The following is a 253,092-nucleotide window of genomic DNA, read 5'->3' on the forward strand; positions in this document are numbered from 1 at the left end:
TCACGGTGAAAGATGAAGTTCCTCCTCATGTTCAGCTTTCTAGCAGAAGCCTGAAGGTTTTGTGCCAATATTGACTGGTATTTGGAATTGTTCATAATTCCCTCTATCTTAACTAAGGCCCCAGTTCCATCTGAAGAAAAACACCCCCAAAGCATGATGCTGCCACCACCATGCATCACTGTGGGTATGGTGTTCTTTTGGTGATGTGCAGTATTGTTTTCGCGCCAAACATTTTTTGGAATTATGGCCAAAAAGTTCAACCTTGGTTTCATCAGACCATAACACCTTTTCCCACATGCTTTTGGGAGACTTCAGATGTGTTTTTGCAAAATGTAGCCTGGCTTCGATGTTTTTTTTCATAAGAAAAGTCTTTCGTCTTGCCACTCTACCCCATAGCCCAGACATATAAAGAATACGGGAGATTGTTGTCACATGTACCACACAGCCAGTACTTACCAGATATTCCTGCAGTTCCTTTAATGTTGCTGTAGGCCTCTTGGTAGCCTCCCTGACCAGTTTTCTTCTCGACTTTTCATCAATTTTGAAGGGACGTTCTTGGTAATGTCACTGTTGTGCCATGTTTTCTCCACTTGATGACTGTCTTCACTGTGTTCCATGGTATATCTAATGCCGTGGAAATTCTTTTGTACCCTTCTTCTGACTGATATCTTTTAACAATGAGATCCTTCTGATGCTTTGGAAGCTCTCTGTGGACCATGGCATTTGCTGTGGGATGCGACTAAAAAAATGTCAGGAAAGACCAACTAGAGCAGCTGAACTTTATTTGGGGTTAATCTGAGGCACTTTAAATGATGGCAGGTGTATGCCGACTCCTATTTAACATGATTTTGAATGTGATTGCTTAATTCTGGACACAACTACATCCCCAGTTAGAAGAGGGTGTGCACACGTATGCCACCCCATTATTTTATTTTTTTTTTTGTTTTCTTCCCTCCACCTAAAAGATATCAGTTTGTTTTTCAATTGAGTGGTACAGTTTATAGGTCACATTAAAGGTGGAAAAAGTTCTGAAATGATTTATCTTTGTCTCATTTTTATACAGCGCAGGAACTTGACATTTTACCAGGGGTGTGTAGACTTTTTATATCCACTGTAATTTAATGGCCTCTCCAAATTCTGACCTCAGGGACCTTTAACTAGAACGAGCTTAGTCTCCATTGTCTGCAGGTGGAGTCAGGTAGCAGCTCAAGTGAAATAACAATAACAAGGGTGCATGGTCTGAGACTGCTCGGGGAAAAACTTGATCTCTCTGACTTTTGGTAACCGTTCTGGGGAAAGTAGCGCTAAGTCTATCTTGGAAAAGAAATGGTGTGTTGCTGAATACCAGGAGAATTCCTAGTTGGTAGGGAATTTCCAGCGCCATACATTAACTAAGTTATAGGCATCAGCCCAATCTGCTAGTTTTGAAGTCGAGCTTGTGGTCAAGGCCAGCCTATCTAAAGATGGGTGAATACAGGCATACACATAATATACATTGGAGCGGGAGTTAGTTGTATTATGGCTTCATATATGTCTTGCAATACCCTGTCAGTAAAAGGTGGAGGGACATAAACATTTATCAACAGGAGAGGGTAGCCTGTTATGGCACACACTATTATTTGATATCGACCTGATATCTTTTTCCGATCTCTTGTATTCCTTAGCAGATATATATATATATGGAGATGGTAGCAGCTGTCATTATTTAAAGGGGATTTAAACTCAAAAAATGAATGCAGAATTAATTTTCTTCTTTAGCGGTTTCTTAGATATTTGCTTTTTAGACTGCAAATACCAGGCTTTTAACCCAAGGGTAACCAAAATAAAGAAAGCACAGAATAAGTGCATTGACAGTGGGTACTTAATACTCTGCACCTTCAAAAAGAAAACTTTTTATGCCAAGTCTGCTATTAGCATTCTAAAATGCTTTAATACTTCTAATATCTTAGCAACCACTAAAAACAGAAAATGAACGTGCAAAAGTGCTTAGAGGACCAATATAAGTAAGTGTACAGACCTGTCAATCCACTTTTTCCCGGGAGTTACCCAATTTTTTACTTCCTCCCCCAGTCTCCCATCATTCCCCTAATAAGTTGTTGTAAGTTGACAGCTCTGAGTGGAAGCATACAAAAAGAGAGGGGGATTGATCAATACACATTCCCTGGTCCCCTGTTTCATAAGTAAATTATGTATGCTAGTGCATGTGTTTACAAAAACAGGGGTTTTTAGTTACAAAATTATGATCATAAGATTGGTAAGCCACCACACCACATCAAGGTAAACCCTGTATGGCAGTCCTATCTATTTACCTCTGGTCATATTTTTCAAAGGCTGGCACTCCCGTGCACTGTTGCCATTCTTGACCTGGGGGCTGGTTTGAGTCAGAGGGTGTAAGGTACCTGGTCGCCGTGGTCGTTCTGTCAGGGACTGGACGCATGCCATCCTTGGCGGCGGGCGGACGACCACGGCGACCAGGTACCTTACAGAGGGCTTAGTCCCTCCCATTCCTTCAGCTTTTATAGAGAGATTGCCAGGACCACTGCTTGGTTCTACAGGCTTAATCCTCCCCCGCTAGCGACTTGTAAAGGGTAAGACTGTCTGTTAACCAACACCCATTTTATTAAAGGCATAAGACCACCATTAAAGGGCCGGGTGTGGAGGTGCTAACCCACATGGAAGTTTGACCATTCTTCCTGCAGAATAACTCAGCTAAAATACATATCCAGGATAAAAAAAAAAAATTTCCCTGGCTGAGGGTTCAGCTTGCACCTGGGGCTACAACTAGCCGGTTTGTCCATTGTGTAGCACACCTTAATCAATTTCTGCTAAAATACATAGATACACAGAAAGAGGTTGGGGGAGCACTCCAAGGCTAAATAGAGTATACATATACAATGGAAGTGCGACTGATCTAGCCAAATTGGGGATTGATCAATGCACATTCCCTGGTCCCCTGTTTCATAAGTAAATTATCTATGCTAGCGCATGTGTTTACAAAAACAGGGGTTTTTACTTACAAAATTATGATCATAAGATTGGTAAGCTACCATACCACGTCAAGGTAAACCCTGTATGGTAGTCCTATCTATTGACCTCTGGTCATTTTTTTCAGAGGCTGGCACTCCCGTGCACTGTTGCCATTCTTGACCTGGGGGCTGGTTTGAGTCAGAGGGCTTAGTCACTCCCATGCCTTCAGCTTTTATAGAGAGAGATTGCCAGGACCACAGCTTGGTTCTACAGGCTTAATCCTCCCCCGCTTGCGGCTTGTAAAGGATAAGACTGCCCGTTAACCAACACCCATTTTATTAAAGGCATAAGACCACCATTAAAGGGATGGGTATGGGGGTGCTAACCCACATGGAAGTTTGGCCATTTTTCCTGAGAAGAAGCTCTGACTTTACAACTATTTCTTTTTTTAGATTTAGAGCCTATTTAACATTTTGCCTTTAAAATACAGGTATAGGATCCAGTATCTGGAAACCTGTTATCCAGAAAGCTCTGCATTATGGAGAGGCCATCTCCCATAGACTCCATTTCAATCAAATAATTAAAATTTTTAATAATGATTCCCTTTTACTCTGTATTATTAAAACAGTACCTTGTTTTTGATCCCTGCTAAGATATAGTTAATCATTATTGGAGACTAAACAATTCTATTGGGGAATCTTATTGAAATTTTTCACATGGAATGTTTGCAAACATGAGGTATATACGATAATAACCATACTACATAGAAGTGTACCAGCCATAAAGCACTGCTAATAAGTGCACCACTGTTTTTGTTGGCAGGTGATAAGCCAAAACTGATAGAAACTCTTCTGCATATTAATAATTTATTAGACAATAAAGGCTGAAAAGTATCTGCTTGAGCACTCATTACATATCCATAATGTCATTGGATGGGGACTGTTGGAAGACTGGTGTCTAGGGCAACAGCAACCTTACCTAACCTTAATCTCACACTGAACAGTATTGTTGCCATACAGGACAACCAATAGAAAAAACATGGATTTTGTACAGTATTAATAGCCTATCCTGGATTTTTAGATTTTGAATAGGCTTAGATTTATGGATTTAAAGGAGAACTGAACCCTAGCCCATCCTCAGCCCTCCCCTCCACACTGACTCCCTGCAACATCTATTCTGTTCAAATGTTTCTGTGTGTGCCGACCTCCCATAAATCCGCAGCTCAGTGTGGAGGAGTTCCAATGCACAATCTTCTTCTGTCTTCTGACTTTTCCTATCAGTTCTCCAGTATGGATCTTGCAGAAGCTTGCACAGTCAAAGTCGATTCAGGACTTTCAACCGAGCATGCACCTGCAAGATCTGTGTCGGCAGTCTAACAAAAGGGGATTTGAAGATAGGGAAAGATGATGTCATTGAACTCTGCTACACAACTTCAGATTTATGGCAGGTCGGCACACAGGGAATCTTCTGTATGGAACAGATGCTGTGGGGAGGGAGGGCAGTGGAGGGGGCTGAGGATGGGCTAGGGTTTAGTTCACCTAAACCTAATAATATAGATGGAAAAAGAACACATTTTTCAAAGGTTTACTAATAAAAATTGATATTAATGTTAACTCCACAGCCCTGACATCCATGATAAATCAATTAATTCACAACACTTAATTTAGGAATCAGTGTACAATATACCCTGCATAATGAACCCTGCATCTCACTGGGTCGGATCCTTTGCTCTCACAGAACAAATAATCTGCTTACCAAACAGTCCTGCTGACCCAGGTTCTCCTGCCCCGAGTCCGTAGCCAGGGGGAGACACAATCGTCAGAAATCCACAATTCGGCAGCGCATTCCAGATAGCATAAAAGTTGCGGCTTTTATACTACCTTGAGTGCGCTGCTGAATTGTGGATTTCCACAGCTCTGGCAGCCGTACATAAATCCTTCAACTCCAACTCCTCAGTTTATGGTGACTTCCTAGACAAGGCTGTCTAGCGAAACTCATTGACTGGGTAAGGAGGGCATTAGTCAGTGAAACTGATCTGAGATGGAGAAATCCACAGCTGGTATGGAAAAAAACAGTCCATGGTAAGAGTATAAGAGATTAACTACACTGGAGATTTTGTAGGACAGATTGCATCCTTGTTGAATGGTTAAAATATAATGGGGCTGATAGATGAACAAAACCCACCATCCAAACTTTATATGATCCAACTTTACAGAATGAGGACCAAATCGGCAGCATAAATCTGCCCATGTATGGCCACCTTAACACACTCTTTACGTTTATTTTTTACCCATCTGCAGGCCTTATATTAGCTGCAATAATTCCTACCCCCAAACCTATTTTCTTATAATTCCTTATAAACCTGTTTCATTTTTACCTTTGTCATTGCACATGATATTCTTTAATATTGTTTGCCCTATTTGTCGTCATAAAATCATGGAAAGACAGTTCAGGTTGAGGTTACCTTTATAGCCAGTATATTTATTTTCATTCTTACATCTTGAGACAGCTATTACAAAAATGGCTGATGTTACATGATCAATAGATATTTTAAGTGCAAGGAACATGCATGATTCATTTATAAATTTGAACCTGTAGTATGCAGTCTATACAGTTAGCAAAAAACACAATAATTTAAAGTACAGTTCATTACAAGAGACTTCTTCAGGTCAGTCACTTTTTCCAATTCAAATACACAAACAAATCTACATACTGAAATTAACTTACGAAAGAGGCAACAAAGTTGCAAAGTCTTATCCCGTCATAAAGGACTACACTCTTTTTTTGCAGTAATGGGATTTATTCTTTGACCCTGTTCTGCTACCCCCCCCCCCCAAGCTAAGGTCTGATCATGCTGTGGGAATAGTAGATGATAGAGAAGATATATTGGTACTTTGTGATCAATTAAATGGATTAATATTAGATTGTGTAGGACAAGTTAATTTGAGATAAGAGGTTAATTTACATAATGATTGTTTTCCTTTAAATGAGAGAATGTTTTTGAATGTATGTGTTTAGTGCCTCTTAGGGCTCTGGTACACGGGGAGATTAGTCGCCCGCGGCAAAACTCCCTGCTCGCGGGCAACTAATCTCCCCGAGTTGCCTTCCCCCTGCCATCCCACCGACGAACATGTAAGTCGCCGGCGGGATGGCAGACGCGGCAGCGCGATTTCGCGCAAATCGCCGAAAAAGACTCGCGAGGCTTTTTCGGCGATTTCCCGAAATCGCCCCGCCGCGTCTGCCATCCCGCTGGCGACTTACATGTTCGCCGGTGGGATGGCAGGGGGAAGGCAACTCGGGGAGATTAGTCGCCCGCGAGCAGGGAGTTTTGCCGCGGGCGACTAATCTCCCCGTGTACCAGAGCCCTTAGGGTGAAGACACATGAAGCTACTAGTAGCAGCTACTATTTCATGGCTACTAAACCCCAGAAAATACCCTGCCATACACAATACTGAGAATTGCCTCTGTTAAAACACATGTTCAGACAATTATTAGTAAATGATCAGCATTGTCTATTTTAGTAGCCACGACAAGTAGCTGCTACTAGTAGCTCCATGTGTCTTCACTCATAGAATTTAACACAAGGTTTGTAAGTGCAAGAAAACATATTGGAACATTTTCTTTCTGTTTTTTCCTTGCAGTCCAATCTGTCCAGTCTACTTTGACATATCAACTAAGATATGTGCCTGCTGGTGCACAATAGGGGCCAAGGCATACATACATATATAAGTGGCAGAGTGCTATCTGTGCTTTCACCATAGGGGTCAGTCTAGAAGAAGTGATGGGATAATTTGCACAAATTATACATTAGCTCAGGGTTTAAGTTAAAGGAACAGTAAGATCAAAAAATAAAAATGTATCAAAGTAATTTCAATAAAGTTGCTGTGTAACTATGTGGGTAGCTGTTTCAATTGAAATAGGGCTGAATAGGGTTTAATTACTTTAATTAAACCCTTTTTTGTGTGTTATTGTTACTCTTAACACAGTTCTTGATATTACAGACAAAGAGTAGAGTAGTAAGAAACACAAGTACTTTTATTGATAGAGCTTGGGTTAGACCATACTACAATAAAGTTTAGATTTGCACATAATTGTAGATCAAAAATGTTTTGGGTTTTTTTTGTTTTACAGAAAAAAAGGAGAGTGATGCATGCAAATGCAATACAATATTGTTGGCTGTGAAACAGAGAGCTTCTGTCTGACCATGAATAATCACAAAAGTAATCCCAATTAAATATGGGACTGTATGGAGTACACTTTACTGAGTGACAGTTCGCAGTATTCCTTTCATGACTTTGTAGCTTGGAAGCTGCTGATTTTCCTTGGGAGAGTAACAGGGCCCACGTTCTGAGGCATAAGAAAAAGGAAACCTAAGAACCCACAGTCCATCAGAAGGAAGGGTGATTTCCTGTTTTTCAGGGACAAAGACAGGGCATGGAGGAGGTCCCGGCTGCACCTAAAACATAAATTCAATATTGTCATTGGTAAGTTAATATGTAACAATGCCCAAGCATATTTCAGAGTCAATAAAAAAAATAGATGGCAAGGGCACTATTAGACATAGTGACTGAAAATACCTTTTAATCCAGAGGAATGATGATCTCCACATGTACAACATTTTAGTTAGTTAATGATCAGGCTTACTTTCAGGAGAATGTGAAAAAGGGCATTTTTCCTGCATTTAAGCCCCACTGCGAAATGTTAAATGTTTTATATGCAGTGCTAAGTGTAAAATTGCCCTAGAAGAGAACGGTCACTACAATAAAAAAAATCAATCTATATAAATGATTATATTTATAATATTGTATATTTTTAACAGTAAAAAGTAAAAAAAAAAACAGCTGATGGTGTCACTAAGAAAATGCTGTCAACACTTCTAAAATAGAATTCGTACCTTGCATTTTGGCAATTACCTATACCACTGCACTATTCTTTACTGCCATATGGGGTACCTGGCTTGACTTACAAATTATCTGACTGTATAACATGCATTATCTTTGTATTTGCTATGTGGTGCCTCAAGGTCTTCTTCATCCTTTTCTTTCTCTGTCTTTTGTCATTGTTTGTAATGAAAATATGCAAAATATGCAATGGGCTCATTTTGCCCATTAGTGCTCTTCCACTAGTGCCCCCTAGGTCACTGATTCAACAACTCAGTAAGTCTCTGTAATAATTAAATAAAGCTTACCTGAGGAGCCAATATAATTTGTACAGGAGCATCTGGGACGACAACAAACAGTCTCATAAGCTGAGCATAATGAGGTTTAAGCCCTCTGCCCTGTGATGGTGATAGCATATACAATGGCATGTCAGTGTTGAGTGCTTTGATTGCAGATTCTTTGGGTCCATTACCGATTGCCTTCATTATTTTGTCCGGTCCTGAGCACATAAATCTCCGTCCCCTAGAATCCTCATACTCAAAACCTACAAATGCCCTTGCAATGTCATCTCTTCTACGTCCCCGCCCCATTACTACAGAATTTCTTTTTCCAGGGATGGACTTGTTGGGAGCTGGCCAAGAGTTTGTGTCAAGGTCACTTTCATCTTCTGGCTTAGTGCGAATAACAATGTCCCAAGGCATCAAGTAACTTGTTCCTGGAATAAAGCCAAGATGGTCTAATCCAGTGTGGAAATTGTAGGATTTAGCAGGACCAAGTTTTACCAAAGCCCAACTAGAGAATTTAGGTAAAAGTCCTTTTGGTGAATTTAAATGTACCATGCCAGGCAGATATTCTACAGTTGAGGCTTGACGATCTACTAAACTTGGCCTTTTTTCAACCTTCTCATCTGTCCCATGGCCCGAAGCTTCTGTATTGTCCCCTCCTGCCTTTGGGCCCTCTGGGAATGTGCCCAAACTGTCAGTGGATTGGCCCAGGCTTAGAGCTAAACTTAGGCTAGTACTTTCTCCCTGAGTTTGTGGCTCCTTATCCTTCATCTTTTCTCCTTCAACTTCACCATCATGTGCAGCAGGTGAAGCCTCATTTTTTGCAGGAGCTGGGTCAGGTGTGCTGGGCTGGAATATGGGGAAGGTGATGTGATCCAACTTTCCACAACATTTTTCTTCCAGTATCTGTTGAATGCATAAACACTCTGTTTAAAGTTTAAAGTGTGGAATAACCACAGTACATTTATACATTTGTAGATTAAATGAAAAACAGTATCATGATTTCTGAGTGACATATAATTAGACGCAGAGATACAGCACATGAATTTGTCCACTTGCATATTCAAATTTTATCAAATTTAAAAATAGTTTTAAAAAATGTTCAATTTTATTCTCCAGTGCTTTAAAGTTACATGACTTTGAGACTAACAGTGCTGACTGACCCCATCCCCCATGGGCACAGTGACAGGAATCAGCTAGTCATTACACAGACAGCAGATTTTGGACCCCAAACCCCCCCTACTCAAATGGGCCAAAATCCACCAAATTTGCACACTGAATTCATGTAAAAAAAAATTTAAATTAAAAAACTCAGCATTTATTGTCAAAGAAAGCCGGGCAATAGGCAAAACACTCCTCAGGCAAGGTGCTCTTTGCAAATTTAAAAAAATATCTCTTACTGAGGACAACGAATAATGAAACAGAATACTGATGTGACTTAGTAGTGTAAGATAATTAGTATGTAATGCTGTTTTTGAATATTGGATACATTTATGATTCATTTGGTGCACAAAACAATGTTTCATGTGAGATACTGCCTACCATGGATTTCTTACTATTGAGTGCTATTCTGATATCTACTGGGAGCTGCTATCTTGCTACCTTCCCACTGTTCTGCTGATTGGCTGCTGGGAGGGGGGTGATATCACTCCAACTTGCAGCTCAGCAGTAAAGTGTGACTGAAGTTTATAAGAGCACAAGTCACATGGCTGTGGCACCCTGGGAAATGAATGGCTATATGTCTGCATGACCGTGAATATAATGTATTTCAGATCAATACTATAATATTGCAAAACAGTTATTTCGAAATGTAATGTGCTAAGAAAAAAAACCCACAATATATAACATATTGTAAAAAAACATATCATAAACCAAGCACACATCAAGCAAATGCATGTTGCTGGGCCGCATTTATATTAACTCCATCATTACAATCCTGAAAAGTGTCCCTTATTTGCATAGATTATACATACTAATTTTTCCTAAATATAAAGGATTTAAATCACAAATTATACAGTACCTGATAAAAATCATAGTTTGCACTTTTTATGTCAAATGGATCTTCTCGTGGTGCCTGTTTTTTTCCACAATTACAGCTGCCTGTGGAACGCGCCCGACTGTTGTGGAAGAGGATTGGTGGATTTCTCTCTGGTTCAATTTTTTCCCCTAAAATTGAGAAAAAGTATTTTTATTTAATATTGGTTCTTTTTTTAAAAATCTGAAATATGAAGAAACATACAACTATATTATATAACAGCACAGAAGCATAGCAAACTGCTAGATGCTCTCTAATAGAAAATCTAGTCTAATCTAGTCACTATTGTTATATAGTAAAAAGTATATTATGCATAGGAAAAATGACTTCATCTATATCCAAATCTTTATCTTCAGTGTATTTAATTCTGGTAAACTCCTAAAATTTGTAGAATTATATATTTATGTATCACACCTGAGCTCTTAAAAAAAAAAAAAAAAAATAAGCAGTTTAAAGCAATTTTAAAATTTCCTTATGTAAAAATCACACAGATAAATCCATAATAACTGATGCATATTCAGTGCCTATAGCACTTAGGAGACATGCTTCTGAACAAAATATAGTGGCAGGGAATCAAAAGTCATAAAACAAAGTATATGTATCAAAGAACAGAAATTAAAAATTCCTTAAAATGTCACACGTGGGGCTAAAACTAAACTGCTAAGGCCACAACTATGATGCTACCACTGCATGCAAGCACAAATAACATTCAGCCTAATTGTTCCTACCAAATGTATGGCTTAATCAGTCAACGTCTGGTAGTTTAGCAGAAGAATTAAATAACCTGTTTTTTGAGTCCATAGTTATTATTTTAATTGCTGCCAGCTTGGTATTACACTTTTAAATGGGAAAGCAAAGCTTAATACTGGGAAATTTCATTTGAATGAATAATTGTCAACAAACACTTGCATTAAAACAAATATGTAACACAACAGTACTTGCCTTATGTGCAGAGCAAATTAAGGTGCCCATTAAGTCACAGGCATAAGCAGAAAGTTTGGCTTCTCATAAACAGCAGCTGATAATTTTCCCTTCTTGCTCAATATGGCTTTGCTTCTCTCAAGCAAGTACACATATGGAACTAGCTAGACTTTAGTTTACATTTAGTAGCAAAAATTGTTTTATGTCATAAAAGGTCAAAGCTATGAATTTTGCCAATAAAATAAAAACTGAAACAGGGTGAGGGATATACATATAACACTTAGGCTATTGCATATACATTTTAAATAAAGCACACTATGACAGCTGACTTTACCAGATTTAGGCAGCAAATGAAATTTGTGTACACAGTGTTGATCTGTCAAGCTCCTTTCTTCACAAAGCTGATGCCCACTGCTCCAGAACTTATAACAATCTTCATTAAGAACCATGGCATATTTATGAAAAGCAGGTCCCCGGGCATGCTGGCTATATACTCGTAGGGCCTGGGCAAGCTGGTTTTTATGGACAGTTGTGGTGTAATTATGGGGCAAATTAGACTGATAAGCGCTATGTGCCATAGGTAGAGCTTTTTGGCATCTGTTTTCTGAGAACTTGGTGTCCGCATCCAGATAACCTTCTAAGACCTTCATGTTAGCAAGAAGCTTTGGGGGGAATCCACCAGGAAAAGCAGGGGGGTCATCATCTTTATTTTCAATGATAATTTCATACAGTTTTAAAGCCACACTAACCCACTTTTGGTATGTTGGGAGCTCAAAGTGAGATGGCTGTGGATTTCTTCCTACACTGTCATCAAATCCCTTTTTTGTGAGAACCAGCTCCACATGCTGGAACAGGAACTCTCTTAGGGTGCAGTCAACCAACTGACCAGATAGACTTGTGTTATTTTCAACCGTGAAAGACAGTTGGCGCGTGTGTCTCATCATTTGATAACGTCTAGGACCAGATATAGGTACCAAAGACTCTGTGTCTTTCAAAGTGCAATTGTGCCTCAAACCCTCCAGTAGCATGTTTACAGGATCTTCATCTTCATCGGCCACAATATACACAAAGGCCTGATTAGCAGGCACAGTGAATAGACAATTGATTGATTGGTTAGTCAGGACTCTGCTTTTTCTAAAGATGCGGTAGATCTGGTCTTCCAAAGCGTGCTGCAGTCTTCTCTTTGGAGAGTGCTTCTTGGGTTTCTCGTTGGTTTGTGGGCCTTGACTCTTTGGCTCTACTTTAAGAGCTCCGTTGAGCTGAAAGATAAAGAGCAGCCTGGGAGGACAAGGTCTGGCATTGAGTTTCCAGTCCAGACCCACAGCACAATCCTTTAAGCTTGGCTTCAGTGATGGCAACATCTTTTGCCTGAGACTATCCAAAGCCCTGAACAGTTTCTCATAGGTGATATCAAAGCAGCAGGTAGGGTGCACCAGAACCAGGATATGGCACACTGAGAATAGATAGAGCAGGTGCATGCAGTACAACTTCTCCTCATCCTTCCACCACTCGTGAGCCTCTGCATGGGACACTCCGCGGCTCAGCTCCTCACAAGCCTTCAGCAGCGAGCCCGTATCACTCAGCCCTGCCAGAAGGACGTACAGCACCCGGGACTCCTGCTCGTAATAGGTCTGGAAGAGACTACGCTCGGAGGGCCTCTCAGGGGCGCGGTGAAACAGCGGGAAAATGTGCCGGTCGCACAGAGAGTTTATGAGAGAGCATTTGTGCCAGCTGCCCTGGGCCAGCGCCGTCTTACCGAAAAGTCCCACAACGCAAACCTCCTCATCCTTCCAGGTTGGCTCCGTGTCCGCCCCTAGAAGGTCCCGTAACACTGTGGGACCCCCACACACCACCATCTTTTTGTATTGCTTGGGTAAACCTTAGTACTGTTTGGGGGACCAAATTCTCCACTGCACATTGATGGTGCAAAGTCGAAACCGTCCGTTCGGAAACAACTCCCGAGCGGAACGTTTTCGCTGAGCGTACTAGGTACCTGTCCGTAGCGCCCTCTAGTGACACATAAATAAGTGGCTGTTCGGGAAAGCTTCCTCTTGACAGATTCTGGACTGGATCTGCAGGTCACAAACGTGTAGAGTAGGCACAGAGGTATCTAAAGGACTAATGACCAACTCACAAGATTGTGGTGTATTTAGAGCTTGGAGTTTCTGCATACTCCAAGTTCTAGCTGTTATTCCTGTAGGTAGGCATATAGGATAAATGTTCTCCTTTTAACCCAGTGGTTCTCAACCTTCCTAATGCCGCGACCCTTTAATACAGTTCCTCATGTTGTGGTGACCCCCAACCATAAAATTATTCCTAAAACCATCAGAAATACTGTATGTGTTTTCCAATGGTCTTTGGCAACCCCTGTGATAGGGTCATTCAACCCCCAAAGGGGTCCCGACCCACAGGTTGAGAACCGCTGTTTTAACCCAAAGAGTTTTATTAATTTCTGCTGTTTATGTTAATATCATAGTTTTCCAGGCCAGCTAGTTACCCCACATAAACCCCTAATTGGGTCTTTAGTTTTCTTTCTGTATGTAACATGGCTTGCTATATGTATGTATGTATGAATGTATGTATGTATGTATTGCTATGTGTTCAATTAACATAAAGAAAAATCTTCAGCACACCACTTAAACGTTCTCAAAAGGTGCTTGACCTGAAGAAGGGGTCACCCCCGAAAGCTTGTGCTGTTTGTTCATTTCTGCAAATAAATTATTTAAAGGCATTGCCGACACACTGGTGTGCTTCTTCCCCTTTGCAAAGATACATGTATTGCTATATGTAACATGGATTCCTATACATTTCAGAACACCAACTTCATAGTTATTCCCTTCGTTTCACAATTAAATGTTAGACAGGCATGTGTCTGAAAACTTTATTTATTGCTGACACATCAGTTACAAGCAAAATTTTCCATATGGTACTTGGGGGTTTTGTTTAGGAAAACCAGCAGTCTCTTGCTAAATCTGACCATACATATACCAATACATTTGTTTGAGACCCCATGATTACAACCCATATGCATGTACTATAGATGCCAGGCAATAATTTGATTGGGCCTGTTTTAAAATCTTATCTAGTGATGCAACATATCTGCAAATGTATGCTTGTATCAGAAGCTGAGAAATAAGAGCCACAGCTTCTCTCTCCTTTCCATTATTCCCACTATTATTTCTATTTAATCCCATGATGTTATAGTCATTACAGGGTGAATGTACAAAACTCAGTCTTAGGACAAATCATTATCTTTCATTCTAAAAATGAATGAACCTCACAGGAGCTTATAATAAGGATGTATACAGTATTTTAAATTATCATATGTCACAAATGCAAAGCTATGCAAAAATAACATGAATTTTAGTTATACACTAATTGGCAAATGTATATGTGAACTGTGAAGGACAAATTGAAGAAACCCAGTTTTATCAGTTTTCCTATTAATCAAAACTTTCCTGAGCACTACCACCTCTGCAGTAAGGAATGCACAAAAAGGGGATAGTACAAATGCTTAATTCCCAATGCAAAGCACACAATGAAAAAAAATGACCCCATTTATTTCCTCACTTGTATATGTAATAGTTAAATTCAAAATTGTTTTTTTTTTTCTTTTCCTTTAATATGGTTCAGTGATGCTAGGGAATGCACAGAAGAGTTGAACTTGATGGTCAGTTGTCTTTTTTTTTTTTGGTGATCAGACACAGCAATGCTTAGGTGTTAAGTTTTAATACAGCCAGAGTTGCCACCAAGCCATTGAAACACCTGAAGGCTGGGGTTAGTATTACAAATTTACTGACAACATACAACCCATTTCCAAAAATGTTGCAACAGTGTGTATAATATAAGAGAATAGAATGATTTACCAATTATTTAAAAACTAGACAAGATATTAGATGTTAAAAGATTTTTTTTTTTTTTAAATAAATGCTTGTTTTAAATTTGATGGCAACATAATGTTTAAAAAAAGGTGGGACAGGAGCATGTTAACTGTAAATGTTGGCACTATAAAAATAAATAATAATGGTATAGAAATACATCATTCAAGGAAGGGTCAGTACCTGCCCTGCCACGTATCAGGAAGTAAATTTATGCCAAAAACTGCCCCTCATTACCATGTCTCACTTTTTATTTGCCACACCTGTTAAAGTGGCACCTGTTCAGGGAGATCTGATTAGAATCTTTCATCATGGTAGAAGTGGTACTAAAGTTGGATGCTTTAGCTACTGACTAGCTGCTCCAGTGTTGTGTAAGTTCATTTTTTATTTCCCTGATATCTGGTCTTGAAAACAATGGTTAACATAATATATAAGACAGTATTTTGTTCTCTTTAAAAAGACATGTGAACCAAGAAAATAATTTTTGCCTAATAAGGAATAAAATATTAACATTAATGAAATTTTAGCGTCACAGAGCAATAGTTGTTTGTCTGCCATGTTTAGTAACCCTCATTTGAAAGCTGGAAAAGATGTAGAAGATGAAGGCAAATCATGCAAATACTAAAATAAATAAATAATGAAAACCAAAGTTGCTAGAAATAGGTAATTCTGTAACCAAAAGTTAACTTAAAGAGGAATACCCCCTTTAAACACAATATTGGACTATTCATCCCTAAACACACACTTTGCTTTGATTTGCATTTCGACAGCAGTCAAGTAGCAACTAACTGCTTAAAATGATTGCTGTTGGTAACCTGCCCACTTGTCTTAACTCTGTAGTCGATTGTCTTGCCAATGCTAGTGGGCTACTAGATGCTGTGGAGGCCTCACCAAATGTTGTACCTCAAAAAGATTTTGAAACCAAAAAGTCTAAAAACCTCCCCTTGAAGCATTTGACCAATAAATTATAAATGAAAGTTAGGACGACTGTACATCAGCAGCATTTAATGTGTGCTGTCAAAAGAGAACAAAAAGAAAACAAAAATGAAGCAGAACACAGAAATAACACAAAAATACTTACAGTACAGGCTTTTATAAAATAATATGAGAAAGGTCCCGATGGGGACCGAAACGTTACGTCGGCTGTTTATGCTACTTTGAATATATGTTTTGATTTTTCACAAGAAATCCCGGAGTTGCTGGTCTTTTTTATACTAATATATATATACCCAAAAATAAATAAAGACCATTTCTTGTACCTCCTTTGATCTTTTTCATTAATTAGACCACCAGTCTGTATTTTTATATTGGCAAAGTGATACAATTAAGGCTACTAGAGAATCTATTCAATCTATTCATATACCTTTCAGAGGAACAGAGCACTGCCTCATGTTCCCACATAATGTAAGGTAACATTTCAGCATGCTTAAAACTTGAAAAAATGCATTTGAGTCTTTGTTAAAATATCTATCCATGAAATAACACATATCAAATAAACAATATAATAAACCAATATTAACACCACAGTCTTGCATTCTTCCCTAGGCTTATTTCAATAGTTGTGCTTAGATGTGATTGCAGGCATCCTTAGTAAATGCTATTGGCCAATAGCAATCTCATTGGCACATACAGCCAGATATTAGCTCAGTGGAGATTTACCATAGGCACCACAATATTTAAGCAGGGTTCCTGAAAATGGTGAATGAGTTATCAGGCTTTTTTTCACTTTTAAAAGACTGAGGCAGTGAGTTATTGCCAGTGTAACCAACTGGCTCAGTTACTGAGGGAATTCAGATGTACAGTAAATGCTTATCAAGCTGAATAGCCATGCATAATCTAACTAAAAGATAGAATTTTCTTCTACAAAAGTCTGGTACAAACCATTGTGGGAATTCCTAGCTTTCACACATTTTCCTACATAGCAGCAAATATATATGCCACTGGGATTTTTGGTTTTCTTCTAAACAAAGTGCTGTGGTTATCAGTGAAAATATCTGAAAACTGCAAGGAAGACCCTCATGCTGGATTTAAAAAAAGTTCCAAAGAGAATAAAATCAGAACCACAAAACATGGTTGGCACTTTCTGCTAAAGTTTAAACCTCTCCTTGTAAATGGAAGTTATCCATAAATCAATAAAGACAAAAAATTAGACATAGAAGGGGCAGCTGCCACATTATTTTCTTCTACTAATGCAATGGTACAGCTTACATATAGACAGAGTTTTTTTTTTTGAACATGAACTGTTGCTGGAGGTTTAGGATACTCTGTATTATTTTTCATTTGCAGAGAAAGGTTTAGCTAGCCAAAACCCTGTCCATACAGACGCCTATATGTAATCAGCGAAGAATTACTAAGATCAAATGAATTATTTATATTCAGTAATTATCCACAACTGCTTATAAACCATAAAAAACATTTTGACAGCATCACTCTGATTAAAAAGTTTTTTTTCTTCAAAAACAGAATCCTGAAATAGAATAAACAATCCATCAACTCTGAAACTGAAATTGTCAGGAAAACCTAATTAAAAAATATATACATCTTTACAGCTTTAAAAATAGTGCAAACAGTAGCAAGTCTCTGGGGAACAAACAAGTAGCTTTAAGGCATCTCTTCAAAGCTTCTGTTTCCTGGAGATGATCGCAGTGGTGATGGACTTGTCGGATGAGCCATCTGAAAAACGAATGAACATATTCTGTAAGATTCCGTTGCAAAATAAAAAAAATACTTTGCACAAACAGCCGCTTGCCCTTTTCAAAATACAGTTTTTCCTTGCTTTTCAAGAATACATGTACAGGCATTTTCTAAAAGATTTCAATTACATTTACAAATAAAGTTAAATTCAATACATTATGTTCCCAGGGCTATCTTTTATACACATTTACATTTAAAAAAACAATTACAAGTAGAAGTTGTTCTGCAGCTTGTCTTAGATATGTGAAATCTCTGTAGGTTTGATTTAGCGGCATTCATAGCCTTCCTAAATACTGTAAGTAGCACTATCCTGTTGCAGACTATGGGGTCGCACTGCGTACAAATATGCAAAGAAGTGTTCTGTGTACACTATATTACATTTTAAATGACAGTACAGGTACAGATAATAAAACAGTACCTGTACTTGATCCCAACTAAGCTATAATTAATCCTTATTGGAGGCAAAACAATCCTATTGGGCTTATTCAATATTTAAATAATTTTTAGCAGACTTCAGCTATGGAGATACAAATTACGGAAAGTTCCCCCATCCGGAAAACCCCAGGTCCCGAGCATTCTGGATAAAAGGTACCATACCTGTATTATGGTTTTTAATTAATCTTTTTCTTTTTTTTTTTAACCCTTTCCCTGCCAACGGCGTACGTCGTTGCAGGGAAAGTCTTTATCTGCCAACGCCGTACGCCATACGTCTTTTGGCAGATAAAGATTCTCTCTGCTGAAGCGGCATGCGCCGCTTCGGCAGAGAGTTTTAGTAATGACAGCAACGAGCCAGGGGGGCTGTCATGTCGGCCCTGCGACGTGATCGTCGCAGGGCCCCCCCCCCAAGCAGGGTGCTTGCAGACATGATCGCATCGCGTCTGCTGCTTGCACCCGCTTCCTGTCCCCCCCCCAAAGAGCCGCCCACTCACCGGGACTACTGCAGGAAGGCCAGCCATGCGATCCGGATCTTCTGGACAGGTAAGTGTGTTTTTATTTATTGTATTTACACACTTACACTCATTTACACACATTTATACCTACATACAGCACATAATTTAGCACTTTTTTTATTTTTTGTTTTTTTTTCATTTTACACACTAATATACACTCATATACACACTTACACATTGTTACACTACTTTTACATATGTACACGCGTGTATACGCAAACTTTTTTTGTATTATTTATTTATTTTTCATTTTACTGCTTGTTTTTAGTTTATTTTCCTTGAAAACTGTTTATTTTGACAGCGTGACTATTGGATCATATATTCTGACCACTAATTACACTGTCATGTGACTTATTTTGTTGTTTCACTGATTTGCACAATTTTTGTGATTTTATTGCATTTTTATCCCTATATAAGTGTTCCTGATCTGTTTTTAGCGTAGCTTTGCCAGGTGTAATTTTGGTGTACAAAAATAACTTTACCTATATTGAATTCATCGCAATGTGTACTTTCCAAAAATATAAGGTTTTCTGGGGGTCTCTGTGTAGTTAGGGGGGGTTACTGCACATAATACACTGACAGGGGGCTCTGTGTGCAAAAGCCGAGTTGGCAGGTGAGAAATCCATATGCGCTATTTTCATTTTGGGGTCAGTACATACCACAGACTTTGGTATATCTTTGCATATTGGGCATCAAACTGTTCAGTAGACCTTAGGTGTTCCTATTTGGGGTGATTTGCCTTTGTACGCAAGAAATTGTGTGAGATAAATGCAGCTAACTTCAACATTTTTAGGCGATTTTCTGAAATGTCATAAAAACCACTAAATTTACGAAAGCTTTGCAGATTGGTACTTTGGTGTAGAAAGGACTCTTTACCCTTGTTGGATTTGTCAGAGTGTGTTCTTTCCAAAAATATATGGTTTTTTGGATTTTTCTGTATAGTTTGGGGGTGTTATTGCACATAATACGCTGTCAGGGGGCTCTGTGTGCAAAAGCTGAGCTGGCAGGCGAGAAATCCATATGCAATATTTTCATTTTGGGGTCAGTACATACCGCACACTTTGGTATATCTTTGCATATTGGGCATCAAACTGTTCAGTAGACCTCTGGTGTTCCTATTTGGGGTGATTTGCCATTGTACGCAAGATATTGTGTGAGATAAATGCAGCTAACTCGTTTTTCTGAAATATTGTAAAAATCGGCAAACTTAGGAAAGCTTTGCGGCTTGGTACTTTGGAGTAGAAAGACATGGGTACCCATTTTAGATTCGGGGGAAAGCGTACTTTCCAAAAATATATGGCTTTCTGGGGTGAGCGTACTTTTTTGTAGCATTATCCCACATAAAGGATTTAAATGTGTTGATTTTTTGAAATTACACATCATATGGGGGTATGTTCCCATTGGGGGCCCCTACATGCCACATGCTTAGGTAAACCTATACATATTGGGCATCAAACTGTTCAGTGGACCCCTGGCATTCAAATTTAGGGTGTTTTATCTTGGTACCTAATACTATGTGGGAGAGAAGGTGCTGGAAACTGGAAGCTTTGAGTGGATTTTTGGAAATGTCATCAAAATTGCTAATTTTAGAAATGCTTTGCGGCTTGTTACTTTGGAGTAGAAAGACATGGGTACCCATTTTAGATTCGGGGGAATGTGTACTTTCCAAAAATATATGACTTTCTGGGGTGAGCGTACTTTTTACTAACTTTATCCCACATATAATGTAAATGTGTTGATTTTGCCGGAGCTGAAATTACAGAAATGATAGATGATATGGGGGTATGTTCACATTGGGGCCCCTACATGCCACATACTTAGGTAAACCTATACATATTGGACATCAAACTGTTCAGTGGACCCCTGGCGTTCAAATTTAGGGTGTTTTATCTTGGTATCTAATACTATGTGGGAGAGAAGGTGCTGGAAACTGGAAGCTTTGAAGGGATTTTTGGAAATGTCATCAAAATTGCCAGCTTTAGGAAAGCTTTGCAGCTTGGTACTTTGGAGTAGTTAGACATGGGTCTTTATCCCACATATAATGATGTAAATGTGTTGATTTTGCCGGAGCTGAAATTACAGAAATGATAGATCATATGGGGGTATGTTCACATTGGGGCCCCTACATGCCACATACTTAGGTAAACCTATACATATTGAGCATCAAACTGTTCAGTGAACCCCTGGTGTTCAAATTTAGGGTGTTTTATCTTGGTACCTAATGCTATGTGGGAGATGAGATGCTGCAAAGTGGAAGTTTTGAGGGGATTTTTGGAAATGTCATCAAAATTGCCAGCTTTAGGAAAGCTTTGTGGCTTGGTACTTTGGAGTAGAAAAACATGGGTACCCATTTTAGATTCGGGGGGTTGTGTACTTTCCAAAAATATATGACTTTCTGGAGTGAGTGTACTTTTTACTAGCTTTATCCCACATATAATGATGTAAATGTGTTGATTTTGCAGGAGCTGAAATGACAAATGATAGATCATATGGGGGTATGTTCACATTGGGGCCCCTACATGCCACATACTTAGGTAAACCTATACATATTGGGCATCAAACTGTTCAGTGGACCCCTGGCGTTCATATTTAGGGTGTTTTATTTGGTTACTTTATGACCTGTAGGAGATAAGATACTATAGACTGGAAGCTTTGAAGTAATTTTAAAAAAAAATCACAAATTTTGATAAAAACCAATAACTTTAGGAAAGCATTGCGACTTGATAGTTTGGAGTAAACAGACAGTTGTGCCTATTCTGTATTCCCCAGAATCTGTTCTTTCCAAAAATGTACAATTTTCTGGGATAAACCTTCTGTTAGTGGAAATTTTGTCCTTGAAATCCAAAGTATGCAGCTTTCTGGAGCAGTGCTTTGGAAATTTGGTAGTGTACTGCTGGGAGTTTTTGACCTATACAAGTGACAAATCTACATAAAACTATATATATTTGGTATTGGCACGTTCAGGAGACATGGGACTTTCCAAATCATTTGTATATTCGTGCATAAAATAATTTTTGTTTCTAGTATGTGTGTTTATATTATGGAAAATTAGATTTTTTTTTTGCATTTTTAGACCTTTAGAAGCCTATATCTTGTTACAGAATTGGAATTACACAAAAATTCTACCATATTTTGAAAGCTTAGGTTGTTCTGAAAAAAACGATATATTGTTTTCCTGGGTAAACTAAAAGTCCCCCCGAGGAAAGGCCCCTAAAGTGAAACAGTGCAAAATGTTCAAAAACTGTCTGGCAATACAAGTTCCGCTTTGACCAAAACAGCTGGCAGTAAAAGGGTTAATACATGAATGGAGGGGAAGTATTATTTATGTTTTGTAGACAGAGAAACAGGCAGTACAGGTATCGGACCCCTTATCGGGAAACCCGTTATCCAGAAAGCTCCAGATTACCGAAAGCCTGTCTCCCATAGACTCCATTTTAATGAAATAATTCAGAATTTTAAAACTGATTTTCTTTTTCTATGTAGAAATAAATCAGTACGTTGTAATTGATCCCAACATTTTTAGTTGACTTTAGGTATTGAGATACAAATTACGGAAAGACCCCTTATCCGGAATACCCTTGGTCCCGGGCATTCTGGATAATGGGTCCTATACCTGTATTTCATATTGTTCAATACAAATTTAATGAACTGGGCTTGTGCTGAACTTTTTGCCGTTGTTTTAATCACAAAAACAATCTATTGGTTAAGGTGGTCTTCCACCCAACAACCGTTTTTGCATTAAGAAAATGTAAAGCTAATTACTTTCCAATATGGATTAATTAAAGTCATAAGCACTCACAGAAAAGCTGGCCTGATCAAAAGAAAAACAGGATTTCTTGTCTCCTTTTTTGTGTTCTTCGGTATCTAATTTCCTCTCTCAGAAAAATCCTTCATTCTCGGGGCCCAGAGTCTGCACAGCTCTCTCCTCTTTCTTCCATCTCCTGCTCCCCCTCCCATAAGAATTCATAAAACTCACTCCTCCCACCCTTAGGAATGTGTGATCTGACCTACCACCCTCTAGAACTGCAAGCAGGAAGCAAGGAAGACCAAGCTAAAATGGCAGCTGCAATCTTAAACAAAACGGAGGGAGCTTCTAGGGCTGTTACTTAGGTATAGTAAAGCTTTCTGCAAAATAAATATAGTGTTCTAGGTAACACTAATGTGATGAATCTATTGGCAGTGAAATGCCCAAATGACTTTCATTCTCCTTTAAGATTCAGGCTTGGCTACCTAAACCATGTTGAAGCCAATAAGCTCTAAAAGAATTGACTGTCCTGTTACATTCTTAAGCAAACCATACCCAAAGAAAAGAAGAGTATACTTCAAATACTGCTTTCAACTGCAATTACATTTTGAAAACCACTGAAAATATTTAATGAATGTATAATTAATTTAATTGGTGGACCCCTTTAAAAAGTCTCCCCCAATCACATTGTTTTTTAATTTTTCAAAACACATCTTTAAAAGGAAAATTATGCCCCCAGAATGAGTACTTAATCAACAGATTTATATGTTATAGTGACCTATAAAAGAATTGCCAAACTGGAATAACTGGAATATATATATACATATATCGGTAAATATTGCCCTTTTACATCCTTTCATTTGATCCACTACTTAGGGCTCTGCCACAAGGGGGGGGGGGATTAGTCGCCCACAATAAATCTTCGCCATTGCAGACGACTTACCTCCCCAACATGCCATCCCGGCAAGAATGTAAATCGTTGGTGGGATGATATACGCATCGCTTTGGTCACCCGAAATTGCCTTGCAAGGAACATTTGGACAGCTTCGGAAAACCAAGGCAACGCCTATGCCATCCCACCAGCGATTTACATTCTTGCCAGTGGGACAGCATGTCGGGGTGATTAGTCGCCTGCTATAGTGAAGATTTATCGCGGGCGACTAATCTCCTTGTGTGCCACTGCCCTTAGTGATGGTTTGTGTGCTCCCTTTAGAGATCACATGACCAGAAATAATGCAGCTTTAACTGTAACAGGAAAAAGTGTGGAAGCAAAAGGCAGAACTCTCTCCATTAATTGGCTGATGTGACCTAGCATGTATGTGTGCCTTGGCTTCTTTGCGAGCACTGTGAATCCTATGATCACAGGGGACGGCCCTTTATTCTTAAAATGGCAATTTTCTGTTTAGGAGTACCCAATAGTACAATACTAAAAAAGTATATTTTTATGAAAGATTTAGATTTAGATGAAGCAGGGTTTTATATATGAGCTTGTTTATGCAATATATTTTTATGGAGACATAGATTGTTAAAGGGTATAGTTTTCCTTTAAGTTGTAAATATTTATATCTACACGCTTAATGATAAAATATAGCACTGATTTTTGGGAAAAGAGTTATGAGCGCACAAAATTATAACAACTTGCCTGAAATTTCTGTTTAAGAGCTTTTGTCATTAATGGGTTTAGCCCGGTGCCATTTTCCTTGTTATCTCTGTTATACAGAGGTGTTCCTCCAGGACTCCTGTAAACACATCACAAAGTTTAGGTTTTCCTACCTATACTTTCATGCCTTGACAGACCCAAGCTGTGAAAATCTAAAATCAAAAACTCTGGCACCCTTTTATACAAAGGAGTGCAGTATCACACACATAGAATTTCTAACATGCTGCTTTATAAAAATCACAGTTGTTAAACACAGAACCTCAAGCAAAGCTCAATATCTGTAGGAAACTTCCCTGGAAATTAGCATTTCATAGACATAACACATTGTTTAAAAACAATTGCGACAGAAATGTCTGCTGAATTACCTCACCATGTTGACCTTCTTAAGTCGTCTTCTTAAGTCTAATGGGCTACTATTCGAAGCTTCTCTGTATATGTTAATAAAGGGAAAGTATTAATATGAATTCTATCATTTGTTATGTGAAACTTTCATTTAACTTTGTGCTTACTTGAAAATGTTTGCAAGCCGACGAGGCGCCATCTTTGAAGCGGTTTTCAGATTCAGTCCCTGCAACTCAGACAGAGAAACAGGTGGAAGTTTGGTTTTCTGATCTAATCCATCCTTCAGAAAAATAATAAATTGTATTAAGTCCTCTTCCTTGTTACATTCATTTCTATCAGCTTGTGGGATACAGAAACACAATTAATTATGTTTACATATCTGTCAATAACAAAGCTTACAGGTGGTGCTGATTTACTTTACTGTATATACATGACCCAATTTTCCATAATATTGAAAAAATACAGGGCTCATTTATTAAACTCATATGCAAGTGCTATGTGCCCTAACAAAGGCAAAATTGTACCCATTGGGGCATTAAAAAAAAAAAAAAAAAAAAACTGGTGCCTGAGCGTGTCTGCTGAAGAATACATTGATCCCACGAACAGTGGAGCCTTGTACTTATTGCTCAAGATTTTCACTTTGAAAATCAAGCAAAGTGCACTGCCCCTTGTTTAGTAAATGAGTAAAAAAACGATATATAATATACACACTCACCAATGTCCACTGTTCAAGACTCTCACTCTCCTCTTCTTTGGTTTTAATTATATATATTTATTATATATACATACACAAACACCATAGTAAAAAAAAAAAAAAAGGGTACACACCAAAAAAATCTGTAAATGCCTGGGTGCCGAGTATGAATATCAAAGTACAGTATAACCATGGAAGGACACAGCACTCACAGGACTTTATAATGTATGAAAAATAACCCTTTATTAGTGCAGAATCAACGTTTCGGTCACATATCTTAGACCTTTCTCAAAAAATCCTGCGAGTGCTGTGTCCATTTCATGATTATACTTATATCTGTTTCTATCTATATACATACATACATACATACATACGTGCAGTCAGCTGTACTACAAAAAAAAAAAGGATATGCAAATATGTTGTGAATCTGTGATAGGTAAAACATTGGCAGGATTAGGAGAAACAAAACAACAAAATATATTTACATTTTGTCTCCCAACACAATCTCTTGTTTTCTTTAACCTGACATTAAGAAGGTCTTTTAGGCTTATCTGAATAGGTCCACCTTGTCTTAAAGGAGAGGCCTGAAAATAAAAATACAGAAAAAAAAGTCACATTCTAAAATAAGACATAGGAGCTAATTTAAAGATGATCACCGAGGGAATGTGATTCCACTCAATCCATAACAACCACTGATTTATTACCAGTATATACATTTTTTATGAATTTATGGAAATTTACCAGTGTTCTTAGTTGATAACACCATTACAATTACTGTTGATTTTACACTCACTGTTTGTATGTTATGTTTTTATCTAGATTTGCTTCCTGGTCAGGCTCAACTACACATTAAATCCCAGTTGTCATATGCTAAGTTATACTAAAAGTACTGAAGGTCATAAGAGTTACTTTCCATTAACAACATTTAAGTTGCGACTACAGGGAAAAAACTCAAAGCCGATACAAAATCCTTTTTTCACCTCACTCATGAAGAGGAAGCTTAAAAGGTGCTGGGAGTGCAAGCAATTTATATTACATAGGAAAGTATGAAATGTCTATTGATGAAAACCTGCCTGCCGGGTAACTGTAACATATTCAAAAAGCTACACAATGTACACCGTTCTAAAGAATAACTATATGGGATAATCCCACCTTAAGTGTTCTGGCACTTTCAGTTTTCTTCGGAGCAAGAGTAGACTTTTTTAGTGGAAGGGCTGTTACAGGTACTGGGGGTGGTGGTGGAGGAGGAGGAGGGGGTGGTGGCGGTGGCGGCAGTGGAGGATGTAAGGCTGGGGTACTTTGTTTCGCTGTCTCAGAATGGATAGGTATGGCAGGAGTGATGGGTTTAGGATTGCCACATTTACAACAGGCGTTATAGGTCAAACTGGTATCATCAAATTTATTCTGAAAGAAAAACAATGTACATAAAATATGCATAACATTATAATACATACTACCACACTGCAGCTACAACATTTTACTGTAATGTAAAAAATAAATACATATATCTGATACTAATCTACTGCAATGCTAAAGGTGGCCACACACGTGGCGATTTGCGATCTTTTGTGCGACCGTCGCTCGCACAAAAGATCGGTAAATCCGCCACTAACCTTCAGGGCTGAAATGGCAGATAAGGAGGTAGAAACAATAGGATTTCTACCTCCTTTTGCCAATTCAGCCCTGACGACAGATTTTGCTCAGGCGCCTTCTATGGCGCCCGATCAAAATTTTTTAACCTGGCCGATCGGCGACCGATATCAGCAGCCTCCTGTGCTATCGGTCGACTCGCCGACTTGCCATACACGCACCAAATATCGTACGAAACGAGGTTTCGTACGATATTATCGGTGCGTGTATGGCCAGCTTAAGAAACAAAAATCAGAAATTCAAGTTACAGCAAAAGCCTTTAGCTTCAGTGTCAACCTTAGGGCAATAGCACAGGGAGGATTTGTTGTATGTGGGAAATTTGTACTACCATTGAGCAATTTATATCCCAAAAAATGGGATTTGGGAATCCTCATATATGGTACCCTCAGCAGGACATTGGGGCAGAAAAACAGAATTTACCAAAGCTTGCCAGTTGCTTGGATTTCCATCTTATCATTACTATCATTACTTAGTATGGCAGCTTCCTTAGCCTTCTCAAACTTGCCTGACAGTTAAAAAAAAAAAAAAAAAAAAAAAAAACTTAGCAGTAGCTGCTGCATTTCCCACCCTAGGCTTATACTCAAGTCAATAAGTTTTTCCAGTTTTCTTAGGTAAAATTAGGTACCTCGGCTTATATTCGGATCGGCTTATACTCAAGTATATACGGTACATTAAAATAAACAGTATTTTAGACAGTCTGTTCCCTTTTATAAAATCCTGGCTGGGCTGGAATACAACTGGATACTCACAGCAAATGTGGACTGCAACATGGATAATTCTGCTTCAAGTTTCTGTAACCTCTTTCTAAGAGCTTGGAGTTCCCGATGGTAGATGAGTGGAGGGAAAATTGTATTCTTTACCATCATAATGCGCTACCAATGACAAATAAAACATCTCATATCACAAATACTACAAAACAACAATGCTACTGAAATATAACCACTTAACTACAATTATTATTGGCATTTATTATTCAAAATATGTGCACATTTCATGCATGGGGCAAATTATACCATCTTTTAAGAGGATGTAAAATATCCCCATAGTTTTAGGTTTTCTATTAGAATCATTTAACACAACTTTGCAATATATATCTTGTAACACTATTTACCTCAAAAGATTCCCAAAAAATAGCTATGCAAGAGTATGTTGCAACATGCTGTTTTTGTGTGATCTAGTTTATTACCATTTGGAAAAAAGACCACCCTGATCTCCAGGATTCACTGCAGTCACTAGGAGAGTGGACTTTGATCAAAGGTAATACAATATAACCAGTGTAAATAAAAAGAAAGTATACCGCCTTGATTAACATGAACTGTGCCTACTTTTTGCCTATTGTTTTTGTTAACAAAAAGCTATAGTTTGTTATTTTTTTAGTTAAACAGGGCAGACATAAATGGAAGCTACTTCATGTTTCTAATATCCTGGTTCTTGGGTAGGTAATCAGCTTACCAGAGCACAGAAAAAACCCTATAAGGGCAATGGCATATATACCTTTCCAGTAGCAAGCATGGGGCTCGACACATGTAAAACACTGGAAAATTAAGAAGTAACTTTCCTGCAATTATGCCAGATTGCCATGTAATCACCATGGTTACTGTGGTAATTACAGGGGAGTTAGTAAGTGTGAAACAAAAACTAAAAAAAATAAAATACAGGTATGGGATCCCTTATCCAGAAACCCATTATCCAGAATACTCTGAATTATGGAAAGTCCATCTCCCATAGACTCCATTTTAATCAAATAATACAGAATTTTAAAACTGATTTCCTTTTTCTCTGGAGTAATAAAACAGTATCTTGTAATTGATCCCAGCTAAAATATAAATAATCCTTATTGGATTCAAAACGATCCTGTTGGGTTTAATTCATGTTTTATTGATTTTTTAGTAGACTTAAGGTATGGAGATCCAAATTACACAAAGACCCCTTATCCAGAATACCCTTGGTCCCGAGCATTCTGGATAACGGGTCCTATACCTGTATATATATATATATATTTATTTATTTATTTTTAGCTAAAAGAGTAGGCAGAGCGGCTTTTCAGCATAACTTTTTATTTTGCACGCATTGAAAATTTGTGTATGTTCTCTGGGCAAGTAATACATAATAAACTTAAACATAACATCCTGACAAATTAATGATTTGTGATGTTTCAGTATGATATACTTTCTAAAAATGGATAAATGCCTGTGTCTTCGCTCTCCCTTCTCTCTAGGCTCTAGCATTAAGAGCATTTAATGGGAAAAGTCAAGTCAAGTGTAAAAGGCTTCTCTGCTAGAACTAGGAGATTATTTAACTTTTTGCTAGAGTAGAAAACAATGCATATTTATTAACCTTATAAGATACCAGGAAATATTATTCATTTCACAAAATACTGCACTACACTAAGTTTTAAAGAATGTAAGCATTAGCAAACCTTTTTCACGCTGTTGTGACTCCACCAGTACAGATAAAGAAATGCTCTCACTAGAAAACTCCCTGCATTTTGTAGGCTGGTGAAACCGCCAACCAAAAGCAGCTTTAAATGACAGGAACCACTTGATAACACTTGATCTGGAATCCTGAAAAGTAGCAAAGAATGAAACACTATGGATTCTCATGTTCAGGAGAACAGTATAACTGTACATAGAAAATACTCATCAAAGCTCATATACATATATGATGGAGATACAGTATAAGGAACATTCTACTGCAGATAGGATAACAACAGTATGTCTCGGACTGCTATGGGTTATTGCCCTAAGGATTGTTTGTATGTTGTGTGAGTTTGTGTACAACATTTTCTTTGCACAATCACTGAGCAAGTTATTGTCACAAACTGTACAAAGCTAACCGTGCACATTGAACATTGAGATCTTGTAGACATAAATGCCAGCTCTCACTCATATGTATATTTACTCATAATGTGTATTTAACCCTTTGACAGGGACTTGATCTTGCTGCACCACATGTTGCAGTAATCGTGCAATGTCCTACAGATCAAAGTGCAACACAGAAATTACATTTTACAGCAACATCAATTATTTTCCTTGACAGCTGACACCATGGAATATATGTTTGACAGCAGGCAAGTGAATAGTGGGAAAATTATTTAAAAAAAAAAAACGGATGTCTTTTTGAAAATGAAAAATTGTGAAGGCAGGGTTTCTAATGCTTTTTCAATAACATAATCAGAAACTTAGACGTTATATATTTTGGTTTTTCTTTCAAAATGAACAGCTAAAAGAAAGATCACTTGTGAAAGGAGGTTTAGTTAACCTTGATATTATAATTCCTGTTCCTATTGAGTCATATAGAATACCAGCTAAAGTTGTTTTGTGCATCATGCAATATATGATTAAATAAACACATATTGTCCTCAGAGTGAAGATATATGAATCAGATGCACAAAAGAATGCTTCCGTCATTAAACTTCTTTTCTTTTAACAAGGCCCTAAGGTAGTGGAGACAACACTGTAGACTGAACCTAATGAAGTGGTAGCTTGATATCCAATAATTAGGCACTGGGTAAGCCCTGATCATTTCTTTTGGAGGAGGTGGATTTGCAGCACTTTCCAAAAAACATTTAAATGTATCACAGTTTTAGTCTACAATTTTAAAATTATTGTGTTTGCTAAAAATATTCTGGGGAAGTTGCCTTGCAAGAAGCTTCAGTTTTGATTGTTATTGGGGCTTTTGTTGGATACATGTTTATGCTGTAACCACTGTGTCTGTGTTTTAACCCTGTTTCTAGAACACCATATGAGGGAAGCACGTTAACTATTGAGAAGCAAAGTTGAAAGTTGTTATTTTGTAGGTACTCCCACTGCACAGGGCAACTAAACCTAATTTGTACAGGGTGTGAAAAAAACACCAAACTAAACTATAACACTATATTTAAAAAAATATATATATATTTCGCTTGTTCATTTCTCTGCTAGACTGTGAAGATTTGCAGGAGAAAATAATCTGATAGCTGTAAATTCTCACGTACATTTATTGTTTTGTGTAAATAGAGATTGGTCAGAATTTTCAGGACACCATACACATACTGAACAATGCAGCAAGTTTTTTTTAGCTGCCATTATTTAATGTAGCCTTAATATGCAGATAAATGCATAATCAGTTCATTCCACATGATTTAAATAAACCATATGGCTCTAGCCTACATACACAGTTGGAAATAGGTGATAAATTGCTCTAAGTATACAAATAAAGGATTTATTAGACATCTAATTCAGCATATAGGTCTTACGGTGTTTGGCTGGGTCTTGAACATTTATACTTCTTCACTTGCCACTGTTTCTTTCTGTGTTTTTCTGGTCTTCGTCGTGCTTGTATAAATTTTGCCATTATCTTGCCAAAAAAAAAAAAATTGTAAAAATGAAGATATTTCATTGATATAAAATTAAAAAAAATCTACATTTTTTAATTGTTGCAAAGCAAAATGATCCTAGAGGTCTTGTACAATTCTTTAAGCAGCAGTTTTTGTTTTATTTTCCCCACTGAGGAAACAAACAATATGCTGCTTATGTGCAAAACTAAGTTGTTGCTAGGTTTTATAGAATATTCTGCATTTGGTCCAGCTCCTGTCACACTGAGGAGAGCAGGGAACAACTAAGTTATTTTATACACATATAAACATTTAAGTAACTGTCATGACAGAGAATAAATTGGTAAATATTATCAATAAAACGTAAACTTATAAAGTTTTTGCCAAGTTTATATTTAGCTTTATATTCACAAAAAGAATAACAGCATGTAAAAAGCACGATTGATCTGCTCATAAAACACACATCTTTCAGCTCCGTTTTAAAAGGTAAAAACATGCACAGATCAGAGGTAACCTAGACACAGCAATATACATAACATATACTTGTTTTCTTTTAAGCTTTAGCTGGATGATATCAGCTAAATAAAAAGTCTGCTGCAGTATTTCATATATCATGTGCAGTCACAGTATATTCTACAGCTTTCAAATTAAAGGAGGCCATACAGGGGCTGATAAAAAGTTGCTAGTTCAGTCCTTCCAGGCCTTAAATGACCCCATCAGCTAGTCGATGCAGTCCTCGCCGGTCAGCCTGCATTTCTATCTCTGTTATCCAATTGGATGTATAGCTTTACGGTCACCAGCCCTTTGTGATTTAAGCTGGCAATACACGTGCCGATTTTCAGACAATTTTCAGACTGTGTGGGCTCTGAATTATTGTCCCAATAATTTATGTACCATGGCAATTCACAGTCATTTAGTAGATCAGAGAGGTTAGAAAATTTCGGTCACATAACCATACACAATGGTTAGACTGCAAAAAGCCATTCATTTGGCTCGCTGGGGAGGGAGATAAGCAGGAGGTAGCTAAGCCCTCTGATTCAAACCAGCCCCCAGGTCAAGAATGGCAATAGTGCACGGGAGTGCCAGCCTTTGAAAAATATGACCAGAGGTAAATAGATAGGACCACCATACGGGGTTTACCTTGACGCGGTATGGTGGCTTACCAATCTTATGATCATAATTTTGTAACTAAAAACCCCTGTTTCTTGTCAATATACTGTATGCACTAGCATGAAACTAATAGACAATTTACTTATGAAACAGGGGACCAGGGAATGTGCATTGATCAATCCCTTTTGTCTTTCTGTATGTTTGTAGTTAATTTGGCCAGATCAGTTGCACTTCCATTGTATTTGTATACTTTATTTAGCCTTGGAGTGCTCCCACAACCTCTTTTTGTGTATTTATGTATTTTAGCAGATTTAATTCTGCAGGAAGAATGGCCAAACTTCCATGTGGGTTCAGCACCCCCACACCCGTCCCTTTAATGGTGGTCTTATGCCTTTAAAAAGAATGGGTGTTGGTTAATGGGCAGTCTTCTCCTCTACAAGCCGCAAGCGGGGGAGGATTTGGTCTGGGGAACCAGGCAATCTCTCTCTATATAAGCAAAAGGCATGGGAGTGACTAAGCCCTCTGATTCAAACCAGCCCCCAGGTCAAGAATGGCAATAGTGCACGGGAGTGCCAGCCTTTGAAAAATATGACCAGAGGTAAATAGATAGGACCACCATACGGGGTTTACCTTGACGTGGTATGGTGGCTTACCAATCTTATGATCATAATTTTGTAACTAAAAACCCCTGTTTCTTGTCAATATACTGTATGCACTAGCATGAAACTAATAGACAATTTACTTATGAAACAGGGGACCAGGGAATGTGCATTGATCAATCCCTTTTGTCTTTCTGTATGTAAGCAGGAGGTAGCGTTGGCCTGCCCCTTAGATCGGAGATTTCCCAATCTTTCGTACCCACGAGCCAAAGAGTGTAGAAAGAGTTGGGGAGCAACACAAGCGTGAAAAATGTTCATGAGGCTGCCAAGGGCTGTTATTGGCTATTTGGTAGCTCCTATGTGCACTGGCAGCCTAAACGAGGCTCTGTTTGGCACTACAACTGGTTTTTATGCCACCAACACTTGTCTCCAAGCCAGGAATTCAAAAATAAGCACCTACTTTGAGGCCACTGGGAGCAACATCCAAGGGGTTGGTGAGCAACATGTTGTTCATGAACCACTGGTTGGGAATCACTGCCTTAGATCCTACACACCCTCTGGAGTCTATTACTTGCCACCTTGCCACTAACAAGAGATTGCCAACACCAAGCTGAGCAATGTACTGTTTGGCACTTAGAAGGTTGCTACATAGGGCTACGGTTGTGTTGCAAATTGTGGTCAACCATTTAGTATGGTTGTTTTTTGTTTTTCTTATTTTTTTCCTGTGGGTTTTTATATTTTATATTTTTTTTTGCTGCTTTATGAAAACAAGTGATCAAATGTCAATCATAACTGTCTACACACCAGCAGGATTAAACCATAATATACGATATAACAGTTTCATAGATATGGTATTAAAATTACATATATAAATAAAAAACACAAAATGACATGGTGGAATGCTAGCCACATGGCTAATATTTGTATGAGCAGAGTGTGTGGGCTTTGAGGCCATTATCTTGTAGTTTACACAAAGTGGAAATATGTGAGGAAATATGTCCACAATTTCCAGATTCTGCCTGCCAGCAACATCACTAACTTCTTCTTGTAACAAAGTTCTGGAAATATGCTACAATGTTGTCACAATGGCTATTCAAGTCACTTTCATAACCTTCCACCTCCACAGACCCTGCAGATCAGCATTGTTACATTTGTAGTCTCCAAGAGATAAAGCCGATCAAACAGAAGAAAAAGCTATGTGTTGTCATGTTGCTTCCTGGCCTGATGATGCATTCACACAACAGCTATCCAAAGAGCCATCAACAGAGCAGAATTTCTGTCCTGACACACAAACTACTATTTGATGGGAAACACAGCACAATCTAATTGAATGACTACTCATGGGCTCCAAAAGCTGCAATGGTGGTCAGTCATTAAGGTTTAAGCTGCCAAAACATATCTTTTATATATGACCACCTTAGAATTTGGTTTATAGAAACTACAAGGTAAATAAATATGGTCTATTCCAAGTGGACAGTTCAGTATTAGACCTCATTCCTACTTTAGCAAAAAGTTATAACCATATTGCTCTAACTCCTTTGCTGCTATGTACTAATCTCAATTTTCATTTGTTAATAGTCCTTCAGTTATTCAACACGTGGATCTATCGATGTTTGTAAGAGGGGAAAAAAAGGGCCTTACAGAAAGATTGTAGTCATAAAAACGTTAAAGAGGGAACTTCACTAAAAATGTGTGGTTTCAATAGTAATTTTTCGTAATATTATTGCACGGTAGAATTACTTTATTACATTACATACATTTTGAAAATAACAATATTTTAACAATATAAGTTGCCATGTAATGTAATTCCATAGTATAGTAATGTAATTTGACAGTAGTAGAGAATAAATGGCCAGAGAAATATGTAATTACATAACAATTACATTACATTTCAACTATAAAACCACTGAAAATGTGTAATTGATGTAAAAAGGAAGGTTTCTTAGAATTATATTTTCACACTACATATAGAATACAGTACAGAATGCTGCCGCAAGATTGCTAACAAGCCAACCCCGCCATTGCCACATAACACCAATCCTTCGCTCACTGCACTGGCTACCCATAAAATGGAGAATCCTTTTCAAAATTGGGATGCTAACATTCAAATCCCTACATGGCCTGGGCCCCGGATACCTGGAGGACTTGCTGCAACTACGTCACACCTCCCACAATCTTAGATCAAATGGATCCAATAATCTGACCATCCTTAGAGTTCAACTGAAAACCTTTGGATCCAGAGCTTTCTGTCATGCTGCCCCTACCCTGTGGAACGCCTTGCCAAACGGGATCAAGACAGCTCCAACCTTGGACACGTTTAAATCAAAACTGAAAAGCCACCTGTTTAGCCTGGCATTTATGTCCACATAACTTATCTGAGACAAGCTTATGCGCTTTGGGTCCCACGGGAGAAAAGCGCTTTACAAATGTTTGTTGTTGTTGTAATATAATGAATATATCCTTTACATTAAAAGTTGTGGATAAAATAGCTCTCCTTGCAAGGCTGATGCTTTATAAATCCAGAATCAGACATATACTATAACCTTTATTGATTGTGAAAATGATTATCAATAAAAGCCATTCAGGCTGTGGACGCTTGGTTTTTAGCAAGCAAGACAACTCTGTCAGCAATAGTTTGAAGCGAAACTATATCTTAATCAGAAGCTGGGTAATTAGCATGGGTTGTAGTTGTGAGACGTTCCGATCGCCGAAAATCGTATTTTTCAGAATCGACATCCACTGTCTTTACATCGGTACTTACCGTGCATCTGGTGGCAGAAAGCCGCTCCCATTCATCTATTAGCCAGCCACCAAAAGACAACACTACCAAATTCAAAATCGCTGCCCATCCCGACTAGCCAATCAGAGGCTGACATCTTGTGCATCGCCCCCTCCTCGTTTCCGCCAGATGAATCTGGGAATGGGTAACGAGAAAAAGCCATGAACCAATCAGAAGCCACGCTATAACTGCCCAGCCGTAAAATAGAATGGATGAGTTAGGAATCATTAACCAATCAACGCTTCGCATTTAGCACATTCCACTCACTGATGCGGTATAAAGGATTTAAAGCGCAAAGGACGCTTTTAGCACCAATAATAGGGCAGAGGCGGGATACTGAACCAACCACACCGAATGACTTCGCTTTAGACCAATAGTAGACTCTCTCTTGAGACGGTTTATATTAAGTTTGGGACAATTATATGAAAGCTTTTTCGATGTTTGTCCTATCCTAGGCTTAATACGAGTGACAGCTGTCCAATCAGATGCGTGGATTTTTTCTACACCATATTCGCTTTGCCACAATCTGGGCTCCTCCCCTTCGCCCTCCCCCGCTAGTATTCCCGGGTCCGCCTGAGGAATGTAAACTATTCAACATGGAGACAGCAGTCAATAAGCTGGAGGCTCTGGTAAGACGGCGGCGATAGGGTGTGTACGCGGACCCCAAGTGAGCTCGGAGCATACGGCCCGCTCGTTTGTGGCTATGCTATTTAGCTCAGGCTATGGGAGGAGCGGGGGGTGGGGGTTGCGAAGACAAATTTGATGGGGCGGATATTGCAAAACATAAATGTCAGTATGAGATGTGCAGAGAAATGTCTTTGCGTAACGCTCCAAAGAGTGGGGAAGCCTTAGAGGCCCTAATGTGGCAGCGCAGTTGCTTCATTGCGGGAATGATGGCCGCCTGAGCTGTTCGTGTAGGGCTAAACTCGCTGCCGGAGGGGCATTTTTTCCTAGTGAAATGGCGGGAGCAGAGGGCCGCCTCCCCTGGACCCTCCCATTCGAGCTTCTCGCCATTCTCTCCCTAATTCGTTTCCCTGCTCAGCTGTTTGGATCTATTCCCAGGCGCGGCTCCTGGTAACGATGCTGAAAGTTGTAGTTCGTCTATATCAATGGTTGGAGACATTCCCCATTCTATTAACGTCTTATCTGCCGCCTGCACTGGAATATCTCTTAGCTTTAACCACCCCCGCCATAACCCTGATTATGGTATATGGGGCGAATGAAATCACAAAGTACCTGTGCCACGTTAATTACATTCACACTTCACCATTTAGTCTCAACGCTGTTATATCGGAACCCACATGTGGCACCAGGGGCCTCTACCAATTGTACAGTTCTGGAGCCCTTTGATCTGCCGGAATAAATCACTGAAATAAATAACAGGGGGCCCATAGTTACACAGGGTTGAAAAAAGACCAGTGTCCATCAAGTTCAACCCATCCAAGTAAACCCAGCACACCTAACCCACACCCACCAATCTATACACTCACATAAACTATAAATAAAACCACTAATACTAACTGTAGATATTAGTATCACAATAGCCTTGGATATTATGCTTGTTCAAGAACTCATCCAGGCCCCTCTTAAAGGCATTAACAGAATCTGCCATTACCACATCTCTAGGAAGGGCATTCCACAACCTCACTGCCCCCATGTTACTTAAGTTACAGGCCCAGTAGAGCTGCCTATGGTACAGATATCTTTCCTAGGATTTTTGTGCATTGACACTAAAGTATGAGGGCTATAAAATATACTTTTAAATTTTGCACTGTAAACAGAAGCAAAAGCACCACTGAAAATATTTGACCAGTAGAAGAGTGCTAGTAATTACCACTGACGGTGAACAGTTTTTTGGAGTCCAGCGGCAGAACCTGCAGAAAAGAAATGTTCTATACATTAAAGTGGACATAACCCCAAAAATAAAATTGTCTAGTGAAAGAAAGTGTACAATAATTACACAGTTTCAATGGTTTTACCATTATTTGTAAATATTACTGTGATTCATTGACATCTGCCCATGTTGTTCTACCTTTTGAAACAATGTAACAGAACTTATCCGCATTCCCTGCAGGAAAGCTCTTTCTGCCACATTGTTTTAAGAAACAGACAAAAATTACTTGCCGTTACAAGTAAACCACCTGACATTTTGAATGTATGGGGCAAAGCTGCTTAGAATTAAGGTGGCCATACACCGTAAAATTTGCTCTTTTGACAAAGTTGTCAAACAATCATTTACCCCATATGTGCACCTTGGGTGGGCTATATCATGCTAATGCGATCATTTGGCCCTAGGGGAAATTAAAAGTCAGAGCAAGGACTGTATCAGTGAGCAGATGCAGTTCTCTATCCAACAAAAAATTAAGCCTTCCTAATCAACATCTGGGCAATTTTTGGCCAAATATTGGCCAGGGAGGTCTGTGAGAGGGCCCCATACACAGGCAGGTAAGCTGCCGAATTGGTCTGAAGGACATGAGTTGGCAGCTTAAGGGTGAAGACACACTGGGCTACTCGTAGCTGCTACTTTTTCAAGGCTACTAAACTCCAGAAAATACCCTGCCATAGACAGTAGGGAGAATTGCCTCTGCTAAAATACACATAGACACAGTTATCCGTAAATGATCAACATTGTCTATTTTAGTAGCCATGGCAAGTAGCTGCTACTAGTAGCTCTGTGTGACTTCACCCTTAATTTACCTTTAGGCAGAATTTTATTTTGTGCTTTACAGTTCACTCTGTTATGTTTTCATATGTTACTGTACATTAAACAAAGATAAATACTGCTTATAAATAGACCACGTAGGCGCATATCATACCTGAAAATGGGCATGCTCGGAGAAGGAAGCCAAGGCTTCGTAGTCCTCTAAGATGGCAGCTACAACCAAGTACAGAGGGAAAGAAAGTGTTTTCTAAATGTAATCACTTTTGGAAAAAATTAAATGTGGTGGTTCGAGCAGAAGTGTGGGTGCCTGTCTTCTGGCAAAAATAAGTTAAGTGTGAGTTTCCTTTTAAGGTTGAGATTGTAAAATTAAGCATCTATAGAACTGAAAAAAGGTAAATACAGTATATGGTTATTTTAATAACTCATCAGGCCTTTCAGCAATAAATGTATAAAAAAAATGCTGAACTCAGGACAAGCTTATGGGTATTCGACCTGTGTGCATGCACAGGGTGACATATCGAATGATGTTTTTAATATTCATCTATTGGGCAACACCATAAACTGGATAATGAGCACTGAAAGGAAAGATTTGTACATTGTATATTGTTGATGGATAACCAAAATAATGTTTTACACTGGACAGCAATAGAAACAGATCTAATTGTAAAGCTTGGAAGAAACTGGGAGTTCTACTACAACAACCGAAAAGCTTTAGTTTAGACTAAACTGCTTCAGAGCATCACTGGTGACTGTATAGAAAGAAAAAAGAATCTAACTCCGATTAGCCTTAAAGGGGTTGTTCACCTTCCAAAGTTAGTTTCATATATGAAATTATTAGTAGTACAGTTATGGGATCCTTTATCTAGAAACCCATTATCCAGAAAGCTCTGAATTACTGGAAGCCCATCTCCTATAGACTCCATTTTAATTAAATAATTCAAATGTATTTTAAAATTGATTTCCTTTTCCTTTGTAATAATAACAGTGCCTTGTACTTGATCCCAGATAAGAGATATGAATCCTTATTGGAGGCAAAACAATCCTATTAGGTTTATTTAATGTTTAAGTTAACTTTTAGTCAATTAATTTAAGTATGGAGATCCAAATTATGGAAAAAATGGATAACAGGTCATTTACCTATATTAAGCAAATAAAACAATTCTTAGTTTAAACAGGAATGTAAAAATAAAGAAATACTGCCAGTCATTAAGTAGAAGAGCCTTTACACCAAGTCACCCCCCAGGCTTGTGTAAGGAATGCACATCAAAGCTATATCACACTTGTTTGGAGTGTAAACCAGGTGCTTGTGGTAGTGCCCAAAAATCAATCCCGTGTAGGGCTAAGGTCCACAGGAGATTTTGATCAGATTTTGTTGATTAGATTTTATCTGATCTTGTCCAGCAACAGCATGAGATTTGGTAGGATCATACAAAATTCAATACCCACAGCTGTAATGTAAAGTTGGGTCAGATGGTGGGTTTTGTTCCTGCATCTACATCCGACAGTCAATGTATTTCAATGAGAAAAAAAGTCTGTCGGACACCATCAGATTTCATCTCGTCAGATAAAGACGCAGCATGCAGCATTCCGACAAGTGTGTTGTGTCAGATGAAAATCCTTTCATGAAGTTTACACATCAGATTTTTGTATCGGTCCCATCACATTTTATCCCATGCGACTATATCTGACTTGTAGGGTGCATTATGTTGATCCAACACCACCCTACAAAATCTCTAGTGGAGTTTAGTCCATATTCGTAGTTCTCATTCAACTTTAACACAAAGCATATTCTGCTTGAAATATATCTTTGGATTGTAGAGTTTTTATGTTTTTCACAACTGTGAGATACCCTTCAGGTTTATAAACATTTGCTTTTAGAACTGAAAAGCCAGAATAATGCAAATATGTCTTTATGTTGCATGCTATGCTAAGGTCATCTTTTCCTCAGTTTGCATTAAAGTGGAACTGAAATCTGATAAACTGTTTTAAAAATGGTATACCTTATACATAGGGCTTATTGTATCCAGCCAGTAAAGATCCATGCCATGCAGCCTTATGTATTTCTATTGCAACTCACTGGTGCAGCACTGAGCATGCTCTGTGTATTCTGGGCAGGTTTATTTAGCATGTTCAGAAGTTAGTTGGCCCATTGTGGCCTTGCCTTGTAATGTCATTTGCAAGGGGAAAAACAAAAACTGCATAAATTAGGAGGCACAGATCTTTACATTCACAGAGGTGTTATACACCAGGCTGGTGCAGTGACTCAGTGCACAAGGTACATCTTTTGAATATTACATTTTACTGGTTGGTCTTGTCATCTAAGAACCATACTTTAGTATATCTACTTACCATATCCAAATTATAAGTCAGGCTTTTGACACAGATATTGCATTCTATAATTAATGTTAGTAATACTCATACTACAAATCAATTTTATGTGCCTGTCCAGTGCCCTTTTTATGTTGTACTACTAGTGGTCACACACAAAAAAAGCAGTGCAATGTTAAAAGGGCATTGGCCAGGGCTACTGGCCACATTCTGACTGGATATAGTAATGCAATTAATTTTTCTTTCCAGCTAGTCTCTCAGTTGGTGGGCTAAGCCCTGCAGTCCTGCTTCGCTTACTGTCACCTGATTTTGGGAGCTTGTTCTGCTAATGTGTGCTCTGACTTTATTGCACTACTGTACTATACAGCTAGCAGTGCAATAGTATTGTCAAAGCATCTGCAAGCAGAAGATCCTCACATAACAAGCCAGAGGAGTTGTCTGTAGGCAAATGTAAATATAAAAATAACAATATATGTGTATGTTTGGTCACAAGATAAAACTTGGTGAATTTTGTTAAGTATGTTTTATCAGCTGCTAACTAGGCTAAATCTGTTGGGTCTATGGCATACAGGCCAGATGCCAGGTACTTTGCCTGCTATGCTTTTTGGCACATGGGAAAAGGCCCTAAAATTGCTCCTTTCTGCCTACAGTGTTGAAGAGCAGTTTTATGAAAATACTAGCTCTTCCACCTAAAATGTCTCACACAAATTTTAGGCTGTCCAGCAGCCATGCTGACAGGTACTATTTAAGGTACAATAGCACATAAGGGGATTTGTTTGCCATGGGAAATCTGAGCTACCAGCTGGTGGCAAATCTCCTGAAAATACCTTGACCCCTGGATCCATTACAGTCGATGCATGCAGTCCCAGGTAATTCCAGAGATTTTAATGGAACTGGATGGCAAGCAATTTTTCAAGAGATTTTTTGCCCATGGTTAGCACAGATTTCCTGCAGGTGACAAATCTGCTCATCAATCTTTTTTGCATTTTTAGCAATTGGGATCACTATATAAAGTGTTTATGTATCAGTTCTAATGGATCCAAATGGCAAGGTACTTTCCCCTCAAGTGGCAAATTCCTGCACGTGCCATTTCCCATGGCAGGGGGTGATTTTGAAAGTATAGCCACACATCCAGAAATGTGGTGGGCAAAATATCTGAAATCAACAACATTTGGGATAAACCTTAAAATTAGTATGAAGCTTAGGTTATGTGTATATGGGGGTGAGAGTTCCAGAGCACTTTACATGGTGTTTGTATTTTCTCCCTGTGCCTGATTTGATTTTCTCTTAGTTCTGCAGTTTCCTCCCACGCAACAGAAACCTACAGGTTAACTGATACATGATGAAATTGACCGTGTCGGCTGTAATGCACTGCATAATTATGATTAGCTTTCTTTTTTTTTTTTTTTTTTTAAATAATAATAATAAAGTCCTAACTAGATTGTGAGCAGGGCCTTTGCTTTCAGTTGTTCCTGTTGTGTGTTTGTATGTTGCCATTAATGTATAGCACTGTGTAAAATGTTGGCTCATGATAAATTAATTTGATTAGGAACCTTTTTGGAATATTAAGTTCAGTATGGGGGGGGGGCATACCCAATGCAAACTATGAATTTAAATAATGCACATACTGTGCTACCTGTTTTTGTTTATGTATTTAGTTCATGGTGTCAGCTGGTGTCAAGCTATTGATAAATTTTGACAGCAGAATTTTATCGATTTCAGTTTCAAAAAGCCGAATCAGACTTGGATTACATTGAACAAAAGCTGGAGTTTGAGATAAGAAAAAGTCTTCCAGAAGATGCATCTGTACAGGTAATCAGTCCAGTTTTAGTATAGCAATAGGCAGTCATCTGCAGACCTCTGTGATATATGTGCATGGAATAATAAAAAAGGAGCCCAGTGGTGAAGGTTCAATTTAAAAGTAAGTGGAATATGTTGGCTGTTACTTAGAGTACCCCTCTCCTTGTCCTAGTGACTGTTATCCTAAAAATTTAATAAGTAATCTAGTATTAATCATATATATTCCTGTTTGTTACACTGCATTTTAACTTCTAATCACTAGTTTACTGAGTTCATGATGAGAAGCTTTGTGTTATCCTAACCCCCCTCCCTGCCTGACATGATTGTGCACATCAGGATTGTTACAGCTGGGGCACGCATGTTGCTTCAGTGTACAAATGCAAAGTACACAGGGCTACTTACCAGGAGGTTGCAAAACCGTGACAACTTGTCAACTCTAAGACTGCGTAGAGTTGCTGTAAATATATCCCAATTCTATGGCACACCAGCACTATCCTTAGGTTACTTTTAGGACAGACTTTAGGATTCCATTGGGGATACCTTTATGATGGTTTATTTTTTGCTAGGATTGCAGTTTGCTGTTACATAGAGAAATATGCAAGACATTTGTGCTCATCTAACATAGCTAGAGGACATATATTTTGTAATATTTTAATGTTTCCGTGGCCTTGTGCAATTATTGTTTTGAAACCACTTGGCTCAAGGATACAGAGTGAGTTCTCGCTGGTCCTTAATTTGTAATTCAACAACCAGTTAGATTTATAATAACCTCCTCAGGCAGCCCATCTATTGTGCACAGCAAGTCAAGTTTAAACTTGCCATTGTGATAGCTGACAAGACACATTGGTTAAGCAGTTTTAAAAGTTGTCGGTGTAGTCTGAAGATGATACTTTTTGATGTTGTATGAGCTGGATTTAAAATCACCACAGAAGTATCAAAGTTATAATTTAGCAAATAAAGCTATGATGGATGATTAATATTATCTTACTAGCACTACTCTTTGACCTGCTTAGAAGTTGCTAGTTTAAAGGGGAAGTTCACCTTTACAAAAGCTGCCTTTCTTACATTAAGGCAGATTTACCAAAATTTGAGATGAGAGTTTATCATGGAAAAACTCGCCAATTTCTATTAATTCCTATGGTATTTTTAAGTCTGTGATAAACTCTCTCATATTTTCATAAATCTGCCCCTACATGTGTAATGTAAACCATAATACTGAATATACCCTGAACCTTTAATAAAAATAGTGTTCAGTTTTTAAGATAATCGCCTCCTATATGTCTGCATCACAAACACCTAGACACAGAGAAGATTGTCAGTGTCACAAAACTGGTTTGCATGAGCCTTCTGCGTCGGTAGTAGCTAGAATTCATTGAAAGCATAGTTTGCTTTGTGCCGGCTGTGTGCACTTGTTTCAGTGGTACAATCTCCCTGCCGCTTTCCAATTATGAGAATGTCCCATCCCTGATTGTATCATGTTCTTTGCATGTTTATTGTGCCCTCCAATAACCTCTACTCTTGCTGTGTAACAGCAATCTACACCAGTCATCCTGATACCAATTTTCCATTCCTTTGGTCATTTTATTTTTAGTGACAGAATTGTGCACCAGTAACAGCTTCTCCAACTGACAACGCTGCAACCAGTCAATAAAAAGTAAGGGCAAAGAGGTGGTTCATGAAGAAAGAACACAGGTGACCTGATGTGGAACCCCCCCCCTCACTTAAATTCAAGAGGTCCCACAAGGTAGACAGGTTTTCCAAAAGAATGTTAAAGTACTAAACTTTAGTACATGTTTAAATGATGCTTAAACTGAATGTAAACATGTCATAACCATATATATATATATATATATATATATATATATATATATATATATATATATATATATATATATATATATATATATATATATATATATATATAATATGCAGTTTTAAAACCAAGGTGAACATCCCCTTTAAAAGTATGCTTTATGGAACAAACATATAATTAGTACACTAGAGATCCAAGAGTAGTGTGTGTGTGTGTATATGTATGTCTATATACAGATAAAGGTAGATGCAAATCTCAAGGCTTCTATTAATATCACTGCTGCAAAGTGAAGCATAGAAAACATAAGAAAGTTAAAGAAGTCAGAATATTACTAACCTATTACTTTAAAATGATTTAATTAAACTTTTTTTTCTCCTCTAGTGGTCTGCTGCTCCACCTTTATTTTTGTGCACTTCCAACCCTCTGGGCTTGTACAGCCTGATGAAAGATGTGTAATTGCAGGGTTAATTGACAGTCTCTTCATTCTTAAATATAAATCTTTATATGGCCACAGGACATACACGTCTGGCCTTTTAAAACACTAAATACCCCATTAACAGGTGTTTGATTGTAAAGTATACTTTCTTGCATGTCATTTATTTGCCTATTGGTGGCTGAACCTAAAGTTGGATAACCAGGCCTCTATGCTAGAAGCAGCCACATCAAGATCCTTTATAGCAAAGAGGAACAGTCCTTTTAATTTCCTATGTTATATGCAAACTAAATAAAAACTAAAAAAAAAAATATAATTATTAGGAATGCACTGAATCCAGGATTTGACCTCTCGTCATGATTTGGATTGGGCCAAATCCAAGTGCAGGGCCAAACCAAATGCTTAAAATCACGTGACTTTTTGTCACATAAATATTGGATTTGGTTCGGTATTTAGAGGAATCTTTTATGAAGGCCGCATCGCAAAAAAGTGGATTCGGTGCATCCCTAGTAATATTTTACAGGGCATCTGAATATTGGAAAAATAGAATGTCGCACAATGAAATAAACTCTGATTCTCAGTAAACTTGCAATTAACCTTAAAAATGCTGAATGATTTTAAACGAATTGCTACTGAAAGCAGTGTCTGTATGCTCCCTTTCTGTTCTATACATTGTTGTGCCTAACTCCTTAAAGGAGAAGGAAAGGCTACATAAGAGTTAATCTCAGGCTGGAGGCTTACCATCCGTTGTCTCAAAGGTGCCCTTAAGTCTCCCCATATCTCCATGGTTTAGAAGAACAGAAGCCAAAACGGAAACAAAACCTAGGAGCTGTGTGAAAAAAGTTCCCATGATCCCTCGCTCATGGCCAGACTTGAGGACTTGGAACGGAAGGGGCACATGCGCAGGTGTCTGTTCTGTGGGCGCGCACAAGCAGGCGCGCTCCCCATCAATCACATCTCCTGAGCCGGCCAGAGGTTCGGGCGTGCCTATGCTGCTGGGATCTGTTATGAGGCGCGCCCACGCTAGGGGGGAGGGAAGTATGCGCATGCACAGAGAAGCACGCGCACCTAGGCTGGGGGAGGGAGGAAGCTTGCGCATGCACAGTACAGACGCCGAAGGAAAGGAAGTGGGCATACAACTTCCAAGATGGCCACGCCATTCTTTAGATAGAGCTGAAACTTTAAAGTAAGATTTTTCTTATTTTTCTTACTATAATTGAGCCCAAAGTGTAGCGTTTTTCTTTATCAATACTAGCACTATGTAATGGTAACATTTATAAACTTTGCCTTTCCCTCTCTTTCCAGTGTTTCAATCAGCTCTCCTCTAGCCAAAACTCCAGTTCACACAATTCACAACGTCTGTAATTAACAGATCTGAAAAAGTATGCAATCCATCACAGTTACAGCTATTTAGGGGCCATTAATTCTTAATTATTTGTACTTTAACATCCTAAAATTTTTCTTATGCCTTTTTAGGAAAATCCTGTCAAATTATTGGAACAGTTGGCAACAGTGAAATCAAGGTTCAAATCTTTATCGGCCCAGCTGGAAACAATTGCAGCTGACCAGCAAAAATCAGTAGACAGTATTCAAGCAACTATTGGCAACACTTTGAAAATCGTGCAACACTTACAACAACAAACTGATTTTCAGGTAATTTTTCTTTTAAAGGAGAAAGAAAGGTAACAAGCTAAGTAAGCTTTATCAGAAAGGTCTATGTAAATACAGCCATAAGCACTCACAAAAACGCTGCACTGAGTTCTGTCAAAAGATTTGTTGTCTGTTTTCCTCTGCCAGAGACACACAGCTCTCTCCTCTCTCCTGCTCCCCCCTCCCTCAAGAATGCTAAGAACTCACCCCCCCTTAGGAATGTGGATCTGAGCCAATCAGCAGGAAGCTGACTCATAGGCTTACAAACTGAGCATGTACACCGGTCTTGCTCTTGGTGCAGGAGCGAGGCATTATGGGAACTTTCTTTACACAGCTTTGCGTTTTTTCTTCCTTTTTGGCTTCTGATCATCTGAATGGGAGAAATATGGGGAGACTTAAGGGCACTATTAAGAGAACTGAAGGTATGCCTGCAACTTGAGATTAACACTTTATTAGCCTTTCCTTCACCTTTAAATAATAGTTTGCTGACCATTTTAAAAATTTTGTTCAAATATTATGTTAATCTATTTCAGTTGCTATTTCCCATCCAGTTATACCAAATTATCAAAGTCTTTCTATACTCAGCACATGACTATATCTAACACTTTTTTAAAAATATTTATTAATTTTTATTTCAAGTAAAAAATTGAAATTCCTTAACACAACTAAGCGTATAGATGTGCACTCATAAAGATATTGGTGATTCATTCAACTTTACTTCAGATATAATTAAATAGAGGGAAAATTTATTTTACCAATACTACACAGAACCAAGACGGACTAGACAGGCTCTCTGTTTTAAGTCGGATAAGCTTAATATTGACAAATTGCCCAAAAATCAGTGTGTTCAAGAAGAAAAGCAACCAAATTTAGTTGTCCTATGATTTTCTCAATTCCATGTACCGATTATAAGGCAGCTTATACACAGGTTTTGCATGTTACAGAAACATGTTACTAATCTTATATATATTTTTTTTTTACTAATCTTATTTTTTATTCATGTCAATAATGGGGAGCCACAGATAATGCAGGGTTGTACCTCGAAGAGCCAGTTTGATTCTAGTTAAAATTGTGAAGCTGGGCTTGTCATTCTCTAGTTGAAAATATCTCCATGGCGTAAAACATCTGCAGTGCTCCATGACATAAGCCTGTACATGTGGCTCAGAATTGGTTTTTAATGAAGTAATGGTACACAAGCTACCTATATAACCTGCATGTTTCTGAGCATTTAGAGCAACCTTTGACCCTTATTGTATGGAGAGACTGCTAACCGTGACATTAACTTACTAAAGAAGTGCATTTATTAAATTCTAGTAGCAAAACCAACTACCTTTTACTAAACTGAGGTCAGCTGAGAACAAAAATATTGTGGCAGTTGCAATTTTTCCTAAAATGAATGTAAAATTTAATTCCATATATTGCTATTATCATCTGCAAACTTTGGGCAGGAACAATTTTCTATAATGCATGTAGTTCCATATTTTTAGTCCCTATGTACTATTTTTTTTTTAGTACTATTAGTACTATTTTTTAGTACTATGTGCATTTATAAAATGTAGGAATCAAATTTATGCTTATAATGTCTGCAAACCGCTGGGTACAAATGGAGCAGACTTTAGTAGGGGTGTGGGCCAGGTGTTTCAGTAAGGTTTGCTGTGTCCAGGGTTAGACTGGTGGGTGCAAGGCTCACCAGGGCTTCTGCCTTGGGCCCCTGCTCCCCCCAATGGACGCAGCCTTCACACACCTCCCCGCAGGCCTGTCCGTCCCCCTCCCCCAAGTGAGTGTAAATGAAACTTAACTTGCAGCGTGTAGGGGGAGGGAGGCAGGAGGATCAGTGGAGTGCCTACAGTGATCGGGTCTGGTCTGGGCCGGTCCGACCCTGGCTGGGTCTGTGTTGTAATTGTGCTTTTAGAATGAGAAAATTCAAATAATGAATCTTATGTTTTTTAAATCCGTTGTAATGGACAACTATTTATTCCTAAGCTAATGTGCACAATCACTGATGCTGTTTTATTTTGTAAAATATTTAAAATTTGATTTTTATATGTTACCTTTACCATTAGGTGTCACCTTTCTCTCAAGAAGAGCTTTGTGCGCTTCAACAGTTAGAAAACCTAGCAATGAAAGGAGGAAGTGTGCAGTGAACAAGGTAATGATAAAGGTAAATAAAACAAAAAGATCAGTCACCTGGTCTTTATTTTGTCTCTGCTGTTTTTTCTCAGGGAATTGCTTGATAACAAGACCTTTTGCGTACGGTAGTATTTTTCCCCCACTGAGAAAAGCCAGTGAAACAAATGTGGACAGACCACTGTGTAATCCCATTTGTTATCCTGAAACCAGTTCTTTAGAAAGCTCCAAAATAGGGTATCCTATCATATTTCCTGTACAGGTATAGGACCTGTTATCCAGAATGCTTGGGACCAAGGGTATTCTGGATAAGGGGTCTTTCTGTAATTTGGACCTTCATACCTTAAGTCTACTAAGAAATCAATAAAACATTAATTAAACCCAATAGGATTTATTTTACATCCAGTATGGATTAATTATATATTAGTTGGGATCAAATACAAAGCACTGTTTTATTTTTACATAGAAAAAGGAAATCAATTTTAAAAATATGAATTATTTTATTAAAATGGGGTCTATGGGAGATGGGCTTTCCGTAATTCAGAGCTTTCTGGATATCTGGTTTCTGGATAAGGGATCCCATACCTGTACTGCATAAGACAAGGAAAACCTTGGCAGTGGTGGTGGGGGGTGCCTAACATTTAGTCCCAGAGTGAATTGTGGGTTTCTGCAGTTTTTTGTGATTTATGATTACTGAATATACATAGACTATTTGTCAAATTTTTACTAGGGAAAAACTGTACTGCACTCATGCTGCCTTGGATAGCAAAGAGATTTCCCCTTTTTTCCCCCTAACTCTTTTCTGTAAAGAACCTGCTCACTAAGTAGCATTCACTTGGTGGCATTCATTACCTAAAGCCACTTCTGAATTCCTCGTTGCTGCAGGAATTTGTCATGTTATGATCGGTTGTTAAAAACACACAGGTTCTATTCTACACACCTGCAGTAACCCGTAGCAACCAATCAGCAAATAGCTTTCATTGTTCTCGATAAAATCAAATAATGTATATTATTGATTGTATGCATTATTACTTAAATTTAGAATCTGTGTAAGTAAATACACTCATCTTCTGTAAAAATCCTAATGAAAAATAACATCTTAACTAGAAATAGTTAAGCTTTTGTTTGTTACTTCTAAGTTTTTGTTCGGTCTTCTCTTCCAGAACATCTGAAGGCACTGGCCGATTCACAAAATGGATATTGATGATAAAGCAAACCAGTATCACCCCAAATAACCAGTATAACTCATGTAAACCTTGTAATTTAAATTGTATTAGGTGTTCTTTATTTGTAAATATTTAAGAGCCTATTTAAGCTGTATAAATTATGTTCTACTTTCAAACAAGGTGTCTTGTCTCAAGATGTGTTTTTATCTGTGTACACAATTTTCTTTGTATATTAGTTATACAGTAGGAAACATTGATTCGGTATCTCCTTCATAGTTTACTTGAAGGCCTTCCAGGAAGGAGCTGCATCCACTATGTGACGATCAATTGATCGAGTCTAGCCTGACTCCTTCCTATACAGAAAGAAGGCTAGGCTCAATCAATTGATCGTTGCATAGTGGTTGCTGCTAATTTTAGTGTTACTTTTCCTTTAAGAAGAACTTTGCTTTTGGGTCTATTGTGTAAAGTCTTGTCAGTCTCGGGGTTAAACATCAATTGGGAATCTAAAGTAACTAAACAGCATGATAACAAGTAAACTGCCACTAATTTGGGGAGGGACCACAGGTTCTATTTTTATTAACTCAGAAGAACCTGTTAAAGGAACAGTAACACCAAAATATGAAAGGGGGGGGCAAACAAGCTGTCGAATCTGTCTGAAGGACCCGAATTGGCAGCTGAAATCTGCCCGTATATGGCCACCTTTAGTTTAAAAACATGAATCTTTTCCATAACCTGCCAGTAAATATTTATGCTATATGCAGGAACTGGAAAATTCTGTGGTCTTGTGCTATATTAACTAGTTTACTGGCTTAAGGGGGAAAGAGAAGAGGATCCATGGATTGTATCATCTGGTACTGACAAGTCTTCTGTCCTTACTTATCTGCTCCTGCTGCTGTTATATTGCTGTGGTAATTGGTGAGTTCTGAGACCTCTAGGCATGCAGAAGATCACAAGAGGGTGTAAAGGTTGTGAAGCTCCTACTATGCAAAATAAACACATTAAACTCAAAACCATAAACTAAATTGTAAGTATAACATCCCTATTGTACAAAGCATATTTTAAAGGAGAAGGAAAGGTACAAACTAAGTAAGCTTTATCAGAAAGGTCTATGTAAATACAGCCATAAGCACTTGCAGAAAGCTGCGCTGAGTCCTCCATCAAAAGAGACACAAGATTTCTTGCCTTCTTTTGTGTATCAGACATCCTCTCTCAGAAAAATCCTTCATTCCAGGACCAGAGTCTGTGCAGCTGTCTCACTTCTCCTGCTCCTCCCTCTCATAAGAACTCACTCCCCCCCACCCCCATCAAAATGTGTGATCTATGATAACAGCAGTACAAAAGCTACGGACACCAAGCTAAATGGCAGCTGCTATCTTTAACAAATGGAGGGAGCTTCTAGGGCTCTATTCTCAGGTATGGTAAAGCTTTCTGCAGAATAAATATAGCGTTCTAGCTTGCACTAATGTGGCTAATATATTGGCATGTAAAATTTCCTTCTTTAACCACACAAAGAAATGCTTAATACGCCTGTCACTGTCACTACTGTTGACCGATGATTTTTGGCCCATTTGAGCATTTTCAGATTGAAAATCACCTGGCACATGCAATTTCTGCCATCATTAAGTGTGCCATAAACCTTGGGACATTTTAATTCAAGATATTCGAATTTGTAAACTTCAAAATTCGAGCTTTTTTAATCTCGCAAGTTTACTACATTACTACATGCAACTTTATTTGATTTAGAAAAACAAATTTGAATTCACAAACTCGAAAATTGATAAATAATCCCATAATTTTTAGTAATGACAGCCTAACCATAATCACAATGTGCCAAGGCATTCACCAAGGATGTCTATCTTTCCTCCTATTCAATTTAACAAAAGACCTCATACTCAGAATCTAGATGAACTAGAACTTTTTAGGACATATCTTGATTTAATTAAACATCTTCCCAGTGTCCAATCCCCAGGACCTGATGGTTTTAGTCAGTGTTGGACTGGCCCACTAGGATATCAGGAAAACTCCTGGGGGGCCCATGTGTCAGTGGGCCCTCTTGCTTCTAACTATTTGCTGGAATTGGACTGATCCATCAGGATACAAGGAAAACTCCTGGTGGCCTGCTTCATGGTCATTCCTTATTCCTGTATGAGAACAAAGAGACTAGGGAATTAATGAGCAAAGGAGGAATAATAGTTTAGAGAGTGGGCCTGTGGTCCAAGGTTTTCTGGTGGCCCCCTCACATCTCAGTCCGACTCTAAATTTCTAAATAACTCTAAATTTCCCCATCATGTTAAACATTTACAAATCTTCCCAAATTAATGAAAACACTGAAAATCCTACCCACTGTGATTTTAAAATATTGGCTAGTCTCCTCCAAAGGAAGATTTAGTCACTGAACATCAATTATGTTTTGTACATGACACACTCTATCAAAGGTATTCAAGCAGCTATAGCAGCAACAACTGCAATGACAAAATCATACTGATGATAAATTGTATACATTTATCTTACATATTGGAGTACAGAGTGTTTGGACACTTTCTAAAATTATAAATAAAAGATATACACCAACCCTCAAACCACGTTAAGGGGGAGATTTATCAAAGTATGTTTTTTTTTTTCACAATTCAAATTTTTTAGGGCTAAAACATTGAGGTATGAGTATTAGGTTTCATCGCACTCACTAGCCTATTGTCATGTCTTTGCTCCAGTTATCCATTATTTAACTTTTTTTTTTTTTGAAGTAACAAAGTCTCAAAAATGCATCATTCAGAGGGGACATACAACATTTTTATAATCACCCTCATCATATATTCAATAATAAATAACATGATTTAAATTTGGGCTAAAATTATTGTTATCTCTAAAAATGACACTTTTATTGGCCCTTCCCATAGATCTTCATGTTACAAATGTGTGGGGACCCTGTCCTAATTGTCCTGCCCCATAAGCATAGTTAGATGTGAGCAGCCACTGGTAAGGATACTGTTTACACAGCCCTCCATTCTCCAAATTGCTCAAGGATGCCTCCTGGGCTACTGTGGCATAATGTCACAGTTGGCCAACTTTTCAGTGTGATCTGTAGGGGGAGGGCCCTTGGTAGTCTTGCCACCTGGCCGGTATTTTACCTACCTGGTGAAAATTATGCTTTATGCCAATATTATTAATAGGGAAGATAGATAACAATATAGTAAAGCAGGTATTTTTGCCAGAAAAGGTGGCAACCTTAGGCACTGCCCCCCCTACAGTAGTTTGACTGCATAATAAAGGCTTTAGATGGCCATACACAATACTGGCAATTACATTGCTGATAAATTTGTAATTCCCTCCCGGCCCTAGCTGGTGATTTAACAGCTAGGCTGGTCAAATATCTGCAGGGTGGTGACCCTAAATCGGGTGAAGATAAATTAATTTGGCAGTCTTAATGTGTATGGCCATCTTAAGACTTTGGGGTTTGTAATACACTACTAATCCCTCCCATCCCTGACCCACTCTGCTGCTGCATTCCCCCTTTGAAGGATTGTCCTGCCTATGCCCCACTCATTTCACCACCCCGTGTAACATCACCTCCTAGTCCCCCCACCCGAAGGCCAATTACAAAAAAGGTGACAACTCTAGCGTGATTTTACCACCTTTATTCTGGTCCACATTGGCCTGATCCTCTCACTTGGAATACTATTTACTTGTGCCCCTGGCCTGCACACTTAAAACCTTATTCAAACCAATTTTACCTTTCCTTTGTAGTTAATCATAGCAGGCCACCCCCAGTTTATTTAAGACACTGTCCAGACCTTGTACATCACTGCTCACTGGAAACCCTACCCTTACTCCCCCACGCAATTTTCCCCCTGGTAACATGCAACGTACTGCTCTGAGGCAAGGTTCTCATCTCACCTTTACTTATGGCAGACGTGGCACATGGGAGGCACTCAGGGGTGGCCAATATATAGGTAAATATGTTGCCAACTCGGTCTGTGGGTCTGAATTTGCAGCTTAGGCTGCCTCTGCATGGCCAGCTTTATGTAATAAGCATCACCTCATCTATGTGGCTGTATTTTGCAGCAACTGTTTTGTAGCAAGCAGTGTGATGACAAAGTGGATTTTGTTTTGTAGACACAAGCTTAAAAAGAAAATATAGAAGCTATTCGATCTAAACAGCATTTCGTCCTAATTCTATCTGGTCTAAAATTCTGCCATGGTTTCAGTGCAATCCAATAGGCAATTTATTAACAAATACGAAACACACTTAAAAATCCTAGTAGTCTAAACTACTGGGCCACGTACTGTATGTTTTTCAAAGTATTTATACTATTTTGCTCTTTTTTATCGACGCATTTACCAATCACTGACATCCTAACCCGCCAACTAAATGGAAGGTAGTGAGAAATAGACGTGAACATAAATGAGAATTGCTGATTGGCTGCGAGACTTGACGTTTCCGTGCAGCTCCGAGCGCAGTGACGTAGTTGTCACCGCCTCCCTCCCCATCTTTTCAGTGCGGCGTCGCTGGTTTCTGAGTAACAAGCCCCGAATAAAGATGGCGGCTGCTGGTTCCAGTGTTATAAATGACTGCTGTTAATTACCTTCCTATTTTAATTTAATACAGGCATAAGTTGTCTTGAATGTTCAGCCGCGGTCTGACCGCTAGTCTTTGTGTCCATCTGCCCCCCTCGTCTCCCTTCACTCTCCCGGCTGCTGCATGTCTGCAGCTGAAAGGGGGCGTTTTACTGATCATTTTCTGACTTGTCTGTGCAGCACCGTCAGGTACCTGACCTACTTCAGGTCCAGGAAGAAATCCCTGCACTACTGCAAGATCAAAGAGCCCAAACTGGAGGAGATGGATGAGCAAAGCGTGGAGGTGAGAGAGGAGGGGGAGAGCTCTGGCAATCAGAATTGTCACATATGTAGGGTTACCAGACCACCCTATACATTTTGGTGTGTCCTTCTTCCAAAATATCTGTCAATTGCATTTAACAATTGTGAGTGGGGTTTTGTACCCTGGTTTTGGGGCTATTTTTATATTAGATGCTGAAGTTTATTATTGCTCTTAATTTAGTATTCAGGAGGGATATTAAGATTAGAAGGTGTCTGTCTCCATGGTCCCAAAAATAAGGTTGGGCCCCTGAAAAAGATCCTCCATATAAGCAAATACACTTGTAAGTGTAAAATGTATCACTTCAAAAATTCTCAAAATTCTTCATGCAAGTAACATACTTAGATACATTTTATCAAAAAATCAAGTGGGGTACCAAATTTAGTTATTCATATAATAATTGCAAATAGAGTAGAACCCCTGTTTTATGTGTTTGGTGTACATTCAGGGAAATGTATTATATATATATTGGGGGGACCACACAAGAAGAAAAAAGGAAAAAATCCCAGTGTAAAATGAGGGACAACTTCAAATCAGGGTATGTCAGATTGAGGTTTCACTATAATGTATCTCATCATTAAGAGCTCCGTTTCCTAAAATGGTATAAAAAAAATAGAACACCGTTGGAAACCAGAAATCCTGTGTGCTTGTTTAAAAATGTTACCTTCTCTCCTATTATTCAGTATGGAGCTTTCAGTTTAACCCATGTGCATTGTATACTACTTCCAGTTCCGCATGTAACGTGCATGCCCTGCCCAAACACTGTAAAACCCCCATTTTACATTGTCCAGGTAAAATGGTGTAAAATCAGCCAAATGCATTATACATTTTATATTAGTGGGACCTCAAAGTGTAAAATGAGGAAAAAATTTAATTTAGGGTAAGTGAAATAACAATTTTTTATTTTTTTTGGTCTTGATGTGCATGGCTCTGTCATCTTATATATTTCCTTGTCATCTACACCAGGGCAAGTTGGACAGGACTGTTCCTCAGTGTTATATATTGTCTTATTTGTGTTTTGAACTGGGCTTTACATACAAACTTTGTCCCATTATAGTTACACAGCACATTTTTAAACACATACAATTCAGTATGGTCATAACTAAATGCCAGGGAAACTCTTAAGACCCCAAAAATTCTGCTTTTCACATTTGGTAATGTTGACCATACAAAGTTTAGTATTGACTGGTGAGTCTGTTATGCCTTTGTGTGCATATTAATGGTATGTATATGGGGTCAAAACTATGGTTTCCTTAGCTTATTACTGATTGAAAAAATCTGTTATGAGGGCACATCAGAATGTGGGTGTGCTCTACTCCCAAAAGGTTCAAGATGTCCCCTGTGTGATCTTATCATTGGGCCACATCAGTTTATATTGGCCAACTAAAATTGGTAAAGATTCTGTATACTGGCATGGTCCCCAAACAAACTAATCTGCCTTTGTATGACCAACTTTATTGTGGTAGTGGACTCCTCCTATTTTTGTGTATATTTTTTGTTAAAATCAGTCCGTGACTTCCTCTTGAATTGAATGGTTGGTTTTATTTGCTTATTTTCTTTAATACCTGTCCAGACATATCATTACAAACGTTATCTTCACAAGAATATTTGTTGTAATTACATTTTGTCATTTGGTGTATGGGAGTGAGTAGCAAAAAGTGTGATGACTTTACATGAGTGTTAAAGCTTGTTCCAAAATTTTATTTATTAAAGTTTGGTTAATACTGAACAGCAACATTTTTCTTTATAGTTAGCCTGTGTAAACCTGTCATAATAGGAATGACTTTGTTTTGCCTAATGCTTGGACACCTGTAAACACTTGTGAAAACCTAAATCAGATGCTCCAATAATTACATGTTATCACAGTCAAACATTAGCCATTATGCTAACCCAACAGAAGCATGTAAAAATTAAGTACATTTTAAAGGGAAAAAATGGGTAATCCCTGGGGTAGTAATGATTAACTCAGACCCCAGGTCAACAGCTGGTCTGGGCTGTGCTCAAGCAAAGTAGAGTAAATTCAGAAATGTTGGGAGTCTGTTGCAGTTTTATTTCTCTAATTATTGCAACAGAAAGACCATCTGCATTCCCTAAAGGGTATACTAGAATGCCATTCCTGGTGGTAGCAGCCAGCTACCAGCACATAATCATATTCTTTCATCTGCAGTAGAATTGGCTGCTGTTAAGAATTTCACTGCCACTGCAGTTGATAGGTTTAACACTGATATTGATTTTCTCTGTGTAGCAGGTCAAGTGCAAGTATGGGACCCATTAACCAGAAAGTTCCGAATTACGGAAAAGGCCATCTACCATAGACTCCATTTTAAGGAAATAATTCAGATTTTTACAAAATATTTCATTTTTCTCTGTAATAACAAAACAGTACCTTGTACTTGATCCCAACTAAGATATAATTAATACTTATTAGAGGCAAAACAATCCTATTGGGTTATTTAATGTTTAAATGATTGTTTAGCAGACTTAAGGTAGGGAGATCCAAACTACGGAAAGACCCCTTATCTGGAAAATCCCAGGTCCCAAGCATTCTGGATAACAGGTCCCATACATGTAACATATATATGTAATCAATTTCATAAAAGTTTATAAACTAAATGTTGCCATTATTTACTTTTATTATGGAAGGATTACATAGTATGCAGGGATAAAGGTTTTTGTTTGACAGTGTTCGTTTTAAGCAAGGGGAGCAGTGAGGTTACAACCCACTCTAACTGAATGATTGAAACATTTGTACTCAGTAAGTTTGGATGCACTGGATCCCAGGCTCATTACTGGGCTCCCTGCAATTTTAAATATTGATGCATTACAGAGTTACAATATTAAAGCACAAACAACATTATGAATTTCTTTAGACTGTGAATCTGTTAATAGTTTGGGTTTGTAAGCCTGGTTGGCGTTGTTTGTTGTCCTGTGTCCCTCATATTGCTATTGTGTCATCTAACAATAATCGTTGCTGTGTTTGCAGATTAGCAACAATCCTAACAAGTGTGTTGTCTGGAAACAGATAACTGGCTAATAATAAGAATTTAGTTTAGACATTCAGCTGTAATGTAAAACCTTATGGTCTGCAGGTTAAAAAAGGTGATTTGTCTATATGTGTATGTATATCTTTCTAAATCATCATTTATTTATATATCGGCAAGTTATCAAGCGCTTTTCTTTACTAGCACATGAGCTTACAATTTAAAGCGTTATGGAACATTTAAAACAAAAGGATTAGTCATTCTCTATTAGTTGACTTCTGATCAGTCAAGATGCACTGAATATGCTTCTCTAAACAGGTAGGGGTTTTAGTGAGTGTTCGAAAGGAAGGGGGGGATTTGTTATGTCGTTTCAGGGAGTTCCAGAGACAGACAAGTTTGAGAGAAGTTTTGCAGTTGGGATTGGATGAAGTGATTAGTGTTAAAGAGAGGCAAGGCAAGGAGACACAACATAGGTTGTATGAAGGTTTATGTTGAGATCAGAGCTGATGTGTAAATACTGCCCTAGACTCTGAATAAAAAATATAGTAATAGAAGTAGTAGGCAGCATCACACACAAAATAACCATAAATTTATCCAAAATTCATAAAAGCCATCTTTTGATAAAGTGACCAATGAACACATTATGAGGGAGGAGTTCTGAGACTATGTAGCACTGAGATACCTCTGCCCTTTTGGTATGTGCACTTTGTATATATTTATGATTGTTTTGTGCACCAAATAAACGTCTTGGCTACTGCCTATTATTTGAGTCTAGCAGTATATATTATATGTGTGTGTGTATATGTTTGCAAAAGTTTAAATGGTACTGAAGTGTTCACCTAAATAAATTACGGTATGTACCTTTCACTTTTTAAGACGTTCCATCAATGCGCCTTGTTTGATATAGAGTACATTGTTATGTTGTGTAGTAACTTGCCATTTGCATGTGTAAACTAGAATTGTCTGTACTGTAGTTTATGACAAATTTTGATAAGATTAGTATAGATATAGGCTTTGAGGAGGGCTTGTAGCCATTTATCACTGTATCTAGACAGGAAAAATGGAAGCCTGTATAATAATCTACACAAATGTAAGAGCCATTAAATAGACAGTTTGATCTATTTGCTGGTTAAGCTGGCCATACATGCAGCGATAATATTGTACGAAACCTTGTTTCGTGCGATATTCGGCACACGTATGGCAACTCGGCGAGGCAACCGATATCGCAGAAGGTTACGGATATCGGTCAACTCGCCGATCGGGCGGGTTAAAAGATTTTGATCGGGCGCCATTGAAGGTGCCTGAGCAAAATCTACCTTCAGGGCTGAATCAGCAGAAGGAGGTAGAAATCCTATTGTTTCTACCTCCATATCTGACGATTCATCCCTGAACGTCAGTGGAACGATCTTTCGTGCGACCGATGGTCGCACAAAAGCTTTATCAGATATCACAAACACAGCTAATCTTCTTGGCTAATAGTGCTATGGAGCTTTTAACTAGTGCTGGGCGGTATACTGCCATATACCGAATACCGTTTTTTAAAAAAAAAACTGATATTCATTTTTTAAATACCCCCATACCGGTGTAGTTCGTTTTGCACCCCGTGCGTACGTGACATCAGTACGCACGGGCGCCCCGTTCGTACTGCCGTCAGTACGCAACAGAAGCGACACGGACCGCATCGCTGGCCATACCACCCAGCTTAGAACCCACCAAGCTGAAAACCCACCCAACCAAGCTGAAAATCCCTCAAAATACCCTCAAATCCACCACCTTCCTTTTACTTTGCACCATGCACCCTTGTATTTCACCCCACAGCATCCAATCACTCCACCTTGCCCAGACAATGCCAGTAATACACTCAGGCCCGGATTTGTGGAGAGGCCACAAAGGCCCGGGCCTAGGGCGGCAGAAATCTGGGGGCGGCATGCCGCCCTGCCGCACTAAAATCCCACTGGTCCGTATGCAACTTTGGCCGACCGTGCATGCGTGCCCGCAACCCTACCCCCCGCGTTCTTCGCACATTGCGCATGCGCACGCTCTTCGCACGCATTGCGCATGCGCACTCGGGGGGAGGGGGCGTGCGACTGGGGGTGGCCTAGGGGCGGCCGGTTTAGAAATCCGGCCCTGAATACACTAAGGTTTCACATAAACTCCTAACAAGACAGAATTTATCTGCAATGTCTGAATAAAATTCATAGTAAATATATACAAATGACAGGGATATGTGTAAATTCATTTATTTAAATTAAAGAAACCCCCCCCACACTGGAGACAAATTCTTATACTGAAAGCTTGCATCTCAGAGTTAATCGCCTCCAAACTTGAATTCACTGTGTTCGTACTCATTCAGCCTTGGGATGTGGATCTTGCTTAGTATAGCACATTTCTAAGAGCGTTCTGTGGCCACCAAAAAAAATACCGTCAAATACTGTGACACCGATATAATTTTGAAAAATCCCGTGATATAAATTTTTGGTCATACCGCCCAGCACTACTTTTAACTGCATAATGTGTCATCTGAGGTATCTGTAGTGAGGTCTCATGGTATTTACTTCTAGTCCCATGTGTTATGAAGATGCTTCTCAGACCAGTTACGCCAAAAAAGATTTTTTATATGCAGTTTATATATTATGTACTACTATTATGTACTTGTCCTGCACTGGTACAAACTGTTTGTTTGGAGGAGCACTACATTAATTCATATAAATAAGTTCTGCTGTAGTAATGGGACAGCCATTTTAGTTGTAACAGACAATAAGGCACTGTTGCATAGCAAGGAAAGTTGCCTAATATCCCTGTTTTATTCTGTTTTTAATCTATACAATAGAACCCAGATATTACATTTTCAGAACTGATGCTGATTTTTCATGGTCCCATAAAGGCAAATTGAGTTTTTGTGTTCCTGGATTTTGTGTTTCCCACATAATTGGGGGTCTATTCTACCTCTAAATGTGCATTTAGTTAGGAGATTTATGTTTTATGTTTCTCTTGTGAGACCCCTTAAATCCAAATGTAGATTTAATGTGGATAAGACTTAAAATTGTATTCAGTGGGATAAAAAGCAACTAAACAAATCATCATTTCTAAAGCAGATGTAGTTATTGTTTCTGTCAGGGCTGTAATATGAACAGCCAGTTTGCTAAATCTGCATACTGAGAGATTCCTTTTTAAATTTATTGAGCTGGTAAACAAATAATGACCAAGCAACCGTTTGTGCAATGCACTCCATTAACTATTGTATGTATGCTTGATCATATTTAAGAAAAATACCCTCTGGGGGTAACAGAATTTATATGTTCAGTGTGTTTACTCCAGTGGACTAAAGTTGGCCATACACTATAAGATCTGCTCGATTGGCAACCTAATGGATCTTTCTCCTGATATACCCACAATTGCATTACAATAATGGGAATATGTGCCATTGAAGCAAGAACCACATCAGTGAGCCCAATGCTGTCCTCAATCAGACTCGTGAAAACTAACCTTATCCATATGCTTTTCCACTGGCAATAATGTAAGTCGCCAGGGTGAAAACTTACGTGGTGGTTATTTTTCCAAAGTCGCCAAAAGTCACCATGCAAGGTGACAGAAAAATGAAGTGCCACGTATGTTTTCCCACTGGCGATTGACATTATTGCTGGTGGGAAAGCATTTGGAGGAGATTAGTCACCTGTGGTAGTGAAGTATGGGCAACTAATCTCTTCTTATGACAGGCTGTCTGAAATGCCAGCCTGACACCATTTTAGATGATTATAAACTCATTTAAGTCAAACACGAATTCACATGAGTTTAATTGTTATAGTTTTAAAAAATTTTAAGTAAAATCTTCCTATGCCACAAATATAGACCACGTATGTATGTGATTTGGGTATGTACCCAGAAATATAACGTATGATGATGTGTATGTAAAGGGCTACCAGAACTAGTTGGTGGTCCAACAGTAAGATGCGTAATAGCATCTCATCTTGCAGTGCTTGTTGTAGTGTTATAACAGTGCCTCTGATTTTACTATTCCATAAATGTGACCATTGGTTTATAAATCAGCAGCAGTTGAGTTAGTGTATTTGGGACATTATTTCTTACAAAATATAAAATAAGAACAATAAGGAAAATTAATTTTTGTTCCTAGTTTAATAATTTTTCTCAAATGTGAATATGCAAATGAAGTATAGGATGCAATTTTGTATTCATCTAAATCTATTGTGGAGGATTCAGTCACTGGTTGAACCCAAAAATTACGGATTGGAAGTATTGTGTCTATGGCCTAAGTGGTCATCTATTCAGATGGTCTGTTTAAAGAAGGGTGTATGAGTATATGGTGATGGTATAAATTACTGTTCATTTAGGGTTAGTAACCACAGGCTGGCTGTCTGTACATCCAAATATCCTAGACCTAGGGGAGAGAAAATGCTTTTTTAGTGTAAATTCACATCATTCTTACAGCTAGTCCATTGCAATTAGTGTTGAAAATTTTCATGTGAATTTTATGGGATAGCATGGAGTAAATAGTAATTGCTATGCTTTAAAACCACTTTATTTCTGTTAAATACAGAGCATAGCAGAGGTCTTCAGATGTTTCATATGCATGGAGAAGTTGAGAGATGCTCGTCTCTGCCCACACTGTTCCAAACTTTGTTGTTTCAGCTGCATCCGGGTGAGTGCTTTAATTACCATTTAATTCTTGCTATATTCACTTTGATTTTACAGTACAGTGTATTTGCTTTTCAATATGGTGGTGTTCTTTCATAGAAGAAATCCCTCTGATGACTTTTTAACCACACATTTTTAGGCACTTGTATTTACTTATCTCTCATATTTTTAAGAGCATGGGGGTAACCTGAAACCTCTTCTTGCCACTTGTGAAATACTCTATTAAGTATTTGATATTTTCATTAACATTTTGTCTTTTTTTCTCACCCCTGTAGAGATGGTTAACTGAGCAAAGGGCTCAGTGTCCTCATTGCAGGTAAGATCATTTTCTTTTCACTTTGTGTAAACTCAACTTGTTTTTGGAAATTAGTGAAGGCTGCCCCTGTACAAAGCCTTTTATATGAGTAATTGTGCAACTAGGTGTATATTGCCTTCTTCATGTAATTACACAGACACTGCCATGTCATAATGAATATAGTTTTATGGAACAAGCTTATGAATTGTATACCATGGCATGTTGCCTATCTTAGTAACACAACATGGACATCATTCAAGCATCTTTCTTGATTACAAATATATACAAATAAGTTACAAATATATCTTGCTAAAGGTAGTGTAGACAGTGCTAATATTCCTTCTGTTGCTCTGAATCCAAGCTTGCCACTTGGGGTTTAGCAAAAACTTAATGGGGTTAAAGGATGAGTAAAGGCTGATTGCAGCTTAGTATGTTATTAAATGGATGATTAAAAATGGACAAAATACCACTAATAATCTCTTACTTTGCAGCCTTACTTTTGGCTCTAGCTTAAAGAATAAGTAAACCTTTTTTTTCTATCAGTGAAATTACTCTAAGCAGCCTCCAGAATTACCTACCTTTGTCCCAGCATTCTCTCTGACCTGGTTCCTCAGTTAGAAGTTGATCGTTTTTCTTTGCTTCCTTGTGCAGAGTGAAGCCCCGCCCCCACTTCCTGTTCAGGTCTCTCAAAAAAAAACAAAAAACCCTGCTAATGCACAGACTGGCTCCTGCTGCCTCCAGGCATGGCCAGAAGGCTCTCCAGGTCGACTACACATAGTCGAATTGAAGAGAGAACTGAACAGGAATTGGGGGGCGGGGCTTCACTCTGCACAAGGAAGCAAAGAAAAACAATTAACTTCTAACTGAGGAACCAGGTCAGAGAGAATGCTGGGACAAAGGTAGGTAATTCTGGAGGCTGTTTAGAGTAATTTTACTGATAGAAAAAAAAAAAAAAAGGTTTACTTATTCTTTAAGCTGGGTGACCCTGTCAGTTTCTCTACCTATGCTCTGGGCATTGAGCATGTGCTGTTGCCCATGTCTAGGCCTGTGCATGCTCCCAACACTCAGTCAGCTCCTTATTGCTAACCATGTACAGCTCACCTGTGTGTGTGTAGCTGCCAGTAGAAACACAGGTGTAACTGTGTTGTAAAGACAGCACAGATTCAGAAAGCATGAAGTGAGCAGAGGAAGAGCATTTGATAAATAAGGCGTTAGAAACATTGTTAGTGGGCTCTAAATGAACTTTGCCTGTGCAGCTCAAAATGTAGACTTATTTATATTGATCTGTTTTACAATTTAGCTTTTTTGACTTACTGAAAGAACAGTTAAGAAAAATTGAGTAATATTCATAATTTTAAATCCTAAGCACAGTTGATGAGCAGCGCTGTTGCCAAGGGACGGCATTAATAGTTAATAAAAATTAATTTGTAATTAAAAGCATTTGACACCTCAGTGCAGCTGAATACTGCTCTAAACTGTAGAGGTGCACTCTGACACTCTCTCTGTTCCCCAATGCAATGTCACTTTTGAAAAATGTTATAATAAATGTATACTTTGTAGAAACTGCAATCACTGCAGTCTCAAAACCAAGTTGTGTGGTATACTTCTTGGGGTGTATCTAGCAGATTCAGAGGTGATAATTAGCACAGAGCTTCTTTGTATTAAGATGGGCTTTTCAGTATACACACACAGATGATAATTGATTCATTTTCCTACTCTCGTTGTATTTCAATTTTTGTAAATTTACTGTATTCTGTACCACTAAGAAGGTTTGTATAGAATGATAAAAATAGCAATTTATAATGTAGTAATGTGGAATATAAAATAACTTTCCACTTGCAACACTCGGACAAGAAACTAATATGAATTAATAAGGTGCTCATATAACTGGTAATTCTCACTAAAAAAATCTGAAACGAGCATTAAATATTTTAACAAAACTTGCTAAATTATATTGTTTACACCCTAGAATCAGTTTTTGGCAGTATTTGGCTTTTACAATAATGTAACCTACTTTAAAACCACATGGTCATTTTTGTAATTATACTTACCAATTATGCAGTAGTTTCTACTATGGCTGCTTTTTTTTGTCCCCGTTGAAAGAAAGATAGCAAATTACCCACATAAACACACTGCAGCACTCTGATTCTGTGTAAAAAGTGTTTATTGTGCCAACAAACCACGCTACAACAAGCGCACAGAATAGTATCGAAAGATAGTGAATAATAACTCCCATGGGCCTTTCTACAGTGGCACAGTTAATTCTCTGTCAATAATCCTCAAGAAACCATATAAATGTTTAAAGCTGCTTTAACCAAATCACTAAAAAATGTTGTACAGGTATAGGACCCATTATCCAGAATGCTCGGGACCAAGGGTATTCCAGATAAGGGGTCTTTCCATAATTTGGATCTCCATACCTTAAGTCTACTAAAAAATTAATAAAACATTAATTAAACCCAATAGGATTGTTTTGCATCCAATAAGGGGTAATTATATCTTAGTTGGGATCAATTACAAGGTTCTGTTTTATTTCTACATAAAAAAAGGAAATCAGTTTTAAAATTCTGAATTATTTGCTTATAATGGAGTCTATGGGAGACGGGCTTTCCGTAATTCGGAGCTTTCTGGATAACGGGTTTCCGGATAAGGGGTCCAATACCTGTACTTGCAATCCCTTTTCCTCATAAATTCCTCAAGTCAAACATAATTTGTAGGCTTGAGAGGATCATGAGCAAATATATTTTCAAGTTAGTACATTTTTGATTGAATAGTATAGAAGTGAAATTGTTTGTATTGAACACAAATGTTTTTTCTCTTGCAGAGCTCCCCTACAACTCAGGGAGTTGGTTAACTGTAGATGGGCAGAGGAGGTCACTCAACAGCTTGACACCCTGCAACTATGCAGCTTGAATAAGCATGAGGAAAATGAGAAGGATAAGTATGGGCTAAGTATCTCTATATTTGTATAGTGCATACATGTATGTAAGAATTCTCAGTAATAAATAAGGGGAAATATAAAATAGGATAACGCAGTTAAATTTCAAGTACGTAGCAAATGAGTTAACAAGAGGAGAAGGATCTGAAAGCAGGCTGCGTTGCCTTGTGTCCAAAGGTGCTGCTAAAAGAGTGCAGCCTTTGGTTTGGGTGCTATTACTTTAGGCATGAACACATATGGCTGCAGTTTTTCTCTTTGCAGTGCTTTTTCTCTTGGGTCTAAGGCAATAATAAATGTTCCAGTATTTGTTGCATGTTTCTGAGAATAGTTATGAACATCACAGATAATGTCAGGTTCTTTCATTTTTATGTTAATCCTCTCAACTGAACCGATTTTTTTTGCAGCACAGTCCCAATTTTAACAGCTCAGCTCACAGTCAAAGATTCTTATTGAAAAGTCCCTCATTTCTCTTTGATATCCTGCACTGAACACTAAAAATGATGCAAAGTTTCTCAAAATTAATTAAATAAGTAGGCTTTTGGCTAAGAGCCCAGAATAATCAACCTCTGCACTTAGATTGTAGCTGATAAGATAAACAGGTCTCTTGGGAGACTTGCATCATAGGGCTCTGGCACACGGGGAAATTAGTCGCCCGCGACAAATCTCCCTGTTCGCGGGCAACTAATCTCCCCGGATTGCCATCCCACCGTCGAAAATGGAGACAAGGGAGATTTGTTGCGGGCGACTAATCTCCCCATGTGCCAGAGCCCTTAAGGGGCAATAACACACAGAACAAGACTCCAAATCCCCCAGAAATATGTTAAAACTTTACATAACCTACCAAATTTTGTAAAATAAGAGTTGTATTTACGGGGTGTGGTCACCAAAGTAGGCATGGTCAAAAGATTTCCCAACACTATGCGCATCATTTCCTTGTGTCCCTCTTTGCATTCTTCAAATGTTGGGAAGTATGTGATATGAAACTGAAGCTGGAAAATGTTATCTTTCGAGTTATTCTTCCAGCCCAAAGCCTCTGCATTTGCCCCTATTGGCTCCTCATGTTCTTTTCTGCTGCTTCACAGCAAATCCTCTGTGCTGCTGTCAGTTACTTAAAGGAACAGTAACACAAAAATATTTAAATACCTTATAAGTCACAAAACATCTCTAACATTAGGGGGCACATTTACTATGGGTCGAATCCGAGTCCGAATGGAAAAAATTCGGATTGGAAACTAACGTTTTGCGACTTTTTCGTATTTTTTGCGATATTTTCGGCGCCTTTACGACTTTTCGGAAATTATCGCGACTTTTTCGTTACCAATACGATTTGCGCGAAAAAACACGAGTTTTTCGTAGCCATTCCGAAAGTTGCGTAGCGTTAAAACTTAAAAGGCGCGTCGTTTTGCGCAAGTTTTAACGCTACGAAAAAATCGCAACTTTCGGAATGGCTACGAAAAACTCGCGTTTTTCCGCAAAAATCGTATTGGTAACAAAAAAGTCGCGATAATTTTCCGAAAAAATCGCAAAATACCGATCATTACGAAAAAAACGCAATCGGACGCATTCGGCCCGTTCGTGAGTAAGTAAATGGGCCCCTAGGTCTAGCCTTTCCCCCCTTGCCTTTTTTAAATGCTTCATGTAGAATTTTAGTGACGAACTGCTCCATCACAGCGAAAAGGCGACGGGTGCTTGAATTCCTGTGTGCACTGACCAGGAAGTTGTCTTCGTGTCGGAGGACCTTCGGCACTTAAGCTTTTTATCAGTGTATGCAGTTTAAATTTATGTTTCTGTTTCTTCAGACAGTTTGGGGGGTAATGTTACAATCATAAATTTAAACTGCATACGCTGATAAAAAGCTTAAGTGCCGAAGGTCCTCCGACACAACCTTATATTTTCATGGAATATTGGTTGGACAATTGGTTGTTTTTAAGAATGTTTCTGCATGTTGAAACTCCCTTGGATCCAGCCCTGTAGACTCCAATCTATTTTGAGATTATTTATTAGAATTTTCAAGGAATTTGACAGTGAATTTTGTGAATGAAACTGTAAAATTGTTTTTTTTTTTTTTAAACAGATGTGAAAACCATCATGAAAAACTAAGTGTGTTTTGTTGGACTTGCAAAATTTGTATTTGTCATCAGTGTGCCCTGTGGGGAGGAATGGTAAGTTAAAAAAAGATGTACAAAGGGCCAGCTAAAGAAGTGGGTCCTGGGAATCCTAGACATAAACAATTCTTTGTAGCATTGTAATGAACATTCCTTGTGTGATTTAAAAAAACTAAACACTGAACAAAGGAAAATAATATTTCCTATTCGTACAATATATAAATAACCATGTGATTCATTTGTCATATTTTAGCATGGGGGACACACATTCAAACCTTTGGCTGAAATCTATGAGCAGCATGTCACAAAAGTGAATGAAGAAGTGGCAAAACTGCGTCGGCGACTTATGGAATTAATTAGCCTTGTGCAAGAAGTGGTAAGACAATGAATAATTGTAAATTCTCTGAACTAACTAAATTTTCTAAGGCAGTAGTATAAAAATAGAGGAAAGAGCAAGTGAAGAGTGATATAGGCAGCATCATCTGGAATTCTACTGTGCATTGGAGATTATGGTTGGAAGGAGAAGACCAAGAAACATCTTAACAGTTGATCAATGCACATTTTAATGTTGTAGCAAAGTATATGTAAGAAACTGAGTATCAGTATTTACCATTGAGTCCAGAGAAAATAGAGTATGAAAAATAGAGTATGAAAAATAGAGTATGAAAAATAGAGTATGAAAAATAGAGTATGAAAAATAGAGTATGAAAAATAGAGTATGAAAAATAGAGTATGAAAAATAGAGTATGAAAAATAGAGTATGAAAAATAGAGTATGAAAAATAGAGTATGAAAAGGAAAGTTCTTCTGTAATCCATTTTTTTTCCTCTTATCAAAGAAATTATCATTCATGTCTGTCTGTCTGTCCTCATTTGATAGTATTGAATTTTTTTTTTTTTTTTTTTGCCATATTTTGTTGTGACCACAGAATGTTTTTTCAGTTAAGTTGATGTGATATAATTTACCGTAGGAACGGAATGTAGAAGCTGTTCGGGGAGCAAAGGATGAGCGGGTTCGGGAAATTCGCAATGCAGTAGAGATGATGATTGCAAGACTCGACACTCAGCTCAAAAACAAGCTTATCACACTAATGGGTATGTTATGTCTGTCAAATATTGTGCAACTTTTCCCAACAAAAGTTTCTTTTGAACAGAATAATTTTTGTAGGTTCATCAATACTTTTTGGTATTCATAAATAAGTTAGTTATTTGTGTCTGAAAAAGATGAAATTGCAGAAAAAGTTTTCACAAAATATAAAACACAAATGTGCGTGATTCTAAACTGTAAATTTCGAAAGCAGAAGATGTTCTTCTGTGTTTTATCACCTGTCTAAAACAAGGGTAGCCCGAAAATATGTTTCTGTAGCACTGACTAGGAACCAACATGGGTAAAATATTTGAATTGTGTAAATCTGGAAAAATCCTTTCAAAAGTATTTTCTTTCAATTTCACAATCTGCAGGGAGCGCTATTTCTCATGGTGCTATTTGTGTTATCTTCCAAGATAAGCTCCATTCAAAAGCTACTGGTTGATAAGGTCAAGCAAGGATTCTATGATTATTCATAATTATCAGTACCACCATTCAGTAGACCTTGTCCCCCGAATTTTATCTCTCCCCGCCAAGCTTCAGCATATTAAAGCACCCTAAATATGACAAACTGATAAAACTGCTTTGCACTTCACTTTTAGTTAATATAACACACAATTATAAATACCCTTCTACTATGACCTATCGGCAGACTCAGAATACCACTGCTTACATCATATGTAACATATTAAAAGTGAAGTACCCTTTCAATTCTAGGTCTCTCCATAGATAATACACATATTCCTAAACTAGTCGGCTTAAAATTATCCTTAGCATGCTAGTTAATGAATTCCAACTCTAGAGATAGCTGTAAAATAGTGTTTGATTGTTTTCTGGGTGCTGAGACTAGTCATGTCTCCAAATACAGGTTTCTATTGTTGTTTCAGGTCAGAAGACCTCTTTGACTCAAGAAACTGAGCTTCTGGAGTCACTGTTACAAGAAGTGGAACACCAGGTAAATCATTGTTTGTATTATGTCCAGTTATTGTTAGTATAAATAACAAACTCTACCTGTAAATTATATAAAGCGTTTTGAGGGGACCTTAAAGTATTTTAGAAAATAATACTTTTGACTTAAAGCCCAATTTATTAAAATTCAGCTTTTAAAAGAAAAAAAAAGTTTAACATGCAATCAACTTTTCACATTTTTCTTTTCAATGCTAGCTTATTTTTTTATTATTGTCTCATAATGGTGAGCATCACATTGATGAGGCTAAACAACTTAATGTTTTAGTAAACTGGGAAAATAAAGTTGGTAGAGAATATTCTTATTGACTTTTTTTACAACCTTGTCCGCTTTTGCAGAGCATTTTTATTCTGGCAACTTGTCATGCTGTTTTCTTTATTAATCCTGACGAATATTCAATATTTCAAAAAATAATTGCACATTTTTTTTCCACTTTGTTTTTCTCCAAGAAAGAAATGCCATTTCATTTTTTGATGAATCTTCCCCTTTATGTAGCATTTGTGCCAGATATCAGAAAATTAATACTGGAAATTAAAATTCAAACCATAAGTGTGCTAGTCTGTCCTGAATTTTGCATATGAGTGCAAATTGAAGACTGCACATACATCTAGGCTTTCCTTTTAAACTTGATTCAGTCTGAAAAAATATATTTTTAACTTACAATCATAAAGACAACTATTGTTTGTAAATGTATAAATTTGTTTTAATGTTTTAGATTAGAGGTATTGTAGGTGCCTATACATAGGGGCCCATTTACTTACTCACGAACGGGCCGAATGCGTCCGATTGCGTTTTTTTCGTAATGATCGGTATTTTGCGATTTTTTCGGAAAATTATCGCGACTTTTTCGTTACCAATACGATTTTTGCGGAAAAACGCGAGTTTTTCGTAGCCATTCCGAAAGTTGCGATTTTTTCGTATCGTTAAAACTTGCGCAAAAAGTTGCGATTTTTTCGTAGTGTTAAAACGTTGCGCCTTTTAAGTTTTAACGCTACGAAAAAAGCGCAACTTTTCGCACAAGTTTTAACGCTACGAAAAAATCGCAACTTTCGGAATGGCCACGAAAAACTCTCGTTTTTTCGTGCAAATCGTATTGGTAACGAAAAAGTCGCGATAATTTCCGAAAAATCGTAAAGGCGCCGAAAAAATCGCAAAAAATACGAAAAAGTCGCAAAATGTTCGTTTTCCAATCGGAATTTTTCCGATTCGAATTCGTGGGTTAGTAAACCAGCCCCATAATGTTAATAGTGTATCTGCATTTTAAAATTCGCAACAAAAGAGCATAATCCTACATTAACTTCTTCCTCTGCTTACAGCTTCGATCTTGCAGTAAAAGTGAACTCATTTCCAAGAGTCCAGAAATTCTTATGATGTTCCAGCAGGTCCACAGGAAGCCCATGGCTTCGTTTGTCACTACCCCAGTACCACCGGATTTTACAAGGTACTAAACTGTAACATGATTAATTTTGCTATGCTTTATGCCTTAGTATTGACTTTGTCAGTATGTAGAAATACTACATACTTGTATCTACAAGCTAAACAGTTTTAATAGATATAACAACCACCCCAGTTATTTGGATTTCCTCTCATTATCACAATCTTTCAAGAATCTTTGAATGGTAGCCTGTTGTCAAAATGTCACCAGAGGGGGTGGGCACCTGATACAAACTTTGCAGCTTTTATTATATTACCCTATTTGTACAACTACAGGGAAGACTTTGTGGGCATTCAGCTGCAGGCATTTGACAACATTGAAGCAAGGTATGGAATGGTGTTCTGGAAAAGATACAAGATTGAGTTGGAAAATTTTTGTGTGTGTTGAACACAAAAGTTTTACTTTTTTTTTCCATTTTACATGTGTCACTGCAATTTCTTCTGAATTTAAAATGTTTGAAGAATGAATTACAGAAGGAGTCTTCCTTTGCCATGCATTGGTGATTTCATTTTTTTAGATCTGAGTAGGGTTAAATGTAATTGTAATATTTAAGTCAAGAATAGCAAAGGACGTTAGGAAAAGTTATTGGTGATATATGTTAATATCGGGTAGTGCATAGACAGCTATAATAATCATAATATTGCATGGCTCTACAAGTGTTGTTTAAAAGGTATCAACACACAGTTGTATTTAGCAATACTGGTTCGCTGGTGGTTGCCTTTGGGCACACCAAATAGCCTTTGTGGCTTGTTAGAATTTGACCTCTGCAACCCCTAACATGAGCCTTCCCTGTAGAGACCCTGTGAAATGAGGCATGCAGTCTTCACTTAAGGCTCCTGGTGAAAATTATAATTAACCTTGCAGCTTTTGTCTGGTTTCTAGGTTATTCTTACTGTTTCTAAGCAACAGATTTAATGGATGAAAACATCCTTTAATTGAATACTAAATACTTCATGAGGTTAGAAAGGCAAGTGAAAAGCAACATTGTTGGGAGTTGTGTGAAATCATCTACTGCATGCTTTTTTGATTAAGCACATTTTTTTTTAATTTTGGAGGAGTAGTAAAGACCCAGATATTTTTGCCCCTAGTAATGTGATACATTTTGTAAGGCTGCTTTATTCATTTATGGGTAAATCGTGGGATATAGTGCTTGAGAGGTGAGTTGCAGTATGCTGGGGTTAATTCATGTGCACTTATGCAAATGTTCATGCATATGGTAAGACCAGCCAGATTCAAAAGGTTGGAAGCTAGGAGTAAACATGGCAATATTTAATTGAATAGTCTGCTGTCCTTGGATAAGCTCCATTTAAAAATGATATATAGGACAAAATGATCTCGGCCTTTACTTGCTCTTTAAATTTTATATATTTTCAATCCAATATTGTGTTTTGTATGGGTTATTTATGTTTTAATTTTTTTTTTCTCTTGACAGTGAACTTGTTCCTGCCTATGATTCAGCTACCTTTGTTCTGGAAAACTTTAGGTAAGGTTTCTTTTCCCATCACAGTGGAACCTACAGTGGATTTTCATTTATTTTCTCATTTGTTTCATAACGAGATTTCCAGTATATTGAATAATATTTCATGTTTTCAGAGGGTGCAAAAACCTTTACAAACAAAGCACATGCTTAATTTGTAGCTTTTTTTTTTATCTGCTTCCCTCTAATTTTTAATCACTTACAGATGTGTATAGAACTTATAATGGAAGTTTGCATTTTACCCTACCCTTTCAAAACTGCTATGTGTTGCTCGGGCATGGGGTAGTAAGATGCTAATGGTGATTAACTTGCAGTTTGCTTTACATAAATAAAGTTAACCTGAAATTTTAATACATGAATAGCCTACAGGTCAGAAGCCTTAAGATGCTTGCCTCAAGCTCCGTCTTTTAAGGATTTTAAAATCTTGCAACATGTAACCCCTATTTTTAGGCACTATATTTGTCAGTGGATTTGAAGCTTGGTTAATTCAATATCAAAGTGTATGTGTTGTACTGGATAAAATAAGTGTAGTCTGATTTTACTTTGTAAATGTTGTTTAGGTATGTCTCTACAGGTGTGGATGAATGGGCTAAAATGTGCTATTAATAAATAGCATCTGAGGGTAGACGTGTTGTTAGCAGAATGATAGTTTAATTTTGGTCTTCAGTGATTGGTAAAGTTCTTTGCTTTGGACAAGCATTTGAATCTTCAAAGATTCTACCTCAGTTCTTGAGTTGCACAGTAGAGGGTTCTGGTCATTTTTTTAACACTGATAAGTGCACAAAGATATTATTTATAGCTTTGTAGCATATACTAGAAAATGTTTCATTTTCAACATTTCATATGTTGTCTTTGTACTATTTTGGATTAAATATAGTTTGACTGATTTGCAGATCATTGCATTTGCTTTTAATTTGTTTTACACAGTGCCGCAACTTTTTTTTAGAAAGGGATTGTATGATAATTACATTTGCCCTTATTATAAAGCGTGCTACCTAATTTTTATAAACCTCTCTCTCAGCACTTTACGCCAACGAGCTGACCCGGTGTATAGCCCTCCTCTGCAAGTTTCTGGTCTGTGCTGGAGGTTAAAGGTCTATCCGGTAAGTTACCCACACCTGTCTGCTATTTTTGCAGTTCTGTGGCCTGTATAAAGGAAACCATATTTTTTATGTAGTTGTGGAACTCCTTTGGCACTTCTGTGTAAAATAGGTGTCACAATATTCCACTATATACAGTGTGATTTCACATTGGGGAAAAGCTTTTACGATCCTTTGGTGACTGAGTTTGTAAAGTAAGGATTATAGAGGTGCACCCCAGATTGTTCTACTGATAAGCCAGAACAAACCAGAAAACATTTCAGCACTGCATTTTTTCACCCACAGTCATTGGTGCATTTATGCCATTAGCTATTCAATATACACACCCTAGTGTTTGGCCTTCTCCAGTGATATGCCTATCTGCTGAATGCTGTCTAGTACACTACCAAATAATATTTACATCCTAATAAGTGAAATATTAAAGAATCTTACCAAACTGGAAAATATAAATATTGGTATACATTGTCATTTTACATATTTTACCTTGAGCCGCCACTTTGTGATTGGCTGTGTGCTTCATGAGACATCACCTGACAGGAAATAGTTAGATGCTAACTGTATCAGGTAGAAGTGTGTGGGTAAAAGACAGAGCTCAATCTGTTCATTGACTTATGTAACCTAGCATGTATGTGTACCCTTGGGGTGTTAGTGTGCTCAGTGAATCGTACAAGCCAAGGTATTTAGTACTTAAAATGGCATTTTTCTCTTTAGGTTTATCCAAGGCACATACTACTGAAGTATATTTTTATGAAATGGTTTATTTAGATTAAGTTTTATGCTATATATTTTTATAGAAATCTTCAATGATCGCCATCAACCTGCCTTTTGAAAATCTGTAATTGAGTGCTGCAGTGTAAAAGTAATATTTTCAATGTTCTTAATTTGAAGGATGGTAATGGAGTGGTGCGGGGCTACTACCTGTCTGTTTTCTTAGAGCTTTCTGCTGGTCTTCCAGAAACCTCAAAGTAAGTATGCAAATCTAGGGTTTCTTCTGCTGTCAGTAGTTTATAGCCTTTCTCATTTTAGGTATCTTCATCAAAACTTAAAGTTCTTTCCACCTCCTTTGTTTTGTTATTAACAGTTCTTCTAGTGAAAAAAAATCTTGGTCTTAAAAATGAATGTCCTTTTTGTTTTCAAGAGCCAACTATATTTGCTTATAAAGATAATGGTTGTGCATTTAAACCAGTCTTGCACGAGTCTGAAGATTTGTTCTCATTTTAAGGTATGAATATCGTGTCGAGATGGTCCACCAGTCTTCCAATGACCCTGCCAAGAACATCATTCGAGAATTTGCCTCTGATTTTGAGGTTGGCGAGTGCTGGGGCTACAACCGTTTTTTTCGACTAGACTTGCTTGCTAATGAGGGGTATTTGAACAGAACAAATGACACCGTCATTTTAAGGTAACTAGTGTTATATTGCTGTGTATGCTTTTTAAAGATACATTTTTTTGTTGATCTGCACTATAAATGTGCATTTCAGGGTGTGCGTATCCCCACTGCAGTAACCTTGAGTGCACAGAGCAGGTGAAGGGGGCCCACATTTACCCCTGGTAAAGTGCCCCATAAGACAAGTTTCTCAACTTGCCTCAAGACCAGGGGCCCTCAACCTTTTTTTTTTTTTTTTTTTTTTTTTTTTTTTTACACATGAACCACTATCAAATATAAAAAGAGCAACAAAAGCATGAAAAACAGTTCATGGGAGGGGATTAAGTATTGGCTGTTATTGGTTATTTGGTAGCCCCCTTGTGTCAGAAATAAGCACCTGCTTTGAGACCACTGGGAGCAACATCCAAGAGGTTGTAGAGCAACATGTTGCACGCGAGTCACTGTTTAGCATCAATGCTCAAGACTGTAGACTTTTTTGATTATGTACTTTGTGTTTGGTGCAGTGGAATAAAACCTTGTGGAAGTTCATGTTCAAAAAGGCAATGCTTTGTATTGTAAATTAAGTCTTAGGCATATGAAAGGGTTTATAAATAAACCTTAGAAGCATGTAAAGCACAATAAACCACTTGAGATATATATAGAGTAAGCATTTGCAAATGGACTTTAGAGTTTTAAATAACATTTTGAGCATCAAGCTCAGAATTAAAAATAGTGCATTCAAATTCATTGCACATTATACTTCCAGTAAATGGCGCCTGGCAGTCTTTGTTTTCATTTTGCAGATTTCAGGTTCGCTCGCCAACGTTTTTTCAGAAGTGTCGGGACCAGCATTGGTACATTTCCCAGTTAGAAGCAGCTCAAACTAGCTACATCCAGCAAATAAACAACCTAAAGGAAGTAAGCAAGGGATGGTCTTATATATTGCTTTATTATACAGTAATAATGCCACATGTAAATAAATTAGTGTGTTCTTTTAAAAAGTGTATAAAGTTATGTCACTGTCTCTTCAGATCCCTACAGAGGCTAAATATTTTGTAGATTTTAAAGGGTTAGTTCTCCTGTAGGTTGACTTTTAGTATGTTATAGAATGCCCCATTCTTAGCAACTTTTCAATTAGTCTTCATTTTCTTCAACCAGATAGCTGCTGAACAAAAAGCTAAATAATTCGAAAGCTGCAAATAATAAAAAAATGAAGACCAATTGCAAATTCTCAGAATAGCATGCTGTACACTATACTAAAGGTTAATTTAAAGTTGAACTACCCCTTTAAAGACATACAGTGGTGTGAAAAACTATTTCCCTTCCTGATTTCTTATTCTTTTGCATGTTTGTCACACTTAAATGTTTCTGCTCAACAAAAACCGTTAACTATAAGTCAAAGATAACATAATTGAACACAAAATGCAGTTTTTAAATTCGGTTTACGTTATTAAGGGAGAAAAAAAACTCCAAATCTACATGGCCCTGTGTGAAAAAGTGATTGCCCCCCTTGTTAAAAAATAACGTAACTGTGGTTTATCACACCTGAGTTCAATTTCTGTAGTCACCCCCAGGCCTGATTACTGCCACACCTGTTTCAATCAAGAAATCACTTAAATAGGAGCTACCTGACACAGAGAAGTAGACCAAAAGCACCTCAAAAGCTAGACATCATGCCAAGATCCAAAGAAATTGAGGAACAAATGAGAACAAAAGTAATTGAGATCTATCAGTCTGGTAAAGGTTATAAAGCCATTTCTAAAGCTTTGGGACTCCAGCGAACCGCAGTGAGAGCCATTATCCACAAATGGCAAAAACATGGAACAGTGGTGAACCTTCCCAGGAGTGGCCGGCCGACCAAAATTACCCCAAGAGCGCAGAGACAACTCATCCGAGAGGCCACAAAAGACCCCAGGACAACATCTAAAGAACTGCAGGCCTCACTTGCCTCAATTAAGGTCAGTGTTCACGACTCCACCATAAGAAAGAGACTGGGCAAAAACGGCCTGCATGGCAGATTTCCAAGGTGCAAACCACTTTTAAGAAAAAAGAACATTATGGCTCGTCTCAATTTTGCTACAAAACATCTCAATGATTGCCAAGACTTTTGAGAAAATACCTTGTGGACCGACGAGACAAAAGTTGAACTTTTTGGAAGGTGCGTGTCCCGTTACATCTGGCGTAAAAGTAACACAGCATTTCAGTAAAAGAACATCATACCAACAGTAAAATATGGTGGTGGTAGTGTGATGGTCTGGGGTTGTTTTGCTGCTTCAGGACCTGGAAGGCTTGCTGTGATAAATGGAACCATGAATTCTACTGTCTACCAAAAAATCCTGAAGGAGAATGTCCGGCCATCTGTTCGTCAACTCAAGCTGAAGCGATCTTGGGTGCTGCAGCAGGACAATGACCCAAAACACACCAGCAAATCCACCTTTGAATGGCTGAAGAAAAACAAAATGAAGACTTTGGAGTGGCCTAGTCAAAGTCCTGACCTGAATCCTATTGAGATGTGGCATGACCTTAAAAAGGCGGTTCATGCTAGAAAACCCTCAAATAAAGCTGAATTACAACAATTCTGCAAAGATGAGTGGGCCAAAATTCCTCCAGAGTGCTGTAAAAGACTCGTTGCAAGTTATCGCAAACGCTTGATTGCAGTTATTGCTGCTAAGGGTGGCCCAACCAGTTATTAGGTTCAGGGGGCAATTACTTTTTCACACAGGGCCATGTAGGTTTGGATTTTTTTTCTCCCTAAATAATAAAAACCCTCATTTAAAAACTGCATTTTGTGTTTACTTGTGTTATCTTTGACTAATAGTTAAATGTGTTAAATCACCCCTTTAGATTAGAGGAAAGGAGTTTCCATTTGAAGCAGCGTAGGTGGTTTTTCACGGTGAGGGCAGTGAGGTTATGGAATGCCCTTCCTAGTGAGGTGGTAATGGCAGATTCTGTTAATGCCTTTAAGAGGGGCCTGGATGAGTTCTTGATCAATCAGAATATCCAAGGCTATTGTGATACTAATATCTACAGTTAGTACTAGTGGTTGTATTTATAGTTTATGTATGTGAGTGTATAGATTGGTAGGTGTGGGTTAGGTGTGCTGGGTTTACTTGGATGGGTTGAACTTGATGGACATAGGTCTTTTTTCAACCCTATGTAACTATGTAACTAACTAACTATCGAAACATTTTGTGTGACAAACATGCAAAAGAATAAGAAATCAGGAAGGGGGCAAAGAGTTTTTCACACCACTGTATGCTTGTTTTATTATTTTGTCTTTTTGTCCTTCTTTTTATTAAATATATTACTTTTAAATTTCTTGTTTCTTTGATTTCATCTTCTCTTCAGTTTTTGCTTTTTTTTTTATTCTGCTAGACTTTAGGTTCTCAACCATGATCTTATTATTATTGTCCTGCTATTCTGTTTTCTCACTTTTTTTTCTAATTTTCTAGCCTTTCCTTCCCCTAGAATGTTGTATTATGCCTTTTGGTGTCCATTTGTTGTAGCTATTTGCTATTAGCACCATTGTTTTTAACCATAGTTAGTGCCCACAATCATTTTTCCTTTTGTCAGTATGACTATTCACTAACTAATTGAATTTTCTGCTGTAACCCAGAGACTTACGATTGAGTTGTCCCGGAACCAGAAATCACGGGGTATGTCTCCTCCAGACACTCATCTTAGTCCTCAGAATGATGAAAGTCCAGAAGCTAGATCCAAAAAGACAGATGTTAATTTAGAGAGTATCTCTTCCCTACCTGCTCCAAGAGAGGCTGAGGAAGATGAAGACAAAAGCCTCAGTGTGTTTAATGTAAGTCACTCAGTATTGTCTGGCAATACTGTATGATTTGGTATTTGTTATAGCTATTTATAGCTATTTATTTTATGCCCTCCCTTTCTTCACATGTCTATATAAGCACAGTTTACCAGCGTGTATTCAATATTCTGATTGCTCCTGGAATTACATAACGCTGCCATAAATGCATGCAAAGTTGTTAGTTGATGGTCATCTGAAGAAACAATCTTTTGAAATGTAAATTTTCTTGGATCTGTGTTCACTGGCTTTGTAGGTCTGCAGCTGTATTTTTATCAGGACATATTACCTGGGGCTTTGTCACATTAGATGTATTTTAGATGGCAAAGAAGCACCCAGAATTGCTACTACCATCTCCCATCTCCCATCTCCCATTCAATTAAAAGAGAAATGTGATAGCACTGGTGCTCTGGTACTTTTTAGTCCACATTTTATGACTGAAAAGCATGAGTATCTTTGCTGTCATGCATTTCCTATTTAGGTGGCAATAACAGTTTTAGTAAACAACACTGGATGATTTACAGTAGAATGATCTCTTCAGTGTTTCTCCAGGGAGGTAGTTTTACAATTACTGAGATTTTGTGGTTGTCTGTATGCCAGGAGGGGAAGTGCTGGAAATATATGCAGTAGTCTGTCATCCTTTATTTAATGTGTAGAATCCCTTTCATATTTTTGTGCAAGGCCTACAGATATGGGATATAAATGTGGACCAGGTGTATATGAAGCATGGTGTATTATACCATCTTTAGTACCAAAAATTTAAATATGTGCGATGTAGTTACTATAAACTGCACCATATTGAACCATAAGAAGTTGGTTGAAAATATATTAATATACCGTGTTAAAATAACTTGTAATCGTTGAATTTACCTTCTGCGATATGTTACGCTATTAAGAAGTGCTGGTGTAATTTGTTATTTCAAGGCCCCTAATATCTATGCTTACATTAATAGCTACATTACTTACAGATGTAGATGTTTGCATTGGATCCACTAATTCTTTAACGTTCTATTCAATAAATATATTTTTTATTAGCAACAGGATCTGTCTGATGGGGACCTGGATGTGGATTTGGCTGGGGAGGATGAAGCGAACCATTTAGAGGGCAGCTGTTCTTCTGCCAGTTCCACTGCCACCAGCATCACAGAGGAAAATGATATAGATGAAGAAACCATGTAAGTGAATATAAGTAGACAGAAAAATATGGAGATCAGTGGATCAGTCTTTTCTTGCCTTGAATTAGAGTGATGTGAATCTTGATCTTTTAAGCTGAACATACACATACCAATAAAAACTCTCAACTCCAGACCCATTTGAGAGTTTAATGACCAGTGCATAGGGCCCTCGGGAGGACCTGCCTGGTTGACACCTGGCTGAAAATCATCCAGATATCAATTAGACAAAAAAACAAAAAAACAAAAAAACAACCATCACTTAGGAACTACATTGGTCTGTTGATGCAGTCCTTGTCTGACAGGTCTCCTTTGGTCTGCTGTATGATACAATTGTTGGCAACCACACACTATGTATGGTCAGCGTTAGACTACTCTACCCTTTCTTCTTTGTTTTATTTCTCTTCTCTCTTTTTTTTTTTTTGTTTGCCTATGCAGTACATTGTTGGTGGACATAAGTTTATACATGCTAAAACCTGATTGTAAACCGCTCAGCTATGTTATGTACAAATAATATCTACATGAAAATGTATATTCTTCTAAATGCACTTGAAATAAATAGAACCTGGTGTAATTCCTGTAGAACACTGTTTTTTCCTGCAATAGGAAAAAATGTTTTTTACAATTTTGGGTAACAAAACTAATGTTTTTATAAATGTCCTCTAATGGTTGATATGTAGCATGAAAACTATGCATGTTATGTGTTTTCAGGTCAGGGGAGAATGATGTTGAGTATAGCGGCAATATGGATTTAGAAGAAGGAGAATTAATGGAAGATCCATCTACTGCTGGGGCTGCTGGTAAGACTTTAAATGAGCATATCCTGGTGCCTTTAACAAGATGAGCATCCTCTGCCAACTATTTAATTTTACAACATTTAGGTCAGTGATCACCAACCAGTGGCTCGTGAATAACATTTTGTTCATCACCCCCTTCCCAAATAGCCAATCAAAGTCCTTATTTAGCATCCCCAAAGAATTTTGTTTGCATTTTGTTATCTTGGGAACATTGGTTGTAGTTTTGTTTTCTGTCTGTTTAACCTCCAAAAATCTAAATTTCATCATTTTTGTTATAGTGCTTCTTTTTTTTTTTTTTTTCTTGTTACAAAATATTTTTATCTGTTTTGTCTGTTGCTGAAGTTTCTTCTCCTATACTGGTCCACAGTCTTTGTGTTTAGGTGTTGTGAACAAAAATAATTAATATTACTATTCTATATTAAGAAAAATTAAAGTCTCAAATAAAAAAAAATTTCTTGGGAGTTTTTTTTTTTATTTTGCAGCTTCTTTAGTCATTTAAATGACTCTTTTAGAAATGTTTGTTCTGTCTTTATTTTAAAGCAGGTGGCCATGGTTATGGCAGTGGGAGAAACTCAAGGCGCACAGGAAGCAATATTGGATCCACTAGCAGCAGCAGTTTGTTAGACTTGGATCCTCTGATTTTCATTCACTTGCTGGACTTAAAAGACAGAAATAGTATGGAAAATCTTTGGAGCCTACAGCCAAGGCCACCAACATCTATTTTGCAGGCTTCAGGTACTTTTTTGAATAATAGTATTAAATATATAGTTAGTTGTATTGTTGCTCTTGTCCTCACTTATGCTACCTGCAAGCCATCTTGGGCTGCATGACTGCCCTCCAGATTCACCTGTCTCTCTGATCTTTAATCTAACACACACACATTTTGACACTAACACTTATTTTTTTGCAGACACATTCATAACAGAAAATATGAGAAACACACATATATACACACACACCTTAAAAATAAAAAAAAGTTTTAGAAAATTATTTTCATTGTAGAGTTTTTACTTATTTGACTTACAGAAATGTTGTCAATTTAATTTTGGAGTCTCTGCAAGCCACATACTTAATGCATATTGGGCATCAAACTGTTTAGAAGACCCCCTTACTTTTTTCCCCCGTCTACGTGATGTCTTGACTTTTTGATTACCCAGTTAGGCCAGTTGGTAAGGTGAGGCCACCAGATGTCTGAATCTGTGGTAAATATGTCTAGCGTTATTTTGCCACACAACCAATATAATGGTTTCTGCTCTGTCAGAAGGTTTGCAGTCATTTTAATTTGTTTCTTATTGCTTTACTGAGCAAGCCAAGCTTCCATTCTATTTGCTTGTTATTATCTGTACAATAGGAAGCATTGCTTCACTGGCATATTTCAAAGCATATTTGGCTGTGATTACTATTATACAACTTCAGTAACACCAGGTTAATTAACTAAAATATATCTTGTTTTTTTCTTACCAGGATCTGGTTTCATTTAGATAATTTTTTTTTTTTTTTTTTAACCCCTCCTTCTCCGTTTGCTGTCTTGTCACGTTTTTCAGCTTGTGCTAGGTTTCATATTTTCATTATGACTAATCATGTTTTTGTCCTTAAATTGGCTATTTCAGTGTATATCAGTAGAAGCTGGAACAAATAGTTGTAAACCTAAATATATAGTATATCATTGTTTTTATTTCTCCCCTGCTTTTATTTTTTTTATACTAAAAATGTAGTCGTTCTTATGCTTTTATAGCAATATGTAATTCCTTGGTTGTTTTTTGTATCTACAAAGCAACATTTCCTATATTTAGCAACTTTTCAATTGGCCTTCATTTTTTGAATTGTTTGCTTTCCTCTTCTGCCTTAAGTTGGCCATACACGCACCGATATTATCGTACGAAATGAGGTTTTGCATGATATTCGCTGCGTGTATTGTAGATCGACTAGACGGCTGATATCGCAAAAGCTTCAGATATCGTCGATCCGGCGGGACAAATGATTTTGATCTGCGTTTAGGGCTGAATCCCTATTGTTTCTACCTCCATATCTGACAATTTAGCCCTGAACATCAGTGTCAGGTGTATGGCCACCTTTAGTGGTGCTCTCAACAAACACCTGGTATGCCATGGCCAGCATCAGACAGCCCAACCTTACTTTCTGCTTGATTATTTGCAACGGCCTCCTAAGCTTATTTTCTCAACAACTGCCCAGAGCACACTGAGCATGAGCAGTATCACTGACACTTTAAACAAAATCCAAGATAGTGCTTTGTAGGCCTGTTAGGGATGCTGAACCTTTAGGCTGGTGCAGTAAGTTCAGGATATAAAATAAAGGCATGGGATATATTCTCCAGAATACTTGGGACCTGGGGTTTTACAGATAGGGGAACTTTTCATAATTTGGATCACCATGCCATATATCTACTAAAATAATGTAAATATAAAATAAGCCCAATAGGATTATTTTGCTTACAAAATGGGTTAAATATCTTGTTTGGAATTAAGTACAGGGTATACATTTAATATTACAGAGAAACAGAAATAATTTTTGAATACTTCAATTATTTGCTTAAAATAGAGTCTGTGTGAGGTTGTCTTTCCCTAATTCAGAGCTCTCTGGGTATCGGGTTTCTGGATAAGAGATCCCCATACTTTTACAACATTTCTAGCTGTATTCATTTTTGGGTTTTAGGTCTCCTTTTACAAAGTCTATGGGAGGCAGGCTGCTTCAGAGTATTATAGTTTGTCTAGTGGGGACTAATAATATTGATGCAAGGACTGGCTTCAAAGATGCATTTAGCAGAATGTTTTAACCAACTTTAAACAGTGTAAATTACAACAATCTGCACTCAAAAGTGTAGTGCAATTCAAGGCATTAAAGGCTGAAATCTTTTCGCTTGCTTTAAGCTTCTCCATAAGAGAACCAGAACAACATCTTAAGACCTCTTGATGGTGCTGCTCTCTTGTGGTTCAGAGAAAATTGCCAGTTGTCCCTTTTAGCAAATAATTTAAATACTCCAACAAGCAATGGTCTGTAAAGCAGCCCCAGTTATTATTTATATAGCGCCATCATTTTACGCAGCTCTTTACAGAGTAAAGGGGTACAACATGACAGTTAAACAATTCCCGAAAAATGATTCACAGTTACATTGGATATTGAGTTCTGGGCAAGTTGTGTTTGCATCAGTTGCCTATAAAATAATATTATAAACATGTAGTTAAAGAGTATCAACTAATTCTGCAGCATTGTCAAATATGTTGATGAAGACATGGTGTAGATTGTTGGCTTATTTTCTTTTCTTGGTCTAAGCTTCATGTTCCCGTAAAGAGAGGGACCAAAGACGGCAGCAGACATCGTGGCGTGTTTCCCCAGATTTGAAAATGCTAAAACGTTACAAGTCTCAGGTGCTGGAAGTACGCAGCAAGCTGTCGGCTGTTAAGAACCAGCTGTGTGAAGTCAGAAACAACAATACTGCAGTCACTGAGAATCACTGTGGGAGCACTGGGGACCTGGACTCACTAACAAGCAGTAGTGCAGAGGGATGCACGAAGTTACAAGAGTTAGGTATGGAGCTCCTCAGAAAGTCTTCTCTTGCAAGCTGTTATGTGAGAAGTGGTAAGTGTTTAAGAAAAACAAATGTGAATTTTTAAAACATATGGCATCAACTTAAAGTAAAACTATACCCCAGAATACTTAACCAACAGATAATTTATATTATGTAAAATTTATGTTATGTTTACATAATCTTGCCAAACTGGAAAATATATCACAGTAATTATTGCCCTTTACATCCTTTCCCTTTATCCACCATTTAGTGATGGGCTGTGTGCTCCCCAAGAGATCACATGAACAGAAATAATGCAGCTTTAACTGTAACAGGAAGAATTGTGGAAGCAAAAGGCAGGACAGTGTCTATTAACTGGCTGATGTGACCTAGCATGTATGTGTGCCTTGGCTTGTTTGTGTGCACTGTGAATCCTATAATCCCAGGAGGTGGCCCTTTATTCTTAAAATGGCAATTTTCTATTTAGGAGTACCTAATAGCGCATACTACTAAAAACGTATATTTACATGAAAATGGTTTATTTAGATGAAGCAAGGTTTTACATATCTGCAATGCATAATATGCAATATATTTTTATAGAGACCTACATTGTTTGGGGGTATAGTTTTCCTTTAAAGTTTTTATATTTCATTTTGAAATTTCATATGGGGCTAGCCCTATTCTTCATTTGCCAGGGTGCCACAACCATGTGACCTGTGCTCTGATAAACTTACGGTCACACTTTACTGCTGAGCTGCAAGTTGGGTGGTATCACCCCCAACCTTTCCCCCCCAGCAGCCGATCAGCAGAACAATGGCAAGGTAGCAAGATGGCTCCCAGTAGTCTCAGAATAGCACTCAATAGTAAGAAATCCAAGTCCTGCTTGGGACTCCTCCAGTTACATGGGAGTAGGAGAAACCATAGGTTATCTGAAAGCAGTTCTAATGTGTAGTGCTGGCTCCTTCTGACAGCTCAGACTCAGTGCACTGAGATGGCTGCCTACACACCAATATTACAACTAAAAAAATAGTACTTATTTTCAAACCAGCTCTGGTCTCAAGTAGCCACTTGAACCCTGAAAAATCATTTACAGGTTTAGATCTAACTGGGAGATTTGTCGCCCACGGTTAAGCCAGGGCTACTCTGGGGACAAACCTCCAAGACCTACCAATAAGCATTGTATTAAACATGACATTTGCCTATTATGTCTATAATCAAAATAAAGGGTTAGGTATGTAGTTAAGAATAATGAAATTAGAGGGGCTGCGAATGATGGTATAGGCTTATGCATTGTACTGTAATACAAAAAAAGTAAACAAAAGCCCCAATACAGCCCAAAAAAATTTTACATTCTCATTCTTTCAACCTAAATCTGTATTTTTTGTGTTTGCAACTATCAATAACTTAGGACCTTTCTTGAAGGTTCTGGGCAACAATACATCTTCCGTAGTATTTCACACAGATTTGTACAAAACTGAAAATGTTTTTTAATGTCATATCTATAGACACTGGTATAAAAAATATCACTGTTAAACTTTTATTTTAGTGTCATTCAGTAAATATGAATAAAGGCCTTATAATCCCATTTTGTTACTTGACTACGCCCAGGGGCTTTTAGGTGATTCCATTTAAAGTAATTGTTGAGCATTTGAAGCTACAATACGTTTGCACCCCAAAATTATTGAAATCACTCTGTACTTTCTTTATACCTAATTCTTGTAAGGGAAAATGTCTAATCACTTTGTAAATGTCACATTGTATTTGAATGCAAGTGAAAAAACACTTTTAAAAGCCAAAGAGAATATTTTAATAGTTGCCATTGGCAACAGTTTTTATTCTTTATCACAATCAATGAAAATGAAACAAAACAACATCAAGTTATAATTTTGTGTCAGAGTACTTATGATGCTGGAGAACAAATATTCACTCAGAATTGCTAGGTGATGAAGAAACTTAGGGCAGAAGTACAGAGCCAGTACTGCTCATTCTAGAATTGCTCTACTATACATTGTTGTTCATGGTGTATCAAGGTTTGTGGAATTGCAAATCTACCTCCTTCACTTAGGTTATATAAGATGAACTAACACCAGGCTAAAAAAAACAAATGAAACACACAAAAAAAAAAAATTCAAAAACCTCCATCCATTTTTTTTTTGGTCCAGCTGCTGCAGAACTGAAGCCTCTATAACCCCATGTTACCAGAGCATTACATTACATTAACAGAGTAACATATAAAGCAATCAATAACCGATACAAGAGGTGAAGAGGGCCCTGCCCAAAAGAGCTTACAATCTACAAAATATTTCACTGTTAAGTTTAGAAGGCTATATAAGGGCTCATTATAGTGATACCGATGCCCTCTTTGGAAATTCTGACCTAATGCTCAAGGCAACGGAGCCATGATGCAGTCTGTTAATTGAAAATGGTTAAAAAATAGCATAATGGCATTTATATGACAACAATATCTATCAATCTATAAATAAATATTATATTAACTATTAAATAGTGTTGACTTTTTTTCCTTTGTCCATGCTTACCACACTGGATGTTATTGTTGAATTATAATTATAAGGCAACTCTGTGGTATTTTTCCAGCTAGCAGTAAGAAGAGCAACTCCCCCAAGCACTCCCGGTCAGGGGAGAAAGCTGGTGCCCTATCTTTGCGGAGAGCAATGGAATGTGGGGAAGGCAGCCATCGTGTCAAGGCAGAGAGTCAGGCAACTTCGGAAGGTAAAGTTTATTTACACTAATGCTCTTTGACCCCCCTCAGCACAGGGTCTGTGCAAAGGTGAAGGATCATTGGAGGGATGATTCTAAGATGAATATCTCTTTAACTGCACATTTTTTGTTAACTATGTATATGGCAAAGATTGATCTATTAATGTGAACTTTTAGATTTGTGAATGTTGTACAAAGGCGAACAACTCCTTTAAGAAACTATAGTTCTAACAGTTGCACTCTAGGTGCAGATTGTCATTGCCGTTTTCTGGAGATTTTAAGAACCCAAATCTAGAAATTCTAGAATTTCTGCATTCCTAACATTAAAGCTTTGTACATTTTAAGGTTGCAGTACTGGTACGAAGAATGTCAGCAGACATGGATCACCCAGGTCTCTGACAAACAGCAGCCCAGAAATCCCTTCTAGCTCTAAAACAGACGAGAGGCAGTCTGAACTGCTTAGCTCAGAAATACAAGCAATGTGCATGGACAAGGGCAGAAAAGTCATCAGTCTGGGGTACGTACTCATAACAATGTGATTAGTAAAGCAGCTTTATTAACGGCTAACATAACAGGCTGTTAGAATTTTCTTTTTTTCTTAAACTCTCAGGCTTATCATTCTCACAGTGTATTTGTTGCCATGCAACCATTTTGGCAAAGTAAATTAGCAGGTGTTTCAGGTGGAAGCCAAATCACAACATTATTAACTCTTTCTACAATATTAAACAACTGCCAAATGTGTTTCCTTCTCCAGTCACGATCATTCGATTCTATGGGGCTGATTTATTAACTTTCTTTACAAGTGCACCATTGTATATGATTATAAAAGATTTACCCATAGTTTGAGATGTAAAAATGTATATTCTGTACTTCAGTAAAACGTTCCAATATGGAAACAGTCTGAATCATTAATGATCAGGATAGGTTTTAATACACAGCATTACTGTTAAGCAGCCCTGTGTACTGATACCCACTGAAAATGTATGTATATAATTGCTCAAAGAATTTAAACACATTCAGAAGAACTGGCACCTCTGTCAGCTTTGATGGAAGTGCTGTTAAATGATAAAATAGGTCGAACTGCTTTGAATCCTTCCGGTAATCCTCATCTATGATAAATCAGCCCCTGTATGTAGAAAACCTTGCCCTGACTACTTCCTTTTGCATTTGGCAGAGCCTCGTTGAAATGTCATTGTTTTTATTGCTTAACAGATGTTCACTAGTTGTGCTTGTTATTTGAAGGCCCAGTTCTAAAGGTTGGAGTGGAAAAGACATCGTACAAATGGGCAGCCTTGACAGTGACCACGAAGCAGGAGAAATTACCTCTATGTTGTCTGAAGTCGCTTCAGTAACGTATCCAGAAGAAGGTAACTAAGGACTTGGTTGACTTTTAATCACTCCTAGGGGCACATTTACTAATCCACGAATCTGAATCCCGAACGGCAAAAATTCGTATTGGAAACGAAAATTTCTGAACTTTTTCGTCGCCGCCGCGACTTTTTCGTATTTTCCTCGACTTTTCGTCGCAAATCTTTCGTATTGAACGATCGTAAACGCCGGGAAAACCTTTCTGACTTTCATCCTTCAGTGCATGTCTGCATGGGCTCGATCAGTGCACTTGCGCACGAAAGAACGTTCGTTGTGTAACGAACGTTCTTTCGTTTAATCCGAAAATTTCGTTAAGTTGACGAAAAGTCGGGGAAAATACGAAAAAGTTGCAAAAATACAGATCATTATGAAAAAAACGCATTCGGACGCCTTCGGAGCGTTCGTGGATTAGTAAATGTGCCCCCTAGTCTAAAGATTCTTGTAGTTAAACTACTTATCCGAAAACCCGTTATGCAGAAAGCTCTGAATTACAGAAAGTCCATCTCCCATTTTAATTCAACTTTTTAAAAATGATTTCCTTTTTCTCTGTAATAATAAATCAGCACCTTGTACAGGTATGGGATCCCTTTTCCGGAAACCCGTTATCCAGAAAGTTCAGAATTACGGAAAGGCCGTCTCCCATAGACTCCATTATAAGCAAATAATTTTAATTTTTGAAAATGATTTCCTTTTGCTTGTACCTTGTACTTGATCCCAACTAAGATTTAATTAAAAACTATCTTTTGGGTTTATTCAATATTTAAATGATTTTTTGCAGACGTAAGGTATGGAGTATCCAAATTACTGAAAGATCCCTTATCTGGAAAACCCCAGGTCCCAAGCATTCTGGATAACAGGTCCCATACCTGTACTTGATCCCAACTAAGATATATTTAATCCTTATTTGAGGCAAAACAAACCTGTTCGGTTTAATTAATGTTTTAATGATTTTTTAGTAGACCTGAGGTATGGAGTTTTATATTACAGACCCCTTGTCTGGAAAACCCCAGGTCCTGAGCATTATAGATAAAAATCAGAAAATATTGCCCTTTTACATTCTTTGGTCCACCATTAAATGATGGGATGTGTGCTCCCTCAGAGATCACATGACCAGAAATAATGCAGCTCTAACAGGAACAAATGTGGAAGCAAAAGATATAACTCTGTCCATTAATTGGCTGATGGGGCCTAGCATGTATGTGTGCATTGGCTTGTTTGTGTGCACTGTGAATCCTTTGATCCCAGGAGGCAGCCCTTAATTCTTAAAATGGCAATTTTCTATTTAGGAGTAGCCAATAGCACATACTGCTAAAAAAGTATATTTTTATAAAAAATGGTTTAGTTAGATGAAGCAGGGTTTTACATATGAGCTTGTTTATGCAGTACAATTTTATAGAGACCTGCCTTATTTGGCGGTATCATTTTCCTTTAACTCAGACCAGGGGTCACCTACAGCTTTGCACTATATCCAGCAGCCTCCTTAGCTGATATGCAGGTAAATGTTGTACTTTTAGGATATCATTATTTTTCCTTTCCCCAATTAAATCCCCCATTGCCTGATCAGCACGGCCTGGGGTTTTGTTTTTAACAGGAAGCCAAGCATATTCTCTATGCCATTGTAACTGAAAGAGATCCAAGAGATATTGCTATAGAGTTATTAAAGGGATTCTTTCATGCTTTTTATGTGTACTTCTCTATCTAAATGACACTATTTCATAACAAATAATTCACTCTACCATTTAAAACTTTTTTTCTTAAACCAACAAATGTATTTTTTTTTAGCTGTAATATTGGTGTGTAGGCAGCCTTCTCAGTGCCTTGAGTCTGAGCTTTCAGAAAGAGCCAGTGCTACACATTAGAACTGCTTTCAGGTAACCTATTGTTTCTCCTACTCCATGTAACTGGAGGAGTCATGAAGCCAGACTTGAAATTTTTTTTTTTTTACTATTGAGTGCTATTCTCCTAGGGAGCATTTTTAGCAATTCAGGTGTCAGGGAGCTGCTATCTTGCTACTTTCCCATTGTTCTGCTGATCGGCTACTGGGGGGAAATGGAGGGGGTGATATCACTCCAACCTTCTGCGCAGCAGTAAAGAGTGACTTAAGTCACATGGCTGTGGCACCCTGGGAAATGAAGAATATGGCTAGCTCCATGTATAATTTCATTCTATTATTGATGTGTTTTGAAAAAAACATTTCCAATCACAGTATTCCTGTGACAGTATTCCATTAATGGGCACCTTTCACCCTAAAATTGCTTATCTCGCCAGAGGTGCAGGCTTTTAGAGCCTTCACTCCAGTGTGTGAAAAAATATCCCCCTGCAATGTTAGGCTGCCCACACTTAGCTCCTGGTTTGGAAAGCCATGTTTTGGTACTCACATGCGCATAACAAGCAAGTACCACAACTCACTCATTATGCACATGGATGTGACATAGGCGGGTGAGTCCCATCCACTGCTCCTACGTCACATACATGCACATAATGTGTGAGTGGGGAGTCTTGCTCATTATGCGTATATGCACTAAATATAATTGCCACCCACACCGGAAGTTCCCTCCTGGCCTAGTGCCGCCAGGGACCTTTTTTTTTTTTTTTTTTAAAAGAGCCCACACTCCAGTTGGGGAGCTGTCAGCTCGCACCTCTGATGAGGAAAGCAATTTAAGGTGATAGGTGCCCTTTAGGGAGTAGTGAGTAGGAGTTTCTGGTGACTGTCTCAGGCAATTGGTGGGCTGAAATTCTCCAGGACAGTAAATCTATTTTCCAGCTTGCTAACATAGGCACATTTATATTGTGATAAAGAGAACATTGTAAGCATTCTTTAAACTTGCTCAGGATTCAGCTATGTTACTCCCTTACTACTGTATAAAAATGTACTGAGCTACTGTAACGCTGCATGGGCATAACCACTGAGGAAAGGTAGCAGATAGGTGGCTTATACAGATGTTACTGTCAGTATACCTGTAGCCTTTTTATTTAGCAGACATCGTTGTTGAATACTTGGCAAGACAGAGTAGATTTAATTAGTTTTACAGATACGTATCTAGATCCAACAGGTAGAAGCAAATTATGCTTTCTAATAGCAAGAGCTCTACATCTGATATAAAGTTGAGCCAATATTAGACTTAATATTTCTGTAGCCCTTAACTAAGGCACCCTGCGTAAGTGTTGGTTGCTTTGTTTCTCCATAGCAGGGATGCATAGCTTATGCTTTCCGGATTGTGCTGATACCTGCCTCTCCTTTATTGCACCCTGTGAACCCCAATCAGCAGTGTTGCCTATGGCAACATTTAACTATAGTTTTTTTTTTTTTTTTTTTTTTTTAAATACCCAATAGTCTATGGCAGGGATCCCCAACCTTTTTCACCCGTGAGCAACACAATCATGAAAAAGGTTCCTAGGAGTAGCAATAAGAGCTTCTTGCAGGCTTATGGCAGCAGCGCCCCTGTCTTCAGAATATCCAGCTATTGCTGATCTGCAACTGCTTTCAGTCTCTTACTGCCATTGGCATTGGTCTGATATCTAGTGGGCTCTCATAGTTATATCACAAGCATCAGGGATGTGTATCAATTGACTTTTTATTGCCAGTGGAAAGAAACTGATTTTTCCTGTGACAGTTGCTTTCAGCTGCCTTAGACAGCTCAGTTCCACTAACTGTGACAGGGAAAATCAGCCATAATTAAGGCAGGCAATTTTATAGCTGGTATCAAAATGCAAAAAGAGGATTGGTGGGGAAAGGTAAATGTAGCCACTGAAAAAGTCAAAAAGGCTACACAGCCAACCCGGACTTTGGGTGAAGTGACTTGTCCAACATCACAGGGTACAACCAGCAGCCAAGGGTGGAATTGAACCCGCGTCTCAGTGGGGGTTGCCTACTGAGGGCGGATCCCCTAACCACTCGGCTACCTGGGACCTCCCGAGTATAAGAGGATCTATTCGTTCTCTTGTCTTAGATATGATGGTGATGTCATAACGGTGTGAAGGAAACATGCAGGGTTAAAGCCGGCTGCACCAAGACCTGTATGAGTAGGGGGACTGTTACATAAGCAGAGAGAATTAATCTGCAAACTGTGCTGCACTATTCATAACATAAAAATAGGCACAACATCGATTTGAAAAGTGTTTGACCTGAAAGCAGGTGCCTGTATGGCTATTCCAGCTGGACCCAATAAAGCCCTATGTGGGTTATATGAGAGACTTTCCATACAAGGCTGGCTGGCACTCTTATATCATGTATACTAACCGTATAAGCACATCGTCTTTAAATGTTGATTGCATCAATGTCTTAAACAGATTTTGTGTCTGTATGTCTATGTATATCCAATAATATATACGTAATTATGTTGGGTTGAAAACCCCAACGTACTGTTCTTCCACTTTAGCTTCTTCCGCTTCTTCTTCTTCTTAGCGCCCCCCCATTTTCTAAACGCTACTCCTCCTACAGTTTTAGGGGTACAATACCCAAACTCCCCACACATCTTCGCCCTATAGCAGAGCAGGTTGCTTGTGCTTTTCTAAGCGATCCGGACCCCCGTCTTTTTGTGGCGCCCTTCTGAACTCCCCAATTTTCCCATTGACTTTGACAGGGAAGATTTTCAAACTGCTGCCACACTTACAGCTTTGAAGCTACACTCCCCAAACTTGAATAACATAATCATGGGGTCACCCCGAATGAAGCAGCAACATTTGTTGGATGACCCCAAAGTGGGAGGGGCCAACAGCAGCCAATCATATTGTACCCATTGACTTTTATGGGAAACTGCTGCCAAACTTACAGCTTTGAGGCTACACTCCCCAAACTTGAATCACACAGTCATGGGCTCAGCCTGAATGAAAATATGATGATTGTTGGATGCCCTCAGAGAGAAATCCGGCCCTGGGACTGGCAGCCTACAGAAGGCTCTGTTTGGTATTATACTTGGTTTTTATGCAACCAAAACTTGCCTCCTTACCAGAAATTCAAAAATAATCATCTGCTTTGAGGCCACTGGGAGCAACATCCAAGGGGTTGGGGAGCAACATGTTGCTCACGAGCCACTGGTTGGGGAACACTGGTCTATGGTAATCACCCCAAACCCTTTTCTGATTGCATTTGTGAAATTATAAAGATGTTATTAAACATCTAATGCAGTGTTTTCGGTTAAATGATTAAACATTTATAAACAAGGTTGTAGCATGGCCACTAAATATGGTTTCTGGCCTTAAAGGGGTTGTTTACTCTTGAGTTAACTTTTAGTATGACATAGAGAGTAATTGGAGAAAATTTGCATTTGGTCTTCATTTTTTATTATCTATGGTTTTTTTAATTATTTCACTTATGTTCCGCGACTCTTCAGCTTGGGATTTTTAATAATTACCTGGCCAGAGTTCAGTGACCCCCATCTAAAAGTTGTAAAGAGTCCAAATCAATTTTGAATCAAATCATAATTAAACAAAACTATTCATAAATAATGAAGACTAGTTGGAAAGTTGCTTAGAATTGGCCATTCTTTAACATACTAAAACTTAACTTTAAGGTGACCCCCCCCCTTCCCTTTAGGGGTGAAGACACACAGAGCTACTAGTTGCAGCTACTTGTCATTGTCACAGCTACAGAAATAGATACAGCTGATCATTTACTGATTATTTTCTCTACATGTGTTTTAGCAAAGGCAATTCTCAATATTGTCTATGGCAGGGTATTTTCTGGCATTTAGTAGCTGTGACAAGTAGCTAAGCTAAGTAGCTCTGTGTGTCTTCATTTAAGCTAAGCTAATGTGTATAACCCCCTTTCCTTTTGTTAGAAAAAGGAATTATTTAGGGCGTTGCTAATGAATTGGTTCATTACTTTTTATTAGTTCATTACTATTTATATTGGGTGCAAACCACTAACCCATGCATTTAAATAAGACAAAGACATCCTGTTTAGTTAGATCTGCATGCAGTGATTTATAGAAATCTTCTAGGCTGATCAAACTACAGAAGGCCCCATCTGGCATGGCTTGTACCTATTACTGAACAGCAAAAAGAAGCTGTATAAAGAAAGGCAATTGTTGATCCAAACCCATGTTTCTATAAACAAACTGATTTTCCATTGTTGTTGTGTTCCTCTCTTATTTTTTGGTGTTTATTATTTCCATAATGCTGCATGCTAAGTACCACTATAGGTTTGACTCAGGTGTTATAACTTAAGCTATTTCATCAAACCTACAGGCATTTCTAGTGGCATCGTCTCAGTGGTTTCTTTATTTAATTGTCTTGGTTTCTAACATGTCTGTGCATGTGTGCTCCTTTGGTGATGAAGTGAAGGTCCAGCACCCAGCTGATGCTTATGAGACATGTACGATAGCATTCAGTGAAATGCAAGTTAGGCTTGTTCCCTTTCTGTCTTAATTGTTTATTTTTTATAATTCTTTTTTAAATATTTGCCTTCTTATTCTGAATCTTTCCAACTTTCGATTGGGGATCACTGACTCTGGTAGGCAAAAACTGCCCTGTAAGGCTACAATTATATTGTCTCTCATTTAAACCACTGTCTGGTTGCTAAGATAGATTGAGCCATAGCAACCTGATGACTGATGAAATTCCAAACTGTAGAGTTGCTGAACAAAAAGTGAAATAACTTAAAAAATGAAGACCAATTGCAGATTGTCTTACACTATTACCCTATACATTATACTAAAATGTTAACGGAAAGCTGAACAACCCCTTTGATAAATGAAACTGGAATGGTGTTTGTGGCCCCTATCTTTTCAGTAATCATATACCTTTTTGAAACAAATATCCAACTCTTCTGTTGTTTCCTTGCTCTGTGAGCTAAAAAATAGTCGTGATTTTTTTTTTATTTTTATTTCCCCTAAGTGATACTCCACATAAAATTGTGCCTTTGTTTTTCTACATGGCTGCATTCTTCCGCCCCTGCACTCATTTAAATTTCAGTGATTGATAGAGTGTAGCACAGAACTTCTATTAAGGTGCCAGCATCTATCCCTGTGTGGAGTGTGAAATTGTGTGTAGGTGTTGGCATTTAGAGAAGGCCTTTCAGTAACATGGTAAGAGACATTTTCACACTTAGTCACTGCTGTCTGATGCGCTACTGTAGCTTTTAGGCTTCTTATAGCATTTTAACATTTTCAGTGCTGTTATTAATAGTGTTGAGCTCAGAGATGAAAGGGATGCGCGAGACACCGTTCCATTTTAATCACCTGGTTGCCGAGTTTAACCCCTGTGTTCCCACACTGTTCTTTTCTAACAAGTGTTTTGTATTCTGACAGCTGCTGTGTGCTCCAAACTCGTTCTGCACATATTGCCAGGGATGAGCAGTGACAGCGACATTGAATGTGACACTGAAAATGAAGAACAGGAGGAAAACATTACGTGTGGTGGATTTAATGATAGCTTCACATCGCAGGCTCAAGGGGAAGGTAAGGAACTGTGCTGTTATCATTGCATCTTCCTGTGCGTGTCCTTTCTTTACTATACGTCCCCTCTATATCTAGCTATATGCTTCTATTTCCTTCATCATACCAGTAACCCATAGAGTCAGAGTGGTGTTTGCCTTTCTTGGGTGCATTTTCATCTCCCTAATGCCTTTGATTTTATTTCATGGCTGTTGAACATTAATCTCAATGATTTGTGAGCCACACGGCAACTCGGAGCTGAACTAAATATAAACTTAGTTTCTGGAAGTCAATGTGCTTTATCCATTACATTTATAAAACCAGATGGATAGAGATAATAGCACAGCAGGGTACAATTGAAGAAACTCAAAAATAGAATATAGTTGCAACTTTCTTTTTACAGTAAAATTAGCAGCAAAATATGCAGGCAATAGGCCCTATTTCAGTGTTTTTGTTAGGGTAGTGGCGCAGAGGCCACAAATCTCCTGAAAATGCCTTTCCCATTACTTGCAACTGAATAGCTACATGTGGTGACCCAGGTTTATTGCTGAAAAATGTATAATAAGGTAACCTTCAGTGATAAAGCTAGATAATTGCATATAAAGCATTTAACATGCAGTGATTCGAATGTAAGTAAAAAGAAAGGCACTTTGGGAGTTTTGTTGCCCATTGGGTAGTGCATTTCCAGTGGGTGACAAATCTTCCCACGTACTGTGGCTTTTAACCTTTTGCTCAGAGGAATTAAATTATGCTGATACAAAGAGAAATTTTGAATGTAGAACTGGTTTAGAAAACCATTTTAATTACTGATTTTTAAAGAACTTCTAAAACTAAACTTTATTAAAGGGGTTCAATGGAGACCTACCCTAAACAACATTGTGGGGACAGCTGGGTCCCAGTCCATAGGTTAAGAATCCCTGATGTGACCACCATTACCTTTATCACCATTTGCACTCTGGCCTTGATTCCACAGGTTTTTACTAAATCTGGAAACATTTTTCCAGCAGTATTTTAGAGTATTCAAGAGAGCCTTGTTGTTTTAAAATATATTTCTACATATTTAAGATGTTCAGTGGGGTTGAGGTCTAATGACTGTAGATGGAAAATACTTCTTGCTCTTCTGCACTTTGTAAGAAATCCTCTACTATAAAGCCAATGACTTGCCTCTACAGGAAAAAGTGGTGCATATCTCTGGGCACTGTGCAGTCATAAACTCCAGAATAGGTGAAACTTCTCGGTCTGAACATTTCCATCACCATGTTTGAGTGTAGATTTTATGCACAGTTTAAACCTACCATGCTGTTTGACTCTCTTCAGGTCCTCCGAGTGCAACTATAGACTGCAGATTGTGTTTGTAAACAGTACTTTATGCTAGTCTTAAGGTGGCCATACACGGGCCGATTCTAGCTGCTGACATCAGTTCATTAGATTCATTTGGCAGGTTATCTGCCTGTGTATGGGCACTACTGATGGGCCTGCATGACCAACATCAGACCTGAAATTGGTCAGATTTGACTTTTCCGTCGAATTGAGGACAGGGTCGGCTCGGTGATGTGGCCCCTAAGCCATAGCGCATGTACCCATAGTTCTAATTCGATCGTTTGGCCCCAGGGCCAAATGACTAAATTGGCCAAATATCGCCCACCGGTAGGGGATAGCATGGTCACCAAGTGTGAGTACTCATTTTTCATGTAGCTTTGAATGCTGATGTTACCCTGTCTTGTTAGGTAGTTTTTACTCTCATGAAATTCTGTGCTTATGTCTATAGGGAAAATTACATATAATGCACATATAACCTATATAATAGCAAGTAAAGCTCACCAGGTTTAGGTGTGCATGCCCCAGACCTTCAGCTCATATAGAAAACTCATACTATACTATAAGATCGCAGCAGTCAAATTAGTAAATTAATGCAATACTTTACTACAAAAACAAGGTGTGTGCATAGTGTTATGTGTTTCATGCAGAAATACACTTAATTATAAGCTAAGGTCAGCCTGGCCTTGCTTCAGCAGTTTGGTGCTGGCACAGTTTGGTTTTGTAACAACAATGGCTCCTCCATCTGCATCACTAGGCTCCTCTGCCATTGTAACTGCTGGACAATATATTACAGGACCATATTTCTATAGTAACTTTCCAGTATGTTACCAGTAGACCATCCCTACTGTCTGTTAGGGGCATGCAGGTTACTTTTGGATTTCCTGACCTTTCCTTATAGAAACAGAAATTAATGTAACTTGTTTATGAACAAAATATATAGGTTCATTTCAGTTTTCTAAGAAAATTTCTCAATACCACAGTGTTCCTTTCTAAACCTGCCATATACCTCATCTGCCAGGGTAAGCAATTTTCTGTCGCATTTCCAGTTCTGATCTTTACAAGTATTTGAAAACATGGTTTTAACAGTCTTCTGTTGTTCCAGGGATATCCGAGTTAGTGATTAACAAGCCACATCAATTGAAGCTGTTTTTGTAACCACTGATGTAAAGGGATAGTATTATCCCATATTTGTTCCTTCTTAAATATTTCTGAACATCTAATAGCAGGTTTATTTAAAGTTATTAAAAATATCCCACTTTCATTAAATGGCTGTGGAGTTATTTAATCTACATTGCTTGGGCACTTAAAACTGCTTGTATATGGAAAGGTATGCTCCTTTGGCCATGTTTGAGAGCAAGCCATATTGGGCTAATACATGGGCCAGTAGGATAGTCTAGTGATGCTAGAATTACCTAGTCAGTAGCCATTGAGAGAGTGGTGAAACGGGTAAGCAGATCAGTGGCAGTATGTAAAATTAAACCAATAGTGTGCATACAAAATAACCCTGTGCTAACAGCAATTGTGGCACCTTCACTGCTCCTGCTACTTTCATTAAAAAAAACTGCTTTTTCTCTCTTATAGATCAAGGACGTTCTTTTCCCGACGAAGACAACAATATAAGCTCAGAAGACCTTCACTTTCCTGCTGGAGAGGACACAGGAAGGTAGCTGTGAATCTATTAATTCTGGCCTCGCACCAAGTGGTTCCAAATAAGCAGCTACTGTTAGGATCAGTGTGACCAAGATGGCCATTTGGCTTCACTTTATAAATAGATCAGCTTTAATGTATTTTCTTTGGTCAAAGCTGAACAGAATTTGGTCTCTTATAAGAGTTGAAGCTGCAGTCCCTGGCACTCTATCCCTCTGTAACTCTACAGATTGGGGAAACCGTGCAGCAGCCATTGGATTTCTCTATAAACAGAGCTAGGTTTCCACAGAAACCTATTAACGTGCTTAAACAATGGGACAAAAATCTGAAAAGTGACATTGGCGAGCTCTGCGGTGCTGTCTGTGCTTCTTGGCTCTTGTGTATAGGTTAGCAGGAAGGATGCAAATCTGAGCTGACAGGCGTAATACTGGCTAATGAGTGCAGGGCTGCAGTTCCTGGGAAATGGTCATGCCTTTTCAGCCTCTCATAAGTGCTTTTTCACAGCAATGAGGTCAGCTCTAGAAAACTCGTATCGCAGCCTAATTTGTATTATTTGTTTCCCTTGTTTGCTAGGTAATTTCATGGAGAATATGAACATTTCACTTCGCTCATGCTGAAGACTGGAAGGCCTAAACACTAGACTACTTAGCAAAGTGTTCCATTTTGGATGCATATTCACTGTATTCTATTTATTCTGTGCATGGCTGCAGCAGGCCGTTAGACAGTGTTGCAAAATACAACATTTTTATTTTCTTTTTTAATTCTTTTTATTGTGGCTTCGGAGCACGGAACTGAAAATAATACGAGTTCTTAAAAAAAGATGGATCTTAATAAGTAACAAACATAAGAGCCTTTGAATAATACTAATCACGGCTAGATAGGGTCTAGATAACTGGACATTACCAGCAATAATTATTCACAAAGTTGGGCCTATTCAGACATAGGTCTGTTTTTAAAGCTTCAGTGTTACTTTCCTGGCTCTTAAGCATCTTATTGCCTAAGCATCTCGATGTTTCTCCAGCCAGGCAGGGAGATTTGCTTCACGTATTGTCCATGCATTGTCCACTAGTGCCCTAGTGTTCCACTGAAGAGCTGTAAGAACCACCTCCATCTGTGTTCCTGTTTGGAATGTGGTGATGATGATCTCCCCCTAGTTTGTTATCCTGCCAGACACTGCTTCAGTTTATCACCAGTGCACAGGCAAGTAACCTCATTGCAATGAAAGTTCTTTATGCTGAAGGCTGCAGTCATTCCAAGGGCCGTGGGTGGTTAGTCTTGTAATCATTAACCCAGCTCATTCATTACTAAGCAGTCTGGTTCCAGAGTCTGCCCATCACAGGCTGTTCATTTTTGAGTGTCCCCTTGCAAACTCAAGTTTCACATTTTCCACTGCAAAGCTCATTGCTACAGTAGAACTACAAGGTAATTTGCTTTTTTTTTTTTTTTTTTTTTTTTTTAAATGAACCATTTTTCCCTCTAAATAGTTGTATTGAGCTGTTATTGGTCCATTATCTGCTGAGACTGTATTGGTCTTGTCTGTCGTGGCTGTGCCGTGTGTGGCTAGCTCACACCCTGTAGGAGCAATAACTCCTGCTCTAGTTCATGTGTAGGCAATCACTACTTTTATGTGGAATTACAAAGTATCCCTTTGTTTCAATGAGTGCATAACGCTAATGCTTTTCAGCCAAACCGCAGAAATTGCTTCTTAAAGCTGCTACACTAAATGCTACACTTGTTGAATAGCTTTAGGTAGTTTTCATTCTTAAATGTGCACTAAACTGGTTAAAATGCTGCAGAGCCATATGAAGAGGGAAAGGGATTGTATCGGGGGAAGTTGCACAAGGTTGTTGAGCAATACAATAAATACAGGAGTGGCATTTGTTCTAGTTCTAGAGCTGCATGGATCACTACTACCTTCTGAGTAGTATGACCAATTAACTATCGAACTTGCCAACTCATCATCTTGGCTGTTGTAAGCCTGTAAGCTGCTGACTGCATTATTTCTGTTGGGTACAATTACTACAGCAATCTGAATGTTAGATATTTAAAACCATTGTTTTTGTTTGTCTGTCTCTTGTTCATATTTTTATATGTATAATTTGGGGTTTGTTTTGTACTTTAATTTGTATTTTTGTTGCACTTTTTTGTTAATAAAAATTAACTGTAACTCCAAAGTGACTATTGTCTGTGTGGTACAGATACTCGGCTGATGTACAGGTGGGGCATACAGTGGCTCAGCCACAGCTAATAGGTAACATTACCTATATCCTGATTTTGTGGGGTTTGATTCTCATTCTAGTATATCAGCCCCCATTTCTTTCACTAGGGGGCACATTTACTAACCCACGAACGGGCCGAATGCGTCCGATTGTGTTTTTTTCATAATGATCGTTAATTTTGCGATTTTTTTCGTATTTTTTGCGATTTTTTTCGGCGTCTTTACGATTTTTGCGTAAAAACGCGAGTTTTTCGTAGCCATTACAAAAGTTGCGCAAAGTCGCGATTCTTTCGTAGCGTTAAAACTTGCGCAAAACGTTGCGCCTTTTAAGTGTTAACGCTACGAAAAAATCGCGACTTTGCGCAACTTTCGTAATGGCTACGAAAAACTCGCGTTTTTACGCAAAAATCGTAAAGACGCCAAAAAAAAATCGCAAAAAATACGAAAAAGTCGCAAAATGTTCGTTTCCAATCGGAATTTTTCCAATTAGGATTCGAAATCGTGTCTTAGTAAATCAGCCCCTAGGTATATGTAGATTTGTATTCCTCCTGGAAGCCAATCAAAAAGATTGTCACAGAATCCAACCACTCCTCCAGTATGTAGTGCAAAACCTCTGGTTTAATGAGTTTCATTTCCAGTTGAGTGACTCCTTAAAGGAACAGTAACACCAAAAAATGAAAGTGTATAAAAGTAATAACAATATAATGTACTGTTGCCCTGCATTGCTACAACTGGTGTGTTTGCCTCAGAAACACTACTATAGTTTATATAAGTAAGCTGCTGTGTAGCCATGGGGGCAGCCATTCAAAGGAGAAAAGGCACAGGTTACTTATATGGGGCTTATCTACTAGTTATCTGCTATGTAACCTGTGCCTTTTCTCCCTTTTTCCAGCTTGAATGGCTGCCCCCATGGCTACACAGCAGCTTATTTATATAGTAGCTTTTCTGTAGCAAAAACACCAGTTTTTTTGCAGAGCAACAGCACATTATATTTTAATTACTTTAAAACACTTTAATTTTTTGATGTTACTGTTCCTTTAAAGGGGACATATTGTGTAAAAAACAATTTTGTGCCAGTGAATTGTACTCATCTAAATATAGAAGGAATGTGCTCTAAAAAGTAATGTTTCAGACTGATTTATTAAAGTGGACCTGTCACCCAGACATAAAAAGCTGTGTAATAAAAGCCCTTTTCAAATTACACGTAACCCAAAGTCATTTTTTTATTAACACATCTATACCAATAAAAGCATTTAAAAGCCCCAGCTGTCAATCATATATTGCCTGACCCGCCTCTATGCCTTAGGCATAGGGGTGGGGCAGACAGTTACTTTCACTTTCAATTCAGAACTTCTTAGATATCACTGCACTCCTCACATTCCCCCTCCCTCCTCACCATCTAATTGTGTAACCAGTGCATAGATATATGTATCAGGTCCCCCCATACTGGCACAGAAACAAGATTTTAGCAGGATACACAGCTTGCCTTAATAACAGTGTCCACAAAATGGAGCCTGCCTGTTTTCTGCAATTGTGAATTCCAGTGCTGAAGGAAATAAGTTTAAAATAATTTATAAAGTGTAAGTGATGTTTATTTTGCTTGATAAACACAATAAAAACAATTTGTAATTATTTCTAAAAATTTCTCCAAAAACCCCTCTAGTCCCACCCATCTGAGCCACTTCCTGCTGCCTCCCTCCCCAGACTGTGTAGGGGGAATGGCGGCACTCGGCACACTACTCTGTAGAATTGGAACCAATCAGTAGCTAAGCTGACCTGATAGGGAACTTATGCCTGTCTGTGTTTGTGTGACTGCAGGGCTGTGATTGGCTCTTCCCCTTTTACTGTGCTTCTGGCAGAAACCATTATGACACGCCCACCCCTCATTTGAAACAGGCACAGGGACCTGAGAGGATCTATTGGGTTTGCAAATAAAGGGGCCATTTTATAGATAGTATTAATTTATAGCACCAATATATTATTCATAATTGCCTACTAGATTAGAGTTTTTTTTCATTTATACTATGTCCCCTTTAAAGGAGAATTTTCAGCCCTTTGGCAGAGAAAATATGTGCCCCCAGTAGCCCCCATCTTTTTTTTTCTGCCGATTCCCTGCATATGCTCTGTGCTGCTGGCAGTTACTGAGCTTAGGGGCCGACAGAAATCTAACAATATAAGGCTTATTAGTAAATAACTTATATTATTATGTGGCAGCTCTGAAACCAGTGCAGTAAGCATCAGAATTAAATGATCAGCCCTGTAGCATCAGCTTATATGATAGGCCACCCTCATGTTCAGCTTGATAATTTGCAACGACCCCTAAGATTAGCTCAACAGCTGCCCAGAGCACACTGAGCATGTGAGTGTCACTGACACTTTCCAAGATCCTGTGATAAGTCCTGGATCATTGCTGCTATTGAGAGGCTAAACCTTTAGGCCTGATCGATACGTTCACTATATAAAAGAGCATTTCTAGCCATATTTATTATTAGGGTTTGGTTTTATTTAAATCTCTCAATTGACTGAAAAAAGCATCCATGGGCACACACCATTTTTCTGCTTCTTTTGCCCTCAGTGGTATTTTCACCAGGCAAATAAAGATTTACAACAATGGTGTGACGATCCCCAGTGCTGGCATCAGGGGGCGATTTTGAGCCTTAAAAGGATTTTTAGCAAAGCTACTTGGGTTTTCTTCTTTGTTAAAAAAACAAATGATCATTTCTTTGTAGGACCTCTGTGCTGCGTCAGTGTGTCATGCATAAAGGGCAGAACAATTTCAGGATAATTCATTTAATGTTACACCTGAGGTTGAGACTGCTGTGATATATTGGCTACACCAGGACCTCTTTCCACCTCTGACTTCATGGGGTTTCCAATGGCACATCTGCCCTGCAAATATAGTTTATAAATAAAGATTTCTCTACTTTGTAACACAGTTCTTTGATGGCCTATCTGTGGATCCTTTAAATGCCCAATACCTACAATTTTTTATCCAGTTCCTAAGTCAGGAGCACCTGGACGACTTGTTGTATATTGGCGAGTTTTTCAACTTCAGATAGTGATTTTGGTATCTGCATTTTTTCCCCTCTACTGCCCTGCAGATATAGCATAGAAAGTCTAATCCTCTATATGCAACTGATTTAGGTGGACTCGCCCATATTTCATGGGGAATAAAAGCAAGTAGCCAGTGCAGTTTGTATTGTTTTTATTACTATACTGGTTAAATCCCAACAACATTTTTATCTGACAGAACATCTTGAAATGAAATTCAGAGGAACCTCCTTTGTTTGTTACAAGAGTCAACTCCCCAATTTGACACCAAGTGCATAGTATTGTTTATAGACGCCCTCCTGGCAAGACTGCTTGGAATCCTTTCAAGGTAAAACAATCCAGGGCAAGCTAGCGCCATAGGCACACTATAAACAAATAATTGGGTTGAGATTAAAGTTATGTCAGTGGATACTGAAATGCTTATACTATAGTATGAATACAGCTCTGTATATGAACACCTTACAGAGGAAATAAATGAAAATTTTGCAAGAAAAAAATGTACGGCACACAAGCATTATGGAAAGTGCAATAGGAAACCATCCAACAGAACTGTTATTGTTTTTGGTACTTGTTAAAAAAAAAATACTTAATATTTACTGTAGATTTTCTCTCACACCTGATATAAAAAAATCAAAATGTTTTTTATTGGCATTTTATACTATTTTCTGAAATTCCAGTGACAGAAATTCAGTTCCCAATACTGCTGCCTGGGAATGAGGCGCTTCACGGCAGTTTCCCAGAATGCCTTTTGTACGAGTCTATTAAAAAGTGAGTGACTATTTCTAATTACTAGTAGTCCCACCCTATAACACACAGACTGCCCAGATTCTAAAGCCCCAATAAATGCACCGTTAGATGAACCAAACCTACAAGTTAATCTGTTGTCGCCCTTGGAAAACTGCAGAAGAAAAAAAACAGTATTAGCCAGAAACAAGTTAAAAAGAACCAAGATCATGATTTCTTAATGCGTTTTTAACCTTAACAATGGTCTGATGGTTTATTTGCAAGGACAACGGATGGCACTTCTAGGCACACAACCAAATATTTACATATGTATAATGTTTCCCCACCACCTTTGAGTTTAAAAACCCAGGTGGGGATCACAGCTGTGTGAGAGGGGAAGCTTATTCCCTTTAAAAAAACCAAAACGTAAGTGCGTACAAGCCGACCAATACCGCATTGGTCCATTTCAAACTCACAGTGAGCAGCTTACAAGCAAGTTTTGAACAGTGCTAGGTTGATGGCTTCAAAAAGTTTCTCTCAAAACCAAAACAATAAAATGTACGCTTTAATTTCTACCAGATGAGAAGGGTTTTCTAACGGCAAAAGGGATACTCCAGTTCTGAATCTGAGGCGTAAATATATATATATATTTTTTTTTTTTATGATTTTTTTCCATTTGTTTGCACATTACCATCACTACTAGGAACACTAAAATTACAGGACATAGAAGCTAAGAGTTCCACCCTCAGCATTAACAGTTAATAAATACTATGTTATATAGATTATTAATAATGGTCTTGTACTTCTGTTTTTACGTAATCACCAAGTAATACCATAATAATTGACAAGAGACGGAAATGTTAGCTATTAGTAGTTGGAGGGGGGGACTTATTGCTTACACCAGCAAGCAGCAAATAAGGGCACGGATCTTCTAATCACCAGCAGAATGAAGAGAGGACACAGCAGTATTTCACAAAGCACTGCTTTTGTCTACAATGGAAAACCCAGAGCAGAATAGTGTCAGACCAATAAACTATCACTGCTATTGTAGAGCATAATGGCAGATTGGAGGAATCTAGCCTACATGCAGCGGAAGTCTACAAGCAGCATTAATGCTTCTAGGTATTTTGAAGACAACCCAGTGAGCAAAGTAGCTTATGTTTTGTAACCAGCACAGGGTTGTTGCCTGGTGAGAAGCACGTAAACACTGGACACAAGGACTGATTCACGTGTAACACTGTATTCTGGGTGGAGGTGGGAGCCACACTTGAATCCGCTGCAGCTATTACTTCTACACGAGTCAGTCCATATGGACCAACACAACGGTTTCTGGGCAACGTGGTGACAAGTGGAGGCCATAAACTGTGATCGCTTGTAAATCATCAGGCAGTGCTTTCTAGTTGATGAATGTGCCATTTGATTTGTTCTCTTATCAGTACACCATGGACTCACTGGATCAATTTATTACAAAAGGGAACTATTCTTAGCATAGTAATATGTGAGTGACTGCCAGCTTGCCATCTCTGGGAATGAGAAACATATGCCCAAGAAATATTTAATAGGGCAATTGCTAGAAGAATTGGTGCCCTGTTCTATAAACCTGCCAATAAGCCCTGTTTTAGTTAATTAAACATGTTCAGGTAAGGAAATTGAAAAGCTGCTAAAGAATCAAAATCCTTAAGGAGAAAAGTCCCACGAGGGTACCGGTGCTGCCAATATTTTTTCAAATGACTATACAAGAAATAGGAGATTAGGTGCTAAAAGGCTTCCCTACTGTTCCTACCAACGAGCAGTAATAGATTGCAACCCATATTTGCCTTTCAGTTATCAATCTGTCAAAACTGCCCAACCAATCAAAGGCTCTATAATATAATGGCTACTTGTTTTATGCACCAATATTACTGGAGCAAGAAAGACTGCATTATTTCAATTCCAATCCATTCTCAGTAATTGCAGAAGTTATAAGACAGATGTATGGATGTTATTACGTTCTTATTTAATGGAGAAATGTAAATGTAGTATGGAGGGACTGCCAAACCTGCTTTAATTGTGTTCAGTGACAACCCTGCAGACTCCATTTTTTCTGTCTATACAGTGTAGCACACAACACAGGTAGAGAATCTGTTATCCAAAATGCTTGGGATTTGGATCTCCTTACTTAAGTCTACTATTAAACCATTTAAACATTAAATGAACCAAATAGGAATGTTTTGCCTTCAGTAGGGATTAGTTATATATTTGATTGGATCAGGTACGGTTTTATTATAACAGAGAAAAAAAACCCATAATCATTTGATTAAAATGGACCCAATGGGAGATGGCCTTCCTGTAATTCAGAGCTACCTGGATAACAGGTTTCCGGATTACAGATCCCATACCTGTATATTACAGTACACAAGTTTATTACTTTTCCTTGCAGGATGTCCGGAAAGAGTAAGATACAATGGGCCATGTGATGCCAATGTTCCTCTTCTTATATTTCATATTCATTTTATATCACTAGATTTAATAAAAGCTATTTTTTGTCTGTAGTAATATGATTTTTTTGATGGCCCATGTGTTTACTGTTTAATAAATGAATACAGGGATGTCCAACTTAGAAATTTCTGAATGCTACTGGTGGTGGCAGTATCGGTTACAGGTTGGGCATATGCGAGTGTTAGCTAGGGCCAGCCAACAAATGTAGCCCCTGTAAAATGACAATTGGACCACAAGACAATAAATCAGTGGTAAATGTAAGTAAGTCTGACATCACTGGAACAGGAGTGAGTTTGTAAATGTATAGCCCCTATAGCTGTATATTAGGTGCAGAAAACAAGCTCAATGTCAGATACCTTAATAAGAATGTTGAAACAGTTTTTCCGTAGAGAGAAAATGGAGCATGAAATTAAGGCAGATCCCGTCTGTACACTGACTCCATATGGAAATGGGCATGCTGTGCTGTTTGAGGAATAGATTTCATGTAATGACAGAGGAATCATTTATGGCATAATTCATCCCATAATACAAAACTGAATGGTGTTTGGTTCTATTTAGATAATAAAAGGGGTTGGCAGTGGGAGAGCAGTGGTGATGCATTCTCATGTGGTTTCTTTCCATTCTATGTATTTGAGGCTGGAGATTATACAACTGACAGTGAAACTCAGATTGGCATTGTGAGGTTTCATTCACTTTCACACAATAAGAAAACTTCGCCCATGAATGAATGTTGGAAATGATCCCGTGGTTTTTTGTGGTTCAGTTCTTGACCCAATACCCTCATACCTGAGTTTCCTTGCACTGAAGAGGTTCGGTTATCAGCAGTAATCACTTTGGGGGAACTATACTCTCATTATACTCTAGCAGTGCCTTATTGCCATTATAAAGTGTGACATCTTCCACTATAAAAATAGGATATTAATATATATAGGTTTTCTCTTTAAAGTACAGATGTGAAAATGCAGTTGTGACTGCAGTGAAATGCTAGATACTAAAACACAGGAAACATTAGGCCACTTAAAAATTGATTGTTCTGAAACATCACCTTTGGGTCCAGAACCAGATCATGCGTAAAAGGCAGCCAAGTTTCTTTTGGGCATACATATAACATCATATGTTCTATTAACTGCTCTAAGCAGGTGTAGAAGGTTGGGCTTAGGGAGGCAAGACAACAACCACAGAATGCCAGGATTTCTTTACCCACTGGAACATTACACAATAATAAGTAACAGTTATTTTCCATATAGTTCCCTTTAAATAAACATTGATGTAAGAAGAAATAACCAATTTTTTTTCTGTATTGAACATTCATTCCCAGTATCTTTGCTAATAAAATATAAGAGGGGGCTGCTACATTGCTTGCAAAATTCCTTGCAATCAATATGAAGAGAGCTCCCAATATCCATAACCCTCCATAAAGTTATATGGGCTAAGGGAATGTGCACTTTGCTTATAATAAATAATAGCCTGTGCTCCCATGCCTCCTTTGTATTTATGAGATTTAGCAGAATTGTTCTGCAGTAAGGAGGGCCATAAGGGTTTTATCCCTCTGATAATATGTGTTGGTTCTGGAGACTTCCTTTCATATATAAAAGCCCGGGTGGCTAAAAACTGACCACATTTCTCAAGAAAAAATAACCCAGCATTATGGTGCCAGCAATATGTCTAGAGATAAACAGAACACCAATATGGGGGGGATTGAAGTGATGATGGCGGCACATAATTCAAATGCCATAAACATGTTCCTAAAACCCCTCTGTTTATAATATGCACTTGCAAAGATGACTAATTATTGACAATACATAGTAGTAGGGAATGTAAATTTCACTTCTGGAGCATTGGCTTTATTTTGAGAGATCAGTAACACATCCACGGTATCCAGGCCCAGACTGGCAATCAGTGGATTCTGGCAAATGCCAGAGGGGCTGCTCTAAGACAGGGTCTCTGGGGGACTTACTGGGTCTCTGTTTACTTGAAATGCCAGGGCCTATATTGAATCCCAGTCCAGACCTGTCAGTATCTCAAGGTAGTTACGTGTGCTGCCAAAGTCCCTTTGTTAACGTAAGACAATACAAAGAGAAGGAATGTTCTGTCTTTATGACATCATATTTTATTGTCTATTTAATGGGAAATAAATGGAAACAACACGTTTCCTAGAGTTAATCAAAGTTAATTTAGTGTTTTTTTTGTTATTGTCATGCATATACTGGGGATAATTATATTCATCAATATTTATTTAAGAAACCCTTTAAGAAATCACTGTTATCTGGAAACAAGGCTTGGAAATTTTAGGACATAATGGATATATATTATAACCTTTCCATGAAAGGCTTTGGTTACCCTGTGCCATTCATACCAGCAGTGCTGTTAAGTGTTACCAAGACAAACAGAACTTAATATAAATTTCCCTATATTGCTGTTGTGTTAAATAAGCCTGCATTATTATAACAATCCCCATTTGTGAGCGGCCAACACACTTCATCTGTCTTCATTCTCTGATTCTCCCCTGACTGCTAAATGCTGCCCGATGTAGTCATTGGCCTCAAGTGGGAAGTACTATGGGTAAGATTAATGACATGTATAGGGTTAATGACAAGTGGTTCCCATTGTCTGAATTTAACGCTGAGTTCTCTTTCTTGAGAAACTGTTTGTTTTCCTTAAGACAGGACGCCACACTGTACACTGCATGGGGTGAGATCAATACACTAAGTTATGAAAAGAATGCCATTTAAATCTAGGTCTATCTAACCTAATTCACTGGAACACTACAATTATATAACTCACAAGGTTTGTAGATTTTTACATTTTATAGCTTCTATGTAGATCTGCCAGTGCTATACAGTTGCTCTCTCTTAACAATGCTCTATTCACCAGAGTATCTTGATGACTACCTTTCCTACATCTTACAGAGCTATGCATTGATACCCTATTTTTAACAACACTTTGCATGGGCACATTTTGAACTTTGTAACAAGGCTTTTGGGAAGAGCGAAGCTGTGAAAACTTTGGTTTTGCCTTAGTCCCTCCTCTCCTCTTTCTGAAATGTAAGGGAGCTAAATGAAAGGGGGCCTTCATCATGGCTTCCAAACATTTATCTTTTAAATCCCAAGAAGGACAAAGTGAACCCTCCTTTCTGGGCATTAAAATATCAATACATCCCAATCCTTGACTGCTGGAAACGCCTTCACGAAAGCCTTTTTCTAAATAAAATGAAGACCCTTCTAAAAGCTCTTTCCTTCCACTGGCTCTCTTTGGTGAGCTAGCACTGGTCACTTGGGAGCATGGTAAACATTTGGCACTACGCGGTTTGCCATCACCCCCCTGCAATGGGTTTAGATAGTCTTGCTCTTCTAGAACTTTTACTTCAGGGCCAAGACTCAAGCTAGTTCTGTCTGTGAAGGAATCGCGCCCATCATAGCCTCCAAGATCAGCCGGCGCTGAGCACTGGTGAAGAGGCCACGATCCTTTACAATCTCCTTGGTTCTCTTTATCATCTCCATTGTCTTCTTGACCACCGTCAAAAGAGTTCTCAGTTTGGTTATTTTCTTGCTCAGTTGCAGTTGTCGTGTTCAGGTCCCTGAGAAATACCACAATCACGGTGATGTTATCACTTGAGCCAGCATCACGAGCAGATGCCACCAACTTATGGGCAACCATGCTACTATCTCCGTTGTTCTCTTTCAGATGGTCAGACACCACTTTTACAGCTTCATCAGGGTTGACTGTATCATAGAATCCATCACATGCCAGAATGAGGTAATCTTCAGAGCCATCAAGGACAGTGGAGACAGAATCAGCATCTCCACAAATATATGGCTTGTGCTCTGCATCCCCTGTTTACAAAAAAAAAAAAAAAAAAAGAAAAACAAAACCCTAAGGGTGTTTTCTTAAATTTTATCTCTAAATACTTGTTGTCAGAAATTTCTTATATTTTGAATTATTATAATAAAAGCAACATATACTCTGCTTTAATTTGTGCCTTCCTTAATTTGAGACCCGCAACTGCAAAAACATTTTTTGGGCATTTCATTGCTAAAAAATAGACTGAAAGCCAATGTGCAAGGGTGACCAGATCACTTGAAAACTCAGGGACGCTTTTTTTGGGGTTTTTTTTCTCAAAAAAAAACAGCTAGCAGGGCTGAACTGACTGCAGTTTGTTTAAAGGAGAAGGAAAGGTAAAACTAAGTAACCTTTATCAGAAAGGTCTATGTAAATACAGCCATAAGCACTCTCAGAAACGCTGCACTGACTTCTCTGTCAAAAGATTTCTTGTGTCTGTAATTCATGTGCCAGAGACACGTAGCTTTCTGCTCTCTCCCCTCTCCTGCTCCCCCCTCCCTCAAGAATGCTAAAAACTCACCCCCCCTTAGGAATGTGGATCTGAGCCAATCAGCAGAAAGCTGACTCATAGTCTAACTGAGCATGTTCACTTTGTCTGGGTTTCTGTGCAGGAGCAAGGCATTATGGGAACTTTCTTTACACAGCTCAGCCTTTATTCTTCCTGTTTGGCTTCTGATCATCTGAACAGGTGAAATATGGGGAGACTTAAGGGCACTATTGAGACAACTGAAGGTATGCCTGCAGCTTGAGATTAACTCTTTATTAGCCTTTCCTTCCCCTTTAAAATGCAATCAGTGCTTCCCTGCAACATGTATTTATTAGATTGTGGATTTGTGCGAGGGAAGATCGCCGTATCACCGTATTTGAAATGACCGGATGCAAAGTTTTACAAGGTATTTTCTAATAAAGCTTTCAGAATAATAAACGCTGGGAAGGATAGGACAATTATTGGAGCAGGGTAGAATAGATTTTTTACTTAAAAAAATTTAGTGTTACTTTTCCTTTAATGCAGTTATTTTTCCAGTGTGAAAAGTATGTTCCACAATACCCTGTTGTTTTTTTTATTAAAGGAGACATACAGTTGCAAGAAAAAGTATGTGAACCCTTTGGAATTATATGGATTTCTGCACAAATTGGTCATAAAAAGTGATCTGATCTTCATCTAAGTCACAACTATAGACAATCACAGTCTGATTAACCCTTTCACTGCCAGCCATTTTGAACAAAATGGAACTTCTACTGACAGACAGTTTTTGAACATTTTGCACTGTTTGACTTTAGGGGCTTTTCCTCGGGGGGACTTTTAGTTTACCCAGGAAAACTATATATCTTTTTTCAGGACAACCTAAGCTTTCAAAATATGGTGGAATTTCTGTGTAATTCCAATTCTGTAACAAGATATAGGCTTCTAGATGTCTAAAAAATGAAAAAAAAAATATTTTCCATAATATAAACACATACACCAGAAACAAAAATTATTTTATGCATGAAAATACAACTGATTTGGAAAGTCCCATGTCTCCTGAATGTGCCAATACCAAATATATATAGTTTTATGGAGATTTCTCACTTGTATAGGTCAAAAACTCCCAGCAGTACACTACCAAATTTCCAAAGCCCTGTTTCAGAAAGCTGCATACTTTAAAATTTCAAGGCCAAAAATTCCACTAACAGAAGGTTTATCCCAGAAAATTGTACATTTTTAGAAAGAACAGATTCTGGGGAATACAGAATAGGCACAACTGTCTGTCTTCTCCAAACTACCAAGTTGCAATGCTTTCCTAAAGTTATTGGTTTTTATCAAAATTTGTGAAATTTCTTAAAAATCGCTTCAAAGCTTCCTGTCTATAGTATCTTATCTCCTACAGGACATAAAGTAACCAGATAAAACACCCTAAATATGAATGCCTGGGGTCCACTGAATGGTTTGATGCCCAATATGTATAGGTTTACTTAAGTATGTGGCATGTAGGGGCCCCAATGGGAACATACCCCCATATGATCTATCATTTCTGTCATTTCAGCTCCTGCAATATCAACAAATTTACATCATTTATGTAGGATAAAGCTAGTAAAAAGTACATTCACCCCAGAAAGTCATATATTTTTGGAAAGTACACATTCCCCGAAATCTAAAATGGGTACCCATGTCTTTCTACTCCAAAGTACCAAGCCACAAAGGTTTGCTGATTTTATTACATTTCCAAAAATCACCTCAAAACTTCCAATATGCAGCATCTTATTTTCTATAGGTACCAAGGTAAAACACCCTAAATATGAACACCCCAGAGGTCTACTGAACAGTTTAATGCCCACTGTACATAGGTTTATCAAAGCACATGGCACTTAGAGACCCCAAAATATACCTTGTGCACACTAATTTCATGGCTTACCTTTACCTAATTCATAGACACATGGCAGTTTTATGTGGGATAGAAACTGCAGAAATGTAGGGTGACCCCCTGAAAATCATATATTTTTGGAAAGTACACAATCTGTCAAATCCAACATGGGTAAAGAGTCCTTTCTACACCAAAGTACCAGTCTGCAAAGCTTTCCTAAAGCTAGTGGTTTCTATGACATTTCAGAAAATCGCCTAAAAATGCAGCAATTTGCCGCATTTATCTCACACACTTATCTTGCATACAAAGGCAAATCACCCCAAATAGTAACACCAGAGGCCTACTGAACAGTTTGATGCCCTATTATAGATTTATCAAACTATGCAGAGTACAGGGGCACCCAAATAAAAATAGGGTATATGAATTTTCACATATGATGCTCCTGCTAGTGCAGTTTTTGCACCCGGTATGTGTATTATGTCCCATAAGACCCCCTAACAGTATGGAGACCCTAGAAAACCTTACATTTTCCGAAAGTACACATTCTGACAAAACAAAAATGGGTAAATACATCTTTCTACTGCAAACTACCAAACTACAAAGCTATGCTAAACAGAACGGTGTCTATGACATTTCTGAAAATCGTCACAAAGATTGCATTTTACCTCATTATGTACCCCCACAATTTGTAACTTATCAACATAAAACACTCTAAATATAAATGCCAGGGGTCTACTGAACAGTTTGATGCCCTATATGCATAGATTTACCAAACTATGCAGCGTACGGGGGCACCCAAATGAAAATAGTGCATATGAATTTTCACAAATTACTCTCCGGCTCGTGCAGTTTTTGCACCCCGTATGTGTATTATGTGCCATAAGACCCCCTAACAGTATGGAGACCCTAGAAAACCACACATTTTCCGAAAGTACACATTCTGACAAAACAAAAATAGGTAAATACATCTTTCTACTGCAAACTACCAAACTACAAAGCTATGCTAAACAGAATGTTTTTTATAATATTTCTGAAAATCGTCACATAGCTTGCATTTTGCCCCATTATGTACCCCACATTTCATAACGTACCAACATAAAACACTCTAAATATGAACGCCAGGGGTCTACTGAACAGTTTGATGCCCCAGGGGCACTAGTTAACCCGCTCTGCTCGTTCCCTAGGGGGTTCTTTACATTGCGCTCGTTCTCTGCACTCTGATTAAGTGCCGAGCACGAGCGCAAGATAAAGAAAACGTAGCTCCTACATGCTTTTTATGCAAGCACGTAGGAGCTACGTGCTTGGCAGGGAAAGGGTTAAACTAAGACCACACAAATAATTAAATGTTTCCATGTTTTTATTGAACACACCATGTAAACATTCACAGTCCAGGTGGAAAAAGTATGTGAACCCTTGGATTTAATAACAGGTTGAACCTCCTTTGGCAGCAATAACTTCAACCAAACGTTTCCCGTAGTTGCAGATCAGACGTGCACAACGGTCAGGAGTAATTTTTGACCATTCCTCTTTACAGAACTGTTTAAGTTTAGCAATATTCTTGAGATGTCTGGTGTAAATCACTTTCTTGAGGTCATGCCACAGCATCTCAATCGGGTTGAGGTCAGGACCACTCCAGAAGGCGTATTTTCTTCTGTTTAAGCCATTCTGTTGTTCTATGCTTTGGGCCATTGTCCTGTTGCAACACCCATCTTCTCAGGCCCGGATTTGTGGCGAGGCCACAAAGGCCTGGGCCTAGAGCAGCACAAATTTAGGGGCAGCATGCCGCCCCGCCCGCAACATGATTTTTAAATTTGCCTCACATACGGAGCAACGGTGACCTCTTCCCACTGCTCCGTATGGGACTTTAAATGTTTGCGCATGCGCACTTGCGCTCGCAGCCGGGGGGGGCACGGGGTGTCCGCGCGTTCACGTATGCACACACGGGGGGTGGCGGGCAAAATATGGCGCTGCATCTTCTGCTGAGCTTCAGCTGGTGGACAGATGGCCTTAAGTTCTCCTGCAAAACATCTTGATAAACTTGCGAATTCATTTTTCCTTCGATGATAGCAATCCGTCCAGGCCCTGGTGCAGCAAAGCCGCCCCAAACCATGATGTCCCCACCACCATACTTCACAGTTGGGATGAGGTATTGATGTTGGTGTGCTGTGCCTCTTTTTCTCCACAGATAGTGTTGTGTGTTTCTTCCAAACAACTCAACTTTGGTTTCATCTGTCCACAGATTATTTTGCCAGTACTGCTGTGGAACATCCAGGTGCTCTTTTGCAAACTTTAAACGTGCAGCAATGTTTTTTTTGTACACAAAACACAGCGTGGGTTAGACCGAGCGCTGGCGATTTCTTTCTGTGTTTTGTGTACAAATTGTAGCCAAATTTTGCTTCTAGCTGCTATGTAGCCTTTAAACCAATGAATCACTTTCATGTGTGTGCTAATGAGCTGGGGCTTAAAAGCTCCCTGCTTTTCCACTAGAGCCTTTTTGAGCTAAAGGTAGGTGCAATAGGTCTTACTACTCAGTCACATTGTTTTCTGGGGGACTTTATTTTAATTGCATCACAGACTCAAAGTCATTAGACAGTGTAGGACTCACGTACAATGAGGGGCCTTGACGTGGCACGTGAGCTTACATATTTTGGCCAAAGTGTGGTACTAACACCTCATTTTTTGTAAAAATTATTTTTAAAGGCAAACTAAGCGCTGGCAAACTTTCTTTCTCCCAATGGTTTTTTTGGACATCAGTGGCTTCCTCTGTGGTATCCTCCCATGAAATGCATTCTTGTTTAGTGTTTTACGTATTGTAGATTTGCTAACAGGGATGTCAGCAGATGCCACACACTTTTGTAAGTCTTTAGCTGACACTCTAGGATTCTTCTTCACCTCATTGAGCATTCTGCTCTGTGCTCTTGCAGTCATCTTTGCAGGACGGCCACCCCTAGGGAGAGTAGCAGCAGTGCTGAACTTTCTCCATTTATAGGCAATTTGTCTTACCGTGTTCATCAGTCCACGGGTAAGACAAAAAGGATTTTGGAGATACAAAAAGGCTTTTATAACCCTTTCCAGCTTTATGCAAGTCAACAATTCTTAATCGTAGGTCTTCTGAGAGCTCTTTTGTGCAAGGCATCATTCACATCAGGCAATGCTTCTTGGGAAAAGCAAACAGAAAACTGGTGTTTGTTTTTTATAGCGCAGGGCAGCTGTAACCAACACCTCCAATCTCATCGGATTGGACTCCAGTTGGCTGACACCTCACTCCAATTAGCTCTTGGAGATGTCATTAGTCTAGGGGTTCACATACTTTTTCCACCTGCACTGTGCATGTTTACATGGTGTGTTCAATAAAAACATGGCAACATTTAATTATTTGTGTGGTATTAGTTTAAGCAGACTGTGATTGTCTATTGTTGTGACTTAGATGAAGATCAGATCACATTTTATGACCAATTTGTACAGAAATTCATATAATTCCAAAGGGTTCACATACTTTTTCTTGCAACTGTATCCTATAAAAATTAAAAATGTAATAGTGAATTATACTCCTGTAAATATAGAAGGATGGTGCTTAAAAAAGTTGTGTTTTAGACTGATTTATTGAGAAATTCCACCAAAACCTCACTAGTCCCGCCCATCTGTTCCACTTCCTGCTGGCTGAATTCTCTGGATGTGCAGGGGAGCCGCCGGCTCTCAGTACACTGCACTGTAGGATAGGAACCAATCAGCAGCTAGGCTGACCCGATAAGGAACTGAAGTCTGTCTGTGGGGCTGTGTTTGGCTCTTCCCCTCCTGCTATGTATCTGGCAGGGACCGTTAGGACACTCCCACCCTTCATTTCAAACATGGTCTGAGAAGAGATAGGATCTATAGGGAACGCCAATAAAGGGGCCATTTTTACAGATATGATTAATTTTTAGCACAAAGTGAAACCAGCACCATATATTATTCATAATTGCCTACAATATTAGGGTTTGTCCCATTTATCCAATATGTCTTCTTTAAGGGTGAAGACACATGGAGCTACTTGGTAGCAGCTACTTGTTTAGGCTACTAAACACCACAAAATACCCTGCCATAGATAATACTGAGAATTGCCTCTGCTAAAACACACACAGAGACAATTATCAGTAAATGATCAGAATTGTCTATTTCTGTAGCTGTGACAAGTAGCTGCTACTAGTAGCTCTGTGTATTTTCACCCTAAATCTTGAGAAAAAGAACAGGCTTGTTTGTGTAATTAATGTATTCCTCACAGTGCTCTCCCATACAATAACACATTGCCAATTCACAAGCATCTCTTTGACCTAATACTGCAATCTATGGCTTGGGTGCAGTACTGATTGATAAAATGATACCATGGTTTACAGATTTATCCACTCAGTTCAATTCTCATTCTCAATATATCCTTTGAATACATTAACCCAATAAGTAAGAAACAAAGCATTTACAATTAAAACAAACAATCAAAATTAAAAAAAAAAGACATCCTTTCTCTGGGGATGTGTATAGAAGGCCACTGAAGGTCACCAGCCATTATCTCATCTCTTCATATAGTAGACTGAAATGATTAGACAAGCTGAGGCTTAGCAGCCTGCACTGATTAGTGTTCATGTATAGAGGCTTAATTGGCTCCTAGATGAGCTGACTTAGGATTCCCCTGTATAATTCAGTGACTGTTTCAGATTCCTTTATCGTCTGACTGTTTGTATGCTCGAGATCATCAGATACTTAATTAAAATAAGGGCTGCAAGGAGAAGAAGAAAAAATTAAATACATTTCTTACCAATGGCTCTGGAGACAGAAAGGCTTCCGTTAACCCTCCATGCCCCAAACCAGACAACACAGCCTCCCAGGGCCTCGATTCGATGCTTTTCATCCTAGAAATAAACACACAAGCCATTTATACACATTTTCCATAGCCACAGAGACAACTGCCAGTTCTATGTTGTTTTGCCCATTATAAACCAAATACTAGCGCAGATATCAGTTTGGAGGTAGAGGGCCCAGGTGTATGGGAACCTGATATTTAGCATTGTTAAATAAAAAAGGAGCCCAGGTCATTACAAGGCTATAGGTATTTTAAATATTGCTGTAACTCTCAATGTGTTTTGGTTCCAGGGGTATCCAATACTGTGTATAAATCCACACATTTCATCTTGGGCTTGTGTCTGTACCCCCCTCTACCCCCTATTCTACTGCACAATTTTACAACTATTGGTCTAAAGCCTCTTTCAGAATGTAGACTGGGATGAACTGAATCTGGTTTGGTCTGAATCAATGCAACATCTTAGGTCACACTTATAGCCAATATTTCTAGGAGAAATTGATGGATCCTTTCATTCTGTGAAACAATGAGCTGACTTTCAAGAAAAGCAGCAACTTGCTTGTCTATAACTGTGATCTGCCAATCAATTTACCAAACAATCCAATCAGCCTGGAAATACTCAGAAAAGATGTATGTCTGCAAGTGCAGTGAGCAAATGCAATTTTGCCATGTTTTTTTCCCCACAATGCTGCCAATTCCCTTGGTTGGCTGCTCATAGCTAGGGTTGCCACCTTTTCTGGAAAAATGCCAGCCTTGCTATATTGTTATGTTTTTTCCCTAGTAATAACATTGACTTCAAGCATCAAACCTGCTCTCAGCATGTACCTTAAATAAAGAGGAATACCATTAGAAAATAGCTTTTAAAGCTTGTTCACACAATTCAACAGCATCTCTTCAGCTCAACTGAAAATACCTCGCTTTTACAAATCTTCTATATATGGAAAATATTATCCATATTGTTACTGTTAAAAAGGCTAACTGTTTTGAAGGCTTAACTGTGTCATCCAAGGTATATTTAGAGTTAATGATAACATGTTACTGGGTGGTGGAGAATCAGGCCACCAATGTTAAGCCCCATGGCTAATGAAATAGAGATGGTTAGCTAGATATCTAGGTCACCCTTTGCTTAAAAGGAGCAGCATGATCACACAAGTAGGAAATGGTATCAAAGAGATTGTTGGTTTCAGAATATAATGAGGCCCCAAAAGTCCTCACCTCTCTGTCTGGTTTATGTGGCTTCATTAGCTCCACAGCTTGACCTCTTCGTACTAACATCACCTGTGAGTCTCCTAGCCAGGCAATATGTAGCATGTTCCCTCGGATAAAGGTCACCACGCCTGTTGTTCCACATCGAAGATTCTGTAGGGAAAAAAAATCAACCGTCATTATGATAAATATCTTGGCCATTTAAAATTCACATATATTGCATTCCTTAGCTACCACCACAATCCCATGTAATCGTATGAAATACAATTCCTTCACAATTTCTGTGGTAATTTGTGGGATTGTTGCATGTGTCTTCCATGTGGTGATTTCAGTTGATCTAGATGGGAAGGTTTTTTTTAGCCACTTGGTCACCTGCAGAAGACACAATTTCCCACTGGCAACAAAGCACCCCATCCGCTATCTTCTTCAACATAAGTCTAATGAATAGGCCTTTTATTTAAGAAGCAGTATACTCCCTGTACAAGACAAGAGCACCATGCTTTTTGACTACAATGCACCCTCAAGTTCACAGATGCAACCCTTTGCGACTGAATGATTTACAGAAAGTTGTGACCACTTGCTGGCAATGCCTTTTCATTGTGTGTCATTCATGTTGTGCAAGGAAGGAAAGCCAGGGAACACAAAGTGTCCCCTGTACTTAATTCCTGGTTAGGGATGGTGGGCTTCCTTGTTCTACTGTCTGGGCCTTGCAACAAGTACGTTAGTAATGGTACAACTGGTTCTGCACTAGTGCAGTGCAACTGCAATGATGATAGAAAATTCTGTTTCAAAATACATAAACATATAAAACCTGAACCTTTGTGTGATATAAATGTATTAAAAGTTGGATTCACAGCAAAAACATTAGATCTCCCAGAGCCCCCGTTGAAGGTTACAGTAAGAGGGTTACCATCCTGACAGCTGTTTTTGTTTTGTTTTTTGCCAATGTCACCTTGAGCTTTGCATCACAGCGTGATAGATATCACTATGTCACACACACATCTGCTTCGATCTGAGTGAATATTGCTTGTGCGCAGAATCATTTATTCTTTCTTCTGTCAGTTACGTAGCTTTATGCAGCCAATTCAGAGTATAAAAAAAAAGAAACCGGTAATGGTTTTTAACTCATTCTGAGCATAAATGTGTGTTCCTTAGTGATATGCCCATCGTCTGTGTATAAATAATAAACAGTGTGGAATTAGGTGTCAGCATACCTCACAACTTGAACATCAAAATCAGATAAACATTATTCTGCTATTCCATTTTCTGCTGCAATTTCCCATAAAGCTGCCGTGTGTCTGTCAATCATTCTTGGCTTCCACACAAAATCAGTACAAAGCTGTGGTGGGGAATGCGTGGGCTGCATCTGCTGCTTAAGAAATCTCCCTCAGAGAGCTAAGGCGTCAGTAGCCTGCTTTATACAGGGAACATTCAAATTAAGCTGTGCTCCAGTTTTGCCAGCGCCACATGGGTTCCCATTCAATGGCGCTATCAAGAACTCTCATATTGCTAATAAAAGAGGAAGGAAATTGAAAGTTTCTTTCATACTGTTGTTTCTCAACCATATGTCAGGTTCTATAGAAAAAAACAAACTTCTTCACAGCACAAAATTTGCTGCAGATAGCAACAGTAAGAAGCCAAGAAGCCATGTGTTTTGGTAAGGATTTCCCTTGTTATTCTGATATAAGCATGAGGGGGGGGGGGGGGTAGTATAATAACAGGAGCTAAGTGTGTGCCAGGTCCAGTAACCCACAGCAAACAGTCAACTGATGTAATTACTTATATATATACTGTAATCACTGGCACATCCAAATATATTAATGCCTTTATTGCAAGCACATTGTACAGAAAAAAAGAATCTGCATCAGTGTGCAGATGCTTTATATATATATATATATATATATATATATATATATGGTGCAGTTTTACTGCCATGTAATTCACTGAGCGGAGCCAGCACTCAAGAAATTAAATTTATGTAAAAAGTATAAGAAAAGGAGTAACCCACAAGGAATAGCAACATTTTTGTGTGGACTCCTCTATATGGGGGGAAAGACATTGGTGGTTAAGACCTGTATATCACATCATCATTTGAAATACTGTATATGGTGTTGGAACATGTTAAAGGAAAAGTAACACTAAAATTTTTTAAAACTTGGCTTCCTGTCAATTGAACTACGGTGATACGGCGAAGGAAGGACCTGCATCCACTATGTGAAGATCAATTGATTGAGCCTAGCCTTCTTTCTGTATAGGAAGGAGTCAGGCTAGGCTCGATCAATTGATCGTCACATAGTGGATGCAGCTCCTTCCTTCGCCGTATCATCGTAGTTCAATTGACAGGAAGCCAAGTTTTAGCAGGTATTTTCTATTAAAGCATTTAAAATACTAAGTGATTTGCAGGATAGGGAAGTTATTGGTGCAGGGTAGAATAGCTTTTTTACTTAAAAAAATCTTGCGTTACATTTCCTTTAATACCCCTAAACAAGGGGGAGATTGTGAATTGACTATGAAGATTTTCATTCATCCAGGTCATGGTATATCTAGTATAAGTAAATCTAAAGCAACTGGACTTGTTAATTATTGAAGACGTTTCACTACTCATCCGAGCAGCTTCTTCAGTTAAACTGACTGGTATGGGAAGTCCTCAGCATATAAACTCTGCCTCTAATCCAATCACAATGGCACTTTGCAACTCTTCAGAGGCGACACCTGAAACTCACATAGGTGTAAATGCTGTGGAGTTACTTTGATAGGATTACCAAGGTGTTAGGGCTATGATTTATGTGTTTATTTACAAGGATATAATTCCCTGTCTATATTGCTTTTTATATTTCCTGTTTCTTTGATGGGTTTGAATGGTGACTACATGCACCAATCTGAGTGCAGGAGTTATTTATTGCTCATATATACAAGCCTGATTTGGGGGAAAAAAAAGTTTGCACACTGTGTAAAATGTAAATAAAAGAATAATTTAAATGCTATATTTAATTGTAAATAGTAAAAAAGCAACATATCAAATATTAAAAATAAGGAATTTTATTGTTTTCTGAAAAATGTATGCTAGTTTTGAATTTGATACCAGCAACACATTTTAAAAAAGATGTTCCCATGCCCCCATGGTCGTTGGAAAAGATCATAATTGTAGCGTGTATGGCCATCATTAAGTTCATCTTTAATAAAGCTTGGGGCCAGAGAAGGTACCTGTGTTTCTGGATCAGTATAAATGATATACTACTACTACTTATATACTATACTATACTGACTGCTTAAACACCTTCTTAAAAACAAACAATATATAAAATATAAATTATTCTTTATTCATACACAAAGTTACATTAAAAAAGGACCTGCAAATACCATGCCCTCCATAATGTTTGGGACATAGACACTGTGGCAGAGTGAGGGATTTTGTGGGCAAGTAAAGCAATATTTCTGCCAGCAGCTCTAGGGTTAATGCTGTCAGGCAAGTATGTGCCTTGGTGTCCAATTAACCTAGCTACTGTGTTTAAAAGGTTCTGCCTCCAGCTCACTAGGCTGCCTGTTAGAGAATATGGGAGATCTTCAGTGTAACTCCTGACTAGAGAGAAAGAAAAGTGTGCCAGTACCTGTGGCAGCCATACATGCCCAAGCCATTACACCCCCACCACCATGTTTAACAGATGAGCTGGTATGCTTTGGATCTTGGGCAGTTTCTTTTCATCTCCACACTTTCATTTTGCCATTACTTTTATACAGGTTAATCTTGGTCTTGTCTGTCCATAACACCTTTTTCCAGAATTCTGCAGGCTCTTAAGTACTTTTTCGCAAACTGTAATCTTGCGATTTTCATGGCTAACTAGTGGTTTGCATCTTGCAGTGTAGCCTCTTTATTTCTGTTCATAAAGCCTTCTGCGGATAGTTGTCTGTGACAGACGTTTGAGGATTTTTCTTTCCCATTCTTTCATCAGCAGTGGCGGTCTTCCTTGGCTTACCAGTCCCTTTGTGATATTTGCAAAACAATTTACCAAAATTTCATTTCAAAATCATACCTGACAAAAAATTTTCTCATCACTATTGAGGAATGCTATTCTTCAAATCGTTGCAATATTTACCCATGCAGTGTTTCACAGAGAGGGGAAACCCTTCCCCATTTGTGTTGGTAGAAAGTCACTGAACTCTTGCATAACCCATAGCTACAGAACAGTTCTTGACTACTACAGTATGGGTTAGTTTTAGGGGTTCTTATCCACAGGGAGCCATACACTGGGCCAGCATGTTAGAGTATTGTGGAGGGGACAATCAGTCATATCCAAGATGATCTACAACAGTGCTATGTAAGAAGGGTGGAAAAGTTTGGGAAGTAACTGGCCGACTGTTTACTATATTAACTTCAGATTATGTTTGGGCTCATCAGCAAAAATCCTGTTGTCCATTTGTAAGAAAATACTTATCATACACAACTGCCTTACCAAAGGCAATGCTGAATATGGTGAATCGATTAGTGCAAAGTCCTTTGGGGAATCAGATCCTATATTCTATATAATTATTGATAGTTGTAGAATAAGAAAATAGCAACCATACCTTTTACAAACAACATTTTCCGAAAATAATTATTATCTATTATTTATATTGCTGCCATATTATCCAGTGTGACAGAGATTGTTGATCATTCATGGAGTCTCAGTCTCATAGTAATTTTACTTGCATTCTATCAAGGCAAAATGGGCATAATTTTTAAACACTGGGCAAATTTGTACCTGGCCAGTAACCCATAGCAACCCATTTGTGCTAATAAATAGGCCAAAGTGGGTCCCTGTCCAAAAGTTTTTAGGTACTCAAGGCAGAGGGGCATTCTAGGGTCACAAGGCGCTGACATAAATAAAAGGCTCAAGTGTCCAAAGGGAGCAATAACACAATGCCTGAGCCACTCCCTGCAGCAATGTCACCTCTGCTTAATTGAGAGTAAGGTCTTGGGAAAACAAAGACGTGATAAATCTGAGGGGATCAGCACTGGCCTGATGATAGAGATTAAGTATATGGAAATAAAAACTATTTGTTTTCTTTGTGTACATTTGATAATAAAAATAAGTCAAGTAAGTGCTTTTCCTTCAGTAAGATTAATTCCATATCATTATTGCAGGAACAAGAATACTCACAGTAGCAAATAAAATTGCTGTCTGGCAGCAAGTAAGTCCTGGATTCAAATCATCCCAGAACATTATCTGTGTGTTTGTATGATCTGCCTATTTTACTGGCATGGTAAATTGCTTGTAATGCACGGAGAAAAAAAATAAAAATTCTGTAAAGCACTTCATATGTTAGAAATAATACTATTTACATAGGCTTGCCCATTCAGCTTATAGGCTCTCAGTTACAGATTTGATCGTTAAGATTAGTGTGAGATCATTTTGCAATTCTAAAACCAATTTTAAAATGTTTATTTGGTTTCGTTTTAATATCGTCTAAATGTGGGCGTATATGTTAAGATCTGCTCGTTGGGTGTGGTCACCAAACAAGCAGATCTTCTCCCGATATGCCTACCGAAGGTCCTAGGGCCAAATGATTGAATTACAACGACCTGTGCAGAAACAGCTTTATAAGCACCCCAGACAGCCAGGAAATATTGTATGATACTTCCTGGCTGTCCGGGGTGCTTTTAAAGCTGTTTCTTCAAAGTATTGGAGTTTTCTCCCTTAGGCTACGGGCTCGGGGCTTTGAGCACCCGGACCAAACTCCGGCGGTGGTGAGTTACTTTTCACCTTTGTGATTTTCCATTTTGAGCTGGCTGCAGATAAATATGCTGACGGACCTGGGGTATATATACCCAGGTCAAAGCTTATTTTAGGTATTTTCTTGGGCTCCACTTATGACCTTAAGTTGTTTACTTAACTTTTTGAATATAATTATGCCAGCTTATTATATCTTTTACTTAATTTAGCACATATATTGAGGTTTAAATTACAATGACCTGTCCAATTTTCTCAGTCTTACAGTAATTATACTTGCATTCTGACAAAGTGTATGACTCTGTATGACAAATCTGACTGTGTATGGCCACCTTACGACAGAAAGGAAAGAGAAAATACTAAAACTAAAAACAATTTTTTTTTTAATAGAGAATCTAAAGGAATGCTATAGTCATGAATATAACAGATCTCTTTAAATATTTCAAATAAAATAGCCCCTATTTAAAACATTCTTGAATATACAATAAACACCTTGAATGTGTTTTCTAATAATATGTGCCACTGGAGTATTGCAAAATAAAACACTGGCATTTAAAGCAATACAATAAATCCCTCTGGCCCATGAGGCTCTGTGCTCACACACAAACCAAGGGCATGAGTGGAAGCTAGGTTATACCAGCTTCCTGTAACAATTAAATCTGAATTATACGTGCTCATTCTGTCAGGTGTCCCACGAGGGAGCACATAAAGCATCACAAAATGACGGATTAAGGTTAAAGATGTAAAATGGCTTATACATTTCAAGAAATATTTTCAATTTGCTAAGATGGTTTGAAAGCTCACATATAAGGGTACTAATTATCAGCTCTTCCAAAATATAAAACCTCAGCTATACTTTATTTTACAGTGCATGAAGGAAGGAGTACGGAGTCCATTTTTTCCCTCAAGTTATATCTCATCTTGCCATCAGCCCTGCAATCTCCTTATTTTTGCGACTTTTAGTCAACTAAGATATATGATATTTTAATTGGGGCATTTAATAATCAATGAACCTCTAACAGATCAGCAGGGAAGGTGGCTTAGGAAGTTCCCTTATCCTTTTATACTATGCTTTAGTGAATGCAGCCCCTAATCCCTATCTTCTATAATAAATGCAAATACAGTTCCATATAAATAAGTTTAGAGGGGATCAGCACTGGCCTGATGATAAAGATAAAGTATATGGAAATAAAAACTATTTGTTTTCTTTGTGTACTTTCGATAATAAAAATAAGTCAAGTAAGTGCTTTTCCTTCAGTAAGATTAATTCCATATCATTATTGCAGGAACAAGAATACTCACAGTAGCAAATAAAATTGCTGTCTGGCAGCAAGTAAGTCCTGGATTCAAATCATCCCAGAACATTATCTGTGTGTTTGTATGATCTGCCTATTTTACTGGCATGGTAAATTGCTTGTAATGCATGGGAAATAATGAAGAGCAGCATTCCTTGCTGGAGCAAACTGTTTTTAAGTATTAATATAGAAATCGTTATTTGGACTGAACTGCTGCTCCAGGTTTGTTCTCACTCCGGATCCATGTAGCTACTGTTACATGGCTCCTGTGCCATGAATGAATACTGTTTCTCATATGCTAACATATCTGGGCCAGTTGTCAGGACCAGCCTAATCCTTGTGTTTATGGGCCATTGCTGATCCTGGTGGCACAGGTAATTTCCTACTTTACTGTTCTGGATTATAAAAATGTTTTCCTATAGAACTAAGTCCTGAGTCTCTGGGGCAGCAGTTCAATCTATAGTTATATTTAAGAGCCCCCATAGGCGTCTGTTAAAGAAGATGGTGTGTAAGTATAAAGTGAGGTGCCAAGACCAAAAGTTTTCTCACCATTCACGTGTCCTACCAGCCACCCTCCCACCTTACCTTGCACTTTAAACAAAACAGCGGGGCCCACCAGGATAAGGTAACGTACCCTGCAGCCAACCCCCGTCCTGTCACATACCCCAGAAGCACAGCAGGGCCCACCAGGATTTCTCCCGGTATCCTGGAGGGCCATTCTGACCCTGCATCTGGTTATCCTTTCTATTAACCATATCGATGCTGGCACAGTGGTAAGCACTGCTGCCTTGCACACTGGTGTTATAGGTTCAATTCCAACCAGAGAACTGCCTACAAGGCATTTATATGTTTTCTCTGGGTAGGTTCCCTTTCACACTAGGGACCTTCTCTGTGAAGTATGTAGGAATATGTCGGAGATATAGAAATAAAATAAATAAGGATACTATTAATGATAGGGTGAAGTATATAAGGCAATGGAAGCCTGATTAATTTGCATGTTTGCTTTTATTAAAATGAAAGAAAGCGTCATATGGTTTGTTCTCTTGAGGAAACCAAACACTCAAGACTGAACGGGAGATTTTTCAATCTCTTAACAGTAATTTGTTTAAATCTGTCCCAGCAGATTGTGTCAATAGATGCAAGTGAAATGCACCCAGCTTTTACTGATGCTGCACACAGTGTGTGCAAAAAATGATGCAACCCTCTAAAAAGTAGGAACTGCAACATGCACAAAATTCACAAAAAAAGGCACATATTTTCACTATGTACTGGCACACTGTGATATTTGTGGTAGAATCAACGGGCATCCACAACTAAGTTGGTAACCTGGGAAAAATACTTACTGAGGGTAGAAAAAAATATTGTGATTTCCATCCAAAAATTGCCCTTTGCACATTGGAACTGCTCCATTAAGCAATAATAACTATTAAAGAACTTGAAAATTTTGATGTGGGATAACAAAGTTTTCCATTCAAATGCACAATAAAAAGCCCATTGGTTACAATGGAACGCAGCAGGTTTGAGTTCCCTAATTCTTTAGATAAAAAGCAGTGATAAGAAACAAGAAAATTGCTAAATAGAAAAAAAAGTTTTGAGAAACAACTTAATTTATTTGACATGGGGCTAGTAATTTCTTTACTTTCCCAGGTGGGCACAGCCATGTGACTAGTGCTCTGATAAACTTAAGTCACTCTTAACTGCTGCGCTGTAAGATAGAGTGATATCACCCTCCCTTCCCCCCAGCAACTGATCAGCAGAACTATAGGAAGGTAATCAGATAGCAGCTCCCTGACACACCACTGAAGGTTTCAGCTGCCTGAACTCATAGTGCCTCCATGAGATAGTAGTACTGTTGGTACTGTTCTGAATTTTTGCGAATGGGTAAACAGACAAATATGTCTACAGTGCCTCCTAATAATTTTAAGGCGGTTCAGGCATTTCTCTGCCAACTAAAATACACTTTAAAAAAACAACCCTATGTGCCATTAGCATCTATTAGCTTGTATGGTAAAGGATATATAGATACATACATGCAGTATGCAGGGCCGGGCCAAGGTATTTTGGCACCCTAGGCAAGGGCTTCAATCAGCGCCCCCCCCCCCCCCCATTACAATTTCCCACCTTACCATTATTTGGTTTCAAATGTTTTTTTAACTCTTTTTTTCAGCATTTAAAGTATTATATTTAATAATTTTTTATAAAAATTATACACATATAAAAGTCACACAAAACAGTCACAGGCAGCACATCAGCCCAAACTTAAAACCAAATAATCACAGCACACATGAAACACCACCCCACCCCTAGTCACAGCATGCATAACCCTTATCAGTGCTAGAGCAGAAGCCCCTAGTCACAGCACACATAACCCTATCAGTTCCAGCACAGCAGCAACCACCCCCACCCCCCAGTCACAGCATAGTCACATGTATTGCCCCACCCGAAGCCCAGCCATGGCCCAAGTAGATAGAACTAAAAAATGGGCAGCTGCCATCATCATGCCACATAAAATAAGCCCCCCAATTGCCCCCATGTACCAGTGCCAACAGCCATCATATTGCCCCCATGTATTTGTGCCAGCACCCAACATATTGCCCCCATCTGTACTGTGCCAGCAGCAGCCAATCCCTCATACTGCCCCCCCATCTGTACTGTGCCAGCAGCAGCCAATCCCTCATACTGCCCCCCCATCTGTACTGTGCCAGCAGCAGCCAAGCCCTCATATTGCCCCCCATCTGTACCTGTGCCAGCAGCAGCCAAGCCAACCCCTCATATTGCGCCCCCATCTGTCCATGTGCTAGCAGCCAAACCAACCCCTCATATTGCGCCCCCATCTGTCCATGTGCTAGCAGCCAAGCCAACCCCTCATATTGCGCCCCCATCTGTCCATGTGCTAGCAGCCAAGCCAACCCCTCATATTGCGCTGCCATCTGTATCTGTGCCAGCAGCCAAGCCAACCCCTCATATTGCCCCCCATCTGTACCTGTGTCAGCAGCAGCCAAGCCAACCCCTCATATTGCCCCCCCATCTGTACCTGTGTCAGCAGCAGCCAAGCCAACCCCTCATATTGCCCCCCCCATCTGTACCTGTGCCAGCAGCCAAGCCAACCCCTCATATTGCCCCCCCATCTGTACCTGTGCCAGCAGCCAAGCCAACCCCTCATATTGCCCCCCCATCTGTACCTGTGCCAGCAGCCAAGCCAACCCCTCATATTGTGCCCCCATCTGTACCTGTGTCAGCAGCCAAGCCAACCCCTCATATTGCGCCCCCCATCTGTATCTGTGCCAGCAGCAGCTATTGTCAGCATCTCAGCGAACTCCCAGGTCCCAGCCAGGCCAGCAGTCCTGCTCACTCAGCCTCTGGCCTCAACGGTTTTCACAGGACAACCACCCACTGCTGCACCCCAGCGCCTTCTGTTCCTCTGGCTGCCTTGTGTTCGAATGGCACACATGCGTAGGGGCGTGCGCGCCACTTCCTTATACGCAGGCGCACGGTGTAGGAAAGTAAGCACCGGTACAGGGAAGGGTGGGTAGGTGCGCTCCTGGGCCTGAACAATTAAACAAAAACTCATCATGCCAGAGGGGCGGCAGTTTTATTAAAGCCAAGGTGGTGAACTAATAAAATACAGCTACAACTGCCAAAAAAAAAAATTCTTTCCCCTTTAATGTGCGCCCCCCAGTGATTGCGCCCTAGGCAGGGGCCTACTCTGCCTACCCCTAGTTCCGGCCATGGCAGTATGCATATCTCCCAACATTTTGAAAATGGAAAGAGGGACAAAAATACATGTCACGTTCAGCACAGCAATTTTTTGACCATGCCCATTTTTGTAACCACACCCCCTAAATACCACTCCCATTTGACTAAATTTGACAGGTTATTTAAAGTTTGCAACCCATTTATGTGGGATTTGGGGTCCTGTTTTATGTGTTATTACAGTTTTGCTGAAAAAGGTAAAAGTGCCCTTTAAGCTGCAGTCCCCCAAGAGACCTGTTTAGCTTTTTAAGATTTCTGGGTTCTCTGCCAAAAGCTACTTTTTAATTAAATATGAGAAACAATGTTTATAAGTGCAGGAAAGGCTTGTTAACTTTCTGGGCTCTCTGCCAAAAGCTACTTTTTAATTAAATTTGTACCTTTTTTAGACTTTAGTGCAGGAGATCAAAGGGAAATGAGAGACTTTTCAGTAAGAATCCTGGACTGTGGGTTGAGCTGTCAAAAGAGGGACTGATGTGGGGTACACTATGGACATTATTGGATGGAAACATTACCATCAATTTAGTGCATTACAGTAGCTAGAAGTAATTCAATGAATGGCAGTGATACGGTCATAGCACAGCATAACAGTGCATATCCGTTTTGTTGTCTAACAAATGAAAAAGTCTGAAAATGCCCTATAACTACTAAGACACTGAAGACAACAAATATTTAGAAAACCACAATAGTTTAGTGACAATTGAAGAACTGCAGGCTTCATCACAAAAAGTGGAGACCACAGAAGATATTTTTCCCTGGGTAATTCTACTACTAAAAATAGTGCCAGAATAAAACTTAGGCAGATATGCATTCAAAAAGTTATTAATCTCACATTGTAAGTTGTACAGGTATCGGACCCCTTATCTGGAACCCCATTATCCAGAAAGTTCCAAATTATTCCATGGACTCCATTGTAAATAAAATAATTCACATTTTTAAAATTGATTTCCTTTTTCTCTGTAATAATAAAACAGTACCTTGTACTTGATCTCAACTAAGATATAATTAATCCTTATTGGAGCCAAAACCATCCTATTGGGTTTAATTACTGTTTAAATATTTTTTTTAGTAGACTTAAGGTATGAGATCCAAATTACAGAAAGACCCCTTATCCGGAAAACACCAGGTCCATTCTGGATAATGGGTCCCATATCTGTACAACCTGCAAATAAAAGATGTCTTTTTTTAAATAATTTGGAGATCACCTAATTTGTGTGTGGTGAGTTAAATTATTTTTTGAAGGCTTATATGTGGCAACGCTTGGCTTGCTTAAATAACTCCCAGCACCACTGAAGACTATTCTTGCAAGTGTGGCAGCCACATTTACTTACAAAAAAACCTCAGAGGGAGTCTGCCTGGGGAAGGCTACACCTACCTTGAACCAGAAAATTAATGAAACAGTGTAGCTCTGTTATTTGTTTCAGACATTCATGTGGCAAGCTGAATGTTGTTCATCATCATCATCAATTGTTTATATATATATATATATATATATATATATATATATATATAATGGCAGCAAGTGATGCAGAGCTTTACGTTCATTTATAACAAACAGGTATTTTACAATAACTTAACAAACAATAGTTACAGAGAAAAAGAATGAATTAATACATACTGTAAATTCATTTTCCCTCAGTCCTGAAGGCAGCACTCTGGGTAGGAAAAACACTGCCTCCAAATAAATTTGACACACCCCCACTTACCTCATAAAGCATTCCCTCTCCCAAGATGCATCAGTGAATAATAAAGCAATACAGAATCCAATAATGCTGAGAATAATTTAAATAATAATTTAATAGTTTGGGAAAGAACAATGAGCTGCCTTCGGAACTGAGGGAAAAGGAATTTATTGTATGTATAAATTCATTCTTTCCCTCACGTCCCTTGGCAGCACATATTTAGAGAATTGAGTAGCAGTACTCTAAGGGGGGTTTTTCTTTACTACTGAGCTAAGGACAGCCTTAGCAAAAGCTACTTCCGTGGGTGCACCCACATGTAGTCTGTAACGTTCTGCAAAACTTGACCACAATGCTGTTCTGAAAATTTGGTCCAAAGACACAGCACTACTTTCAGCACATTAGGGTGACACTGCACGAGTTGAATTGGCCTTAAGCTCCTCTGGAACTTGTTTCCCAACCGATGTGTATGCAATGGAAATTGCCGATTTAATCCATCTGGACATTGTCATTTTAATGCAGTTTTGCCTTTCTTGAGCACTGCAAAGGAGATAAAGAGATTATTTGAAATCCTAAATGGTTGGACTCTTCTTAAGTAGCAACAAATGCATCTCTTAACATCCAGACAATGAAATTTCTTTTCTCTACTATCCTTTGGTTTAGGAAAAAACACTGGAAGTATAACTTCAAAGTTATTATGAAAATCAGATGACACTTTGGCCCTGAAGGTTGGATCTGCTCTCAAAACGACCCCGTCCTGGAAGGTCTGAAGATAAGGCTCTTTACACGATAATGCCTGGAGTTCCCTTACACATCTAACAAACAATGTTTTAATTGATAAATGAAATAAAGAAGATTTCTCCAGTGGTTCAAAAGGTGGGCTTCTAAAACTACATCTAAATCCCATATGGCACATAATGATCTCACTTTTGGTTGAATATTCCAAACGGCTCCAACAAATCTTCTTACTAAAGGATGTTCAGCCAGAGATAGATTTCTGAAAAGTGAGAGAGCTGTAATCTGAACCTTAATAGTTTTTTCCACTCTTGAATAAAATTTTTTAGTCTTCCCCCAACTGGCCTGACATCATGCTGAGAAAGGACGCTGATTGAAGCTTGGATGACCTCTCCCTCTCGCGGGTCTGCCTCTAGATTGGTAATATGGTTTTGGTTTGGATCTTTTTTTGTCTTATTACTTCTCCATTCTTGTCTGTACTTATAGGAAAGAACATCTTGTAGATCTTTTGTCCTGTGGTAGGCTTACTTACCTTATCTTTAGATTTTTTCTCTACTAGCAATTTCAGTTCTGACCAAAAAAGCTTTTCCTCTTCAAAAGGTAAATTAAGTAACCGATTTTTAGAGGCTATGTGAGCCACCCATGGTTTTAGCCATAAAGCTCTTGGAGCTGAAGTAACAAAAGCTGTTTTTGCCAGAACATCAATGGTAACTAAAGCTGCTTCTGTTAAAAAATCTGAAACAGAAGCAAGCATAGACAGGTCAGCTAACATCTTCTCTCTCGAGACTCACTTTCTAAGGGCTTTTTCTAACTGAGAAATCCAGACTTTAAGAGATCTCGCTACCGATGCAGCTGCTATTGCTGGTTTAAATCCTGCTGCGGCTGCCAAATAAGTTTTCCTCAAAGCCCCTTCAGCTTTTCTTTCCATAGGATCCTTAAGCCCAGTGCTGTCCTCTAATAGAAGTGTTGTCCTCTTTATTGTTTGAGCTACTGGTGGATCCAGTTTAGGAGCTTCTTCCCAACATTTTACTTCAACCGGGTCAAATGGGAAAAGCAGATTAAATTTCTTTTGCAATATCCATTTCCTGTCCAGGATAGAGGACTTTTTAGGAGGTTCAGAAGAATCTTCTAACCCAATAGTCTCTCTTACTGCTGCAATAAGAGTATCAATCTCATCCAAGGGAAAAAAATCGTCCTGCTCTGAAAATGTTTCCTCATCTGAATCAGAGTCAGGTCTGAACCTTGAGATGCCTTCCCCTGCAGAAGACTCCAAGGAAATATCCTCACAGAGAGGGCTATTATCTTGTAAAGACTCTTTACTGTGCGCAGGTTGCTTAAAAGATTCAAAAGCCTGCATCATCCAGGGCACTAATTCCTCTGCCCCAGCTGCAGGATTAATATGATTCTTTAATTTTGCTTTGCAGGTATTAAACAATTTCTTACCTTCTGCAGAGAAGAATTTTGTATCACAACCTAGACATAGTATTACAGAAACCTTTTTTGTTTCCTTTAACACATCTTTCTTTTCTTTAGGGCTCTGGCACACGGGGGAGATTAGTCGCCCGCGATTAACTCCCTGTTCGCGGGCGACTAATCTCCCCGAGTTGCCTACCCCTGCCATCCCACCGGCGAACATTTAAGTCGCCGGCGGGATGGCAGACGCGGCGGCGCGATTTCGCGCAAATCGCCGAAAAAGACTCGCAAGTCTTTTTCGGCGATTTCCGGAAATCGCCCCGCCGCGTCTGCCATCCCGCCGGCGACTTACATGTTCGCCGGTGGGATGGCAGGGGTAGGCAACTCGGGGAGATTAGTCACCCTCGAACAGGGAGTTTTATCGCGGGCGACTAATCTCCCCCGTGTGCCAGAGCCCTTAGATGGAGAATCTTTGCTTTTGTTCTTCTCCTTCCCCTTTGCTTTCCCCTTTATCAGCAGCAGCAGTGTCAGCCATAGCTGTAAACACATAATAGAGAGACCCAACCCGCATGCCAGCCTAACTATGCAGCCAAGTGAAAAAATATCTTCAAGAAAAAAGTTTGTTTACTTTTTTGTTTAGCACAAGCGAATGGACCCAGTGTGTGGTGCACCTCGGAGCAGCATTTATACGCACTCTGCATGGCATGCTGCGTTTCACCATGTGCTCCAATGGCGTGACAACAACAACATGCAACTTACACGCTGGTTTAACTATAGACATGTGGGCATGTGGAAGCGAACATTTGTGCGCCTACATCTATGCGCCTGTTCACACATTGCAATTCTTCAAATATAACAGGGGGCACAATCAATCTAATTGACGCCCTGCTACAGACAGGACATTGTCCCTTAATGTGAGGGTAAGGCTGCACTACCACTACCATGGGAGCACAAACATCCGAACGGCGCCCTGGTCTCACATATCATCTGGGGGCACAGCCATCTGATTGGCGCCCAGAAACAAACAAACCGGTGTCTTCCTGCCGGTAGTAAAAAAAAAACACTGATGCATCTTGGGAGAGGGAATGCTTAAAGAGGTAAGAGGGGGGTGTGTCAAATTTATTTGGAGGTACTGTTTTTCCTACCCACAGATGAACATCCCTCTAAGTAAGTGCTGCCAAGGGACGTGAGGGAAAATACGATTAGGGGGCCCTACTAACAAGAGTTTACAATCTTACAATGAACACTTAGCTCTGGTGTCAGTAATCTAATCACATAGGAGACTTGCACAATGTGGTCCTTGGTACATATGATTTTTCCACTCTACAATATGAACAAACATGAACAGATACTCATATCAAAAGGTGATTAAAAGGTGATCCTATAAAAGACTAGCTAGCTGTCATTTGCCAGAGGTCTAGCAGAGGTAAAAATTTCTACATACAGTACAGAGACCCAAAGCCCACTTGATAATCTTCATCTCCTGCTCTTATCTCCAAATCAGATAATGGTTTAGCAAGGTAGACCATGAGATGTGCACAAGATTACCAATCTGAAGGTTCAATTAGTTGGCCAATATGGCACTCTGGCCATTCCCATGATGAGGCAAGATGAGAAGAACTGCCCCAGTCATATTAGGAGCCAAATTTAGCTATTCTAGTGTAGATTGGAATTGTGGGGCAGCTGTCTCTGATGGCAAGGGGCTCAACCTGACAAACTGACTCTAGCACTTACTGTTATAGAATAACATGATGTTTAGTGGTTTCAGTCATGCTAAGGGCTTAAACAAAAACAAGTGTTGCTGAGATTATTTTGTTAACAACATTCAAAAATCCCTATCAATGTTGATACTTACTCGTGTTCCTTGAATTCCTGTGTAACATATTTTGTGCGATAGGCATGCTTTTTGACCTGCCATCCCACGGTCATGCTGGGAGGCACAGAAATACACAATATTTTAAATTAAAAGAACCCATGTTGTGCGTTGTGCCTATATAAAGTACTGTTTAGAGGTTATAGCCTTGCCATTATGAGAAAGAAAGGCAAAAAAAAAGTAATTTTGGAAGAGAATAACATTTCTTTCTTAAATAAAATGACAAATTATGTTTATCTGGGCAGATAATCAATGTACTTTTCATTTATACACTGTTGCTCCTCTTGTATGTTGTGTAAGTAGCTGGTTCATTACAGGTATTAACATTAGTTCTATCTATTATCAATTCCCTTAGCCAGTGATATTTATTAAAGGAATTTTTAATTATCTGGATTTATTTTAACACATTTTATCAAGCTTCTTGTTTAACTGGAAAGCCTTCAATGTTCTCCAGGAAAAAAATGAAATAACAGCAAGGACTCTTTGGAACTGAGCACCCTTTACATAAAAAATGAGGAGATGGCTAGTATCCTACAGTTTCTAAAGTTGAATTAATATCCTGCTTGTGCATGAAAGAAGAGGCCAGCTTTATATAATCACATGGAGCAGAGTCCTGTGGGCTATTAATCACTTTTGACATACGAGGTATAATTAACTGCAATGTGTAAGAATGCAATAGCTACCAAAATTTCAAAGCACTTGATAAATGAAAGACCTAGGCATGTCTTGGTTCCTTATTTCCCCCTCAGTTATAGTTCAAGAAATGCTCAAGTTACTTAGATTTCCTCAACCAAAACAGTATTAATGGTGGAAAAGAAACAATGGAAGAGAAAAAAAATATAAGCGAAAGGGAGTGGATAAGGTTATGTCCAACGTGAGGCAGTAATACGTATGTAAGTAAATAATGCTCAGGGGGATCTGTTAGCTTACAAATACTTCAAGGTAAATACAACAAGGTGAAAATGTCTATCACACATTCTAAGCAAATATCAAGAAGACAGTTTTACCCTTTGAAGTGAGGGCAGGCAGTTCAACTACTGATAATTTGTTTGTCTTATAAGATTTAAAAAGAAGAAATGATAAATTGAGAAGCCTTAGTGATAAACCTCATGCCAAATACATAGATAGATTTATATGAAGACTCTTTTTATAGAATAGACTTTGTTGATGCTCACTCATTTTATCAATAACTGTCAGACAGACATAACTATTATTCATGAACACAATTAGGTGACTCAATATAGTGATGAGTACTGTGGCCTGGTTATATTGCTTATTCTGCAGTATAGTGAAAAGTGCCCAGCTTTACTACCCTGTTGCATTACAAAGTAGCGAACCCAGTCCAGGAAAAACTAATAGCAGAAACAATGGGAAGGAACAGCTTACAGCAACATTTTTAATTTTCATGGAATACTCTACAACCTGACCCACTGGGGGATAAAGCACAGCTAAGCTAAGTGCTGATTACATCAAAAGTACAGACTGTTTTCACCCATGCTGGGGTTCATCAGTGTAGTGCAGGGCTATTATTATTATTATAATAATAATAATTAAAACATATTAATAAAGTGTCAACATATTACAGAATGCTATAGAATTAATGAGTGTATATATCTTACACACACAGATTACATAAAATGCCACCTTGCTAGCTTGCCCCTGGTAGGTTGTCTTCAGGCTGTTGTACCTGCTTCAAAAAAAGGGCTTCATAATTGGATGATCCACTTTCAAAAACACATGGCCCACCACCCAACGTCCTACCCCGAGCGCATAAATTTAACGCATCAGAGGAGGAGCGGTTGGGAAGGGGGAGCGCTGCAAGAGTTGGGTCTGGGCCGCTGGGGCCCACCGGGATTTTTCCCGGTGTCCCGGCGGCCCAGTTCGACCCTGGGAGAGGAGTTATAGGTGATAGGGATAAGGTGGAGAGAATGGTGTGTGGAGAAAAGGGGAAGGAGGTGAATATGGGCTAAAGTTAGAGAAAATGGCATATAGGGTGAGGAAGAGAGGAGGTGAAAATAACACATAGGGAGTATGTGCAAAAGTAAGAGAAATAGTCACACTCTGACAACATTGTGCTATGTGGGCTCACAGCAGCTATAAAGACTGAACCAGAGACACATTGGTTCACAGTATTCATAATATATCATAGCCTAGGGACAGTATATACTTTGGTTACTTTAATCCATATCAAAAAGATAATGGGCTCAAGTATGTAAACCAGCCTGTATAAAAGTAACTGGTCTGAGGGCAGGCTCATAACCCTCAATTATTTTGGCAGGCCTAAAATTACAGCTATGTGGATAAGAATTTCATAGTAGATACCTGTAATTGTGAAGTACTGTATTAATATTATATAAAACAAAAATTGTGTATGAGAAGCAGACAAAAAACATACTAACCTCCCTAGCTGCTTTCTGCACAAAGCTCTCATCTGTAATACGAAATGCTCTGCAGAGTGCTTCAGCTGGATCCTGTGGGAATATTTCTTGTCGTACTAAGTTCACATGTAGATGGATAGAGGCATAAATAGCAGCATCTACTCCTCCATGACCATCAAACACAGCAAAGTAAGCTTGCTCTTCTTGATCCTGTGCATAGAAAAGGAAATTGTTATGATTAAAGACAGATTGACATATTGGTTTTATCCATGCAGGCACAGATAATTCAACTTACTTTCCATAAATTGTTTGATCATCACTTTGGTGATATTCAGTTATTTACCAAAATACCCTCATGTTCTTGACCTATTGTTTTATGGTAGGTGCCATAAAATAAACAAAATATTAAACCCATCCCATGAAACCTTACCCTTTACTTTCCTGTGGAATGAAGAGTCAAATGTGGATGACCCTGGCCCCTATGTTCAGGGTGTTCCTCCAGAAATCTCCAAAGTCCTTTGCCTTGCTGAGCACAAAGGGAGATAAGTAGGACTATTTCTGTTAATGTAAGCAGATCACCAACCTGAGAGGAAACTTTTAAAGCTGCCATTCACTGAGAAGAACAACTACCATGAAATTCTGCTGCTTTTAAATGTGGTCAACTTGATAAATCTAACTACAGCTTCTACAATATAAGGTGTTTTCTTTTTCATACAAGACTTCTGTACTGATAAAATGCCACTGGTTTTAATAGACCAATTTAGATTTCACCTACCTAGGGCTTAGCCAGGAGCTCACATTGCCAGAACTACAAAAAATGATGGACTTACCTCCAGATTAAATAGGATATTAAAGTCTGGGATACAGACATGCTTGTCCTCCATCTTTCTCCGCATGTTCTTGATTGCGTGGATAGAGATGTCATAATACATGTGTGGTTTGCGTTGCAGGGGGAAGTCTTTTACCCAGCTGCAGCAGATTTCATGCAGTTTGCTAAACACTCCGCGGGCAAGTTTTATGGCCTCAAGTTCTAAAATGAAGAGAAAGTTTTAAAAACTTGGTTGGCATTAAAACTAAATTCAATTTTAGTGTTCTTGCTTACTTGCAACACTGCTCATATGTAGGAGACAATCCCACTTAAGCCTAATTAGTTGAGTTGCAAATGAGACTTCCACCTTACTTGCACCACTGTTAATTTAGTATAAAACTGTTCCAGATTACATTTACCACTGCTTATTAAGGTATGAGACTGCTCCTACTTACTTGCCTACTTACTGCATCACTGCACACTACAGAAGAGGCCATTCCTAACAACCTGCCCCAACGAGTGTCAATTTACACAAGGAGGGATATTGGCTATTTAAGAGGTGCACTAAAAAGTTATGTAAAGTGCAGTCCACTTGTCCAATGTGAGCAGTACTTGATGTACATGCACACTAGTGTGCTATACTGTATCTTGGCCTGAAGGGCAAGTTTGGAGGCAAAGTGGGACCCTAAGTTAAGTTGCATAGGGGTGGTTTGTGAGACAAAAGCCCAATGTCCAAATACTAGTAAAATGAAACAATGTTTGTTAGTGCTTTAGTTGGCCATTAAATCATAATTTTTTGGTGATGTCCGTGCTATTTGTAAATTTTGGAAAGCAGTATTTCTCTGTCCCTTTCTATTCTCTTTTTTTATTTTTGGTTATGAATCTTAGAGCATTTTTGGCTGGAGCTGAGCTGGCTTCTACTACACTGTTTAAAAAGTAAGAACCAGCAGTGCAAAAAAAAGGGAAAATATTAATGAATACATTATTGGAAGGTTTATTAGAATTATATGAAATTGAGTTGTCATTTAACTATCTTTCTATACCAGTAGAGAAAACAAAATATATTTTTGTTCAGTCCAGAAAATGCAATTCTAAGCTGCTTTGATGCTTATCATATACAACATTCAAACCTCACCCGTTTGAAACCTCAGGCCAATGTTAAAGCTTTGCACTAGGGAATGGTTAGGTGAACAGGCAGCAAACATTTTAAAGCACACACAGCTCCCTCAGTTTTGTCACAGTGTGTACTCAAGAGATGCTGCACAATTAATCCAGCATTGTTACTACCCAGTGCCAACCAGAGGTCTGTTGGTCTTAGTGAAGTTGTTTGCACATGGATAGGAAACTGGCTACAGGATCGGGTACAGAAGGTGGGTTTTAATGGTACATTCTCTACTTGGAGTAAGGTTCTTAGAGGGGTCCCTCAGGGTTCTGTACTGGGTCCACTTTTATTAAACTTGTTCATTAATGATTTAGGGGAGTATAAGTAATGTATCAGTGATGCAGATGACACAAAACTCTGCAGCCCAATCAATTCTATCCAGGATGTGGCATCCTTGCAGCAGGATCTGGACAACAGGCAATCTGGCCGGCTAAGTGGCAGATGAGATTTAATGTCAATAAACGTAATGTCATGCACCTGGGATAAAAAATATCACTCCCAACTCAACAGGTTGGTGAGCAACATGTTGCTTGCAAGCCACTGCTTGGGGATCACAAACCTAACTAAATAAATGATAAATATTTTCATATTAAACATTTAAAATATTACTCAATTAAATCATTATACCATACACTAAGTTGCTATCCTGATAGCTATGATCAGTTGTTTTTGTATGTCTGTATGAAGTTTCTTTTGGAGAGAAATGATTCCTACTAATTCAAATTTTCTGTCATTTGAGTATTAGCTGGAAAATCAAGCAGACAGGTTGACCTTGACTCTCCAATCAAGGTTATGTATTTTTACTGGCAAGCCATTAAACTGTTAATATAAGCTTCCAGTAAAGCCATTTTCTCACAAACAAGCCTAATGCGAACTGTAAAGTCATAAACTGCAAACATCTTTCTCTGGAAACAGGTCAAATCTCTTAATAAAGGGAGATCAAAGCAAATTTTTATAATCCCGAAAACATAATTTGATGGCTGGTGTGTACATATTCCCAAGTGTCCTGATGTGACATGGATAGTGCAAGTAAAGCAGATACTCTACTATAACAGGGTGTACAATAAACCAAACAATACACACAGAAAATACAAATAAATAATGGTGTATTTTGCTGAATAATGCAAATTGCATAATGAACTAAGAGATACAGTATAAAGTTTTTCAATGTTTCCTTCTGTAAAGCAAGAAGCAATTGCTTTTATGCATGTGGTGCATGCGGCATGCAATAAAGAGTTACTACCATAATTATTAGATAGATTAGCAGGGTCTAGAGCCAAAATAAAACTAGTAATATAATATTAGGGAAATTATTTATTTTGCATTTTCCCGTGATTAAGCAACATCTAAACTAAGAACATTGCTACAAAATAAAGACAGCCTAACCCGGGGGTGCCAGCTTTTTTCATCCATAAGCCACATTCACATTTTAAAAGAGTTGGGAAGCTGCACAAGCATTAAAAAGTTCCTGGGGAGTCCAATAATGGCTGTGAATGGCTGTTTTGCAGCCCCTATGTTGACTGGCAGCCTACAGGAGGAGGACATATGCCAGTGCTCTAAGATAATCATGAAAAACCAATAAAGCAATGGCTGTGGCAACAACGAGTTTCTGTGTTACTCCCTTTACCTGTATAGGTATTAATCCTGCCCCCATGCAGGAAAGCACAACTTGATCTCAGAATGATTACACTGATGTGTCTGTGTGCATGTAGTGCAGGGAGCCTGGGACCAGATACTTTGTTTAAATCGATTAAACTTGCAGCTGATTACACCACTGTGTGTTACAGTAAAATAATTACAGAGCGGGGCTACCAGTGGATGTCTGGTGGGATTTCCCAGAGCAGTTAACTCTTTGCTTTGCCAGTTTTACAAGCCCAGAGTACATGTATCTGATGAAGCAGCCACAAAACTACTTACAGTGTATTTGCCATTTTCTGTGTAACTCAGAGATATGAAAATACATCCCTCCATACCAACACAGCTGTCTTTAGTCAGATCATGTTTGTGATCCTCTATTTCGCCAGCTGACTCAATAACAATAGCAGACAATGATTTTCCTGATGTGAATAAAAGTATAAAAGTATCAGGTAAAAGACTTACTGAAGCCATGCTGATAAAAGGTGGACCAGCTTGTAAAATAGTGCTGGGCTAAAGCAACACTTTGTCCTTCTCAGCACTGCACAGAGTGGCAACAGAAGCAATGTTACTATTCCATGTTTGGTCCTTGCAAGGTAGACACTGTAATTAGATTCCCAAGTATACAACCCTCTCCCTTTCCCTTTTGTTTTTACTGTTTAGTTAACAGGAATCCATTAAGCAGTGTGGTTATCTGTGCATTGGTAATTTGATTACCAGATCTAATTTGATCAGTTTTCTGGTTGCTAGGGTCACAAAAAGAAAAAAACCTGGAGCCATACACGGTTTAAAGTAAGTAGCAACGCAGAAGCATCATTAGAATACAGGGTGTATTGTTGTATAATATACATGCTGTATTGTACTACTGGCTTAATAGTGGAAAAATTTGCATGCAGTGCAATTTATTTTTACCCACTGGCAAGAGGTTTTAACTCCTTAAAATGATTGTAACTGCCCAATATTAATTTTTGATTTAAAAGAAACCTGCTGTAGAATGCAAAGTATCCGTAGTCTCCCCAAAAATATATTCTGAAAAAAACCCAGGAAGTTTAGCTATTGTGCTATTTCTGCAATATTCCTTTCCTATTCTATGAACTCAATGGACCACCCCCAGTGTGTGTTTGTGTGTGTGTAGGGATGTTTAAGCAGGATGTTGTGACTTAAAGGAACAGTAACTCCAAAAAATGAAATAGCTTTAAAGTAATAAAAATATAATGCACTGTTGCCCTGCACTGGTAAAACTGGTGTGTTTGCTACAGTAACACTACTATAATTTATATAATAAGCTGCTGTGTAGCCCCGGAGGCAGCCATTCAAGCTGGAAAAAAGGCACAGGTTACATTGCAGATAACAATGTAGAATACAATAGTGTTTTATCTGTTATCTGCTATGTGCCTGTGCCTTTTCTCCTTTGAATGGCTGCCTCCATGGCTACACAGCAGCTTATTTATATAAATTATAGTAGACTTTCTGAAGTAAACACACAACTTTTACCAGTGCAGGGCAGCAGCACATTACATTTTAGTTACTTTTATACACTTTCATTTTTTGGTGTTACTGTTACTTTAAGGTGACCATACAGGGGCAGATTTTAACTTCCGATTTGACTGATCTGCCTGTATATGAGGCTTACCCAACCGATATCTGACCGAAAATCAGCCAGATGTTGATAAGGCAGGTTGGATTTTTCCATTGGACCAAAGACCAAATTGGTGGTGGGCACATCGAGGAAAAAAATGCTTGTTTAGCAACCTCTCCAAACAAGTGTCTCTTATAATGTATGGCCAGTTTTAGAACTGCATTTGGTTCTCTGGAAACTACCATGATGCACTTGGGGTTTTAACCATGTAGAAAAAGTGTCTGTTTCAGTAAATAAGTGTGGCAGCTTCATTTGTAAATACCATTTAATATTAAAGGACAATGAAAGGTTAATATAAATTAAAAGTAAGTCTAAAGGCATTCTTTTTAAGTATTTACTGCATATCTAAATTCCCAGATCCCTGCTTGCTTCTCTGAGATATGGTGCTGGCAGCCTACAGCAGTGTGAAGACTACAGTGACATCACTGAAATCTCTTTTCCCTTCCTGTAGGTGCCAGCGGCAGCCTTCCTATTCTCTGAGCATGTAACTTGATCCTGTCTCCTGTTCTGAGATACACATGCCCACCAGCCAATCAGAAGCGGATCTGGCAGAGGGGAGGGGGAGGAGGGAATGAAACACATGTGCAGTATGAAGCAAGGAGGGAAAGGGAGGGAGAATACCTTTTTAGAGATGGCTGCCTGTTCTAGGAAGTGTGACTGAATAAATATTTGATTAGGTGAGCCAAAAGTGTGGCGTTTTTACTAAACAACAGGAGGACTATTGGGCAGTATGCTTTTTAAATTTTGACTTGCATTCTCCTTTAAACTTTGAATTCCAATTGCAGCATATTTGTTTCAATATGACCTCTTAAATATCCTTGAACAAAGTTAGTGTTGTTGCTGTTATCAGTGAAATGGCTGAAAGTCAGAAGAAAGAAACTTAGAAAATAAAATTAAAGACAAACAGCAAGGCAGCATAAAGCTTTGTTATTTAAAACCTTTACTTGCTGGATGGAAAAATGTTTGTATGTAAAGCCTCGGGTGCCACTGCTCTTCTGAAATGCCTTGGCACCCCCAGGAGCTATTGACCTTGGAATAGCTAGTCATGCATTAACTCACGTATGATCCCCTCTGTGCCATCCACATGCTTTGGCGAGTAGTACACGGACAGGTCGCTTTGCAGGATTTCATCTGCTGTTGCCCTTGCCAATGCAGCAGCCAGGAAAGACGGGCAATTACTAAAGGGAAAAGAGAAGAAGACACATTAGTAAAACTGGTTTAACAAAACCACAAGTCGTTTATTTAGCCCCTTGAAGCTAGAGGGCAGGGGGAAAAAAAAGAAAAAAATTATATTCTACAGTCACGCTGAGCGATAAATTATGATACAGGTTAGCAGCTTGACTTCTCCAGGCATACTGAGTTATTGCTTCTATTTCTGCACCCCTACACCCTCTTCTTGTGCATAGACAATTTTGATCTTGCCATAAGTGGATGGTGAATTGTCACTGAAAGCCCTGAAAGTCATTATGTAGATCTAATTTTGAGGAAAAAAATGTATTGCCTTGAGCTGCCTCTATACAACTGGACCTTTATTTCCTTCAGGGGACAATTGTAAATGGGTCGATTAACCTTGCAGATGTGTCTTAAGAAATCCAATTTAATAGCAGAGGCTGAAGCATTTGTATTGCATTCTATCCTTTGCTTGTATTAAGGATACAATATCCCTTTATCCCCTTAATTTGTACACACAGGAATCCATTTAAAGGCAATTTATCACCCCAATGCATAATGTATTTTCTGTACATCAGAACCATTCTATACGGCCAGTTATTTGAACGTACTCAGACTTGTGCCGAGTAGTAGTTTGCCAGGTAAAACTTTATCATATAAAAGAGAAGATTTGCCTGCCAGTGCAATAGTTTTTTCCCCACAATGAAACAAATATCTCACAATTGCAGGACATAGCAAAGTGATTTGCAATGCAGCAGAGCATTGGATGAGCATAGAAAACTGAGTGGCAGATCTATTAATGATCCAACTGATGAATTCAGAAGGATTCCCAGCAGTTTGATCTTCTTTCCTATTTAACAATACTTCCCTGAAAATTCTCTGAATCCTTTCTGAATGCAATATTATGCAGGGAAAAATTAATTTGTGAGTGGTAAACAGGCAAACATTTATTCAGCACAAGCCCTATTCATTGAACTCATGTTAAACATGGGGGTATACTGGCCCTTAAATGGGCCTATTTATAAAACTGTGTAAGATGGATTACATTGGGAAAACAACTTAAAATGTATTGCAAAATACATGTTGTGCATTTCTTTTGCAATGATCCATTAAAAAGAACTAGCCACTGTTAAAAAGAAGATGTGTGAAAAACAATTAAGTTTTATACTGGGCATCATTGTTTCCTTTAGTCAATACACAACTTTAGAAATATATATGGTGATGTCTGGCATTTAGTTATATGTGTTGACAGTGAAAAAGAAATAGCAGTCAGTTTTACTTTGATGGACTTGACTTTGGAGCTAACAGTTTGTTTCACTGAGGTGAGGTGAAAGTGGAAGAGGAGTCATTTAGTCTGTTTAACAGAGGTGAGGTGACAGGTGGTGCAAAGCTGATAGTCTGTTTTACAGAGGTGAAGTGACAGGAGGAGAACTGGCAAATTTTACAGACAGTTGGAGATGAGCTGTTACACATAGGGGAAGGTGACAGCTGGGGCAGAGTTGGTATTCTATTTTAAAGAGGAGATGAGTTGAGAGCTAGCATTATTTAGCTGTTGTTCTAATATATACACATTTTTCTTACATATATTTTACAAGCCCTCTGTCAAAATGTGTTGCTTTGCTTTTGTCCCCTTTCCGTTGTCTGTTACTATGTTATTATGCTTTTTGCCCTTAAATTACTTTTGTATATTTTTTCCCACCAGTTCTACTTTGTCTTCTCCCTCCTGTATTTTCTGCTTCATGCCATATTTATATTTACCCCTTTTCAGCTTTCTCCTGCCTCTCCACCCCTTTTTGTGCCATCTCTTCTGTCTGCAATTTGTTCTGTTCTCTAATTTTCCTTTTCCTTGGCCCTTTCCCTTTAGCTCTCATATTGTTACTCTTATTCCACTTCTAGTTTTCTTTTTTTGCTTATAGTTATATAACTGAGGCTAAACCATACCTAGGCTTAGTGCTGCACGATCGCTGCTCCCCATATGTAATAACATGCAGAAATATTTGCCCAAGTCTAGTAACCCACAGCAACCAATAAGGTACTTGCTTTCAACAGGTAACTAAAAATGCTACCTTCTAATTATTTGCTATAAGTAATAAGAACTAGAAAACTTTGTACCTTAGATAACATATTCCCCTTATAATGTCAGAAACATTTATATTATATATGTATTAAGAAATTAGGGATGCACTGAATCCACTATTTTGGGATTCGACTGATCCCTGAATCCTTCATGAAAGATTCAGCTGAATACCTAACTGAATCCAAATCCTAATTTGCACATGCAAACTAAGGTAGTGAAGCGTAAAAAGAATCACGTGCGCAGTGCACATGATTTTAAGGATTCGGATTCAGTTTGGCCTAACCTGAATCCTGCTGAAAAAGGCAGAATCTTGGCCGAATCCTAACTTAACTGAATCCTAGATTCTGTGCATCCCTATTAGAAATCCATATATACTGTATTGGGCTCCTTACAATAGATCATTTAGGTATGTGAAGAATAGGCAGCACCATATATAGTAGGGATGCACCAAATCAAAGACTGGGTTTGGGATTCGGCCAAGATTCTACCATTTTAATCCATGTCTTTTGCCGAACTAAATACAAATCCTTAAAATCATGTGACCTTTTGCCACATAGCCATAGAATCTGAACATTTTTCAATGGGTACTTTGAGTGCAGTTCTCTTTAACAATTCCTTATCCTTATTTGCATATGCAAATTAGGATTCGGATTCAGTTCAGTATTCAGCTGAATCTTTCACAAAGGATTTGGGGTTCATGCAGATCCTAAAATAGTGAATTCAGTGCATTTCTAATAAAAGACTGTATTTGAAGTGTTCAACAAGTCTGTTAACCATGTATAGTTGTTAGGACCCAAACGTATGCCATTTTTTAGTATTTATAGTAGGCTGGGCATTGGTATCTGTTGCATGGGGGGTTTGTTCCCAGGCTCAGACTGGCAATCTGTGGATTCTGGCAAAAGTCAGAGGGGCTGTAAGATGTCATAGTCTCTCACTATTTAGTGGGTTGGTGGGGCCTGTGTGTACTTGAAATGCCAGGGTCTATATTAAACCTAGTCCAGACCTGTTTGTGTCCCTTATTAGTCCATGAATACCTATACAGAGGTTGAAGCCCTTCATAATATTTGATTTATACTTAACAGATGTATACAAAAGGATATTATAACTCACTAAGTATTTCATGTGACATAAACAGTGATGCCTGGGCAAGTGCACAAATTTCTCTTGCTTGGCTTTGGATGTAATACTAAATGTCCCCATACACTGGCAGATCCCCTCGCTTGGCGAGCGGATCTTCTCCCTATATCCCCCACCTACAGGTGGGCGATATCGGGAGAATCCAGGGTAATTATAATGATGGGCATAGGCAAAGACGGTCCGAGGACCGCATCAACGAGCCGATGCAGTCCCAGATCCGACTAGATATTCTAACCTGCCCGATCGAGATCGGGACGATTTCAGGACAGATATCGGTCAGGCAGGCCCGTCGGGAGTGCCCATATACGGGCCAATTAGCTGCCGAATCGGTCCAAGGGACCAATATCAGCAGCTACTATTGGCCCGTGTATGGGGACCTTAAGGCATCATCTAGCTGCAGAGGAACAAATAAAACATGCTGCAATAAAGGAATTGTGTTAATATAGCTACACTCTTTTTCTACCTGTGTGTAGCCAAACGTGAAAATACCCACATTTAGAATGTTGTTACTCACAGTATCAGAAGTGCAAAATAAAAATAGGTCTCTTTAATCTCTATAATTAGAATCCAGTCTGCCGATTAAAGCATGAAGAGGCTCATCAGTTGGCGTCAATAGTCCACCTCTTCTTCCTAGTCTTGTATTTTATACTGCTGTACCCAAACCTACACACTGTCACTAAAGACCTCATTAGAGATAGGATGGGGTTTGAAAATGCATCCTGTTTTATGATGCTGGCAGCGTGGGAGTTATCTAACACACTTCCAGCTGCACTTCCAACAGTCTAGGGAGTGCCCTGCTAAACCAAAGTGAGGAAGCGAAAGATGACCGGTTTCAGAAGATTATGATGGATAGTTTCCCTTAATGAGCCATGGAGGGAAAAAAAGGGTTTACGTAGGCATGTGACACCCACACAGTACAATGATATCTTTTTTTATACTGTGTGCAATGTAATGCTGAGCGATTTTATTCGTAATCCTAACTATAAACTCTGACGAATGTCTGTAATTAGATGACACGATTTAACAGTGCATAACATGTTCAGATAGAGAAGCTTAGGGACTCAACTGTCCATTACTGCTGGTTTATAGAATGTACCCCTTTGTGATATTAGTGGCTCGGGTCCAACTATTCTAAAAAAAAAAAAATACATATAATGTGAACATTCGTGCATGGCACAATTATGTCTTTTTGGTATGTTGTGGCACTTTGTCCATTTTGTATAGATAACAATTGCTGACAATATTTTAAGGTTGACAGTTGTTGGTTCATGGGGTTGAAAAAAAATGAAAATCTTTGGACAAGCGAATTAAATTTTACCAAAGAGTGTATTTAGGTGGAGTTACAGTAAACTGAAATGGAATGAGAGTGAAGTAAACGTGGATTTGGGGTGTTGCGTCTGAACCCAAATATCCATAAAATAGGTATCACTAGAGTCAGTATTTGCTCTAGTGTATTGGTTTTTAAACCTTACCATGGCACCATTGCTATGAACCTCTTCACTCACTTTATATGGTTTTTCAGAAGTTTAGGTTCAGGCTCCCCTCTTTTGTCTAATATTAGTTCAAAACCCTTATCTCATAACAAGGTTACAAACAAATGAATAGCTACACGAAGTTGAAAGAATTTCAAAGAATATAGACGTCATCCCCAAATATATCCTTAACTAGGCATAAGTCAGCTCTACTCTAGTCAAGATTCCATTTCCCACAATGCCTGCAGTCTTGCTTCTTCATAGGTTTGTTAATCAATTGCATTATTTCAATAGTCACATTTATGTAAAACACCAAAACTATGAAAAATTAAATTTTAGGGTTTGCAAACTCTTTAAAGGGGTGGTAAACTTTTAGTATGTTACAGAATGCCTATTTTATAGTTTTTGAATCATTTGCCTTCCTCTTCTGACTCTTTCTAGCTTTTAAATGGGGGTCACTGCCCTGGAAGATCAAAACTGGTGTTCTGTGAGGCTATAATTGTATTGTTATTGTGAAAAACCAATAGGGGATGTAACAAGCAAAAGCAGCAAAGAGATTTAAAAAAAAAAAAAAAAAAAATAACAGACTACCTGATTATTTTTTTTTTTTTTTAAGACTGAGAAACAGTTTGTTGCAATGTTCAGTTGCTTGTTGCAGCAAAACAATATGTCTATGTACAGTGCAACACTGTGCCTTTTATTTCATGAGCCATTACTCCCCACCCACATCATTCATTAAAAAGTGAGGGACAAAAGGCCAGCATAGGTTCAGTAAGCTTTTACCGAATTTACTTTGCTAAATAGGTCCGTTTTATTTCTGATGATGATAAATCTGTCATAGAAACAGGTTTTTATCCAGGTTTCTTTTAGACAAGAAAAGCAAATCATGCGTAGATGCTAACGCAGATCTCTAAATATAGCAGCTTCATGGCCTTCACCATTCAGGCACATAACACACACACATGCACACACCAGGTTTTATGTATAATGCTGCAGACTGTTTCTTTCTATTTGTGGACTAAAAACCTATATAGATCATTAATGTTCCCAAAAGGTTTAACCCTTTGAGTACTACTAGTACATGACTAGATCACTACACACTCATATAATCTAATTTTTATTAGACCAGGTATTTTTACTATTTTTACAGAGCTCAAGCCCAATAAATATGGTATACATGAAAGAAAATGATTTGTCATGCAGCTAATGGGACACAGCTGAATACAGAGCAGTAAATCTATAAGTAATCCATCTCTTACAGCCTAGCAAAGCCTCCTACAAGTGGATTTTCTAATTCAACTTCAAAGCAATATCGGACAGGCATAACATTTGAGTATATATGACATGAAGCCAATCACTAAAGAAAACATAAAATAACCATGGATCTAAGATCAAAGTTCAGGCTAGAACATGAACTTGGGCAGATTTTACAGATACCTTGTATATTTTTAAAGTCTATTTTCCTTGGGGTTTATGGAGTTTCTGCATCTAAGTCCTTTGCCCCCAAAGTGGATAGCTCTTTTTGCTATCCACTAGGGTCCACCAGATAAGACTGGCCTGCAAGTCTAACCCCAGCCTTGCAATCACATGTATATTGATTTCAGCCACCTATTTTGCCAGCCAGTACCAGGTTGTATATAGAATTCTTAAAGGATATGTAAGGCCTATGTTCACGGGAAGAGGGTGCCAAAGATTAGGCACCCCTAGTGAAATAGATCACTGAGTTTTTTCCGCAATTCGGTGCTCCTTTTAAGAAAAAACTGCACCAGCCTGTGGAAAAAACTGTATCAGCACTGCACTGGCATTTTACTTACCTTTCGACCAGTGTCCCAGAAGTCCCTTGTGACAAACCCTGTTTGTGCATACACAGAAGAGTAAAACTGCATGATCTACTCTACTGCTCATGCACAGAATGCCCAACTCCCTTGGGAGGAAGATCTCAGGTAAGGAAATGCTGGCACAGTACTTTTTCCTATTATTTTGGCACCCTCCAGTGAAACAGACTTCCTTAACAAGTCAGTAAATGAACTTACTTATTGATTTCCCAAAGATAAATAAACTGCTAAATCTATTCTAGAAATGACAAAATAACCTTAAAATATTTTAAGGTGAGCATTATAAATGGCTTCTGTATACACAATACTGCTGGCAACCTGTGTGAATTGGATCCGTCAAACAACGCTCGCCTATCCACCACTGTTGGGAATCCTTTATACTACTCGGGAAAACAAAAAATTAGCCATTGACATGCAATTTAAAAAAAACAACATTAGGAATGCCTAGTACAGAGCAATATTGTCCTTTCTGTATTGTTGATTAACAGCTTTCTGAGGAAAAGGTGAAAAAGGAACAATAAATACAAAGTGATACATCTTTAAGACGTCAATATACAAGTTAGAGTGGAATCAATTCTTCGCCATATGCAGATTTGCAACAGATTTTTTGGCCAAGATAAGCTTCCTTAAACATGTATTATTCTCTGCCTATGGTCTCTAAGATGAATCTTCCTGATGAGCCCTGTCTCTTTGCCATATGAATAAAAGACCATCTGACAGATATGGAACTCAGGCAAAGGTTCAGATGGAAGTATGTGCAACAGCAGCACCTCAGAAAGATGCTTTAATTAGTGCTGCACATTGTTCCAAACACATCTTTTGCAGGTACTTTTCAAAAGTATTCTCATCTAGAGGGAAGAAATAACCCTCTTTTGACATGTGCTAATTCAGTTGGGCTTATGTACAAAAGAACACTTTCTGAACTGCTAAAACATTCCTCATATACAGTGGAAACCATAATTGTTTGCATCTGACTAGCAGAGAACACACAAACAAATTGAATGAGCTCATGCCAAAAAGGGAGGTATTTTTTGTAGCACATTAGTGTGTGAATTTACCGTAAAAGGTTTTTAAGTCCGTTCTAGAAAGGCTTTTTGTTTCAGAGGAAATATATGTACTAACAAACAGGATGGTCTAAATGAAAGAAGCAGTTACAAAGAGCTTTTATCTAAAATATTTCTGGGAGAGGTCTCAAGGATCAGAGCCTGTCCCTCCAAAAGAAGAATTGGTAGAACATTCTGGTACTCAACTCTGGCACTTTTTTACTTTGTTGAGACACAAATAAACGGGATTCATTAATTGCAATGGAATTGATGATTTTAGTTTGTATGCGTTACCCTGTTTTCCTCTGCACTGGATGGATGCCTTGTAGAAAATCTCTTAATGGGTACACAGTTACATGGATGGCATAACAAGTGGGAGCAGTCGGCTTGTTAAATCACATGTAGGTTACAAACATCTCAGCATTTTGCATGTAAACAATCACATGACTCACTCATAATCATTACTGAGCAAGCTACCAAGATTCCTAAGGCTGAACATGAATACAGACAATGATATACAGTGCTCTTTAAAGGAATATTGTCATGGGAAAACATGTTTTTTTAAATGCATCAGTTAATAGAGCTTCTCCAGCAGAATACTGCATTGAAATCCATTTTTCAAAAACAGACAGATTTTTTTTTTATATATAATTTTAAAATTTCTTATGGGGCTAGCCATATTCTTCATTTCCCAGGGTGCCACAAGCATGTGACCTGTGCTCTGATAAACCTCAGTCACACTTTACTGCTGAGCTGCAAGTTGGAGTGATATCACCCCCCTCCCAGCAGCCGATCAGCAGAATAATAGGAAGGTAGCAAGATAGCTCCCAGTAGATATCAGAATAGCACTCAATAGTAAGAAATCCTAGTCCAGCTTGAGACTCCTCCAGTTACATGGGAGTAGGAGAAATGATCTAATGTATGTTCTGAAAGCTCAGACTCAGGAACAATGCACTGAGATGGCTGCCTACACACCAATATTACAACTAAAAAAAATAATTTTTTTGGTTCAAGAATAACATTTTAAATTGTAGAGTGAATTATTTGCTATGTAAACAGTACAAGTTAGAAATAATAAGTACACCATAAAAACCATGACAAAATCCCTTTAATATGTCTTAAAGTGATTCTGTTATGTAACTGGATGAGTCCCAAGATGGACTAGGATTTCTTAGTATTGAGTATTATTCTAATATAGCAGATATTGCCATATATACACAAATGCAGTAACCAGTGATTTCTATGAAAAAATGGAAACATTTTAGTGGTATTTGCTTTTATGCTTGTACTGTTTGACTAGCAGAAAAATGAATGACATGTCAGACAGACAATTCACTGACTTCTGTAAAAAATAAACTACAAACTAAGAAATGGTAGTAACCTAAACTTAGAAATGGCTCAATTAATTTTAACCTAAATGTTTCAAATGTCAGGAAATCAAGTAAATAAAGGTACCAAATACAAAAGAGAGATCCGGGTGTATAAACCCCGGATCTGTCTCACAGTTGATCTAGGTCAAATTCCCAACACCATCATATCAGCTCTCACAATGTGAAATCCTAAATGCAAAGAACTCACCGTTGTTCAGAAGTGGTTCAGGTGCTCAGAGCCCCGAACCTGTAGCTGGGGAAGGCGAAATCACGCATATGCAAAAGGGCTCCAAATGCACCGGACACAGCGGCTTGCTTAAAACTCGATTTTTATTACTCCATTTAAAAACAATACGCCTTTTTAAATGGAGTAATAAAAATCGAGTTTTAAGCAAGCCGCTGTGTCCGGTGCATTTGGAGCCCTTTTGCATATGCGTGACTTCTGTAAAAAAATCATAATTAAACCTAATTTTTCCCTCAAATTGCTCATATGAGTTGAACAGTATAGCACCCTCATGTATAACCAGGGATAAAGGTACTATACATATTTATTACACACATTTCTTATATTTGAGATGAGGAATACTGTAAATACCATGCCAGCACAAGCATTACACCATATTAAGCATAAATCTGGAGTAAAATATTATTGCATAGTACCCCTTAATATTCCAATTTCTCTACAGCACAAGAAGTAGATTGTAATAACAGCTGTCAGCATTCATTTGGCAATACAGGCAACAAGACTATCTTCATCATTTTTCAAATCTACATTTTTCATTCCAGTGACAGTACATGGTTTTGGACTAGTTGTAAGAAAGTGATATATGTATGTGTAATTTGTACTTTGTGCAATTTGTACTTTGGTCAGTAGATGACAGCAACTTCTTAGACTGGAAACATATAAATCCCCTGGGAAGTTTCTAGAGTGGAGGAGGTCCTAGGCCCTGAAACCTATATAAGGGGTAGAGAGAGAGGACATCTGCTATGCATTGCACAAGCTAGTGGCAGGGTAGTATATCTCCCAATACTTAAATTATCAAATGAGGACAATCCACCCTGACGATACCCAGACACTTCCATGATCCTACCAAACCCTCTTTACTGTCCCTCGAAATATACCGCATGTCACTAGACATCACTGTGTAAAAAACAGCATACTCAAGCTAATGATTTTAAGTGATTGCATATCTCTGTGCAAAAATCCAGTGTAAATGGAAGCAGCAGCTTAAAAAGGCTAAAAAAAAATATGGCATTCGTCCATCGCAGTTTTTTCCATGCCAGAAGCTACTTGCAGCTTGAATTATTTAAATTGACTTTAATGGATTATGCAAGGTCTGTAGTGATGTAAAACAATGGCATCAAATTTGGCGATCAGGTGTCATACAAAAAAAACACATGCCTTGGATAAATTTGCCATGTATTTTACACAGCTTTTTAAACTGCTTTTCTAGCGTTAAACATTTTACACACTATGATAAAAAGGCCCCTCAGTGTTAATTGTCTAATAAAATTGACCATAGTGTGTGTGTGTGTGTGAATATGACAGAGACTTTTAAGCTCCACTGATGTGAATGATGCATAATCTCAGTAAAGTGCTGTTCAAATGTCAGCACTTAACAGTAATAATTGTCACTGCCATGAAACCTCTACAACAGAACTATATGTTTAAAATCCAGAGCTACACATATAAAAATGCATTAGAAGTAATTTTTGCATGTTATTTGCGCTTGTCATCTATATATATCACATTTATCCCAAATTTCATTCATATTTTCTGCTGAACAAAGGAGTCTTCCTGTTACTGCTGCAGGTTCTTGGCAGAGTGTTTTGATTTCCATTGTTTTCAGGCCTAGTGTGCCATTAGCCTTATGATAAACCCTGCAGGAATTTTATTGGAGGAAAAAACGCACTACTTTTTATGCATTGTGGTAGAGTGACCCAACAAATGAGAGAAAATGTGAGTTTTCCCTTTAAGTTCTCCATAGTGGGAGATGTAGGCTTTAAGGGAGAGGTTGATAAACCGAGAATGGTTTCTCTGTTTAAAGGGTTTTGCTGTCTGGCCCTGGAAGTTATAGGGTTCTGGATAGAACAAGTGAATCAGATGATCCATTCAAGTAGTCCAGCTCACCTATTGGAGCTTACTTTCCACAGGAAGGATGTCCTGTGGAAAAGTATTTAATTGTATGGGAAGGTGTGCAGCAGTCTCTCAGAGCAGGGCACAGAGCAGGAAGGATACCTCTCTGTGTTAGGACTCCCAGAGGGGCTGGGGGTGCTTCCTGCCACTGCAAGGAGCAGAGGGAGCCCAGACTTGAGAAAGCAACTGAGAGACTGAGGATCTAAGGAGCTGAAAGGAAAGCCAGGATGCTGAGCTAATCCCCCAGACGTGTTGTGAGTACAGGGGTGACCCCAACATTTGTGTTTTCCCACTGGTAGCCCACAAGGGGCCCAGGTTTGGAACTCATCTAATGTGTGAAAGTAGTACCCCAGAGGGGAGGATTTACTTTTATGATTTGTTTTGCATGCTGAAATGAGCACCCCTGTGTAAATAAACTGCCTTAAAGCTAAGAAAGTGTCTGTCGTGGATCCCGCTAGTTTACAGCATCCAAATTCTATATAAAAAGGACACAAGATTAACTGGAACCAAACACTGTATATAAGTGGGACTAAAGTTCTGTACATATCTATATTTTACTTAGAAAAATAAAATATATATCTTTCCTTCTTGACTTAGCTTAGCTCATCGGGAATGCTAAATCTGAGTCCTCTCTTATCTGTGTCATTTCCATATACATGTAGGATATACAGGCAGCAGACTTTCAAGGTACAGTCATCAAAGCAAAGCAATCAAGTGGTCTTTACATGTATGCAGTAGACATGACATGAATACAACAGGCATTAAATTGTACAAACATGGTTGTAACTCCAGTTTTGGTATTTTTGGCAGCATCTTCTAGGTTGTTCTTGATCATGTGTACAATGTCCTAGCAGTCAGGTACGTGCAATGGACCACTAACAGCGAGGAACTTGTCTCTAGTCCATATGTTGGTGGTTCTTTGTATTGATCTGTACCTTTCAATACTGAAAAACAGATTTCATACAGACGAGAAAACTGTGCAGCCCAATAATGTAGCCAAAAGGCAGTAAGGATGTAGGAAGGTATAGCTTACAAAGGCTGGAGAGCTGAATTTTTACCTCTCTTATTTATGGGATATTTCCACCTCAAATGGAAGCCATGGGCTTCTTGTATTTCCCAAACCCCATCTAGTCAATTTCAGCTCTGATGGTGTTATCACTGTGCTGTTCCTACGTGAGATCATTGTGCACAATGTCGGCAAATGCATTTCTATTCCGGCTTTTCACTTTAATTATATGGTTGCTATGGGTTACCAGACATGGTACTAGCTTTGGGGACCGGATGTGTTTCCAGAGATGCAGCATATGGTTGCTTCTAACAGTATTAAACTCAAATACACGTGTAACAAACAATTCTTAGGGGGTTCCCAGGCTTAAGACAAAATAGTAAATACCTGCCGGTGCAGTCCAATTGCAGTGTTTCTTATAGACAAGCTCTCAGATACTAAAATGAAAAAAAGACAACTGCACACAGTGCAACTACATGAATAGAAAAGCAAATGCAGCATTGTTAGTTGGGGTTATCTTCTTTGCCTCATTTACTAACTGGACTAAGGTTGGATGTTTCAGGATAGGCACTAAACCCTCCTAACAGTAGGTTTGTGAGTTGAGACAAAACTCCACAGAACAAGATAATTAATGGTAAATGTGTCAATTCTAAAAGGAGCCTTTAATATACAGTATATTTGAGTTTTAGCTTCCACTTCTTCAAATAAAACAAAATGCATCTAACAATTCAGAAAAGAGCATGAAATGCAAATAAATTCCTTTTAATTTCTGAAAAGAAATATATTTGATATCTTTACAACAAACCACCTGAACTTCCTTTGGCAATTAATAGATTGAATTCCCCTTTCTGAGGACATTCAATGCCACAATTATTTGCTTAGCTTTTGGCAGTCACTAAAAGCCAACCTGTGGCTTGCCAAGAACCTGACCTTACCTTCTTCAAGAAACTGCACCCACACACTCTCCATTGGAACATGGGGCGCTGTGCTGAAAGTTAACTCGCCTACCTCTGTCTTCCCTTCAGTTGTGGAAGTGGTCCATAGATTCTAGAATTGTATTTCATAAACAATTTAGAATCATTTTAATTCTTAAACAATAAAGATAAAACAAAAAAATGCCCCCCGCCCCAATCATAATGAATAAGCAAGTTAATCCAAGTATGTGGGATAGAATACTGAAAGAGTTACATTTCAGCCTAAGCTTCAGAATGCTGAAACTGAATTTCTAAGCAGTTAGAGCCTCCCAGATCCACAGCAGCGTTCCTCTAGCCTGCAGTGTGTTGCTATATTTAGGCTGTGTGCGCACATAAACGTTATATGGATTGATTGTGAATGAACTGCAAATTTGCATTGGGCCAACACTGACAGCTATCCAAGCAGCAGATTTTTTTTTTACAAGTTTTAAAGCAATATTACACAAGCTTTAATATTATGTTAATAGTTTACATTTTTTGAAAAGGGCTCTTACACATACTGTATAATATAAAGGCATGGCTCTATAATCAGATGCAAATACATACTTTATTTAATAACTATAATATATCTTTAACTGTCAATGGGCAAGGAAAGACAAAGACAAGACATCATTTATTTAGTAGAGTACCCTCTCCTAACACAGTTTCTTACCCCCTTATATCAGTCTGCAGTAATGTCCTTGACCTTACCGTGCCACTATACTGAAATGCTCGGTACTGTAGCCCTGGACTAGTGCTAGATACATTACCAGCTCTACAGAGCAGTAAGGTGCTAATGTTTATGCGGTGCCCTTAAGAGACTGTCCCGCACCTGCTTATGGCTGGGAACTGTAGGCTCCTGCAGAATATAGTCTGCCAATATGGCTTAATGCATGAGGTTGTTGTTTTTTCTCAACAAAAGGCCTGGAGGCTGACTTAATGGGTAAGAGATTGAGGCAAAAAGAGGGTACCCTTAGATCTGCCTTTCCTTGTCATTTAAAGATAGGGCTGTGTGTGAGTTGATCTATTGGGCAACATAGGTATTACTGTGATGATTATAACACTGACAACTTTATACATTTTTGCAGTTATAACTATTGAGAAAATTATTAAATGACTTGACATAAATAATAAATATTAATTTGATGTTATATAGAAATTGCTAACCTAGACAAGTATAAATATTTTCTCATGCTTTACTACCAGCTCTACTAAATTCATCCATCTTTTTTCATCTAGAGTCTACACAACGTCCCAGCTGAGCTGTTGAGTTCATTGGAGCCTTAGATAATACATATTCATAAACTTCCCTGAAAAGCCTTGACAGGTATTTTCTAAAAAAATCTAATGCTTTCTATAAATAGTGTTGCATTTTGAAGACCTAGTTATTTCTAAGAAATTCTAGGGCATTTTCATTTCTGTGTTACTAGCCCTCTATAACTTAATACATATAAATGCTAAAATTTGATTGTAAGATCTAAGCTCTTTGATTGTAAGCTCTACGGGGCAGGGACCTCATCCTCTTGTGTCTTTGACTCTTAACTTGTTACAACTGTATTTATCTTGTATTTATTGTATACTTTGTATTTATCTATTATTATCTTAATAACCCCTGTTTGTATTAATGTATTCTACTGTACAGCGCTGCGTACATAAGTAGCGCTTTATAAATAAAGATATACATACATATACATTCATAAAAGAATACTTTTAAAAATAGACCACAGTGACAAAAGCTTCACTTCCCTTGCATACTTTACAGGAATTTTGGGAAGAAACTTCGATTTTGCTGTAAGGTACTTTACCTTTAAACTGATACTTGCCCATTGGGAGTCCTTATTGAATAACAGTAACAGAGCAGGTTTTGGCTCATTAGTGAAGCACTATCCTATTTGCTGGGTTTACTTGGAAGGGTTAAACTTGATGGACATTCGTCTTTTTTCAACCCTATGTAACTATCCTGCACATCTTAATGAATACTGGTCTATAGCTAGTCTAGATGACCCAGAATACCCACTATTTTGAACTGTGCAACCACTTCCCTAGCTTCCCATATACTGGTATGAATACCCTTTGTTTCCTAATAAGCCCACAGGAAGTATGGAAGTGGTCTAATCAGCACGGCGATAGGGTATAATACCAATTCAAAAGTGTAAAGCAGGATATGATATCTTCCTATCATCATTATTGTCATATAACATTTTACTCTTTCATTCATACTTAGATTTTTACCTAATTTCCAGAGTTTCCAGAGGTTTAAGTAGTTAGGTTGTAAAGTCACGGTAAAATTCATGTGACAGCAACAGTTTGCTCTATTTATTTTGCTTTTGTTCAAATAGAAATCTATGATTTTTAAATCTGAATGGTCTGTTGGCCCTTTTTGGCATTGGCTCAACTATATTTTCATCAAATCTCCTTATAATGTTGATTTGCCTACTGGCACATGGCACAACTTGAGTGGCACATTTTGAAGCAGCCTAAAAAACACAGCAGCAAAGCACATGGTAAACATTAATTGAAATTGCCTTCAAACACATTTGCCAGTGTTTTTCATAAGTGTGCGTTACTTGGCAAGTATTGCCTGGAAAGTACTGGCTCAAGTGTTTGCAGGCAATATCATAGCATGGCTTCAGGGCAGGGCACTTGGGCTTTTAAATTGCCAAAAAATGCAACTCCATGCCAAAGCTGAAGCCTTAAAGCACATTGCCATTACACTTAAGAGTAGGGTTTTTCCTCACAGTACATTTTTACCTTGTATGCCATCTTGTAAACTTCTTTTTACAGCACTGAAAATTCCGTACTGGAAACACAATGTACCAAGCATAAACAAAGGCTTACGTTGGGTAACTAGTGATATGCATAAAGAAGGCCCAACAGTCTTCATGAGATCACTAGCCCATAGTATTAAACAAATTTAGATAAATGGAAGGGCATATGTTTAATATGTAAAGTCTTGATCACTTAAAAATATGGTTGCAACTCATTTTCAGGAGTTAAATATTGCCATTTACATTCTTATAGCTGATTCTGTGTATAGGGTTATGCAAATATGTCACCTATGCAGAATGTTTTGCAAGGTTATGAGCTTTAACTGTAGCTTCTTATTTTCGAAAGAAAGTGCTTTTATGCCTCTCTTCAGTTCACCTTCAGCTCCCCCAGGAGCTGCAACAATATCTGTAATGTCGTTTCCCAGTCTGCCTTGCAATATCTGTAAATGTCAACGCTTGTCATGTGTTAGCAGCATCTTTGCCTCAAGTGGGCTACACACTTCCACAGCCTCACTAAGAGAGTTCAAATCGATAGCTTACTTTCCATTTAATTTCTAAATATGCTGTGATGAAGTCTTGTAGTCTGCCATGCATCTCTAACAAGTTCTCTGTATGCTAATGATCCCTTTCTTCTTTGCGCGTGGCAGACATAAATGGCATAAGAGGCATGGTGGTAATGATCATCCTACGATAAACAGATTGTTGCAACACATAGCAGACATATTATAGTTCAAAAACAAAATATATATGCTTAGAAAGTGTATACTGCCAACACTGAGATTAAAATAGAATTCTATATATATAACACCTGTCAAGTGAGCGCGCAAGTGCTACTATCTAGAGAATGAAGTGGGAGGCACAGATTTACAAACTGACTTATGGGCACACTGCATGCCCTTCTACATGAGTCACAATTAACAAGGTATACCATATAGCTTTTCCATAATACTTCTATTTTACTTTTTAAAATCATTTATCTTTTTTTCCATCCAATTGGAAAACACTTATAATTTTTTTTAATACATTATAATAATAGAAATATATCATCAGCATTTATGGAGAAGTGAATACAAAAAAATATTTTTTTTATGCTAGCAGTAACAGTATTTTTTGAGAAGCTATGCTAAGAAATCCATAGGTATGCGCAAATATTTACAATGTGGAGCTCTGTGTGTGTGTGGGGGGGGATTAAACATTTTCCCCATGGGTGCTAGCTACTGGCTGCAATTTTGAAACTGATGATCCTGTATTAAGAAAAATAAGTTTCAGTCTTGCATGGAAGCAGAAGGGCATGGTGACATAGTTGCCATGGCCTTTTGGCAAAGCTCATTATGTATGCAGCCTTTCAAAATGGAGACCTGTAGAAGTTTCATTATTTAAAATATATTTATGCAAAGTTGAAAAGATTGAAAGTTTTAAATAATGACACACATGAACCAATGTTCAGAAGTTATCCCAAAATTAGTTTTATTGAATTAAATTTAAAGGTTCTGACATATGTAAAAAACCTATCCAAACAAGGCTTGTGTGGCTGGCACAAAATGCAAATAAAGGTAAGTAGCTGACCCCAGCCCTCTTTGCCTTGACAATTTAGGGTGAAGGCACCCAGGACGGTATGCATCCTGCCATAAATCTTCACTACCAGGGGCAACAAAATGTCCTTTGTTTCCTTTCCACCAGCTAACACTAAAATTGCCAGTGGTAAAACACACGCAGCGTGAAGTTGTCTGAAGTTCCTTGCACTGTTAAGTAAAGCACAATGTTTTCCCACCAGGGATTTACTTTATTGCTGGTGGGAAAGCTTTTTGGGGAGATTTGTTGCTTGTGGTAGTGCAGATTTGAGTCATTTTGGAGGTCAAATGGGAAGGAAGGGGGGGGTAGGCTGACTGGGTCTGGTAGCACCCACTTTGTATAGCCTACTTTGTTTCAGACATTCAGTGATGACGATAGACTTACTCTTTCTGAACATAAACATCTATGTGCTAGTGAACTGTTTCTTTTTATTGTATTTTAAAGACAACTGAGTTATGGATACTTTAGTCTACAACTGTATGGTAACAGTAAAGCCAATTATTAAAAGGAGAAGGAAAGGCTAATAAAGAGTTAATCTCAAGCTGCAGGCATATTCAGTTCCACATATTTCTTCCATTCAGATGATCAGAAGCCTCATAGGAAAAAAAAAATGCTGAGCTCTGTAAAGAAAGTTCCCATAATGCCTCGCTCCTGCACCAAGACCAAGACCGGTATACATGCTCAGTGTGTAAAACTATAAGGAAGCTTTCTGCTGATTGGCTCAGATCACACATTCCTAAAGGGGGGTGAGTTAGAGACAACAAATCCTGTTTCTTTTGACAGAAAACTCAGTGCAACATTTTTGTGTAAAAACTAAGTAAGCTTTATCAGAAAGGTCTATGTAAAGACAGGCATAAGCACTCACAGAATCGCTGCACTGACTTCTCTTTTAAAAGATTTGTTGTGTCTGTAATTCATGTGCCAGAGACACGCAGCTCTATGCTCTCTCCCCTCCTTTAAGAATGCTAATAACTCACTCCCCCGCCTTAGGAATGTGTGATCTGAGCCAATCAGCAGGAAGCTGACTCATAGGGGGAGATTTACTAATCCACGAATCCGAATCCCGAACGGGAAAAAAACGGATTTGAAACGAACATTTTGCAAACATTTTTTTGCGAATTGTCGAGACTTTTTAGTATTGAGCGCTCGTAAAAGTAAACGGCGGGCAAACCTTTCCGACTTTGCATGATTTTGGAAGCCTCCCATAGGACTCAATGGCACTCTGCAGCTCCAACCTGGCCCAAGGAAAGTCACGATACTGAAGCTTGAATGAATCCGAAACTTTCGTACTCGGCGCAATATGATTATTTCGCAACGGCGCCAAAAAAGTCGCGACGGCGGCGGAAAAAAATCGCAAAAATACCGATCATAACGAAAAAAAAACGCATTCGGATGCTTTTTGGACCTTCGTGGATTAGTAAATGTCCCCCATAGTCTTACAAACTGAGCATGTTCACTTGGTCTGGGTCTCGGTGCAGGAGTGAGGCATTATGGGAACTTTCTTTACAAAGCTCAGCGTTTTTTCTTCCTGTTTGGCTTCTGATCATCTGAACAGGTGAAATATGGGGAGATTAGCCTTTCCTTCGCCTTAAAAGAAAAAACACAAATATAATGAAAAATGACTGCTGAGCAAATATAAACTGCTTTTATTAAGGTACAGAGGGACATTTAACAGAATGAATGATAAAGGGCACATGCGGTAGTAAATGCTACTGTATATGAACACAATAATGTAGCAAAGTATATCTGCTCTGACACACATTTTTGCCCTTCTGTGTTGTTTGAAGGTCTTATTACTCTCTTGGTGAAGACATTTTAGCGATAGCAAATGTTAGGGCTTTATGCAGCATAGGGAAGCTTAGTATAAACTTTAGTATAAACACTGGTAAAATACAATGCTAATATTGGTACTATCCTTTGAAATGGGAAGTGAAAAACAATTTAGTAAGAATAAATGAGTGGGCAGATTTGGATCCTCTATTTAATTTTTGCTAAAAAGCTAGAAAAATGGCAGGCGCCATACATTTGCAGTGTATTTAACTGGCTACAAATATAAATAACTGCCTTACTTATCAAAATATGGTAAGTAGAAAATGAAGATACACAGCAAACCGTGTCCTCCTTTATCATCCACCACTAACACAACATGCCCTGCGGCAAATGTCCCTGCAAGCAACTTCAAGCATCTGTAGTGCTCAGAAGAAAAACATTTTCCCTGTTAAAAATAAACTGTCCCTATCCTCTGCATCCCAGGATCTTGGGTACTAGGGATGATATAGACAAAACAAAAGAAAAAAGATATTTAAGTCAAATGTAAACTCTAAAGAGCAGTTTGAAAAACCAAAAATAGAAACACAAAATTAATAAAAAGTATGTAAATAACGAAATTCGTACCAAATTAAGTAATAAGGTCCGGGTGTGAACACCCCGAACCTAACACAAGTGTTGAAATTAAATCAAACTGCTGTAAAAGCTGATAGCAATCCATAAGTCAAATTCACTCACCCGGGTCTCAGAGTGGTCCGGGTGCCAGAGCCCCGAACCCGTAGCCTAAGGGTGATACCAAAATTCAGCCGAAAGAAGCTCCAAGCACTCCGGACTTCAGATAAAAGCTGTGTCTTTATTAATCCATTAAAAGGCAGAAACCTAACGCGTTTCGTGCGCAAGCGCACTTAGTCAGCCTATGACTAATGTGCGCTTGCGCACGAAACGCGTTAGGTTTCTGCCTTTTAATGGATTAATAAAGACACAGCTTTTATCTGAAGTCCGGAGTGCTTGGAGCTTCTTTCGGCTGAACTAGGGATGATATAGGCTCATTAACATTTGCGTAAATTATACTAACATGTAAGTAATACTAAATTATTCTCTGTTAAGGAGAACCATTTTTGTATAATTTACTTGCATACGTCCTCTTGCATTTACTTATGTTATCCCTCCTCTACCAACTAGTCGCCATGTATTTAAATGGGCTATACAGTAGCACAGCTCTTATTTCCTTGCATAATTCTATGTCATCAGCAAGCATCAAGTTGCTAATTTCAATTCTACCTTCAAGGTCATCAGTGAGGGAACACATATATCTCCTAAAATATTATGGATGCACACACATTGAACTATACAGAGTGCAATACCTAGCTAGGGTGCACCATGAATCCTGTGATCCCAGGGGTGGCCCTAAATACTTGAAATGGTAATTTTCTTTTTAGGATTACCCAATTGCACATACTACTAAAAAAGTATATTTTTATGAAAATGAATGAAGCAGGGTATTACATACGAGCTGGTTTATGCAATATATTTTTATAGAGACCTACATTGTTCAGGGGTATAGTTTTCTTTTAAATATGCCTTTTACTTCACTTTTCAAAATGCTGTGTAGAGATATATGATGACAGCAAGTTCAGTGCTAAGGACTTGTAGCTTTTTACTACATTTCTCTATATGTGGTAACCTATTATTCAAAGCCAGTATTGAATAGGTGCAACTACCCTACTGCAAATAGGATCTTACTGGTTGGCATGAAAGTAAAAACCGGTCTAGTTTTAAGTCTTTGTGATTGCTTCCACCATGAGGGATGGTGTTCTAAAGGAGTAAAAGGCAGTCTAAAAGAATTGTCAAAGTTGTTGATTATTTTCTCAACAAAATTCAATGAGGTTTCCCCTGTTTTAAGCTGAGGTTTAGTTTTAGCATTTTATATTAACTAAATATATCTGCAAGACATGGAAATAGTCATGAATTATCCTTGCTGTCCTATTCTGGGATGAAATGAAATGTGCTACAGGCTTTTTCTGTCCTCCACTTGACCTACAGCCTTCATGTATGATACCTCTTTTTTTTTTTTTTGCTCTTATTTTATGCCCCAGATTTAGACTGGGGACTGATGTTATGCTAAAACCAATATTTAAAACTAATAGCTACTTAGTAATCACAACAGTGACTGCCAGTTCTTGAAGCCTTACATTATTTAGTGTAAGGAAGTATTAGTAAGGAAATACTATATATCACTTTTCTTGATGCTAATGTGATAAGCTAAAGAGGGAACAATGAAGCAGAAGCATCGTATGGGCAGTGCCATTTTTGACAAATGGCAAGGTGATATGCTGCCCTATAGATAGCATTACATAGCAAGAATGTAAACAACAGATGCCATTTCTGAATGTATATTTCATGCCTCTACAGGTTAATTTAAAAGCAGTATACCAAGGAATGAAAGTAAATTCCCTCTTATGTCCTCAAAAAGAATAATAGTAAAGGTTCAACACATATTGCTGGGTGGGCGTTGGGGCATGGATCAAGAGAGCAGCAAACTTTGCCATCAGTATTGACAATTAATTTAAAGAATAAAAACGATGACTACACATTGTGCACTTTCCTTTTTTAGTTTGTAATGCTGGCATCAGTCTATATTCCTACCCACGTAACTATAGCAACGGTGACTAGGATCATTGGTTGTTGCCTGGCACTGTTTTGACAGTTAAGTTAAAAAAAAGGGGGGGCTGATACAAGCGAAAAGAAGCTGAACAATCACAAAATAGGCATCATCCTACAATTTTTCTTAAAGGGACCATGTTATGTAAAAAAAATTATATTCTTTTAAATATAGAATGAACACATAAAAAAAAACAAAAAACGTTTCTGGCTAATTTATTGAAATTTTCACCAAAAACCCTACTAGACTGACCCATCTGTTCCAATCCCAGGCTGTGCAGGAGAGCTGGCACCAATCAGCACACTGCACTGTTGATTAGGAACCAATCAACAATAAAACACTTCTTGAATCACATTCCATAAGTGGCCTGCATTCTGATGAGTGCAATGCCACTCCACACTAAAAGCATCAGTTGCACATTTTCAACAAGTGCAAAAAAAATAACACATTAACAGTTGTTCAGCCAATAACACTGGAGATTTACAGTTCTGGCCTCAGACTGGCTTTGGTAATGCTATATTATTATTTTACTGTAATTTCCTAGTGGACACCGTAATAAGGTTTTTCAAATTCTAGGGACCATAACCTTGGACATGGACCGCAAACAACAGTGACATTGTGACTCTTTGATTGTATTAGAACAACCAGATTGCAGTCTTTGTTGGATCCTGATTTGTTCTCTAAAAAACTGCAATTTACTCTGCCGACCAGGTAGGAACAATAGTTCTCAGGCCCGGATTTGTGGCAAGGCCACAAAGGCCCGGGGGCCTAGGGCGGCAGAAATTAAGGGGAGGCATGCTGCCCAGCCGCATCGTAATTTTGCTCATGGGGCCCAATGAACCGGAACGCAGTATAGGGAAGCAGGGCATGACGGGGCTAGGAGGGCAGCCTGTCCCCCCTTCCCCCCCCTCCTCTTTATGGGTTTCGTTTGATTTGGCCATTGAGAGCACTGGATTTTCCCGGGCTTAGAAAGGGGAGGAGCGAGCAAGACAGCCTACCTTTTCATTCGGTTCCAGGCAGCAGGAGGATCAACAGCTCGCAACGTCCCACCCTCCCTCCCTATAAAAAAGGGGTTGTTGTCGTCGCAGTTAGCGGAGGGTACCTTACTCTGTGCCCCCAGGGGGAAGTTTAAAGGGGGGTACTTGTCAAGCAAGGAGAGTATAGCCCGGTTGGCCTGGGGTCCTGAGCGGCAGTTAGCCTCGGTTTAGGTCGGGCGAAAAGGAGGCAGGAACCAGGCGTGACATTCGGGCGCAGGGCCAGCCCCTTGGAGGCGAGTAAGGATTGTTGTTAATGAAAATTGTTGGTTAAAATGTTTGTTATACAAACGGTTGTGTACAAGTTAATGTTACAAATGTTAACTAATGTTAAGTTATTGTTAATAAATAAATAACTGCGGCCTTCTCTTCCCAGCTACAGTGTCCGAGTGTGTTGTTCGGGGAAAAGCTTAGGGGGCGGGGGTTAAGATGGGGGGAGGGGTAAGGGTTGCAGACTCGACGCTGCACCTGTCATGCAAAGCAATGGGGACCAGACGTACAGAAACGCGCGTCCCCTTCCCACTGCTCCAGGAAGCAGCGAACATGTGCGGGGTTTGGGCCAGGGTGAGGTGGGCAGTCAGCTAAAGGGCCTTGGGGCGCCTTATTCTCAAATCCCGCCCTGATAGTGCTGGTATGTGTTGCAGGCTGCACTTATTGCAACTGAATTTAAATGCAATCAGTACATCCCTGCAACATGCATGTCACAGAATTTTTAATTGATCTGGTAATCCTAGCTCAGCTGCTACAGTCTAACTAATGATGTCCACTGGTTTAAGTCATGAGTGACCAACTGAAATAAAGCAGAGACTAATGCTCTCATTATTTTTAGTATTTATAACACATATCTAGAATAACCCTATAACACTACTTTAATAGTAGAGAAGAAACCAATTAAGGCATAGAATGTAGATACAAAATAAATTAAGCTTTTTATTTCAATAAATACACCTTAAACCAAGACACCTGCGTCTGATTCTTATCAACCTGCCTCCTTAGAAACAAAAGATTTAAATTAGAAGCAAATTATAACAGCATCAAAGTCTCTTTCAGCTCTAATTATGACAGAATAATGGAGGCAGGAATAAGAATTCTGTTTAATTAGAAAGCAGGCCAGGAGATATCTGGGTTAAGAAATGAGAAAAAAAATATACATTTATTATCAAATAACAGTAACAACTGCAAACCTTATAATTTATACATTGTGTCTGCAAATAATCTTAATTTTTTCTGATTTGCATTAAAAAGCTTTTAAAAGCATTAAGAGAAAATGTAATAAATGTTGTGAGGGCTCAATTACTATTGCCCTGGAAACAAGTATAACATCAAAGGGGCAAGGTGCAGAGCACGGATCTCTCATTTGTGAAGCCGCTTTGTACTTAAGCCCAGGTACATGGACAGGTGCAACTCCCTCTGAATGCAGTGCTGCTGAATACAGGCAGAGATGTATTCAGAACAGGTTACATTTTAGGACTATAAAGTGCTACCCCCTCTTGGTACAAAAACCTCTTTGTACCTTTAAAAAAAAAAAAAAAAAACCTGGCTTCTTAAATGAGGCACATGAGGCATGCAAACTGGCAAAAGAATTTGCATAATTTAGAACAACAATTTTAATTATGTAATGTAATATTTACATTAGACTTCTATAACACTCTGCAGTTATTTTTTTTAGACCTGCTTAAAGATTGCCTGATGTATTGGAGCACAAATAAGTAGTTGCACTGTGCGTTGGTGCAAACTATAAAGCACATACTGTAAATCTTCATTCCATGGGAAGAAACACAGATAAATACACATAAGCTATATTAAATTTGGGTAAAACATTTCCCATCAATCTCCCCACCACTGCACCCTTGACACATACCTTCTTCTACCTACCCTAGTTCTGTCTGACTTGCCCCCAATCCCCAACTCTGAAGAGGAGAGAAATGAGTTTTACTAACTCAAGTAAAAAGCGGGGGATTATGGAACATCTTTCACCTACAAAAGCTAAAAGGTTGGCATAAATTCAATAACAGATATCCTGACTCACTGCAATCAAATTAAGCCTACTGTCAGGAGTACTAATAGTCTATTCATTTAAAACTTTATTCTAAAATAACCCTAGGCACATCTCAAACTATCGATTGAGCAGCTTACTGCAAGCCAACATGTTACCAAGAGCAACAGAAGTACTACTGTTTCAAAGAACAGAAGTATTACATGAGCATATCCTGTTGTTAGTATTCTTTATTTATCTATCCTGATATGTTACACAGTGCTTATTATAAGCCGAATAACTAATAAATAATTCAACCTGTAGCCACTGGAGTGCCTGCAACGGAAGCATAGATGAAAGAGCCAATCAGAACTGCAAAATATATTGTTTGCTTTTCCTCTCCTGAACCACACCCATTGCAGACCCCCAATACTGCTCTATTTGCCACCAAAGCAGCCTAGTTTTAATCACCATACACTGCACATCAGGGCTATTTTACAAACACTGAACCAATAAAATAAACTCGAACCTAGAGCTGGGCGGTATGACCAAAAATTTATATCACGGTATTTTTCAAAATTATATCGGTATCACGGTATTTGACGGTATATAAATAAAAAATAAATAATAAATATTGGTGGCCCCCCCCCCACAACAACCCCAACCCCAGCCCCCCCAACCCCCCCAGCCACAACCCCAGCCCCCCCAACCACAACCCCAGCCCCCCCAACTCCAGCCACAACCCCCCCAGCCCCCCCAGCCACAACCCCCCCCAGCCACCCCAGCCACAACCCCCCCAGCCCCAACCCCCCCAGCCCCAGCCACAACCCCCCCAGCCACAACCCCCCCAACCCCAGCACCAGCCACAACCCCAGCACCAGCCACAACCCCAGCACCAGCCACAACCCCCCCAACCCCAGCCACAACCCCCCCAGCCCCAGCCCAACTTACCCAACTTGTGGTTCCTCCAGCTCCAGCGATGCGTCCTAGCGACGTCGCGTGCGCGATGACGTCACATGCGCGCCGACGTCACGTGCGCACGGGCGCAACCCGGATGTAATTGGAGAAAAACTGCAGGAGGCGCGCATACCGGTATAGCGGTATGTTCAAAAATCATATCGTTTTTTTTTCAAAAACCGGTATACCGGTTAAGCCGGTATACCGCCCAGCACTACTCGAACCAATTAAATAATCAATATAACTAATCAGCAATTAGCTTTAATATGACCATTGTAAACAGAAGTATGAAAGAAAATACCAGACAGCAACAAGTTACTGCACTGGGGCAGTAACATAATATATCAGCATATAAGCCCCACTGAGTTTAACTTTATATTAAATAATAATAATAATTAATCAAGTTATATCCCATTCAGGTGGAAGTGGGGGTGGGGTGATGGAACAATGGGATGGGAAAATGGGAGGGTGGTAATAGCATACCTCCCAACATTTGAAAAGTGTTAAGAGGGTAGCACTGCAAAAATTTTGACCATGCCCATTTTTGTGGCCACACCCCCTAAATACCATTCCCATTTTTACAAAATTTGGCAGGTTATTTAAAGTTTGAATACATTTTTGGGAGTTTTGGGGTCTTGTTTTATGTGTTTTACTAAAATAGGTGAAATTGCCCTTTAAGCTGCAAGTCTCGGTTCCCCCAAGAGACCTGTTTAGCTTATTAGTTACAACTGTATCTAAGTGCAGGTGTAGCTTGTTTACTTTTCTGGGTTTTCTGCCAAAAGATACTTATTTAATTAAGTTTTAGAAACACTGTATCTTTTTAAGCATTCAGTGCAGGAGATCAAAGAGAAATGAGGGACTTTTCAATAAGGATCCAGGACTGCAGACTGAGCTGTTAAAATTGGGACTGTCCCGCAAAAATCGGGACAGTTGGGAGGTATGCAATAGGGCAGTGGAGAAGGTAAGGGAGGGATTCATAGAGTATTCAAAATTTACTATAGTATATGTACCAAATACATTGCTGATAAATCTGTAACACCGGCACCGACCCTAGCTGCTAGTAATTACTGCTAGTAAGGGGTAGCACCATACTGTGAAGGCTAAGAGAAGTAAAGGAGTAGTTCTTTTAAATTAACTTTTAGTGTGATGTAGACAGTGATATTATGAGACAATCTGCAACTGGTCTTCATTTTTTATTTGTTGTGGTTTTTAAATGATTTAGCTTTTTCTTCAGCAGCTCTCCAGTTTAGAATTTCGGCAGCTATCTGGTTGCTAGGGACAAATTCACCTAGCAAAAACTAAAAAAAAATGAAGACCTATTTGAAAAGTTGCTAGGCACAGGGAATTCTATAACATATTAAAAGTTAAACTGAAGGTGAGCCACCCCTTCAATTCTACTAGTTACCAAATAAGTGTGTTTCAGCCCTAGCGACACCCTCTGTACCTCTTATGCCCCTGACTGCATTCCCAATCTTGTCTTGTAGCGATTTCCCTTTTTTTTCTACAAGGCATTGCGGGAAGATGCTTTTGGTTTATTCTGTGCTGGATAAAAGTACCTATTCATCCTAATAAACCTGCTCCTTCAGGCATTAAATAGGTCATGGAGAGGTTTCCAAACAAAAGCAATAAAAAGGTGTTTCCTTATTTTCACCATGTCTCTGTTCATTTAACAAAATAACAATTACCCAGTCTTTGTTTTTTCTTTTAAACTCATTGGGAATTGAGAGAAGTGTTTATTTCATTGAATGTGACTGCAAGCAACTTCTTTTAACTTTATGGGGACTCTCCAGCCACAGGCAAAGCCAAACATTTGACCCACACACTGCAGTGAGAACTGGAAAAACAACAGGAAGCACAACTGTTCCATCTACATTAATGATAGTCTAATTTAAGCTAAAGATGAACAGAAATACAGCAATTGCAGTTTAAAAATAGCTAGCACAACATTTTGATCATTTTATTAAAGAACTAACCCCTAAAAATGAATATGGCTAGAAACTACATATTTTATACACTAAACTGAATGCACTAGGCAAAAGTTTCAGCATCTCTATAGTAGTAATGATATAGGTATTTACAGTTGTCACAGGAGCTCCCCATCTTGGATTCTGTTAGAACTGTCCGGGACAGTGCACATGCTCAGTATGCTCTGGGCAGCTGTTGAGATACTAAGCAAATTATAAAGCAGAAAATAAGGCTGGAGTGTCATAGAAACTTATGCTGCAGGGTTGATTAATAAATTTTGATGCTAATTGCACTGGTTGCAGAGCTGCCATGTAATGTGAATCCGAATTAATTACGATTACTGAATCAGCTTTACAATTATATTCTATATATACAGAAGATTGTGTGTCAGTCCCTACACTAAGTAGCAGAAAAGAAGATGGGAGCTACTGGGGGCATCTTTGAAAGCACAGATCATCCCTGCTAAAGGGCTGTGGTTGCCTTGGGCTGGTAAAGAAGCCCAAAACATAATTTACAATATTTCTAGCCTATTTCTTTAGTTAAGCTTTAGTTTAGTTTAGTCACCATTATTTTATTATGATCAGCTACCTGATATATAGTAATATAGTAAATAATTTGCCAACCATATAGATGGGTGACATTGCTCAGAGTTTCCAAACAACAAACATTTAATTCCTGACTAAACCACCGATAAAATGTTAATGCTATTTTCTCTTTCCTATTGTAACCACACTGCTAAGAGCCATTGTGTGTAACTACTCTTTCCCTTAACAGTAGGAAAAGTGCTTAAATATTAATAGACAACTATCTGTCAACTATGACAAATAAAACAAAGAAAAAGGGAATCTGAAAAGAAACCCAAATCAACATCATTGCATGTATTATTTAAATAAATACAGAAAGCTAAAACCCACTATGAGAATGTTATTGCAATCACTAAATAAAAATACAATTTATGCTATAAATTAGTATGCTTTATTTATATAGCAATGAAACTACTCCTGGACTAAAATGATTATAATCTGAGAACAGAACCCTAATGTGACCCAGCTGCTGGTACATTCTACCCATTGTAATGTTTGTCCTTGGATTTTATACTGAATTTTAGGCACAGATCATGCAAGCATTTCAAACATGTCATGACTAGAATTTCATTTTAAGCATTTGCTCTATTATCAGACCTCCCAGGTTTCTCAGTTTAGTTGGTGCTGCCTTATAATCTGTGGAAATGTTGGGGCTTAGGGGCATATTTATTATGCTGTGTAAAAAACGGAGAGAAAATTCGCCACACATCGCCAGGCTTCGCCATGTAAAAATGGCGTAAAAACGGCATAATTGTTTTACACGTTTTTTCTTCCACCGGAACTTATGGAAAATAACTGCGTAATATCCGGCGTTCAGATGGCAATCTTTTCCATTTATTTTACACAGCTTTTTACTCGTTTTTTTCGGCGAATTAGTTTTACACAGCATAATAAATACGCCCCTTAGTGTACAAAACATGGGGTTGGGGAGAAGTGGGTAGTAGATTGAATAACTAGATATGAATTTGGCAGATGAGAGTATGGTCTAAAATGCCCCAGTTTTACAACTGGATTTAGTAGCTGTTCCTTTTTAACTGCAGCTGAGAAGGGAGCTTAAACCACTAGTTAATTCTGTTTGGCACTTTTCTTTTAAAGGTATTTAACCCACATTTTACTCACTTAAGAGCAAACTGGTTCCTTTTCTGGAAACCCAGTTTCCAAAGATAAAAGATAGCTGTATCTATCTGTATGTCTATCTTTACCTTCTTTAACTTCCGTGTTCTCTTCAATGTAGGCTCACTGTCTACTAAGTATATTATATATATATATATATATATATATATATATATAAATAAAAGGCAACAGGAGGAGTAAAATTGCACAAAAACACAGGGGACTCCAAAATGCTGCCCACAATGATACAGTGATAGTTTTATATATCTTCTGCATCTAAAGACTTTGTTAACGGCTACATTCTATAAAATAATTATGGCAGCTCAGAAGAATGTAAGCAGGACAATCAGTGGGCACATCATTATAATATTAGCTTCTCTTTCTCCTATAATTAAACAGGTTGCATTTGGGAAGTCACAATGAAGGAAAAGTGAATGTTAAAATAAAAATCTCATAGTCAATCTGTTTTTTTGTTGCCGGGATCAGTGTCTAGAAATAAGAAAGTATTTTCAGTTGCAGTTAAAAAAGTGAAGGAATCGGAAAGCTAAAGACCAACTGAAAGGTCTCCCATCTGTAGCAAACTAAAAGTTGGTACCATTTGGTATCATTTTAAGCACAAGTGCTCTATTATCAACTGATTATTTTGCATATTACAAAAATGTGATAACATTGCAAAAATGAGATGGTGCTTATTAAAGAAGAAGAGTGCCAGTTGATAGCAGGAAGTTATTATAGTTACTGGGGGGAGGGGGGTTGCCTAACAATTCGGCAACCAATGGACTTTACCTTTCCTTCTCCTTTAGCATTTTGTTGGGAGAAAATCAAAACCCACAGTCCAAACCTATAGTCTATAGTGCTGCCATATTAAATGTCAGTCCTTAGAATCAAAGAAAAGGGTTATTGTAGGAATTTTAGAATTTTTCACACTCAGAATAAAACTACCAAGTTAATATTCAGAATAAACAGTCAGTTATGATGTGAAACATTTGAAATTCCTTTTTGTCGTGTTACTGTATAGCCTTTCATATGAAAAGTTTGAATGAGCTATATATTATTTTACATATTCATGTTAGTGTCCAGAAAGTGTTCCCCCATTGCCCAGGTGCGTATAAATCATATTTCCACCTAATAATTATGCATTCATGAATATGGATATTAAATTAAGTAACATATCTAGGACATGCAGTCATAGCAGATTAATCTGTCAGATGAACATCACAGCCAAATCAATAAATTCAATCATCTGACATTTACATCACGTACACAGAAACATCCCACAATGCACAGCTTTTCTGTCACATAATGCTAGGCTGATTTGCAGATGGATACATAACTCACAGCAGGCAAAAGGAGCTCACACCAGTGGAAAGCAGGGGTTAATGCCTCTCGGCTGATGTTTCCATTTGTTGAAATCTAAATGCAATGGAAAACGCCCCGCATCACATTATGTGGAGATTCTCTGGAATTGTGGTTACCATGACAACACAAGGAAACCCTTTATCACCACGGACATGTGCAGCTATTTTTAAATGCAACAGCTGGATGTGTCTGAACCTCACTACTCCTCCTCCCCAGCTTTTTGTTATACTCTATCCTCTGAAGCTGCCTCTCCATGTTAACTTTAGAAATGTGAAGGATTACCAGGGACAGCAGTGCGTCATTCACCACTTGGGAAAGAGCACATATACAAGGCGATGACTGGCGCCTGTGAGTATATTTAGTCAGAGGGAATAGATTGAGATGGATTTTCCTTGTTCTGAAGAGGGAACAGTGACACCAACCTTTCCTAAGGACTGCATATCCTCTAATTATCAGGCACTTATAACCCTGTGTCACCAAAGAATCACAGCAGCCACAAGTGAGGGAAGATGAAACCATGAGCATTACAAAGTCCAACAATGCATTCAATAATTAATGTCAAGAAGGAAAGCCACTTAGAATCTCATTTATATTCCTCAAGTAGATAAAAAAAATGTCTTCCCACAGACTCACAACAAAATAAAGAACCCTATTTAAGTCATGTTTCTTCTCAATGATTAGACTAACTCTCTTTACATTAGAGTGCATTGGAAAAGTCCCTTTTTACACAATGTTTTTATCTTGTGTTTTCTTCACCACTCTTACTTTGCGAGGGACCAACCACTCCTCCATCTTGCCTCTTTTGAAAACTCACATGTACCACACAGTATGGGTCATTTACAACCTTCAGGACACTGTGCAATTTGCCCATATTTTGCAGTTGGCACACTGCCTTCTGCTTCCACAGTATGGTACACACAGTGCAGCCATTTTTCTGGGCAGAAAGTGCTGTCTGAATGCACTCTAAAGGGTGTGCTCTTGCTCTTCTGCCCAGGGGAATCGCAAATTACCCCTAATGTCTGTATCTTCCCTGCACAAAGCCATCTGCCTTGGTCTTAACAGGAATAAAGCCAATGTAAATAAATGCTTAAGGCATGTGGGATTTGGCTATAGCATACATACATAATCCTCACAAGCAGAAATAAATTCATGCTCTGTGCATAATCAACTGTGCTTACTTTTGGTTGATATCTCCCATGCATGGCAGCCTACCGAATTTCCAGTTTAAGTCAATGGCAAGAGATCTTTTGTGGGTAGCTGGTAGGGCCAAAAAGGCATGTGCCTAGGGTGCAGCGGTGTCTGTCTGCCTTTCCCTAGTTTCAGTCCATATGAAACTCTGGGTTTTAATGCATGAGTGGTGAGTGGGAGTGTGTGCCAAGTTGTGCCAAGGACACTCACAGTGGGGTGAGTGGGTGGCTTGACACTTTTACTGGACCACCAGTAAAAATTTCAAGTCTGAACATTGTGTTAAAGTATTTAGGTTATTTAAGCCACTTGCAGAGGATCCTCTCAATGTGACAATAACTGAATGAATTTTGCTGATGCTTGTATTGACAAAGATAATAAGCTTTACATTACATGCATTAAAAGCCTTCCTGATAGTTGAGTGATAGGTAAAACTTGTCCTTATATTTCTTAGTAAGAGGGCATTCATCCTACAGTTAATAAATGCATACCTGTATTTGCGAGGTAGGAATGTCAAAGCTTACAGTATAGGTTAGGAATATAATTCCCTAATCTCTATACACAGGTGGTCTGCCTAAAACTGTTGTGACAAAAGTACTCACAATAAACGAATTGTCAAAGATAAAGAAATACATCTATATTATTAATATAACTATGTGATCTCTTATCCATGAAAACATGGGTTTTCTAGATTAGGAATCTTTTTGTAACATTATGAAGCACAGTGTATTAAGGCTAGTAAAAACATTTAGAGATGTTTTTCAATTGAGTGGTACAGTTTATAGGTCACATTAAAGGTGGATTTGTACAGCACAGAAACCTGACATTTTACCACGGGTGTTTAGACTTTTTATATTCACTGTATATTATATACATATATACATATATATATATATTTATTTATATATATCACTCAAATTAAAAACTATGTTTAAAACAGGACACTATGGGAGATGGCATTTTTATATTTTGAAGCTTTCTTCATAATGGATCGATTAGTCAAAATATGGCAGAACATACATCAGGCTTGTCCATTACAAAAAGATAGTTTATACATGGCATACAAAAAAAAAAACCTGACTTCAGTGCTCCACAGAGTGCATTCACTTTTCTATGCATGAGTAATAGGTCTTACTAATCATAGATTATGAGCCTCCATGTATCCTTAGCTTACATGCTGCACACAAAGGCTATATAAAAGGTGGCAGCATTCTGATAGAGCTGTGCCCTGTGACATACATACTTTTATATTGGTTTGGACAAGTGCTTAGAGCTCTGTTATTGCTGATGGATGAGTGGGCTTTTCAGATCATGATGCAATTACAGCCACAAAGAATTAGTCTTCCAGTAACTCCTTCAGCTGCTATGTTCTATTTAAAGGTCTTTAAACATTTTTTGCTGTCAATTTTCATTTAAAATATTGAGTCAAGGGGGTGACTTATCCAATAAATTGAGAGGTCTATCACTCACTTTAAAAAACATAGCATTAGTTTAGAGTTGTCAGTGTCCCTATGTAATTCAGGAAAACAGATAAACCAAAATGCATTTTTCCTGAAAACATCTATAAAAATGTTCACCCTTGTATCATTCTATATTGCATGCCAAAAAATGAATCATTTCAAGGACAAACACAGATAAGCACAGAAGAGTGAATATAATTAGAAGGAAAAATGCTAAACCCATCTATATATCTAAACATATTTGTATGGAGATTGATGTGTGGGTTGGAACAACACCAATACCTCTGACACATGTCATGGTCAGGGGAGAGGGATTAGTGAATCTGCTCCTCTCAGCATAAAGGAATGCACACATTGAACAGCCTGGGAATTGCTTCAATAGCACGACTATTCAGCTAATATCAGGCTCCCAGACATCTACAGAAATAGCTTCAAAAATCTATATCTCAGAAGGGAAACATGTTATCACTCAGAAGCATTTGATTTATCATTACTGAGAGAGAGAGAGGATTAACAGCACATGCTGAGCAAGTACTAATGATGAGAAAAAAATACAAAGCAAGCAAAAGTATATACTTTTCCCAATTATCCTCAATTATTGTATTTATACAATGGCAACACTTTCCTCAGCACTTTACAGAGACTGTTCATCATTGACATCAGTCCCTGCCCCAGTGGAGCTTAATGTCAGTGGCCTATAAGCCTGCATGTATGGTTTTTAAATGTGGGAAGGAACTGTAGTACCTGGGCAACATCCACAGGCACACAGAAATAACACACAGTGGCATAGCTACCAGTGGACCACACTCATGTCTGCATCCCATAAAGCATGTTAACACTAGTTAGCAAAACTAACTACCGAGTCAACATGCTTTCGCTGTCTTACTACCAGACCTGTGTTTACCATTCTGAGGAAATACCCACCAAGGATGTCCAGCTCCTAGATTCGCCTCAGCGGCCAAGGATTACTAAAATGCCGGTCTATTGTTAAACAATATAATCAGTCCCTTCCTCTTTTATCAACTATTTTTTCTATTAAGAAATGGGATCCCAGGACCAAAGTCCCCTCTGCTTCACCTTTAGGCCAATATCATGCCTTGACAAAATCAGAGCTACTGCATGTGACACATTTTCTGATAATTCCTTGCCATTCACTAATCTTCTTGCATAATTTCCCTTGAAAATATGCATGTATTTTACATGCTGTGATCTACAGGAGATTATCATTGCTCTTAAAGTGATGCTGAAACTTGAACACTACTCTTCAAAATATTAATGTACATTAAAAGTTATCTACTGGTCATGTTTACCTTTTTTTGCTAATAAGGCTGCTTTTGTAAGTAATTGTTACTGCTGCACAAACATGACGGCCCTCTTGAAGAGGAACATGGGGGATCAGATAAGTAATGTAAAAGCATTGGGCTAATACTTTTAAGGCATAATTATAAATAGCATGCAAAGACTCTGTTATAATGTAAAAAGGTTTCATTTCTAGTGTCAGCATATCTTTAAACTGTTCCCTGCTTGCTAATTCTATGTATGAATGACTGGTTCCCTTACAAGTGCAATTATTATTAAGGTAAAGTGGCCATACACTGCCCAACCACACAGTTTCTGACCAATCGACCCAGGGGCCAAACGGAGAGATAATGTATGAGGGAGTGTACACCCAAATGACCAGAACAGCAGAAAAAGAAAAGTAGCCCCAGGGTTGCCACTGCTCTTGCCTCCACATTTGGCCAACTGAAGGAAATGTTCTGTCAGGACCAATAATCCTTAATGTACAGGGGTACATTTCAATAAGAGGAGACAACACTGTATATGTGGGGATTTTATTAAAATTCTTCTTGATTTTCATTTTGCATGGGAAGTGGTCTAAACACTTTTCTAGTGTTTGATGTTCCTAGGTATTTATAATTTAAAGATTAAATATTCTCCAGCATGGAAAAAAAATGAGAAACATTAATGTCCAATTCTTGACAACTGTTGAAGATACTTGAGAAACTAGAGTCATAGAAAATACATTCATTCTTCAAAAAACAATTACTTCCTTCGTCAAAAACAAGTAACTTTTGATAAATCTTTCCCTAAAGGAAACCTATCATATAAAAACAATTTCCCCCACTGAAGGAACAGGCTAAGAGACCCACTGTTACTGTAATTAGTTGCTACCATGAGATACTAGGTGCAACCAGGTGAAAACAACGAATATCCAAAAATTCTCATCATTAAAAGATGGTGCAGAGCTTAGACAGAAGTGGGGCATGCCAAAACTTCCTACATATCACCCCCATCAGGGGCTGCATCACAAACTTGCAGCCTGCTTTAAGACAAAACAGTTTCCATAGGAAAGATCTGCTGAAAAGTTTGTTTTTGCCCATCATCCATCAGTATATTCCTACCAGGGCACTCCTTGTGGTTAGGCCCCCAGATCTACAGTACAGGTTCCAAATTAAAATGGCTGTGGTGCAAAATGGCCCATAGGGTGTAGGCTTCACTGCTCCACTGGGGCAGGAATTGATCTGAATGATGAACACTCAAAGATAAGTACTTTTTATCAATATAAAGGACCCTACAATCATTCAGGTCACCCTGGGACAGTTACAATCCCCTAGGTCCCTAAAATAGGGCATAATTATCATAGAGAGCAATGTCTAAAAGTAAACTGACTAGGCACTGAACAAGTACCATAATTAACAGAGTATTATGCATTCATCAAAGTGTTTATATATTGCTGTATATCACTACAAACCAGATTCAACAAGCATGGATGAGTTTAAGAGCACAGTGGAACCCTGCCAGGATTGGAATAATGCTAGAAGATTAAAGTGAAATGTATGTCAGGATGGTTGCCTAATTAATCCCATTAAAAGGGGAAGTCCCGTGCTTATAATAAGGTTATTTTTACAGCCAACCTAAGCTCAGAAGTGCAAGCTGTTTTTTATCTGTCAGCATGTGCTTTAAAGGTACCCTATCATAAGATATGCCATGAAAATTGGCAACTGAATGTAGTCATATCCACTGCCACATAAGATTCTTATCTGCTAATTACTACACAATTTAGTAAGTACAGGCTATTAAGACAATTATATTTTACTATGCTTTTGCATATTAACCATGTTATGATACACTGTATTTTTTATTTTTTATATTATTTCACTAGTTAAAATGAGTTTACAATTTTTTTTAAAAAAAAGACTGGATTATTGATGGTGCAGATAATTAAAGGGGATGTGCACCGTCAGATAATAGGCTGAATTTGTGTAGGCCCAATGAGAATTTTTGTAAAGCATCTTTATTATTTAAAATGTGTAGTTTTAAAGATACAGACCAGGATTACCACTGATAAACTCTCACAGATCTCTTGCTCCTCTCTCAGTAGGGGATTTCTCAGCCCAGCACTGGGCAGGCAGCCAAAAAAAAAAAAAGTTTACACTGAACTGATTCTGTGTAGTCCTGCGCTCTCCTGCTTCATTTGCATATCTGTGATACTATTGGTTGGCAAGATTTAGCCAATCAGATCAATGCAATGCAAATGAAGAAGGAGAGAGAAGGCATGCACAGTAACCAGTCCAGTGTCAACTTCCTGTTTTGGGCAGAATGCAAGTTGAAGTCAGATACCTTTAGAAGACAAAGCTGAGAAGAGAGCCTGCCAGCAGCACTTAAAAACTAAACATTTTAAGTAATAAAGATGATTTACAGAAATGTTTTTTCTCACAGGGGCTGTTCAAATTCAGACTATTGTCTGAAGGTGAACATCCCCTATAATGTCCTGGGATGAAGTATTAACACTCCAGAAACCTGCATTTTAAAGGACATGTAAAGTCTACATTTGCCTATAATGTATATCAGTTGGGCATGTCTCCCCCACCCAAATGGCATTGTGTACTGCATATATCCCCTCCACTTGCTAGCACCATCACATTTTTCCTCTGATACATAATCAGTTACATTTAAATCTGCAAACAGCATACACACACACAAACCCTTATTCAGCATACATTTCATCAAGAATACAGGCTCACACAGGCACAACTGTCTTTGATAAATGTTCTGTTTTGTTTGAGCACTATAGGTAAAGCGGAGCTCAGGAGAAAAAAACTGAAGCAGACAGCTAGAGCTGAGTTTCTATGGGAACCAGCAATGCCATCTCTTTACTGGCTGCTAGACTGGGGGTTTACTTATCTGAGCTTAGAACAACTGAGCATGCCCACAAGTCAACAGCCAAAGCAAATTCCTGGGGGAGGGGGCCGAGTGGGTTACAGGAGGAGAAGAAAATCTAAGTGATTAAGGGGATGCTGCAGCCTTACTATTAACCTCTGGACAACCAGTGTGGCAGGTATTGAAAGATTTTAAAGAGACTGTTCATTAATCTTAAAGGACATGTAAACCCCACACACAAAAATTTAACTAGTTTAGTAATGGTGTGGGAGTAGGTATTATGTAATGTTGATGTTCAACATCCTTCACCAAGGCTTCATGCACAGAGTTAGTAATCTTCTGACCTTGAGAGATAAATAATCACTAATGAAATTGCAATTATACAATGGATATAAAAAGTTTACACACTCCTATAAAAAAGAAATCAGAAACATTTTAGTAAAAAAAAAAATCATACAAAAACCTGGTTGCATTAGTGTGCACACCACCTACATTAAAACTTGGTTGAAGCACCTTTTGATTTTTGAGGCACCTTTTGATTTTATTACAGCACTCAGTCTTCTTGGGTAACAGTTTGACACATGGACTTGGCAATTTTTGCAAGGGGGAGTGGTCAAAAATTGCCATCTCCTGTGAACAAGTCACCCCATTGATTTGGCTGCCTCCACCATGTTTTACTGTGAATATGGTGTTCTTGTGATTATTTGCAGGGTTTTTTTTTTTTGCACCAAACATACCTTTTGGAATTATGGCCAAATAGTTCAACTTTGGTCTCATCAGACCATGATACGTTTTTCCACATGGTTGTGTGAGACTTTTTGCTAAGCTTGGATGTTTTTCTTTGTGAGTAAAGGCTTTCGTATTGCAACCCTATCCCACAACCCAGACATATGAAGAATACGACTGACCTGCAGCTCCTTTACTGTTGCCTCTTGGTAAGTCTCCCTGACCAGTTTTCTCATCAATCTTGGAGGGACATCATAATCTTGGTACAGTCACTGTTGAGCCATATTTTCTACACTTGTTGATGACTGTCTTTACTGTGCTCCATGAAAAGTTTAATGATTTGGATACTTTTTTGTACCCCTGTCCTGACTGATACTATTTAATAATGAGATCCCTTTCATGTTTTTAAAGTTCTTAGCTGACCACGGCTTTTGGAGTATCAGACAAAAAAAGGAATATCTTACAGGAACAGCCATACTTTAGCTGTGCTCAATCAGAGCCAATTTAATTGATGTCAGATGTCAGGTGTATACTAACTGTTATTTGAGATGAGACGGAGTATGATTAGTTCAATAACAAATACATCTTAAATTGACTGAAATATTTAAATTTTCTGTAGGTAAAAATATACTATACCGCATATCAATATCCTGTCATACAGCAAAGATGTTACAAATGGCACCCAACTGCTAAAAGGTTTAAATTTAGAGGTTTCTCCTAAATAGCTCAATTCTGACAGGACAACACTAGAAAAAAATTAGAGCTCTGAAAAATCAAACATGAAATTAATATTAAATTCCCACTGTTAATGCCCAGGCTGTCACAATGCCCTAAGAAATGTTGGCAGGCTTTTGATTTTAAAGCTGGCATCTGAAACAAGAAACTCTGCATTGCAAAGTCACATGCCAGAATTTTATTTGTTAGCTAAATAACTGTCCAATATAAAAACACTTGGTTCTAAAGCCATAAAAAGAACAAAAGAATAAATCATTTGTCAGACTAATTTGAAATAACTAATAACGATCTTGAGACTTTAATTTTATATAATTTTTAAAATATATAAATAATCATATATACTTTTGTGAATGAACCGATTCTCATATGGACTCTCAGTCAGCACTGTCATACCCCTGCTGAGATTTTTGTTGTCTTTTTTACTGTGGGAAAGAAAACTATTAGACTAATAGAACAAACATTGCAAAGTTTTCACTTTCTACTGACCCACTGCGGTAGCATTTTCTGTTTAGCTTTGTGTAAGTCAAGTGAAATCTGCAGTTCTCTATAAGTAGTAAGCTTTTATCTACATTTGACCTTGAAGCTGCCACAGAAAACAATAACTTAGTGCTATTGCATTACACTAAAAACGATGCACTGGTGAAATATTCAGAACAAAATGTTTCATCTTTGAAGAGAGCAATAGGTAATACAGGGTAATGAGATGCTGTGGCTATAGGATTCTATATTTTCTAAAGGTTTACTCATCTGACAGGTGAAAGTTGGGTTTTGCCATGCTGTAATGCATTACACAGCAAATTAAGCAGGGATGCTCCATTGTAAGGCATTTGGCTGAATACCGAACTGAATCTAAATCCTAATTAGCATATGCTAATTAGGTTTTGGAAGGGTTAAAAGTTGCCATGTGCAAAGTCTGTTTGATTTTTGTTGATGTTGATTTTTAGGACCCAGATTCAGTTCGGCCAGGAGCGTGGAATTGGCCGAATCTGAATCCTGCAGAAAAAAGGCAGAATCTTAGCCAAATATTGAACTGAATCCTGGATTTGGTACATCCCTAATTTCAAGTAAAGTAAAGGATAGAAGAAACACCCTGATTGGGCCAAATGTACAGGCCCCTATTTGTGGCAAGGCCACAAAGGCCCAGAACAGTTGCTTGCACTGGGAACAGGACAAACAGAAAACTTAAGCGTGTCCTGTCCCCAGTGCTCCACATGCGCGATCCTGAGGGGGGCGTGGAATGAGGGTGCCCTCCCCAAAAATTCGGCACTGCAAATTTGCAGGTACCAAAGATAGCCATATATTATAAAATCAATGTGGTCAGTTTACAGAACGGTTTATTTTCCAGGAAAAGCATCGTTTATGGAAGGTAAATTCTGGTGTGGAGAGGCTAATGTTTCTTAAGGCTTTTTTGTTATAGCATATTGCTAATGCACCATATTATATATCTGTTGTGGAAATATATAAAATGTGACTTCCAAACTGCAAATTTTTTTATAGTGTTTTGAAGATGACTCACAATCACCACTGACCGTGATAAATAGGTGCTAATTATAACAGCAGGTTTTAACTGTGTAGAAGCTTTCATGCTGAGACCACCTGCATCAGTACCCAGACTGACAAGTTGATTGGTTCACCCTCTCAGTGGTCCAGATTGGCTGCCTTTGATATACCCTCCAGTTTTGAGCTGTATATTTGTAACTTGTGACCAATCAAATTTTTTTTGGAATGGTAGTCCAGTTAATCTGATGAAGGAAATTTAAAAAAATGGTATTTAAATAGATTCAAAATTTAGGAGTGCCCCTGGAGCCAGGCTGATTCAAAAGTGCATCCAAGACAAGTCCTCTATGTGGCCCGACCCCCCTCCCCCTTCACTTTCGCTCACTTTTCCCACAACTCTCACTGTTGATTGGCAAATCACCTCTTCTGGTCCAATGTAATTTAGATGCTTTTGTCCCCCTACTATTTCCCTTATGCAAAACTGAGCATTAAGGGCAGCAGAGGTACATGACTAGGTGGTGCCCTAAGCACCTGCCCCTATTCTGCCTGTGGCCCTTGGACCTGAATATGTCCCTTTCATATAGTGTAAGTGAAGGTTATCTTGCTTGATAAACACAATAGAAAAGAATTTGAAATTATTTTTTTATGGTGACAGGCAATGAGTGCCCAAACTATTTTACTGTACATTAACAGTACAAACATAGATAACAAAACTTGAAAATTGTGTGCAGTCAGCAATTTTTTTCTGTTCTAAGATGGATTCCAGTGCAGAAATGGATTCCAATTTAGAAATGTGTAATGGGCAATTGTCAAACATGTATTTTGCTACCACATCATTCAATAGGTTTTTAAACTGTACCTCAAAAAAATATATTAAAGGAGGGGTATGTTTTCCAATATACATTCATAAAAAAATATATAGTTTTAAAATGATTTGTAAATATAATTGAACACAGCATTTCTTTATCCCTTTCTGTTCTCTGGATCTGGTGCCCCCCCAGCACTACCCCTATTGGCAACATGCCTTTTTGTTCTAAAATAGTGGAAATTAGCTTTTTTAAGGTAGGGCAATATATATGCTCCTGCAGAGCTAAAATACTTTACCAGCAATGTAATTCCATCTTCCCATTGGCTCCAATACAATACAGTGAAATTTGTTCATTCATCACCAACAACAACGCTCCCAGCTTTACCCCTAAAACATTTACTGTGGACAGGGCTGTATTTAAGTCCTTCCTCAAATTGCGGATGTGACGTCACGTGTGACACGTGGCATCACTTCACCTCCAGCAAAAGTGACATCATACATAGCTGAAGTCACCTCTGCCCACCATCACGTTCTGCACCCTCAACCCTCCCAGCTCTGCTGTCTGATTTTTCCAGGTATCATCTGGTGGCAAATCTTATTATTATTTATTTTTAACTTTTATCGATTATTTAGGCACCTGGGGGATGCGGCCCTAAAGCTGCTCCCCTTGGCACAGGCCCTCAGGTGCTTATATATAAATACCTCTCTGAACATTTTTCGCAGCAGAACATGACTCAGTACTTATATAGAGACAGGTAACTGAGGCCATAATGACCAACAAAACATGCTTCATTTTCCTTGGTTTGATTACAGGATTAAGATCAATAACCTAAAGGCTTACCAAGAAGTGAAGATTTCATGCGTTTCTTGTAAAAAGGTTTTGTACAAAGCACAAACAGCCAATTTCACTTGAATTCCCCTGTGTTGTCTGATGTGCTTTGCCATTGGTTTTGCTCATTCCTAACATTTCATTGTTTGTCAAAAGTCTAGAGAAAACTGAATTAGTATCCCACTACAAAAATGTTCTCTGCCCACACATACAAAATCTGGAATCTCTCTGAAAGGGCAGTCCACAGCAGCAGAAAATTGTATTTGTAGTGAAGAAAATTATAGCAGGCTGAGCTTTAAAGGCACCTTTCTGTCTTCAAGCATAGGGACATGGCCTAAAAAAACCTACATTACTTGTATTATGTTTATTTAGTTAAAAATATACTGCCACTTGGTTTTATAAGGACTGAAACAGTTGTACCCATTTGGATCTCTTTTTGAAATGACTGATAAAACATCTTATTGGTAACAAAGACCATTAGAACAGGCCAACATTCCACTTGACTATGACAGAGAACAAGGGTACAATATAGAGTTTAAAAAGAATTAAAAAAAAAAAAAAAAGAATAAGGCATTTTTTAATATTATATGCAACAGCAAAAGTTACCCTACCCCCAAAATAAAACATTTTCTATCTATCTTTTGCCCAGTGCAAATTTTGCAACAGAGCCCATGGGAATTCTGTTATGTTAGTGTTTAAAACTATATAAACCTTGCTGTTTTTTTTCTAGTGTAGAAAGAGATTGCACATTATAAAGAGACCCACCCTAAATATCACAGTGATCCTATTTTAGGTCCAACCCCACAGGTTAAGAATGTTTGCTGGGATAGGATAATAGCACAATAGGAAAATTATGGGAAGGGATGAAGTACACTACCGCCAGCCAAACTAAGCAAATGACAACTCAGACAAGGATGGAATCAGGAATGGGATTACCAGTAAAAACGTGGTGAGCCCTCACCGACCCAGGCCTGTTCCCCCTGTTGGGAACTGCAGGCACCAGTGTTTCCCCCTCCAGACCACAGCTACAAGGAGAAAGTGCGGTATGTGGTGTGTGGCAGGGGGTGTAATAAAATGAGAAGAAGCTCGCTAGTGGTGAGAGACCCCAGTCTGAGACTGGATGGAATTTACAAAAATCCCAGTACTTATTAAATTCACACTGACAACAAAAATATTTATCTAAATAAAAAGTTATCTATTTTTTGTACCAACAGACTTGCTTTTGTAAGTAATTCTTACTTGGAGTTCCTAAACCTGACTGTTTTGCCAACCTGACTGTCCCTTTTACACCTGTCAGTTATAGCTTCTAATGCTAACAGACTGCTGCAGCACAAATATGGCAGCCCCCTCATAAGGGAACATAGGGGATCAGTGTTAGGGGATAGGGGATCAGGCTTATACACACTTTTTGACAGCTACATAGTCAGGGTACAACACAGTACAATAGCAGTGTAAGGCAGTATTGTTTACTACTGTGCAATTAAGCCACCCTTAAGGACTGTCTTTTCGGTAATACATCATAAGATGTATGGAGTAGTACAAATATATGCAAGAAAAAGAAAAGGAATGGCACAAAGCTTTGCATAATACATTTTTTCATATTAAACTTGCATTAGATCTTAAATAAAATATGATCCCAGAATCTGGCCTCTTATAAGTGAAAGCGTAACACAAGGTTGCCATAATGAAGAATGTTATCTTAAAGTATTATTACTGCTTGCACAGAAGAATGTGGTGTAACTATGTGTGCTGGAAAATAAATTGATCTATATGGGCTGATCTGATAATTCTAATATAGTATTATACGTGTTTCTAGATTTCTGCAAAGAAAAAAGAAAATTTCCCAAGTGCTGGCAAGATTTGACTTAGTTTGATTAAGTTATTTATCAAGTATGCTGGGAAAAAAGGAAGTAATTTCTAGATTCAACTATCTTGTGAAATTGGGCCTTGAAATAGATTTTATGTACTGCATAAGGCCAATCAGGTATTATGTGAATTCAAAAGGGTTAAAATAATTACAAATCTTGAATTGATTATTACAGCTTCCCAAAATAATGTATAGTATTTGTAACATTAAAACCTTTTTATTATTTTCCTTTTAAACATTCTTTTTTATCTTTAATATTAATTTTCTCATTGTGCTGAAATAGCACAGTAAAAGATTAGCCATTAGGTTTGAAAAGTCTTATTTAAGACAGGATTTCATTTAGCTGGGTTTTTATAAAGAAGAACATTCATTTATTTGTCTTTTTGGAAGTTCAGATATATATATATATACACTTTGAGAAAGGCTGTGGAGACAGCCGAAACGTCAGTTGTATGCTGTGCAAATAAATCATCGTTTTCCTCTCCTAAGACCTGTGAGTTCGGTATCTTTCCTGTGACATATATATATACACATATATAAGTCTAAGGGGCTGATTTACTAACCCACGAATCCGACCCGAATTGGAAAAGTTCCGACTTGAAAACGAACATTTTGCGACTTTTTCATATGTTTTGCGATTTTTTCGGATTCTTTACAAATTTTTCGTTACCAATACGATTTTTGCGTAAAAACGCGAGTTTTTCGTATCCATTACAAAAGTTGCGTAAAAAGTTGCGCATTTTTCGTAGCGTTAAAACTTACGCGAAAAATGCGCAACTTTTCGCGTAAGTTTTAACGCTACGAAAAATGCGCAACTTTTTACGCAACTTTCGTAATGGATACGAAAACTCGCGTTTTTACGCAAAAATCGTATTGGTAACGAAAAATTCGTAAAGAATCCGAAAAAATCGCAAAACATACGAAAAAATCGCAAAATACCGATCATTACGAAAAAAACGCAATCGGACTCCATTCGACCCGTTCGTGGGTAAGTAAATCAGCCCCTTAGTCTATCAACTAAATGCTTTGTGTCAAAAAGGGTGCTATATTTTTCATTTAAAAGGCACCGGTCACCCTAAAAAATAATTTCAAATCCTATTCTATAATGCTAGTTGAGCAAATTAAACTTTACTTACACTATATAAATTATTTAAATAATGTTTCCTTCAGGCTTGGAATTCACAATCACATCATATAAACAGGTGCCATTTTGTGGACCAGAATGTGCCAGAATAGGGGACCTAATGCCTTTGCACAGAATACACATTTAAAGACCTTGAGCAGGTAGGGGGAATTCGAGTGCCATCTAGGAAAGTGAAAGTAATTGACTGCCTGCCTCTATGCCTAAAAGTGGGACAGAGAATACATGATTGACAGCTCAGATTTTTAAATACATTTATAACAGGTATGAATGTTTTAATAAAAAAAAAGAATTTGGGTTTCATTTTTAATTTGCAAATGACTTTTTATACAGCTCGTTATGTTTGGGTGACATTTCTTTAAGTCTTAATGCATAACTCTGAGACTATGACAACTGCAGAGGAATTTTTATTGAAATATGCATGTTTTTAAAAACAGCTTTTCAAGTATGCCTTTTTGGAGGGGAGTCAATTATGAGAGTTAAAGATTATAATTGTATTTATAAAAACTACTCTGCTTCATATTATGGTTGGAAGCGGTCATTAAAGCAAAACAGAGAAAAAGCCTGTGCTGTTATTTTAAATATGAAAGGAAAGTAACACATTACATTGCTAGGAATGCAGTTTAGTTTGTTGATTTAAAAAGGCATTTTTCTACCATGGTAACATTTTATATAGTTTGTAATTTTTTTAAAATTATATAAAAATACACATAGTATTCTAAATTGGGAAATCCTGAAATAATTCAAATAAAAATAATCAAAATGAGGTCAAGGTTATTCTGTTTTCTAAGTACTCCTATGTTCATAAGCATGCAGTATGTGATACATCTCGTTGCCTTGGAAACTACTTTAAATTAGGAATAACACCATGCAATGAAGAACTGTATGTCCTGACACACAGAATGTGCAGTCACATGACGGCTGCTTATTAAATCTGATGCAGACATTACTGATGCACTATTATTTTTGTAAGAGGAACTGGGAACCTCTAACATGGTTTTAGAAAACTTGATGCCATGATTTTTATATTTATTGTTATTAAAACAACCTCTAAAGGGTGCATTTGGAGACTGTTACAAGACGCTAAAATAAAAATAATATTCCCATCTACAAGTCATGGCTGATTGCTCTTAGTGCAGTGTAGCATGCTGTGTTTTTATTCTAGCTCTTTGTAAGACTTTAGGGTCACATACAATATTAAAGAAAAGTAATGTTTGGTTTGTTCTTTATTGGTCTTTCCAAACAGCTTGATACTATGCACAAGATGTAAAAAAAAACCCATAATGCATTCCAACTGAGCTTACACTGTATAACAGTGGCCATATTCCCCTCATTTTTAGGGATTATGTAACAAATGGTCTCAAATTTGCTTCTTGTCTAAACCATACCAACCAATCAGCAGGTAGCATTAACTGATTATCTGTTTGAAAACAAACACCTGGTTACTATGGGTTACTTGAGATTTTTCATTACATTACCGTGGTAGTAAATAAGCAAAACATACGCACACACATCATGTGCCCCAGTCCCAAAACTGAATGCTATACTACATGGGATTTTTGTGATCCCACAGTACTAGTGAACTGTGACTTTGGGTGAGATTAAACCTATAATGGTCATATGTAGTGAATGCAAAAAATGGAGTGTGACAACTTTTGCAATGCTGAAAACACATATAATCAAGGCAATGATATGAGGATTATTTATCACAATCTTAATAACATTATTATGAAGCCTGTTATTTGAGAATTACAGGTAAATCATCTGTTATCCGGAAACTTGTTATACAGAGAGCTATGAATTAATTTTTATACATTATTTTGGTTTTCTCTGTTATAATAAAAGAGTACCTTGTTCCTGATCCTAACTAACATATAATAAAACTTTATTGGTGACAAAACAATCCTATTGGGTTCATTCTATGTTTTAATGCTTGTGAACAGATGAGGTCTGTATATCCAAATTACGGAAAGATCCTTTATCTGGAAAACCACATGTCATGTGCATACCTGTATGTAAATGGATCCTTCTGAATATTCAGATTATTATTAATAAAATGGCTTTATACAGTGTAAGGCCCTAAGATTAGGACATACAGTCCTAAAGTTTACATATTCTAATTTTTTTTTACAAATTCACTCTCATCATATTTCTATACATTGATTGTGTTAATTCATAAATAGGGTAGCTACTTAATTTCTATATGAGGCTAATTTAGAGTAATTGCTTAAGGACTAATTTATATTAGCTTTTATTTACCATAAGTATCTGATTTCCTGTGGGTCGAAAGTCTACGGGGCACATTTACTTACTCACGAACGGGCCGAATGCGTCCCATTGCGTTTCTTTGTAATGATCGGTATTTGGCGATTTTTCGGAAAATTGTCGCAACTTTTTCGTTGCCATTCCGCCAGGTTGGAGCTGCAGGGTGCCATTGAGTCCTATGGGAGGCTTCCAAAATCATGCTAAGTCTGAAAGTTTCGCCCGCCGCTTACGAGCGCTCAATACGAAAAAGTCGCAACAAGATACGAGTGCATCGTAATGGGTACGAAAAACTCGCGTTTTTTCGCGCAAATTGTATTGGTAACGAAAAAGTCGTGACACTTTCTGAAAAGTCATAAAGGCGCCGAAAAAATCGCAAAATGTTCGTTTTCCAATCAGAATTTTTCCAATTCGGATTCGTGGGTTAGTAAATGTGCCCCCATATATATAGCAAAATGACTGTCTCTTTAAACAGTCTTGAAGATTCCAGAATACGATGCAATGACTTGCATAAGTTTCTGACTGCTCAACTGTCTTAATTATTAGTTAAATGGGAGTGCACTTGTGGCTGTATTTAAGGACCTACACCTCAGAGCCATTTCCTGTCTGCCCTTGATACCATGGGAAAATCCAAGCATTTCAGTCTTAACGGTCCAACTGAACCCCAGGACAACAACAAAGGAACTGATGAGAAGGTTTCAAAGTATTGTCATCCACCATTTAGACAGTCCTTACTTGTCAAGGGGTTGAAAGTCTGTCATGCAAGTAAGAAGCCCCTACTCCTAGCCCAGCATAAAAAAAAGTCGGACTGAAGTTTGCAGAACATCACCAGTATAATGACCTAACCTTTAAGAGGAGTAACTGTTTTTCGGCTGAATGCAAGAATTAGTAATTTGGCGCATCCCTATTTTGAATACATTTTATACATGCATTCTTACATATAAAAAAAAATGATTATGCCTCAAACACAGTAATAAATATTTTTATATATACCTAGCTAATTGATGGTATAAAATGATTGCTTGCTTTATCAGCTCCCTGGCAATGAGCAGCAGTTGATTTTAATGCCATGAACATTTTTATTTGTTCAGCACTCGCTAAGACTAGTTAACAGACTATACACAATTTTAGGATTTACTTTACATTCCACAGTAGTATTTGCATTTTGTTAAATGTAAGAATCACACTGGAAGAATGTAAAGTAACTGAGAATCTTAACAAGACTAATTTCATTAGTTTTCATTACCTAAAAAACACCTTGAATGGAGTGGTAGTTTTAGCTTTCAGGGAAACACTATAGTACTTGGATCATTGGTTAAAGCACTTGTTCAACTTGGTAATATGCAAGTCTAAATAGTCAATATAGTGTTTCCCCACGCTTTTTATTGAAACTCACATTCAAAGTATACATCTAAATAGACCAGAAATGCAGGTACAAAGTATCTGTGTCCAGGAAGCTCCAGAATCCAAGAAGCAGACAGAGCAAATGTTGCATCAGTAGTAATGTTCATGTCACGTATATGATGCCATCTAACAGCATTCGTTGTCTTTACTTCGCTGTTAAAAATGTATGGGAGAAGAGCTTACTTCTTTGGTAGTGCTTATCAGCAAATGGAATGGGAGGAATGCTTATTAGCTTGGAAGAATGGACATGCACAATTTGGTTAGATTCTATTAATGCTTGCTGTCTGCATTATGTATCTTCTCAGTGAGATCCTGCAGTCAAGCAGTACAAGCCCTTTAATCATACACTATGTTTTACATAAAGCTACAAACTATGTCCTGGCATTTCAGCTCATTTACAAAATTATAATGACAAAAGGGTTCAATAAGAGGCAGATTTTTTAACAATCTGATTATAGTGGTTTTAGAGGTTTTTGAAACCAACTAATGTCTAATCATGTATTAAAAATCAGAATTAAAAAAACCCAAAAAACAAACAAATTAAAATGTGGAACAAAAAGAACATAAAAACCTGAATATTGTGCAGTTAGATCTGCCAAATTATGTGGCCTCTAGGGACCACAAAATGAAAATCATGCATATGACTTGGTTGTCCATTCTCATAAAACAGCACAACTCTCATTCCTCAATCTACTACATTTCTTTACTGTCAATACTCTTTTTGTTTCTCCTATTTTGTTCTTCTCTACTGTTTTCTATAATACTCTCTGATGCCTCCACCTTCTTTAACTTTATAACACTTCTTTCCCTCTTCTTTACTTCTCTCCAAAACTCTTCTCTCCTTTTAATTTAATGCTCTTTTGGGAAATTGGTTAGGAGCAAAAAAAAAAAAAGCTCAGGTATTACAATAAAACATTCCAGTATTCAAAACTCTTGCATCCCCCCTAAGGGGATGCTATTTCACAAAAATAAAAAAGTGGAGGGATCCAGCACTGATACTAGGTGATTAAAGTTAAACAAACTTGTTTAACTCTTAATAAATAGGCTAAAGCGAGATAAACAAACAAGTGGAGTTATAAGGAATTGAGATATTTCTGTAGATGCAGGTTGAATTAAAGTATTTATATACAGTGAGCTTATGAGTACTAAACTCATCGAGGCTCAGAAATTATTACTGCTATTTAATAATAGCCTTAACCTGGCCTTTTGCATTAATGGATTAACTTATTGATATCAGTAAATTACACCCCAAGAATCTTTTTAGCATCAATATGTTTAAAGGATTATCTGTCTCTTGGGTTTTAGACCCTGTACTGATTTACTTGTGTAAGATATCCAATAAGAAGTAGGTATATTTTGGATCTGAAGATGGATAATACCAAAGAAGTATACTGGATTAATGAGCTTTCAGTGCAGTAATCAATACATTTGCAGCTGCTATATAAAAAATATTCCACAAATAGTCCACAAATTCAGTTTTGGCTCCAAAGTTTTCTTTCCCTGCATGATAAATTAAAGGGGTACTCTGGCTATCCAAATCAAAAATTGTTAGAGAGACCCACACAACACAGAAACCCCTAATATACCTATTGCTATAATCTGTTCCTTCAAAAATTATGAATAAATATCATTTTTTAATATGGTGAAATCCAGCTCTTTCTGCATCATTTGAAATTCTAGCAGAGGAGACACGACTTAAACATTGATGGTACAAGTTGTATCAACATCTCCACAGCTTACAGGCAGCATGCATGAACTATATAACCCACAATGCATTGCACTGTTATGTTCCTTTCCTTATTGACATGTGTGCGGGCAATTGTGGGATTTGAAGGCTGCAGATCAGCCAAAGGTAACTGTTCCAAACCATACTATTACATTAAAAATCATGAAAAAGCTGCATATTTATAATTGATGTATATTGCAAAGTTGCTTGAAATTATGTTTCCTTTTTAAAAAGCTTAAGTAAACAAGCATCCCCCAGGAGGACTATGGGGTAGGTAACTTGCTAGGAGTTATAGCACAACAAGATCCAGAATGACACTGGATAGACATACCTGAATTAAAAGTCTAAAAAACTAAACTGATGCTGCAGAAATGTAGGTAAAGGAGCATGAAATTATTAGTGTTGTAAACCAACTGATTTAGCATTTGTTTCAACAACAATGGCTCTCAGCATTTGAGTTGGCTCTTCATGTAAGCACATGGGAATCTTAATAATGAAATTAAAAGTTCACAGGTCCCACTATAAGGCTGCCTCTATGGCTTTCAAAGCATCTGCAGGAATAAACACACAGACATTGAATCAAGTTGCTAATTATAACCTGTTTGTCTCTAAAGCTTCTTGCAACTTATGCCGTATAACAGAGTTCTGTGAGTGGGGGGAAAAAAGAAATGCCAACTGGGTAAGGGCAAGGATACATGGTAAAATTGACAATAGTCAATCACAGTCTTTATTTGGCATACTCAAAGAACGTTAGGGTCCCTGCCCTAAAAAATCTTAATTTACAAAAGGTAAAAATCTGGGAGAATTAGCACTGTAGGCCCAAAACCTTTGGAATTTTATAAAGCCATCAGTTATTTAGGTTTTTATATGATATACAAATATACTTTAGCACTTTAAACAATAATAAATGGCCATGTATGAAACTGTAGTTTAGTCCTGACAAACTGCTCACTTGGTATGGCTAAATGCCAGGACGTCAACCAATATATTTTCCTGCTCAACTTCTCAAAGGATCTAACCAAACATTTTAATAATAATTTTAATAATGATAAATGCTTCCTTATTGTTTAGGAAAAAAAGTAATACATTTTAATTAGTGATGAGCGAATCTGAATTTGCAAAACAGTGAAAAATTCGCAAAATTTTTTAAAGTCAATGGCTGACAATTTTTTTTTTTTTTTTACACATGACAATTTTTCTTATGCACAACATTTTCTACTAAACATGCAACTTTATTTGTCCCTCCAAATGCATTAAAGTCAATGGGTGTTCTCTGCAAATTTTTTGTCGCTGCGTATTTTTGACGCAGTTTTGCGAATGCATTCACAGATGGCAAAAGGCAGAATTTTGAAGCAAATCCAGATGAAAAATTGATTTATAAATTCGATGTTATAAAAGTGGCAAAAGCATCTTGAGACCCTCACCAAATACCATGCAATATGGTAGAACATAATAAGAAGATAATGCAATAACATAACCAATAACCCAGAGCAACCAATCAGATGTTGGGTATTGGGTTTTGTAAGACACTTCAATTGGTTTGTGGCCTAAAATACATAATGAATTGTGCCAAGTTCATTAAGTCAAGCTTGTAATACAGTAGTTACTGCTCAGAAAAATGTTGCTTCTATTTTCGAGGAGCAAGGTTACATATTATAGAGCTCAGCACTGCTGGTATCATGATGTCCTGGCATCACACCACAGAACACAAAAGCAAATTGACACGGGTATCTGCTTTGGTAAATGTCACTATTAATTAAATACATTACTGACAGTCAGAAAAGTTTTGATAAATTGGTTATGTTTTAAATTGTTGAGAATTCCAGTTTGGTATTTTATAAATCAGCCGCTCAGTGCAATATACAGTGGTGTGAAAAACTATTTGCCCCCTTCCTGATTTCTTATTCTTTTGCATGTTTGTCACACAAAATATTTCTGATCATCAAACACATTTAACTATTAGTCAAAGATAACACAAGTAAACACAAAATGCAGTTTTTAAATGAGGGTTTTTATTATTTAGGGAGAAAAAAAATCCAAACCTACATGGCCCTGTGTGAAAAAGTAATTGCCCCCTGAACCTAATAACTGGTTGGGCCACCCTTAGCAGCAATAACTGCAATCAAGCGTTTGCGATAACTTGCAACGAGTCTTTTACAGCGCTCTGGAGGAATTTTGGCCCACTCATCTTTGCAGAATTGTTGTAATTCAGCTTTATTTGAGGGTTTTCTAGCATGAACCGCCTTTTTAAGGTCATGCCACAACATCTCAATAGGATTCAGGTCAGGACTTTGACTAGGCCACTCCAAAGTCTTCATTTTGTTTTTCTTCAGCCATTCAGAGGTGGATTTGCTGGTTTGTTTTGGGTCATTGTCCTGCTGCAGCACCCAAGATCGCTTCAGCTTGAGTTGACGAACAGATGGCCGGACATTCTCCTTCAGGATTTTTTGGTAGACAGTAGAATTCATGGCTCCATCTATCACAGCAAGCCTTCCAGGTCCTGAAGCAGCAAAACAACCCCAGACCATCACACTACTGCCACCATATTTTACTGTTGGTATGATGTTCTTTTTCTGAAATGCTGTGTTACTTTTACGCCAGATGTAACGGGACACGCACCATCCAAAAAGTTCAACTTTTGTCTCGTCGGTCCACAAGATATTTTCCCAAAAGTCTTGGCAATCATTGAGATGTTTTTTAGCAAAATTGAGACGAGCCATAATGTTCTTTTTGCTTAAAAGTGGTTTGCGCCTTGGAAATCTGCCATGCAGGCTGTTTTTGCCCAGTGTCTTTCTTATGGTGGAGTCGTGAACACTGACCTTAATTGAGGCAAGTGAGGCCTGCAGTTCTTTAGATGTTGTCCTGGGGTCTTTTGTGGCCTCTCGGATGAGTTGTCTCTGCGCTCTTGGGGTAATTTTGGTCGGCCGGCCACTCCTGGGAAGGTTCACCACTGTTCCATGTTTTTGCCATTTGTGGATAATGGCTCTCACTGTGGTTCGCTGGAGTCCCAAAGCTTTAGAAATGGCTTTATAACCTTTACCAGACTGATAGATCTCAATTACTTTTGTTCTCATTTGTTCCTGAATTTCTTTGGATCTTGGCATGATGTCTAGCTTTTGAGGTGCTTTTGGTCTACTTCTCTGTGTCAGGTAGCTCCTATTTAAGTGATTTCTTGATTGAAATAGGTGTGGCAGTAATCAGGCCTGGGGGTGACTATAGAAATTGATATTGAAATTGAAAATTGAAATTGATAAACCACAGTTAAGTTATTTTTTAACAAGGGGGGCAATCACTTTTTCACACAGGGCCATGTAGATTTGGAGTTTTTTTTCTCCCTTAATAACGTAAACCTTCATTTAAAAACTGCATTTTGTGTTCAATTATGTTATCTTTGACTAATAGTTAACGGTTTTTGATGAGCAGAAACATTTAAGTGTGACAAACATGCAAAAGAATAAGAAATCAGGAAGGGGGCAAATAGTTTTTCACACCACTGTATATACTATGTGTGAACCGGAAAAGAAACAAAAACATATTGCAAACAGAAAATTTAACATCATTGAACTGATTAAACATTCTACATTGGGCAACTCAAGTCTGCAAGAGCAATATAATTAATCTTCAAAAAGTGTATAAGGATACCATAAGTTAAATGAATAATTGTGCAACAGAAATAGTGTTAAGTGCACCCAGTTGGGAACGAAAGTAGAATTTGTATGAAGAAAAGGGACCTTCATTGTATTTATTTATTTTTAAACATTTAAGGGTTGTATCTGTTGATCCTCGATACAGTATAATATAGATATAGATATATATTTTGTTTGTATTTGCACTGTAATGCATTGTTATGTATTTTGCTGATTTTTCCTGTTAAATCCTGTGAGAAAGCAACAATACCCAATTTGTCTTTTACCTCTCCTGAGTGTCCTTAAAGTGTATGTGACACAGCAGCAAACAGAGAACACTAGAATGACAATGATCAAGGTCATATCTCTTATTTAGCCACCACTTCACATATGCACAGGATGCCCTGCTTAGCAGGAAAGCATACCACTTAAAACCTGGCATTTCAGCAGAACCCAATTTATCACTTTAACAAGGTTAAAAGAAAGGCCAAGTTCAGAAGCTTATGACAAAGATAAAATACAAGACAATATCATTTAGAGCATTTGCTGTAATTTTTTTAAAGGAGAAGGAAAGTTACAATCACTTGGGGGTGCCAAATGGGGTTCATGCGACTGGTTCTCTTCCTTTCTCGTCTTTCTTTAGATCCCTGGCACACTCACAGTAGAGTGAAAAAGCTGACTTTTTAAGTTCTGATTTACACTCTACTGTTCAAGCACAAGCTGTGCAAAGGCAGAAGGAGGAAGAGGAACGTTTAATTGCAGCTACATCAGGATATCAGGTAAGAGACTGCAATCACTGGGGGGTGCCTTACATTTTGGCTACCCCCAGTGATTGAGATTTCCTTCTCCATTAACAGATTCTTTTGACATCCAAATATAATTTTCTAAATAAAAAAGGCACTAAATAATGAAAGTAGAACACATTTGGTCCCATAATCCCAGACAGGTTTCTTTAGAAGTCCAACATGACCTGTGACATCTCTGTGTGAGTGTTACTGGCATGAATACACTCAGGTGACAAAAAGGCATTTGGTCTTTCCTGCTCTTTACAAAAATTAGACATCATTCATATCAGTCCCTGCCCAAGTGGATGTTACAATGTTATATCATTACATTTACAGCACACAGCAGGTTATTTTATAAGGGCTTAATATTTTTTGAAGTGTTGGAGGATACCGTGGAAACCCACACAGACACACAGAGAACACACAAACTCCTTGCAGATAGTGACCAAACTAGAATCAAACTCAGGCGCCCAGCACTGCAAAGCAGAAGTGCTACCCAACGAGTGGCCATGTGGCCCATTAACAGGTTTATTGGTAGATATGTAGATTACACTCCAGGTATGGGATCCATTATCCCAAAAACCGCTATAATAAAATAGTAACTTGTACTTAATCCTATCTAAGGAGGCAAAACTATCATTCTGAGTTTAAATGATTTTTAGAAGACGTAAAATAAGGAGATAAAAATTACGAAAAGATCTGGATCTACTAGAAGTTAGGCAGGTTATATATAGGCATTATGGTTGAACGTGATGGAAGTATGTCTTTTTTCAACCTAACTTACTATGTTACTATGTATCCCTTATCCAGAAAACCCCAGGTTCCGAGCATTCTGGCTAACAGGTCATATTACCTGTACCTTTTTCTTACACAACATCCTATTTTGATAAGCTGAAGACTTAATAAATAACAATCTCCCTGTCTATTTAAAGCACTTAAGATGAAAATGATGGGAATTCTTGTATAAGACATCACAATAAGGAAATGCTGCAGGATGGGAAGCCAAATAGATTCTGGTAAATATTATACTTCAATTCCCACTTCAGTGTATATTGAAAATCACTGTAAACCACTGGGTGTCTCTGAATCCTAAATTGAAAAAATAGACAATAGTAAGGTTTCTTATCACTGTGGCTTTTATTGTTCAACTTACCATAAATGAGAAACAGAGTACCATTTGCAGGGTTAGAAAAATAGCCACAGTCTTGTCATTCTAAAATCCTAGGGCCATACACTATTATTTCTTTGTTACTTTTACGTTACTAGTATTGGATACCGATGAGATTGTTACTATTGTTTCCAATCACATCATTATTCGTCTAAGATTATTAAGGGTATTAAAGACTCTGGGATTGCAAACTAAATGGGTATGGCACACAGTGCACATACTCATGACCCCCAAGAAAGGACAACCTTGCCTGAAATGTTACAGATAAATATACAAAGTATTTTGTGTAATATCTTTGGGGAGCCAGAGGTCCACCCATCAGCAGCTATAACTCATCACCACACAGACAGGGCAGCAGTTGTCTCTAATGTGCAAGCTGCTGCCCAGGTAATTAACAAATCATATGTCTAAAGGTGGCCATACAAGAACAGATTTCAGCTGCCGATTCAAGTCCTTCAGACCGATTTGCCAGCTTATCTGCCTGTGTAAAATAAGGAGATAAAAATTATGGAAAGACCCCTTATCCAGAAAACCCCTGTTCCCAAGCATTCTGGATAATAGGTCATATACCTGTACCTTTTTTCTTACACAACATCCTATTTTGATAAGACAAAGACTTAATGAATAACAATCTCCCTGTCTATATATAGCAATTCAAGTCCTTCAGACAGATTTGGCAACTTATCTGTCTGTGTATGGGCAACTGTGATGGGCCTACCTGACCAATATCTGGCCTAAAATTGGCCTGATCTTGATCGATCAGGTTTGATTTTCCAGTTGGATTGGGGACCGCATGTGGAAGTGCGGTCCTCGATCCAACGGCCCATATATCTGCCGTTTTAAGTCTACCACTTGGCCCTATCGAATTAGCCCGATATCGCCCGCCGTTTGGCGTTTTGACCTCACCAAACGAGTGGATTGCACACTGTATGGCCACTTTGAAGGCTTAAGGGGAATCTAAAACAATGTAAGTAAATTGTATTTTTGAAGATCAAACAGAACCAAAAAAAAAAAAAAGATATTTTTACAATAAATAAATGATTTAGAAAACATGGCAAATGACATTAGGCTTGGATATAAGTAACTCTGTATAATTATATTATAATAATAATATCCCATAATTAACTTTCATTCTCTTGTGTTTTAGACAGAAAATAATTACGCAAATAAGTAAAAAATTAACATATGAACATTAATAAAAACTTTGTATTAATCCTTATAGTAATTACATATATGTTTGAGATAGAGCCACTACCATTTTTTGTGTCTACAGTTTGCTTACTATTCGCTGTTCCATAAGTTGCCATAGAGTCAGTGATGTTTAGAACACAAAAATGGGAAGACCTAAGAAGTTGTTACTAAAAGCTGGCATGGATAAACTGCTTCACCCCCCAAAAAAAGTTATATTTTTATAGCAAATTTTTACAGCTAATTATACAGAAGACACAGGATCCTTGGGAAGCCAGGTATAATAAAAAACATCTCTGTATACCTTTTAAAAACATAATGGTATACCTTCCAAGGCGTGCCCATTTAAGATAGCTAAATGTCACTACAACTACTGAAACTAGAATATCTTCTCCTTCTAAAAAGCCTCCTTCTATTTCCCTAAAATGTTAATAAATATTATTTATTAAATGCCTCAGATATTACAGACAATTGATGGACAGTTGTCTTTTTGCAATCCAAATAGATATTTTTTCCCTCAGATGTTTATTTAGCCATGGTATTAACCTACCTGTTATTCTGTGAAGTTATTTGTAAGTTTAATTGTAACTGGCAGGAGTATTTGTTTATCCCTTTCTGTTGCCTGCTCTTAACTCTTAAAACCATGTATTCAACTGACTTCTGCTACTTTGTTCAAGGACTTTGGACCAGCAATTCAGAGAATATAAACAGCCAGACAAACATTGCTTTTAGCAACTACATTTACAAATCACTTTAAACCACTGAAAATGTTACATGTATGTTGGAACATTTCTTCAAATTATATTTCTTTCATTATGCAAAATAAGTGGAGACACCACACTTTTCTGCAGCCAGTTCTTCTTTGATAGTTATTAACTCTAAGGTGGTCTGATTCCTATGACTAATAGTAGCATTTCATAAACACCCCAGAAAATGTTAATATTTTGCCTTAAGTCTAATTACAGTTGTAAAAGCCTACAATGCATTTATTTGCATGGCAACATCCTACACTAATTAGTCATTTCAGTAAGTAATTATCTATACTTGATTTGGGATTACACATAAATGAATATAGAAATTTGCTCCCAACTTATAACCAAAAGGAACTATGACTCTTTTCGCTGTGATAATTATCCTTCTGAGTGTTCAGGCTTTTCTTCTGGCTCAACAAATCATCACAAAGCCCACTATGAATATGCTACAATGGCTGCTGATTCGTTTTAGCAAAGCACCCATCTGTTACCATTCATTTACTGTAATGTTCCTCTCAGAACGCCACATCTAGCAAAAATACCTTCCAAGTATTTTGAGTTGAATGCCACATTGACATGAGCAGTGTGTGTTCCTTACATTTCAGTTACTTCATTAGAAGAGATCTCAGTTTTTGTGTACATGATTGCCTAGGGGAAACAAATATTTCCTGCAGGCACTGCAAAAAGTATTCAGTGTTAGTAAGCTAAGACAAGGGCCTCCATTTGAAAACAAAATTAGGTATATTGTTCTCAAGCTTCTCATTCAACTTCTCTGTAGGACACAGCCATTAACAATCTGATTTGGCACAAAACAAAACCAAAGGCATTTTCATCTTAGAGGTATTCCAGAGAACTTTTAAGAACTTATGTGTTCTCCTAGCCATGAAGTCCCAAATTGATGGTCAATTTGCCCAACACATATTTGCTTTCCTAGATATTGTTTGAACCATGGCTGAATAACCAATACTCCAATGTTTTCTTTATATGTAACCTTATCATTGTGGATCTCCAATAAAAACCTAAACTGAAAAAGTATGACAAAAGCTGCTGGTAATTTGAAGACTCTAAAAGTTGTCCCTCGTCAGACTATGATCATGAGACATTAATCTTTTGAATACTTCTCACAGTCATGACTCCAGTCACAAATATGCCTTATTTTTGGATTCAATGTCTGTAAAAGGGGTAACCAATTTTTTGTTGGGAAGAACCCACATTTCTGTTACTCCTATTAATGCAAGCAGTGTTTTCACACAATTCATACATGGTAAACAAATCATAAACTGAATTTGGTACATGTAGTACAGATTGGTAAGTATAGGTGTGTGCTGGGTTTACTTGGAAGGGTTGAACTTGATGGATGGTTTTTTTCAGCTTTTTTGGGTTCCTTGTAGTACAGATATAATTATTATTTTTGGCAGTAAAAATAAAAATAATAAAAGCCCAGGTAACTTTAAAAACTATTTGTATAAAGGTATAATGAATAAAACTCAGAGCAGTTTGGCAACCGCTCTGGACCACAATTATAAAGGGCTCTCTGATCCAAATTACCAAAAGACCCCTTATCTGGAATACCCTTGGTCATGAGCATTCTGGATAATGGGTCCTATATCTGTACATAAATAATTGGCTTAATGCAGACTCTTGTATATAAATTAAAATATTGAATAAAACCTGATCATGTCTGGTCCTTGGAACTGGAACAGGAGGTGGAGGTACAGTACAGAGGACCAGAATTAGGGTGCCAAACCAGCACTCTCATAGGGCTGAAGTAGCTCCATATAACAGCAGTCATGCGGCTTGGCTGACACACACACTGGGAACCATAGTTTCCTTTAATTTTTTTTGTGGGTCAAATGAAGGCAAAATTAATGCAATAGAGAGTGAAAAGTAAACAACAAAAAATCAGCAAATCACTGCACAAAATGTTTGTGCTATAAAAAAGGAAAACAAATACAATGTAAAGACCCATCACGTTTAAAAAAAAAGTGTATATATTTTATAATAATAATGTTAAAATAATTATATAAATTATTTTAACAGTCATTAAACCCAAAAGGATTGTTTTGGCTCCAATAAAGATTAATTATATCTTAGTTGGGTTCAAGTACAAGGTTCAAAAATGTGAATTATTTGATTAAAATGGAGTCTATGGGAGATAGTTATTCGGAACCTTCTTGATAATGGGTCCGAGACCTGTATATATTGTGGTAGAGTGACCCAACAGATGAGAAAAAATTTGATTTTTCCATTTAAGTTCTCCATAGTGTGAGATGTAGGCTTTAAAGGAGATGTTGATAAACGGGTTAAATATTAAAAAAATGGATAAAAGGGTTTTGCTGTCTGGCCCTGGAAGCTATAGTGTTCTGGAAACAAGCAGACCAGGCCATCCATTCCAGTAGTCCAACTCACATATTGGAGCTGACTTTCCACAGGAAGTCTATGGAAAGGTATTTAAAAGTATGGAAAAGTATGTAAAGCTCTCTTAGAGCAGGGCACAGAGCAGGAAGGCTACCTGTCTGTGTTCTAGGACTCCCAGAGGGGCTGGGGATACTTACTGCCACTGCAAGGAGCAGAGGGAGACTTGAGAAAGCAACTGAGAGACTAAGCATCTAAGGAGCTGAGAGGAAAGCCAGGAGGCTGAGCAATTCCCCCAGAAGTGTTGTACAGGGGTGACCCCCAACCATTTTGTGTTTCTCACTGGTTGTCCACAAGGGGCCCAGTTTAGTGAGGGAACTCATCTAATGTGTGAAAGTAGCCACCCAGAGGGCAGGATTTATCTTTATGATTTTAGTTTTGTATGCTGGTACCCCTATGTTAAATAAACTGCCTTAAGCTAAGAAAGTGTCTGTCATGGATATTGCTAGTTTACAATAAATATATATATATATATATATATATATATATATATATATATATATATATAGAAAATAATCAAATAATCATCTGTGGCCAGCACACCCTTCAATGTTTCATCAAAAAAAATTTTTTTTTATTATTGCAGATATATTGTTACAATATATCTGCAATAAAAATTTTTTTGATGAACCATTGAAGGGTGTGCTGGCCACAGATGATTATTTTATATATATATACCATCCATAGATTTTTCACTCTAATAATAAAATGGATTTCTTCTTGTGTCAAAGAAAAAATATGCATAACAATACAGAATTCAGTTATTTCCCACTGTGATTCTATCTGTATGATAATGAGAGGTATTATCACTTATTTTCAGCAGCCCACACATAGTAGTTCTATGTATTGTCATACAATCTGATTTGTGTAAATAAAACGGTACGCACACAGTGACATTTCCATATTTAGAAGGATGAGCCATTTCATCATTGTTAATGTCCCTTCATATGTAACTGTTTCCAGTATCAATTCCTTGGTAATCAATATTTATGTTTGCTGTAGAGCAGCCATCTCCAAAAATCAATTTTCTTCTTTTTCATCTACACATCATGTTTAGCTCTATAATACAAATCTACAAGTTTTCTTTCGTCAAAAGAAAATACTGTATGAAAGCAGACAAGAAATGGTCATCTAAATTCAGTGCTCAATAAATATCTCCTTGACAGAAGAGGCAGAAGTATAAGAGCTATGTCACGTGGCATTTCTCTGCCGGCAGATAAGCCGTGGCACAGAAAACCGCACTACCACTTTGAACTCAAAGTGTGACAGCAGCAACAGAAATAAGCAGAACAGGATCAGAAGATCCTTCCTGTAAATGAAGCTTTGGCCATTCTGTTTTACCCATGGACTTAATAGGATAGGTCACACCTGTTATACATTTATGATATTAGTAGGTGAGAATAAGCAAATAGCTGATAAAACAGTGGTCAGTATTAATCAACAGGGAAATGAATGTATATATTGTGCAGCCACTGCTATTACTGATCAGCACAGAAGTATTATGGCTCTACACATTCATTCATAAGTAAAATCCAGTTCAAGAATATTAAATGTCCCAATTACTTAGCTGCATTTAGTAGGTTACCTTCTCCTCATAACAGCAAGCATTAAAAATAGATGGGAAATGTTAATGAAGTCTTGTACCATAACGTGTCTGAGAGGAAGAAACGTGTTTTATTTAAGACACACAAGAACGGCCATAAGGTCATTAAAATGTTACACTTTTATAACTGCAGATTTGTGCATTGAGTTTTCCAAAAAAAAAAAAATAAAAGAAGCCAAACAAACATTTGTTTAACCAGTAGCCTGCCTGTAGTTTTAATTAGTTGCGAAGAAAACATTGTTTTGCAAAGCTTCAATTTTTTTTTTTAATATTTTTATTCACATTTTTTCATGACAAGCATCATTTTTGTTAATTATATACAAACGTTAGCAAATACATTTTAGCGGAATAGTAGTTACATTTTTCTTATGTTTATTTGACATTCATATCCAATAATGCACATACATGTGGGGGTTAAACCCCAAGCATTTTTAATCAGTTCCATCAGTATTGTCACTTTATATTAACATTAAATCAAATGTATCAATATTAAAAAGTGTCAGACCTCATTTGTGGTAATAAAATCCGTAAGATACTTGTAAATAAAGTAAACAAGGAAGCACTTGTATAGCTTAACTAAATTAAATAACTTAATTATCTAAATTAACTAGTGGAGACATAGGGGTTGGTTCACTAAAGGTTGGTAAGCGTTATCGTATGTTTTTTTTGCGTTAAAATTGATACAATAAATAACGACCGATTCGTCAAAGTAATTTCACATGCGTTAAATCGAGCGCTACTGCAATGCGTAAATTTTAACGCATGCGTTAAACGCGCAAAATATCGCATTAGTCTGTGCGAAGATTAACACCTACTTGGGGCAGGCAGTACTTAAAGAAAATTGTGGTTAGTGAGCTTTAAGCAACACAACATGGACTAGTGCAGTGGGATTTTTTTCAAGTATGTGTTGGCCCTAGAGTCATGCATTCTCAAGTTTTCAGGGAAATGGTCATTTTCACAAAAGTGGTTTTACGAACATAATGGTTACGTGCGTTAAATCATGCACTAATATAGCAAGCGCGAAATATATCGCGCGCAGTGGGAAATAACACACGTGCGGAAAATAAAGAAAACCGTTCATCACGACTTAAATAACGCAAACAACATCGCGTCTTAATTTTGACGCCTGTCCTTTTAGTGAATCGTGCGTTAAGTCGCAAAAAATAAGAAGCTATAAAATTTTTAATGCATGCTATAAATAACACTCATTTTAACGCACTTTAGTGAATCAACCCCATATCGTCTTATAAGACCCTAGTCATCATTGTATCACCATATCTATTCCTTATCCAGGGTTCCCATACTATTTGGAACGTTTTAAGTCTGTCTATAGTGACACTTGTTAATTTCTCGTTGATAAAGATCCAGTCAATCTTATTTTTGAGCATTATGAAATTTATCATTGGGGATTTCCAAGACTTTGCCATTGTTTGACGCTAAAAATATATGATTTAAGAGTTTTTGTTTGTTTTTAAGGACCTTAGTGGAAGCTAGTCCCATGAGGGCTTCATATGGGTTCTGTTAGGGTAGAACCTAGGTCCTTATTCCATTGTTTAATGTATGGAATATCTTTAAGGTTCTTGGGTGAAATCATGTTACGATAAAGGAAGGATATCACTATAGGTGGGATTGAGTTGCTGGAGCACCATCTCTCAAAAAAAGTGTAGTCTGCTCTGGATTTCTCTGTTTCCAACAGTTTTTAACCCAATGGAGTATTTGAAGCACTCTATAATGTTCTGTCTTTGGGATGTTTTAGTTTTCAGATAGGTAATCTAATGGATAGGGGCCTCTAACTGATACTAGGGGGCACATTTACTAATCCACGAATCCGAATCCCGAATGGAAAAAAATCGGATTGGAAACGAAAATTTTGCGACTTTTTTGTCGCTGTCGCGTTTTTCCGTATTTTGCACGAATATTTCATCACCGTCGCGATTTTTTCGTATTAAGCAATTGTAAACGGCGGAAAAACCAATCCGATTTTTTCGCGATGGCGACGAAAAAGTCACGGGAAATATACGATAAAGTCATAACAGCGACGAAAAAGTCGCGGGACATACGAAAAAGTCGCGATGGCGACAAAAAAGTTGCAAAAATTCAGATCATTACGAAAAAACATGTTCAGACGTTTTCGGTCCGTTCGTGCATTAGTAAATCTGCCCCTAGGTTTGATGCCCTAATAAATTTATTATAAGTCCACCATTTAAACACCTTAGCTTGTAGCCCTGGTAGGAATGAAGGGTTACCAATAACAGGAGCTACAGGTGGCAAATCTTCAATTTTAATGTTAATTTGTATCACTTCTAGTAAGGCTCTCTATTAGTCTAGTCCTCATATTCTATTTTTTAGGTCAAACCACTGCCAGCCACTGTCCGAATGGACACCACAACAGGGCTGAGGAGGATGTTTGAATGGCAAAATACCAAGAAAGTTAGTTGCCAGACAATTGAGCCATCTACCACATCACACCCATCAAATAAGCCTTGTAAAAACAACCCAGCATTTTCCCTATCACATTGATGGCACAAAGATAGATATTATTTCAGACTTTTAAAAAAAGGGTACCCCAGTCCTTCAGCTCTTTAAAAATATTTTACACACAAAGGGCTGTGTGCTTTTCTTTCCTATCCTTAATTCATTAACATGTGTTCTTCTTCTCCTTTAGCAGTGCAAGTCCCCAGCCAAACAATACCCCAAACTCTAGGCAAGATATTCCTCTCTTCTCTTTCCATTCTATTCCCCAGCATGCATAAATGGCATCCCCCATACCCTCAGCCTTAAAGACCACTAAAATCATTAAAAGAAAAGAAAAGCTAGTGGCATAAATACTGAGGGTATGGGGGATGCGACTGCACCGGCGGTTTGCGTGCATGCGAATAGTGCGAACACATTAAAAAATAGCATAGTATACAGTATGTAATAACCTTAGTCCAATTAATTTAACAAAAAAAAAAAAATTGTCAAGAAAGTCCAATAAGTATTTAAATGATTAAAGAAAGCCATTTAGTGTATGTAATTCACTGCACAGGCCCTAAATACATAATAGTAAACAAATAGGCAAAGTAGCTGTGTCATATACAAAAACATTTATTGGTTATAAAAAAGCAAGTAAATAAAAAATGTGCATACCATACCACATAACAGACATGTATATGGCAACTTCCACAAATCGCTGCGCCATATATGCCATCCCACCGACGATTTACATTCTCGCCGGTGGGATACCATTTCGGGGAGATTAGTTGCCCGTGGCAAGGGAGATTTGTTGCGCGGCCACTAATCTTCCCGTCTGTCACAGCCCTTAAACATAGACACTGATGCCAAATTTAAAGTGCCAATGTGGATATTTTCCAAAACTGTGTATATCACACATAATTTAAATGAGCTGTGATTATGTAATAAAAGGCACTAAGTTTGCCCAGGTGCAGCAATAAGATGTTTGATTTTTTAGGTGATCAGTAAAATACTACCTGCTGATTAGTTTCTATGGGTTTCTGCTCCTGGGCAAACTTAGTGCCTTTTATTATATAACCCCCTAAAAGTAATTAAGGATATCCTTATATGATTGATTTGATTACCCAATAAATATTTGTGTATGAGACACTGTTAATTTGTTCAAGCATAAGAAAGTTTAAATCTTAAAGTATTTGCAGGAAGCTGTTCAGGCTTTCCCAAGTCCAAGAGCAAATCAATAACCACATGAGATTTAAGGATAACCAACTGAACTCAAGCACTTTATTTTCTGTAGAGAATATAAAATCCTTCTATAAAGCGAGACATTGCCAGAGATGAAAATGAGCTTGAGATAAAATCTTATTGTCACCCTATTTCAACTTCCACTAAGAACATTTCTTACCTGACACTTTGGAAATTATTTGAAGAAGGTAAGAAAAAAAGTCATTTATGTGTGCCCAAATATGGTTACAAAGCAAAACAAAAAATGATATAGAGTATGTGTATTACAGCACTATACGGCATGAGCCAGATGCTACCTTAAGTCAACTGTATAGGCTCCAGCACAAGAAACATACCTTTGTATTTTGTAAAATACAAAATTTTGTAAAAATAAAACAAAATGTTTTGGCCCCATTTAAGCAAGTGACAGATAAGATAGCCAAAATACTCACTAGGAAAATGTTGTCCTTCAAAATTACACTGTTGACACCACTGAAATGAATGGATATCAAACTGGCTAGTGACAACTATTCCACAGCACTGGGTGGTGTGGTTCTCATACATGGCCTTCTCAAGATATTGAGGTCATCTTATTTGCCATTTGTGAACTATAGCACCATCAAATATTAATCAAAATTATATCACAGGCTGACAAGGCTATTTTTCTGCTCATTAACTTCACTTATTTATCTCAAGGCCATTTTAAAAATAATTTTCAAACTGGGAACACATGGATAGAGACATGCACGGGTTGGGTTGACCAGCCCTGCACTAGACCCACTAATCCCCACCTGAAAACACTGTTCCACATTTATCCCACAATGACACACTACCCAAAATGACCCAGATATCTGGCTCACCCCCAAGGTGTACCACATAAATTAGAATGTGCAAATCACTATAATCCTAAAGTGATGCCCTTCTAAGGATGACTTGGTCAGGCAGCAGAGCTTTCTTTTCCCCTTAAGATTAAATAGGGGGTTGCAGTTAACTCAACTCCCCATGTTGAGTGCCTGAGGAATCCCACACTATTGGGGAACCACGGCTTCTCCATCCAAAACATAACCAATTTATAGGAATACACAATCCCCAACACTGGGCAGAACTCTAACACAATAGGGCACATGTCTGTCTGCAGGTGGGGTGAGCAAAATGCAATTTCTCGCACAAATGCAATGTTGTTCCCACAATGCAGCATTTCTCCATTTCTTATAGGTGAAAGAACCACAGTTAAATCTCTGGCATAGATAATAGGGTTCCATGTTACTAAAGCAATATTATTGGCCCACAAATTCGTTTTGAGAAACCTGAGGCAGAAATGAGGGCTTGATTACTAAGGGAAGCTGCACTTCATATGGCATAAACTTTGCATACATTTGGTGGCATATCTACTGCACTAAATAAGGCCTTTAGCAGGCATAATCCAGAACTGGATACATATTATGCCCACTTGGTCTCCTTCTTACCCTTAAGATCATCATGTAAGGGGCATGCATGTGGATGCCCACAGGCCTGCCCATGTGTTTCAACTTTCATGGCAAATGATTCCTTGCTATTTGCAAATTTTTGTGCCCCGTACCGGATGATTTGGTTAAACCGTAATGTTCAATTTAACCATATTTAAACCGTTAATGTCATGTGACTGAAAGGAATAAATTTTTGCTTTTTAAACTTTTTCTCAAATGTATTTTTTAAATTAAAGCCTGGATTAAGAAAGTGTGTGGCTACATCTTTTGCATGGAATTAGGAATTGGGCTGAAGCCAAAAAATGCTCCAGGATGCTGACATTTCAAAGAGCATAGTGGTTAATGTAAGAAGCAACTAGAAAAGTAAGTTTGAGAACAAACTTCATGTTGGGTTGAAAAACATGAAGTCACTGAATGGGCTCTGCCCACTTTTTCTAACCTTGGACCACAGTTATATAGTAAAAACCACTGTGCAAAGTTTGGGGAATATGTTGGCGCTTTATAAATGCCAGTTTGGGGACCCTGGTTTTAATAGTGTCTGAATGGCAGCAACTTAAATTTCCCCACTGAAAGCCAATGAGTGACATCTGATTGGCGGTTGGTGGCTCCACCCCCTTTTTCTAACCTGGAACTGCAGTCACCCAGTGACTAACCCTGCAAAGTTTCGTGACCCTAGGATTAATAGTTAAAGAATGGCAGCAGTTAAAATTTAAACCAATAAAAGTCAATAAGTAAATTGTGATTGGTGGTTGTGACCCAGCCCCCCTTTTTTTTAACCTTGAGTCGAAGTCACCCAGTGACAAACAGTGGGCACCCTGGCATAAATAGTGTGAGAATGACAGCACTTTAAATGTAAACCAATAAAATTCAATGGATGAAATCTGATTGGCTGTTAGTGGCCCAACCCACTTTTCCTACTTTTGAATTGCAGTCCCCCAGTGACCAACTTTGCAAATTTTGGGGACTCAGGCATAAAAATTGTGAGACTGACAGCATTTTACACTTCACCATTGAAAGTAAATAGGTGAAATGTTATTGGCTGTTTGTTGGCTCCGCCCACTTTTTTTCTAACTTGGAACGGCAAATACCCAGTGACTAACTCTGGAAACTTTAACAACCCCGGAATTAATATTTAAATAATGGCATCAGTTTAAATATAAACCAATTAAATCTAATGGGAGGAAATAGATTTGCTGTTGGTGGCTCCTCCCACATGTTCTTACCCTGAATATGTAGTCATCCAGTCACTGACTGTGCAAAGTTTGGGAACCCTGACATAAACAGTGTGAAAAAAGCAGAATTTTAAATTTAAAAAAAAAATCTATAGGTTAAGTCTGATTGGCTGTTGGTGGCTCCACCCACTTTTTAAAACCTAAAAATGCTGTCCCCTAGTGACCCTGGTGTTAATACTGTGAGAATGGCAGCAGATTGAATTTCCCCATTGAAAATCAATAGTTAAAATCTGATTGGCTGTTGGTGGCCCCACCCACTTTTTCTAACTCTAAACCGCAGTTACCTGGTGACTAGCTCTGCAAAGTTTGGGGACCTTAGTATTAATATTTAAAGAATGGCAGCAGTTTAAATTTAAACATATGAAGTCTATAGGTGAAATCTGATTGGTTGTTGTTGGTCCCAACCACATTTTCTAAACTTGGAACATAGTCACCCAGTGACAAACTGTGCAAAGTTTGGGGACCCTCACATTAAACACGTGAGAATGGCAACAGTTAAAATTTCCCCACTGAAAACAATGAAAGAAATGTGATTGGCTTTTGGCGGCCCCGTCCACTTTTTCTAACCTTGAGTACGTAGTCACCCAGTGACTGACTGTGCAAAGTTTGGGAACCCTGGCATCTAACCAATAAAATTCAATAGGTGAAATCGGATTGGCTGTTGGTGACCCCGCCTACTTTTTCAAAACTAAAACTGCAGTCCCCTAGTGATCAACTGTGGAAAGTTTGGGGACCCTGGTGTTAATTCTGTGAGAATGGCAGCAGGTTGAATTTCCCCCATTGAAAGTCAATAGGTAAACTCTGATTGGCTGTTGGTGGCTCCGCCCACTTTTTCTTACCTTGAACCACAGTTACCTGGTGCCTAACTCTGCAAAGTTTGGGGACCCCGGTGTTATTACTGTGAGACTGGCAGCAGGTTGGATTTCCACCAAGTCAATAGGTAAAATCTGATTGGCTGTTCACAGTTCCACCCACTTTTGGGCATCCAACAATCATCATATTTTCATTCAGGCTTGAATGCGTAGTCACCTAGTGTCTGACTATGCAAAGTTTGGGAATTCTGGGCATCAAACCAATAAAAATCAATAGTTGAAATTTGATTGGCTGTTGGTGGCTCCGCCCACTTTTCAAAACTAAAACTGCACTCCCCTAGTGACCAAGTGTAAAAAGTTTGGGGACCCTGGTGTTATTACTGTGAGAATGGCAGCAGGTTGAATTTCCTTCAAATCAATAGGTAAAATCTGATTGGCTGTTCACAGCTCCGCCCACTTTGAGGCATCTAGCAATCATCATATTTTCATTCAGGCTGTGCCCATGATGGTGTGATTCAAGTTTGGGGAGTGTCGCCTCAAAGCTGTAAGAGGCAGCAGTTTCAATTTCCCCATTAAAGTCAACAGGTGAAATTTGATTGGCTGTTGTTGGCCCCTCTCACTTTGGGGTCATCCAACATATGTCGCTGTTTCGGGGTGACCCCATGATTATGTTATTCAAGTTTGGGGGCTGTAGCTTCAAAGCTGTAAGTGTGGCAGCAGTTTGAAAATCTTCCCTGTCAAAGTCAATGGGAAAATTGGGGGGTTCAGAAGGGCGCCACAAAAAGACGGGGGGCGGGATCACTTAGAAAAGCACAAGCAACCTGCTCCGCTATAGGGCGAAGAAGTGTGGAGAGTTTGGGTGTTGTACCCCTAAAACTGTAGGAGGAGTAGCGTTTAGAAAATGGGGGGCGCTAAGAATAAGAAGAAGCGGAAGAAGAAGAAGCAGCGGAAGAATAATCTGAAGTCGAAGAACAGTATGTTGGGGTTTTCAACCCAACATAATAAGGGAGAAGCAGCATTAACTAAATAGAAAACCCAGTGGGTGAAAAATCACCTTACATCTGTGAATTTCTTTGCCGAACAACAACACAGCGCACAATATCTTTAAGAAGTATCAGTTGATAACTTCACATTGAGGCCAGATTAGGTGGTTTTCCCTTTATTCAGGCATCATAAGGATATTGTCTAAGAAGACAGAGTCTATTAGGTCAATTTGCAATGAAAGTGCTTTACCTCACATTGATAAGAATGGTGTACATTCATTGCACTATAAAATATATTTTATATAAACACATGCACAATTTAGAACGTAACATAGAAGGCTGTTTTTTCCATGATGAATTCCTAGCTGAGAACTCAACAAAATGGTTCTTTTTTGTAGTTGCCACAAGAGCTGCCATTGAAATGAACTGCTGTTGATGGCAGACCATTTATTCACATCTGCAATCTCTCTCTCTTCCACTGTTTCCAAAGGTGTTCCTTTTTATGTTAGGAATAACAACTGACTAAGAATTGATGTCCTGTGCTGAAAAATAGTGTGTCACAGGCACAGACTGTTAAAGAGGTGACTTTTCAAAGGAGTACAAGTGCACTTCCAGTCAAAACTCCAGGGGTGCAAGAAAACATTTTTAAACGATAACAGGCAGTCATTTTTCAAGATATGCATTATGCCCTATAGGAAGTATAATACTTGAGAATTGTGATTCCTCTTCTTAACAAAAGAAATGTTTTCTTTGTTAGCATGGATTCCCTCCTTACTTATACCTACAGATCTTCTCCATGCTGTTTTCATACTGACAGGTATCCCTTTGCCCCTGTGCATCCAACAAAGCTGTCTTCTCACCCAAACTTACTATTTACAAATACTATTTATCCATTCATTTCTGGATTAAAGGCCTTTAGCTCTTTCAGATTCCAGGAGTTATAGTTCATAAGTAAAATGTTTGACATCTGTCCTTTATGAGTGGCTCCACTCTAAACCAATATGTGCTTTTGCGGACACCCCACAAAAGCACAAAAAAAATTTTGGAATCTTGTTATTCAAACACTCTAACGTTCTGCCTTGGCAGTAAAATGATTTAGTGTAGGAGCGGGCACCTGTGCACCAGCTGGTACATTAATTAGACCTTAAAGGGAGCTTTAGCGGCACAAACTGTGCTTCTGAAATATATGGAAAATAGGAAAATGCTTCATTGGCTTGGTCCTCAAAGGCACTCAGAGTAATAATGAGGCTTCCAGCAGAACAACTCTATGGTAAATGGCAGCAAATATTGTTTTACTTGTCACTGGCATATTAAGCTTATAGTATTAACAATGGCCTTCTGAGATGCCAGCGCAGGAAGCTAAAGCACTTTCTATAATATTCCTATTAACTGCCTAACAGCTTCTGGTTTTAATGAGTGGACAGATAACATTCTGAAATACTTTTTCACAATTTTGTTGAGTTTCTTGAAATAAGATTTCAGAATCAAAGAGAAGCAATACAAGATACAGCCAGTTTAAAGGAGAACTAAACACCCCTCTGGAGCATGAACAGGTGAAGCAACAGGCAGATCTGTTTACATTATATTACTCCTGATCAGCAACAGCATCAAGGGAGCCAGAAGCAGGATGTGCTACTCTGCAATTCCCTAGCTTTGGCTCTACTGCTTTTTACCTCTGTTTTTAAGGCAGGCGGAAAGAAGTGTATCCACTCTCTTCTGCAGCTCCATGTAACAGCTTCTGCAGGTACAAGGAGAGGAGCAAAGATCGGCCGAAAAATGCGCAAGCAGGCATTTTTGGGCTGATCTCCAGTCCACACACCTGTACTTGTTAGCAGAAATACACTTCTTTCCACCTGCCTAAAAACACAGGCTGAGAGCAGAGGAGTCAATGTTCTATGCACCCTTGCCCTTAGGCACAGGCAAGGATGTGGTTGAAAAGGTGGATGTGTCACCTCTGTGGGGGTGCTGTTAGGTCTGGTAACCCATAACAACCAATTAAGTGTTGCTTCCTAACAGATGATCAGTACATATTACACACTTATTGGTGGTTTAATGGGAGGCACTTGGCACCATTTCAATTATACCTTTAGACAGTACTATTCTACGGAACTTTGCATAAGAACTTGCTTTTTCAAGATTTCCTTTTTTATTTGAATCCTCTAAAGTCTGAGGTTCAAAATGTAACTTGGTTGTCTGAGTTACTGCTCCTAGATGCAAGAAAAGAGCGTAAAAAAACATATATATTAGCCTCAAAATACAACCCTGACTTTCTGCTGAGTACCAGAAGTCTAGTTGCTCCCACAGAGAAAAATGAGTTCAGGTGCTCAGTGAAGAGATAGGACTGTATTTTTGAGCTGATCTAATTCAAACTATAACTAAAATAAATTAAATTGTCTGTGCACTTCTCGTTGTAACATAACACATATAAGTTGCAAGTCACTGATATATTTCACCAGCTATAATTACTGCAAAAGCTTTCAAATTACCATAAGCAATTTATTTGCCAGTACAGGTATGGGACCGGTTATCCAGAATGCTTGGGACTTGGGGTCTTCCAGGCCCGGATTTGTGGCAACGCCACAAAGGCCCGGGCCTAGGGGCGGCATGCCGCCCCGCCGCACACAAATTTTAAAATTTTGCTCCCATATGGAGCAATGGGGACCTTTCCGTAATTCTGAACTTTCTGGATAATGGGTTTCCAGATAATGGATCCCACACCTCTATTACATATTTAAAAAATGAACGTACTGTATTTATGCATTTATATGTTTTTATAAGTTATGTTTTGTTTGGTTTTAGTCTACAGTAAATGGTTTTCAGCCAAGCAAAATCTGCTGCATAGTATCTGTGTCACATCCAGGCCAAAGTATTCATTATAGTGGGGCTGTCCTGTGCATTGACAGCTAAGAAAGAACAAAAACTAGGGCCCAGAGAGTTGCTTATGCCCCCTAACTAATGTATTTAATCTACATACCATAATTAAAGAGCACAGATTTCCCAAATGTGGACTTCTGGTTGAGCTACAATTCTCTTCATAACCTTACCCAGCAAGCAGCAGTCTCATGGGTGTTACAGATTATCAATACACTATGAAAATAGCTGAATCTAATCATTATAGTCCCTGTGAATACAATTACCAATACATTCCTACTGTACACACATCCCACCCAAATCAGCTTTTTTTGAATCCCTTATTTTCAGCCTATTCCTACCTACGCAATTCTAATGTGTACATATTAGTGCTGCTTGATGGAAATGCTGTCTTCAAGACACCCCGGATTATCCTGTGTGACTCATTTTTTTGCCAAAAGAAAATCCCTCCAGTGGAAATGAGAATACTCCTCAAGCTTCTTAGAAATTCTGTACAGACATTTCATGTGGGTGAAGTTTTCTACAATTTGCATTAGATATCTCCCAGCCACAGTTCAGCAGGACTATTTAATTTGTCATCCTGTCATGATTAGATGTTTCTTACTGCTCTAAGACATTTCATAGTGTTTCTTGTGTGAATCTGGCATGCTGTATGATGATGAGGATTAATTTAAGACTTAAAAAAAAGTGTCAGACATTTATAGGAATGCAAAATATGCAGATTCAAATATTTTATAATGCAAAAATATTGTATGTTCCTTGCCTCTGCATTCTTTGCCTCACCTAATTAAGGGCATATCCTTACAATGATCTAATCAATTTGAATATACAGGAATTTTAGACTTAATTCTACTAGATACTGTATATCATGACCTGGATGAATGAGAATCTTCATAGACAATATACAGGAATGTTTCCTATAGGCTTCTTACACACTGGGGTGCACTGCAAGGAATTGCATAAAGAAATGCAAACTGTTTTTTTAATGAAGTTGTACTATACAACAGAAACGCAGATGGAACACATCACAAAATGTTGCACCTGCGCTCTGCACTTCCGGTATACATTTCTTCATTGGTTCCTTGCAGTGGAACGTAAGAAGGATTCCCTGCAGGAAAAAAGCCCATGTGTAAGAGGCCTAAATCAAGAACCGTCTTTAGCAGTGTGCAAGAAGGTTTGACTTCCCATGGGCTCACACATTGCTGTAATCTGTACGTCGGCACTTGAACCCACAGTCCTCCAGCTGTTTTATAGAAATAATGGTGCTCTACCAGTCTATCTGTTGGACCTACAACAACTACAATAAGGGCAACAGCGCTCAAATAAACTTAATCATCTCTCATGGCCAAAGCTCAGTGTTTGCCTTGAGTAACATTTGAAAGATCTTTGTTCTTGAAAGAACTTTGGAGATCTGGTTTATGGCATATCTTGAAATAATTAGCCAAATGTTGCCAAAACCTACTAAGTAACAGACACCTCTATCCATCACTTTAGCCATTCACAAGAAGAATTTAATTTATACTGGGAAATTGCATTTCACTTTATATGCAAGAGGTATGGTCATGCATTGGAAGGGCTGAACATGAAGTTTAATTCACTGAAAGTGAACTAAAAACATATCCATTTGAGGTAACCACTTATATTTTGTACTAACATAGAAAGTAATATTTGAGTGGATTCCCCTTGGGGAGAAGTGACATCTTCTGAGGTACTTCTATTTTTTAGATACTAGAACATAATCTCAGCTATTTTTATGCAACAAATAGTATCTGTATAGGCAGCACCCTTCAGCAGGCAATTATTTAGCAAGAATTATAATTATCTTACAATGCTTATAAAAGAATATTGTTTAAAACTGTCTCAGAATACAATTCCAGGCAGTGGCACATGAGACGTTTTGTAGGCTGCATTAAATTTGCGCTACTGCAGGCAACAAAGAGTCCCTAGTTTCCTGTCCACTAGTGGTAATGTGAATTGTTGGTGGGAAAACATATGCGTCACTTATTCTTTCCAGAGTAGCCTGAAGTTGCCTTAGGAGGAAACTTTTGGCTCCTTGGTGACGCAGTAATGTAAATCACTGGTAAAAGGAAACTGGGGACAATGTGCCGCTTGCAGTAGTGCAGATTTACCAGAGGTGTCAAAACAAATCATTGCCCTAAGAAAGTCTCTGTCATTAATATTGCGACATGATACTGCCAGATACTATGGCACTATGAAGTGTTTTAAAAAAACAATGCTGCATTCAATTTGAGGGATAGAGCTATTCTTATGTGACAATCTTTAGGGAGTGTGGAGGGGGTTGTTGAGACTCAGGAAACTCTCTAAAATACTACATTAGGTGTTCAGCTGAGACATCTAGTGCCAGTGCAATCATTACATGAATTACATGATTTTCACACCAATCAAGTGTTTTCACTTGTACCTTGTGTATAGGAGTGTTGTCATCGTATAGCATTCACGTCTCAGCAGGATAAAATTGCATCACAATAATATTTAGACACTGTGGGCCCGATTCACTAAAGTCCGAAATAAGGAGTGCTATTTATAGCATGCGTTAAAAATCTTATCACTTCTTATTTTTCGCTCGATTCACTAAAAGGACACTTGTCATAATTAAGAAGCGATGTTCTTGGCATTATTTATCTTACGATGACATATTTTAATGAAAAAAACCACGCGATAAGCGTTATAGGGGCCGATTCACTAACGCTTATCGCATAGTTTTTTTCATTAAAAAGCATGCGATAATTAAGTACCGATTCATCAAAGTCATTTCGCATGTGTTAATCCGCATATCGCATGCACAAAAAAAACGCATTGCGTTAATTAGCGAATAGAAATAGTACTAACGCATGATTCACAAACACATATGAAGAGTTAAACGTGCAAAATATCGTGTTAATCTGTGTGAATATTAACCCTACTTGGGGCAGGCGGTACTTAAAGAAAATTGCGGTTCGTGAGCTATTGGCAACACAACATGGAGTTTGCAGTCGTATTTTTTCAAGTATATGTTGGCCCTAGAGTGATGCATCCTCCAGTTTTCAGGGAAATGGTGGTTTTCAGAAAGTAATGGTTACGTGCGTAATATATTGCGCTCTGCGTAATATATCACGCGCTGCGTAATATCTTATGCGCTGTGTAATATATTGCTTGAAAATATGTCATCGTAAGATAAATAACGCCAAGAACATCGCTTCTTAATTATGACAAGTGTCCTTTTAGTGAATCGAGTGAAAAATAAGAAGTGATAAGATTTTTAACGCATGTATAAATAGCACTCCTTATTTCGGACTTTAGTGAATCGGGCCCACAGTGTCTAAATATTATTGTGATGCAATTTTATCCTGCTGAGACGTGAATGCTATACGATGACAACACTCCTATACACAAGGTACAAGTGAAAACACTTGATTGGTGTGAAAATCATGTAATTCATGTAATGATTGCACTGGCACTAGATGTCTCAGTTGAACACCTAATGTAGTATTTTAGAGAGTTTCCTGAGTCTCAACAACCCCCTCCACACTCCCTAAAGATTGTCACATAAGAATAGCTCTATCCCTCAAATTGAATGCAGCATTGTTTTGTTAAAACACTTCATAGTGCCATAGTATCTGGCAGTATCATGTCGCAATATTAATGACAGAGACTTGTATTTCCTATTATCTACTATGCAAATTAAGAGAATTAGGAAACCCTAATCACATGTCTGTGCATGGAATGACATGATAGACCCTTCAAAAATATGCACCATGGGAAAAATCCATTCCAGTCTAGATCAGCCTCATTTAGCATGCTCTCTGTCTCTCTATATTTAGTCATCTGCTTATTGAAAAATCTCTTATATACTGTTCAATATATCAATTTTTTCATCTCATCTTGTAATTCAAGATTTTTTAAAACTGATTTTTAATTTACGTAAAGAACATTATTATCCTTCAATAAAATGGAGCTGTACTAAGTACAGACTAATGTTGTTTTTTATCGAAGCCGAAATAAACACAGCTGGTTTTTTTTTAGATATTTGCTGGGTGATATTAAACATAATTTGATGGCATTTTGTCATATAAGGGCCATCCTCACCAAAAAGACAATTATACAAACTAGTTTTGGAATTTGAAAATTATGTGCAATACTATATACCAAAAGTAAAACAGATATTCATTTAAAGATTACAGTTATAAAAATTTTACAATTATAAAAACTATGCACCAAATCCACCAAAAGTAAAAATCTATGGCTAAGAGGTAATTTTGGCAGTTCTGACATATGTAGGACGTAGGAAAATATAATTAAGTATGCAAGAATTCAGGATATCTGTGAAGAATATACTATAGAACCCCAAAGTAGAATGAATCCTTATTCAAAACAGGTTGGAGTTTTTTGCTTGTTTTTAAAGATACCATTATCCACAATAAAAAGTGAATAGATGCCTTAGAACACTCCTTGCATGGAGATGACAGTTTTGTACACTGGCAAAGCAGGGTGTGGCCAAAAACTTTCTACATTTGCCTTCAGGTAAGGAATGCAAAAATTCAGTTGGTAAAAGAACAGTTGTTGACTTCTGTGCCCCAAACCTATTAAGAACTATACTGATGATATTTAACTTTAGATGTTTTACTTTTAGTATCACTATCTCCTATTTCTGGGCAGTCCAAAGGAACTGCCTTTAAAAGTGCACTGCTAATAAAATAAAGGAATACTTATAAAATGTAATCAAGGCTTCATGGCTAATAAACAATTAAATATATCCATGCAAAAACTGGGCACTATTTGTCCATAACCACTTGACCTTATAAGCCCAAAACCCCATCATTAATTTGTGTTGCTCAGAGAAATACTTATCCCTTATATATGTGTTCAATAAATTTATAGTTCACACATTCATACTCTCTAGAGCAGTGTTTTTCAACCTTTTTTGGGCAAAGGCACACTTGTTTCATGAAAAAAATCACGAGGCACACCACCATTAGAAAATGTTAAAAAATTTAACTCTGTGCCCAGCAGCAGTGCCCCCCTAGTACACTGGTGCCCAGCAGAAGTGCCCCCCTAGTACATTGGTGCCAAGAGCAGTGCCCCCCTAGTACATTGGTGCCCAGCAGCAGTGCCCCTCAGTACATTGGTGCCAAGAGCAGTGCCCCCCTAGTACATTGGTGCCCTGCCTACGGCACACCAGGCAACATCTCGCGGCACACTAGTGTGCCGCGGAACAGTGGTTGAAAAACGCTGCTCTAGAGTTCCTTCCAAAGATCTTAAAGAATACTGTATAAATAGATAGAGTGCATGGCTCAGTGTGACACTGTAATGATGTGCATTGCATGTTTCTATGCAGTCATGCAGATAATCTTTCCAACTCATAGTTGAAAGATGAATGCTTATAAAATATACCTAATACATAGTAGGATTCTATAATAAAGGTACAAGTTGGTAATGCACCAGTATATCTGCATAGACTTAAACACAGCTCTGCATTACAATATTTTAACAAGTGTCCCTATTTAGAGGGGAATTAGAGGAGTTTACTATAGTAGTCTCAAGCACGGTTGCAATTTTACCCCTTTTTTATAATTATGTAATAATTATACATGAAGTATATAGAAATATTAAAATATCACTATATTAATAGTATAGATTTAATAAATACAATATAATACCTAACCATGTGAGGTTTAATAAATGCCATTCTACATTAACACCCTAACCTTGTTTTCTGACCTTTTGCTCAGGCAGCCTTTAAAGCTTGCCAGATTCTCCAGTACCGTCTAATATAACTGGCTCCAACATTGCCTCTATGTTTGATATTGTATTATTATTATGAAGACATGAAACAGACAATCTGCACACAGACAAAGTGGGTGGGAGACTGGTGCAGCACCATCTGTTCTGCGACTTAATATAAAAGTAGGTATTAACGCCGTTCCATAAAGGAAAGATTTACCCTAGATGCTTCATTGCTCTAATGAAACAATATTCCTGCTCCTGCCAAAATACAATTCACTACAAACTATTTATTGAGTTACTGAACAAAGCACTTATCTTCTTCAAACCTGTTTGAAATATAGTACACTATTGACCGGATTTACTAGAAAAGGGGGTAAATTGCACCAATACAGTTACCTATACCTAAACAAAATATTTGCCTTGTTTTTCTAACCTGAAGCAGACTAATTAAAACTAATTGTATTGGTACTGCAATAGTGCAATTGAGCACATTGGTTAGTACATCAGCTCCATGACAGTTTAAATCAATTATTTAATGAGATTGCCTGTGATTAGTCAAAATTACAAGAGGCATCCTTTTTTAGTCACATGTATACATGAAATGAGATGGGAGTGAACAGCAACTTTGCTATGATCCAGCCAGATACATAAGGAATAGCACTCCGATTCATCTCCATGGAGTCACATTCAAAATACAAATGTATTGAATTTATCTACTTAGTTAGATAGCAAATAAATTGAAGCATATTCCCCTTTAAATTGGAAGTAATTTTATTTTATGGAAATCTTTTACAATAACACTATGCTTCTGACAGCCTTTTTTAAAATGAAGTTGCATGTGATAAATTTTATGTTGTACAGACAGTAGGATGCCAAATGCAAATGTGCACGAGACCTCATGATATAATGATGTATTTCTATTGAAAGGAATAATAAAAATGCTCTCTGCATAACTAATGTATATTTGGTTGCTCGGCTGTGTAGCTCACACCATGTATTTCATTTCACTAAGCAGGAGTAACACCTTCCATTAGCCCCACAGCATCTAGTAGCAAAAATAAAACTCCAGATCTTCAGCATGTTTCCTCAGGCAGCTTTTGCATAATAGCATGACCACACTTCTGCTTTATCAAGAGGAAATGCTTAGCAATTTTGCCTATTTATATGCAGGCAACAAGCATTTTAAACACACACACACACACACATATTAAACAATGAACAATATGTTTTATTTATGCCTGCCTTTCTGCCTGGCATATGCATTTCTTAAGAAATGATAAAGCCTATGCCCAGCTCTTTATTGCCCAGGCAATGCAAAGATGATAAATCTATCAAATGTGGCATGCATGGTTTTTCATGGCTGCCAGCATGGATCATAAAATGTACAAATTTTGTAAGGCAAGGCACATGGGTGAGGCAAATTTTCAAAATAAGGATTACAGAACACAAGAGCTCATTTCTCAACACTAGTCAGTTACCCATAGCAACCATTCAGCAATCCCCCTTTTTCAGTCTGCTGCAGGGATGACAATGAAAAAAAAATGTTATCCGTTTCCATGGGTTAATGCTAAGGGGCAAATTTGCCCAGTGTTGAGAAATATGCCCCCATGGTGTTTCCACTGTCACTGTTTGTAGTTGTGATCAAAATACCTGCTAACGGCCTTAAAGGGGTTGTAAACCCAGCCATGATGCTGTCCCACTGCACCCCCTAGGCTTGCTATAGAAGTTTCCAAAAACATAATTATAGATGCAAGAAAATTCACCATTGAGAATTTTACAGGTATAGGACCCGTTATCCAGAATGCTCGGGACCAAGGGTATTCCGGATAAGGGGTCTTTCCGTAATTTGGATCTCCATACTTTAAGTCTGCTAAAAAATCAATAAAACATTAATTAACCCCAATAGGAGTGTTTTGCATCCAATAAGGATTATTTATATCTTAGTTGGGATCAAGTACAATGTACTGTTTTATTATTACAGAGAAAAAGGAAATCTGTTTTAAAATTCTGAATTATTTTATTAAAATGGAGTCTATGGGAGACGGGCTTTCCGTAATTCGGAGCTTTCTGGATAATGGGTTTCCGGATAAGGGGTCCGATACCTGTACTAAAAAAACATCATTATAAATGCAAAAGAACTGACTAATGAGAATGCTGATTTTCATCACTGTCAGGCATCTTGCTCTCATCTTACATATAGAGATAATTATGTCATTTTTTAACTTGATTATATGACACTACATGGGAATAAGGACAGACTTCAGTGCTGGGAAATATTACTACCTTCATTATATGTTATATTATTCTGGAATTTGTACTCCAGTAAAGTTTGGTTGAGAAATGCAGTGCAGCAGGGTTGACATACCCTTTGCTTCCCACTAGCATTATGACCTGGCTTTACATTCATTTAAAATCACAAGTTGCATTGGGTAGGGGTACTTTGATAGCCTCTATAAGTGGATGTGATCAAAACATGCAACTTTTAAACCAGAGGAATCTCTCCTCTTCACCAGACTATCACGCTAGTCAATAGGTGCAAGTTCGTTGTAACAATCCATGTAATGGACAGTAAAGGCTGGTCCCACTACAATACCTTCACCAATGATAACCTAAAATGTATCCAAAGTTTTAAACTATATTTAAAATCTGTTCTCTTTTTCCATGGCAAAGACAACCAATAAGACCTCACAAAACCTTTCACAATGTAATCATCTATAAGCACAACAAATGTGAAACAAGCAGCACTTACAATTGTAGAATTTAGGACAGACTGCAAATACTGCAATTGTGCCTACCATATCATGGAACATCTGAGCATGGTGGGCACACATACAATAGATTTACTTTGTCAACAATGCATCTGTCTATCCTTTATAAAATATTTGCAGCTTGCATACTTTTAAATACAAAAGCGCTTCAGAACAGCCATGTTCACATTCTCTAAAGTTCTGCCTACTGCTGACTGGACAGACAATTAACCTGGTAGAAGAAACTAAACTTACATTTCAAAGTAAGCCATTTTATACATGATAAAAAACACAGGGATTGTAAATTAAGTTAATGTTAGTTAAGGACAAAAATTTCAATCAGGCAAAATGTAGGTTCAAGGTCAACTGCACAATAACTCATGTAAATCCACTATGTTAAATAAAGAAAAAGGTCTTCTTTCATTGTAAATCAAATGATATAACATTTATTTAAGGCAGTGTTCCATCTACAAGCATTTTACAAATAATGTACCATCATACAGTTACAAACCATAATTCATAAAAGCAGATCTAAAAAGCAATAAAATATAAAACAACTTCTACTGCTTTAAAATTCGATTTTTTTTTACCAACCCAATGCCCAAAATCCAACACTCACAGGCTGGGCACATCTGGTTTATTTTTAGGGTCAGCGAGCCCTTTCCGTGTCTGTACTCAAATGCAAAAATTCACTTAGCGGGATGCACAGTCAAAACCAAATCAAACAATATATTATATGCACACCCTTAAAACCTAATGCCTTTATTAAGCATATAATTTTATTATTAATAATATTTTGTAACTTGTAGTAACAGTAACTTGTTCCTTAATGGAATGTATGTAGTGCCACACATGTGAATTAGACCATGAAACCAACCCCCCAGGTATGCAAGTTTATACAGATGGACAGTAAAAAGCTCAACAATGTATTATTAAAAGTAAATAATGAATAAAGTGATAGCATGATAGCAGCTTGAGAGCAAGAGCACAATTCAAATATACATTTAAAAAAAAACAGATCACTTTAATTGTGCAGCAAATTCTATTACATAATATGTCTTTTTTTTTTTTTTACATTGTTCTGCTATAGAGGAAAGCTGGTTTGGCAGAACATTCAAGGAAACACGAATTTAGCTACATGATTATTACAGAGTGGATTTATGTTCAATGAGTGCTGTTTGAATATCACAAATCTGTACTGTTATTCATTTCATTTAGCAACTAAAAACCTGAAACTATACCTCTCTGACCTTCATCGTCTCCCAAACTACTCCTTGTCAGCTAGTATACCTGCCATTACCCTTCTCCCAAAACACTCTCCTGAGGTGCTGCCTAATTGGGCAGTCAGGTAAATACTAGGTCACATGCAGATCTCTCCCGGGGCTGTAACTAGCACTAAAAGACTGATGGAATCCTCAGTTTAAAAGGTATGTATTTCCTAAAAAATAACATTTTACCTAATAAAAGAAATTATTCTAAGCAGCTTTCCAATATAAACTCATTTTCAGCAGTTTTAAAGTTGGCAGCTGTGGAAAGCAGCACTAATCTGTTCCTTTCAATTCTCTACCCTAGTGGTTCTGACTTTGTTAACAATGTAGCAGGTGCTGATTAACAGAACTATGAGGAAACATGCAGGGTTGATTTCTGCTACATTGTTTCAGGTGACAGAACCAGCAGTGCAGAAGGGAAGTAGAAACGCACAGCGTTTATTTGCAATAATCTTCACAAATAACGGTATAGCCACTAGAAATGTAGAATTAAATCTTTTTGACGAGGCAAAATAGTCTACTTGAATATACTAGCAAAAAGTGCATCACTAAACTGCCCACCCTCAAGCCAACACTATCTTTGCTGCTCATAGTAAAAGTGCTTTATTACGTGTTCCTGTCTTTAAATTCTCCCCATGGAAGTCCAACAGAACCATGTGCTGCTTCCCTTCGAACCCACGCAAAAACCCACGCACTCGTCCCCCCTGCCGCCGGGTACCATACACGAATCACTTAACTATTTGCACAGATGCTGCAGGCACAGGTCCAGAGATTCTCCTTCCACCTCTTCAGGGGTGATGTGGTCAGTCAGTGGCCGGAGTGGGATAGGGTCCTCCTCCCCGAAGGTTCCTCTAAACTCCCCTAAGAAAAGCTCCAGGAACCTGCGGCAGTTTTTCTCCTCGCTGGATAAGCCGGACATCGCTTCTCATTCCTGGACACGAGGAACAAGAGGAAAGACTAGCGGCGGCGGTAGCAGCAGCACTCACTCCTGTAGCAGCGCTGTCAGTGGTTGTGGGTGCGGGCTGCACAGCTGCTGGAGAGCTCCTGGGGGCGGGCTCCGTGACAGGTTGGGGGTGTGGCCAGGGAAGGGGCGTGAACCTTGCGTCTAATGACAAGTACGGCCCACCTTACTCGTTGCCATAGAGACAGATACGTCTTTCTGCGCATGAAGCGAGGGACTAGTGTTTGTAGGGCTGAGCGTGTCATTGTAGCTGAAAAGCGAGGAAGAAAACCCTGACCTGTGCGCTTATTATTAGCTTCAGGTTCTGATTGGTTGCTGAGATGACGTTAGATAAAAAGCCGAGACGTTACGTTATAACAAAACAAAAAGTAGAGAAGTAGTGTGCTAGTTTTGCGGGAACTTCCAAATTTGTATTTTTCTTTACATAAACCTGTGCTGTGACCATTTTAGTCAACATATAAGGAACTTCTATACCGCCAAACCCGAGAAGAAAGCTGGGTTGGTTGGGCCATCATTTCTCTTGGGAAGCGGAAGATCAGTTTCATGTTTAGCAAAATGAGTGATAAAATCATTGAGATTTTATTTCAAATCTATTTGATTATTTGAAAAAAGGAGCAAAGTTTGCCATAAGTCTAGTCACCTATAGCAACCAATCAGCAGGTAGCAGTTACAACAAATTGGTTGCTATGGCAGACATGTCAACTTAACATCAGTTTCCCAGGGCACTGGAGCTTTTGAAAAGGTTCTCTGTATTTCAAACAGCAGATGTTTCAGAACAGTTGCCTGTCAGCTTTTTCAAAGTATACAACTTGAACTTGAGACGTGTCAACTCATACGTTGAGGATGCTGGGATGGAACTGGAGGACGCTGGGAGGAAGCTGGAAGATGTTGGGTGGATGCAGGGGGGAGCTGGTGGATGCTGGGGGAGCTGGAGGATGTTGGGTGGATGCTGGAGGATGTTGGGTGGATGCTGGGGGGAGCTGGAGGATGTTGGGTGGATGCTGGGGGGAGCTGGAGGATGTTGGGTGGATGCTGGAGGATGTTGGGTGGATGCTGGGGGGAGCTGGTGGATGCTGCAGTTTGGAGCGGCCCAAAGTATGGGGACACTGGGGGAGAACCAGCAATGTTTTAGTGGGTCCCTGCTCTGGCACCAATTCAAAACATAACACCTGGCTACCAATGTCTGTCATGAGTCATGATATACAGGTGCCACAGTGCGTAATGAAATCCTTAGAGCAACAATATGTCATAAAATGATTGGGGCCACAGTGTCTGTCTTCTGATGCACTTTGTGTGTATTATGCTTTTCAGGTGTAGTTTTATAAAATGGGCTTGTTTGGTAGGAGCCATTCTTAACTACCCCCTTACTCAGGCACCCATAGATACAGACCACCACCTCCTGTCAGTAATTTGCACCTGTATCCTACTTTCCTTGCTCTATTAAAATGGATAGAATCGTCACCCGAAAAAACACATTGGAACAAGGACCGTGATTAGGAATGAGACCAGGGCAGAACAAAGCAGGGCTGGGTGATTGCTGGGCATGGCTGGGGGAGCTGAGATGCAGCTGGATCACTTTGGATCAGCACCTCTTCTATGGGTTACTATGGGGCTGATTTACTAATCCGCGAACGCCGAAAAGCGCCAGAATGCGTTTTTTTCGTAATGATCGGTATTTTGCGATTTGTTCGTCGCTGTCGCGACTTTTTCGTAGCCGTTAGACTTGCGCAAATTGTCACAACTTTTTCGTAGCTGTCGCGAAAAAATCAGAAAGGTTTGCCCGCTGTTTACTAGCGCTCAATATGAAAAAGTCACGACAATTCACGCAAGCCGTAACGGCTATGAAAAAGTCACAACAATTCGCGCAAGTTGTAACGGCTACGAAAAAGTCACGACGGCGACGAAAAAAAACGCAAAAATACGAAAAAGTCGCAAAATGTTCATTTACAGTCCGATTTTTTCCCATTCAGAATTCGGATTCGTGGATTAGTAAATCAGCCCCTATGTGTCTTTTATCTTGATACACTCAAGGTGAGACCACTGCAGTACACAATGAGCAGTGAGAAAGGTCTGGTTTGATTACATTTAGGGGCTGATTTACTAATCAGACCTCTGTCGGCGCTCCCCCACCCACAGGTGTCCCTCCCCTGACGTATTTCCCTTACGCGCGATCAAGAGAGGACGTCGGCAGTAGCTGGGGTCCCTGTTGGAAGGGTGGTTAGAAGGTGCAGCGCGGGCACCTAGGGGGGTGCAGGCCCCTGGAGCGGCATCCCCGGTGGGCCCTTCACCTCCCAGTGTATGTACATAGAGACATCTGTTCACAACAAGGAACTGCTTACAGCAAAACTGGTGGCTCTGTCTTCAAGGCCACTGTAACAGTAACCAAGGCTAGCTTAAGAACAGAATCCATCCAAGTCAGAGGGGGACTGTGGGTGAATCTGCACACACAGAATTAATTCCTTATCACCAGGTTGGGAGATTAAAGTGCTGTGCCCTTATCAATTCAATGAGTGCAAGGGGAAGAGGGATTTACTAGCTTTACTTAGCACATTTTATACTATATTGACTGCTTTATGCCCTTATGCATATCTATTCCCCTCCTTTCACTTGTCTTGGTTCTAGCACTGCTACATTGCCCCGTACTCTAGTCCCGAGTGTCATTTTATCCTGCCTGTTATTCTGCACTACAGCACTGCCTTGAACTCTCTTCCTACCTGTCTGTAGTGCAGTTCTGACCACAGTTTTGGAGAACTTCTGGCCATGAACCAATCTTTGCTTTCTCTACATCAGCGGTTCTCAACCTGTGGGTCGGGACCTCTTTGGGGGTCGAACGACCCTTTCACAGGGGTCGCCTAAGACAATCGGAAAACACATCTGGTTTTCATAAAACAAGAAAATCAAAGAAAAAAAACACACACACACACAAAACAACGCAACAAACAGGTGTTTCCAACAGGTTTATAATCTAGATAAGAAAATATGATTTCTGAATTGTATTAGATAGTGAGAAACAGTTCATTTAAAATGACTAGGCACTGCTAAATTGCAGCTGTGTCCTTTAATAAATATTGAATATCGCTCTGCCTCTCATATCATTTTTTTCTTTTTCTACCTTACCTTTTCCTTCCTCTTGCAGTCTATACCCTTGTGAAACCTTGACTCCTTTGCTATAGCTTCCTTTCTAACTAACTGGGTCATAGAGGTAAGGTGGGAAATGACCAGTAACACTGTTCACTGCCGAAAACCTTTTAAGTCTCTGCATCCCAGTAACAATTCTAAAGAGGAAAGAGTGCGGAAATATTAGCATGCAGGAAATATTTCTTTAAGTTTTAGTGATGGAAAATACTATGCATATACAGTATATATAACCATGGGATTTTTATAAAAATAGCTCCTGACATGTAGCTGGAGAAAAGAGAAGGTTATAATGATAAAAATGTATATAGAATTCTTTAAAAACCAGAATATTTTTTGGAGCAATAGGGGTAAATCATATATAATGTATTCCATATACAGTGGATATAAAAAGTCTACACACCCCCTGATAAAATGTCAGGTTCCTGTGCTGTACAAAAATGAGACAAAGATAAATCATTTCAGAACTTTTTCCACCTTTAATGTGACCTATAAACTGTACCACTCAATTGAAAAACAAACTGAAATCTTTTAGGTGGAGGGAAGAAAACCATAAAACCTAAAATAATGTGGCTGCATAAGTGTGCACACCCTTAAACTAATACTTTGTTGAAGCACCTTTTGATTTTATTACAGCACTCAGTCTTTTTGGGTATGAGTCTATCAGCATGGCACATTTTGACTTTGCAAGATTTGCCCATTCTTCTTTGCAGAAACACTCCAAATCTGTCAGATTGTGAGGGCGTCTCCTGTGCACAGCCCTCTTCAGATCAACCCACAGATTTTCAATTGGATTCAGGTCTGGGCACTGGCTGGGCCATTCCAAAACTTTAATCTTCTTCCGGTGAAGCCATTCCTTTGTTGATTTGGATGTATGCTTTGAGTCGTTGTCATGCTGAAAGATGAAGTTCCTCCTCATATTCAGCTTTCTAGCAGAAGCCTGAAGGTTTTGTGCCAATATTGACTGGTATTTGGAATTGTTCATAATTCCCTTTATCTTAACTAAGGCCCCAGTTCCAGCTGAAGAAAAACAGCCCCAAAGCATGATGCTGCCACCACCATGCATCACTGTGGGTATGGTGTTCTTTTGGTGATGTGCAGTATTGTTTTTGCGCCAAATATATTTTTTGGAATTATGGCCAAAAAGTTCAACCTTGGTTTCATCAGACCATAACACCTTTTCCCACATGCTTTTGGGAGACTTCAGATGTGTGTTTGCAAAATGTAGCCTGGCTTGGATGTTTTCGTAAGAAATGACTTTCGTATTGCCACTCTACCCCATAGCCCACACATATGAAGAATACGGGAGATTGTTGTCATATGTACCACACAGCCAGTACTTGCCAGATATTCCTGCAGCTCCTTTAATGTTGATGTAGGCCTCTTGGTAGCCTCCCTGACCAGTTTTCTTCTCGTCTTTTCATCAATTTTGGAGGGACATCCAGTTCTTGGTAATGTCACTGTTGTGCCATATTTTCTCCACTTGCTGATGACTGTCTTCACTGTGTTTCATGGTATACAGTGGTGTGAAAAACTATTTGCCCCCTTCCTGATTTCTTATTCTTTTGCATGTTTGTCACACTTAAATGTTTCTGCTCATCAAAAACCGTTAACTTTTAGTCAAAGATAACATAATTGAACACAAAATGCAGGTTTTAAATGAAGGTTTACGTTATTAAGGGAGAAAAAAAACTCCAAATCTACATGGCCCTGTGTGAAAAAGTGATTGCCCCCCTTGTTAAAAAATAACGTAACTGTGGTTTATCACACCTGAGTTCAATTTCTGTAGTCACCCCCAGGCCTGATTACTGCCACACCTGTTTCAGTCAAGAAATCACTTAAATAGGAGCTACCTGACACAGAGAAGTAGACCAAAAGCACCTCAAAAGCTAGACATCATGCCAAGATCCAAAGAAATTCGGGAACAAATGAGAACAAAAGTAATTGAGATCTATCAGTCTGGTAAAGGTTATAAAGCCATTTCTAAAGCTTTGGGACTCCAGCGAACCACAGTGAGAGCCATTATCCACAAATGGCAAAAACATGGAACAGTGGTGAACCTTCCCAGGAGTGGCCGGCCGACCAAAATTACCCCAAGAGCGCAGAGACAACTCATCCGAGAGGCCACAAAAGACCCCAGGACAACATCTAAAGAACTGCAGGCCTCACTTGCCTCAATTAAGGTCAGTGTTCATGACTCCACCATAAGAAAGAGACTGGGCAAAAACGGCCTGCATGGCAGATTTCCAAGGCGCAAACCACTTTTAAGCAAAAAGAACATTAAGGCTCCTCTCAATTTTGCTAAAAAACATCTCAATGATTGCCAAGACTTTTGGGAAAATACCTTGTGGACCGACGAGACAAAAGTTGAACATTTTGGAAGGTGCGTGTCCCGTTACATCTGGCGTAAAAGTAACACAGCATTTCAGAAAAAGAACATCATACCAACAGTAAAATATGGTGGTGGTAGTGTGATGGTCTGGGGTTGTTTTGCTGCTTCAGGACCTGGAAGGCTTGCTGTGATAGATGGAACCATGAATTCTACTGTCTACCAAAAAATCCTGAAGGAGAATGTCCGGCCATCTGTTCGTCAACTCAAGCTGAAGCGATCTTGGGTGCTGCAGCAGGACAATGACCCAAAACACACCAGCAAATCCACCTCTGAATGGCTGAAGAAAAACAAAATGAAGACTTTGGAGTGGCCTAGTCAAAGTCCTGACCTGAATCCTATTGAGATGTTGTGGCATGACCTTAAAAAGGCGGTTCATGCTAGAAAACCCTCAAATAAAGCTGAATTACAACAATTCTGCAAAGATGAGTGGGCCAAAATTCCTCCAGAGCGCTGTAAAAGACTCGTTGCAAGTTATCGCAAACGCTTGATTGCAGTTATTGCTGCTAAGGGTGGCCCAACCAGTTATTAGGTTCAGGGGGCAATTACTTTTTCACACAGGGCCATGTAGGTTTGGATTTTTTTCTCCCTAAATAATAAAAACCCTCATTTAAAAACTGCATTTTGTGTTTACTTGTGTTATCTTTGACTAAAAGTTAACGGTTTTTGATGAGCAGAAACATTTAAGTGTGACAAACATGCAAAAGAATAAGAAATCAGGAAGGGGGCAAATAGTTTTTCACACCACTGTATCTAATGCCTTGGAAATTCTTTTGTATCCCTCTCCTGACTGATATCTTTTAACAATGAGATCCCTCTGATGCTTTGGAAGCTCTCTGTGGGCCATGGCTTTTGCTGTGGGATGCGACTAAAAAAATGTCAGGAAAGACAAACTAGAGCAGCTGAACTTTATTTGGGGTTAATCAGAGGCACTTTAAATGATGGCAGGTGTATGCTGACTCCTATTTAACATGAATTTGAATGTGATTGCTTAATTCTGAACACAGCTACATCCCCAGTTAGAAGTGGGTGTACACACTTATGCAACCACATTATTTTGGTTTTCTTCCCTCCACCTAAAATATTTCAGTTTGTTTTTCAATTGAGTGGTACAGTTTATAGGTCACATTAAAGGTGGAAAAAGTTCTGAAATGATTTATCTTTGTCTCATTTTTGTACAGCACAGGAACCTGACATTTTACCAGGGGTGTGTAGACTTTTTATATTCACTGTACTGTGTACATACACATACATTTAAAGATAGGCCTGGTCTGACATAGGGAAGCCATAATAAGGGTTTGCAGTATTCATCAGCTGACCTAATTGATAAAAGACTAATTCTGCCAGTTCTACCCATTTTGTTCTGCCAAACAAGCTAACAAAACTTTATTTACATTTCTTTTGGACAGCATATCTTGTGTTATGTTTACTGGCAGGAAGTTCTTGATGTTGCTAAGGCAAAGAGCCGAGGTGTACTGTGCATTCACTTTCTGGGCCCTAGCCAAATGAATTTCTTCAGAAAATCACAATTGCCACTGTGTGCACACAACACTGTTCCCATTTATCTTTCAAAGCGTACCCAGAACAACTATCCCTTCAGAATGCAAGGACACCTTCAGACTAATAAAACATGCTTGTTTTTCTAAAAATATGTAGCAAATGGCATTCAACTCGGAAGGTACTTTTTAACATATATTTTTAATACAACCCAATATCCAGAAAGCTCTGAATTACCACAGACTAGACTTCATTTTAATCACATAAATTTTTTCAATCTTTTTTACTGTAATAATAAGACAGTATTAGGGTTCGAACCCTGGTCTGCGTAGTTACAAGTTGGTGCTTGATAAGCTTTGAAACTTTGATAAGCTTCATTAAACTTAAGCTGGCCATACACGTGGCGATCTGACGATGTTTCGTACGACCATCGGTCGCACGAAACATCGTAAGATCAGCCACACACCATTCAGGGCTGAATCAGCAGGTAAGGAGGTAGAAACAATAGGATTTCTACCTCCTTCTGCCGATTCAGCTCTGAAGGGAGAATTTTGGTCAGGCGCCTTCTATGGCGCCCAATCAAAATTTTCAAACTGGTCCAATCGGCGAGTCGTCCGATATCAGCAGCTTCCTGCGATATCGGTCGACTCGCCGACATGCCATACACGCACCGATTATCGTACGAAACGAGGTTTCGTACGATAATATCGGTGCGTGTATGGCCACCTTTACTCTGTTCTCAACAAACCAGATGCTGGTAGTTGCCTAATTAAGGTTTATTTAAGCCAATCTCTTCCTGCCTCCCATTGCTGAATAATTGAGTTATTTTCTGTGTTCTAGCCCCCTGGTTCATGAGTTCCTGCTAAAACTGTTCCTGAGTTCCCATGTTCCTGCTACCTTATCCTTCAAATTTGATCTCCCAGTTAGACCCGTCTTGTTTACATGGTGTTGTTTATCTGCTGCCTGTCTAAACCTCCCAGCAAATTCACAGACTGGTTTCAGCATGCCACCTGCCCCAACCATTGGCTTGTTGTATGGACTTGTCTTATATTTGTATCTGCTGTTTGATTCACTTTTTATTAGATAATTCACTCTCTTCTAAATATGGCTTTCATCCAGCAAATAACAAGTGTATGCTAGGTTACCAAACATCCCAGTATACACACCTATGTATAGGGATGTTTCTGCTATGAGGCATGTGGCCAGTTATCAGGGGTGTCAAAAAGCCACCTCTGGTAGCTTTAGAATTTCAATTCAGCTCTTTTAGTGCAGAGAGTGCAATGTGGCCCCCTCTTGATCCAATCCGATGTCAAAGAAGCAAGCCCAGATCAGGTAAAGGAGGACAGCATGGCGGCACAGCCCCAGAAATGGCCTTGCCTATTTATATACCTGACAGTTCCTTCTACTTGAACCCAGCTAAGCTGCATAAAGCCAATTTGGTGGCAAAACAATCCTGTTGGGTTTATGTAATGTTTAAATGATTCTAGTAAACTTAAGGTAAGGAGATCCACTTACAGGGAACACTTGAGGATGCTTACAGTGGTGTTTTTCCTGAACCTAACCACTTAAGTGCCTATACCAGCGGATGACAATGCAGGATACTAACCCTTCTCGTCTTGTCATTGGAGCCTCTGGCTACTCTCTAAGTACCCTTATCACATTGCTCACTCCTGGAGTGAACTATTAAAGGACTATTACTGAGGTCTACCTTAACATCAGGCTCTTTGGCACCAACCAGCACATGGTGACTTCCCATTTATATACGTAAATATATATATATATATATATATATTTATTTATATATTTAATAAGATGTTTAGAATAAACTTTGTGTTTTTTATATTTCCTGCTCCATTTGGCTTTTTAACTATGCCTTAATTACTCCCCATTTCAAACACAAATTAATGACACTGAATTCAAAGCTGCTTAACAACACAGAAAAGGGAAAGTATTTACCTTACTAAACACAGTAAAACTGAAATGTTATGAATGACCCATGTGCGTGTTTTTTGACCTGCTCATTTATTAACATGAAACAGTTTATTGCAAAGTCCATGTTATTATTGGACAAGAATGTCTATATACAGGGCTTCCCAAAAGCCTCACTTTTTTTGCAGCATGCATAAAACTGGTAAGAAACCTGTCTCACATATAACCAAAGTATAACTTGAACTGCAGCAAAATTGTATGTGAATATCAACCACTCAGCTAGCAGAACTGTGTCAAGTAAATAATTGCCACACTAAATTTGTAAACATATCTTTACAAATTGTGCTGTTGTCTGCCAGGTTTTCATATGAATGCTGCCTGACTTTCCTTCACATTCTTTTTTCATATGTGATTTTTGCTTAGAACAGGGTCTAAGATTTTTTTGGCCTGTTTGTATTACCTAACATGAACATAATAAAATGAATCAAACCTGAATGAGCTGACCATAATTTTATTGAACAGGGTTGATACTGAAGGTGAATGCACAGTGCTGAGAAAGAAAAGGGGAGTGGACATGGAATATTTGTGAATCTAAGACTACATGAAAATGGTAAGGTGAAAGGGCCTTAAAAGATGGAAACCAAGTGAAAAATATGCTACAACTCATTGTATTCAATTGAATGATACAAGAAACACATAAAATCATTAAGTAAATGCTGCATGAAAAATAATCATGGCAATATTATCACACTTATTTAAATGTCGCACACCTCCATGCTTACCTTATTCGTAGTCTAACGGGGGCAGGCGAGAGAGGACAATTTAGAGCTTTTTGCAGCCCCTAGTAACCTGCTGTACAGTACCACCTGAAACATGGTTCTCACCAAGACTCATGGCAGGAGCAGCCCTGCATATTCAGCATACAATAACATAATTTAATATAAGTTTATGTTAAAAACACTTTCTTAGTATTCTTTATGTTGTGCCAAACAGTGCAGTACAATGCAATGAACCCTTTCAGTTAACTCTCAACCCTGCCTCTTTTGTCCAACAGAGCAATTATGTGAGGAGGAGTAAATGTATCAGTCAGCAGTTTTTGAGGGGATGGAATTTTATTATATTATACAGTGTTTTGTAAAGGTAAAAACTAAACAAGCATCTATTAGTACTTTATAATAAGAACAATTATATACATTAAAGAAAATTTAATTGGATCATAGATACTGATCACTGATGTTTGTCGCAGTGATCAAGACACCTGCTATGGATTCACTATACTTCATCAAAAAAGAAAAAGTGCTGTTGCCTGTTTCCTTTTTATAAATACACAGCACTTTTATCTTACTGATGTCAATGGCAAGTGACAAATAGATTTGTACTACATGCTGCCAGAGCAGTCATCCTCATACATTGTAAATCTTCACCCTCCCCCCCTTGCCTCAACTGTTAAGAAATCTGTAGCAGCTAATCGGCCCATGTAGGGACACCAACAACGGGCCTGTCCGACCGATATTTGGCCTGAAATTGGCCAGGTATCGATCGGGCAGGTTAAAAAATTTAGTCGGATCGGCGACCGCATCGACTTCTCCTATACCCGTCGTTCTAATTCGATCAGTTGGCCCCAGGGCCATATGACCGAATTAGCCTGGATTTGCCCGATATCGCCCTGTAGCAGATCTGAAGGTGTATGGCCACCTTTAATATCCTCACACAATGAAACACAAGAAAAGCATAGTTTGATGGTCTGCTTGGCAAACTTATTTAGTCATTCAACTAAGAAGGTTTTTCAGTTAACACTGATTTGCTATATTACATGCTTTCCCAAAAATTAAGCGAAGTACTTGTTACTAACTAGTTAGCAAGTGAGCTTATGTTTTATGGAGCAAAATAATTTTTCTTTAACTATCTAATTAATGCACAAAATATTTTTTCTTTAACTATCTAATTAGTGCATAATTCCTAGTATGTATATTACTATTGTTGATTTTCTCTTAGGGAAAATAATACATTTTTATACAGCACTACACAAAAGCACATGCCGAGCTTTGGCGCTTAAGACACAGCTGGATCATTAGTAAATTTATCATTTGTCAGTTCCTTTTTTTTCTTTTTATATATATAGTAACTCTGAGAGAAAATAACCTTGGGAGGTTGGGAGTCACTAGAAACCACATAAAGACCAGGACACTGAAAATCCAGCCTAGAATAGAACGGAGAGTTGAGATCTTGGAATTAGACCTGCTTCTCTATTACTGGTAGGAAGAACTGAACTTTTTCTGAATTATATCAGGTTGGCTGCATCGCTTCAAAAGTGCCAGGTGTGAGTATTTGTTTCCCAGGCTAATTGTGCTTTGTTGTTGTTGTTTTTTATGATATACCCTGTTCTTATTCAGAAGACCTTGTTCATTATTATATCAATCACTTATCGGTTTTTGCAACAGCAATTTCTTCTTTTTTGGTATATCAATCACTTATTGTTTTTTTTGAAAAAGCATTCTAACAGAAGCCAAAGACAAAGGGGAGCTGTATTGTACAGGAAAATGTCAACCCACTGCATGAAAGCTTTACAATTCAACAGCAAAAATAGAAACACTATCACATAATTGAGCTACATTATTACAAGTGACAACTTCTAAGATAGCGATACCCTAGTGTTACAAATACCACAGTGCTGCCTTATCTGTTTTTCTTTTTAAGAACCTGAGAATACCAACACAATTAGGACAGTCTGGCACATTTCTACATATGCTTCATTTGCATCTTTCCTATGGTTTCTAACGTGACACTTAAAACATTTTTTGCACAATATGTTATGCTGAGTTAATACTGCTAATATTAAATATCAGTCGTTTCAGAGATATTAACACTATGAGGTTTTTATTCACGCACTCCCCTGGCACATACTTCCAGTCCTTTTTAAGTTAACATCGCACTGCTTAAAGGGATACAGTTATGGGAAAACATGTTTTTTGCAAAAAGCATTAGTTAATGGGGATTCTCCGGCAGAATTCTGCAGTAAAATCCATTTTTAAACATATTTAATCTTGAAATTTAACATGGGGCTAGACATAGACTTAGTTTCCCAGGTGTCCTTAGCCATGTGACTTGTGTTTTGATAAACTTCAGTCTTTCTTTACTGCTGCACTGCAAGTTAGAGTGATATCACCCCTCCCTTTCTACCCCAGCAGCCAATCAGCAGAACAATGGACAGTTAACACAATAGTAGCTCCCTGACACCTCTGCTGAATGATTCAGCTGCTTGAACTGATAGTTCCTTTTATAGGTTAATAGCACTGCTGGTACTGTCCAGAATTTTAGTGAGTGGGTAAACAGGCAAAACTGTCTACCACTGCCTCGCAGTAATTTGGGGTTGTTTCAGGCATTTCTCTCCAGCTAAAATACACTGTGGAAAAACTGCCACTATGCCATTAGCCTCAATTAGCTTGTACAGTAAAAGATATATAGATATACATACACACATATTATGCGCGTGTAACTAATGGTATATTGGCTTCTATAAAAAATAGCTCCAGATCCTAAATATATTATACAGTGAGGGGCAGATGTAGTGGCACCCAAAATCCATTAAATACAGTAAAAGTCAGTGAGAAGCAGTGGGAACATTAGCCCCAAATACATAAAGTACAATGAGAAAGCAATTATTTCTGATACCTCAAGTCCCCTTACCCTTCCAAAACACAGGTTTTCTGCATTGTAGAGTTTAAATTCTACTGTACAGCGCTACGTACATAAGTAGCGCTTTATAAATAAAGATATGCATACATACGTACAAATTAAATGCGGAAATCATTTGCATTGCTAAATGTGCTCACATGATCACCTAGTGGTAGACATAAGGATAGCACCCAAGGAGAAGAAACCCTGTTTATATGACTCGTATTGACAGTACATCGAGTAAGAAAAACAGCATCTTATTTAAAAGCAGTTCTAATGTGTAGCGCTGGCTCCTTCTGAAAACTCAGACTCAGGCACAATGCAGTGAGATGACTGCCTACACACCAAAATTACAACAAAAAAAAACTTCGTTGGTTCAAGAACGAAATTTCAAGTGGTAGAGTGAATTATTTGCTATGTAAACAGTGTAATTTAGAAATAAAAAGTATACCATAAAATCATGACAGATTCCCTTTAAGCTGCATTGTAATAATAATATCAAAGGAAATGTAAATCATTTAAAAATGTTAGGTGGGCTTTTTATTTATGATTTAGGTGATTAGTTACCAGTTACCAGTAGAGCAAACACCACCTGACAGCCATGGTAGCTTTTTTATCATTTAAAAGCTTTTAGTGTCATAACCTGCAGGGACAACTTGAAGGAAGCATCAGGAAATAGGATCTTACTACAGTATGCCAGTGGTATTGTTAAAATATTGATTTTCTTGATCTGAACCGGAGAAGGAATACAATTAACATACTCAAGTGACTCATTTGCAAAGCGGGGAGAACTTGTCAGCTTTGTTCAAAGACTGGCTCACCAGCCCCAAGGCACCAGTATAGGGGCAGCACTGAATTTGAAATGAGCATTATCACTTTATGTGCAGGAGGAACATTTAAACCAGATCTAGTTTTTTTCTTTAACAATAAAAACTCAAGTTTATAATTAATTATAATCAATTTTCTGCTAAATAATTTATAAATGCAAGTGTGAATCGCAAAATTGAACCTGCATTTTGGCTGTGTACATAATGCACATGCTCCTAGCACATTGTCACTGTACCATTGTGCTCTTTCAGACTATACAGATTAATTACACACAACCAAGTGCAGGTATGCTAGGGAACCATGAAAAGCTAATGTCGGGCTGAACCTGATAGTAATTGCAGGGTTACCCTTATGGGCTAACCAGACACAACTGGTTTGTGCCAAGCATACTGGATGCTAGTGCTCCTATTATTACCTCTGGTATTAGTGCAATGGAATTAAAAGAGAAGGAAAGTTACAATCACTGGGGTACCTTATACCTTGGGCTGCAACCAGCACCAGCCTGGAGTAGTGGCAAGACATTAATCCCCTTCTTTCGTCTGTCTTGCTTCTTCTGTCTTCCTTCTGTCTTTGCATGCTCAGTAGGAAAAGCAACAGCATGATAACTTTTATTTGCTGCCTTTTCCTGCAAATCCCATTGCTTCCACTATTTGCATTCACAGTGAGGTTGGAGAGGTGCAGTTCGGACAGTCTGTCTCGGTTTTTTCCTGCACCATGGCTTCTTTGTGTGTGTTGTTGTTGCTACTGTGACCAGCACACCCCATATTTATTTAGTCCTCCTATTTTTCAATGAAGTTGGATCCCCTTTAAAGCAGTGTCTGGCCTGTGCATGGTCAGACACTGCTTTAAAGGGGATCTAACCTCGAAACAAAAAATCCATCTTGTACTTCTCTAAATTCTTTTGCAAATTAAATTTGTTTTTTATTTTTAATTTGAGACTAGACTAGTCAGGCTTCAGCTCAATGACTTTCTTTGAAGGCCCAGAGTGTCAGCGGTCCTAACTATCTGCACTTGGATTCAGTTAGCCTTAAAATTGCTGATTCTTAGTTAAGTGAGTTAAGTCACAAGCCTGGCATTAGCAGTCTAAACTGCATGTATCTCAGTAACAGCTTAAAATAGAAAATAGAATGTTAATTTTTAAGGGTTCTTATATAAGCACTCTAAATAATATACACCCTAAATCAGACCCTCCAAGGTAATTTCCCCACCCCCGCTGTGCCCTCACCCCTGGCTACTATCTGCCAGGGGGGGCATAGTTTGTGGACTAACTATAAGGGTTGATTCACTAAAGTGCGATAACGCTTATCGCATGCTTTTTTGTGCTAAAATTTACGCAAAAAAAAGTGCGATACGCAAAAGTATTATTGCATGCGTGCAACCGAATGCATTAATTTTAACGCATTGAGTTCATTAGTGCGCAGAAATAATACTAACGTATGATTCACAAACACTTAGACGCACTAAATATCGCATTAGTCTGTGCAAAAATTAACACCTACTTGGGCCAGGCGGTAATTATAGAAGAGTGCAGTTCATGAGCTTTTGGCAACACAATATGGACTTTGCAGTGGGATTTATTCAAGTATGTGTTGGCCCTAGAGTGATGCAGCCTCCAGTTTGCAGGGAAATGGTCATTTTCAGAACAGTAGTTTTACGAAAGTAATGGCGTGTATGGCTAATACGGCGTGCGCTTTTTCGCACGCGGTGACAATTTGTGCGTCCTGCGAAAATAGTCTTTGCGACTTAAATAATGCAAACACAGCATCGCGTCTAAATTAACGCAAGTATCCTTTTAGTGAATCATGCGTTTAACCGCGATAAAATTTTTAATGCATGCTATAAATAGCGCTCTAAATATCGTCCTTTAGTGAATCAACCCTATAGTCCGGCCCCCCAACAGTCTGAGGGACTGTGAACTGGCCTCCTGTTTAAAAAGTTTGAGGACCCCTGCAGTTTAAATAATAACATAAATTTATTTTTTGGATTTAGATTGGGTTTAAGCTTTGAAAAGACAAGCAGTGACATCTATGTCTTTTAGGTTGCTTCAAACAATCTGATTCTATTAAGAAATCAGTACTTCTAGTTGTATTTTGTAGTCGGCAGAGATGTTTAAAAGAAGAAGGTTCTACATGTACAACGTATTTGTTAAAAAAAATCGCATCAGACTTGCTTACTTCTGTGACAGTATCTTGGAAGTACGTGCTGTATTCAGCAGTGTTAACACATTGCTGATAATTCTTAGGAGATAAATCCTTCTGTTCTGAAGCTTCATTTTTGTTTTACTGCCAAACTATCTTGGTAAGGGAAAATAAAGAATATATCTCTTGCAACAGTAGAAACAGCTGATATTTAGAAGCAAAATGAGATAATGAGTAAAAAGCTGTAAAATAATATGTGTCTCAGTACATTTAATTTATACAATGACAACATAAAAACAAGACAAAGGGGCTGCTATGCTATGAACAAAGATACGGTAACATTAACTGGAGGATCAGGCTTTAGTTCCTGCCCATGAAATAGTAAAGGCTGGTTTGAGATTAACATGTTAATCCCACCGTCTAGGGGTTTAGTATAAAATGTTGCTACAACACTGTGCTGCTTTTGCCCCACATAAAAATAAATGTATTAACCTCTATGGTTGAAGTAATGACTTCAGGCAGATGGTAATTACATGGAGGAAACAAACTTAGTTTAGACACAAACAAACACTTATAAGTGAATTTTTATTTGGGAAAATGGTATATGGCATTGTGCTAAACTGTATTGCATCTTATTATCAACAAAAGGACTTTGCACAAAAGAACTTGCAAAAATGTATTTAGACAAATTTATGGTTAACAAAGTATAATGGTCTTTTGCACATGTTTACATCATACAACACACCTTCCACAACCAATAATCAACTCAATATCCCATGTGCATTGGTTACACTGCACCTCTTAAAGTGATACAGCCACTTAAAAACATTTTTTTACACCTGCTGTTGTGTTTTAATTTGTATCAGCTTTAAATTCCTTATAAACTAAATCTGCAAAGTTTTTTCACTTCATACTTATGGTAGCACGAATTACAGACCCACGGAGCAGCCATGTTTGTTCCCCTCTTCCGAGTTTTAATTGAAATGCCTCCCAAGTGAATAAATATGCCCAATCACAAACCTGCAACGCCCCTTCTGCTTTCCGCCGGTGTGTGACAAGTTCAGCTCCGTTGTCTATGTGTAATGGGGAGGGGTGCAGGGAGAGCCCTTAGAAGCAGGCAGGCACGGGAAAGCTATTTAAATTCTTCGTGCAAAGAGCAGAGTGGGGGGGAAGCCCTTTGAAGCAGGCAGGCAATGGAAAGATCAAGCCTGCCTGCTATCTAGTTCACAATGCGATGCAAGGGAGGGAGGGGGAACTTTTTGAAGCAAATGGCAAGCTGAATCCTCCCAGATTTTGACAGATTGAGAAGCTACAGTCGAGTTGCCAGACTGTTGGGTTCAGGATCTTCAGTAGAATTTATGTAAAGAAACAGGACTTTTAGGAAAAAACAGTCAACATGACCTATAGGTAGGTTTGGAAGTAGGTTCATATTTTTATAAGGAATTTTTTGGTGTCAGTATCACTTTAAAGAGCACACAAATATGACTTTTGCCTGGCAAAAGACAGAGCAAAGTGCTTACAGCACTTCTTACATATTAACAGTATTTTGGGTAGAAAAAAGGCAACCATTTATTGTTTAACCTTTTGGTCTGAATGAAACCTAACTACCTGCAAGTTGATTCAGAAAAAGCAAAAACCCCAATGTGAAGCCTCAAAGGGGAACTGCTGACTGGCATTGCTTGCTATAGTCAAGTTTATTACCCTCCAGTACCCCTAGGTCTTCTCCATCATGGCTGGTAACAGGATAAAGCAATTCCACCAAATAAAAAAAATCAACAAAAATGATAAGAATCTTTTATTTTAAAGTGACAGTTGTTTATTTAATTGTTATGGTGTTATTTTTCAAAGATTTTGCTTTCCCAAGTGCTGAATAGCAAACTTAAGTAGGGCTAAATGGCTTACAGCAAGTTTGCCAGGGGTACGATTTAACCTATTAAGTGTCAGCAGAATTTTGCATATCATTTGCACTGTGCCAGACTTAATTTAAACATTTTGTTCTCTCTTACTACGGGGATGATTTTTAGTTCACCTTGGAAAACCTTTGAAAACTACACGTCTTCTTTTTTAGGTTCTCTGTCTGAATCTAAGTCTGTGTATTTCCACTTCTGGAACAAGATTTAGAGCTCTAAATACCAACATTTTTTTAAAAAAAATCTATTTTGGTATAGGCATTTATACAAGAACAATATTTTATTTGATGCACAAAAATTCAAATGATTTGGAAAGCCTCCTGTCTCTTGAATGTGCCAATACCAGATATGTATAGTTTTATGGAGATTTCTGACTTCCTTAGATCAAAAACTCCCAGCAGGAAATTACCAAAATCCAAAATGGGTAACCAAACATCAATACTTTTTCTGCATTTACTGCATTTTTTGTGGGGTAAAGCCACATAAAATATGTTTACCCACTAAAACCATATATATTTGGAAAGTACACATTCTGTTGAATCCAAAATGGGTATCTAAGTCATAGATTTACCAAACCATGTCACGTACAGAGGCATTCCATTTATTTATTTAATTGTATTCATTATTGTACTTTATTGTAATGACCCCGTTTGTTTGTTTGTTTATTAATTTATTGTTCTGCTGTACAGCACTGTGTACATTAGTATCATTATATAAATAAAAATATACTTACATACATACAAATTTGCATATGACTTTCTACGTTCTGGCTGCTGCAAAATAAGCACCAAGTATGTCTATTATGTACCATAAGACCTTCTTACAGTAGGGAGACCCTAGAAAACCATATGTTTTTGGAATGTACACATTCTAAAATGGGTAACCATGCCTTTCAACTCCAAAGTACCAAACAGCAAAGCTATGCTAAACATAAGTTAATATTTCCATGGGCAAAGCAGAGTGCAATAAAACTATGGAAATCATGAAAAAATGTCAATCAGAATCACAGAATATTTTGGCTAGGCCAAATAGGTTTTATGGACAGAAACAAGCAAACACCACTTATGCAGAACTGAAAATGCAACAGAATGTCCAAAAATGAAACAAAATCAACAAAATAAGATATAAAATGCATTGCACAAAAAAAACAAAAACCTGCACAATGCAGTGTGTGTCTATATGTGTATGTACCCTTGCAAACAAATTGTATGTTGTGCGTGCATGCGTGTTCAAATATGTGCATGTGTGTGTAAGTGTAAATGTAAGTGTGTATTAGTGTAAACAGCATTTGTTTGTGTGTGACACTATCCTAGGGACAAGCAGGATAGAAATTCAGGAGGCAGAAGGCATTCAGGACGGAGGAGGCTGTCTTTGTTGTTGATGTGTGGGCAGCCCTGGGTGGCGGGGTCCAGGAAGTGCAGGCAACAGCAGACACATAGGGGCCCATTTACTTACTCACGAACGGGCCGAATGCGTCCGATTGCGTTTTTTTCGTAATGATCGGTATTTTGAGATTTTTTCGGAAAATTATCGCGACTTTTTCGTTACCAATACGATTTTTGCGGAAAAACGCGAAAAACGACTTTTCGGAAATTATCGCGACTTTTTCGTTACCAATACGATTTGCGCGAAAAAACGCGAGTTTTCGTAGCCATTCCGAAAGTTGCGCTTTTTTCGTAGCGTTAAAACTTGCGCAAAAAGTTCCGATTTTTTCGTAGTGTTAAAACTTGCGCAAAACGTCGCGCCTTTTAAGTTTTAACGCTACGAAAAAAGCGCAACTTTTCGCGCAAGTTTTAACGCTACGAAAAAATCGCAACTTTCGGAATGGCTACGGAAAACTCGCGTTTTTTCGCGCAAATCGTATTGGTAACGAAAAAGTCGCGATAATTTCCGAAAAGTCGTAAAGGCGCCGAAAAAATCGCAAAAAATATGAAAAAGTCGCAAAATGTTCGTTTTCCAATCGGAATTTTTCCAATTCGGTCGGAATTCGTGTCTTAGTAAATCAGCCCCATAGTCTGCTACTACCTAGGGGCCCCTGGGCCCGCTAGCTCCCCCACTTCTGCACACTGTCTAGGCACTGGGGAACAAACAGGGAGCAAAGCAGTGGCTTTAAAAGCTGCTTCTTCACTCCCTCAATAGGAATTGCTGCACAATGTAGAATCTATGTTCAGTGGCACTTTAGTACTTTTATCCACAGAATGTTGATTCTACATTTAAAAGGTTAAATACACTGAAAATCACATTGCTATAAGTTTCCTTCCAGACAAAAGTGTATTGCCTTCTATAAGGCGATGAGCAAAAGCCTAGACATTGGTGTAGCAGTGGACATGATCTACTTAGATTTTGCTAAATCATTTAACACAGGATCTAACAAAAGATTAATGATTAAATTAATGGATATTGTCCTGGAAAATAATATAGGTACTTGGATACAGAACTAGCTGAAGGATAGATTACAAAGAGTGGAGGTAAATGAAGCATTTTGTAATTGCACCAGTGTTCTTTTAGTGAAGTACCGCAGGGTTCTGTCCTTGGCCCTTTTGCAGTTTAATTTGTTTATTAATGACCTTAGGGTGGGAACTGTAAGTGCTATGTTTACTTTTGTTAATGATACTGCATTGTGCAAAAGTTCCACTTTGCAAAAAGATTTGACTAAAGGTGGCCATACACGTGGCGATCTGCCACACACCATTCAGGGCTGAATCGGCAGGTAAGGAGGTAGAAACAATAGGATTTCTACCTCCTTCTGCCGATTCAGCTCTGAAGGGAGATTTTGATCAGGCGCCTTCTATGGCGCCCGATCAAAATTTTCCAACTGGTCCGATCGGCGAGTCGGCCGATATCAGCAGCTTCCTGCGATATCGGTCGACTCGCTGACATACCATACACGCACCGAATATCGTACGAAACGAGGTTTCGTACGATATTATCGGTGCGTGTATGGCCACCTTAAATTAGAAAAGTAGGCAGCAAACTGGCAAATGAGCTTCAATGCTGATAAATGCAAGATTATATACTTTGGTAAAATTAACATAAATGCTAGTTATTCACTAAATAGTAGTGTGCTGGAGCCCCTTAATTCTAAAGGAATTAGAGATTTTAGTGTAACTCTAGAACAGTGATCCCCAACCAGTAGCTCGTGAGCAACATGCTCACCAACCTCTTGGATGCTTCCAGTGTCCTCAAAGAATGTGTTTTTTGGTTTTTTTTTTAATTCCTGGCTTGATGGCAAGTTTTGGTTGCATAAATCCCCAAACTACCAAACAAAGCCTCTTGTAAACTGCGATTATGCATACTAAATAGCCAATCACAGCCCTTATTTGGCACCCCAATAATAATTTATGATGTTTTTTTTTGCTCCCCAAGTTACATTTGACTCTGGCTCACGAGTAAGAAAGGTTGGGGATCCCTGCTCTAGAAAAGCACTCAGTGGCTACAAAAGCAAATAAAGTACAGGTATGGGGACCCATTATCCTGAATGCTCGGGACCTGGGGTTTTCTGGATAAGGGTTCTTTCCGTAATTTGGATCTCTTACCTTAAGTCTACTAAAAAATTATTTAAACAGTAATTAAACCCAGTATTATTGTTTTGGCTCCAATAAGGATTAATTAAATCTTAGTTGGGATCAAGTACAAGGTACTGTTTTATTATTACAGAGAAAAAGGAAACCATTTAAAAAAATGTGAATTATTTGATTAAAATGGAGTCTATGGGAGATGGCCTTTCCGTAATTCGGAACTGTCTGGATAATGGGTTTCCGATAAGGGGTCCAATACCTATACTGTCATACATAAAAAGGGCTTTCAGTTTGCCTCTTTAGGGCGAGGGCAGACAAAGCATATATTCACTTCTCTCAGCCCTGTGCTTTTCTGCCTGGTTGAGAGAAGCGGATCCACTTCCATATGCCGCTCTGTGTGTTTTCTTGTGCAGTTTAAAAATAGAAATTAATTAAAAATTTTAAAACTAAGTGGTAAAGTTAAAAAAAAATGGGCACCTTTCCTTTTTAATACTTAACAGTGAATTAAGACTGTAGTATCTAATACAAAAATAGTGGCAATTTCATTCTGCAATTTATTTTAATGCACTGTGTTACAAATTCAATAATTGTTGTAATTTGCATTGCATAGTTAGCTGAGTATGCTGACTGTGCAGCTGGTGGATTTGGAGGTGAGCTGGTTGTTGATAAGTAAATTCCATACTTGACCCTTTGTGCCCCTGCAATAATAATAGTGCATATTCCACCATATGTAAATCTGAATCTATAAATCCTTGGCACATTCCATATATAAATCTCAGTTACTTATGCAGGGGCCTAAAGCCAGAGTCCTGTAACTTTATTTGCATCCAGACACCATTTTTACTGCAAGCATTCCTCAGATTTCTACCTGTGACCTCAGGCGACATGGAATGAGATTACTTTCTACGATATCTTATGATCATATGACAAAAATGGATCAATGGCAATTTCAGAAATCCAACAAAGAAATGATCACTGGCAACAAGTCATCTCCATCACTAATGTCATTGTTTGTGTCACCATTAACCCTCATTTGAGCTAAACTTGAATGACTTTAACATTTTAAAATTACAGAAACCAGCCCACAAAAACTCAAGGTCACCCCTACATAATCTGGGGCTACTTCTTTTTGGTCCCTTTTCATTGCATATTTAAGGAAGGTGATCCTTCCTTTATGTCTGCTAATTTTTGTCAGGAGTAAATTATTCTAAACTGCCTAACCTGTCTGAAATATATATTTTCTCTGTTAAATTTATGGTCCTTCTGTATTTCTCTTTATCTCCTAGATGTATATTTGTGTGCTGAAGACCAAAACTAGTTTGTGTACTCTAGACAGGAACCTTATTTGTGCATTATAGAAGGGTAGAAGAACCTTGCCTGTGCATTACAGACTTACATTTTCATGACCTGAGTGCCACTTTCAAATAAATGTGTTCTAAAAAAAAACTCACCTAAATGATTCTATTAAAAGAATAAACCATTATGGGGTGATTTTACTCTCACAGCATTTGTACTGAATTTCTTTAGATGCACATGTTCTACATGTTACCATGATATAATCTCTATGGATTCTATATTTATTTAGTAAATACCAAGTCCTTAACAAAAACATTTACATGATTATAATGTAATGTTTTTTTATTGAAATATAAATAAAATTGCTCTAGGGATCCCTTCCCTTTTTGGCACAGGTAATTACTTACTCTTTGATTGGCTGCAAATGAATTTCACATTCAGCACAAGCTGATTAGTACCATAGTCATGGCTATTAGTTGGTTTTATAGTTTAAAGCCAATCAAAAAGGCAATTCTATTCAGTAAAAATTATACCATGTGTTTGGCTCCTGTGGGGTTAAGTTCGGATTTGTATAATCCGGTGCTAGAAACAATTACATTTTCATGTTTTAATAGGAACAGGCTTTGAGATTTTGTTACTCATTATATATGTTTCTATATTGTTTTTATTCAGGGTAAAATGAGGATTGAAATAGTGAAGGGACCTGCTGTTTTGCACAAACTTTTGGCAAATTTACTGCAACGTGTAAATACTGTGACATGCTGTTTGGTTGTTCCTCACACAGGCAGGCAGCCTTCCTACCCTGTGCCCTGCTCTGAGAGACCTTTCTCTGGGTGACTCCTCACTTTGGTATTCAACAATTCACTGGGTGACTCCTTACTTGGTTACAGCTCCCTCTGCTCCTTGCAGTGTCAGATGGCACCCCCAGCCCCTCTGGGAGTTCTAACACAGGCAGGCAGTCTTCCTACCCTGTGCCCAGCTCTGAGAGTAAACCAACCTTCTCCGGGTCTCCCAACCTTTGCAGTTTAATCCCGCAGCCTTTTCATTTGCTGCTCACCTGCAGCCTAATCAGGCAGTTACCTACAGCTGGCCAATTGAAAACACTAAATGGAGTACAGAATGAAGGGCCTATCCTACTCACCCCCCATTTACTCCTTTCTCATTTATCCGGCTTTTCTAAGCTGCTAACATGAAGTCAGCATTAGCTGCTGCAAAACCAGGCATCTTTCCTGGAACTAATTGTATCCTACCTTTAACACTGGTTTAAAATAGACCAAACAGTGTTCTTATTCCTTGCATCTCTCACAATACGAATACAATTATTACAAGCAACATTGTTGAAAACAGTTAAATAGTTATTATTGCTGTAAAAGCTATATAAATAATACGGATTAACATTATGAAGCACTCACTGTTAGGAATGCTTTGTCATAAATATTCTTGGTGATGTTGGATTTCTTGCTGTTATATTATGAAAGCCAGTAGGTGAGTGGGTTGTTTCCTTGTACAGATTCCAAGCAATACCATGTGTCATACTAATAAGTCTGTTAAGAGCAGGAAACCTAGGTTTGCCATAACAGAAAAAAATGCTTAGTATCCAATTCTTTGATGCTTGGATGTCTGTACCAGGCCATCTGGAATAAAGATGACCATACATGCACAGATTTGTAATACAAATTAGTCCATTTCTGACCAAATCAGCATGCATGTGATCCCAGACAGCTAATGACAAGTCTTTAGTGTGATTGCACCAAAGCTTATTGGCCAAGAAAGAAAACAAAACTGACTGATGATATAACTAGTGTGTGTGGGTTCACTGGAACTGCACGGACTTACACTTCTGCTGACTGAACCAACAGATTGTCCAACTTCCTGATGTTTGACAAATCATCAAGGGTATGCAGATCATTAAAGTCTGTGTGGAAAAGTACAATTATTCATATAATTACACCTTTCCCCCCACCTTTTTTCCTGTTTGTTTCCAGGTGTTCGTAAAGTCAACAAAAAGTCCAGTCATTGGTCCATCAGGTCATAGGGAGAATATGGGACCAGGAACAGTAGTCTATGCTGTGGGTGTAGTACAACAACAGCATTTTCTCGAAGTCTAACAATCAACAACAACTAGATAATTAGATAACATACCTATAGGTGCTGGGACCCACTGTGGATACGTAGTATGTTATGGGACTATTTCTGCCAGGCAGACAACTTGAGTACACTGTCATATCCAGTACATTATACTGTAATAGAAAGAGGTAATGTCATTACTATCATATCACACAACGGCAACAGTGCACCCTGAAACCCAAAACTATACAATTAAAGGCAGCTCCAAGTACATTATACTGTGAGAGAATCTGGAACTCGAAGTGCACTATACAGTGAAAAGCAATTGTTACTGGCACATCACATACATAGAAATAAATGGCTACTAGAACCACAAGCACATTATCTACTATGATAGATAAAAAATGGAAGGGGGGGA

At 38.3% G+C, this 253,092-nt stretch overlaps 5 protein-coding genes and 2 non-coding genes across 17 annotated transcripts; 4 read left to right on the top strand and 3 right to left on the bottom strand.

Moving 5' to 3' along the window:
- Positions 1–6,984: 6,984 nt before the first annotated feature.
- smg8 (SMG8 nonsense mediated mRNA decay factor) lies at positions 6,985–13,013 on the bottom strand. The gene is given in 4 exon segments (NM_001078823.1): positions 6,985–7,423; positions 8,156–9,037; positions 10,152–10,297; positions 11,422–13,013. Coding segments are annotated over 4 exon segments (2,748 nt in total). The 5' UTR covers positions 12,944–13,013; the 3' UTR covers positions 6,985–7,225.
- Positions 13,014–15,943: 2,930 nt separating this feature from the next.
- Positions 15,944–35,859, bottom strand: prr11 (proline rich 11). Of its 2 annotated transcripts, XM_004911672.4 has the most exons (11): positions 35,771–35,859; positions 35,486–35,638; positions 30,938–31,038; positions 29,120–29,264; positions 27,450–27,572; positions 26,203–26,454; positions 25,536–25,634; positions 24,524–24,636; positions 24,380–24,442; positions 23,997–24,093; positions 15,951–17,638 (listed from the first exon to the last, which is right to left on the bottom strand). In XM_004911672.4, the coding sequence occupies exons 3-11, from the start codon at positions 31,033–31,035 to the stop codon at positions 17,567–17,569; spliced, it is 1,062 nt and encodes a 353-aa protein (XP_004911729.1). In that variant the 5' UTR covers positions 31,036–31,038; positions 35,486–35,638; positions 35,771–35,859; the 3' UTR covers positions 15,951–17,566.
- Positions 35,788–49,661, top strand: ska2 (spindle and kinetochore associated complex subunit 2). Of its 8 annotated transcripts, none has more exons than XR_001169931.3 (7): positions 36,027–36,132; positions 42,216–42,305; positions 43,885–44,037; positions 45,845–45,921; positions 46,016–46,192; positions 48,253–48,350; positions 49,480–49,661. XR_001169931.3 is itself a non-coding variant. In XM_004911670.3 (5 exons), the coding sequence occupies exons 1-4, from the start codon at positions 35,989–35,991 to the stop codon at positions 48,331–48,333; spliced, it is 492 nt and encodes a 163-aa protein (XP_004911727.1). In that variant the 5' UTR covers positions 35,788–35,988; the 3' UTR covers positions 48,334–48,350; positions 49,480–49,661. The 8 variants fall into 8 exon arrangements, 2 of the variants coding, with proteins under 2 accessions (XP_004911727.1, XP_004911728.1); XR_001169934.3 differs by having other exon boundaries at positions 48,253–48,338; XR_001924068.2 differs by having other exon boundaries at positions 43,885–43,947.
- On the top strand, positions 40,607–40,689 carry mir130a (microRNA mir-130a). Its single transcript, NR_049575.1, has one exon. It is a non-coding gene; the product is annotated as a microRNA mir-130a (primary transcript).
- mir301-1 (microRNA mir-301-1) lies at positions 40,816–40,899 on the top strand. Its single transcript, NR_049620.1, has one exon. It is a non-coding gene; the product is annotated as a microRNA mir-301-1 (primary transcript).
- A 4,285-nt stretch (positions 49,662–53,946) lies between the features above and the next one.
- trim37 (tripartite motif containing 37) lies at positions 53,947–100,669 on the top strand. 3 transcript variants are annotated; one of them, XM_012956216.3, is made up of 26 exons: positions 53,947–54,340; positions 61,892–61,993; positions 62,265–62,305; positions 65,109–65,225; positions 67,297–67,384; positions 67,581–67,703; positions 68,297–68,420; positions 69,300–69,367; positions 70,696–70,820; positions 71,090–71,140; positions 72,247–72,297; positions 73,313–73,394; positions 74,280–74,356; positions 74,614–74,793; positions 75,561–75,675; positions 78,374–78,568; positions 79,607–79,746; positions 80,455–80,543; positions 81,084–81,275; positions 83,832–84,137; positions 86,662–86,796; positions 87,130–87,301; positions 88,027–88,151; positions 95,403–95,552; positions 98,430–98,511; positions 99,069–100,669. In XM_012956216.3, the coding sequence occupies exons 1-26, from the start codon at positions 54,182–54,184 to the stop codon at positions 99,070–99,072; spliced, it is 3,093 nt and encodes a 1,030-aa protein (XP_012811670.1). In that variant the 5' UTR covers positions 53,947–54,181; the 3' UTR covers positions 99,073–100,669.
- Positions 100,670–103,901: 3,232 nt separating this feature from the next.
- ppm1e (protein phosphatase, Mg2+/Mn2+ dependent 1E) lies at positions 103,902–228,420 on the bottom strand. The gene is made up of 7 exons (XM_002934346.5): positions 228,069–228,420; positions 144,319–144,437; positions 138,846–139,045; positions 138,037–138,225; positions 119,194–119,337; positions 117,937–118,030; positions 103,902–110,798 (listed from the first exon to the last, which is right to left on the bottom strand). Exons 1-7 carry the CDS (start codon positions 228,248–228,250, stop codon positions 109,765–109,767), a joined length of 1,962 nt encoding a protein of 653 aa, XP_002934392.2. The 5' UTR covers positions 228,251–228,420; the 3' UTR covers positions 103,902–109,764.
- Positions 228,421–253,092: the final 24,672 nt, after the last annotated feature.

The sequence above is a fragment of the Xenopus tropicalis genome, chromosome 2 (genome assembly GCF_000004195.4).
Source record: "Xenopus tropicalis strain Nigerian chromosome 2, UCB_Xtro_10.0, whole genome shotgun sequence".
Classification (NCBI taxonomy): Eukaryota; Metazoa; Chordata; class Amphibia; order Anura; family Pipidae; genus Xenopus; species Xenopus tropicalis.

Coding starts and splice junctions, on each gene's coding strand:
- prr11 (XM_004911672.4), bottom strand. CDS start 31,035: ATGGCAAAATTTATACAAGCACGACGAAGACCAGAAAAACACAGAAAG. Junction 27,573..29,119: donor GTCACAACAGCGTGAAAAAG/GTTTGCTAATGC, acceptor TGTCATTGGTAG/CGCATTATGATGGTAAAGAA. Junction 25,635..26,202: donor AAAGTGCCAGAACACTTAAG/GTGGGATTATCC, acceptor TTTTATTTTCAG/GCCTCTCCTTTAAGACAAGG.
- ppm1e (XM_002934346.5), bottom strand. CDS start 228,250: ATGTCCGGCTTATCCAGCGAGGAGAAAAACTGCCGCAGGTTCCTGGAG. Junction 139,046..144,318: donor TGGCACAGAGGGGATCATAC/GTGAGTTAATGC, acceptor TCTTCATTTTAG/AACTTGAGGCCATAAAACTT. Junction 110,799..117,936: donor TTCTGTCTCCAGAGCCATTG/GTAAGAAATGTA, acceptor TTTTGTAAACAG/GGGATGCAGAGCACAAGCCA.
- ska2 (XM_004911670.3), top strand. CDS start 35,989: ATGCGTGGATTTTTTCTACACCATATTCGCTTTGCCACAATCTGGGCT. Junction 42,306..46,015: donor CAGAAGATGCATCTGTACAG/GTAATCAGTCCA, acceptor ATGCCTTTTTAG/GAAAATCCTGTCAAATTATT. Junction 46,193..48,252: donor AACAACAAACTGATTTTCAG/GTAATTTTTCTT, acceptor CTTTACCATTAG/GTGTCACCTTTCTCTCAAGA.
- trim37 (XM_012956216.3), top strand. CDS start 54,182: ATGTCTGCAGCTGAAAGGGGGCGTTTTACTGATCATTTTCTGACTTGT. Junction 78,569..79,606: donor AAAGCCTCAGTGTGTTTAAT/GTAAGTCACTCA, acceptor ATTTTTTATTAG/CAACAGGATCTGTCTGATGG. Junction 87,302..88,026: donor AGAAAAGTCATCAGTCTGGG/GTACGTACTCAT, acceptor TGTTATTTGAAG/GCCCAGTTCTAAAGGTTGGA.